The 275471-nt window shown below is 36.0% G+C and overlaps 19 protein-coding genes across 31 annotated transcripts; 10 read left to right on the forward strand and 9 right to left on the reverse strand.

Moving 5' to 3' along the window:
* The first annotated feature begins 3638 nt into the window (after window positions 1-3638).
* LOC123871367 lies at window positions 3639-8862 on the forward strand. Its single transcript, XM_045915143.1, has 5 exons — window positions 3639-3794; window positions 6093-6239; window positions 6842-6934; window positions 7745-7961; window positions 8439-8862. Exons 1-5 carry the CDS (start codon window positions 3725-3727, stop codon window positions 8656-8658), a joined length of 747 nt encoding a protein of 248 aa, XP_045771099.1. The 5' UTR covers window positions 3639-3724; the 3' UTR covers window positions 8659-8862.
* Window positions 8863-9265: 403 nt separating this feature from the next.
* LOC123872740 (pancreatic triacylglycerol lipase-like) lies at window positions 9266-12033 on the reverse strand. Its single transcript, XM_045917257.1, has 6 exons — window positions 11937-12033; window positions 11238-11406; window positions 10672-10820; window positions 10109-10357; window positions 9400-9730; window positions 9266-9323 (listed from the first exon to the last, which is right to left on the reverse strand). Exons 1-6 carry the CDS (start codon window positions 12031-12033, stop codon window positions 9266-9268), a joined length of 1053 nt encoding a protein of 350 aa, XP_045773213.1.
* Window positions 12034-12285: 252 nt separating this feature from the next.
* LOC123872749 (pancreatic triacylglycerol lipase-like) lies at window positions 12286-17532 on the reverse strand. Its single transcript, XM_045917269.1, has 6 exons — window positions 17484-17532; window positions 16885-16936; window positions 14420-14565; window positions 13399-13638; window positions 12804-13158; window positions 12286-12390 (listed from the first exon to the last, which is right to left on the reverse strand). The coding sequence occupies exons 1-6, from the start codon at window positions 17530-17532 to the stop codon at window positions 12333-12335; spliced, it is 900 nt and encodes a 299-aa protein (XP_045773225.1). The 3' UTR covers window positions 12286-12332.
* On the forward strand, window positions 15844-23006 carry LOC123869886 (pancreatic lipase-related protein 2-like). Its single transcript, XM_045912967.1, has 6 exons — window positions 15844-15866; window positions 19809-19986; window positions 20660-20849; window positions 21247-21641; window positions 21732-22068; window positions 22622-23006. Exons 2-6 carry the CDS (start codon window positions 19887-19889, stop codon window positions 22665-22667), a joined length of 1068 nt encoding a protein of 355 aa, XP_045768923.1. The 5' UTR covers window positions 15844-15866; window positions 19809-19886; the 3' UTR covers window positions 22668-23006.
* A 1151-nt stretch (window positions 23007-24157) lies between these two features.
* LOC123872760 (pancreatic lipase-related protein 2-like) lies at window positions 24158-26697 on the forward strand (the record flags this gene model as incomplete). Its single annotated transcript, XM_045917275.1, has 4 exons — window positions 24158-24339; window positions 24720-25114; window positions 25708-26041; window positions 26652-26697. Coding segments are annotated over 4 exons (957 nt in total), but the record flags the coding sequence as incomplete, so codon positions are not given.
* Window positions 26698-29994: 3297 nt separating this feature from the next.
* LOC123876782 (pancreatic triacylglycerol lipase-like) lies at window positions 29995-32130 on the forward strand. Its single transcript, XM_045923138.1, has 5 exons — window positions 29995-30031; window positions 30109-30298; window positions 30697-31091; window positions 31297-31630; window positions 32043-32130. Exons 1-5 carry the CDS (start codon window positions 29995-29997, stop codon window positions 32086-32088), a joined length of 1002 nt encoding a protein of 333 aa, XP_045779094.1. The 3' UTR covers window positions 32089-32130.
* A 3840-nt stretch (window positions 32131-35970) lies between these two features.
* On the forward strand, window positions 35971-37746 carry LOC123876808 (pancreatic triacylglycerol lipase-like). Its single transcript, XM_045923175.1, has 4 exons — window positions 35971-36095; window positions 36534-36928; window positions 37190-37523; window positions 37701-37746. Exons 1-4 carry the CDS (start codon window positions 35986-35988, stop codon window positions 37744-37746), a joined length of 885 nt encoding a protein of 294 aa, XP_045779131.1. The 5' UTR covers window positions 35971-35985.
* A 128-nt stretch (window positions 37747-37874) lies between these two features.
* Window positions 37875-45191, reverse strand: LOC123876761 (sodium-coupled monocarboxylate transporter 1-like). Its single transcript, XM_045923123.1, has 13 exons — window positions 44797-45191; window positions 43908-44067; window positions 43303-43368; window positions 42977-43028; window positions 42840-42907; window positions 42404-42558; window positions 42169-42309; window positions 41732-41950; window positions 41300-41439; window positions 41089-41216; window positions 40295-40461; window positions 38856-39024; window positions 37875-38272 (listed from the first exon to the last, which is right to left on the reverse strand). The coding sequence occupies exons 1-13, from the start codon at window positions 45009-45011 to the stop codon at window positions 38234-38236; spliced, it is 1719 nt and encodes a 572-aa protein (XP_045779079.1). The 5' UTR covers window positions 45012-45191; the 3' UTR covers window positions 37875-38233.
* Window positions 45192-45698: 507 nt separating this feature from the next.
* LOC123876729 (sodium-coupled monocarboxylate transporter 1-like) lies at window positions 45699-54348 on the reverse strand. 2 transcript variants are annotated; one of them, XM_045923057.1, is made up of 14 exons: window positions 53884-54348; window positions 50972-51131; window positions 50684-50749; window positions 50520-50571; window positions 50347-50414; window positions 50113-50267; window positions 49630-49770; window positions 49441-49549; window positions 49248-49357; window positions 48544-48686; window positions 47899-48026; window positions 47152-47321; window positions 46457-46671; window positions 45699-45880 (listed from the first exon to the last, which is right to left on the reverse strand). In XM_045923057.1, the coding sequence occupies exons 1-14, from the start codon at window positions 54090-54092 to the stop codon at window positions 45714-45716; spliced, it is 1893 nt and encodes a 630-aa protein (XP_045779013.1). In that variant the 5' UTR covers window positions 54093-54348; the 3' UTR covers window positions 45699-45713. The 2 variants fall into 2 exon arrangements, with proteins under 2 accessions (XP_045779013.1, XP_045779022.1); XM_045923066.1 differs by having other exon boundaries at window positions 45717-45880; window positions 46449-46671.
* A 1886-nt stretch (window positions 54349-56234) lies between these two features.
* On the forward strand, window positions 56235-59531 carry LOC123876794 (exosome complex component RRP42). Its single transcript, XM_045923149.1, has 6 exons — window positions 56235-56459; window positions 56580-56776; window positions 57560-57725; window positions 58319-58498; window positions 58708-58934; window positions 59223-59531. The coding sequence occupies exons 1-6, from the start codon at window positions 56403-56405 to the stop codon at window positions 59323-59325; spliced, it is 930 nt and encodes a 309-aa protein (XP_045779105.1). The 5' UTR covers window positions 56235-56402; the 3' UTR covers window positions 59326-59531.
* Window positions 59532-60524: 993 nt separating this feature from the next.
* On the reverse strand, window positions 60525-71078 carry LOC123876738 (sequestosome-1-like). 5 transcript variants are annotated; one of them, XM_045923088.1, is made up of 9 exons: window positions 70922-71078; window positions 70268-70450; window positions 69433-69600; window positions 68758-68930; window positions 68210-68368; window positions 66448-67204; window positions 65987-66106; window positions 64027-64173; window positions 60525-61554 (listed from the first exon to the last, which is right to left on the reverse strand). In XM_045923088.1, exons 2-9 carry the CDS (start codon window positions 70440-70442, stop codon window positions 61409-61411), a joined length of 1845 nt encoding a protein of 614 aa, XP_045779044.1. In that variant the 5' UTR covers window positions 70443-70450; window positions 70922-71078; the 3' UTR covers window positions 60525-61408. The 5 variants fall into 5 exon arrangements, with proteins under 5 accessions (XP_045779044.1, XP_045779048.1, XP_045779058.1 ...); XM_045923092.1 differs by having other exon boundaries at window positions 70918-71078; XM_045923102.1 differs by lacking the exon at window positions 70922-71078 and adding an exon at window positions 70754-70911 and having other exon boundaries at window positions 64027-64158.
* A 1151-nt stretch (window positions 71079-72229) lies between these two features.
* Window positions 72230-73990, reverse strand: LOC123876770. Its single transcript, XM_045923132.1, has 2 exons — window positions 73258-73990; window positions 72230-72655 (listed from the first exon to the last, which is right to left on the reverse strand). Exons 1-2 carry the CDS (start codon window positions 73988-73990, stop codon window positions 72348-72350), a joined length of 1041 nt encoding a protein of 346 aa, XP_045779088.1. The 3' UTR covers window positions 72230-72347.
* Window positions 73991-74012: 22 nt separating this feature from the next.
* LOC123876801 (biogenesis of lysosome-related organelles complex 1 subunit 5) lies at window positions 74013-75616 on the reverse strand. The gene is made up of 4 exons (XM_045923162.1): window positions 75501-75616; window positions 75260-75342; window positions 74440-74628; window positions 74013-74189 (listed from the first exon to the last, which is right to left on the reverse strand). The coding sequence occupies exons 1-4, from the start codon at window positions 75517-75519 to the stop codon at window positions 74013-74015; spliced, it is 468 nt and encodes a 155-aa protein (XP_045779118.1). The 5' UTR covers window positions 75520-75616.
* A 331-nt stretch (window positions 75617-75947) lies between these two features.
* Window positions 75948-142928, forward strand: LOC123869987 (arfGAP with SH3 domain, ANK repeat and PH domain-containing protein). 5 transcript variants are annotated; one of them, XM_045913133.1, is made up of 17 exons: window positions 75948-76332; window positions 85483-85555; window positions 96325-96473; window positions 111758-112012; window positions 119601-119846; window positions 121297-121558; window positions 126181-126405; window positions 129621-129843; window positions 130299-130479; window positions 130777-131058; window positions 131542-131661; window positions 132068-132257; window positions 132730-132870; window positions 133171-133289; window positions 134057-134107; window positions 136474-136668; window positions 136972-142928. In XM_045913133.1, exons 1-17 carry the CDS (start codon window positions 76207-76209, stop codon window positions 137170-137172), a joined length of 3039 nt encoding a protein of 1012 aa, XP_045769089.1. In that variant the 5' UTR covers window positions 75948-76206; the 3' UTR covers window positions 137173-142928. The 5 variants fall into 5 exon arrangements, with proteins under 5 accessions (XP_045769089.1, XP_045769097.1, XP_045769119.1 ...); XM_045913141.1 differs by having other exon boundaries at window positions 132748-132870; XM_045913163.1 differs by having other exon boundaries at window positions 132068-132128; window positions 132748-132870.
* An 814-nt stretch (window positions 142929-143742) lies between these two features.
* LOC123877090 (probable hydroxyacid-oxoacid transhydrogenase, mitochondrial) lies at window positions 143743-150022 on the forward strand. Of its 2 annotated transcripts, XM_045923605.1 has the most exons (9): window positions 143743-144169; window positions 144352-144387; window positions 144973-145051; window positions 145468-145676; window positions 146548-146744; window positions 147317-147630; window positions 148266-148447; window positions 148880-149150; window positions 149711-150022. In XM_045923605.1, the coding sequence occupies exons 4-9, from the start codon at window positions 145558-145560 to the stop codon at window positions 149792-149794; spliced, it is 1167 nt and encodes a 388-aa protein (XP_045779561.1). In that variant the 5' UTR covers window positions 143743-144169; window positions 144352-144387; window positions 144973-145051; window positions 145468-145557; the 3' UTR covers window positions 149795-150022. The 2 variants fall into 2 exon arrangements, with proteins under 2 accessions (XP_045779561.1, XP_045779556.1); XM_045923600.1 differs by lacking the exon at window positions 144352-144387.
* Window positions 149878-201197, reverse strand: LOC123877068 (toll-like receptor Tollo). Of its 3 annotated transcripts, none has more exons than XM_045923580.1 (3): window positions 201047-201197; window positions 162354-162396; window positions 149878-152782 (listed from the first exon to the last, which is right to left on the reverse strand). In XM_045923580.1, exon 3 carries the CDS (start codon window positions 152767-152769, stop codon window positions 150217-150219), a length of 2553 nt encoding a protein of 850 aa, XP_045779536.1. In that variant the 5' UTR covers window positions 152770-152782; window positions 162354-162396; window positions 201047-201197; the 3' UTR covers window positions 149878-150216. The 3 variants fall into 3 exon arrangements, with proteins under 3 accessions (XP_045779536.1, XP_045779548.1, XP_045779541.1); XM_045923592.1 differs by lacking the exon at window positions 201047-201197 and adding an exon at window positions 200816-200958; XM_045923585.1 differs by lacking the exon at window positions 201047-201197 and adding an exon at window positions 173122-173305.
* LOC123877112 lies at window positions 156453-159347 on the forward strand. The gene is made up of 3 exons (XM_045923621.1): window positions 156453-156908; window positions 158235-158449; window positions 158714-159347. Exons 1-3 carry the CDS (start codon window positions 156610-156612, stop codon window positions 159121-159123), a joined length of 924 nt encoding a protein of 307 aa, XP_045779577.1. The 5' UTR covers window positions 156453-156609; the 3' UTR covers window positions 159124-159347.
* On the reverse strand, window positions 157105-159997 carry LOC123877103. The gene is made up of 2 exons (XM_045923611.1): window positions 159659-159997; window positions 157105-157863 (listed from the first exon to the last, which is right to left on the reverse strand). The coding sequence occupies exons 1-2, from the start codon at window positions 159924-159926 to the stop codon at window positions 157184-157186; spliced, it is 948 nt and encodes a 315-aa protein (XP_045779567.1). The 5' UTR covers window positions 159927-159997; the 3' UTR covers window positions 157105-157183.
* A 58569-nt stretch (window positions 201198-259766) lies between the features above and the next one.
* LOC123872879 lies at window positions 259767-261873 on the forward strand (the record flags this gene model as incomplete). The annotated part of the gene is made up of 1 exon (XM_045917479.1): window positions 259767-261873. A coding segment is annotated over exon 1 (1332 nt), but the record flags the coding sequence as incomplete, so codon positions are not given.
* Between the last annotated feature and the right edge of the window lie 13598 nt (window positions 261874-275471).

A 275471-nucleotide genomic window follows, 5' to 3' on the forward strand; every position in this document is an offset into this window, starting at 1 on the left:
TATGAAATGGCCTCTTATTTAAAAATATAAGTAAGACCATGATAAGTCAATTGGATGTGCGGCCTAGACTTGAGTCTTAAACTAAACTTCCTAATGATATAATGAAGTTAAGCCTAAGTAGGTACGTACATATTATTTATTGTTGACTATAACGATCATGATCACCTTTGGTTGGCCGACTTTCGCCTTTCTCACACTATTGGATGAAATTCATTATTACAATAAGGGCATCCTAAATTCGGCTAATCACAACAACTGAAATTGTAGAAATGGCTAATGCAGCTTTTTAGCAGCAATTGATCAGCATGGCTACGTACATAGTAGACAAGTATCTATTTACATTCGTCCTGTAACGTCCATATTAATAAGTTCATTTATGGGATTGATTGGGTCATTTTTTAAAAGTATCAGTAAATTACGAGTGTTCTATGGCATGGTAGACTAAACCGTTCTTTTTCATTCTGAAAGGAGACCCGTGCTCAGTAATGGGCTGGTATTGGGTTGATCATGATGATGATGACCTACTAAAATACAATAGATAATCGATTGCAAGTTGTTGGATACTGAAACATAAAAAGCCACTGCTTCCCTAGTGCGTAGTAGACCAATACAAGTCGCGCGTATCACATCCACCTATGCATCGCCTGCGCACCGACAGGGTCACTTTCTACACGGAGAAAGTTGACGTCTGGTGCGCTTGTTTATTTTTTAGAGCTCGAAAACCTGTAATCGTGACTGTAGGCGTTAAATATTACATATTATACTAACCGCCGGACAGTTGCTTATCTTAAAAACATTGAAATGGAAAGTAAATAAATCAGTGATAATATATTATCTAAAATACATTTGTGTAAGTAATATTGCCAATGATTTTAAATAATTTTCTCATTTCTATAATGAAGGAGGTTTTACGTTTTGTACCGCATGTATTACACATTTTTTTTTTACGGAACGTACTCTAGGTATGTTTAGTGATAAAGATGTGCTGTTTAATAATAATAGGGTGGGGTTCTATCCCGGGCACGCACCTCTAACTTTCAGAAGTTATTTGCGTTTTAATCAATTAAATAATCCCTTGCTATTGCGGGATTTTTCAAAAACCTATATTCACGGACAAAATCGTGGGCACCATCTATATTATAGTGCCCACTTACATGAAAAATAAAGAAATATGAATTACAATTTTTATATCACTATCTATATCATAAAATAATATGAAAGTGTGTTTGTTTATTGATTTGCCCTTCAATCACGTCACAACGGAGTAACGGATTAACGTGATTTTTTACATGGGTAAAGTTAAAAACCCGGAGTGTGATATGGGGTACATTTTATCTCAGAAAATCAAAGAGTTCCCACGGGATTTCTAGAAACCAAATCCACGCGGACGAAGTCGTGACCATCAGTTAATTTCAAATATACCAACGCATAGGCTTTACTTTTAAATCACATAACATTTAAATATTTCATTTAAATTACCGTATTAGTAACATAATTCGCCCACTTAAAAAAGACAGACAAAAATAATTAAGGGCCTCCACTCCTCAACAGTTTGTTTGTAGAAAGCACCAGACTAGGCACGGTACTTAGCTCTGGAACGAGCTCTCAAACCAAGTGACATACTAAGTTCATAAACAGGTTCGATTCCAGCCCAGACTGTAGTAAAAGCTAGATCTAAATACATTTCAATCCACCAGTTTGTTGACCTTGATCTGGGCTAGTAGAGCGCGATGCACTTGGCCGTATACTATGTACAGGTAATTACAATCATATATACGAAATGCATCCACAAAATAATCTACTAAAATTTCTAGCAAAATTCGCTAAATGTACGAAAAATAAGGTCTTCCCTACCTAATATAGGTATTATTTGGTATACTATTTTTGAGAATAAAAATTCTTTTATACCGAATATTGGTCATGGCGGGTGGCCTATCCACAGAGATTAGCTGTCTGCGCGGGAGATATTATAGTGCACAAAATGTTTACAAGTATGTGGGCAAACGCGGGTTTACTCTCTATTCTCAGACCCACTATCCAATGGGACAGCAATTCAGCACGACCGGAGAGAGATCAAATGCAGGTCTGACGACTTTACGTCAACTCCTAGCCACGCGCGGCGGTGCGTGAAACACCACCAATGTGAAATGTCGCGGTTATATAGATCTACTAGCTGATGCCCGCGACTTCGTCCGCGTGGATTTACATTTTTCAAGATCCCGCGGGATCTCTTTGATTTGCCGGGATAAAAATAGTCAAATCCGTCCAGAGTTTTTGCGTGATTGAGTAACAAACATCCAAACATCCAAACATCCACACTTTCACATTTATAATATTATTAGGATTGATAAAATCTATTGATAAAAATTGAAAAAATAAATTATATTTTTTACAAGTTCTTTTACCTAATCATCCAGTAACTAAAGGGTGGTAACTGGTACCCTTTGTAGATATTTTATACCTATATAGTATATACATAATGCTTTCTTGTTCATTTTACTTGTTTCTTCTAGGACACTCGTAATTAAGAAATTAATAGGTACGAGCATAATTCAATCATAAATTATTCAGCTTTCACAATCATTAAAAATCATAAGTAAAACTGCTGATGTACATATTTTTATTTTATTCTTTATTTGGTTAGCAATAACATTTTATTCGATATATCAAACTTTCTAATGCATTCTCAGATTTTACAAAGTATTTTCAAATAAAGAAGCAAAAGTCGTATATTTCGCCGTATTCACTAGAAACCAGGTGGTCACGGATGTAATAACAATTATTGTTACGTTGTGTTACGTCATACAGCTTCCGCACTACCTAGCGAAAATTTTCACGCAACGTGTGAGGACTATGCATACCTTTCCATGAACGTTTTAAACGTAGTTTTTCGCCAAAGTGTGCCATGGAAACCAGTTGTTTGGACATGCAGAACTGTTTTCTAATTTTCTGTTGAATAGAAAAAATGTATTCTCTTACATTCCTTTACCTAAATTTTGAGTTCGCAAAAACCTACTAAACTATGCGTTGACATGTGAGGACCATTGCCATGCTTGAAATCGGTATTTGCCCCGTTTTAGTCTTTATATATTTTGAAACTCATATTAGCCTATTTTTATCCCCCGACCCAAAAAGAGGGGTGTTATAAGTTTGACCCGTGTATCTGTCTGTGGCATCGTAGCTCCTAAACGAAGGAACCGATTTTAATTAAGTTTTTTTGTTTGAAAGGTGGCTTGATCGAAAGTGTTCTTAGTTATAATCAAAGAAAATCGCTTCAGCCGTTTGAAAGTTATCAACTCTTTTCTAGTTTTCTTATAGAGGTTTTGGTGTTGGAAGTTTTTAAATTTTGAGTTATCAATAAATAAAAGTGACGTTTTGTTGGAAGCAATATTTACTTATATCCAACTTGAAAGGAGTATTATTCGTCCAAGCTTGAAAGTTAACAAATGGAAAATTTTGTCAAAAACTTTACCCGATTGCTTTACTTTCTCAGTGCATCCACCGATGCATGTTATTACTTATTACTACACTGCGTTATGCTTTATTTTAAATTTCACCTTCTATTGTGAGAGGTGAAACCGGCAAAGATCCGAGGAAAGGACCAGTCGTCAGTGTTTACTCGGCTTTGGCGCCGTCCGCCTCTCTATGCCATACAAACCTCTAGTTAATACGCCTTGCACGCATTTATTGAATTAAACCATTTAATATTAAATAGTGTCACATCATGTCCCTTAAAGTGACACTTGGTTTGTTTGTGGTCTATCTCACCCTTGCTAACGGTGCCAGCATTTTAGGTGAGTCTATCCTAGGCCTTTTGTGTTTGGAAAGCGGTTTGATCATAGATATGTAGGTTTGATCAACTTCCTGTCAATGTTTTGAATAATTAATTCATTGCATTATTAATTTAATAAAACAGGTTTACTCTTACTGATACAATTTATATGCTATTTTAACGGATGCAAAATAAATTTCAGAAGAATGGGAAAGGTGATGATATCATAATTTTAATTAATAATTATTTGGAAAATACGTTTCTTCATATAAGTAATAAGAACATTGTACTTATTATATTTTTATTAAGTAGTATATTTTTGGCATTATAAGCCTATAAGGGTGTTTTAAAATATCAATTTATTTTGTATTACTTCTTTGTGCAATAGCGCTCATCAATTGATTTTGCTGATTAAGTAACGTTGCCTTAAATCGGTAAATGGATGGATCGTAATGTGGCATCGTAGCTCCTAAATTAATAAACCGATTTTAATTTAGTTTTTTTGTTTGAAAGGCGGCTTGATCGAGAGTGTTCTTAGCTATAATTCAAGAAAATCGGTTCAGCTGTTTGAAAGTTATCAGTTCTTTTCTAGTTGCTGTAATCTTCACTTGTCTGGGGTGTTATAAATTTTTAATTTACACTTGTATGTCTTGCCTTTTAAGGATATTTACGTCGTGTAGCAACTACATATTTGTAAACAAACTTTTTCTTCTATTAATATCCGTAAATAGAAAGTCTAATCTTTTAACGTTACGATGCTGAACGGTACTGTTATTTAACTTCTAACATCGCACGAAACAAAATATGTTATATAATCTTACAGTTCTTATAACAATGAGTTCACCAACTTTATAAGTGGGACTGACGGACACTGCCCAAGTGAAAGTGAAATGTGAAAGCATCTCAATACCACGAAGGCATAAAATTACTATGCACATAGGTGACGTAGGTAGGCACTTACTATGAAATTGGTAGGTATTACTTATGGGCAAAATTTTGTAATTTTAACTGAACTTCTCAAAAGTAGGAAAAAAATTGACGTGTTTTATCGATGTGTCCATAATAATTCGTCAAAACTGCACTGATTCTCATAGCTTTAGGTTTAAGTTTACGTAAATAATTTATTATCACCATTACGTTAATTTATTTATCAAATTCAACAATTGACAATCAAAAAATGTACACTTATCAGTGTCATCTATACTAATAAATAAAATTGGAGTGTCTGTCTGTAATTTCGAAATAACTACCTCTTATTAAGCTCATATGGTTATTTGAACGATACCATAACTGAATCACACGTTTTTAAAATTTTTGTCTGTCTGTCTGTCTGTCTGTCTGTCTGTCTGTTTGAAAAGGCTAATCTTTGGAACGGCTGAACCGATTTTGACGGGACTTTCACAGGCAAGTAGAGGATTGACCAGGGCGTAACATAGGCTACTTTTTTAACCGACTTTCAAAAAGGGAGTTGTGTTTTTCTACCTATGTACACCGAAATCTCCGAGATTTCTGAACCGATTTGCGTCATTTCTTTTTTAATCGATAGAGGAACTTTGCGACATTGTTTCATAAAAAATTTGGAGTCCAACTCCTCAATCCTGATGCTGCAGGGGATCTGACCAATCCACGCGGGCGAAGCTGCGGGCATCAGCTAGTTTGTACATAAAATGGACTTTGACTTAAAACTTTTTTAATTTGAAAAGATAGTTATCATCAGACCCGGATCTTGAATTATTTTGAGGCGGAGCAAAAACTGAAAAATGCTGCTCCCGCCCGATAGTACCTACTCTTACCTTTATAACACAAAATTTACTACGTTCAGCTGAGCTGATCGACAAAGAGATCTAATCAGAGCCAGTCCGAGTCAGTTTTGCCTTCGGTCATTTGCCATTAAAGGTATTATAATAAATTATACTTGTACGTTACGAAAAGTTTCACAACCTGGTAATAGCTTCTCAAAGTTATGTTAGCAAAAAAATATTTGAATTGATAGAGTCGGTAGAGTAAATAAAGAGATTAGTTAAGTTTATAAGCATAAAAACAATTTAATATTATTATCTACATTATTATTAATAATAGTTCGATAGGGATCTTCTGCATTTACGTTACAAGTAACAGACCCTTCTTATTTTAAGTGGCACGTTGTGGCAGTGGCACGCATGGGCTTCAGTTTTATTTTACCTACTGCTTTATTTTCACTTATGACGGACATACCTATTGCTATTAGGTATGGGTATGAATGTGTACTTATGTACTTAATGTGTATTTTTTTAAGGATTTTGAAGCATTTCTTTAGAAGAACTTTAATTCTAATTTATAGACTTCCTGGATTGGGATGGTGATAAGAAGTTGATCGATGTACCGGAGCTTCGCAATGATCAGCCGAACAGGAACTGTTTGTGCAAAGGTCCCGCCTGCGTTTGCTGTGTGGACTTCAATATCACCTTTGTTGATCTTGGTGGACCAGGTAAGAGGACCTTCGACTTTGAAAAAGAAATACCATCCAGGTTAATACAAGCCAAGTCAATAATCAAAAGAATTGTGATGAAAAACAATAAGTATATAATCTATAAATATCTATGTATCTAAATAATATCGTAATGTTTGTTAGACTATGCGAGAGTCGTCTTTTTATTCCATTACAAGTTGCATCAGGTGAGACTGCAATCACACCTGGCGATAACTGATGATGCAGTTGAGAATGAAGGGCATTAATTTTAATGAGTTATGGCAGTCATCAAGGTACCTACATTATTTTAAGAAGTATGTAATATTCTTGTTTTCAGGAGGTAGGTTGATAATATTTTACACACACTTCTATAAAAATTCTACTATTTTTACTGTTTACATTAAATACGTAATATTAGATACTACTACTTGCTACTCAAAGTTCTATCTACTAATTTAGAGATTCACACTATGCCAACTATATCTGTGTATAGTTATCTTCTAGTCTAGGCACTAGGCAACCGCGCTGCAACCTACCGCATCATTGCCTATCACGCAATAAAAAAAAATTTCCCGTCTACATATAAATTTTTAAACGAGTTGTCCTCGTTTCATTTTCAGGTTGCGTTCATATGAAATATGTGTCGCCGGAAGAAGGATTTTCGGTGAATGTATCTTACGGCAAAAATCTTCTGCATACTTCTAAAATTCAAGGTAAGGTAACTTTACTGTAAGTAAAGAAAAAGCAAAATATATAATTTACTGTATACCATAAAAAGATACGTTAAATTATAATGGATAAAATGAGTAGAACAGGCCTTACCTCTAAAATAGCGATCTCTTCCAGGCAACCTTACGGCAGAGGATTCTTAATCTTTTAAAGAATCTCTGAAAGACGTATTATTCAATAAGTACTATTCGCAATTTTTGTATGTCTTTAGCAATTTTGTGCTATGTAAGAGGGCTCTCTCCGTCACTCGTTTCATACAATCGTAGTTCCAATTTCATTTGAATATTAAGCAACCAAAGTCCATGAAATTTTGCATACATATTCTAGAAACTAATATCTATGTCTGTGGTTTTCCAGATTTCTGTTAAAATATTCGGTTTCAAAGTTACGCGGTCTTAAAAATTTTCATACAAATGTTTGAGCCCCTGTAATTTTAAAACTACATATTTTTAGAAAAATCTAAAACACCACAGACACAGATATTAGTTTTTAGAATATGTCTGCAAAATTTCATGGACTTTGGTTGCTTAATATTCAAATGAAATTGGAACTACGATTGTATGAAACGAGTGACGGAGAGAGCCCTGTTAAATATACCTATTACCTAACAAATTGGGTACCTATTGTCCTAGTAGGAAAGAAAAGTACACTTACCTATCGGTTAATTATTTATTTATTCATTATCACATAAGTAATCTATTTCGTAATACCAGATAAAAGTTTTGATAATAACACACCGTACTAAAGGAGTATTTTTTTTTATTCATGCTGATATTAATATCTTTTGTATACAGGAGCCAACCCAGCACCGATATGCCTCGAGGTCTTCGGTAAATTCGCACAAGTCTGCGCCAAGTTTAACGACCTTGCTCCCACGGCAGATGGTCTTCGTGGTTGTCTTGAGCTTGAACCCAGATTACTTGGAGAAGCCCAATTGGAGTTCCCGATTGGTTGCTTTAAATCTACTGCCGACGGGATGGAAATGGAGGATCCTCCCGCGGAACCAGAAGAGTAAGTATCAATACAATTTTATTAGAAAATCGTACCTACCAAAATCAATATTAATAATATGCGAAAGTGTCCCGTGTTTCTGTCTATTACCTGGTCCATCTACTAAACTAATCGTGACGAAAGTTATGGGGATAGCTTGCAAGTTGCATCCCAGAGACGAACACAAACTACTTTTTATCCTGGAAAATTTAAGAGTTCCCACAGAATTTTTGAAAACCTTAATCCCCGCGAACGAACTCGTGGGCACACGGGGCGTCATCTAGTTTTACTAGTAGAAAGAAAAACATCGCGTCAATTATAGAGACCATTTTTTAATTATGTATGTATTTTTGCACGTAACATGTCCCGTTACATGACCTACAGCTATGTTTTACAAAATATATCTCAATCATTGATAATAATTTATTGATTGCATTAACAATTATCACAATTCAATAACGTTGGTATTTTATCGCGTAATTATAATTATTGTTACAGGACGACAGAAGAAAACACAGCCGAAGAAAGCACGTTCGATGTAGGATTCCTAACTGACTTAGTCATAACCGCTGAAAAGGGTATCGCATTCCTAAGCAACTTCCTCGAGATCCCCAAGAAAACAAATGAAACTACAACTGTCAAACCTGTCACCAGCACACCCCAGGATAGTTCTCAAAGAAGGGCTCCAAAGAATATCAAACACCCTAACCAGTTGTGATAGTTCCTATTCCTAAATAGTATACCTATAGGTTTAAGTACAAAAAGGCATTTCGTAGTTAAGCTATAGCTTGCCATCGTGTTATGCTCTCTTTTGAAAAAAGTAGGCGCTGAATCTTCTCCTATTTATTTGCTTTAATAATGATCTAGTTGTACACGTATAATGTATTATTAAGTGTTGATTAATAAATTAGTATAGCGAGTTTGTGTGAGATTTTTACTGAAGGTGTCCAAAGTATTCACTCCACTGTGCTGTAGCACAACAATGTCGGGGCAGAGATGAAGCACAGTGGTCTTTTTAATACCAATTGAAACTCATCTTTGTTTAACTACAGCATATGGTTGAAAATGGTATAGTAAAAAAACTCAGGGGACTCAAAGTGCCGCGTTGCCTTTTTCGTATTCTGTTTTCTTTTAACCGTATGCTAAAAGCCGAGTTTCAGCAGAAAAAGATCCTTTCCACGCTTCTTGTGTGCCCGAAAATAACATGAAAATGATTTGAACAATGTAAGTACCAATGATTAGGTATTTATTATCAATAGGAATACAAATCTGGCGAAATAAATACACTTAAGCAAGTCAACGTTTATTTACGAGAATAAAATTATCTATCCCAGTGAAAATGGTGGAGCAGCATTTGTCTCCAGCAGGAATACTCCAGTTTCCCTAAAACAATGAAATATAGAAGAACAAAAATAAAGAACAAGTAGGAAATTTTTAAATTTAGAACATGAATACCTACCCAGTTTTGGGAATCAGTCCACCCATTCTCGAGGTCCTTGGTCCAGAGCACATCATCAAAACAGCAGCATAATAGTTAATGCACTGCCTTCCAGTAAAACCTCCTGATGTGACCGACTCTGCCATATAGAAGAACGCTCTAGCGTGATCACAGGCATTAGAATCACAGCCAGGCATTGATATACCTCCATTGGGGTAAAAGTCCATGTGCCCTAAATCAGCAATGTATCCGTACATGCCGTAGTTCGTGTGAATAACTTCGGTGTACTGGCCGTCAGTGCGACGGAACTTGTTGATATTGGTCGCCCAACCAATAAGAGCAGGATCAAGACCTATAAAATAAAAAACGTAAAATAAATAATAATAGCAGCATCAGTAAAATTTATGAATTTTCTTATCATCAAATTTTTCGCCGTTTCTGCCATTGGTACAGAGATGGCTTGTAGCCCGCAGATGAAAATAGGCTATACCTACTTTATATTTCTCAAATCAAAAAGTACCAACGGGATTTTCAAAAACCTAAATCCATGCGGACATAGTCGCGAGCATCATCATCATCATCATCACATAAACATACTATGATAGAAGCCTACCTACTCATGCAATTGATTTTGTTCGATTTTGTATTCTTTGCTGTTACGAAACAGAAGTCTATACAAAATAGCAGAATTTTTCATTAGAGTATTTATATTCATTATTGCCACACTTACTTGTAATATAAGGCACTCGTCCCTGCAGATTTCTTCCAACCACGCCAGCCTGATGTCCACCAAGCCCATGACCAATTATATGGTACTGAGTAAGACTAGAACCAGATTCTTGGTTCAACCAGTTGACAAACCGAGCTACAGCTCCACCGGACCGTACGGTGTTTTCATTTGCCTCTCTATACCTGATAGCATTAGCTCCTCTACTCCAATCAACCACTATTACATTCAGGTCACCAGCTCTTAGTAAAGCTGGAAAGGAAAAATGAGAGAAAGGAATTTTAACTTGATTGAAATTGTTTCTAACGCAGTAGGGTTTCCAAGAAAAGCTAGTGTAATATTTTAGTGTGATATTAGAAAATATATTTTCAAAATCTCTACTATAAAAAAGGCTTTTGGGCCTTTTCATGCGTAGATTTTTTGGGATATTAATACATTTTTGGTTTGCAATACCAATAGAAGTTTTGATAGGTATGGCAAGAGATAACTAACAACAGTTTACAACTTTGTACTTATTACTTATATACTGACTATGTACTTATTACTTATATGTTAACGTCTCTCACCCGGTACAAGTACAGTACTGAAATTGGAAGTCGCTGAATCCATCCATCCATGGATAAGAATGATCGTTCTTCTATTGCGATTATAGTTAGATCTTGAAAGTAGACCTGCATTATTGATGGTCAAAGGTTGACTAACAGTTGGGTTAGCTCTGGAATCAATATATTATTGTTTCTATATTTTATAGGAGTGTATAATCAAAACCAATGATTCAATGGTTGTTGAAGTCGGTTTTATTTTCTTTTGAAAAATTTTCATTTATAATTTTTAGTGGCCCCACTGTACTATAATATGCTACACCCAGTTAAAACCTACTGTTTACTAAGTTATTACACCGATCGCGAGCAATTTGCCCTTATCCATTAAGGAGTTCTGTTCTCCATCTCCGAAGATAGTCATCAGATCTTCACCAAAATATGGAACCACCTGCACAGTATACCCTTTCAAACAAAAAAAAAATTCCAAATCAGTCCAGGGGTCTTTGAGTAATCGGGGAACATACATTAAAAAAAAAGATTCTGACGAATTGAGACCCTCTTCCTTTTTGAAGTCGGTTAAAAAAACATACCTTGTGAATAAATGGTATACATTAGACGAGTCCGGATTGTATCTGGCTATGTTGAACAGATCTCCGAGAGTCAGCCACAAGTCGGCTAGGTGAATTGCTCCATTTGAATCATGTGCATATTGATAACGAGGTCCATCCTCGTTTTTTAGAATTATATCTGACGGTAAAGCTAAAAAAATACGTAAATACTTACTACAAATACTAATATCTCACAAAATTTGCTACCTACGCCATGCCATTATCCTTTCTAATCATGTTTTTACTAGCTAGGTATATTAAAGATATCAGTTTTACGTACATACATTATGTAGATAGCAATTATTCTGTATTTGACAATAATATAAGATTAAAATTAAAACTTACCCGAAGAAAAGCCCAGGCACAAAATGCAAGAAAATATTTTTAACATTTTCACAACACGTACTTATCGACTTATAAATTATGACTCCTTGATTAAAAGTTATTATTCAATAAAATATACTGATAAAATCACCAACGCTAATCCCACTAATCGGTAAATGTTTTTTTATCGTAATTTTCCTATTCAATTATACCTACCACATTTTATAATACAGGTATGTAAGACTTCCTCGTTGGTCTGACGGGTATCAAAAAATCCCGGCCTTGAAGGCCGGATCAGGACAAAATGGGATTTTGTCAAGAAATTCTCACTAGCAAAATTGAAAATTTGACTGTTACACGGCTCCACACCTCGAACCTCGGAGAGCACCACCTGCACTTGTGACACTAGTCTGATAGAATCATCGGATGATGAGAGTGAGGGAATAGAGCACATGTGTTTGCGCGCACACCTGTGCAGAAACACAGAATATATCTCCTGCCTATTCTATCAAGACTACATTATTACTCAGTTTATAACTACTTAGACCAATTTCTTGATAAAAACTATAGTAGACTTATTATTATAGATAAACATCCACAGCTGGACTGTTACCACGTAGGTCTGTGCAAGGATAAGCACCCACAAAACACGATTTTGTACTAAATTCTTACTAATTTAATTATATAAATGATATAAAAGTCTTTATTGGTTCAATAAAAGAATTAACTTTTTAAAATAGATATCCTCTTCATTTAGTCTCTGGCAAATGGTGGTGTGATGTTAGTAACGAACGAGTAGATTCCGCTTACACTGTAAATATAGAAATAAATTTATCAATATAAAACGTTGACTGCACAGAATAGTTCGATGATTAATTTAGGAAATAGTATCTTTTAAAGGAGCTCAAATCTGCTGGTCGATTACAACAATCATTGAGTACAATCTTAATGATTATATTGTATGGCCTTATTTATGGTACTCTCGCTGCAACAATACATTTCAACCAATAGTAAGAGAATGTTGGTGAATCAAAGGTAATTGCGATCGTCACACTGTAGCTATCAAATTACAACGGTAGGGTACATAGGCTCCAGAGTGATTTTTCTGGAGAAGAAGCTTCAGCTGGGGCGAGTTATCTCTTTAGCTCGGAGCAATATAAATATGTTTTATTGTTGCGAGTCTTCTAGGCTAGCAATCGTAATGTCATAACTATCAACACTTACTTAGATTTTTCTAGATTTCCTCCAAAGACGGCATCGCGTGCACCATCACAAACCAAACTAGTAGCCTCTTCCAAAGAGTTGCACGCAGTACCAATAAATCTCGGTGCATTAGCACTAGGAATTTCCGCGCGAAGTGACTCTGCATAAAACACGAAGGCGTAGGTATGAGAGCAGGAAACAACGCCACCACAGCCGGTTTGCCAGGAACCACCGTTGGGATAGAAGTCAATGTCACCAAGAGGCTCGTCATAGCCGTAATGACCAGCGGTGGTGTGGATGACTTCTACAAGCTGAGCGTCATTTTTGGTCAGCTTGTGTTCGCTGTAAGTCCAGCCGTGCAAAGAGGGATCGAGAGCTGAAATAAACATAAATGTGAATTTATTTATCAATACGTTTAGGTTCAAAGAATTAATGAAGGCAAGAGTTCCAGTAAAATCAGCTCGCCGAACCCCATTTGACCTAACTAGAACCAATTCGCCCCACCAGCATTATCCGACTTAACCCAATACAATTTGACTTTATGTAACCTGAAGTACTATAATATTACAGGCTAATGGAACATTGTGAATTGTGCTTGCAGTTTTGCTCTATTTACCAATAATATGAGGTATAGTTCCAGTAGTCCTCCTGGCGGCGACACCGGCAGCGTGACCGCCGAGACCAACGCCAACGATGCGGATGTTAGCGGTGTTGTAACCGAAGTCGGCCAGGAGATTCACGAACTGTGCGATAACTGCGCCCACTTGGGGCACGTTGGAGAGGCCTTGGACGTAGTTGCTTGCACCAGGCGTCCAGTCAACGGCGAGCACGTTTAAGTCTTCCACGGCCAGATACGCTTGAATCACAACATACAAATCATTTTAGGAGTTGACAAAAACATATTTTAGAATTTATAAACTATCGTGAGTTGTACGGTTACAGCTGGCGTACAGTAAAAAAAGTTCTGTACTGTACTTTCCTATTCCGCTGAACTAATGGTTGACTAACGGACTGATCGCGCGGCGGTGAGGTTGAGGCTCCTCTACCGTGGGGCCTCAATTCTTACCGCCAAATAGATTTAAAAGAGCGAAGGCTTAAAGCCATTGCCTATTTATGGACCTTCAGTTTACAAAGCGGATATTCTACTGAAAATAAAGCAAAAGCATTATATTGTTCAAGAAACGAAGCAAACAGCAAAAACAGATTGCAAAAAAATAATTATTGTTCATGCAGACTTGACAAGTGCTTGCAATTCCGTGCCAAATAAATTAAACAAATTCTGATGACCTCCCTGAGAGCAAACGGCTTTTATCTTTCTGAAGTTTGGTTGTTTGAAGGAGACACAATATGTCCCGTTTAGAAAGAGTTCCATTACGACTCGCGCTGCGCTGCGCAGAAACGGATTATTAGCTCGTCTCCTCTTTAAAAAATTATACAACATTCTGCCATAATATTATTGTGAATTGAACATTTGACTACAGCAACCATCGAGTTTCTCGCTGGTTCTTCCCGGTAGAAATGGCATTCCGAATCGGTTTCAGTAGTAAATTCTTTTGATGATTCAAAAGTACTCATAGAAGTTTATTTTAATATAAAACATTCTGTTCTTTCTTTCTATTCATCGAATTAATAAATACCAGGAACGAGATGAGCATTGAAGTTTCCAGCAACGCTATCTTTATAACTGTGGATTGTTATGACAGTGCGCCGATCGTAGTCGAACGTTGATGCCAAGATTGACGCCTGTGTAGGAAGTAGCGGTTCACTTTGTGTAGGATTTTGCCTGAAAGAATAGGTAGGTATTTTAAATCTTACTTATCATATTCGGTTGTTTGGTTGAGCCGTGTATTTTGATAACAGTATAACTCAGTTTAAGTTTGTCAGACATACGGTTGAAATCAGTAATTGAATCTTTGAGAGTCCTTAAAATGGCCGTGCCCATTAGTCAGTCAGTATAAGAGAATACACCCGTCTCTTCAATACGTATGAATAAATTATTACCTAGATTAGAATTAGGTAGGTAGGTATATCTGCATATTTTATTATGACACATTGAAAGTAAAAGATAACTAAGTATAAGATAACACAGCGGAAATATCAATAATTAAGATGCAATTATTGATATAATTTCGTACACAAATAATGGTATTTATATCAGAATTTATCTGTAGCTTATACAAATGTACCTATGATATAATAAATGCGAATATGAAGGACACCTACAGGTTTTAAAACTTTCACGTGGAATAAAAACTGTAAGTCTTTATGGCTCAAAGGTGTAATAGACAGAGTCGAAGTCGAAGCGAAGCGCTTGATTTCATCATAAAAATGACAAGATGAGAGATTGGTTGCTTCAAGCAGTTTACTTTTCTATAATATTCCAAGTTACATATTGTAAGGTTATTTTTAAAAATTGATTTGAGTTGTCAAAAATAATATAAAATTATTAATGTATCTAATGCAGGTAGTTTGATAAAATCGATATTTGGCTCATTCGATGTCATACAATCTGTTGCTAGGAGGCCAACAAGATTGAACTTGCATAAATACGGGTGTTTCGAAGGTTTTAGTTTAGTCTCCTTCTGAGATTCGGAGCGATATCGCATATTTTCGGTATTTGGATTGTGAACTGAATAATTAGATGTTGTGATAGCAATCACGCTCTAATTAAATTATTTATTTTGGCATTAGTTTGTTTAGATTAAAACTCTCGGATAACCTTGCACATTAAACTTGTGTTTTTTTTGTGTTGGTTTTGGAGAGGACATTCCAATAATTCGATAAAAATATTTAAATAATACCTGCTTTTCTGAGTGACGCCAATAATTCAGAAGCGGGACGTGTCTCACGTTGTCTTAATTTCGCTTTGGTATCTTTTTGTAAACAACCCACATTTGATTAAAATTTTTATTGAGTTTGATTTGGTGATTAAAATTATTAGTTTTTTTTTAATAATTTAGTCTTTTGTGAAGTGGAAAGTAATTTGCAATAAATGGTTCAGATTTTGTATACATCGAATGAGAAGTTAGTCGTTTAGATTTATTGTTGATTTGATATTAAAACTGAGAGTTCGGCAGTTCAAGGGTAGGTTTTAATGATTTAACGGAGGGCAGGATAGCCCATGATTTGGATTTGACTTAGGGCAAGGAAGCCCGCGACTGACATGACAAGATTGATTAGAAACACGAGGACGTGTTAAATTCAGGACGGCCGAACTGTAAGGTTATTTTTAAAAATTGATTTGAGTTGTCAAAAATAATATAAAATTATTAATGTATCTAATGCAGGTAGTTTGATAAAATCGATATTTGGCTCATTCGATGTCATACAATCTGTTGCTAGGAGGCCAACAAGATTGAACTTGCATAAATACGGGTGTTTCGAAGGTTTTAGTTTAGTCTCCTTCTGAGATTCGGAGCGATATCGCATATTTTCGGTATTTGGATTGTGAACTGAATAATTAGATGTTGTGATAGCAATCACGCTCTAATTAAATTATTTATTTTGGCATTAGTTTGTTTAGATTAAAACTCTCGGATAACCTTGCACATTAAACTTGTGTTTTTTTTGTGTTGGTTTTGGAGAGGACATTCCAATAATTCGATAAAAATATTTAAATAATACCTGCTTTTCTGAGTGACGCCAATAATATATATATAAAGACCTTATTATGGATTGCGTATAGCCTGTAGCCTGTAGGTAGCTTAAAAAAGATTAAAGTCATATTAAGGTGGATCCACACATTCGCACGCGCATGGACCATGCACACAAGGCGCGCCATAAGCTTAAGTGTGGACGTGTAAACGAATAGTTTGCGAACTATGCATACATGTTGTACAAGTCACGGCAAGCACACGTGAATATGAGTATTTGGAGTGAATACAAACAATGCCAGACGCGTTCGTGACATGCAACTGTACTTGCACTCAAAAAGAGTGACGCGTCCATAGCCATTCGTTGCACCATGCATGCACGGTTCGTGCAGGTGTGGATGTGCCTTTACGCAGAGGATAAAAAAAAATTGAATTATATAGACTCCACGCTAATATGGCTTGAGCGTAACTTTCACAACATGATATTTTAACAAAAGTGTACCACTAACCTTGTAAATAAATGGAACACTATTTGAGTAGGGCCCAAATTGAAGCCGTGTGCTAAAAGAAAGAATTACATTTCAATTCATTTTTTCAGTATCATCAGCATGATGCTCAAACCCATCACCGGCTTACTCGACACGATTCACCTCTCAGAATATAAAGGATTAATAGGCACAGGTTTAGGCCAGGTTAAGATAACTATACCAAGTGGGGTACTATATAAAAGGGCTAAACACCTGTATATTCTAAAACAGATTTTTATTTATTTTTATGCATAACTAGCCGATGCCCGCGACTTCGCCCGCGTGGATTTAGGTTTTTCGAAATGTCGTGGGAACTCTTTGATTTTCCGGGATAAAAAGTAGCCTATGTGCTAATCCAGGATACTATTCTATCTTCATTCTAAATTTCAGCCAAATCCGTCCAGTAGTTTTTGCGTGAAGTTCACATACAAACTTTCGCCTTTATAATATTAAGTGTGATAGTTTTTGATTTATCGTCCAAAATGTCGGAAATATTACCCGAGTACGGAACCCTCGGTGCGCAAGTCTGACTCGCACTTGGCCGGTTTTATTGCAATAGAAGCCCTTGATGTCTAACATACCTGTCACAAAAACACACATCACAAGTGCTAATTTAAACATTGCACACATTTCGATTCCTTTCAAATAACTCAACCAAAGTTATGCGATGACTTTTATATTTAAATTATATCTATATTCAGCTATTTCCTTCCATGAAACTGTAATCCGATTATTTGATAAATTGTAACAACGCCTGTAAAACTGTCCGATACTAACAGCGGTTGTACGTAAGTACCTATCGGAATCATAAATTATGGTTACTTACAAATAATTAATATTGTGCTGCATGAATGTCATACAACCAAAATAAGTAAATCATTATGATTAAAATCACAACTGAATAATTATTCAATCCATATTATTCCAAACTTATATACTTATATAAATCCGAAAGTCTGTCTGTTTGACTGCTAGCTTTTCTCAGCCTATCCGTTTAACCGATTTTGACGTATGGTACAGGGATAGCTAGCATCCTGGGGATGGACGTAGGCCACTTTTTCTCAGAAAATCAAAGAGTTCCCACGGGATTTTTAAAAACTAAATCCAAGAGGGCGACGCGGACGTCGAAGGCATCATCTATTTGATGTGCACAGACGGATATGGCTACTGCTTATCCGGGAAATTGAAGAGTTCTCTTGGGATTTTTAACAAACTTAGATCCACCCGGACAAAGTCCAGGGCATCTATTTATAATTAATAAAATTAATACTTAATTACAATCTATTAGCGATTAGTTTTAAATACCTATTCTCTTTTATAACAAAACAAACGTTATGACCATCTTTATAATCTTTTTCATGCCTATTAGTTTAGAAGGCGAAATATTATTACTTTACACTACTTAACTTTGTAACGCCTTAACTTATAGTGTGATCCAATTAAGTAGCTCCAATTTCAAGGTCACCGAATCCAACTTGGCTGCGCAGCGCGCGGGAAACTTTGAGATAATATTTTCTCGTCCAAAATTCCTCAATGGTCGAAGACCAAAGTCTTCAAATTGTATATTGCTAATAATGACATGGATCCGAGACATGGTCGCTAACTATGAGCGTCGTAAGAAAGCTCAGAATCATTCAACAAGCGATGGAGAGAGTTAAACTTGGAATTTTTCTACATGATCAAATCAGAAATGAGGAGGTTCGCGGTAGGACCAGATTCACCGACATAGCTCAACGGGTTTTGTGGGTAAAATGGTAATTTGCATGGCACATAGGTCGAAAAACCGATAGACCACTTTACTCGTAGCACCTTCGAACCCCCTAAGGTGCTAAAATAACGACCTCGTACCGGAAAGCGCAGCATATTTTTCCTAGGTACCTACAAAAGTATTTAAAAAGCCGTATCTGCTGGTGGTATTAATAGCTACCCTGGCGATTTGATAAATAAAAAAGAAACATATCGATCATTATTTTATCTTTTTTTAATAACAATCAGAAGAAAAAGTATGAAGATAATGTCAGCGAATGGCGTGATTGAAAAGTTTTAAGTAGGTATAATATTTACGTAATTCTATTATCTTGTGAAAATCTCAGATGTTAATTGTTTTTGAAGACTAAAAAACTGAAAGGGGTAAACAAATTAATTATTACGTCACATTAAGTTAGGGTGATGTTTAATAAATCATAACATTGTAACATTGTAACATGACTATATAAATGAGGTGTTTAGTACCAAATAGATAGTTAGTGCTACCTATAGATTCTATCGTTGTCTTTGCTACTTGGCAAACGTTTAATGATCCTACGAGTTTACAGAAGATTTTAAGAGTCATTTCCGTAATCAGTTGTTTTCAGGATTGTTTCATTGGAGTTTAAACTTATTTTGGTTGTAGAATTTAAACAAAAATTGCTGAGAGAACATTGATCTGTTTGGTTAAGAGGGCTCTCTCCGTCTCTCGTTTCATACAATCGTAGTTCCAATTTTATTTGAATATTAAGCAACCAAAGTACATGAAATTTTGCAGACATATTCTAGAAACTAATATTATAAAGGAGAAAGTTTGTATGTGTGTGTGTGTGTGTGTGTGTGTGTATGTTTGTTACTCCTTCATGCAAAAAGTACTGGACGGATTGGGCTGAAATTTAGAATGGAGATAGATTATACTCTGGATTAGCACATAGGCTACTTTTTATCCCGGAAAATCAAAGTGTTCCCACGGGAATTTTAATAAACCTACACCCACGCGAACGAAGTCGCAGGTATCAGCTAGTATTCAAATGAAATTGGAACTACGATTGTATGAAACGAGTGACGGAGAGAGCCCTGTTAAATAATATATTTTTATGAAGTTTGCCTAAACACCTACTTAGTTGACATTTTAAATTAAATAAAATGGTACATTTCAGCATGGTCACTGAATTAGAACACACCTTTGCTTTGCCAAATCTTTGTCAATTAATCAAAATGTTTTGGTGATAACGAGCATGCATGGAGATAATCAACTAAATAAATACACGAGGTACTTTGTCGTGAAGCACAAACTAAACATGAAGCTCCTGGTGGTACTCTTCGCTACGGTGGCATGTTAGTATTGATTTGTATTTTCATTTACATTTTTATTCAGAACTTTACATTTATATTACATAACTAACTATTGTGTAAATTACATAATTAATATATTGCTCTAATAGCACCTTACGTCACAGAATAGAATCCCATATATTTTTATTCAAATAAACTTTTACAAGTGCTTTTGAATCGTCAAAATAATTTACCACTGGTTCAGAATGCCATTCCTGCCGAAAAGAATCAGCAAGAAACTTTCATTCTCACCACCTGGATGCTTGGCTTTCTTCCGCTCTGGGTTTTCAAGGTCTTAAACGCAATCACCAATTTGTACTTGCAAATTGCGAAACCAACTTCTAGCTAAGCTTCTGTGTTCCCACAAAAATACAGTATGCGGCTACTTAAGGGGCCCTTAAATTTCTTAAAAGCCGGAAGAGCATTGGTGTTTCCTGCAGATGTTATAATAATCACGAGAGTCAAGCGATTACCTGATTCAACCACTCAACTTCGCGTACTAACACTACAGGGCCTGGGTTCCATATCCTAGAATCGCGAGGGCTAAGATCTGCTATGATAGACTGCCAATGAACTCCTCTTTAATAATGCAGCAGGAGTACTAGCCACAAAAACCGTGACGGTGAACACTCTATAAAACGATAGGTTAATAAAAATACTATTTACTTGTTTTCAGTATGTGCTGGTACTGCGCTTCCAGTAGTACCAGGGGATAACAGTCACTATGTTGAGGGTGTAAGCCGCTACATCTGGATGGATAATGGAGAAGGTACTCCTGAACTCGTTGATCTAGAAGAACCAGTGGACGAGCTGGCGCTTGCTGAAGCTAGAAACGGTGCTAACAACCAGTACTGGCTCTTTACCAGGTACGCTACCATATTCATTGTTTATTTAGAAAAAAATCTTCACTTCGGAGCAAATATCATAAAGTTATATATGAACACTAGTTAAAGTTAATAAGTTAGTCTAAGTATTACATGGACAGCCGTAAGAAGCTTGCAAACGATATGGTTTGCAAGTACCTTATTACTATTTTATCTTTTACATTTTAAAAAATCATCAGGACGCGCTCCCAGATGTGTAACTTTTAATATGAGTACGAATAAGTACGACCACGTTTTTACTAACCAGATTTTTTGTCTAACATGACCTTAGAACATGACATAGGTATATACGAGTGCAATACATAATAATATGTATAAGTAAGCACAGAAGAATATTTATCGGAACCTTAATAAGACACTGATTTTTTTCTTTTTCCAGATGGAACCGCGTATCACCCCAAATTATACTGAACGGTAATGTGAATTCCTTGCGTAACTCCAACTACAATGGAGCTAGAGCACTCAAAGTGATAGTCCACGGATGGAGAAATAACGGAAATTCTCCAGTGAACACTTTGATCAGAAACGCATTCTTGGATCAAGGGGATCACAATGTAATTGTCGTCGACTGGCGCGCTCTTGCCGACCAATCTTACAATAATGCAGTTCGTGGGGTCGTTGATGTTGGACGTCATGTTGCAAACTTCGTACAATGGCTCATCAATACTGGTGGTGGCAACTGGAACCGTGTTCACCTGGTTGGCCACAGTTTGGGCGCTCACATTGTCGGTAATGCTGGCCGTTTAGCTCCTGGTACTCCAGTCCGTGTCACAGGTAATATAATAAAGAGTGAATTACGCCCAAAATATAAAATCAAAGTACGATTTTGTAAGTTCTGCTAATTATTATCCAATAATATTTTAGGTCTGGATCCCGCTGGTCCTCAATGGGGAAACAATAGGGATGCTCTAAACCGCAACTCCGGAACTTACGTCGAGGCCATTCACACAGACGGCCGCGCAACCGGTATCATGGATCCCAGTGGCCACGCTGACTTCTACCCTAACGGTGGTAGGGCGCCTCAGCCTGGATGTGGAATCAGTAACTCTTGTGCGCACGGTCGCGCCTTTGAGTTCTATGCTTCAACTATAACAAGAAACCACTTGATTGGTAGACAATGTAGAAACTTACATGAAGCTGAACTGAGCAGCTGTACCGGGGTACAGCTTCGCATGGGTAACGCCGATTTAGGCAAACGAGGGTACGTTTCAATTTTCTCAAAAATAAGTATTTTTTATAGGTTCAATTATTATATTTCCCGTCAAATTCTTCTTGTAGGAAAACTGTTGTGTCAACTAAAACATGCGTAGCGAAAAAATAGAGAATTTGTCACAAATTGGTCAAAAATAGAAAATTTTGGGCGATGAAAATTCTTCAAATATACCTAACTGTAAAATAAAAAATTGCGGTTGCATTTGCAGTCTTAAGACTTTTTAAATTTTTAGTAGCAATTTTACATTGCTCACATTGCTCTATTACATACACAGGCAATTTCAAATAAAAAGTCAATAAACGTATGTCTGGGCCCTGCCTGGGGTTATATTCCAGAAACAGAAATGGAGAATGTTTCAAAGATTGTATTCTCTATCATAGAGTAACTGTACCAGTAGCTAGAGATGAACCACTGACTATAGAAGAACATTCAAAATATTATTCTTATTCGTATTCTTCCTATTATTGAAGTAAAAACTACTAAACCACCGCTTCCTCTACATTAAAATTTTTCTTTTTCTTTACAAAGTATTCGTTTTCAGCAATGGACTGTTTGGCCTGAGAACTGGAAACGCCTGGCCTTTCTAAAGGACAAATAACTACTTCATTGTCTACGCTACAAGGACTAGGACGAAATGATTATGTTAATTAAGAGATCCTGATCTATAATAGTAACTGTTACTCATATTTTAGATTTAACGACAAAGACATGCCAAAACCAATGCCACAATATAGTACGCGACAGGTTGAGATTGTTTGCGCGGGGTAATGCGGGTGTGCTAAGCGTCTCCCTACGTCATACTCCGATTGCCATCTCAACCTGTCGCGCGTCACATAGGTAACACCTCCGTATCTGGAATATTCCAGCAATTTATATGTAGATGACGCCTTAAATTCCAATGATAGCGGTGAAATAAACTTGCTGGGTCTGGGGATTGGAATAATGTGAACTGGTATTAATTTATTTATGTAAACAAATAAAGCTCGATAAAAATTGAAACCAAATTGTATTTATTCATTAACGCAACCTTTAACACTCTTTGTGACGCTTATGGAACATACTCGTAGACCTTCCCAAGAGTCCGACAGAACTCTCCACGGCAGCCGATCTCAATGGACTTACCCAACTACTCGGGAGATATTTAGTGCCTAAGTGGATGTACCCTCTTTATTACCTCTCACAGCTCGTTAAGACGGCAGTGTAATACAACCGGAGGGAGATCAGTTGCAGCTACTGAGAATTTCTTGTAGGGAAACCCCAATAAAAAAATGTTTAGTCTGACAACCTGAAACTCGAATTTGGGAACCGCTGCCGCTGCATGAACTGCTGCTGAATAATTATAGCCATTAAACCAACCAGGTTACGTGCTAACCATCGATGGTACTTACTAACGAATCGAGGGTGCGCACCTGTAGTCATTTCAACTAGCTAATTTTTTCCTGGGTTCTTTCATGATCTTGGTATATCATGAATTAAGTTATAAGCGATTTCGTCAAAAATATTTGCGTTATTGTACTACTTTACCGTTTTGAAGATTCGTCTTTGAAGTGAAAGAAAAAAAACTTTTTATTTTTTGTAGCAAATATATACAAGTAACGAAATAATTTAAACAGGCCCGGATCATTAATTAGCTGGATGCTAGGATTAGCTTATCAAATTATAAAGCTGAAGAAAAAGATAGAAATAATCCATAAGATATCACGATTAGATACCTTTAATTTAGGTGTACTTAGTTTATTATATTATTGTACAAAAATTTGAAATAGTTGGACAAAATCGCATCAGCGTTTGACAAAACTAAAGAAACATTTTAATATAATAAATATTTATTATGAAGATTACACTCATTTTAATTGTTTTTACGGATTGTTAGTGTTTTGTATTTTTTTTATATTTATTTCTGATTCACGCTTGATTAACTATTGTTTTATAGTTATAATTACATACCTAGTTATGTATTCACATAAGTATTAAAATATGAATTTTATTTACTTTATATCCTAAAGAGCACCGAGTCCATTTCATCCGATTTTTCCATTTTCTAATGATAAGAATTTTACAATAATTGTTTAATTTTTCAGTATTTTACGGTAAGGTGATTCCAACGCCTGTAGAATATAATACTGGAAATTATGATCTTCAGATCCCTGAATATATCTCTGAGACAATAGACCAGGAAAACAGTATAAATATAAATAAAAATGAAACGATTGTTGGCACAGATGAGATGATAGTAAATGAATATTGGCTGTTTACCAGGTTTGTTCTCCTTCTTTGTTTTTAATTCTTTATACGTAACATTGTTTTAAGAGTACTTTTACACCAAAATTACCAACTGTGTACCAAATAATATGCACACCGAAAGAAATCAACATCACACATCAAGCAAAACCATTAGCTACACGAAATGTTCGTCTAATATCTGAATGCATACCTAATGAAGTCGGGGCAGCCAGGTTTTGTTCTAGGCCACATAAGTAATTTGGCGCGCAATTAATATTTTTGGTGCACAATTAGTATTTTGGTGCACATTAGAAAAATATTGTCTGGTTTTGATTTTCTTTTTTACCTGACTACGGCAAAGCCAAAAGGAATGGTTATCATTTTAGTATGTATTTAATTATAAGCTTTTATTTAAGGAAAAACCCGACGACACCTCAAATTATTATCAACGGAGATGCCAGTTCTATTTTGAATTCTAACTACGATGCCAGCAAACCACTAAAAGTTTTAGGACATGGATGGAATAGGTATGGTCATGCCCGATCGAACACGATGGTAACATCGGCGTATTTGGCAACATCTGATGTCAACATTATTGTTCTTGACTGGAGAGTTGCTGCTAGTGGTGACTATACTAGTGCAGCTTTAAGGGTTCCCGCGACTGGACGGGCTCTGGGCAACTTCTTACAATGGTTCCTTAGTCACGGTGGCGGAAACTGGAATAACCTTCACCTAATTGGCTACAGTTTAGGTGCTCATATGATGGGAACCGCTGGACGTGTTCTTGGAGGTCGTCCTATAAGAGTTACTGGTTAGTTAGTATGTTTGACCACAATCCATCCATCCATACTATCCATACTTAGTATTATTATAAATGCGAAAGTGTATCTGTCTGTCTGTCTGTCTGCTAGCTTTCCACGTCTCAGCAGTGATCGATTTTGATGAAAGGTACAGAGTTAGCTTACATCCTGGGGACGGACTTAGGTTACTTTTGATCCCGGAAAATTAAAGAGTTCCCATGGAATTCTTAAAAGCTCATAAGTTTAACCGATTTATACGAAATTTGGTACAGAGGTAACTTTCGTTCCGGAAATTGACATAGGCAACTTTTTATCCCGGAAAATTAAATAGTTCCCGCGGGATTTAAAAAACTAAATCCAAGCAGACGAAGTCGCGGCTTCCTTTTGTTAAGCATCACGAAGAGATAATCGAGTTGAGTCGACAGACTGAACTCTATTGCATATTTTAGCACTTTATTTTGATAAATTATAGTAATATTTAATGTTAATTAATTTCACCTAAATTAATAAATTATACTTGACGTTTTTCCAATACCATTATTTTAATGCTTCTACGGTACGATCTTACTGATTAGTTTTTAACATTCTTATTCTTACACCTTAGGTTTAGACCCCGCGGGCCCATTTTGGAGTGGTCATTCCCACGGCCTAAATACTGCAGCTGGTCAATACGTGGAAGTCATACACACCAATATAATGGTCCGTGGGATAACAGAACCTATAGGTCACTCGGACTTTTATCCTAATGGTGGACGATCTCAGCCGGGCTGTGGCACCGACAGCACATGTAGCCATGCCCGGTCTTACGAATTCTTCGCTTCAAGTGTCCGCACAGATCATTTCAACGCAAGGCGATGCTCCGGGCTCTTGCAAGCTATTCAGAACATGTGCGATGGCAGCGAGTTAAATATGGGAAACGGAAGGTTGGACAAAAACGGGTAAATTTTTAAATCTAAAATTAAAACAAACTGCTTTAATTGTAGTTCTTTATCTTGATGAACTCTACAGCACCGTGATAGTGATTAAATGATTAAGACGTCCGCCTATATTATTAATTATATTATTAATGGATCAATTATTATTAAGAAGGGTCTCTCCGTCACTCGCTCCATACAAACGTAGTTCATCTCTCATTGGAATACTAACCAATCATACTCAATGAAATTTTGTAGAAACGTTCCGGGAACTAATATGTTGTACCTTGTGGTTTTCCAGATTTCCGTTAAAATATTCGGTTTCAAAGTTACACGGTCTTAAAAATTCACATACAAATCTTTGAGCCCCTCTAATTTTAAAACTACATATTTTTAGAAAAATCTAAAACATCAAGGGCCAATATTAGTTTCTAGAATATGTCTGCCAAAATTTCATGGACTTTGGTTGCTTGATATTCAAATGAAATTGGGGCTACGATTGTATGGCGTAAGTGACGGAGAGAGCCCTGTTAATGCGCGTTCCATCCTAAATCACGTAGGTACTATGTCTAATTTTAAATAGCTCCACCTACCTGTTTGTAAAAATACGAGACCTTTTTCATTTTCTTTGCAGAAGAGGAATTTATGCATTGTCTACAGGTAGCAGTTGGCCGTTTTAGAAAAATTGAAGATAAATAAACTGTTTTCAAACGATATTTGTGTACCAAAAACCTACCTTGAAGTCCAAAGATGAAAAAAAATCCGAATTTCTTATTGAATTGAGAAAAATAAATATATTTTTTTAAATTGTCATGTCTCATTTATTTAGAATTCAGAATATTTACCTAAATATTCTACCTAATACCTAAATATATATTGCAAAAAGTGCATTTATCCACTGAATGATATTTTACAAGCTGTCCCTCCCAGTTTCCACTCGGACGGAATAAGTAAGTACTTATTTATAAATCAACAAGCCCGCTGAAACGAGCCAAACCAAAAGACGGGATTCTTTATTATGGGCAAAGACTTATTATTATTACGGGTATCTAAAGCTAAATCTCAAGTTTCTAAACAAACTGATTTAATAACTACAAAATGAGATACGATATGTCGTCAGTCTGTATAATCTTCAATGTAGATTGGAAGGTAGGTATTATGCTTCTAAACTTCTATTTTACCTAGATATCATTTTCTTGATTTCTTGAAAAAAAGAGCCAAAAATGAGAACCATCCCCTTTTTGGGAGTCCGTTCAAAGATAGATTCCTACTGTGGAATTACAGTTTCTAGTTCTTTTCATTCATCCTCAAACGATAAAACATAAAAATCAAAAGCTAAGTAGGTATGTATTTAATGTTAAGTAGGTAGAAAAACTTTTTTATAGAAACTAAATTACCTACATTACTGAGTATGAATCTCCTCTCAGAATTACAAAGGCCATAGTCCACCAAGCTGGCTAAGTGCGGATTGGCCGGTTACGCATTTTTTAGAACATTATGGAGAACTCTTAGGCATACCTACAGGCTTAGTCAGAACGTTTTAGCGTTCCGGTACGATGCCGTGTAGAAACCGTGTAGAAAAGGAGTATGGTAGGAGTAATGAAAACTGCCATACCCCTACCAGATAGACTGCATCATCACTTACCACCAGGTGAGATTACAGTCAAGGGCTAACTTACATCTGAATAAAAAAACGATTTCCTTCGCCATTAAAGCAAGATGACTCTGAAAAGTTAGAGGTGAGTGTCCGGGACCTAAATCCGAACCCCCAGAATAGGAGGCTAACGTCTTAATAATAATAATAAGAAGGACTCTCTAAGGACTAAATAATTGACCAGCATCAATAAGTAGGTACATAATCAATAGTAGGTACTGAAAATGGAGCCTAAGAAAATTGTACCACGTCCGGGACACACAGATCGGAAAATGTATGAGGTCACATCAGAGCGTGCCATGTCTGAGTCTTCCGAACCTCGTCCGTGTTACTTTTCATCAGTGTGGATCGTCTGCGCGTCGGATGTGCCTCGAACGTCCCACGGGTCGGACCCGGCACGGTCTAGCATAAATCATACCTAATTATGGAATGACGAGAATAAACTATTCACCAAATTGCAGCGTGATGGTTTTCCAACGGGCAAGATACCTATTGCAAGATTAGTAGTCATTTGCGTCAATTAAGATGTTATCTTGAGATTTACTATTTATCAGACGAAAAATATCAACATTTAAATTGATGCAATTTTTATCGTTTGTTGTCATAATTATGGATTATTGCAATAATTAATCTGATTATTTATTGCACATGTCGCATACCAATCGTGTCAACCATATTTTAAGCCGGAAAACGAAATAGGTACCTACCAAGGTATAATGTCCTCGTGTCGTGTTGTCACAGATCGACTTCACATTATATTTACTACGCAGTAGCTACGACAAACGATTTAGCGGTACGACGAACTGAAGAAACTAAAGGGGTATCGGTTTAATAAAAATGGCCATACCCCTTCCAGGTTGGACCGCTTCCATCTTAGACTGCATCATCACTTACCACCAGGTGAGATTGCAGTCCAGGACTAACTTGTATCCGAATAAAAAAAAAAGTTTAGAGAGACTCAGAATATGATAGAGAGTATATATGTATAATGATAATAAAGCAATCGTGTATATTAGTGGATTTGTCACGTACTTTTATCTTTAGCCTTTCTATCACATCCTCGGTTGAAAGGCAAATTAATTGTTGTTATACCTAAGTAATTTCATTTAGTAGAAGATGTGGCCTCATCTGCCTAGAGTACCTACCTCACCTTTGCGTATGCCTTAGCACCTAGGTAGTAATATGCATAATAACTAATTTACATAATGTTATAAGATATCTAAATTCAGATAAAAAATTAACGGTGAAAACGATATAATATAAATGTAACTTTAATAGTATAAAATAAAGATCAAAATAAGTTGATAAATCCATTGATATCGGAGTGGACAAATCCCAGTGTTGTAAAAACGCAAAATCCATGTAAAAATAAATCTAATCATATACTGACAGCGAATAACGATATAATTGATTGACTATTAAGTATACTTTTGATGAAAACTACGCTATATGTTTGTGACGTAGCCAGTAAAGCTGCGGCCACATCTGCGCGTCTAGAATGCAGGATGCGGAACGCGATGTGGTCGCGAATCATGTGTGCACACGGACCTCATTATAATTTACACTGCACAACAAAATGCTTTTTTTTTTTGTAATCCAGATGTTTTGACCCACTGAAAACAAATCTGAATTCATTTTCAAGCAAACTAAAACTGTACTGAAATGATTTCTATATAGGTACCATACCTACGAGAGAATTGTCCACTTCATGAAACGCCTAGGACTATTATGAAATAGTGGCATTCATGGTATAGCCTAGTACTGTTTCATTGTCAACATATTTTGCCGATTTGGCCACCTATGGTTGGGCATATGAAAACCGTAAAGTGGCCATAAAAGATTTTATAATATAAAGATTATCATTATGGCCCAGAACGAAATCGGAGCAATCTGACTCCACTCCTAGCCCTAGATTGTTTTGGAAATGGATGTGTCCTAATTACTTGGTCATATCACGAAAATAGCCGTGCGTTTAGTGGCCATATCTTACATGTTTTCTTTTTTTTTTTACCATTGATTACGCCAAAGCCCAAGGTATATCATGATGTTTGTAGACCATAGATAGTGTATTTCATGTAATATACCTACCACAATTTCACAAGATGATCGACTATTTCATGATATTATTCTATGATCTGACCACGACATAAATCTAGGTACATCATGCCATTCATTGTTTTGGTAGTTTGGATTAAAAGCAAGCTATCTTATTATTTTCATAACGTGATATTCTAATTCGAGATAATAAATATCTGAGGCAATTATGTTGATAAAAACCTCAATAAAAACCATTTCTTCGTCATTACCATCAAAGCATCCCACCATGAAGCTATTAGTCATTTTGCTTGCCCTAGTAGGCTGTTAGTATAATAGTCCCTTGATTTTTTTTATTTTAGTATTAACCTCCTCCGTAAATATTTCTTTTAATTATTTTCAGTGTCTGCCGGTAGTGCTTTACCTGTTATACCAGGGGATAATAGCCACTATGTAGAGGGAGAGAGTCGCTACATTTGGATGCCTGATGGAGATGGTGTACCACATCTTGTAGATCTTGAGGCTCCAGTAGACGAAGAATTATTGTTCCAAGCCAGAAATGGCGCTAACAATGCCTACTGGCTGTTCACAAGGTGAGACCTTCTTATGCATTCCATTGTCGAAATTGATACTTAGACCCGATTTTACCATACTCTGTTAATTTTATTAACATCCTGTCAAATGGTTTAACAGACTGTTAATGGAAATGTGCAATGGATGACCATATTAATTAATTTATACATATATGTACTTAAGATATTTTTCCGTATCCGTCTACGGGTTGCAAGCTATTTATGCGCCCTTAGTCAGGAGGTAATAATAGTCCTCAAGTACATCGTTGGAACAACGTGGTAGAATACTAGCTAATTATTATGCTATCTACCGGATTCAAAAATAAAAGTGAAAGAATAAAGGATAACAGACACGCTCTCACATTATATTGGTGTGTATTTGACATAATATTATAAATGTAACCAATTTATGTTTGCAGACAAAACCCCACTAGCCGCCAAATACTCGTGAACGGTAACGCAAACTCCATCCGTAACTCACACTATAGAGGAAACCGACCAACAAAAGTTATTGCACATGGATGGAACAGCGGAGGAAATTCCAATTTAAATCCCGCTATCACAGCTGCATTCCTTCAAAATGCAGACGTCAACGTCATCGTTCTTGACTGGAACAGGGCTGCTAGTGGGACGTACACCTTGTCCGTCCGTGCGGTTCCAGATGTGGGCAGACATCTAGCTAATTTCCTTCAGTTTCTGTTCAGTACCGCTGGCGGGAACTGGAACAATCTCCACTTGGTTGGACACAGTCTGGGAGCTCACGTTGTCGGCAATGCGGGCCGTTTTGCCCCTGCTCGTCCTGTTCGTATAACTGGTAAGATTTTAAAAAACTCGCGACTTTGACCACGACTCTTTGATTTTCCATGAGCATCTTTTGCCATGCATTAAAATGAATATCAATTAAATTGATAAAGAATTTATACTTGCAAGAATATTTTTACAATCAAAACTTTTTGGAACCTGTGTGTTTTCTTTCCATTATGATAAAGACGGGTATTTTATTGATTAAACTCTTTCAGGCATGGATCCTGCAGGACCACAATGGGGTGGTAATTCAAATGCCTTAAACAGCAACTCTGGTGTATACGTCGAGTCCATCCACACCGACGGTGGTCTTCTAGGCATCATGGACCCTATTTCTGATGCTGACTTCTACCCCAACGGTGGCAGGAACACTCAGCCCGGTTGCTCGCACAGTGCTTGCTCACACAGCCGCGCACACGAACTTTTCGCATCCAGTGTTAGAACAAACCATTTCGTCGGTAGACGCTGCAATAATCTCCAGCAAGCTCGCGATGTTCAGTGCAGTGGCGCTACACTGAATATGGGCAACGCTCTGCTGAACAAACGAGGGTATGTTTCACAAACCTAAAATTCTAATTGAATTAATAGTACCTAAGTAGCTATTTCGAAAGGAGTACGCGCGTAGAACGCGCATCAATTTAAATATATATTTTCTAACTCATATTATATTCAATGTTCTCTGAAAAAACTGAATATTTCAGAAGTATCTTCTGTACTGTACTTACTTACTACTTGTATTTAGGAAGCAAAGGTGCATTCTAATCAACAGGTGAATCATAATTAATTCTTGGAATTAATTACCACTCCAACACCCATGGACATCTGTAGACTGCATGCAGCACTAGATACCTAAATATAGTACCTATTACATAATTTTGATGAACACCCTAAATGCGTCCACCCTATGTATAAACAAAAATAATTTTGAATGATTTTACATGTCTGTTATTGTTTTTCACAGGTCTGGTCTTTATGGACTACAAACTGGATCAAGATGGCCATACTAAAATTAACTACTTACTAGTGCATTTTTTTATATTTGTTTCGATGTTATAGCTTAATTAATTATTACTATTAATTTATATAATATAATTTATATTATTTACCTATTAATTTATTGTTAAAGGTGGTAAAAGCGCCCAGTTTTATTGTGTAGCTTTACAACTTTTTTTTAAATAAACTATATAAAAATAATAATTAATTATTATTTGTTACAACTATTTAGGATTAAGAACTACCCACAATACCTACTAAACTTATATTATATTAAAGTAACTATTATAATATAATATCTCTATCATTCATCTATCTCTGTGCACGAATTCGTCAAGCTGTTCAGCATTTAAAAAATAAAAAAAAAACCGACTTCAAAAACCACAAATACTTACTAAAAAATAAAACAAAAAGGAATTTTTTTTTTCTACAAGTAATGTATGTGTGAAGTCGGGCGAGCTTCACACTTAGATGTCTAGTTTATTTTATTTTAATTATTTACAAAAAATATTTTTTACTTTTTAGTGTTTGTGGTTTTTTAAGTCGGTTAAAAAAACCGACCTCAAAAAGGAGGAGTTTCGAATTGAGAACCTCCTTCTTTTTGAAGTCGGTAAAAAAGCCGTGAAAAAGGCACAGACAGAGCGACAAATTTTTACTAATAAATTATTATCTACAATATCTCATTAACAAAAGATTATGTACTTATATCGGAAATTCCTGTTCTGACATTTTTGGATTTGAAATGAATCACGTAAAAATTAATTAATTTGATAAATTGAAGAGATAATAGTTTGATATGTGATATAAATGCACAATTTCATTTTTTCACGGTCATTCAAGGCATTTTAACATGAAGATTGTCGTGCTTTTCTTCACTTCTGTGGCATGTTAGTATTTTCTTAATCTTGGTTTCAATGAATACAATAGGTAGTGTGCAGCTTTTTGCTACTTAAGTTTTTTCTAATTTTTCTTTGAAAATGCTATAATAAAACCTAAGCGAATTAAAACTTAGTCTAAACTAGCTATAAATACAAGTCATGCCCGCGTGGAATGGTGCATAATATAATACTGTCTGCTTTTCTGTCCTGAATAGCCAGGCTTATATTTGCGCTAAATATTAGCCTCTGCCACTAGATCCCCTAATGTAAGTTTTCAAATTAATCATACCACGAGATAACGAAGTTACGTTGTTATAATTTTCTCTCACCGAATTTCAGCCATGGCAGTCAGTTTCGACAGAAACTGCCAACTAAGCCGAAGATATACTTAGTGCATAAGTGTCTGCGGAAACATAGGTGTGCATCTCATTGTCTAAAATCCTAGTTACTTGGCATTTCTGTCTAGTCTGGAGTTAAGTTTTACCTTCACAGTTCACACGCGTATCGGGACGATCTCTATTTTAGAGGTGTCAAATATGGTTAGATTCCTATCACACTAATATTATAAAGGCGAAAGTTTGTATGTGTGTGTGTGTGTGTGTGTGTGTGTGTGTGTGTGTGTGTGTATGTTTGTTACTCCTTCACGCAAAAACTACTAGACGGATTTGGCTGAAATTTGGAATGGAGATAGATAATATCCTGGATTAGCACATAGGCTACTTTTTATCCCGGAAAATCAAAGAGTTCCCACGGGATTTCGAAAAACCTAAAACCACGCGGGCGAAGTCGCGGGGATCGGCTAGTATCATAATATTAATGTTTGTTACAGAAAAATATTGAATATTTTTTACGTTAAAATATATTAACTATCAAAAAAAAAAGCCGCAAGCAGAAACTTGCATGCAAACGATTTTTAACCTTATTGACATATTTCAGAAAACCACATATTAGCACTCTATGAATGATACTGAGCAAGAATATGACAAAATAACAACTTTCTCGTTACCGTCAATAAGGTCGAGAATCGCTTGCACCTGTTTTTCTGTTGCTTTCACCCCTAGCGAACCATTATACAGATTACCACCTTAAAAGCGACGTCTGGGAGGTGTCGGAGGAGGTTCTGTAGAAATATATTATATCACTTTAAAAAAACAAATAATTTTTATTTTTTTATTTTGTATTTTTATACTTAAATTATTTCTTTTCATTAATTTTTTTATAAGAATCATCAAAAAGAAGTGAGAACTCATCGCCGGCGCACTACTGAGCACGGGTCTCCATTTCAATAACACTCAAGTAATAAAAATAGTAGGTACCTAACACTATACTAGTACGTTGGTACTAGTATAGTGCTAGTATACAAATTTCAAAGGCACTTGTAAATCTTTACTTCAATAAGTACCTACAAGCTTCACAAAAATAAATAAAAGATTCTGTATTCCTTGTTAGCACCCTTCAGGTTCAGATACGAAACCCTAAAAAGCATGACAATAAAGAAATCCCGAAAGACGTATAGTATATGGTAATAATTTTACTCTAAATACCTAGGTACCTATCTATATCTACCTACCTATTTATGTAAAATTAAAAACAATTGGAATGATAAAGAAATGTCAAGAAGGTACAAAAAGTAGATAAGTTTACCCAGTTACCTATTTAAAAATCGTTTTAATAACGAGCTTTTATTTTAGCCTTCATCACGGCTAAAACTAATACAAAAAGCCAACAACCCAAGCTCCAAGCACGCCGGAGCTATAACAGACACTCGGTTCCTATGACTACCTCCCAGTTCCATCATGAGACCCTGGATATAATCACTATGCCCACCCGGTTCCATCATGAGACCACACAAATACACACATTTCCAAAAAGACCAATACAATTTACGTACCTAACCTATAATAACAAACGCGCGAAATGTATGAAGTAAGTAACCTAATCTGTGATAATATCAACTCCGATAACAAAATATGATATTATTTACATTCAGTATTACCCACAACCAAGTTCACAAATAAATAAATCTACTGTCCTGATTGAATAGCAAAATCTAAAGAATCTATTTGATAAGTAAAACTACCGAGGGGCAATATTCCAAACGAATAAAAAACTAACGCGTAGCGATTATCACGCATTTTATCGCGAATGAGTATGATATTCGTAACCATATTGATATCGTGTGACGTAGATCGGTAGATCTTTGGCAAACGCCTCTGAAATTTAAAAGCAATTCTAATAGAAAATGTATTGCTTTAAAAATTACTATATTTTGTATTAAATATGGGGTTTATTGAAAATATCTAATATCCTGAATATTTTTTTATATTGAATATGTATTATAGATAAATTATTTTTTGACACCACTACTCTATTTACGTCGATACTAAAATTGATATAAGGTCGTAACGTGTGGATCGTAGTATTTGAAACTAGCCGATGCCCGCGACTTCGCCCGCGTGGATTTAGGTTTTTTGAAATCCCGTGGGAACTCTTTAAATTTCCGGGATAAAAAGTAGCCTATGTGCTAATCCAGGATATTATCTATCTCCATTCCAAATTTCAGCCAAATCCGTCCAGTAGTTTTTGCGTGAAGGAGTAACAAACATACACACACACACACACACACACACACACACACACACACACACACACACAAACACATACAAACTTTCGCCTTTATAATATTAGTGTGAAGTGTGATTAATATACTCGAATAATACCTACTTTTCATTACATCCTCTAGAATATGATTGCAGACAAACTTTTAAAGTTACACTAGAGCCTGAAAGAATTTCCGTACTGTGCGTAAATCTGTCATTTATCGAAACCAGGCGAAACGGGGAAACGTCACGTTTCATCTCCTCATTTTCATTCGCTTATACATTTATGTCCATTATTTTTATTTGAACGACTTTTCTCACAACATTGTTTTAGTACATTTTAAGAGTGATGTATTTTTTAGTGTGCGCCGGAAATTCATTGGTGCCAAGGGATAACAGCCACTATGTAGAAGGCGAGAGCCGATATATATGGATGCCAGATGGTGATGGCACACTCCACCTAGTCGATCTACACGCCCCTGTAGACGAAGAATATCTTAACACCAGAAATGGTGCTAATAACGCATACTGGCTCTTCACACGGTAAATATAGTTTTTGATAACGTTAACGGTACAACAGCTGTTGCATTTCTAAGTATCTCGTTTAAAATACCTACGTCTTTAAAAAAATCACTAGCTGATGCCCGTGACTTCGACTTCGTAGATTTAGGTTTAATCCTGTGGAAATTCTGATTATCCGCGATAAATAGTAGCCTTTGTCACTTTCCAGGTCTTTAACTATAGGTTTTAACCTTGCAAAATTAGATTGATGCGTTACTCCGTTGCGACGTGATTGAAGGACGACCCAGCAAATCAATAGGCCAACAAACAAACAAACAAATACATTTTCACATTTATAATATGGGTAGTGATATCCATCAATCATCAACAATCCACAACCATCAAAACGAACAAAAACAATTTATGTTACGAACGCATCGATGATAACGAAGTAATCAACGTGCAATTTTGTTTTTGCAGGCAAAATCCAACTAATCGTGACATATTAGTGAACGGTAACGCAAACTCGATCCGTAACTCAAATTATAGAGGCAACCGACCGACCAAGGTTATTGTACATGGGTGGAGCAGCAGTGGAACATCTAGCTTAAATCCAATGATTACTTCTCAATTCCTGCACGCGGGAGACTTCAACGTGATTGTCGTAGACTGGAGCAGAGCTGCCAGTGGGGCGTACACCACGTCCGTCCGTGCAGTGCCTGATGTCGGCCGACATCTTGCCAGTTTCCTTACATTCCTATTTCAAACTGCTGGGGGTAACTGGAACAACCTTCATCTAGTTGGACACAGCTTGGGTGCTCACATAGTGGGTAATGCAGGCCGCGCTGCTCCCAGTCTCCCTGTTCGTGTTACTGGTAAGTCCTTAAGTAGATCTTTTTTACCACGAGCTTAGTCCCACTGGTAATTCAGTAGCAATGGGTGGGGCGCATAATATGACATAGTTTGAAGAACCGATAGACGCCAGAGTCGCAACCTTGTACTTACCTGAAACACATGAGAAGCCCGAAAGCCCAATGTTGACACACCACTAGGTGGGCAGAGGATATTAGTAGATGTAGTAGTAATCACAAAGAACTGCTAGCTACAAAGCCTTAATTACTGCTTACTTTTTTTAGGTATGGATCCCGCTGGTCCTCAGTGGGGTGGTAATGCTAACGCTTTAAATGCCCGCTCTGGTGTTTTTGTTGAATCAATCCACACTGATGGCGGCAGGCTTGGTATCATGGACCCTATTTCCGACGCTGATTTTTACCCCAATGGTGGCACAAACCCACAGCCTGGCTGCCGAACAAGTGACTGCTCGCACGGCCGTGCCTATGAGTTTTTCGCCTCCAGCGTTAGAACCAATCACTTAGTCGGTAGACGCTGTAATAATTTGCAACAGGCTCGAGACGTCCAATGCAGTGGTGCTGCACTAAACATGGGCAATATGATACTAGGAAAACGAGGGTGAGATATTTTCCAAAAGCAAACTTTGGACCAATTGAACGGACGAACGGACGGACGGACGGATAAGCGGATGGACGGACGGACGGGCGTATGGACTACGGACGGATGGACAGACAGACAGACAGTAGGAATGGAAAGTGAAAAACCTCGTAGGTTAAGCATGATTTTTGTTTTCAGAAACGGTCTATTTGGAATGAGAACTCAAGCTGCCTGGCCATTCTAACCTACCTACCTACATAAAATGCTTGGATTTTTTAAAATAAACCATATCAAAAAAATTATGTCTTACTATCCTTTAAAGTAAAATTTATCTCCTTTGGCGTCTAATGCCCTGAGGCAAAATGCGGGTTAATACGTAGAAGCGATTCACATATATTTTTTTAATAATAATGTAATCGAACAAAACTATTAAGTTACAAATATCGTGATAAAATATTGTGGTAGGTACCGATCGGTTTACAGATTGATTGACGGAATTTTGCGATAGATAGTTTTATACATCAGGCACCCAAGCAATTAAAGGTACATACAAATTACAATCGACAACATGAGGTATTATGTTAATTTCTTTATTTACATTAGCGGTACATTAATTGGACTAATAACACGAACTAGCTGGCCATTTTAATAGCTATAGTCCTGCAAGAATCAACTCAGAATTTAAATTGTACCTAGTTATACTAAATGCATTTATAAAAACGTCCACGTTGTCACCTCGATGTACTTTTTAAAATATCCATTTGATTCACCTGTAACAAAAAATATATGTATTATTAAGTAATTAGGGTAGGTAACCAAATAGTTATCCCCATTTTAAAAATCCGGAATGCCCATGTTTGAACACCATTCTATTTTTCCTTATTATTGATCTATATTATTATGTCCCTACGGACCCTACGTGATCTTTACTCCAAAACATTCTGTCTTCAAGGCCACGAAAGACTTATAGCCAGCCCTGCCACTTCAGCTTGCTAATAACCTGGGGGCTATTATCGGTCCCTTTAATTTTGCTACAACATAGCGACTAATGTAATTTTATTTTATTTATAATTATAGACTTAAAGAACAATGAACATAAATTACACCACATTTTGGTAGACGAAAGCACTAGATAAAAACTCAGGCCGGTCTTTATAGTTGCAGCCCAAATAGACCGTACTTAGTCTGTGCTAGGGCTGACTAACATCTCTCACTCACTGTGAAACTGATCTATGATTGAACTTAAAATGACAAATTCATAACCATTATACTATATTTCGAAAGACCTTAGGAAATGATAAGGTAACTAAAAGATTGTCAGGTAGTTTTTCTGCGTTAAAGCTATGAGATTACCTCATTCTTGGTTAGCACCCACGGCCTGAGAAATGGTGCGAAGAGCCTGTGATCATGCTGCCTCCGTGCTGTAGGCCTCAAGCTGACAAGACAGGCCACCACCATCGTCACCGTACACCCAAACGCAGTGAACCACAGATATGAGATCCGATACAAAAATGGCACTTCTCTAAAACACAGATGAAAAAATAGTTAAGTACTTACCTAATATTTTGATGCACGAGTACCTATAACCAGTTGGCCCCAGAGATGATTATGGTTCGCCCACGCATGGGCCCAATAGGTAGAGTTTATTTTGCAAGGCCATTCGAGTACAGTAATTTCATGGACGGTAGATTTGAATCGGTGGTAGAGTCACAGATGAGAAACTATTTTAGTTGTTCTAAATGAGTGCATTTACTTACTGAAAAAGGAGTCACTGTTGTTGTTAAAAAAACTTTTATTATGGGATCAACGCTTAACTCGTGAAAAAAACTGTTCTATAGAAAAATGACATTATCAGACGATAAAGTGGACCATGTGTTCACTATTAAACATATAAATAGTAAAAGGAAATAAATAATGAGCATTTTGAGTTAGCCTAATTACCTACCGTGTAAAATTCAATAAGTAGAAAAAAAATGTCGTAGATTAAGTGAAGAATTAAGTACTCCTACGACATAGATACATCAATCAACAATTAATTCTCTTAAAATTCTAAATATTTAGATTAAAAATTTATTTGTTTTTCCCTTATCTTGGTAAATAAAAAGCCGAACTTACACGTAGACAAAGCCGTGATAAAAAAACTGAAACGTAATTGATTGTGTGATTATTATTAATGAATGATCATTAAGTTAAGATTAGTTTTTTTACATAATCTAATATTTTGTGACTCGATAGATATCGCCTGTTGCTGATAATAATGATAAAATCGCAGGACAAAGAGGGGTGGAAAGAAGGAAGAAGTTATGGCTACGAAACTGGAATAAAAACAGTCGGGGAACTATTCCGCCTAGCCGCACAAGGAGAAGTTTAGAAAACTAATGCTGACCTTCAGTAATGGAGAGGCACGTGAAAAAGCTACTTTGGTACCTCATACAAATCGGTTAAGTAGATGGGTCTTTAGGAATCCCGCGGGATCTCTTTGATTTTCCGGGATAAAAAGTAGCCTATGTCCGTCCCCGGGATATAAGCTAACCCTGTACCAAACGTTAGAATCGGTTACACTGTCGGGCCGTGAAAAGGTAGCAGACAGACAGACAGACAGACAGATAGACAGACAGACAGATAGACAGACAGACAGACAGACACACTTTCGCATTTATAATATTTGTATGGAAATGGATGTATATGGATTTAATGAATAGCTAAGGCAGCTGGTAATCCAGAGGGGAAAAAGCGCCAGTGTCTTGGAAAATGTATCGAAATTGTGTATATTTTTTACATGATATACGTACAAATCAACCGGATCCTTTTCCGGGGGTGGTGCAAATGTGTAGGTGCAATTAAATGTAAATCGTTCTTTTTCCTCAAAAACAAGCTGACCCCTAGCTTGAGCCAGTTGTGATTGCGCCGCAACCCACCACGCTGACGTTAGACCCACTATACCACCACTCAGTGCACTCTGAAAAACATTTAGACACGAATTGAATAGGTACTATATAAGGAATCCTAAGCTAGTGACAGCTTAAGCCATGATCAAGCTTTAGTGGCAGTGAGCTGGGTCATGCTTGTCATAGGGGCGATGGCTGTTGCAGCGAAAGTATAAAGCTGAGATACTTTTTTTTTCTCTCTCGTCTGGCTTTACAAAGATTAGCCAATGTCAAGTTTGTCGTCATTTACAAGTTAGGGAAACTATATAAGAATGGACTTCGTCTGCGGCGCTCGCCGACACACGCGCGGCACCCCTTTAGAGTGCTTCCCAGTCAAACCTTCCATCACCAAAAACACCAGTAAAACACCAAACCCGGCCACTTTTAACAAAAAAAAAACACTCCAAAAAGGCAGAGCACGCGTGCCATTAAACACCAACACAGACGAAGTCCCGCTGAGATACTTAGATATGGAACATATTTGACTTAGCACAGACTTAAGTTTTAGGTTAAACAAGACAGATTTATACCAGTGATATAACGCTGTCTCGTTTTAACAGTGTCTCAAGCCCTAAATTTGAGACTGTATAGTGTATACTAGAAAGAGTAGCGTGAGGGGTCCAGCATCACCGTGTCCGTAAAAATCAAAAAGAACTTACGACACCATCGATGAAAGGCAAAAACAAGCCCATTAAAAATATTCCTGCAAGCGGTCCCATCGACGCAGATGAAAGGCTCATTGTTAATTGTAACACCGAACCGAGTTTTTCAACCACGAATACCAAGCCTAGAAACCAAAAAATATTATAACAGTACCTACTGGCTCAGTTTGGGTTAAAATAATACAAAATTATGCTGAGCATCACCTACCAACACAAATGCAGCCCAGAATAACAACTACAGCTCTCACAAGAAACTGTGTTTCTCTATGGCTTAGTTTTCGGAAAAATGGTTTCCAAAAGTCTTCCAATACAACCGCAGCCATGGAGTTCAGGCCAGTTGATAAAGAGCTAAAATAGGTAATAATAAATACATATATACTTATATAAATAATGTTAGATCAAAGCTAGCTTGATTCTTCACTCCATTCGAAAATTAGGAAGATTTATTTTGGTTTCGATTACCGATTTGTTACCGACCGTTAATTTTAAACGTTTTAAAGATACCTAACTAAGTAAAATTGTAATATTAAGTATCAAAAGTTTAAAAACTAATTAAATACAAGAAAATAACTGTGATATCAATTTGCTAGAAATGTTATAAATTTAATTCAAAGTCACTACTAAATAATTTAAAACTTGCCTTAAAGCAGCGCTAAACACCCCCGCTACAAAAATACCAGGCAAACCCTTCCACTCTCCAAGAACGTCCATCACTAATAGAGGCAGGACCTGATCCTTCGCCAATGCTAGCTTAGAGTTTAAAGGATCGCATTCATAATATCTGGCGTAGGCCAGAAGTCCACTATATCCACAAATCATTGCGATAACAAATACGCCGCATAGAAATCCCCATACTGCCCTGCAAGAAAAAAATAGGAAATCTAAGTTTCAGTCATCGATGGTTTCAGTACATTACATTGCAACAAAGCCAAAGTAGGTATAGGTAGCAACGCGACTTTTCTAAACAGTTTTTTAAAAACAAAGTAAATTGAACTTTATCTTCAGTACATAATATACAAATTTGAGACGCGTTTGTTTTAGGTTAGTTGAATATAATTAGGCATACCATATACTCACCGTATGGACGTTTTTAGTTCTGGCAATGCTAGAAAACGTTGCATCATGGATTGATTGACGGCAATACTTCCGACCCAGTAGAATGTTGATCCAATGGAGACAGACCAAATTGAGTGTCTCTCCGTCAGGTCAAAGCTAAAACTGAAGAAAAATAAAATGTAATAATTAAAATTTAGATTAAGGGTATTGCTTAAATTTTTAAATAATGACTCTCTAATGAATCTGAATTTTTTACCTTGGGAATTCAATTCTGGACGTTTTCCAATTTCTCCTAAAAACTTCTTCAACTCCACCCACAATTATAGTACCTTTGATTATTACTAAAATCATCGCACCAATCATAACTATTGTTTGAATGACATCAGTCCACACAACTGCTTTTAGACCGCCCTAAAAGTCACAAGTAATAAATTGATGGGGGAAACCAAAGGGAACTCCATTTTACATGTGGAGAGAAAGGAAAAATTATACACAAATTCAAGAACTAAAAGAATTATGGTAAAGGAGAGGGACGATAAGAACAACAAACAACCCTTCAATAAAAATGTCGATTACTTAGTAAAAAAAATAGGGTAAACTGTGAAGGAGGCCAAGACCTGCAAAGGGTTGTAGCGCCGAAAGAAGGGAAAGAGATAGAGTAGAGAATATTCTAAAGAAAATATACCACATACCACACAAGTATAAAATATGCACACGATACACACGATTGGTGAAACAATGTGTATATTGACACCAGTAACTGAAATAATACACAAGTTTACAATTTCGAATCATAAAACAATACCACTTTAATACTTATAAAACAAACCTTGATTAAAGGCTAACGCTGGTACATAAATGACGATAGGTAACCAAGCAATCTGGAATAAGATAAAATGAATAAAAAATCTTTTTTAAATTGATGACAGCTTAGCTTTAGTGGCCTGGTGAAATTCAAATTCAAATTCAAAATATTTTTATTCAATTAGACTTTTACAAGTTCTTTTGAATCGTCAAGAGCATCTACCACTGAAAATTAATGAATCATCATCACTAATGATGCAGTCCAATGGTAGAGGGCTAACCTGGTAGGGGTGTGTCAGTTAATTTAATTAGACACAAAAAGAGCTACTTATAACAATGAGAAAACGTTACCAAAAAGACGCTGAACAAAACAGATCCAAAAACTCTGGTCCGTTTATCGTATCGAAGCTCCAAGTACTGAAAGGTAAAAAGGGATGTTAGATACATTTAATTGTTTTATATGCTTAAAAGCCTTGCGCTTGACTACAATGGTGTCTGAAACCAAGCTTTGCCATCACTGGATGTTTAACAGGGCTCTCTCCGTCACTCGCTTCATACAATCGTAGTTCCAATTTCATTTGAATATTAAGCAACAAATGTCCATGAAATTTTGCAGACATATTCTAGAAACTAATATCTGTGTCTGTGGTGTATGTATGAAAATTTTTAAGACCGCGTAACTTTGAAACCGAATATTTTATCAGAAATCTGGAAAACCACAAACATAAATATTAGTTTCTAGAATATGTCTGCAAAATTTCATGGACTTTGGTTGCTTAATATTCAAATGAAATTGGAACTACGTTTGTATAAAGCGAGTGACGGAGTGACCCCTCTTAAACAAATTTTTAAATTGTTTTGATGTTGTTAAGTGCAAAGACACAAAACTGATATAAATTTTCACAGTTGTAACAATAAAATCTAGTTATAAGTTTTAAAAAATTGTTATAGCCTACCTCATATGCAGATGTTAGTTGCAATTCATGGAAAACGGGTATAAATGTGCGTGTGAACATTATGCACATAATCAAAGCTCCTATGAGGGTAAAAATGTAGGCAGTCCCGTATAAGTAAACCTCCGTCGGCATTCCTAATAATGAGATGCCTGAAATAAAACTAAAAAAACATTTTATACTTTGTTGGTTTTTAAGAGAGGTTTCCCTAGCGCGCTCCCTAGCGTAAAAATGTGTAGTTTTAAAGTTACAAGGGCTCAGAAACTTGAAAAAAAAATTTGGGCCCTTAAAACTACACTTTATTACAGAAATTGAGAAAACCACAGATATAGATGTTAATTTCTGAACATATCTCAAAATCTCATAGAGTTTATGAGAACCAAACTACGTTTGTTTGGAGCGTGCTACGAATGAACTTCTCTTATGTGGCGCAGGGTGGAGCAGAGACAAAGGAAATAAAGATAATAGAGAGGCTTTTTAAACGACTGCTGTGTGGAAAATCTTTCGTCAGGCACTTTTTATTAAACAGGGTAAGCAATATTTCAAACATGTAAGTATTTTAATTAACCCCCGACCCAAAAAGAGGGGTGTTATAAGTTTGACGTGTGTATCTGTATATCTATCTGTGGCATCGTAGCTCCTAAACCAAGGAACCGATTTTAATTTAGTTTTTTTTGTTTGAAAGCTTAGCTATAATCCAAGAAAATCGGTTCAGCCGTTTGAAAGTTATCAGCTCTTTTCTAGTTTTCTTATAGAGGTTTTTGTATCGGGGGTTTTTTTAATTTTAAGTTATAAGTAGGTATCTATTTAATCTGATAGGTTTGAATTTGTAAAATAGAATAGGTAGAATATTTATTCCACTAAAAATATTATAACAAATATAAAATCTTACCTAGCTACTAACGAAAAGCAGACCGGAACCAGTTTCATATTCCGCCCGCCCATCAAATATTCCTGGGCGGAATTCTGCTTCTTGACGAATCCAAAATAAATACCAATTCCCCCACATACTGCCAACATCACCACGAAAACCGAATAGTCTATCAATGAAAAATGTTGAAAGGATAACCTCGTTGAAGAAACATCTTCCATATCATTTTCTGACATGTTTTTTCACTTCTTATTTTGTATCCACAAAACGTCCTCTTACAGTTTTCTCAGTGTAAGAATAGATCAGTAAGTACATTGTGGTCAGTCTAATTGAACAATTGCCTCCCGCGATTTTCCTATCGGGCTATTTCGGTCTTTGTATTTTATTGATTGTATCCTGCACTATGAAACCTTAAACTTGGAAGAAGCGAAGTAACTACCTACTATCTACTTCTTTTTCATATACTTATACATATTTTTCTTCTCTAATTCCCGAAAAGTTATCAGTAGGTATTTAAATACTTATAACTAATTTATTATTAGCAAAGTGCAAACAGACTTTAAAAAAGGAGAAGGTATCAATCTGACGAATATTTTTGTTTTACGGCAGTGTTTCTAAAACTTTTCCAATTCTAAATGTAAATATTTATTTCCGTATTCATTTTTAATTCATTTGTTCTTTACATTTTTCATTCATTGAAATGTTGCGATGTTTGAACTGCACCGTAAATCGACGAATACAGACGTAGTGGAGTGGAGCCAAGTAGTTTTAATAACAGTTTAAACACGGCTTAATGTTTTTTCACATACGATGAAAATACTTTAGCAAAAAACGGAGGACACTCTAAACTCTAAGTGTTGTTTTGAAGAAAGACGTCTAATTGGCTCCGCAGGTAAGGTGTATACCTACCTACTAAATTCGTTATTATTATTCGATATTTAAATAAAAATCATTATTCCACAATTACTTAAATATTTAATTAGCTTAATAAATAATAATTTTACCTTAAGTATAAATAAAATAAATAATAGTATTCTCAACTTATTTCTTCGCTCTCCGATATCGGCTTCATGTTTATTGAGGAGGAATTCATTGGCAGGTTGTCCTGAAGATAGAAACAAGATAACTTAATTAGATAAGGCTAGCTTTAAGTTTTGTTGTAATATTTTAGATAACTGTAGACAGTAGAAACTATTGAAGATCAAGAACCTGTCGCACTTATGACCTTTTTCTATAAACACGCTACACACATCTAACGCATGTGCATAACCGTGCCACGAGAATATGATCATTAAGGTGCTACACGACTTACGCCCTTTGACTGTACATAAAAATTATTGCTAACAGGTAAATATAAATTGCAAATCTTCTCAAATCTAGGTACCTACTATCTTTTTACAATAAAATGTATTTTTATTTATATTGATGACTTTCATCGATTGATATAATGATTTAGAGTTTAAAGAAATATTTTAGACACTACACAAAACAAACTTTCCACCATATTTTGTTAATACAATCATGATAAAAGTTTCTTTGCACGGGTTCGTTTACGACTAAGCCAGAAAATAGAGATGTGTTGGTGAGATTCGTTCCCCGCTATGCCTGGCAAGTCGTTGTTAAAAAGGCAGCCTAAAAAAATACTTCCACAAGAGTTAAGCAGTCTACTCTACCTTATTACCATATGCTCTGATAAAGGGTTCATCCCTCGGATGTGGTGGTTCTCTGTACAGTCTCCTCATCTGTGGCGCTAACAGCTTGGGCGCGGGCGGCACGTAGGCTTTGCCGCACCATCTGTTCACTTTGGACACTAGAACTCCGACGAACATTGTCATTAGAGCTCCGGCGAAGGTGTACCACATGTAGGATACGTGCAAGACTGGATGCAGTTCAACACTGGAATTGATGAAATTACTTGGGTAACTGCAATTTGATTGGTCACCAAAGAAGAACATTATAATACGCATAATAAGCAGTGAGAGAATGAACAATTTGCGCTATTTAACAGTGTTATAGGAATTCTTTTTAGAAATATAGGTGTTTAGTAATTTCACACTCTTTTACCTCCGTTACCACACTAGATATCACAAGCATGTCACAAGACAGCAAAAAGCCGTGCGCGATGTAAGCACCTATAATTATGCGTCAATTGTCGTTTTTCATCCACGTTTCTAATACTAACCGCTAAGATGTTGAATCGTGTTTTATTGCGCAGGTATAACTTGAGTAACTATCTATAGGTAGGTACATATTCAAGGCAAGTGTGTGCCAAACTAGAACTTATCATCTCTTTTCATCAAGCATAATGGATAACCATCGCAAGCCTCTTCTCTCTTCATCTTACATAAAAAGTATGACCTATAATATTACAAATACCTTTCACTGGGAGTAATAACAATGTCAGCTTTCGTAAAATTGTACAGACATCCTTCAATGGTAAGATTTTTGTGTGGATGGACTATGAGGCCTCCAGCGATGGCCAGCTGAGCCGAGAGGCACCACCAAGCCATGAGTGCGAGACCAACGATGCCGCCGACCAGAGCACCCTAAAATAACATTGGTATAACTATATAATGATAAAAGGTATAGATAGAACTTGGATAAAATTATGGCGCAGTCTTGAATAAAAATGTTAGGAGTACAGTTTATGTCACCGTAAACTATAATCGTAACTTAGCTATAACCAAACCTGAATTTAAAAATCAAACGTAGGTAGGTACTAAATGAAAAATTAGATTAAAAAGAAGCCGGAGAAAATTTTCAGGAATACAAAGATAAGTAAAATAATACGAGGAGTTAATAGATACTTAGGTAAGTAATTTTTCTTCTTCAATTTTTTTATTATTGCGCTCGAAATAATAATAGTAGGTATAGGAAATAATAATAGCAGTGGTATTATGGATTTTTTTAATATAAAAACATTTTCAACACATTTAGGGTCTATCTCGGGTTAGAAATTAGAAAAGACTGATTTTAACCAAAAATGAAGTAGCATTGACTGTGGTATGCTTTCGAACTGGGAAAGCTTTTTCTATCTTAACTGGTTCTGTGTTTTCTGTAAGGCATGCCCAGATAATAAATAGACTAATAAGAGTCCAGTAAAGTAATGAAAAAACTAGATACCGTTGAATCCACCCATGGCATTAAAATCCCCATTGAAAAAACACCCAATTGCGGTCCCATTGTCATAGCTTCCAACGTCATAGTTAATTGCAAAATAGTTCCCATCTTCTCAATAACGAATACAAGACCTGAAATCATTACTTGTGTAATAAATGATAAGTAAGTATAGGAAAACTCCTATGACAAATAATTAATTATATATGTATAGATCTTAATTATAGATGCTATAGATGTCAGACCAAACTCTAGGACCTAGAAAACTGACATTTTGAACAGAGCCCTTTATGTTGTAGTTTCCATGGGATCGAAGCTGAGGGCGGACGATAATAATTGTGATGTTACAAGAAACTGTAAATATGACTGCCAGCTGTTGTAGTCGCGCACCTCAGCATACCTATTATTCCTTGCATATTGATGGAGCTTTAGCAGATCCTATTGCTGTTGAGAGTCTTTACTCATACGTACGCGATCATCTTTGGAAATACCAGAAACATCTCAATAAGGTTATAGGATACCTACTATATACGAATACAAATCAAATATTAGAAACAATTGCGGTAAGAGTTAACAAAGAGTAATACAAACTTAAAAATTTACTGAAGAAAGAAGAATTAATCAACATAGCTATAAGTAGAGTATAATTACCTAAACTAAGCGCTCCCAAAAATATAACAACTGATTTTAAAAGCCAGTTTGTCTGTCTGTCTGTCAGTCGTCTCTTGTAGAATGGCTTGTAGAAATCCTCCAAAACTACCGCTGACATGGAATTGAGACTCGTTGATAGAGAGCTGAAAAAGACTCTTGAGTAAAATATTATATACGTACCTACCTGCCACCACCACTTTGAGCTTTATAGTAAAGCCTAAAGTGCATCTTACTAAACACGATAAAGTTCAGAAACGAAAAATAGGTACTCTTCAAATACTTTTAAAATATAAACTAAACTAATGAAATAAAAGTGGTGGGAGCCACAGAAAATCTGTTCGTTTTTTTACATCCACATTTCACAGTCTAATATTAATATTAAGTATAAATATGAAAGTTTACATATCCGTCTGTTACTTTTCACATAAAATTGTATCCCGGAGTCGGACACGGCTACTGTTAATTATTCCGGAAAATCAAAGGGTTCCAATGGATTTTTTTAAACCTACGATTGAAGTCGCGGATAACATAATCTAGTAGAATAATTATATAATAAAGAATTATTAATTACTACGCGAAGTAAGTCGGGAGGCAAGCTCGAAAATAGATAGAGATGTACAATGTAACCGTGTAAGAATTAGGATAGTGGGCATGTGATGAAATTCAAACGCTTGATTAGATTGAATACCTATTCCTTTGAGTACCTCAGAGCTGCACTAAAAATGCCAGCTATAAACACCCCTGGCAGACCAGGTATGCCACCCAGAACATCCATAACTAGTAACGGCAGCAATTGATCTTTGGCTTTTGCGAGCTGAAAATGAATTTTAAACTTAACGAAGTATTCAATATTTTAAAAATAACATATACTTTTTTTAAGTTTAAGTACCGTCATACCCTTGTCTGTAATGGATCGCAGTCATAAAAACGTGCATAGATGAGAAGTCCACAATACAAACAGAAACAGTAAAGTATTGATATCCCAATGCAGAACAAAAATACTGCCCTGAAAAATTGAGTAGATTAAGAGTAGATAATATAAAACATAAGTGAGAAAACATAGACATAATCGTATCAGTAACCCACCATTTTGCCCCTTTCAATGTGGGTAAGGCTAAGTAACGCTGTACCATGGTTTGATTGACTGAATTCGCTTGTAACCAATAAACCAGACCTCCGAATATCAAATTCCAGATTGTATGCCGCGCTGTAGGTCTGGGATCCCAACTAAGAACATAAAAAAATTATATGAGTAGGGATCACTAAAAATTTTACAGTTATATAAATATATAAAAAAGTTGAATACCTTCTAAGGATTTTACTATCCTTTCACGATTATTTGACAGTAAAATACCATTTTTGGTCCAACTTCTTTTATAAGCTAAAATGTTTTATAGAGATTCCCTTTGTAATATAGCCAAGGACTATAAAAGTCGGACTTATAAGGTCGGATTTTTCGAAATTCCTATGGAGGCGAAGCGTCGCCGCTCAGGCAGTCGCTACTGACTAGAGTCGCTAGCCTACTGTCTCTGGCTAAAATATTTTGACATGTTTGTCGTGATAACTTACTTGGGAGCTTCGATTCTCCCGCTCTCCATATTTCGTTGCCATACCACTCCCAGACCACCAACGTTGAACGTCCCTTTAATAGCCACCAGTGCCATCGCGCCAACCATGGCTGATATTTGGATTACATCCGTCCAAACTACCGCTTGAAGACCACCCTGATAACATAGCCAATATCATTCGTTATGTCTTTCAGAAGAAATGATAAAGATTCAATCTGTTTCATATAATACGTACAGCGCTGGTGTAGAATATGCAAACTAAGCAAACGATTGGAGTAATAACGTGAATATCAACTCCAGTTACTGAAAAAAAAGATAAAAAGATACACATGATTTCCTTATCGAACAAAATATTGAAAGGATCACTTGTAAAAAACAATAAAATATGGGGTATTAATATTTAGGTACCTTGATTAAAAGCAAGTGCAGGAACATAGATAACGATTGGCAGCCAACATATCTGAAATAATTACAATTACAGTACTTACGACAGTTTTAGGAAACTACACCACAACTAAATCTTAAGAAACTGCAATCAGAACAGTTTTTTTATAGTAAAAATGCAGACTCACCAACGTAAAAGCAAATAGGATCGATCCAAACAATCGCACCCGATTGTCAAATCTCATCGATAAGTACTGGAAAATAAAATCATCCTGGTTTTTTTTGGTTTCGTGTACTTAGGTACTTTTGCATAATTGTTTTAAAATACAATAAATATAATCAGGGAAAGGCAATGTGCCTATTACCATAGCTATTGATTTTAATACGGAATACCTAACCCGTTATTATGAAAGAAAGTTGAAAACATTGAAGGAGGATTATTTTTGAATTTCTATTTTTGTAAGTTGTAACTATACCTCATAATTGGACGTAATCTTGAGCTCATGGAATACTGGAAGATAGACCTGCGTCATAACAATGGACATGAGAAATATGCCTCCCATTATGTAACCATATTGTGTTCCATACATATAAACTTCTGTTGGAGATCCGAGCAAAGTTATGCCTGATACGAAACTGAAATGGGGAAAGCAACTTTAAGCCATACACGTTATCAGCTACTGATTACTGATGACTGTGCAGGAAAAACAAAGTGTGAAGGGTTAAATAAATCTGCACAGTTTGCTACATCCACTCTCACTTTGCAATTGTGCATTGAGCAGTCTATCTCCTGAGGACGCTCGGTGAAACGTACGTTGAGCGTGTTCTAGAAGATTTGTTTCGAGTTGTGCATTGGTAGAGAGAATTATTTCCTTTTCCTACTTCGGGAACTGGACCCGAAGGGCTTTTGCTGTCCGTCCGTCCGTTCGTCTGTCTGTCAGCGGGCTGTATGTAATGAACCGCAATAGGTAGAGAGTTGATATTTCACAGAATGTGTTATTCTATTGCTGCTATAACAACAAGTAAGGTCAAGTGGGGTAAGAGAAACATACTTTACTGGTTTGTGAACATTTTGGCCTTCAGCTATCAAAATTATACATTTATTTCGATATTAATTGAAACAAATCTTCGCTTTTGAAATATACTAACATTTTTTTTGATACAGAACTAGATTGTTCGTATAATTACGGCACAATTTAGCAACAAAGCTAGGTCATAAAAATGTTCCTCTTACCCGAGATTTGGGGTAAGAGGAACACTCGATACTTTTAAGTAATAACTCGTGTTTTTAAGTGTTTATATAGCATGTATTTAATTTTTTTTTGAGTTAAGGGAATGAAAACCTTACCTCGTTTAAAATAAGGTCTTATTTAGGCTAACAGCATACAAAAACGAAATTTGGGGTAACAGGAACATATAGGTAAGGTCAGAGGTGCTAAACTTTTTCTGGTATTAAATGAACGTATTAAAAACTAGCTTTCCGCCCGCGACTTCGTCCGCGTTTTGGTTATATCGCGCTTGGCACAATTTTTCAAAACATGAACCCCCTTTAGTGTCCCGTGATCGGTTAAAATGAAGCCTATGCCCCTAGCCCCGGGTGTCAAGCTACCTACCTTCCAAATTTCTTAAGATTGGTTCAGTGGTTTAGGCGTGGAAACGCAACAGACAGAAAGACAGACATACAGACAGACAGACAGACAGACAGACAAACAGACAGAAAGACAGACTTTCGCATTTATAATATTGGTCGGAATAGTTGGGATAGAAATGTATTCTAAAAACAGATATGGTTTTAGTAAATTTCTTTACTTAATTACAGTTTAAAAAATTAACTCGTAAGAAACAAAACAAACTTCTAACAATTTTGAACTTTTCTCACTTTGGCCTAAACGCGTAATTGTAAACAACAATGTATCACAACAAAAATACTGTCACAAACAATAACATTCGTAGTGAAACATAAACTATAACATAATGTTTTGAGGCTGCATAACCTGACAAAGCGCCTCTTTTAACGGCCCTAACTGCTTCTAATAGTTTTTCTTTCGGGTAAGAACTTCTATCGGTCTTTTTTTCGTAAGCTCGAGGCATTTTGCTTTTTCTGTAACAAATAAACAGTTAAACAAATCATGGCTATTTACGGAACGTGTTATACCGGCTGACTTTTTAAGTCCTGGCCAAAATTTGTAGGAAAATAAACCTTAACCTTTTGTATGAGACCAACTTTCGTACTCGAAAAAAAAAAATCTACTAAGTATTTCATACATTTTGGTCACAGCTGATCGATACTTTTGTATGGAACAGCTGACTTTTTATTTAGAAAAAGTTGTTCATATTCATAGGTAGGTTTATCCTACAAATCTTGGCCAGTACTTAAAAGTCAGCCGGTATTTTAGTGGATTTTAAAAATGTTTGTTACCCCCTGAAACCGGGAAAGAGGAACATATGTTTCTCTTAACCTAGTACAGCCGTTCCTCTTTCCCAGCTTGCCATTTTGAAGGTTATGTTTTTATTGACATCGAAAAAGCACTAAAAACACACACTACAAACAAAACAATACATAGAAAATAAAGATTAAACGTAATAATTACACTTACCATAGCAATCAACCGCAAAACTGATGTTTTTAATATTTTAATAACACAAACAAGGAACACCGCTAGGTCTTGGTTTTTTTAGTTTGACAACTGATTTTTTTTTCTCTCTTTTACTCGCTTATCTGCCGTGTTGTAGCGCCATCTATCCAAGAATATATGAACTACGCCTAATACTGTTATATCAACGTAGTGACCATAGAGCTCGCCGTTATAGTTTTCTTTTTACTAGTTACAGTTTCTCTTCCCCCCGCGTCCCTCTTACCCCACCTGACCTTACCTAATTAAAAAGTAGATACAAAATTCCTGCCATGAAAATTAAAAAAAATTACAAAGTGTTGTCTTCTTGTACGATGGTACTGAACCCTTTGTGTGCTAGTCTGACTCGCACTTGACAGCTTTTTTTTAATATTGATAATGTGGATGGTGCATATTACTTGCACACTGTAGCATTCACTTCAGAATAAGTTAGAGGGAGAGCAAAATTTTTTGCCTCAGGTTTTTATATTCAGAAAATATCCTGAATGTTTTTTTTTTCAAAATTTATTCTTATGTACCTACCTACCGTCATACTTTCAACTTTACAAGTCTTACTTACTTTATATTTAAAATGGCTGTGTCACAGACAGACGGACAGGCAGGCAGACTTGATAAAACTAACGATTCTTTTTTGCTATTGAACCAAAAAAAGTTTTTCCTATAATCTAACTTACGTATTATATAGACCTGAAGCTGTAATCACTAATGCTAAGAATACTACATATCAATTTCGGATGTTGAACTACCTAACTCACCTTGCCACCAGCGACATAGAAACAGGAATGACCTTCATATTTCTACCACCAAGCAGATAATCATTTTGCGTGGTTTGCTTTTTGAAGAAACCCCAATAAACACCGACCAACGCACTTATGGCCAACATTAACACAAACACAACGTAATCAATCCACGAGAATTTTTGCATCTGATATGTACTCGTATCAGTGACATTTTCGTCATCCATTTTTATATGATTATTTTTAGAGCATATAGGCTTTCTACCAGAGGCCCTGCGCTCAAATGACCCGAGGTAGAGATTCAAGCTCAATCTGTTACAATGAAACAATTACGATAACTCGCAATTTAAAAGAGGATGTTGCGAGAGCCCCCCCAATAGCGGTCAGGACCGAATCGGGAACTGAGTAATGCATATTTTATTAAAGTTTGCACGGGTTCTGATTCTATATTTTTCTTACAGGAGTTTGGGACTTCTCTTTAAACGACAGTTGGGTTCGTACACAAACTATAAGTCGCTCAGCGCGCTATGGGGCGAGCTATTTTGGGATAAAAGGGAAGGGATAAAATCCAGAATGAGGAAATTCGCAGAAGGACAAAAGCGGCCAACTTAGGTCAAAAGTAAAGCAAGCTGAAGAAGCACTTATATCGTACAAATTTAACAATTTCGACCATCAAAAGGAGTACAATTGTACCTACTTTGAATAAATGATTTTGACTTTGACTTTGTAGCAATGGGCACTGGGCAGGTAGGTAATGTCGGTGGCAGGCGGTGCATATGTTCTGGAGTGGAGACCGCGTACCAGTAAGCGCAGCGTAGGACGACCTCCAGGCCCCTGGACCGATGAGCTGAAGTTGGTGGGGAGCGGATGGATGAGGAAGGCGGAGTATGTTTGGTAGCTCGCTCTTGGAAAGGCCTACGTCCAGCAGTGGACGTATACAGGCTGATGGAATGGAATTTAAACACAGCCCAAAGGTAAAAGAACTAGTGATAAATAATTAATTATAACATAATTAGAGGGAGGTCCCGGGTTCGATTCCCAGGAGAGTTTTGGAATTTCATAATTTCTAAATCTCATGGTCTGGTGGGAAGCTTCGGCCATGGCTAGTTACTACCCTGCCGGCAATGTCGTGCTGCCAAGCGATTTAGCGTTCCAGTACGATGCCATGTAGAAACCAAAGGGTTATGGGTTTAATAAAAAAATTGCCATACCCTTCCAGGTAAGCCCGCTTCCATCTTAGACTGCATCATCATTCATCACTTACCACCAGGTGAGATTGCAGTCAAGGGCTAACTTTTATCTGAATTTAAAAACGTACGTACCCGATGGGTACCTACGTACCTCTATTAATTCGGTGATTTTGAATACCAGTGGCCGGATGTGTATGTCGATTGCAGCTGTACTAGATAGGTACCTGTCTATATTCATTAAAGTTAAGCTATAAGACCCACCTAACAGAAACTCGGGTATCTGGTAGTAACATATTAAATCTGTTAGGAACAACGATCCTCAGAAGCAGAAAATATTAAATCTTCTTTATTTCCTATCCCGTGGGTATTTCGAAAAAACTGGCTTTGTTCAAATCAATCCAAAATTTACTTATTTTATGTAGGACAACTAAGTGTTTTCTATTAGGTACCTACCTACCGAGCTCGATACCGTAAAACTTTCATCAATCATTATTACAATCGCTTTTTTTTTTCTCTCTCGTCGGGCTTTACAAAGATTAATAACTACAAACTTGACATTGTCAAGTTTGTAGTTATTTGTAACAAGTTAGGGAAACTATACAAGCCTGGACCTCGCAGTGCCGGCGCCCGCCGACACACGCGCAGCACCCCCTTACGGCGCTTCCCAGTCAGTTTTAACAAAAAAACACTCCAAAAAGGCAGAGCACGCGCACCAGCCAATACCAACACAGACGAAGTCACACAATCGCATTTGATGTTATTACAGATATTCTGTGATTGACAGTCATAGTTGATTCCTAGTCTGTGGTTGACAGCTGTCCAGTGGTGCCAATTTAGCAACTTTGTCGCTAGAATTGACGACATCAAGAAGAGGTTACTGACTTTTTTTCACTTTTAACAACAAAAAATATTTAGCGACTTTTGAAGTGTCTTTAAATTTAAAAATTCTTTACCCATGAAATGGAGACCATGGTCTTATGGACGCGCATCACGCTTGTGGCAAACAATAAACAGCAAGCATTGGCGTAAAGTAACGTTTATTTTATAAGAAAAAAAAAGTATTTATAAAAAAAGTTCTGATTTCAGCGACTTCCAGCGACTTTTAACTTTTTACATTTTTGGAGACATCTGGCAACTTTTTGAAGGCATCATAGCGACAAACCGTTTTAAAGAGTTGGCAACACAGCAACTGCCTGCCCTCATCAGCTATGCTCAATTGCTCACCAAGTTTTTTGTATGTAAACAAGAACACCGACGAAACGAAATTTTTAAACCTTTTAAACATTAAGAAGTCAGTGCCAAACTCGCGTGTTAATTATTGCAATAAATACTTAAGGAGTAACTCTAATGGCAGGCATTTTACTGAGTCAAACAGAAAAAGTCTATATACGACACGGTGTTCAGGTAACCAAACCATAATATTTTATTAATCATTCCTATTAGTGTTATTTCTTGTACAATGGTACAGAATTCTTTGTGTGCGAGGCCGACACGCACTTAACCAGATTTTTGAACTTGTTTTAGGATGACTACCGATCAGATGGAAGATCAAACATTGACTACAGGCCAATGGAGCTTGAGACTGATGTGGTCAGCCACGCAAGCGGCTCAGCAAGACTTCGCCTTGCAAACACAGACATACTGGTCGGTGTCAAGACAGAGATTGATGTGCCTAAGCCTGACAAACCCGGTCTAGGCAAGATTGATTTTTTTGTTGACTGGTATGCCTTAAATATTTTGTTTCCTCTTAAATAGCATTCGTTTTCAGTTTTATTAAATCAAGATGAATCACCGATTTAGTGAAATCATTACTCAAAATATCGAAGTTGATTTGATGATCAATTGTTTAATTTGTAAGATAATTGAAGTAATGGTGATGAATATTAATGTAAACTTAACCTAAAAGAGTTCTGGCTCGGTCTGAGAAGAGCCCAGATCAAATTCAGCTGAGTATTATTAACCCCCGACCCAAAAAGAGGGGTGTTATAAGTTTGACGTGTGTATCTGTGTATCTGCTGTGGCATCGTAGCTCCTAAACTAATGAACCGATTTTAATTTAGTTTTTTTTTGTTTGAAAGGTGGCTTGATCGAGAGTGTTCTTAGCTATCATCCAAGAAAGTCGGTTCAGCCGTTTGAAAGTTATCAGCTTTTTTTCTAGTTACTGTATCCTTCACTTGTCGGGGGTGTTATAAATTTTTAATTTACACTTGTTTTTATTATCATTTTACAATATCATTTAAAACTTATGAGAACTATTGAAGCTGTTAAAGCAATCCATTTTCAAGTTTCTTATCTTTAAAGTAAGTTACTTATCATGTAATCCTTTGAGTGAGAGTAGCATCGTCTAGTGTCAATATGTGGAGACAGGCAAAGATCTATAACCATAAAGCCTATTATTGTGAAGAACTGAATTAAATCAACAAAACTATTTGATATTTTGGATTTGAGTCTGCTCTTTGACTTTTAAGCTATTGAAGCTTTAATTGGAGAGTATATTTTTCTAGTTCAGCCAATGCAACGCCAGAGTTTGAAGGCCGCGGTGGCGAGCAGTTGGCTAACAGCATATCAAACATGATGCAGAGAGCCTATCAGTCCTCACAAGCATTTGACCTGAAACAACTGTGTATATTTGAGGGGAAGCAGTGTTGGAAGCTTTATGTTGATATTTTGGTATGTGTTGCAGTATCATAGCCATATTTAAAAGTAGATTTGAAGTCCAAGGAACTTAACCATTTTCATTGATTTTCTTAAACCCTCAAGGTGCAGACACTGTTTTGTTGTGATGTGATACCCGCCAAACCAGAACTCTAGCATGATCTCCAGTAGTCTCCATACGAATAAAGTTTAAAAAAAAATGAAAAATATTTATTTATCAAAAAATACAAAGTCTTGTACAATTTTTCTGTTTGGTTCTCATTTGAAAATTACTCAATGTAGAAAGAAGTGTTTGTGTGTAGTTTGCCTTATTTCTGTTAAAACATGTAGTTTTAAAGTTACATGGGCTCAATTTGTAAGTAAATCTTTGAGCCTGTGTAACTTTTGAACTACACATCTTTACAGAAATCTGTAAAACCACAGACAGACATTAGTTCCTAGAATCTGCCTACAAAATTTCATTACATTTGGAGCAACGGATCAACATTTTTTGCATGGACATAATACTTGTTACCCCTAAAATTCAAAGAATTACCAACTTCTCATAAAATTTTTGAAAACCTACATTCACGCAAAAAGTTTATGTAGTCTAATCTAACTGCTCTTAGATTTTAGAATGTGGTGGTAACCTGTGCGACGCGGTGTCTCTTGCAGTGAAGGCTGCTTTATTCAACACTAGAATACCATTTGTGAAGGCGGCACTCATGGATGGAGGCAATGTGGACTTGCAACTATCGGATGACCCATATGATAGTAAATTGTTGGATGTAGGATCTGCACCACTTTTGGTAAGAAATTAACAAGGGTTTAGGCAGACTTATATTTACCTATCTAACAATTTTTATAGGCTATGTGACGTCATTACCAGCACAACCCTTGCTGTTCAACTCACATAGCTTATAAAAACAGGCCAAGTGCGAGTCAGACTCGCGCACCGAGGGTTCCGTACTCGGGTACTCGTAATCTACTTTTTCACGTTTTGTATCTATTATTGCAGGTAACACTATGTAAAATCGGAGACAATTGTGTAGTAGATCCCACAGCAGAAGAGGAGACATGTAGTGCTGTCTCCCTCATAGTCGGAGTTACTGGGAACCCTAAATACTATTGCGATGATAAAAAACAGGACCTACCCGCTTTTCAGCCTAAATGTAGTGCAATCGGAATGCATGGACCTGGCAGTGTCACCACCAAAACATTGAAGAATGCAATAAACCAGGGCATGTGAGTGACTTATGCAGCTCTTTTTTTAACTAACCTATTTTACATGTTGTTTTGTCAATTTTGCTTCACCTTTTTAACAAGAACTGGTACATACAGCAGCTCAATGAGCCCTAAGCAGGTATACTAAGGTATAGAAATATGACACTAAATTGACACATCTAAATCTAGTGCCATCCTTTTCTTCAGGGAGCAATATGAAAGGGATAGCAATTGATTTTAGAGCTGTCAGTTTAGGGTTGTGTACAACAGAATTAGCAACAATGCTAAACAAACACGTTTTGTTTGCAGAATTGCTGCTACATCCTTGGACGAAGCTTTAGGCGCAACTGTTGTAAGAGAAAGGAGAGACATTGAAAAATTCAAGAGAAATTCATATGGGTTCTTAAAATAAATAACAATAAAACACTTGTTTTTATTTAACCCTGAAACCTTTATTGGATAATATGAGAATATAATCATATATCAGTTATATTCTATAAGTCGCTTATCACAATCAATATATCACACCAAAATACTTATTATTTTCTATTAATTTATATGATGCAACACAATTTTATTCAGAACAAAGTATATTTTTGAATCAAGCTAAAAATAATTCAAAAAAATGAATTACCAGAATCGCAAGGAATGTTTTGGGATAGCGAAATATTAAGATAATGACAAAAATCTATTTTAAAAAGTTGATTATTGCACTTTTGATAAGCATGAAACAAAATTATTAGAGGTGTAAAAGTAACGAAAACGAGCGTACCCGTATGCATTCGTTACTATAACAATTAGGACTCGTTACTTTCGTATCGTTACTCGTTACTTTTGATACCACGTAAGATGAACGAATCGAGTCGTATTGCGTACGACAGTATGATGTCGCGGCGTCCGCATCGCAACATTCGTAATTTGTAGAAAACATACTTAGGTCTACATTACATACAAAGCTGCGTAAGGGGCATTTTCTCACTTTTCCGTATTTTGAACCAGACGTGTGTTTAAGTTATTCTCAATTTAGTTTGATTTAATAAGTGTAGAACTACAAGTGAACTGTTGACGGAATCTTAGTACTAAAATATTAAAATTGAGCTTGAACTTGAGCTTATGTTAAATATCTATACTAATAAATAAAATTAGAGTGTCTGTCTACAATTTCAAAATAACTGTCTCATTATTAAGCTCATAATATGGTTATTTGAACGATACTATAACAGAATCGTACGTTTTTAAAATTTTAACAATAAACTAAATAACCATCGGTTATTGTAGCGTACGTTTTTAAATTCACCAAATTAGCGCGCCTGCGCGTAAAACATACGGTTAGCAAACATTTCAATACACGTATCTACGGTACTTGCGTGAACCGAAACAGTGTAGGAACGGCCATACGACGAAAAGTGCGAGTAACGAGATGCATTTGTGAGTAACGATTCGGTACTCGGTACTAGATGGCGCACCCGTTACTCAGTAACGAATACATACGGTTCGCTACAGCTCTAAAAATTATTACTTCAATAAAATATTATTCAAAGTTAAGAATTTGAATAATATTAGCACATGAATATAACATATTCCTAGATCTATATTTTTGTCAATTAATCACACAAAATGGCTATACCCGTCCATTGATAAATAAAAATATGGACTGTTTTTCTTAACAACATTTAGGTACTCATTGAAAACTATCAAATGATCTAACAGTAGGCGACTACATAGGCGCGTATTACATATCATTACCGTGGACTCCAACACCAAATAATAATTGGGTACATTAGTACTCATAATAACACAAATTACAAAGAACTTATCAAAAAGTTTGAAAAGCTGATACTATTTTCAATACTAACCAATACATAGAACAAAACAAGAAAAATCTAGACCACATTTTATAGATTTACTCGAGTTTTTGAGACATTTGGAAAAAATGAATACAGTAGGCATTTTAAAAAAAATCAATGCCTATAAGAATTAATTAATACAAAAAGAAATAGGTGCATTGAAACATATCGTCGCTTAGTTCTAACACCACGTCCATCAGTTAAAATTTCTATTGGACTTGTACTTGTTTTTTGATTAATATGAATAGCATCAAGATGTTAAAACCGCCAAAAAATAGCTTATGTGGTGTTAAGACTTAGTATTTTGAGAACACGCTCGTCAAATTTGCTCTGTGACAACTGTTACGTCAATAGTACGATTTTCGTCCTTAATCTAAAGGTAAACTGCAGCTCGATTACGGTAGAACGATAGCTACAATATCACGATCGCAATCACCTCTGATTGGTTGACGCTCGCTCACTATTGGCTATAATCTATTATTGCAACAAGAATAGCATTAAAGCCAAACAACAACTAATTGCGACTGTAATAATGATTGATGCAGGTTTTACGGAATCGAGCTGCTGTAGTTTTGACATGACAGTTGAAACAGAGCAAATAGTATGGCGAGTGCGTTGTCAAAATGTATGCATATTTCTTCCTCTAGTCTACTTCTTAGGGTTGACCGGAGTCAGAAGGTCCAACACAGCAGCAATGTTCCCGTCCTTGCTCTCGAGGAGTTGGGTGAGCCAGCCGCCCTCGTTGGTGAATCCCATTGTCAGCATGTGGTCAATCGCTGCGTCGATGTGAGCCACTGGAAATGGTAAAGAGTCGGTTTTAGTGTATGTCGTGAGTGATCTTAGGCTGAGATCTACAGAGCGTACTTTGACTTTGCTCGGACTTAAGACACTGTTAAAACGAGACAGCGTTATACCACTGGCATAGATTTTTCTCGTTTTAACTGAAACTTAAGTCTAAGCAAAGTCAAAGTGAGTTGTATAGACCTCGACCTCAGTGTTCAATATACTCAATGATAGTCACCAAGCTCATTTAAGAAAAAGGAAAGAAAGAAAATGCATTTATTTGTTGTTGGTGTCACAGATAAAAACAAAGCATATAAATGTACATTTTCATCTGTGACACCACTCCAAATGGGTGTACAGCTCAGCATTATGTCCTGCATCACATGCATTAAAACACATTAAATGCAGAACGCTGATTTTCAGCTGTGACCCGGTTTTATTTTTAACCCCCGACCCAAAAAGAGGGGTGTTATAAGTTTGACGTGTGTATCTGTGTATCTGTGTGTCTGTGTATCTGTGTATCTGTCTGTGGCATCGTAGCGTCTAAACGAATGAACCGATTTTAATTTAGTTTTTTTTCTTTGAAAGGTGGCTTGATCGAGAGTGTTCTTAGCTATAATCTAAAAAAATTGGTTCAGCCGTTTAAGAGTTATCAGCTCTTTTCTAGTTTTCTTGTAGAAAAGAAGGTTAGATAACCGTTAGGTTCATAATATTATATGTCAATAGACAAATGTCAAGCTGTCAAGATGGACATTGCCTAAATACATAATTATTTATTTGAAAATGATGTTTTGGAAAACTCAAATACTTTGGATCGTCGGGGGTGTTATAAATTTTTAATTTACACTTGTACATTTATTTGACAATTACTTTTAATCCATTGAAGGTTTTGTACAAAAAATATTTTAATTACACTTAGTAAAGCAGCAATGTAAAAGCAACCAATGTCAAATAAGCTCAGTGGCTATCATTCAGTGTTAAAAACAGAGTTATCAGGCTGGGCTCACTTCGTCACGTGACTCTAGAAATATACCAATGGCGACGCACACCTTCGATTGCTCTCGCGTAACTATCTCTTATGAAAGAAAGAGATAAGTTTAGGTACACCATAGAAAGAGAAGTGTTTTTGAGGTCGCAACGCCCTGCGAGCTGAATAGCACATTATTGTGTCATAACAAGTCACTATTTATTTTTTTGTTGCTTGTTTTACCACGGAACCCAAAAAATTGAACGAACTTGAGAAGCATAGTCACGTTTAATCGCGTTATTATACGACAAACGACGCCTACTTAATTTTTTTTATGTTTTTTTTTGTTCTTCACACTTTGTTTGCGCCTTACGAATAGCATTAGTTGACAAAAAAAATCAAGTCACTCTACATCATACATTTTGGTCCATAAAATTATAAATATACCTACTAAGTACTTAGCTGTATTATAACCCTCATGAATACTGATTCAAGTGATTCATAATAATATGACCAATGGACTTATAAAACCGATATGGAACAATACGTGCTCACTATAGGTTATTATCGTTAATGTTATCAATGTTCTAGAAATCTAGATACTTATTTACAGACGATAAAGCTGTTCTATTTCCGTTGGCGTGTTCATCTACATAGATAAAGCAATACGGCTTGTTTTGAGTTTAGACGAACTTCTAGGCTTAGAAGTGAGCTCTGTCAGAATGAATTAGAGTGAGGGAACTCTCGGTTTGATCCTTTAATGGGCGATATGTCATAGGTCTCTTGTACGCGCCGCTGGGCGCCTATATCCAGCGGCTTGCTGTGACATATTTTGAGGTCGTCTGTCCACCTAATGTGGCGGTCTACCATCGCTGCACTTTCCGGTGCGAACAGGGACCAAATTACTGGTCTTTTTTGTAGCGTTACCAAAGATTGGTAGTTTAACGTTAAAAGTTTAGTAACGGTAACCGTTTGAGGACGCAAGGTCGCCATTACAACACCTTGGGACCCTTTCATGAGTATGGAACACTAATAATAACATGAGGATGTACACCACTTATTAATTTTACATTTTGCAATTACGCATTGTAAAGTCTACATCTCCTGAAGATGCTCCGGTGTCGGGGCGAAACGAGCGTCGAGTGGTTTTGGGATTTGTGTGGTGGTGGCACGTATGGCTTGCTTGATGGCTGGCTTTTCCTGCATGTTTATCAGTAGGAGGGCTGGCGGTACATGTCACACCATACAGATTTGTTTGGTTTAGCGGATTATAGCAAATTAAGCTTTTGGTTACTTATTAGTGGAATGTGTTCGTAACGAGGCAGAGAGATTTACACAATTGCCCATGCTTCGCCAGATTGGCGGCTGTAACGGCGCCTTATCCCAACCTCTGTCAGATGAGGCTAGGGCTCTGGGCCTTACGAAAGTATGTAATTTAATAAAAGTAGATGTGACATGTTCCGAAAGAAAAATCTCCTTAAAGATTTAGGAAAAACCACTAATAATGGATACTTACATGGATGATGGGGTTTCTTCGGTGGTGTTGGTTTCTGAGGCTCCTGCTGAGGCGCAGTAGGCGGAGCAGCGTTGGCTGAAGCCTGAGTTGGAGCTGGCTTGGGTGGCTCACACACTGTCGGACGTTCCGCCTCTTTGGGATTCAACACTAAATATTAAACGTTTATCAATGGTGATGAATGACGTAACGCACAATGAACACACAATGACGATATGTATCTAAACATAAAAGGAAAAGGTGATTGGCTGACTGGCTGATCTATCAAGGCACACCTCAAAGTACTGGTCGGATCGGGCTGAAATTCGGCATGCAGATAGTTATTAAGTATGACGTAGACATCAAAATTGCTAACCGATTATGGCGAAATGAAAGTCACAGAGATCGCTATGGTTTTAAAGTTGTACCTACTGACTTACTGAAGATTAGAATAGAAATAATTTTATTCAAATAAACTTTTAAAAGTACTTTTTTCGGAATGCCTTGAAAGGTTGCTTTTAGTTGAGAAAATATCTATTCCACAGAAAAACCAAGTGAACGATGTAGCATGTACTAGATATATGGGGCCTTAAAATGAATATTTTAGAAAACCTACAAGTAACTAGGCAAAGCGTAGTGTATAAGTAGTAGTTGTACCTATGTTAATATAAGTCGACAGAACGAAAACAAAATAACGAAACCTGAACGCTGACGAAACGATTTAAAAATCAAGGTAAACAGCGACTTAAAGGCCATTTCCCTACCTTATGAAATAACACGTGGGCCAGTTATTGAAACTTCCCTTTTGCTTACATTTAAAATATTTAATGAATCCGCGTAATGTAAAGATGAGTCAGTATACTTTATGTAGGGTGACAATGTTGTGAAACATTGTGACATTTTATTTTACCTAAACTTTTTATCTCTACAAAGTCACTTCCCGTTGTATGTACGCTTAGATCTTTTAAGGCCGATTCACACCAATTGTGTACACTTGACACATGCTTAGTGACGCGCGTAAATTCCTAACACACCGGGTTACGCAAACGTCCACGCTTTACGCAAGCGGTGTGCCATGTTTCATACATTACAAGTACAACGCAATGGTAAGCGCTACGTCTACGATACGTATAGATAGAGTGATTCGAGAGGAAGATTTATACATATAGTTTAATATTGTTTTGTGTTAATTTGTAACTCTAAACACTCGTGGAAAGCCAGGGCGGGTCGCTAGTAATAGTAACTAATAATATAGAAAAAAAACTTTTAACTAAAAACAGAAACAAATGATTAGGTACTGATTCTGTCTGAAATTTAAATATTTTAGCAGTAAAATTGTTATAAAAATATGGCCGCCCGTTACCAGTCTATACTAGTCTATATAGATAGAGAGATGTTGATAAGGAATAATCGAACTAAACATGAACCACTTGTTTCTCCTTAACCTGTTATCAAAAAGTTGCTGTGTCTACCAAATTCCTTTCAAATAATAAGCAGGCTCTATTTGAATACCTGATATAAAACATGTTACTGTATAAATTAGGTATACGCAAGGAAACGTAGTTTAGGGATGGATGACCCGAAAGCATCTATTCATTTCATAGCTATTTCTTTTAAAATTTTAATTAAATAAAATTATTTTTAACTAACTTTCCGATGAGCTAAGGATTGCATAAAAAGAGATCATTTATGATAATGCATATTAACTCACTGTATTGTCTGTCTGTTTGTGCGTATGTCTGTTAGTTACAAATTTTGCAATTGATTTTAAACTAACATACTAATGACCTAAAGATTTGTAAACATAGCTGGAACTGGATGACAAAGCAACTTTAATTACGTAGGTAACCCTTTCTTGTCAGTCTGTTTGTCTGTTCTGTAAAAAAATTGCATTATATTTTAAACTAACTTCCTGGTGAATAGACTTAAAACTTTAAAGAGAAAAAGTTTTTTATTTAATTAATTTTAGGTATTATCAACTTACCGGCTGTGCCAGTATTAAGTGGTGGGTAGAGGTTTTGTCCCTGGGAAATGGTCACACGTTCCTGGAATTCCTCTGGAAGGTTGAAGCCAATTTGGAATTTCACATCAGTGTCCATTAGATCTGATAAAGATATTAAAAATTGATTCAATAAACTCAGATCATGTCTATCCATACAAAATGACTTCAAAAGAGTAAAAATGGTACCTGATCCCAAAAATGGGATCTAAAGTTGGTTCAAAGAGATGTTCCCTCAATAATACACCTGTATTTAAAACATTAGCAAAAATTTTTATCAAAGTAATTTAAAGAATAATCTGTTTTTCTTAGCTAAAGAAATTGCAGAAAACTAACGGAATAACCGACTTTTCACTTGTTATATTCAATATGCGCACATGATGTAATGACTTTTAAGTCTGCCTAGGAAAAATAGATTGAATTTTGCTATCCTAATTTTCACTTACCATTCTCTTTATTGATGACAGTCCATCCATCAACCCTTTCAGGGGACTCCTCCTTTTTGGACTCCACAGTTTTAGTCGAAGACGCTTCTGACGTAACACTCTCCCTATCAGCCTCTACGCTCTTTGAATTAGCTTCAGCCATTTCCACATCTTGGCTATTATTGACAGTTGCAGACTGTGAAGCTTCATTATTGACAGTTACAGACTGTGAGGCTTCATTATTGACAGTTGCAGACTGTGAGGCTTCATTATTGACAGGCCCAGGTGTGGGCTGTGGATTTTCAGAAGCCTGGGAAGTGGACGGTTTAGGAGTGGAGGCACATTTGGGCATATACATGTTCAAAAGCTTCTGGATGTTTTGAACATCTATATTTTCCATATTGAAAGGGCAATGGGGCATTTGATTTTGGGTCGGTTTAGTTGCCTTGGGAGCTTGAGGGTCTTTGGGGTTTTCTTGAGTGGGGTTTGTTGAGTCGGGTTGTTTTGGGACATTCTCAGTTTCAATGGGACCATCTCCTGCTAGATTGGCGAATTCGTTCATATAGTTGGCGAATGTTTCGAGCCAGCTGGTGCGTGGCCTGCGGTGGTGGTGGTCACCGTCTCCGCTGTGGTGGCGGTGATGATGTCCGTGGTCACGACGTCTTCGCTCCCCGCTGCGTTCGCGACGCTGTTTCTTACAGTGCTCTTCATCGAACGAAGTGGCAACCGTCTTCAAGAAATGGCGGTAACGCTTGGTTGCATTCTTTATGACGGCAGACTGTTGGGATACAAGTACAAATAGGTTTTATTTGAAATAGGTCTACTTTTCAGACTTGCAGCCTGTAAAGGTTGTTCCACCAATTTGAAAATCAAATTCTTATGAATGAATTAATATTGTATGACACAATAATCTAAACGTAATGCTATGTTAAAAAGTAGAAAGTACAAAGAAAGATACCTGTTGTTGTTTTTTCTCATTTAGAGAGCTGGGTCACTAGTGTGACCATGTGGCTCTGGTAGGTCCCTATTATTCTATTCTAACACTAACTAACATTATTCTAACTAATTTTATTCTAACACTTAAAACTATATCTACATACTATTTATTATCTATTAACTCTATGTCTTAAATTTTTACGGACCATCCTGTACAGATCTTTTGCTGCATCGGACGTTGGGTTTGTCAAAATAATATTGACGTGTCCCAACGTCCGGTCCAGCACTTCACTTCGGATACATTCCGTCAATATATGGTAAACGTCTTCCCTTGCACCTGGGCAAAAAAGAAAGATACCTAAAAAGTGAAAACAAAGTATGGGCAGATAAAATAGGTAGGTCTTATATGCCGATGACATGGTGCTTCGTAGCCCGTCTGTCAAAGGTCTCAGAAAGTAACTGTCAGTCTGTGAGAATTATGCTAAGTCTCACGGACTGAAGTACAATGTCTTAAAGACTGAAATGGTGATTTTTAAAGCAGGGAAGGCTCCAGAGAGAGTTCCCGAAGGTTTTTTTGGACCTGACCGCGGTTCGGGTCGCTACGCAGTTCAAATATCTTGGCCACATCGTCACTGACGATCGTAAGGACGATCTTGACATGGAGCGAGAAAGGCGGGCATTGTCGGTTCGGTGTAACATGCTCGCGCGCAGATTTGCTAAATGCAGTAAAGAAGTTAAGGGCACCCTCTTCAGGGCTTACTGCCAGTGTTTCTATAACTGTCAGTTATGGTACCGATACAAGAGGGTTTCCTTTAGCACGATAAGGGTCCAATATAATGATGCATACCGCATCCTTATGAAGTTTCCCAGATACTGCAGTGCGTCGAGCATGTTCGCCGAGGCGGGAATGCCCGATTTCTTTGCTGTTATCAGGAAGCATATATCTTCCTTCTGGGAGAAATTGCACAGCTCTGGTAACAGCATCCTCCAGGTGGCAGGCCAGAACCTGCGTAGTCCAATGATAGCACATGGGATGTTGATGTATCGAGATGCAAATAGAAAATAGCTCTGCACACCTTCAATGTGCAATTTCGAATTTTGATTTAAAAAAATATTAAATTTATTTTATTTGTGTATATTTTTTTGGTTTTTACCTTAATAAAGAAACTTTATTATTACTATACGCTTCTAATTCAACATCTTTATTAACATTCGGAATTCATATGTTAGGCTGAACTAAACCAATCCTGAATGAACTTATAACTCGTACTCTGGGATACCCACATTACATCACTAACGAAAAATACAATATCAGAACAAAATAAACACACAACCTACACAAATGGACACATAAACATAATAATACAAGGTTTTTTATTAAAATGGTGAACTTACCGGCAAGCTAGGCACTGGAATGCGCAGCATGCAATGTTCTGGGTGGAGGCCTTGGCTCTCACAATTGAAGCACAGATCGAAATCATTACATGAGGTGCATTTGTAACGGAACCCCACCACTGGGCCATCACAGCCATCGCAAACCACACCCAAGTGAGCTGAGCCAGGTGCAGCTAAAAATATAATTACTTTTATTCCCACAAAAATAGTAGTTTGGTGGTAGCCTATGGTTAAGATATTGACCTCCTATTATGAACTATGGATGAACAGAAAATGTTTTAATCAATTTTTAAGGTTCCATACCTAAAAGGAAAAAAGATTCCCTTAGGATCACTTAGTTACCCGTCAGTCTGTCTGTCCATCTGGTAGTCTGTCGTATTTGTCAAGAAAACCTATAAGGTACGTCCCGTTGACCTAGAATGATGTAATTTGGCAGGTAGGTACGTCTTATAGCACAAGTAAAGGAAAATATCGAAATACTGTGAATTTGTGGTTACATAACAAAAAAAAACTTAAAAATTTAATGTGTTCATGAAAAAATTAATTTACTAAATTACATTAACTTGCAGTGTTTTACATAAAATTGTTAGGTATATAATATTTTGTACCATGGTACAGATTACAGAACCCTTGTGCAAGTCCAACTTGCACTCAAGTTTTTTTTTTAAATCTTACCTTGACTATCAGGTACTGGATCAACCAAATTGAAAACAACCTGTTCTGTTTGAGGCTGTTTATCCGTAAGAGTCACATACAGCTTTTTAGGATCCTCCATGTCCATGGAGTTTATAGCGATTACCAGTTCCTCATCCGAAGCTATTATTACATCATCTCCTTCTTCATCTATAGTTGCAATGAAATGAAATATGCTTTAATAAACACCAAAAAAGAAATTCAAAAAATAAAATAAACTTAAAAATATGAAACTAGGGTGCAAGTTTTTTGTTTAGTTTTTTTAGTAATATGAAGCATTTTATTTACAGAAGATTGACAGCGAAGTGCATTGCTTTTAAACTTGTATCACCAGCATCAAGTTTGCTGGATTTATATTTTACTGTTTCAATTTTTTCATAGCTTTTCTTCGCAAGTTTTTTCATACCAAAAACATAAAAAAAAATCAGAAAATATAAGCAGAACCATTTAAAGAAACCTTAAATAGTGTAAGTCTACTTAACTTATAATAAAGGAAATTTATTTTTTACTAGCTGATGCATGCAACTTTGTCTGCGTTAAAATCATTAGGTTATTAAAATCCAGCCAGTACTCTCTGATTTTCTGGGATAAAAAGTAGCCTATGCCACCCTCCAGGTCTTTAACTATATTCATGGAAAATCACGCTATCCATTGCTCTGTTGCAATGTGATTGAAGGACAAACCAATAAAGGAACTAACAAACACGCTTTCACATTTATAACATGGGTAGTGATATTTTTAATACCAATCACTTAAAAAATGTGTATCAATGAATTTTTCATTGATTCACTTTTTTTATACAAAAACAATTATTTACCTTTCCATGAAACAGTATAATGCCTTTTCTGGAGGATTGGGAAAATCTCCTGAAGCTTTGAATTCAAATAATGATAGCTTCCATTGAAATTCTTGTCAACTATAAATCTTCTGACTTCAGGCTTTTCGCTGTCGCCCCAAATGGCATAAACTTTATACTGAATATGTACATCCATCTCTATAGCTGTTGAAAACAAATTATTATTAAATTAAAAACATAGTTAACCTATTTTAAAGGCGGATAAACATAAATACAAAGGTTTTCCTTTCGCTTGGGAGCCATTTTGTACTACAGAAATATGACGAAATCCTAGATGGAGCCATCTCTCTACGGACGAAATGATAAAAAACAAAGCATCTCAGCATCTCACAAAATGTTGATAGAATATTCGGTCGGATATCAGTCTATATGATTACATAGCATATTCATTTATAAAGCGAAACTATTTCAATTACAACAAAACACAGAAATATTCTATTTATCTACCTGCAGACTTTCTTGTACTTTGTGCTTATTACTGTATCACGTTAATACTATCACGAAATGCACTCGCGAATCAACACTCACGTATGCTCGAAGTTTTGACACGAATGATGTTATTGCGCAGCGTCCAAGGTTTTATACAGTTTGAAAACAAAATGAATCATCACTTACCGACCGGTGTCGAATGTTGTAGAAGCTAGTAACATCAACTTAATATGGCGAAATAATTTGCACTAGTAAGCAGTATGGCTGCAAAAACAAATCACCACGATTTACGATATTTTTATTTTTTGCAGCTGGGTGACTGGTGACTGTCAAGTGTCAACCGTAGACAGCTGTCAACACAGACCACGAATCGACTGTCTAATCAAATGTCAATTTTTCTGTGACAGCTGTCATGTATGTTGGCATTACTGTGGCATTACTAAAGGCTGATATACACGATCGGTTACCAACATAGACTGATTACCAACCACCAACAGAGATGGATCCACCTTGGATGAATCAACCAAATTGGATTTGTTAGATTGGATCAACTTGTCAGTGCGCTATACTACGCTATATTTCGAATTAATATGGCACCTAATCTTTGAAGTTTATTGAGGAAGAAAAACAAAGACAACCTACCGTGGTGGTGGATGGGCAGCTGAACGGACAAACAAGTGTCCACACGATCGTAACTCAACTCAATAACATCATCTATGCCCTTGTTAGGAAGGGATATTATGTGCCCACGATCAAGGTCATTCAGTTGACCAACTAAAAATACACGATTAAATTTCAACCAAGGTGACCTCTGTCCTCTATTGGTGGTTGGTTCCACTAGGAAAATTTGTTGTCTCATAGGTTGGTTCCGACCGTATATTTGGCCTATTAGATCATTGTCTTTCTACCTACCACTGTGGTCAAAAAACCGCGTCGGTAAATTTAATTACGCCCATGCTAATGACAATGACGTTCTAAGACGGCGAAGGTTCCACTTTTCACCACTCCACAAATAAGTCGGTGGCAATAGACAATATACTCTGTGGTAGTATTCATAAAGATTATTGAGAAATGGCGGCAAATTTAAAAACATTAATTAGGCCGAGTAGGTATTTTTATAATGGATAAAGAGATATTTCCAAAGAGTATGTAGGTAATCACTACGTTGGATATTTCATCCAAGTTGTGATGTGTACCTACCTATCAATAAGCTAACTCTATGAGAAATACCAACGGTATGTAGTCATCTTCGATTAGGTATGTAGGTAGTCATAATGAATATTCTTTTTATATTTACATACAAACATCCTTTAGGTACTTAGTAACTGGGACGCGATATGAGAGATTTGGTCACTATGGTAGGCAAGATTTGCGTTCGTTGTATTTAATTTTCATTGGGTATCCACCCGCTCATAGAGATGCACCCGCTCAAGGCCCTATTTTCCAATGAGGCCTTTCCAACTGTCTAGGTATTTGATGAATAAAACAAGAATATACTGACATTTGCATTTTATTGCATACATACATTTGTAAACTATATTTAATTCATTAATATATCTATCTACCTAAACAATATAAAAAGAATTTTATAGTATACAATAACTGAAAAAAGTTAATCTTGATGTGGCTTAGAACGCGACTCATTGTCTTTGTAGTTATAACTGTCTTGATCAGCAAACTTCACAGGGCCTCCTAGTTGGACAGTTTCAGGTACACATAACTCTTCATTCAACTTTTTAGCTAGGAAATAAATTTCTGCCAACGCTATTACTAAGGCACACATTACACCTAAAAGTAGTCTGAATCCAAAATCTAAATTGCCAACCATCCATTCAACTCCTCTGAATCCAAACAGGAACCCAGCAAATATTGATATTATGAACTGCCCAATAGCTATCAGATGACGATTGATTTGCTTCACTGAAAATAGATAATTTTAAATTATGACTCTAAAAAAGATTCAAAATATAAAATTTTGATTTTACTATTATCTATCTGTTGTATGTGGCAACTCACAGGGCTGAGATTATTAAAAGAATTAGGAGATGTGGCTCACAAAATAATATGATCTTGGATCATTTTGTTTCACACAGTTTATTGGATCCATATTGGTATGACTTTTGCAATATTTTTTTTACATTATTTCCTAGGACTGCAGATTTTTATTGGATTTACAAATTTGGCCATGATTTACATTACTGTCTTTTAAACCATACTAATACAACAAACGTATCCTTTTAATGTCAAAATCCATTAAAAGGATAGGCTGCAAAATCATTTTGACGTTTGGTACAGAGATAGCTTGTATTCCAGGGACTTTATATCCTAGAAAATTCCCACAGGATTTTTAAAAACGCAAATACAAAGTCAGGACTGTTCTGGCACGATTGGAACCATACATCTAGTTAATGAAATTTTTTGATCAAAGTGCACATGCTATTGAAAGTACACTCAAATGACTATTTACTGCGTTTTTAGAACAAGCAACATTACAAACATAATCTCCAGGCAGTTATACATACTTTGATATGAAATACTGTCTTCAGGAAATCTCATTCTAACATTGTCAACACTTTTTGTCATTTTTCTATATTCACGAGCTTCTTGCTGGGATCTCAATTTAATACACCTCGCTTCTAGAATAGCATTCCTTTTTATAGTTTCATTTTCTGGCATTTCAATAGAAGCACCTTCAAGAAGTGTGTGTAAATAGGGAATGTCTTTTTCACCATTTGATTTCCTAGTTTTGATATGCACATATAACCAGTCTATGTCCGATGTCACAAGGAATACTCCAGTGTCTACTGATTCAATATCATCGCTATTAAGACCTCCTTTTGATGATTTTTGGCCATCAGTTTTACCATCTTCATTTTCACATTCTTTATCAAGTTTTTTATCTGATTTATTTTCATTAGTTCCTTCCTTAATTTCCATTTTTTCTTGCATTGTTTTTTTACTCTCAAATTCAATGTCTCCATAATTTTCTTCATTTTCAATCGACTTATCCTTATGAATTTCATCAAAACTATCTCTCAACTTTTTTAAATTTTCTATCTCAGAACTATTTAACTGCACCGGATTGAAATCCTGCAGTTTGTAACTCTTATATGTACTTTTAGAATCTGTTTTTATTATTTGCAAGATATTGTGAGGTATTTGGTCTGAAGGTGTTATTGTTTTTACAAATTCAATGAGCTTATCTGATGGATAAATTCTTAGGTTATTATCAACTAGTGAGCCTTTAAGATCCATGTTAATTAATTATAATTGTTGTTTAATTATTAGTTATATTTAACTTGTGATTAAGGTCAGCATACAGGTCCCTAAGCTCCTCTTCTTTTTCTTCAAAAGTATTATCAATTCTTTGGCACTTAAAATTCATATCATCAATAAACTGATCCCATTCCTTTTGTCTTTTCTCAAAGTTTTCAGCTTTCTTTTTTTTTGTAAACTGAAAAATATAAATGTTCATAATGAATCATAATGTTCTCAAAGGTGTGACTGAAAGACTATGGCTTAAATCTTTCTCATTCTAAGAGGAGACCTACGCTCAGTAATGGGCCGGTGATGGGTTGATCATGATGGTGATTATATTTATAACTATTTAGTTTTCACTGAATTTTTGAAAAATTAAATCCACATGGCTGAAGTCATGGACACCAGTAAGTCAATACTACAGTAATATCAATGAAAAATTGTACCTTCTGCAATTCAAGATAGTCTTTTTCAATTTCGTCAGAAAGTTTTAATGCCTGGTCCAACTTTTCTGCCAACACAGGTAATGCAGCAACTGAACTCTTTGAAATTTTTTCAACTTGAGTATCTTTGATTTCTGTTAGGTTTTCAAGAATCGCAAATAAGTTTTCAACTTCTCTGTCACCTCGCTTTTCCTATAGTTCAGAAAACACAATATAGTTTCAGGAATTAGTAGGTATGTATATCTATTAATAATTTTAACTATAGTATTTGTTTACACTTTAAGGATAATTGCTTAATCATTTTAAACACATATGAGAAACAGACTGACTGATATATCCACATACAGGCTGAGTTCACATCAGTTAAGGAACTTGTAACAAAACGTTGAGGCTTCAATATCACTGACAGGCATCAAATGTTTCTTAGCCACTAAGTAGCCTATGAATCACCTATTTTCGTTGATTTCACTTCACCTATAGCCTAATATTTGCATGCAGGAAGAATGGATTTTGCCACCTGAGCGAAGATGGGATTTTATGATAAGTATAATAAAAAGTCAATGAACAAAACATTGTAGGTAAGTAAAATATAACTTTAGAGTTAGTTTACTTAACTTTAGACAGAGAATATGTATGTAGATAATAGATATCTAAGGGGTTTGGGATCATTATTCTTCATTTATTTGCATGAGTGAGGTTTTAAAAGTATTGGTCATATTACTATGAGGAAAAGCTAATAATAATCCATGTATAAGTCACTCATTTTTATAAAGTTATTTTCCTGTTGTATTAACCAAGACGTGTGTGTAGTTAGATTACTTGCCTCAAATTCTTTTAACATGAACTTTATTTCACCACTGAGAAAGGGCCGATGGTCAAATAATCTTGACCAGACTTCACCAATTTCTGTAAAAAATTACAAGATCAAATCAATTTTTTCTTACCTACTTGAAACAATATATCTATTTTAAATCGAAGTTACAAACGAAAACTTAGTATAGGTTTTATTTGTTTTTTCTAATTTTTTAAAGAAAAATCAAAATAATAATTATTTTGCAACATACCTCGTGACAGTTCCGTCATTATCGATTTCTGCACAGACCAGGAATCCGGAGATTTCTGTTCTATAGTCTATGAAAATAAATCAAACTCGACCGTCGACATAGACCGTCGACATGTGGTCGACATCTGTCATTATTTTTTAATAGGGAAACCGGAAATAGAAACCACATCTCAAGTTGAATTTCGCGGGCAGGCCGGTCTCATGACCCTTAATATCGCATTTTTTTATAGTGTAAATTTGGTCGAAAATCATACTTTTTTCCTTTTTATCACCTTATCCTTTTATTACAAGATCCAGCTTACTATTATGTACCTACTTTTATTTGTTTTATTTAGAGAGCAACCGGATGAGCTGCAACTGGCTACATTAAATCTCGTTGAAAGTTGTTTATGGTTATCTATAGTCCATAACCATTCGTCATTCTTTCGTTCTTCATGTTCTTCTTCAAGTCTTCATTTGGGAATAAATGATTTTCACTCATTTCATTCAATTCAATTAGTTTGTTCATTCATGATTACGGAGATGGATGTGTTTATTTGCTAACTTAGATGCGAAATTGTTTTTATTTGCGCAGAAGTGATTTGTGGTTATTAACAATATGTGTTCACTTTATATCGCGTATTTCGATGAATGTTTTTTATAAAGTTTCTCGTTTTTAGCGTATGTTCGGGATTTTGTTCTAGTGCAGTTCAAATATTGTGTTAATAATGCCGGGTCTTATTGGTATCGGTGAATTTATTGACGAAACTCGAGAGGATTACAGTTCGCCGACCACTTCTACTTTTGTTTCGCGTATGCCACAATGCCGGCAAACTATCAACGCTTTGGAAGAGGTAGGCATTTTAATCTGCCTTTGCGGGTATTACATTTTACATAGGGTACATTTTGAAATTGAAATCATTAAAATAATGATTGTCTTCACGTTGTTGTCGTCATGTAAAGAGCACAACTTTCTTAGATGTAAATGTAATAAGTATTCGCTTCTGTACTTACCAGCTATGAACCAGTGCTTTACCAGAGCATTAAAATTGGGGCCAAAAATTATTTGATAAAAAACAATTTAGTGGTCAGTTACAATACATGTGAGGAACGAGTACCTAACCTGGGGGTGAATGTATTGAGCATGAATAAGTAGGTACTTAAGTAAATTGGAGAAACTAATCCCTATGAGCTTTGATATCCTTATTCTAATATGTAACAGTACAGTGATCATAAAAAAACTGGTCTAGTACGTGTCAGACTCGCGCACCGAGGGTTCCGTACTACGGTCGTATTTTTTCGACATTTTGCACGATAATTCAAAAACTATTATGCATAAAAATAAATAAAAATCTGTTATAGAATGATACCGCACTTGGTATAGTAATCTTACTTTGAAAGTTTAAAATCTAATTATTTGTTCATGAAAACATTTTAATTTTTAACCATAACTTCATGGTTTTCAGATTTTTCCCTTTACGTGTGCTATAAGACCTACCAAACTTCATACCTGCTAAATTTCATGATTCTAAGTCAATGGGAATTGGGAAGTACCCTTTAGATTTCTTGACAGTCACGACAGATAGACAGATGGACAGATAGACAGACAATGAAGTGATCCTAAAAGGGTTCCTTTTTCCTTTTGAGATACGGAACCCTAACAACTAACAAGTAGTCCAATCTGAAACACCTCATAATCTGTGCAGTGTGCAAAAGCATCTCAGTGGGGCTTTCATCTTTGGATATACCTGTGCAGACTGTTATGTTGCAGCTTCAGAGTGGACTACTTGCTTTGCAAACACTAATTCAGTATCTTCTATCACTGCTAGTTTTATATAGTTGGAGTCAGCATAATGAAGAATTTCAGTACAATAATGACACAAACACCGGCTTATTAAAATCCTAGTTGTAAATTCTGTAAATTCAATGACTGTTGAGACGGTTACTTTATGGCAAAATACAAGTTTGATCTACATCCAGACCAATTCAGCCAATCAGATTAAACTCCACAAGGTTCCACTTAGGCCAAGTGTGGTGTGGTGACAGATGTACATTTTTCCAATGATGCAGGCTCTTCTGCAAACATCAAGGGTGCTGGGTCATTGCTGGGTCAATTGCAACATTGTTCCATAAAAAAATTGGATTCCAACTCCTCAATCCTGATGCTGTAGGGGACTTGACCACCTAAACTGATGTGATTTGAAACTGTCGGTTGTAAATAAAATTGATTTTGGATGTACCTACCAAGTAAAGACTTACTGTTGAAGTGAAGGATCCAACTCCTCAACCCTGATGTTGTAAGGAATTGCATTGCTAAATCATGGTGATCCCACGGGATTACGAAATTTGGCACAGAGATAACTTACTACCCGGGGATGGGCTACTATGGAGAGTCTACTTTTGCCCTGGAACATCAAAAGTTACCACAGGATTTTCAAAATGATATCCACATGGGCGAACCCGAGGGCACCATCTGGTAGGAAATAATAGCAAGAAATATCACAAGTAACTGGCGCATGTATTGACATACGTATAGGTAGGTATATTGACGCTCGTATCACTTCGGCTTTTGAGAGCGTGACAAAAATAATGTGACGACATACAGTCGAATGAAGCGGAACTATTGTATTAGTGTTCCAAAAATGGTTCTCTATACAGTTGCGTTAAGAATTTGCTTTGCGCATATTTACTTGTTCAGCCATAAAGTTGGCAATCGGCCTCGATAAAACCAGATTTACTTAAAATTATTAGGACTAGGTATGCAAAGTGATTTTTCTATCGTGCAGTAGTAGTTATCCTAATAGCAGATGATAGAAATTACATTAAGTGTGAATAGGTAGCAGGCAACCATGCTAAACTTGCTAAAGGAGATTTTAGTAAACTTTCTCTTTTCATTAGAAATAATGTAGGTGTAGATTTATTGCCTAATGAAATGAACTCTAATTTTCCGGGATAAAAGTTGCCTATATCAATTTCCGGGATGCAAGCTACCTCTGTACAGTCTGTTTTTGGTTAAAAAAGAGGAGAGGACGACCAAAGAAAGGGTCGATGGATTTCGCGAAAGAGGATATCCGTTTAAAAGGGACGGATGATACATTGACGCATGACAGAAGAGAGTAGAAGAAGAAGACATGACGCACGACAAGGATGCCGATCCCACGTAGCGTGGATAAGGTCAGGAAGAAGAAAAAGACCTAGTCTTTTTAGCTTTCAACGAAAGTCGGTATGGGTTAGTTACCGGTTGCATACACCTATGTACATTCTCAATAATGGAACCTAAATCGTTCCTTATTTGTTCATTTCTTTCATTACTGATCATGACAGCATTGGGCAGCTCTATCATTAAAACCTTTTAAAATCTAATCATAAATACCTAGGTATATGATTGTAATCGGTGCACACGTGAGCGTCATTGTTTATATTTTTTCCACTCGTTCACTCCCAGTAGTGCATTAACATAATGTTTATTCTATAGCTTACATCTTCACGCTCCTTCACTAACAAACACTCCGATTCATAAACAACGTTCTTAACCGTAAACAAAAACATCCGCGGTAATTGGATGTCCATTCTATGTTACGCTTTATAGTTTTTAACGGTTTCTTGAAAAAGAATAGCTAACGGACTAATGAAATTCAAATTTTGTAATTATTTAGTTAGTCTTAGTAAGTAACAAGTACTTAGGTCCTATACCTACGAATGAGTATCCGATCCCTATAAATAGATACATACGACAGGCACGAATGCAGGCCTAGTATTTAGATATATATGCACTAACGCAGGATGTTATGCTTTCTCTGCAGAACTGCATAGTTACATACTAGCGAATTCTCATTTCTCAAATAGTTTTGAAAAGTGGGGGTAGTTTCCTTTTCCGTGATTTGCAATAGAAAGTGGAATCATATTTACCTTTTAAATTTTTTATTAACTATAACTATCGACACGTCTCAAAATTTAATTTGCATTTGAAAATATTAATTCAACATGGACCAGATAAATTAGTGTTAAGATTCTTCCTCCTGATTGGCATTATCGTGTCGTCGTGCAAAGTATGTGAAGGCAATATGTAATAGTTCAATGTGTGAAGGAAAGCGACAGGAAACAAGTTTTTAGAGAAACATGCCCCTTAAAAGTCTGTTATGTTAAGGTATATCTGAAACACTATTAAGTATGTATTTAATTACTTTAATTATATTATTTAGTAAGGTGACTTTTACAGCTGGACATCTTAGTGCTTATCTCAAACCTCAATGATACCGCCGGCCATTTGATATCCCTACTGTGGCTGCAGGCTTCAGCCCACAACGTGACTTTGCATTGCAAACATTAAGAGCACATGTGAAAGGGTTCTTTAATGTTTACTTACGGTTATGGGCTCGCGGCGGCGGCGGCTTATTGGGACCAGTTCGACCCAGATCGAAATCTCGTTTCGAGTTTTCTTCACTTTCTAACAGCGTTTCTGTGTAAACAAAAATTGCTTTCGTATCGCGACAAATGTTGAAGAGACGATTAACAAAGATACATAAGTAATCGAATAATATGATAACCCTACTATCTTGGCCGAATGTGGTTAATATAGGTACGTCCAAGCCATAATATAAATGCGCAAATGTTTGTTTGTTGGTTTATTGGTTTGTCCTTCAATCACGTAGCAACAGAATGTGATTTTTGCATGGTTTAGTTAAAGACCTGGAGGACCTACAGTACTTTTTATCCTGGAAAATCAAAGAGTTTCTATGGGATTTTTAAAAACCTAAATCTACGTGATATAATAAACTGAAAAACTGAACTGCTATTTGGAATTTACTTGATATTTAAGATGAAATAAAACTTTGGTAAAAACAGACAGCCTTTTTATTTCGGAGCCACACAGAGAAAAAGAACGACTGTTACAATGGTAGCCACAGAACATAATTGCTATACACAATTGACATGTCACAGAGAAAAGCATAGAATGCGTTCATATTTTAACACTACGCGGACGAAGTCGCGGGCATCAGCTAGGTATAAATATTTTAATATTCTACTTATTAGCACAGTTCACGACAGTTGGAACTTGTAACAAAACGTCGAGGCTTCGACGTCACTGGCAGGCGTCGATGTTTGCCTTTGTATTCCAGTAGCTAAAGAAACATCTTTCAGGCCCGTTCCTTGAATTCAATAACAACTTCAATGAGAACACCACAGAACCCGACACGTGAAGGTTACAGTAACTAGAAAAGAGCTAGAAATAATTTTCAAACGGCTGAATCGATTTTCTTGGATTATAGCTAAAACACTCTCATTCAAGCTACCTTTTAAACAAAAAAAAAAACCAAATTAAAATCGGTTCATTAGTTTAGGAGCTACGATGCCACAGACAGATACATAGATACGCAGAAACACCCCTCTTTTTGGGTCGGGGGTTAAAAACGATGCCCTAAAACGGAAACGACTAAAAAGTAAAACTGTCAAAATAGAGAGTCGTCGTTGTGGGTTTGCCGACTGGGGTTACAAGGTCAACCGCTTTCGCTATCGTACCAGTACGAAGTTGTTAAGTTAGTGTAAATAACCAGGGGTTGTCACTTTGCCACTTAGTTATAATAATTTTAATTTTCATCAAAAACATCCAAGTCATACTTAGTTGATAACAATCAACCAGCATTGCCTTTGATATTCGAAACGCTAAGACAAAGCCAAGAAAACCTCATTTATCAAAATCTAGGCAGTAATAGGGATAGTTTAGTGGAGCTTTATGATGGATAGTCATGTTCCTACCTAATTTATAAAGCCCTCTACTCACGACACAGCGGTAGGGCCGATTTAGGGTGAAAAAGTGTGGAGAGTCGTAGATTGCCTCCAAAACATGTCTTGTCTAGGTCGGATCCTAGATCGCTTCCTAGATTAGCCAGCAGGAGCAGATATGCATTAGATTCTCCTAGATTGTGGCAACCGCCCTGTCGCCCTGCACGTGCGTAGGTCCGTCAGCCTGATATTTTTGCTAGTTCGCTCGCGATAGCCGTCTAGTACGTTACCATGATCCATGTGTAGGGACTACCTTAGATTGCTTCAATCTAGTTGCTTCCTAAATCAGCCCTGCCGCAGTGTCGTGAGTAGAGGGCTGAACTTGACGATTTGATAGTCTACAATCTCATAACTAAATTGACTGGTCTTAATCAAATGTTATCCTTTTCTGCAGGGAGCACTATGAAAGAGATGGCAATCTGAGGAGAGCCTCTGCAGAATTCTATAGACCTGGCTTTTACGTCTAGAGATTTAGCCACATTGTACATAATATATATTATATTCTATTGAAACTATGTTATAGTAGACAACCCTACTGAAAACCACTTCCATTGATTCACCAATTGAGTTAAAAATCACGTCGCCAATCAAGTAGGTAGTTACAAAGGTCACGGATGGTGAGATTCATTAATTTTCTTGAATGAAGCTTTTGTTTAATCCAGCATGATTCATAGTTGATGAAAAATACTTTGTTAGGCATCATTTTAAATGTAAATTCTTTCTTATAACTAAGTAACACTAGTAGGTAAGTAGTAGGTACTAGACACTAGTTTGTTTTAAGACGAATAGAAAAATATTACAAAAAAAGTGATACTAGGTACTCATTAATTAACTATGCTAGTCAAGTTAAGCACGAAGATACCTACCTAGTTATCACACTGCTCCAGAGGTCACGACTCACTATGTGCAATATTATAAGCTAATTGTTAGATTTTGCAAGGTAGGTACCTACCTGCCTACGCGTTGTTACTTGTTGCCTATAGAGTATAGAGACTAATGATTCATAGCAATTACAATATTTTCATTCTGAATCACTTATTTAACTATCAGGTAGCTAAGAAGTTTGTAAAGTTAAACCTGCTATGTAGATACTTTCGATTTCAATCTACATAATTATTTATTATTAAAACTTTTCTTTATTAAATCTCAACTAAACCGGTTCGATGCTAAAGAGATTCAAAAATTGTAGTCATTTATTCACAAGAAAGCAAACCTGTTTAGCAAACTTCGTACGTATTATATTCTCGTAACTAAAATGATTAAAACACGAGTCATAACTCATAAATTGTGTGATCATGTAAGATTTGTCCCCTTTGCGAATTTCTTTGAGATGTAAATGCTTGAAAAGGGTATTTTCAGTGTCCTTTGTCAAAACATTTTATCTTTACTTTCCTTTTACTTTCTTAAATAATTGTTACTGTTTGTGTTCATCTGAATAGGGATGACGACTTCTAGTCAAATCAGCCGCTTTTTAACAAAGCTTGTATGAAATACACAGATATATATATAGACCTAGCCTTTTCCCATGTTAATTGGGGTCGGCTCTCCTAACCATATTTCTCCAAGTTGTTCTGTTTTGGGTCGTCATTGTGTCTATTTGGGCTGTTTTCAGGTCGTTCAATACTACTGACATCCAGGTTTGTCGAGGTCTGCCCCGTCGTCTGGGTCCAGCGCTAACATGTATTACGCTTCTGGTCATGTGATCCTCGGGTCTTCTCATGACATGACCATACCACCGCAGCCGTCTCTCTAAGAGTTTGTCTTCGATTGGTGCTACTTTAAAGGTGCCCAGAACAGATGTGACGTCATAAACATTGGACGTAATTTACCGTACTTTTTTAGTGATATCGATAATATAAAATGGTTAGCAAACTTAAAACTAACGTCGTGGACGTGGACGTCGATTTTACGAATTTTGGAAAACCCTCTATTTAAAAATTACCAAGAAATAATTTATTTTTGACATAGGCATCGTCCCACTTCTTCATTCCATTGATAATTTCATTGAAGCTTTGAATCAACTTTTTTGGGGTTACGTACCAAAATGTTATAAATTGGAACCCTATGGGGTGCCGTGCGCGGTGCGACTAAGTCTGTCCGTCTATCACACCAATCTATCGAATTGAAATTACGAATAGTTGTAAACAATCCTTGCAAAATTCTTTTTAGAAGAAATCTGTGGTGGTTACAGGAAAGTAACCATTAATCAAAACTGTCGATTGAGCTAGTGACCCGTCTATCTAGGGCAGATGCCGTAAAAGGAAGGTATTCCCTGGAACCGGTGGCGTAGCGCAGAAGGAATTCAGCGTTGAACCACTCTGAGAAATAATTGAGCGCTGATTGCGCTTAGGTATTCAGTAGAAGACCTAAGCTCGCTTGTTACTTGATAGTTATGGGAAAGTTTTTGTCGAGAGAGCAATGAAGTAAACTAGATTTTTAAAATGTGTTGATTGCTTGCTAGTCACTTAAGTACATAGTTCTTTTTTACTTAATTGTATTACTAGTATACTTAATTAATATTACTAGTATACTAAATTAGTATAAATAGTATACTTAATTGTGGCTAATTTACTTATTTATTATTATTAATTATTATGGCCTTAATTAAACTTATTCTCTTGTCAAATATTACGATCAATAATAATAATAGTTAAATAAATAACCACGCCACATTTAATTGTCTATTTGAACTAGGTATTGTCTGTTTAGAGCTCTAATTTATATTTAAATCAGCAACTCATGAATATTGAAAAAAAGCTTTTTCCAATCGATTGCGATTTGTGTGGGCACTGGTCTGCCTTGTATGCCCACAAAAATAAGCAAAAAAGTCACAAGAACGCGAGGTGACCTCACCAGGAAATGTTTGTGATGCAGGTGAGAAACTGTTAAACTGAAGCGTACGCATTATTAATTAATAAGTAAATATTATTATTATTTGGGGGCACTAGCTACATACTTAATTATAAGTAAAAGTATTAAACTGCCATCTCATTTTACACACTTTTAGCTTTTTATTTGTACTTACTTATTAAATGTACTTTGAAAAAGAATTGGCCTCAATTTATTTAATTTCCCAAAGTGTGCTTGTTTGTGTATTAAATAGGTAGTCAAATAGGAAAACCAGTTGCGTTATATTTAGATGCAGTTGTTCAAATTGAAGGGGATCTGATTAATCGTTGTTTGGGGCGACAGATGTTTGGAGCTGTGTTGAATAGCTCGTGGATCCTATTGAAAACGGCTCGCAAAGAATGACCGCGTCTAAAAAATGGGGTCAGGGACTCTCTTTTGAAATACCGCTTAACGTTATACGCGATTTTGTTACAAATTCACTAGGCAACTTGACATTGGCAAAATATTCCTCCTTTGTGTGGAACACGGCGCCATAATTTACAAGTGTAAATTAAAAATTTATAACACCCCCGACAAGTGAAGTTACAGTAACTAGAAAAGACCGAAAAGACCTGATAACTTTCAAACGGCTGAACCAATTTTCTTGGACTATTCCGCGCCTACGATCCAAAGTATCAGAGTTTTCCAAAACATCATTTTCAAATAAATAATTATGTATCAAGACAACGTCCATCTTGACAGCTTGACATTTGTCAATTGACATAATATTATGAACCTAACGGTTATGTAACCTTCTTTTCTACAAGAAAACTAGAAAAGAGCTGATAACTCTTAAACGACTGCACCAATTTTTTTGGATTATAGCTAAGAACACTCTCGATCAAGCCACCTTTCAAACAAAAAAAACTAAATTAAAATCGGTTCATTCGTTTAGGCGCTACGATGCCACAGACAGATACACAGATACACAGATACACAGATACACAGACACACAGATACACAGATACACACGTCAAACTTATAACACCCCTCTTTTTGGGTCGGGGGTTAAAAATGCGGTGCGAAGTGCGTACTAAAGAAATGAGTTTATTTATGTTGACAATTTTCTTGTTACACATAATATCGCGTTGTCAGATTGAATACTGGAGATAACTAGAGGAAAAGAAAAGACATCCTCTATATAGGTTTCAAGCTGATTCCTAGATCCATGTTATCTACTTGTAGAAGTCTCAGTTTTTTTTGATGTGGTTATTGGGCAAAGGTCTTAACTACTTTAATTAATGTAACGACTCACATACCTACGTTCTTAGAAACAGGATCTTGTAATGTCGCTATAAAATTGATAAAATTTATTCTTTTCTTTGTTTCAGACCCTGGATTTCGATCGTGATGGCCTAACAAAACTCAAGAAAGCGATAAAAGCTATCCACAATTCCGGCAATGGTAGGTGCAAATTTTCTCTTAGTCTTTTAGATAAGTAAGATATTGAACGATTAAGTAATCATTGAATATATCTGGTTGCTGATAAAATAAGTTATTTTCAAGTAGAGATCGAACGTGTTCTATTCCAAACATTATTTAAGTACAATAGTGAATCATCCTTAAGTAAGAGCAGTTTAAAGCATGTAAGACGACGTTATACGGTCTATTTCAGTCTTTGTTGGTATGTCCGACTAAGTTATTAGGCACGGTACGGCGGCGGCGTCGCGGCATCCAAATGCCAAGGATAAAAACGGTGCTCTTAATGAAACTGTTTTAGGTACGAGAGCTTAAGGATCATGTTCCGCCTGACGACACGAGGCTGCACGAAAATAGATGGGGAGGAAGTGTTATGAATAGATGTCTAAAAATATTGAAGTATGTATTTAGTGCATTTATAGAGAGGTAAATGCCGGCGGTTTATTTAAAAGCATGATCTAAAAGACTCAAAGACAGATTCTGAAGTCGATATTCTCTAAGCTGCTCGGCTAGATTTTAAAGACCGATGATAATGTTGATAAGAATCTTACACAGGAAGTTTAAAAATCTTGGAACATACTTCTATCCAGACCAGCCTTTATGATTACAAAGAAGTCCAAACAGTCCCGATTTAGGGCAGAGTTGTTTCACGATCAGCGATTTAGGGCACAATTCAGACCGAAATGCTCCTTAAAAGTAAAGACTGGTTACAATATAAAGAATATAACACACACTAACAGAAATTAAGAGCCGCAGTATGAAGGGATCTATTGTCTAAGTATACAAAAAGAAAAGTCCTGACTCCTTATCAACGCCCAGCCTAAACGCTTGGACCTAGGAAGTTGATTAATAAATTAGACAAGAAATAACACCGGATTTTTCGAAATTTCCACTGGATAGGGATTAAAGAGAATTTATTTTTTCAAAAGACCGATAACTAAATAAGTATGTAACTACTTAGAATAATATTACTGTGGACATTAATGTTTTGATCTTCCGTCTTCCGATTCGGTTATATAGAAACTTGGCAATGGTATATATTCAATATTTCTCACCTTCGACAATTTAATATGGCTTATGTTTAACTTACCACCAGGTATAGTAACATATAACAGACAAAAATAGTAAATGATTACCAAAATTAAACCCGCATTTTAATGTAAAATTACAACCTAAGTTTTAACATCTCGCTATCCTATTTAAGCAAAATGACTCCAAATAAATCATTGTTAACCCAAAAGTAGTAAATGATCACCAAAATTAAAACAGCATTTTAATGTAAAATTATAACCAAAGTTTTTACATCTTGCTATCCTATTTAAGCAAACTGGCTCCAAAAAACTCATTGTTAGCCCAAAAATAGTTAATGAAAACCAAATTATTAACCATATTTTAATTTAAAATGAAATGCAAAAAAATAAAATCTCGTTATCCGATTAAAGTAAATTACCCTCGGCAAAAAAAATATTTTGCCAAACACAGTAAAGTAAATTTACTCCTAACCTTTTTGTCTCCAAATTGATTAACCACTACAAAAAAAAATTATCTTGAGCGTTTCGTTTACAACCAAATGCTATACCTAAAATAAAAAATAAAACTCTTACAATTTCAATAATCCCTTTTTTAATTATTGAAACAATCATTAAAAAGATAGTCCTCTTAAAACTAATAATAAACAGTTCAAAGATCTTAAAACTAAACTAATAATAAGCATTTAAAAAATCTTAAGAAGAATCAGTCTTCTGTATTAATTCACTGCACAATTAATGCTTTCTTAGCTTTGGCTGGTCGTCCTCTTTTGCGCTTCATGCCAATCGGAATAGCTCTGGCCTCTGAAGGTGGCTGGACGTGCTTAAGCCGAATCGCCAATCCAACGAGATGCTTGCAAATGTAATCTTTGAGAAACTTTGGGCAATTGCATGTGCCGTGTAACCAATTTTCCTTTTCTCGGGGCATTATAACTTCCCACTCTCTAAAATGTTGCTCTTTGTATTCGTCAAAGGTCTCCCATGGCTTTTCATAATTTTTGCAATCTAAATCCGACCCAGCTGGAATTCTGTATGAGCAAACTAGCTCAGTACTATTCTTTAATGGCACCTGCTTCGACAGTTTTGCCCATTGGTAACTTTCTGTCCACATCTTTAAAGATACTGTCGGCAGTTGAGCGAACCGTCTCTCAGTATTATTAATCACGTATTCATTAGACCAGTCCTTGACTATATCAGAAGCAATTACTAAGAACCGCGCCAAAGGATGACGCTCACGAAGCGTGCCACCATCTTTTATTGTTTTATTGAAAGATTCCAGAGCATTGTTTGTAGCAGGAGTCCCCAGAGATGCGCCCAAATACCAGAAACGATTTAGTATTAGCCATTCATTTTCAAAGTATGTAACAAAATCTTTTTCGGCTTTCCACTTGTCCAAAAATTTTTCGCTGGCTCGATCAAATATTTCCTGAGTTGAGGCACACTGTAAAGCATCAATATCTTGTAAGATCTCTTTTTGGGATTTCTTTTGCACACTTTGCTCTACTCTTGTTTGCATCTTCTTTTTCGCATGCGCCCAGCACATTCTTATGACTGTATCTGTTCCAAATGTGCACGCAAAGGCAGTTTGTATAGCCTTCGCTGCATCACAGACCAAAACTTTACAACTTAAAGTGTATGAAAATATTGAGAAAACTGCTTTTTTTAATGCGGAAAATAAAAATATGAAGTCTTCCGTTCGTTCAGCTGTTGTCACAGCTAATCCAAATGGGTGAAAATGTTTATCTCTGTCTGTAGTTCCAATCACAAGTACTGGAAACCCTTGCCAAATGAGCTTATATGTGGCATCCGCGTGAAGAACAGAACATTGGCGTGATAGACCAATTAAATATTTCGTCGTTAACATGAACCGGAAGTTCTGATCTAAATCATCTTCAGAAATTTCATACGCCAAAACAAAAACTTCGTGACCGTCATCAGGTATTTCAGAGTTTTCTTTTAACCATAATTCAAGCTGTCCCAAGCTTATTACCGATGGCCCGTATTTTTTCTTACGTATGATTTTAAGATAATTGTTTAACTGTAACTTAGTCGGCAGAACTAGTCCATTAATTTTACTTAAGTTCTTCATAATAGATTTAGGTTTCAAACGCAGTTCGAATAGTTTTTCTATTTCCTTTTTCGTTGCCTCATTTATTCCCCTAGTCGACTGACAGTCAGAATTTTCATGGTCGTGACATGTTTCAGTACGAAATAATAATATATCATCACACGATGCGTCAAATAAAAGATAAATCGCGGCAGAACACTGAATTTCAGCCCGAAGCTTCACTTTGTTACAACGATAGTAACGTTTTACTCCTTCTTCAGTCGTATGAATTTTTTGTATTGACCAGGTCTTCTCATTTTTGATAAATTCCTCAGCGCTCCGCACAGTTATAAATTTTCTTTCAAAAACCCAAACTTTATTTTGCCTTCGACGTTTTTTCGTATGCTCTGTGATTTTATATTCGTCTTCATCTGATTCCGATGAAGTACTCAACAGCGGAGCACACGAACTCGGTCCCGCTAAGTTTTCATTCGCCATTGCAAAGAAGATAGATATCAAAACACACCCAATAAAAGCAAGTGCTCGCACGCGACTAAATTGGCGATCGTGTCCGGGCGTGCGCGGCGCTTGCGGTGTGGTGGGAGAGGATCGTAAGCCGCAGACATAACTTAATATGGCATCATAATGCTTCATTTGGTAATAAGCCTACATTTTATGTCAATCATAGTGGTTTATTTAGGCAGAAATAGCGCATTAATTTGCTCGCTAAGATTTGGTGATCATTTACTACATTTGGTGTTCGAATACAATTTGAAGTGCAGTCGTGACTAAAATAGCTAGTACTATTGTAATTTTAGACGTTATTTATCTGGTGTTAAGTATATATTTTTGGTAAAAGAACTAAGGGTATCAAAGCATTTTATGGTGATCATTATATTTAACCCCATTTAATATTATGACCACAGGAGGCTTCCGTGGGCCCCTGTAAATTTCCTTTTACGTTCAACTGAAGGAAAGTAGGTCGGCCGTCTTATTTCATTTCTTGTGCAGGTATACAATATCCGTCTAGGAAAAGTTGAAGTACGGTTGGTTGGTTTATGGTTACCGTCGCATCTAACAATTTAGAGAGAGACCAGTTTGCTATTTGAATGAAGACCACGTACCGGAAAAAGAAACGTTGGAAGACAACCATCTCGTTATAAGGAACCAAAAGCTTAATTTGCTATGATTCGCTAAACCAGACAAGTCTGTATGGCGCAACATGCAGCATGGCATATGCACTGCCCGCCCTTTCAATGCTAAACGTGCAGGAAAAGCCAGCCACTAAGCAAGCAATATGCACCACTACCACGCAGCACCACACAATTCCCAAAACCACTGACGCACGTTTAGCCCCGATACCGGAGCATCTTCAGGAGATGTAGACCTTAAAATTGCATTGTATTGTAAGGTCTACCTCTCCTGGTGCTTTGGTTCCTTGTATATAGACTTCCGCAAAGTAACGCCTGCTTCTATACAACAACCATTTTGCTGCTCCGATCACAATATCACCAAGCTTGGAGAAAAAACTCGGAGGAGGTTCGTACAACACCAGGAAGAATGAAAAGACCTATGTCCAATCCATACTAATATTAAAAATGCGAAAGTGTGTCTGTCTGTCTGTCTACTACGATTTCACGGCCCAACCACTGAGCCGATTTTAATGAAATTTGGTACAAACTCAGGATACGCTCCGGGGAAGAACATAGGCTACTACTTTTTATCCTGGAAAGTTGAAGAGTTCCTACGGGATTTAAAAAAACCGAAATCCACGCGTGCGAAGCCACGGGCACCCTCTAGTAGATAAATAAAGGCTTATATGAAGGAAGATAAAAATATACACCAACAAGCAGTAGGCTAAGTAAACGATTTTTACCTATTAAAAAAACCGAGATGCACTCGAATGGTTATCGGAACAAAAACGAATAACTCTCGCTTTCGCGCTCTATTATAAGGTGTTCAGTGTTCAGATTATAGTATTCAAGAGTTTATTGACTTCGCAATACCATCGCGTGCTAGGATTTGTTTGTGTCCGAGCTGAGTGCCGAACTGGTCGTACGGGTTTGGCTGGGCCGCAGCTGGCAAGGTCGAGCGCGCGCCTGCAAAAACAACCAAACAATCTCGGCCATTCCTAAACAGTGATGTATTTTGACCGGAGTTAAAAATTGCTGAATCCTATTTCTAGAGAAGTGATCTTTTGTTCATGTACTGATTGATGCATTCAGCCTCTGCAAGATTGATTGGGGCTAAAATGCCTTGACAGCTCTTGCGAACTCAACTTCGTAATGTTACCAATATGTATTTTTAATCCCCGACCCAAAAAGAGGGGTGTTATAATTTTGACGTGTGTATCTGTCTGTGGCATCGTAGCTCCTAAACTAATGAACCGTTTTTAATTTAGATTTTTTTGTTTGAAAGGTGGCTTGATCGAGAGTGTTCTTAGCTATAATCCAAGAAAATTGGTTCAGCCGTTTGAAAGTCATCAGCTCTTTTCTAGTTACAGTAACCTTCACTTGTCGGGGTGTTATAAATTTTTAATTTACACTTGTTATTTGTGAACTTAGATTAAGGATTCGTCTCCGTTGCGCTGTCGGAGCGTAGCAGAGACCAATCTTTAATCTAAGTTTGTAAATAAAGATGGCAGGAGCCGTAAAAGTCATTCTATTAGGTTCCGGACAGGTAGAATAATTTTTTCAAAAATAGTATAACTCCGAAATTGTAGCGTTTATTTTCGTTGAGCGCCTTCTCGCTCAAGCAAAGTTAGGTATTTTTTAAGTTATGCGGAAGGAAAATAATTTACAATGGGCATATATTAAAAGAACACAGTACTTAATATTATAAAATAATGTTTTGCCGGCAATGTTATTATTGATTAATGATTATGGATAGTTATTGGAGTGTGGCCAAGAGTTTGGGTTTTTCTTTTCCTGCATTTTATGCTTTATTGGTGTCCATATACTAACAAACTGGCTAGTTAATCGTGATATGTTTTTCAATAAGATCAGAAAATAATGTTGGAGACGTCTTTAACAATAAATAAAGTCTTTCTAAAGTATCAGAAGACATAAGATTTTATAAAGTGTCAGTAAATTATTTTGACGATTCAAAAGCACTTGTAAAAGTTTACTTGAATATAAAAATATATATTCTTTTCTATTACATTCTATAACGAAAACGTAACGTACAACAAACTGCAAATGTAGTTATTATATTATTTCTCTTTGATATCTGCGACAAATGATAAGTCATCTGATGTTGACTATTTAATTATATTGTGTAATCAATTATCATATAAACTAATCTTTAATATACAGAATGTCTTTTAATATCCCTCCGGAGGGCTTAGTAAGAATGAAGTAAAAAGATAATAAGTAGGTATAATCGTCTAACGACGGTCATTCTTCGAAAAAGGCATGATCATACAAAATCTCTTAGTTATTAGTCATCGTTTTAGTTTACCATGTGGGTAATACCTGTATTTTCCTCAATTTATGCTATTTTCTATCTAGTTGATATATTGTGAGTATGTACCCTACCTATTTGATTTTTTGTACAATAACTTATACTTTCTAGGAGCCTGGAGAATGTAATTAAAATGTATCGTAGGGACGTGCGACCTCAATTTGACGCCTTCCCAAACACACTTGTCGGTTTTATGGCGCTTCTTGTTTCATTACGACCTTTTCATGTCTATGAAAGGCCGTCGAGTTCTCGTTTAGCCCATACAAAGTAGTAGTGAAATGATTATACGAGCCCAGAGGAGAAATTGAAAGGCATAAGACTCGAGTGTCGTCATTTAATATTCAGAAAGCGTCGATGGGATCGAGCTGGGCGAATGTGGGCCTCGACACGGATCACCGTTCTCGTGTCCCCGACATCAATATTATTAGTAACTAAGCTTTTCAGGCTCTTGGAAAGGCCTATGTCCAGCAGTGGACGCATACAGGCTGATGGATGGATGGAACCTTTTCATAAAAATAGATATATTTATAAATACTATATACGGATGAAGATCTAGGTCTGAGAATCATATAGAATGAGTTTGATTTGCTAGAACTGTTTTCTCTAAGAAGATAAGTACATAATTGTCACCAGGAATTTTGAATTCTAAATCGCTTTTATAATCCAAATCTCTCTTTGCGGTCGTTCCTCCATTTCTGAAAATCGGCGTTCTGGTTGAAATCTGCCAGGTAATAACAAATTCAATTTCAATTTTTCAATTCAATAAAATTCTGATAAATTTGGAGCACGTCAATTAGAGAATACCTACTCGTATTTCAGTCAAAATAGCAAGGAAATATATTATCATCCCAGTCCTCTAATAGCCTGCCTGCTTTCTTGTCAATATAGCAAGAATCTCTAGAATGTTCTGTCCCTGTCCCTGGTCGTGGTTGGCATATCTAAATATGTATTGCATGTTCCGAAAACTATATTGTGTTTACAAGGTAAACTGTTTGTGATCGAAACAAGGCATTATGCACGGTCGACATGAATCCCTGTCTACTTGAAATACGATGCGATCGCCGTCGTTCCGTGTACTTATACAGTTTAGCTTATATACACTCTCAATATACTGGTACCTACTATAAAAAGTGGAATTACTTTAACTGACTGAATAACGATAATAACATAATATTACAAACTCTAAAATTTTATCACTTTAATACCCAAAAAAAATTTGCCATTTGATAATTTTATTTTTTGGTACACTAAGTATACAATATTTTTACTGCAATTTTTTTATTTTAATATTGTAATATTCGTTTAATTTAAATTGAATTGAATTAATTATGGAATATTTACATTGTCTGAAATAAAATATTTTTATTTTATTTATTTATTTTGATTGGGTTGAGAGGAATTTATGTAGACTTTGTGGAATTACGACCATAGTCTTGCACAAGACGCATTTTTCAGTCATGAATTTGCGAACGATGTCAGAAGCATTGGGCGAGCCGAAAAAAGCTTGCGCAGAGGTAACGTCAGTCCCAACTTGTGCTGAAGTCATCACTCTTTGATTCTCCCGATGCTTCTGAATCTTGATGCTAACGCCAGTATTCACATGCATTTTCAGTATTGAAAATGAAATTGATATTAATTATAGGTTAACCCAGGCCCACTGAAATTTTTGCCCCTGTCATTTGTATGGCATTACATAACAAGGAGAGAGCGCTTTACTAACTTCTTTTCGTGGATAGAGTTATAGAACGATCACGTTTATTGATTACTCTCCATGGTACACCTACCTACTGACAAACTCAAATCATTTATTGAAAGCACTCCTTTTGATGGTCAGAATTGTTAGATTTGTAAGATATCATAGGTACTTAGCGGTGATAATTGATTACGTACCTACTTAAAACTTAAGCTACGAGGGTTCCAATCGCGCCCAGGTTTGAGAAGAGCCCACAAAAACTCTGCCGGGTTGAATAATAAACACAACACGTTTGTAATTTTAGCTCAAGGTAGTTTAACATTATACTTAACGTTTATTGTTATACGATGAGCGCTAGATTAAGGCAGTCCTTGGTGCTAAATGTGGTTTATTATTTCGTTTATTACTGTACAATGTACCTACATGGCATATCTCATGTAAAACTAGCTGATGACCACGACTTGGTTCGCGTGGATAAGAAGAAAGAAATATGGTTGTTTAATGGCCATCGAAATAATTGTCGTAGGCGCGATTCGATATTGTTCGATCAAAGTGTTTCAGTATCAGCACCTAAGAATGAACGATGTCTCTTTACTGTGTGGCTTCGTAGAACTACAAAAATGATACTATTTAGTTAAGAAAAAAATGATATAAGAAACCTCAATATCATTTTTGAAGATCTATCCATAGATACCCCCACACGTATGGGCTCGATGAAAAATGTTTATTTTTGAGTTTCAGTTCTAAGTATGGGGAACCCCCAAAATTTATAATTTTTTTTCTATTTTTGTGTGAAAATCTTAATGAGGTTTACAGAATACATCTACTTACCAAGTTTCAACAGTATAGTTCTTATAGTTTCGGAAAAAAGTGACTGAGACATACGGACGGACAGACAAACAGACAGCAAGCCAGACATGAGGATTTTTTGCAAGATTCCATTTTTTGTCATTTGGCTACGGAACCCTAAAAATACAAACAAAGTTTCACTGAATCGGCTTGCCCGGCTGAAGCGAGCAAGTTTATCCAGCTTTAGCCCTAGCCTAATTAAATGTCCGGCAGCGACTACAGAACGTCACTCTATCAAGTTGTGCAAGTTTCCGGGAACATTGCAACTAAGCCGGGCTATTGTAACGGAAGTCCCCGGCTTAGCTTAAATTCGACGGACATGATGATGAAAGAGCCTCATCTAAGTACCTACCTCTTGCTATGATGCTTGGATTACTGTTTATCATGAGGCAGCTTGTGTTAAATTACGCTTATTTTCCACTAGATGCTTCGCTCAAATGCGACGATAGATGGCGCTGTAGGATATGTCATCGCGCTTATGTACTTGGATTCATAAAGATATAAAGTGCTTAAGGACACAATCAACTTTGAAGAAATGTCAAGGCTAACACGGCCATTCCTGACAAATTTTTGAAAGGTCTGCAATCCTGATACTTCATAGTTACCACCGTGGTTGCAGACTATAAAAATTAGAATTATAGATCACCTATAGAGCAACATTGCCGGTAAGAAGGGTACGAAGGACGAACAAAGGGAACTGTTCCGCACCCACAAGCCACTGGGTCAAATGGAGCCCCTGCGGCCTGCTGTCTGTCTGCCTGTCTGTCTGCGTGCCATAGGTCTCGTAGCTCGTAGACGACATAAGTTTCAAACTTGGGTTAAGAATTTGCTGTAGAACGTTAACACAAAACCGAACTTTTGAATTAGAAATTCAATGAGATTATTTTTTTATCTACGTTCACCGATTTCCCTCAACTACTTTGCGTCACTCATACTCATCGCAAGAGTATGAGTGACGCAAAGTAGTTAAGGTACCGATTCGAACATATTAACCTTCTTTGACTACTTAGCGTTATCCTATTGTGGGATGCTCTTGTTACGTTAAACCAATTTGCGCGGTCTTGAGTATCCGCTTTTCGCAGACGGTTTTAGAAAACAGGCTATAGATAAAAGGACTAGAACTCCGCCGGTCATTCCTTCATTGTGGAAAATCGTAGTTCTGGCGAGATTCTACCCTCGAACAAATTAATTTCTTCCAGCTGCTTCTGTTGGTGTCTAACTTTGCGTATAACGCAATAAATTACTCGCCAGCTCGTATTATAACACCGAGAGGAATGGCGTGCACGTGAGGAGGCCTATGTCCAGCAATGGATTGATAGGGGCTAAGGAAGAAGAAGAAGACATATTCGCTCTGTCTGTCAAATGTCATGTCAATTATGAATGAATGTCAAAGTGTCATGACACAGTAAAAATGGCGTGTGAGTTCTCAACGCTAGTTGTTGATGGCCTGAGAGACGAAAAGACTTCTATAGACTGGTGACGGGGCACCATACTTTGAATGCTCGCAGGTGTAGTTTACTTCAGTCTGTGTATAGTTTGTGCCGTGTTGTGTGTGTACGCGTGTCACACACACAAGCGTACGAATTTGTCTTCATATTTTGAAAATACTAATGTATGAGCTTTGCCTGTCTGGAGTGTTATAATAATATCTTAACTATGAATATTTTCTGTTTAGCACACGTGGACAATGAGATGTACCTCTCCCGGGCGCTGGAGCGCCTTGGAGGGAACGCCCTCAGTAAAGACTCCGAGCCGGACATTGGCGCTGCTTTCTTCAAGTTCGCAGTCGTCACCAAGGAGCTTTCTGCTCTGATGAAGACGCTGGTTAGTAGTTCTAACTACATCCATACTTTTGTACTAAGTAATCTTAGTCATTAGTTTTACCTAGATTATTTGCACAAATAATAATCTCTATGTTGATTATAATGCATAACAATATGGGCGAATTATTCAAACTCAAACAAATATTTTAATAATATTGTTGTGCTCTCTTATCTACTTCCTTTACAATTTTAACTTTCCCCTGATGTGATTAATTTTCAAGTCCGTTAATTTGCACTTCAATTTCATAGTATGTACTTAAGTTAAAATGAAATATAGAAATTAAATTTTATACTCAACTTCTTTTTAAGTTAAGCCGCCCTAAGAGCACTTGTATAAAATTCTCCGCCATTTATTACTTGGAAAAGGAGATAGAGCAATCAAGCGAGATCGTTTTGCGAGGATGCTGCGATAAAAAGTATATTATTTAGTCTAGCGGAATTTATTTCTGCTGAAGTTTAAATTAATCGCGTTTTACCACCTCCGCCGCACGGAATTGCACTAAATATTATACACTAATAAACTTTATATTAAAGTAACTGTATTTTGTTAACCCCCGACCCAAAAAGAGTGGTGTTATAAGTTTGACGTGTGTATCTGTGTATCTGTCTGTGGCATCGTAGCTCCTAAACTAATGAACCGATTTTAATTTAGTTTTGTTTGAAAGGTGGCTTGATCGAGAGTGTTCTTAGCTATAATCCAAGAAAATCGGTTCAGCCGTTTGAAAGTTGTCAGCTCTTTTCTAGTTACTGCAACCTACACTTGTCGGGGGTGTTATAAATTTTTAATTTACATTTGTGTATAATAAAATCAGCTTATTTGAGATTCAGTTAAATGATTAGACCGTATTTGCCTAATTCGTTGATAAATTAATGTAGATACTTCGTCATCGTATTTAACATTGAAATAAACATAAAGATTGTTGCCATATAAGTAACAGATAATGTATACTTAAGTACTATCAGTTATTTATCAGTCGCTACAGTAATTTATTTAAATCGTAATAAAATGCACCAAGAGGTAATAGCTTTTTCTGAGAAACAACCATGTCGTCGTGACATCGTATTAATAAATTGGCCTTTGGCCGTTCTCATTAATCCTTAATAAGTAATATTATAAATGCAAGTGTGTCTGTCTGTCTGCTACCTATTATGGCCTATCTGTTTAACCGATTTTGACGAAATTAGGTACAGAGATAGTTTGCATTTCGGGAAAGGACATAGATTATTTTTGATCTCGGAAAATCAACGAGTTTCCACGGGTGCTGAACCTAAATCTACATGGATAAAGTCGCGGGCATCATCTGGTAATTAATAAATAAACAACACATATAGGTAATTGTACGGAAATATGCACTGATGATGCTTTCCGAGATCATTCTTATCATTAGCTGGATTTATTACAAGATTAAAGTTGATAACTAAAACCCGACTGCGATCGTCTTAATAAACGCTGAAATATTATAGTAAAATTGTTTTTCTGTCGCTTGGTATATTTTAATGTTGTAATACATTTATATTTATGAACCCAGAATTTTCTCCTCTTTCATTTGACACCCTACTCGATACAATACCAAAAAAAAAAAATTTTGGAGACGCAACTTTTTTTCATGTAACATCCGTTAGTTCAATTTTTTTCGAATAAAATTTACCCTATGTCACCCGGACCTTTACGACGAATCGATTGATACCTCATTCATCAAAATCGGCGCCTAAATGTAGTTTAGGCGCTACGGTAGAACACACAGAATCTGGATACAAACATACACACATGCATACATACACTGCTAAAATCATAACCCTTCCTTTTGGGTTTGCCGCAGTCGGGTAAAAATGTAATGAATGTACACTGTTTCACATCACAACTTCCAAACACCAGAGGCTATTTTATTGAGTCTGCGTCGAGAATATAAAATAGAGGAGGTAGAAAATAAAACTAGCTTAATAGCTTATCGAGTTGCATGTCTAGTTGGTTTCGCCAAGTTATTTGAGACCGTCGCGTCGTAGGAAATTATGTTACTAAAGGATCTTCCGATGTCTCGAGGGGGACTCCAGAATCGAATAGCGATGCAACTACTTCCATTATTTACCGAAAATTTATACGGTCTTACCACAGGATGTTACTATTTATTGAAATACGTTTATGCTATGACCAAGACTCCAATAAAATCTAGTGTCTGTAGCGGTTGCCACCTTCACAAGATGTCGCTTCTAAACTCAATAAATAAGCTTAAAACTCAGAATAGGTTACAGAAGTGCTAAAAGTTTGTGAGATTTTTTTACTATGCGATAGACCTTGCGCTTGGCGACAATCATTCACTAAATAAACCGGTCAAGTGCGATTCGGACTTGCACACGAAGGGTTCCTTGCCATCGTACAAAAAATAACACTTTTTAATATTTCTTTGTGATGTTACCTCCAATTTACCTACCACCACCACAAGTTCGACCTTTTTACCGCACAGGTGTTTAGAAAAACAGAGCGTGGTTTTGTAAAATTTCACATAAGTATGTATTAATATTATTTGCATAGAAATAGGTTTATTTTCGTTGCTTTTGATGTTAGAAATATTATGTCCCGATAGTAAAGAAAACTCTCAACTTGTTAGAAGAAGAAATAAAGCTTATTGTTCTGTAACTTTAAAATTAAACAAGTGTAAATTAAAAATTTTCAACACCCCCGACAAATCATTTTCAAATAAATAATTATGTATATCTAGGCAACGTCCATCTTGACAGCTTGACATTTGTCAATTGACACTTGAATATTATGAACCTAAGGGTTATCTAACCTTCTTTTCTACAAGAAAACTAGAAAATAGCTGATAACTTTTAAACGGCTGAACCAATTTTTTTGGATTATAGCTAAGAACACTCTCGATCAAGCCACCTTTCAAACAAAAAAAAGTAAACTAAAATCGGTTCATTCGTTTAGGCGCTACGATGCCACAGACAGATACACAGATACACAGACACACAGATACACAGACACACAGATACACAGATACACAGATACACACGTCAAACTCATAACACCCCTCTTTTTGGGTCGGGGGTTAAAAATATAACTTTAACTAGATGCTACTGAGTGATGCTACTACTGTATTATTGCTGTATTATTTTAAACGCCTTTATTAACTACCAATTAACTCGACCCTCCTCCGGCTTGTTGAGGGGTACTGTAGACGTCATGTCAACTTGCGTTTATATCTCTAGCCCCCTTGATTCCGTCATCCGGTACCGTCGCAGTTCACGACAGTTAAGGGAACTTGTAACAATTTTGGTAACAATACGTCGAGGCTTCGATGCCACTGGCTGGCGTCAAAAAAAAACAAATCATTTATTCAAAGTAGGTCCTGTTGTACTCCTTTTGATGGTCAAATGTCAGATTTTTATAGTATGGTAATAATTAATTACGTAAACTTGAAACTAAAGCTACGAGGGTTCTAAAAGCTCATATGCTAATGTTCTTAATTTTTTGTTTTAGTAAAGAATAGCGAGCAAACGAGCAGGCGGGTTGCCTGATGATCTTAAGTGATTACACGAACAGTCGACATTTGACGCTAGTTAGCCTATGAATCGCCTATTTTTCTTTGATTTCACTAGGATTTCACGTTACCCTTATTTGACATATCGTCGATTTACTCGTAGGATCAAACTGAGAGCTCCGTCACTCTAGTTCACTATGGTAACGTGACGTGAAATGTTGTAATTTCTAATTTAAAGTGAATCGCGTCGTTCCTCAACTTTACGATGGATTTTTATATTACTTTGATAATGAACTTCAGAGCAATATTCCTTATCTGACGTTATCGCTTTTACTAACTTAGATTTCATATCATTTTGGATACCTATCTGATTTAGCACTTTCATAACGACTTTTCACTTTGTGTTTCTGTTGAAATCATAAAATAACGTAGTTCTTACATAGAAACAGGTGTGTAAATCATTTTGTTGTAAATAATATTACATAGGTAGTGGGTACAACTTGGTAAATAACTGGTTAGGAAGTCATCAAAATATTTTGGTGATAAAAAGAGCCTTTATTGGGCTATCAAAAGTAACCGTAACATCTATTTTCCTGCCTCCATATAAATATAAATAACATTACAGATTAAAGGCCATTGCATACATAACGTGTTTTTTCTCGTCTCGATGGGACGGGAGGATTTCTTGAACTACTATTGGACAACTGGAACGTCCCATCCCGTCCGTTTTCTAGTTATTCAATTTAGTAGTTTGAGAAACCCTCCCGTCCCGTCCGGGACGAGAAAAAACACGTTATGTATGCATTACCTTAACAAATTACTGTGCGTAAAAAAATAAAATATTGAGGATACAGAATATATCCCGGAAGGGAGATAAAAAGGCCGAGGGTCAGGGCGACAGGTTGAGAAACCGACGGATGTTATTATAGTGTAGTAAATAGGTTACTATAAGGCTTAATTAACCGCATTCAATTTACAATTAGGGTACCCTAATTCTAAGTAAGCTGCGGTAATTAATATTTCAGTAATATAATTTTATTAAAGCCTCTTTGCTGAACCCTAACTTAGCGATTTGCTAAAATAATAATGTGATGGATTAATAATTTACTTAGGTTAATCATAATATGAGTTATAAAATAATTAATTAAAAACAAGTTCTTCTGGCTTAACTTTGCGGCTTGAACTGCCGTTTGTGATCATGAAAAAAAACACTACTTAGTCACCATTTTTTTAAACAGAATTTGTATTTGGATTGTGCCCAATTTGTTTTTCGTATATTACTTCAGTCTCTACTTCTCTGTTACCCAAGAATATCTTAAAAGGAAAAAATCGCAATGGAATATTATTATTTTTAAAAGCAGCGTGCCTACATCGTATTAGGTCTGACCTGTTGTATTTATCACTTTTTATTATTAAAAGATTAGTTATTTTATATTAAAAGATTTATTTTTATTAAATGTACGATATGTTACTTATTACAAAATATCAACAGAGCCAAGTGGGAAAACCCACAGACAATGAATGACATTACCACAGATTAAACACTGACATCTCACTACATGACCAAAGATCCCCCTAGCGTTAGCCCTAATACGTAGATAGTTCAACGGTCGATCTAACAGACAATCGAATAATATCCTATAGGGTGGATCAAATCCGCCTGACTGATACAATTGTGTTATTGACTCCAAGCCTTAGCCACTCTCACTCCACTGCCAGCGCTCGTCAGCTGTAGTATTTGCGTACCAGCAGATATCTAGGTTTATGCGTTATTTCTTGGAAGAACGGAGGTATCAAACTATTCGCACTCTAAGCGGAGATTGACTTGACGTGGGCGAGCGTGGGCGCTCACATATTGTGTTAGCAAATAGGTCAGGGTACCGATCAGGCGACCCTGGGCTACGTGTTGTTACCAGGCGTAACAATAAGATTGCCGTTAGATCATCGCGAATATTAAATTTATCTTTGTCTTCCATCTGGACTATTACGAGTCGTGCTATAAATCAAACTGGATGATGCCCACGAGTAAGTTCGCGTACATTTAGGTTTTTTAAAAATCCTATGGGAACTCATTGAATTTCCGGAATAAAAATAAGCCTGTCTCCGTTTCCGGGATGTGAACTATCTCTGTACTAAGTAGATGATGCCTGCGACATTCTCCACGCAGATGGTTTTTTTTTAAAAATTCTGTGTGCTCGAATAGTCCGTGAAAAGGTTTCAAAGGTGACAGACGGACAATTCACACTTTTTCGCATTCTATGGCCAGCTTTCCAGCATTCTATTTATAGCTAGATAGATCATTTTGCCCAAACTCAGACCGTGGCTGTCCGATTTTTTCTTTTGTTTTTTTTAAATACGAAAAGTATGCTTACTTCTGTTACGTAGGTACACTTTTATTTATTTATTCATGTTATGAGATATCTTATCTAATTACGTGTTTCATACGAGAGTTGTACGTATTGGTAGTAAAGAAACCTCGCTCCAGTTTTCCTCTCCTGGAACACGTCGAACCATTTACCCCGGGGACTGCGCAGAATCCCCGGCCTGCCCTTGACACGGCGCAATCCTTTGTCCTTCCGCCTGCCGCGATAACAAAGAATCGCCCAATTACGCTACAGAAACAATTTATGGTAAAATACTTGACTTTATTTAACAGATTGTTGTTAATCGTTTCTAAAATAACGATGACAAAAGGGTTTGTTATAGGACGTAGAGAATCGACATCTTTCTGCGTAGGTTTCCAGACGAGGATTTAAAACCTTGACTGGCTAGTAAACGTCTGTCTATGTCGGTCAAAATATATCACATTATATATGGGACTGCAGGATTCACGTATTTGTTAAAGATTTACTTGCAATAAATCAATGAGCATGGATCATATTTTGTTAACGTGCCTAAGTGAACGTCCAGACAAGAGCGTCAACTACAGTTTGATGTAACGAAACCACCTTGTAAACACATGATGTACCTACTCGTACAAGAGGGATTTAGTTTTGTTTACTAGAATTTGTTAAATTTCTATCCTTGCTCAACCTAAATCAGGGCGTGATTTCTAAAGAAACTTTGCTTTCGAGCTACTACTGCCTATTTAAAATGTAAATTGTAGAGTTAAAAATGAGCTCATAGAAATTCTGCCTACACAAAAAAGACTTCAACGGCAACCCACGTTCGCAAAAATTTGCAAAACATTGGACTGAGTAATTTATTGTACGGCTTTATCTTAGAGTGGTTAGTGAGAGGTTGGTAGTAATAACGTGTCCTAGCTCATAACTCGATAGCTGCTCCACAGCTTGTCACGTTTCGCGTGAGGAGACACGGAGATTTCCGCTCCGATTCCTTCACCGGTTATACCTTTCTGTCTCAATTATAAATTATACTACAATCTACTCTCGCTCTTCTCTATGGCCTATGCTCCTTATATGTACATATTATGTGTTTAATAATGTATGTAGTCTAATAATAGTTAAATATTGTTATCCTGTTTCAAACTTATGTTTGACCCAAGCTAGGGAGTAAAATTTTTATGATTGACATAGACTGCCTAAACTACGTTTCGCGTTTGGTTTGGATACTACATCACACAAGTACAAACATGATGATCAATAAAGCGATTGCCATCTTAGTGACAAGCATTTCAAATAAATTGAAATTTCCTCGTCGTCGTCAACCGATTGACGTCCACTATTGGACTTAGATCTCTTGTAAGGACTTCCATACGCTTTGGTCTTGCGCCGCCTGAATCCAGCGGCTCTCTGCTTCTCGTTTAAAGTCGTCTATCCACCTAGAAAAGGAGTTGCTAACGTTGCCCTTTCCATAGCTAGGGCACCATTCAAGCACCTTAAGTCCAGCCGTCTTTCGGTTCTTCGAACTATGTGCCCCGCCCATTGCATCTTCGTCTTCGCAACTCGTTGAGCTATGAGCCGGTTACTCTGGTTTTTCTACTCATTTCTAATTTGATCACCTAGAGAAACTCCGAGCATAGCACTCTCCATCGCCCGCTAAGTACATGATTCTGATATTTCTTATCTTTTCTTCAACTTAAAATTTCGTACAGCCGCATAATTTAATAAACAAACAGATAAAATAATATGTCAAAGAGATTGAGAATAATAAATTAATAACCATAACTTACAGACCTTTAACGATTTCTAAAGAGCATATTATCTGTTATTCAATAAACAAGGCAAAATGCAGTTTGATTCCATACAATTCAACTGGAGAAATAACAACGATCTCGCGGCACTCAATTTGCATACAATAGTCAACAAGAATAGAGCACGCGCGTGCTCTCAATTAGATCATTGTTTCATTATTGTACTATTTTGTAATGGGAGATACATTCGCATCGCAAAAAACGGACTCGAGAATGCGTGTTGCACTTACTGGTTGCACTAGATGCTCTTGTTATGTAAGATCCCACTTCTGATGTTTTTATGGATGGATTACTGACAATGGTGTCAATTTTGACGTACTCATAAAGTTCAGGCAATTTGATTTAATCCCTAATCATTGGCTAATGCCCGATATGCGTTGTAATGCGAGTTGCGAATCGCGTGCTTCCTATTGTAACTTGATGGTATTATGTCAGAAACCTTTACGCTTTCGGCAACAACTGTACTTTTTAAGTCAAATAGGATTAAGGATGTATTATTTTGTAGTATGAGATACATTCCCTAGCAAAAAACAGTTCCTGATTCCACTAGATGCTCAGGTTATGTAGGATCCCACTTCTGATGTTTTTATTTGGATAGGCAGTATTATTGACAATGTTGTCTTTTTTGGCATACTAATAAAATTCAAAGGATTTTATAAGCGGTAAAAACCGATACACGAAGCATTCCAGGCATGTTTTTATGTGTAACGCAAGTTATTGCGGCCACTGTAATTAACGTTTTGTTGGTACAAAACTCAAAGTTACTGTTACTTTTACCGCGGCAGTTAATTTGCATTCAACAGACAAGAATGGAGCACGCACGTGCTCTTAATTAGAGCTAGATGCTCATTGTTTTATTATCATCTTGTTGCGAGGGATACATTCGCATGGTAGAAGAACAAAATGGAAGAATATGTGATGTGAAAATAAAAACACGGTAACTTGGTAGGTATGTGCGGTAATATCACTTGTGAAGGAAAGCATCGTGAGGAAACCTGCATGAGAGCTCTCCACAATGTTTTCAAATGTGTTTGAAGTCTAATTACTAGCTGATGCCCGGTAGGTAGGTATGCGTTGTAATGCTAGCTTATTATTGTATCCACACTTGGCCAGCGTGGTGGTCTTTGGTCCTTCTCATTCTGAAAGGAGACCCGTGCTCAGTAATAAACCGGCAATGTGTGGATTATGAATTCCTTAAAGACTAAGCAAGCTTAGTACTAAGTAAGCTTCTTTATATGAATAGAAAAACAGAAACGTTTAAACACAGAAGCACTTGAGATAAATTATGCTTTTGCAATGCAAAGATTGCGGAAAGCGAAAACACTTTTGTTGTATAAAATTCAACATGCATTATAATTTTTTGTGTTTAATCGAGCGTGTTTACGACGTGTTACGTTGGGAGTATCACGTGGCTGGTGAGCTATTGTGTTCCATGTACACTTGATATTGCAGCAGATAAAGTGATGTCTCCAGGCGTTGCAGATTCTTAGAGATTGACCAGGAAATTAGTTGTGCGTCCTGAATGTATTCATATCATTATATTAGCCCACGACTCCGTCCGCGTGGAATTAGGTTTTTGAAACCCGTGGGAACTCTTTGATTTTCCGGAATAAAAAGTTGCCTATGTCACTCACCAGGTCTTTAACTAATCCATAGAGAAAATTACCCGTAATATCCGCATTAAAATTGACCCAGTACCCATAAATCGGAAAAGTGATTACAAAAACGCACGCACATACAAGCACACACACACACACACCAAACGCATCATATGCCTCCATACCGATGAAGCTTAAACGTGACTAAATAAATTTACGGATATGAAGTTTACCGCATATTAACTCTGGTATATATAGAGTTAATACGCAGTAAAAGCTCAGTAAAGTTTAAAATAAAATTACTCTTACTAATAATACCTTACCTACTGACCCAGAATTTACAGTGATTCTCTTTGTGCACTAAAGCTTCACGTTTCGCTATACAGACCCCTACTTGTTCTTTGTGTCACAATTGTTTTAGCTTTACAATTTTCTCGGATTTATTTCCAGATGAAAACAGAAGTTTTATTGTTGAATCGTTTCGAAACAGTTCGCGATTTCTGCTATTCCACTCGACGAGCGACGTGCGGTACGAACGTCACTTGACACATATTTCTTGCTCGCTTTTGTAATCCTCGTTACAACGTAGGTAATACCTATAATAATATGTTTGTTTCTTATAAAAACTTAATTTCTTATTTCGTAAGTTTTAAGGAAACAATATTGCAGAGTCTGAGCTATATACCTAGCTAACTATCATAATCTTTCTTTGTGTTACAATTTGTTATAGCTTTACAATTTTCTCGGATTTATTTCCAGATGAAAACACAAATTTTATTATTCAATCGTATGGTTTGAAACAGGTCGCGATTTCTGCTATTCTGTTATTTCCGAAAATGACACTTTAAAAAGGTAAATCCACGCTGACGAAGTTGCGGGCATCATTTAGTTGCTCAATAGTGTATTTTAATTTTTAGTGTGTTAGCTAACATGGGTTGAATTGTCTTTTTGTACGAACGCCTCAAGCTTGATGTTACTATCTATATTATATTATTATATATACTACTACTATCGGTATACCATCCCGCAAGTCCCAACAATAACTGTACAAAGTTTCATCATAGAAATCGGATTGTTGGTATTGGAAAACTTACTTTTTGTAAATCTGAGACCTCTGGCTCTACTACACCTGAAGTCCCTGTTATTGTAGTGATTCGAAAAAAAATCGAATCACGGAATTGTATTAAACAATTACGAACGACATCTACCGGTCGCGTAATACATTACTAGGACAAAGAATTTCTGACATTGACAGACTTCAACGTCAACACTGATTAACATTCAGTGCCATCTGTCGGAGAATAGTTTACATAGACTAATCAAACAATGACAGTTTTTCTAGAACATTCTTTAAAATAAAACTACTCATACAAATTAGCGACCTCTAACGACAGATAGCTTTCCATTTAAAAATAACTGTCAAGACTATTTAATTAATCATATACGCTAGCGACATCTGTCGATCAATAGTCTTTCATTCTGGAAACTTCCCCGACAAACTAATAACATTTCCTGTAGCCAGAACACTCGAGAATACACCTTATTTCCGCTAAATTTAATATAAATAAGCAATCCTCCTAGTTCAGGGACATTCCTGATTTCTATTACCTGCAATCACGACGCAGGAGTGAAGTGAAAGTAATAAATAAGTGTAGTGAATTCTGTGTAACCCTGGATTAAGGTTGGTAACTGTGATGTTATTAAATTATAAGTTTAGGCTAATTGTTTTGTACTCGTTTAACCTAACCCTTGCGATAGGATATTTACTAACAGAATCTGTAAACTCGTTCCATCACTTTTATATTATACGACCTGCACTTGGCTCAGACGACCCAAGGCTCATCTAAAGTTATGGAACGAGAGTTTGAGCAAATCATTTAAGATTGCCTCTCTCGATTCCAGGGTTCCTTCTACCAGGAAGCTCTAACAGTTACACTGAAGCCCTGCTATTAACCTGACTGCTACCCCACCGGCGAAGTGTCTACCAACTTCGTACCGTCTACCCAAGCCACGCTGCACACTGCTGTCGAGTAGCCTACGCACAAGCACTGAGCCGCCGCACCGCAGCGCCGCCCGAGCATCGTCGATTGTCCGACGCGTCTGCGAGCCTTCTGCGAGCCCGTGTCTGCCCCCGGCGTCTGACCAAGGCCAGTTGTCTTCCTTCGGACGGTCAGCGTATCTTCATGCGTATGCGATTCTCAATTAACTACCCTGTGATTGTAGCGCGTTACCTACGGCCGCTCCCGACTGAGTTATCTATTAAGTTTATTTAGTTCCACAATAAGACACAACCTATTTGTAAGATTGTTTGACTATAATTATAAGTATCAATCCGTCTTCGCGTTTTACTAAATTCCTACCTGTCGCACGAAGCGCGACATTATTATTATAAGTATAACCTATCTATTATGTATATTATATAACTATTAAAAGGTCTGATAAATACGAACCGTACATAATAATTAGTTTAGTAACAATAATATGCCAATGCCAATTTAGTTCAATTACTGCTAAAAGCCTATTAACAATCCATTAAGGATACATTATGAGGAAGACGCCCAATAACTGAATTATGTTATTAGCTATTTGCTTCTGAATCTAAAGTTACGAGTATGTTATCAATTTCTAAATGGCTATTGTCATCAGAACTCCACAAGCAGATAAGAATAAACTGGCATAAGCAGATTTTTTTCTAAAAGTAACGATAACTTCATCGAAATGTTGATGAAGTGGGGCGTAAAGTGTTTGCCGAAGTTGGGAAAGAGGAGTGAGTAATTTATTGGCCCAGAAGTACCCTTGAAGATCTATAAGAGCTTGTAAAACTTTGTACGCTGTAGTTAAAAAATTTAAGCTTATTTCGTGGTTTAATGACAATTTATATTGGAAACATCAGAAAAAACACCAAATTAATCGTATGTACCCGTTACCTACAATATAAATGTACGCTGTAGTTATTGCACCCAGAAGACTATTGACAACCAGTATTTTTGAATACCTCCTACCTGGCTATCCATTCAATAATTGTAGTCAGTATTGTGGACTAACAAGTGTAAATTAAAAATTTATAACACCCCCGAAAAGTGAAGGTTACAGTATCTAGAAAAGAGCTTATAACTTTCAAACGACTGAACCGATTTTCTTGGATTATAGCTAAGAACACTCTCGATCAAGCCACCTTTCAAACAAAAAACTAAATTAAAATCGGTTCATTAGTTTAGGAGCTACGATGCCACAGACAGATACACAGATACACACGTCAAACTTATAACACACCTCTTTTTGGGTCGGGGGTTTAAAAAAGCCTACTTCAATGAAGTATCAAGAATCAAAGATTACCCATGGGATTTTAAAAAACTAAATCCACGCGGAAGAAGTTGCGGGCATCAGCTAGTTAATTTAGATAGACCTGCTAATATCAGGTGGGGTTTTGCGGAGTGTGGCCGTGCCTTCGAACTCGTTCGGGTTTTCCCTTCTGTCATTGTAATGTTCATCGAACTATCGTCTGCAATTTTCTTGCAGCGTATCAATTAACATGCTGTTCAGTGGTCTCCAACAATGTTCAGGAAGGGTTTCATTGTGAGCAACCCTTTGTCATTAGCCCTCTCGTTTGTCAGTAGCGTGTTCGCTCCATTGGTTACACAATTAACCCCTTCAAACGGTGTTCCTTTTATGTATGTGGTTTTTATGCTTAGTTTTTGGATGATACTTAATATAACATGAGGTGTCATAAGGTAGCCTGTTCAAAATTCAAGGACTTTTTCCTTACAACTGCTATTTTTGGGCACTTCACTTTTTAACCTTTGATAATATATTTTCGCCTGAAGCTCTGATTTCAGAAGGTTTTTTTGGTTGTTTGACAAAATGTTTATTCTAGTTTGTAAATCTGGTAGCATTAAATGGAGCCATCACATGAATGAACAATTGAACACTAAAAGATGGAGAGTAGATTATTATCGAAAACAAAAGGATATTCTTACGCTTTTTTTAAATGAAGACAACTTAATCAATTATGAAATTTTGAAAAACAACACTTTCAAATCATTTTTCTTCAATCAAAACGTTTGTATTTGTTATGGTTGACCTCACTTGTAAAAATAAAGCAAAAGCGCTTCAGTTGAGCGTTTGTAGTAGTTATCTCGTAGTTGTACGGGCTCGGATACTTGACATTTGCAGAAAGCAGATTTTGTAACGTAAATAGCTACCTACTTGTTACGTAGAAATATTGCGTTTGTATTGTAAGAAACAACAGAAAATCGTTCTGGCAATAAAAGAAAAAAAATGTCAGTAGAAATAAAATATTATTTGAAGAGCGAGTAAAATCAGGCAAGTGAAATCGAGCTATGATCTAAAATTATTGATGTTCAAGCATCACAAAAATTATAGAGAGTAAAATGAGGCATGAAAACTTTTCAATTCAATAACTTTACTGAAATGTAGATCAGGGCCATTGAATAGGTCGATGTTGCTCGGCAATTAAAAGTTTCTTTCAAGCAGATGATGCTAAGGGCACCTGCAACTATTTGGACCGTAAAATACTTGTACACTTTATAACCTGATCGCGCAGATGTGGTGGTTACTTTTGATAACGGCCGAGAAGGGCCGAGTATTTGGTAATAAGTAATAGTAACAAAATCGACATTCTCAATACTGATTATTAATTTACTATATGAAAAAAAAAACCGGCCAAGTGCGAGACGGCCTCGCGCACTGAGGGTTCCGTACTCGGGTATTTTATTCGACATTTTGCACGATAAATCAAAAACTATGATCCATAAAAATAAATCAAAAACTGTTTTAGAATGTACAAGTAAAGCCCTTTCATATGATACCCCACTTGGTACAGTTATTTTACTTTGAAAATTTAAATATATTTTAATATTTTAATTTTAATTATGTAGCCACAAATTCGCGGTTTTTGGATTTATTCCTTTACTTGTGCTATAAGACCTACATACCTGCCCATGATTCTAGGTCAACAGGAAGTACCCTATAGGTTTTCTTGACAGATACGACGGACGGACGGACGGACAGACAAACAGACAGACAGACAACAAAGTGATCCTATAAGGGTCCCGTTTTTCCTTTTGAGGTACGGAACCCTTAAAATCAGCTCCTCGTTCTTTAGTTTTGTTTGAAATGTATTAAAACAGCCATTGCATTCTAGAGATCGAATTTTATCATCACTTTAAGTTCGCTAACCTAGTTTGCTACTCGAGTTTTAACGAGTGTTTTAAATAGAGTTGTACGTTTTATTTATGGATATTGTGGTCTAGCACGAATGAATTTGAGATACAGATACGTTAACTAGTACTTATAAAATTAATTGCTTTAGGTGGTGATGGCATTAATTAGGTTCTACATTATATTTCTAATGAGGTGTGGTAGTCTCGGGAGATTTGTTTTTGCGTCATTTCATTAAGAGGGCTCTCTCCGTCACTCGTTTCATACAATCGTAGTTCCAATTTCATTTGAATATTAAGCAACCAAAGTCCATGAAATTTTGCAGACATATTCTAGAAACTAATATCTATGTCTGTGGTTTTCCAGATTTCTGTTAAAATATTCGGTTTCGAAGTTACGCGTTCTTAAAAATTTTCATACAAATCTTTGAGCCCCTGTAATTTTAAAACTACATATTTTTAGAAAAATCTAAAACACCACAGACACAGATTTTAGTTTCTAGAATATGTCTGCAAAATTTCATGGACTTTGGTTGCTTAATACTCAAATGAAATTGGAACTACGATTGTATGAAACGAGTGGAAACGAGTGACGGAGAGAGCCCTGTTAAAAGTAATTATTTTGAAAGGTTTCATAATTACAGTTGCTTTTCTGATACAAACTAACAGACGGACTGCTTGACAAAGTATCTATATTGATTCCTCAAAACAAGAAACGGATATCTGATGAGTGATGACTGATCTGTTAGTAACTCATAGAACTAAAGAATACATTATAATAGATTTACTCATATTATGATCTGTTGAACTACTATGCAGATAAATTCTTAAAGAAAATGTTAACCCAATTAAGTTTTTTTTCCCTACAGATGCAGAACGTAAACAACATAGTAATGTTTCCCGTGGACAGTCTTCTAAAGGGTGATCTCAGAGGGGTCAAGGGCGATTTGAAAAGGCCATTCGACAAGGCTTCCAAAGACTACGAGTCCAAGTACCTGAAAATAGAGAAGGAGAAAAAGTCACAGGCTAAGGAGGCCGGTCTTATCCGGAGTGAGGTGACGCCAGCTGAAATAGCTGACGAGATGGAGAAGGAACGGAGGTTGTTTCAGTTGCAAATGTGTGAGGTGAGTTGTATGGTTTAAAGTTGGTTTTAGTTTTGTTTTTTTTTAAATTCAGATACAAGTTCGCCCTTGACTCTTACCTTGTGGTAAGTGATGATGCAGTCTAAGATGGAAGCGGGCTAACCTAGAAGGGGTATGGCAGTTTTCATTAAATCCCATACTCCGTTGGTTTCTACACGGCATCGTACCGGAACGCTAAATCACTTGGCAGAACGCCTTTGTCTGTAGGGTGGTAACTAGCCACGGCCGAAGCCTCCCACCGGACGCAAAGGCACGATGTGACACCTTTAGCTAATAAAGTGTCAGCAATTAAATCTTGTGTGGAGTTTGAAGATGCATATGAAAAGTGCCTGTTGCGTCATAAAGTTTCTGACGATTTCTCAAGTTACACAGTTAGTAGACAACTGTAGTAAGCGCTTTGCAAAATGTTTTCGGCAAATTCCACTCAAGTGTTTATACTTACATGTAAAAGCTTTTATCGTGTGTTATAATAAATTGTACATACGAAGCGAACGAATGGAAACAATACTTAACCATCCAAAAGTAAAGTACTTAAGAACATTAGGTAGGTGCCTACGTCCAAAAATTTACCTTGAAAAATACATTTGTTGGGATTATTAAGATTCTCCCATGGTTCTCCATAATGTTCAGAGGAGTGTGAAATCTGCCAATCTACTCTTAGCCAACATGGTAGATTATGGTCTGTGCCCTTCTCATTCTAAGAGGAAACCCGTTCTCAGTAGTGAATCGGCGAAAAATAGAGACAAATGGTAATGATTAACTTATTAGGTTCATATCCTTTTGTGTTTTCTTTTTCGATCGAGAACAAATATTGCGATCCGAGATAATTTTTTTTGAAGTCAAATATAATACGATGTTATTTGAGTCGGGCGTCATATTACCCAGGATCCCGTTACGTAATAGGTAACATGTATTTCAAATTACTTTCTTCCAGCAGTACTCGCGTGTAAACCTTTTTCTCAGAGACGTAGGTTATCGCACACAAAGCCTTTTCGTTTATGAACACTTTATTATGTTGGTCGAGTTACCATTTTTATTAAGGTATGCGGAATACCCAAAATATTCTTCTTTACAAAGTACTGGACCACTAGGTCGCTTTCGAGCGTGAAGGCCAAATCATAGAAATATAGTGGGATATAGATAGTCATTGGATGAAGTTGATGTGTTCAGTGTTGTTCTATTTTCCATATTACCTACATATTTACTCGTATTTACGCGTTGTGGCGATAGATTTTTTTGTTCGTGTATCGTAACTTACCTTCGCATGAAATGGCATAAAAGTTTATTTATTTTTTATTTAAAAGTTTATTTATTTATTTCAAAAAGTCATACATCTTTTTAATAACTTACACAAATTATATTAAATAATTTTTTCCTCTGATGACAGGAATGTCTATATCCTCACATAGGCGTCTTTCTCGTTATTTTCTCTAACAGAATTAAAGAGAGTGGATTTTTCCAACGGCATTCGTGTAAATTGCTAGCTTTAATAGTTGGCCCGAAATAAAAGCTGTCTCGCAATAAAGGCTGCTTTCAATAAAATATGGCGCTTTTTTCGCCTTCGTTTTATGAAACTTCTGTGTGAGTGGGCTTAACCTTCCTTTACTCAACTTTATAAAAGAAATACCAGTGGTAAGAACATATTATACTAAACTAGAGGATGCCTGCGACTTCGTCCACATACGTTTCGGTTTTTTTTTAAACTACGTGGGAACTCTTTGATTTTCTGGGATAAAAGTAGCTTATATTCGTCTCTGGGAAGTTATCTCTATACAAAATAGATGATGCCCGCGTCTTCTTTAGGGTGGACTTAGGTTTTTAAAAATCCTGCGGGAATTATATAATATTCTGGGACAAAAAGCCTATATCTTTTTTCGAGATGCAGTGGAACTTGAAAACGCACAACACAATGCATTGTTTCTTTGGTTACTCCTTGATTGCATGCAATGAATATGATGGGATCAAATCTAGCTTATTGAAATTAGGTACCTAGTTTGAGGTGTGGTGCTTGACCAGTTGATGCCCGCGACTTCGTACGCGTGGGACTTTTTTAGGGTGCCGTACCTCAAAAAGAGAAAAGGAACCCTTATGGGATCACTTTGTTGTCTGTCTGTCTATCCGTCAACAAGGCCAATGAAACCAGATAGAGATACGTAACCAACCGTGTCACAAAAATGCCCAATATGATCTAATATCTAGTTTTCAACTATCTATCGCTGAGAATAATTAATTATTTATTTATGTTGGCGTAGCGCCGAATCATGTCTGCAATTAAATTTATTTCAATCCGTGAATCGCGGGGCTTTGTGATTGTGGCCAATGAATCTGTAGCTGAAACCGCTTTGTTAATTTAATCCCGCGGCGGAATAGTTGTGGAACTTCAGTGAATTGGTTAACAATGTTCTGAATTCTAGAAATTTCCCCTTTAGTGGCTATAAATTCCACTAATTTCTATTGGCAAAGTTTTTGGTCTGAATAAAAGAAACAATGTAAAACAATTCTGCTACCGGATTTTTTTAGATTTTTCTAAAGAATTTGTTCTTTATTACTGCAGCTGATAAAATTGTAGAAAGATGCACATCTTGTAAACATAAAATAGAACTAAAAATATGAAGTATCTACCAGTGCAATCTCTTGAAAAAGCGGTAGCGCTGTGGTTTTTTTAATATAGAAATCTTATTTATAACTTACTCGAGTTAAACTTTTAAATTACAACTATTCAAATTCCAGAAAAAACATTGCTTGTACAAAAGTACAACGTTTGCCTTTTGCTATAAATATTTAGAGGACATAAATAACTCTCTCCTCGTGCTATGCTAATAGTAACAGCCAGCATTGATTTATCTATTTTCATTCAGATGCACATCTAGGCCACGATATTGAATCAATAATGCTGTTCTCTTGGAACTTGTACTTAAAAGCGATGAGGTCATAATATTTTGTTTATAATAATAATTATGCTATCATGTTTTGTATAAGGCGCGTGCGGGCCGTGTGAATGACCGACCTCACAATTACACTTGCCAGGTTGTCCTCTACATCGGCTTCGCATTGTTTGCCCCTACAACGACTTAGTGGTCGCCCGCGACTTCGCCCTCGTGGTGTTTTTATCTACCACTGTGTTTCCCTTCACTACAGTAGTTGGTACTTACATGGTTGAAAAATATTGCTTGTTTGTTCGTGTGATCACATTTCTTTGTTCATATTGTTTCGATGGGAGATAGAGATTTCTTTATTTTGTAATCTTTAAATTATTTTTAAGGCTCTCCTGAATAAACATAGTCCGACTGCCATCTGCATCGGGATTTTTGTTCGGGTGTTCGTTTTGTCGATTTGTCCCTAATTTGGTGACTTTACTTGGAATTTACTGAACATAATGAATAAATTATTTAAGTACTAATGTTAATAATTATTATACAAGATCTACTAGAGACCTTCCTGTCTGTTTGAATATCGGTTAAATAACAAATAAATAATAATACAATCAGAGTTGATGTATAGTTGGTAACTTATAAAGCCACTCGTACAGTTTTATCACAAAAGTTATCGCCCTTGATAACGTACTAATGGCAACAGAATTTCACTAAACTAAGTTTAGATTAGAACGGTGGCACAGTTTAAATAACTAGGTACGCTTATTTGGATAGATTAGAACAGTTTAATGACCATTAAAACGCATTTTTCATTGATACTCTGAATATATAGCAATTAGCACTATCGATTTGGCTTGTTAATGTTCAAAAAATGAATAGTAAAAAACTAATTATTTGGCATGTTGAGTCTTCGTAATATGTGAACTGAAAATTTTCAAAGGTCGAGGAATCTAAAGAAGAAAGCAAGTGTGTTAGTTATAATAAATCAGTAGATTTGGTGACAGAACTTGAGATTAGTTCTATAGAAGTTGCGCCCTTTCAACCATCTTGACAAAGATGAAGTCACGGATTTCTTCTGACAAGTTGATAAATAAACCCAGTTTCATGGTATCCCCTGTCTACGGTACCAACAATTATAGGATCAGCGACATAATATTATGACAGAGACATTTGTATATTCCGTACAAAATGAGAACTCACTCGCCATTTTAATTCTGTGTCAACTGTCATTTCAAAAGTACGATTTTAGTCTTTATTTCAAAGGTGAGCTCCTGACATCATCATCATTTTGTACAAATTATTTGACATTAATTATTCATTCACCAAAATTGCCAGCAGACCGTTACTGTTACTACTAATTTACTGTTAACGAAAAAATGTAAGTTGCGTGCCGAATCTAAACATTGGCACTTAAAACTTGCGTCGGGCGTTGCAGAATTTTAAAGCAAACTTGCGAAATTCGCGCTGTCACTCTGGAATTTCAAATGTCTGCTCGTCGCTTATCTATGGCGGTTGAAGTATGCGTGTATGTAAAACGTTCACGAGCATACTATTGCACAAGTGCCAACGCCTGCAATTGATTGCCTTGGTCACGGTAATATTATCTATACAGTATTCTAACTCGGCCGTCTCTTTGAAAAAGATACCTACAGTTGCGCGGTACGTAAACATGCGGTAGGGCTGCCCGCCTCCAGCAGTTTAATTACACTTGCCTACTTTGTGTTTCCATCTAGTTTTGTGATTGTAAATATACTTTTTTTATATAAACAAATAAAATACTTTATGAATTGCATAGGAAATGTTCAATAAAAATGCGTGTTGTTTTTTTAATGGTAGATTTAATTAAAAAACCATGTTTATGATTGAATAACAAATCGGTCTTATACATTTGAGACCGAAAAATAATTGCGCCTCGACTGAGACGTAGGAAATTAAACGAACGTTACGAATTATTAAATTTTAAAGTTTAAAAAATCCGCATTCTAGTATAAAGCTTTTAATTAAAAATTGTTTTGGGAAACATGGACAAGATGGAGAAAAATGAATATCTTTTAATTGGTTATAGATACCTAAAGCTACTTTACAATTTATATATTTGGTTTTAAATGAAGTTCGGAATATTTCTCCATTTTTTCTATATATTCCACAAAATCATCGCTGGGTACAATCAAAAAATTTGCGAATTAATCTTATTGTAGTCCCGGTACCTTAAATACCGACATTCTGAGCTGAAATTGTGGCTTCTTTGATCGGGTTTCACATACAACGAAAAAATCGCGCGGTTATTGTTAGAAAAACAAAACACCGCCCGTTCGTCACTGCGGCACAGTCGCGACTGTCTGCGTGTCGAGCGCCTGCCGACATCGAGGTGCGTAGGTATAGCTCGCGTTTCGTCCGTTTGTATGAAGTTGGAATACTGATACATAATATTACCGTGCCTTGGTCGCTGCATTAACGATGTACTATTTCGACTATATTCGTAGATAACGAGCCACTTTATGTTGAATGCAAGCAATGAAATATTTACAGAAACTACAGAAAGGCTCTATGACAGCACTTTGAATATGCAGGCCTTCTGTTATCTACCTAGTTCAGTAATTATAAATTTCTAAAAATACAATACAGAGGGTAGTTATAAGTTTGAAGTCATAGCCTGTCTATATTTCCGATAATCGTTTCGTCTTAGCTCTGGCGAAAATTGTGATTTTTTGCAGATTTGTTTTGTTGCAAAGTGTGTGTTGAAGAAGTTTGCAATCTTCTTCCATTTTACGATGTCCCTACTGGTACTTACTTTGCAACGTGGTGTTTTGCAATTTTTAGTAATTTCCAGAAACGCTTTTATTGCACACTATTTTATTCCTGCTATGTTTTGCAAATTACAATGCGACTCGCGCGCCATCTGTTGTACGTTGATAGTAGTCACCACAAAATTCTGTACCTACTTTAAATTCAATTGGATGAACGATGCGCGAGCACATGGGTAAAGACAAACATAAATTCATAGTCATGTATTTGAAATACTACCGGCAATATTGGACGTAAAGGGTGCATACTCGTAATTAACTATTTTTATCTCTAGAAGCTATTCTCGTCATTTCATCGAATGTATAGACGAGATGAGATGCACGAGATCCAGTCAGCAGTCCATCAAACTATTTCTGAACGATATCTAACTACAGCCTAAGTCTAATCGTGCGCATATACAATTCAAACATGATATTATAATGGATGAATTCAATATTGTGTATAATAAAAGACTAAATCTTTGTGTCATTATGCTCACATAACTAAATAGTGACATACTTTGCCTAGCATTACGAACGACCGGGTTTTATTCATTGCAAGCGGTTTACGGTTACCTTTTGAGTGTACCTGGTGTGACGCCTATACGCTCTGCTGACTCCATTTCCTGATGAGATTTGATCCTATGCGTGTAGGTTTCTGTCCGTTCTAGTTTCTAAATTTAATATCTTACATATTTATGATATCCTGGTAGGAATGCATTATTCAGAATCGGCAAAAGCAAAAAGTAATTTGAAAATATTTTCATGCAATTGTTCCTTTAGATTTTCTTCTTTCCTCCCTAAAGTCAAAATGAGAAAGCCACACGATTCGATGAATTGTAATCACATCTGCTCTCGGGCTATTGTCGTTGCCATTCTTTGTACAAAGTTCTCGTTAGTTTGAATGGATAAAGAGGGGTTATAAGTTTTTACAAATAAGTAAAGTAAAATATAAATCAATAAAGTTTTTTTTTTGTTGAGAATTCAAAAGAAAAACTTGAAACTGTTGCTGATAAATCGTCCGTCTTTCAGGTTTGCTTTTTAAATAAAACTCATGTTTAGTAGGTACTTTAGGTATTTATTATTTAAAATAGAGGCGCAGTAAATAATGAAGGCAAAGTGGCTGGTGCTTTAGCCGATGCGGTACTGTAGCGTCAGGTCATCGACCGGCCTTGCGCCGCGCAGGGCCGCTGTCGAGCCGTCTTGACCCTCGCTTTGTTCTGTAGCTGTTCCACCGACGACAGCCCTGGCTTCGGCTGGCTTGGCTATCCAAGCCACGCATTCGGCGAGCGCTTTGCCTATTTTGCACCCGAACGACTGGCTGACTGCACGTTTTGTAACTCTAATCGAAACCAAATCCGGAACTTTACCTGAAACATTCGTTATCTATTGTTTTATTGTTCATAAGCGCTTCAATAGCGATTCTTTGTAGTTTTTAAACATAGTTTTTCCATTGGAACTTAGTAAAATATATGACAGAAGAATTCGTTTTTCACCATCATTATTCTAATCAAATAAATTCGTCGATCATATGACGCCGTCGCATACTATATGAAACATAGTATACATAGCCGGCGAGACGCCAAGACGATTGTGCAAGGTCGCGTGTATTATTATTACACAACTATGAAATATAAATCTGGATCCACTACGGCATGATGCGCGTACGGTCGTGCGCTGGTGCGTCATCAGATATTATACCTAATTATAGCTTGCGGAAGGGCGCGTAATTTGTATTTCTATACAAATGGGATTTCTGCTCGAGTTGATTCCGGCGCCTTGTAATTCCCTGCTGCGGTAACGGGAAAGATACCCACGCACGGTTTTGGCGTCTCCCTGTCTGTAGTGCTAACCGAACTCGAAAACTGGCTTTGTTCCATGTAGTGAGTATAGATGTTGAAAAAATTGTTTCAGTACCTGATAAAGTTCAACGAGATAAAAACAAAGAAGGGCATCGAACTGCTGCAGCACCTGGTGGAGTACTATCACGCACAAACAAATTATTTTCAAGATGGACTGAAGACGATTGAGCACTTTGGCGTATACGTCGCGGATCTCAGTGTGCAGTTGCAGAAGATAAGGCAGCAACAGGACGACGAACGACGGAGACTCTTAGAACTAAGGAATATGCTGAGGGCTGCTACACCACAGGATAGAGAAGTAAGTGCATATCTTTTCAGGACTTTCCCAACATTTTTAGGGTTCCGTACCTCAAAAGGAAAAACGGAATCCTTATAGGATCACTTTGTTGTCTGTCTGTGTGTCTGTCGGTCCGTCGTGTCTGTCAAGAAACCTATAGGGTACTTCCCGTTGACCTAGAATCGTGAAATTTGGCAGGTAGGTATGTCTTATAGCACAAGTACAGGAATAAATCTGAAAACCGCGAATTTGTGGTCACATCATTAACAAGTGTAAATTAAAAATTTATAACACCCCCGACGATCCAAAGTATCTGAGTTTTCCAAAACATCATTTTCAATAAATAATTATGTATTTAGGCAACGTCCATCTTGACAGCTTGACATTTGTCTATTGACATTATATTATGAAACTAACGGTTATCTAACCTTCTTTTCTACAAGAAAACTAGAAAAGAGCTGATAACTCTTAAACGGCTGAACCAATTTTTTTAGATTATAGCTAAGAACACTCTCGATCAAGCCATCTTTCAAACAAAAAAAACTAAATTAAAATCGGTTCATTCGTTTAGGCGCTACGGTGCCACAGACAGATACACAGATACACAGATACACAGATACACAGACACACAGATACACAGATACACACGTCAAACTTATAACACCCCTCTTTTTGGGTCGGGGGTTAAAATAATAATTGAATAATGGAAAACTAGACGTTCCTTGAGTCTGCTTTTTTCAGCAGTCATACCTGACTCCTTAGGTGCTTATATAAAAAAAACCGATAATTCACTTTAGGAATCTCGACAAGTGTATAAAGAATTACAAGCATTAGTAAATTGTCGAGTAAGCCTGAAAGGCTCTGTCTATCCATTACATAGGCTTAAACATAATCGGCTACCGCTGAAGTGTTATCGATTATACTTAACATTGAAAGGGACAACGCCTTCTTTTGTTACATTACTATTGTAATAAGATTGTTAAATAATCCGATAGGAACTAGAGGTTATGTCTTATCTGTTCTTAGATTATGCACTGCGACACCATTTACATATTACAGGTCATTCTTATGTTAAACTGCATCCCCTACACTAATTTTCAGAAGAAGTTAGAAGATTAATTATATAAATTCCTTGCGTCTGTGGACTTACTGAAATACACGTAACAGCCACGACATAAATAAATGTGAGCCTTTTTAAGAATTCGGCTATGCCAATTCCTCATTTGGGACCTAAAATTTTCGGTCACACATTCCAAACGTGTTACACAAAATTCCTTTAGTGGAGCCCGAAATTTATTGATCACACATTCTAAAACGATTAATAGTGTTTTAAGTGTTTTTTACGGAATACGTACTACACGGGTTTCTAAATAGCTGCTGCTGGTTGTATATTATAACTAACGTTTGAAGATTGTTCACCAAGAAATCATAACAAAATTTTATTATCATTTTATATTGTTTCTTACACCAGGCCGCCGCAGCTGTGGGTGGCTATTCCCTCCATCAGTTGCAAGGCGACAAACAACACGGCGTAACACGAAGCGGGTACCTCCTGAAGAAATCCGAAGGCAAAGTGCGGAGGGTATGGCAAAAGAGGAGATGTAGAGTCACGGCGGAAGGGTTCCTGGACATCTTCCACGCTGATGAAAACAAGACACCGGCAAGAGTGAACCTTCTTACGTGCCAGATAAAAGTTGCCTCGGAAGATAAACGGGCGTTTGATCTAGTCTCATGTAAGTATACCTGATTTTTCCACGAATTTTTAAACAGCGCAGTAGTCGAATTTTAAGCGGTGAGCAGGGTTTCGGGCGAAGCTGGGTGACATGTGGGGCATTTCACGTCAAGCGGACAACCAAAAAAAAGTGAGGTCGTGAATTTTGTTTATACTCTGGTCAGTTATACTTCTAGTAGACGTGGATATATACACACAATGTTTTTTTCGTATGATGCTTTATTGCTGAGTTATGAGCTTTTAAAAATTTACTAAGAATGAAGTCCGTTATTTTTGGATGCTTATTATTTGTAACAATTCATTTGTAAATAAAACTAAAAAGCATTGTTTATTATAGTTAAAAAGTTGAAATTTTTATTTTTTTTATCGAATTCTAAATTTAAATTTTTTAACGTATAGTAAACCGGAAGTGAACATTTCAAATCGATATTTGAGTAACTTGGCCAAAATAAAAATAATTTTTTTTTACCGTGAATTAAAGCTTACATGTACTTATTCTTCACCAAAAAAAATTGTAACGTGATGTCTAATAGTTTAGGACTTAGTAGCCCAGTAATTTGGTCGTCAAAAAGGGGCTTATCTGGAAAGTTTTCAGAAAGTTATGCAAATTGGTGGTTTTATAGATTTCGATGTGCTCTTTCCGAATTTTTATTTTGCCACCTCGTACCTTTGCCGCTCGCGCCGCCATCTTGGAAAAATGGCGCCCAAAAACAGTTTTTTCACGATAACTTCTTTCCCATTCATTTTACGACAAAAATTGCTATGTAACAATTAAACTAGAGACAATTTCCTACAATTTGAGTAGTCACCTTTTTTTGTAGACTCAATAGTTTCAGTGTACGAGCGCCACAAAGCCCACTCCAACACTCGTTTTGGCTAAATAACTCATTTCCACACCACCATGTGGTAGAGTGAGTGGCGTGATTTTTTTTTACGGTATCTCCAGGAGAGGGTAGTCACCTTCAATTTAAGACATCACTTCGTTCAGAGAATACTAACATTCTTCAGAATTCCGCTCGAGATAAGAGTAAATATACTGCATCGCAGTTTCGATCTCATGTGAATATGGACCTTTTTTTGGGTTTCGAACCCAAAGGATGCCAACGGGACCTTATTACTATGTCTCCGCTGTTATCCGTCCGTTTGTCTGTCAGCGGGCTGTATCTCGTGAACCGTAATAGATAGAGAGTTGAAATTTTCACAAAATGTGTATTTCTATTGCCGTTATAACAACAAATAATAAAAATTTCAAAATGGCTGACATGAAAAAAAAACAAAAAAGTAATGTTATTTCTTGTTTGATGGTACGGAACTCTTCGTGTGCGAGTTGGGCTTGCACTTGACCCATTTTTTTATTTTTTTAGTTTGTAGTGCGAGGTAAAATTTTTAATGCACGAATTGCGATATTGTGTATTGACTGCGACCACATTATAAACATGCTCGAGATGCCGAAAAATCGGTCAAGTGCGAGTCCAACTCACATAGGAAGGGTTCCGTACCATAATACAAGAAATAATGCTCTTTTTTATTTTATTTTTCATGACGGCCATTTTGAAATTTTTATTATTTGTTATTATAACGGCAATAAAAATACACATTCTGTGAAAATTTCAACTTTCTACCTATTACGGTTCATGAGATACAGCACGCTGACAGACAGACGGACAGACGGATAGGCAAACGGATGACAGCGGAGGCTTAGTAATAAGGTCCCATGGGCATCTTTTAGGTTTAAAACCCAAAATAAAGGCTCATATGCACGTGAGATCGAAACTGCGATGCAGTATATTTACTCTTATCTCGAGCAGAATTCTGAAGAATGTTAGTATTCTCTGGTCGAACTGATAGCTTAAATTGAAGGTGACTACCGGCTCCTGGAGATACCATAAAAAAAAATCACGTCACTCACTCTACCACATGGTGGGGTGGAAATGAGTTATTTAGCCAAAACGAGTGTTGGAGTGGGCTTTGTGGCGCTCGTACGCTGAAACTATTGAGTCTACAAAAAAAGGTGACTACACAAATTATAGGAAATTGTCTCTAGTTTAATTGTTACATAGCCATTTTTATCGTAAAATGAGTGGGAAAGAAGTTATCGTGAAAAAACTGTTTTTGGGCGCCATTTTTCCAAGATGGCGGCGCGAGCGGCAAAGGTACGAGGTGGCAAAATAAAAATTCGGAAAGAGCACATCGAAATCTATAAAACCACCAATTTGCATAACTTTCTGAAAACTTTCCAGATAAGCCCCTTTTTGACGACCAAATTACTGGGCTACTAAGTCCTAAACTATTAGACATCACGTTACAATTTTTTTTTGGTGAAGAATAAGTACATGTAAGCTTTAATTCACGGTAAAAAAAATTATTTTTATTTTGGCCAAGTTACTCAAATATCGATTTGAAATGTTCACTTCCGGTTTACTATACGTTAAAAAATTTAAATTTAGAATTCGATAAAAAAAATAAAAATTTCAACTTTTTAACTATAATAAACAATGCTTTTTAGTTTTATTTACAAATGAATTGTTACAAATAATAAGCATCCAAAAATAACGGACTTCATTCGTAGTAAATTTTTAAAAGCTCATAACTCAGCAATAAAGCATCATACGAAAAAAACATTGTGTGTATATATCCACGTCTACTAGAAGTATAACTGACCAGAGTATAAACAAAATTCACGACCTCACTTTTTTTTGGTTGTCCGCTTGACGTGAAATGCCCCATGTATTACCCACCTTTGAACGTATATTCATCCTAGCATTTTGGCCAAATGATAAACAAGATTTTAGAGAGCTTGATTACGATCTCAATGATCAGATTAAGATAAAAGATGAATAATAATAATCGGTTGTTTGATTTTTCGAGATAAATCGTAGCCTATATCAATCTTCAAGTTTTTAAATATATCCATGCTGAAAATAACGTCGATCCGTTGCTCCGTTGCTGAATAATAATTGAAAGACAAACCAACTAACACACTTTCACATTTATAATATGGGTAGTGATTAGTTTGCTGTTAGGGATAAAAACAAGCCTAATGTGCTCTCCGAGACATGGCGGAAAGGAGTCTTTGATTTCAGGCCACTAATGGAAAATCGATTTGCTCATCTAACTAATGTTTTCGTAGTACGAGTATGAGTAAGCTCGTCTTAAACTAATGATTGTTCATTCACAGGCCATTGGTTATGCGATAAGTTGCATTTTCATATATTAGAAAAGTTATCTCAATAATTTAACATATTATATGGTAATAGTTATTATTATTATTTGATAAAAGTAGATATTACAATAAATTATGTTTCATACCTATTGGACAGATAACTCGTAATAATCTATAGAATTAAAGGGAGGAACTGACTGACATCAATATACAGCTAAAACCGCTGTGTCAAGGAGTTTTTCCATGTAGGGTTTCTCTATAACGTGACGCCCAAAAAGAAATATGTCATGTGATGTGTGCAATCACGCTATCACACTAATATTATAAAGGGGAAAGTTTGTGTGAATGTATGTATGTTTGTTACTCTTACGCAAAAACTACTGAACGGATTTGACTGAAATTCGGAATGGAGATAGCTTATATACCCTTTTTATCCTGGAAAATCAAAGATTATCTACGGGACTTTGAAAACCCTAAATCCACGCGGAAGAAGTCGCGTTTTTTTTTTTAAGAAAAAAAAAGGTTCCGACGAATTGAGAACCCCTCCTTTTTTCGAAGTCGGTTAATAAACGTTATTCTTTCTTTTCTTTCTCTCTTTCTTTCTTTCAATACGCATCAGTGCACTGGTGTTATAATAATATCTACTATTTAATTTACCTAATGTATATAATATCGAAAGTGATTTTCAATAGTGATAAGCCCTTCCATATATCTCAATGAATATTATGTAACCAATTCATTTGGAAATCACGCGCTGTTGTTTTGATAAGGAATATTATCTGTGCGTGACAATGTTTGAAAATTGCGTTGTCAATTACAATGCTGTTTGCAATTGACACATTTGGAACGAGGCGACCATTAACATATTGGTCTAATGAATATATACGAGTATCTGAAATGAATGGATCCCTATCATATTTAGTACCTATATTTAGAATTTGGTTTCTGATATTTTTGCACACTATTTTACCAAAATGGGGTAAAATTGTACCTATATAATAAATTATACTGTTATTCAATTGTATATTCTTTGCAAACAACTAATTTTATTATCACTTTACTATATTATTTCTTCAATGCAGGTAATGAAAATGTTTGCCATTGATAAAAAAAACCCCTTTAAGTGAAGATATTTAATTAGTGTAAAATGATGGTCGAACATTACGACATATTTCATTAAACGATAGTCTTTCATCATTTAACTGTATTTGGCTAACTAGGTAGTGCCCAAAACCGAAAAAAAAAATGTTTTCTGTAGTAAAATTGTATAGCTTTTGTACAACTGCTGTACTGGGTAACACTCTTTTATTGCAGGGATAAAATGCCAATTGAGGGCAGCAAGAATGCCGTAAAATGCAATTACAATATTATTGTGATTATAGCAATGTGATAATCCCAACTTCCGTGCTAGATATATCCTTCAGGTATAACTACGGCTAATTTAAAACTTACTATTTCAGATAATCGTACCTACCACTTTCAAGCGGAAGATGAAAACGAACAGCGAGCATGGGCGTCGGTACTCGTCAATTGTAAGGAAGGAGCGTTGATGAGGGCGTTTCACCAGCAGGCTGGGGAGAGCAACGATAATGGGCATTCCTTGTTAGATCTACAACGAGCTATCATACGTGCTGTGCGGTCGTTACCTGGGAACCAAGTGTGTGCAGATTGCGGATCCACAAATGGTAAGATTCATCTTTTTACTCGTCTAAGGCAAAAGGAAGGGTTGTGATTTTAGCTGTCTATGTATGTATGTAGGTTTGTATTTATGTGTGTTCCACCGTAGCGCCTAAACTACTGAGCCGATTTTAATGAATGAGGTGTCGATTCGTTATTATGGTCCGGGTAACATGGCATCAAAAAAATGGGAGTCTCCAAAAATTTTTTTGTTATTTGTGTCAAGTGAGATATCAAATGAAAGAGAAAAAAAATCATCATGAGAGTTCATGAATATAAATGAATACAATGTTGAAATACACCAACCGAGAGAAAAACAATTTTACTATATCTATCGCTATCTATCGGCAGTTCGCGGGTAGTAGTCGGGTTTTAGTGCTGTTTAACTTCATCCTATATTCTATTCTCGAAGAGAATGCTGTATAAGGCTCTCGCTGTTACAGAATCCTATACAAATGACGAAGACAATAACCCAATGGCGTTAACCATTTTGAGTCACCAACCAATCACAAACTAAACTATGTTTTCAAAATGGATTTCCAATGTTTTTTGATAAACATAGATTTTCTTACACAGCACAGTTTTTGAAAACATTGTTATTGGCTGGTGCCTCAAAATGGTTAACGCCCACTGAGATTTTTGGCTGTGTCTTTAATCTATCCCACTACACTAACACTTCTTCTACTCTAACTTCTTTCCGTGGATCGAGTATTGTAGCTAACATAACTGACAAAAAAAAACTCAAATTACCCACTTTTTATCATCTTCGTCCATGATTACTACAATTTAACTGAAAACCGTATAACTATACCCACATGTTTTGTTTTCGTATGAATATTGTACCCACACATAATTATGTAGTTATGTATCAAGTATCATCATTGAAGTTGTATTCTCTTGTATAACGACGGTAAATGATAGCGTTAAGTCCTTGGTGGTGGTAATTACAGTACAGGCGTCATGGTCGTCACCTAGCTACTGGATGAGATGAGAGGACAATGTTACAATGTTACAAGGCAATGCACGCGAATTTATCATTAGAAAAGATCTATCTACAATTATATTTGCATTAGACGATACCGCGACGTCCGCGTGGATTTAGGTTTTTTAAAAATCTCGTGGGAACTCTGCTTACCGTAAATATGTCGTTTGTGAAGAAATAGGAGAAAGAAATAGAAATGTGAGAATAGAAGAAGAGACGTGGCGCAGTCACATATCTCCTCGAATGAACAAGTACAGCGATACATAATCATAACGTGAAAAAATGAGTTACTCGCGTCGCCACGTCTTCACCTTTCGCTATTTTTTACTTCTAATTTGTCAGTTTGTCTTAAATTTAAAATGTCATTACGGTAGAATCAGGCATTCACCATAACAGTTGCATTCAAAATCTATACATATTATGGACCCCATGAAGGATTACCGATATACTGTAATTTTTGGTAAACTAAGCCGTGAAATATAAATTATTATAGCTGTGATCTATTACTTCTTTATCATAAGACCGCTTGTTTAACTCACGGCGCTTCTAAAACCAATCGTTCAACTCGATGCAGAATAAAGTTTCAAACTGTTTGATATAGATCGCTCTGATAAATCGTAAACGTGAAATCGATTATATCAATTGATTGAAAAATACCGTTTTATTGCGTTTTGCAATCGAACTCGCTGCATCGAGTCTAGTATTTTTTGCTTATTAAATATGTAAAAAAAATATATAATAATATTATAAATATTTACGGAAAGAAAATATGCTTAGGTCACGACTTCAGCATATGGTGAAAAAGCATTCAAATTAAAATTAAAAACTTGAAATGACTAGAATAAAGTTGTATCTCGAATGTAGTGCATAAATGTTTAAATATAGGCCACGCGTCCGGGGTTTCCCGGATTCGTCCCAGTTTCTACGGTTCACGGAAGCGTATAAAGCAGGATATTATTTCTACAGTATCCGTGGTTTGCTGCTTCGGTATTTTAATAATGCTGTGATAGTTTATTTTGCTTAAATTTATAACAAAAGTTGAATAATATGACCAATTGATAGATAATTGGCAGTTTCAGTTCACATAGGAAGCTAGCTTCCTTCTACATTAGTCATTACATTGACTTCTAAAATAATTATAAAATTACTAACAACTTTTTTTAATTTATAGACTAGGACTTGGCTGCAATCATTCTTGTTGGCAAATGATGCAGCTTAAGATGGATCGCGCTTGCTTAGAAGATGCCAATTCACTCTTGATTTGAACACTTAACAAATCAATCAATATATTATTATGTTGTAAAATCTTAATGTTTATACTTTTCTTTCTAAAGCGCTACGCTTACGCTAGTTTATAATAGCTATTTGGTAACAGTGTTGTGAAGCAGTTAAAAAAAAAACAGCACAAAAAATGTGCAATTTACCGCTAATTTCCACTAACAAGTTGATTAAACTGTTGCTCAAAAAAATTACTTTATTATTATTGTTTTGTTACTGCATTATAAAATGGAGGCGATAGCATCTCTGTATGCATTTTCTTAATTGGCACAGCGATTGTTTTGCTGTAATTGGTTTATCGTGTTAATTGGCCGATGAAGGCTCATTGTTTTCCACAAAGCTATCATATTAACTCATTGTTGCATAATTCTATTGTTAAATGGCGCACAGTTTTTTGTTTTCATTATTCAATAATCTGTGACTTGATAACAGCATGTTTATATCTGCTGGTCTACTGCGGAAAAACTGCATTAATCATTCTTACAATCTCAATTGTTGTGATTGGCTCAATTTAATGTACTCTTGTTGCAACAATGCATTGTAGCCAATAGTGAGCGAGCGTCAATTAATAGTAACTATAGATTAAAATAAGTTTTAGTTCAGACAGGTGTATTCCTTATGAACTAACTAGCGGATGCCCGCGACTTTATCCGCGTGGATTTAGATTTTTAAAGATCCTGTGAGAACTGTTTGATTTTCTGGGATAAAATGCCTATGTCCATCCTCGGGATATAAGCTAACCCTGTACCAAATTTCATCAGAATCGGTTAAACTGTTGGGCCGTAAAAAGGTGGCAGACAGACAGACAGACACACTTTCGCATTTCTAATATTAGTATGGATGTTTCGCATTGAAAATATTTAGCTTCGATGCATTCTTGCTTTTAAATAAATATTGTTACACTCTTAACGTCCATTAAACTGTTTGAATTTGCTATTGGCTAAAGTGCAAAATTCTTTACAGATCCCACCTGGCTATCGACGAACTTCGGCGTAATCGTGTGTATAGAATGTTCTGGAAGTCACAGAGAACTAGGCGTTCACATATCAAGGATACAGTCGTTAACGTTGGATAGACTGAGCACCTCACAGCTTCTGATTGCGAGGAACATGGGGAATCAAATGTTTAATGAGGTCATGGAGAATACGTTGGACGATAGAGATAAATTGACACCAGAAAGTACTATGTAAGTAGAATTTTGAGCTTGTCGCTTAACCTGATCTACACAAACGCACTAAAAGTAATTAGAATCCCCCATTTTTTTTCCGCGTTGTTTTTAAGTGATGTAGAGATGATTAATTTGGCAGATCCAAGTTGTTGAAATCAGTTTATTCTAAAGGAAGGTTTTCCGCAATGGTTCTCGAGTTAGGTACAGCCCCATTAGCAAAGTCTTACCCGACAATTTTAAAATAACAATAAAATTGTGAAAAATCACAAAGTAAAACCGGAAAGGTGCGGTACCCAGGGGAGACGTTTGAATCCTGCCAGTTCCGCTATTTTTGATATGTATATTTAAAATTATTTAGACCAAGAAAGTGTATGTAAAAACACTATCATAAAAATTATAAATACTTATTATTTCAATTGTTCTTACATTTTTTATTAGGGTGGATTTTAATTGCAATCACTTTTTGCTACCAGGGAAGAAAGGTTAAGGTTTATCCGGGAAAAGTACGTGTACCGGGCGTGGGCGGCGCGGACATGTCGGGACGCGGCCGAGAGACTTTCGGAAGTGGAGCACGCAGTCAACAATGGCCACCTGCAGAACTTACTGCAAGCTTACGCTGAAGGGGCTGACCTAGGATCCGTGCTACCCAGTTCGGTAAGTAAATGATGTCATCCCGACCGAATCTCGGCCACGGCGTCCAATCTCCATAGAGATAAGCGGTCTGCGCGGGTGAGGCTTTCTGTAAAAGGGCACGCAATCAACAATGGTCACCTTACGCTGAAGGGACGGTTTTAGAATCCGTGCTGTCCAGTTTGGAAAGTAAATGTCCTTTCGACCGAATTTCGGACACAGCGGCCAATCTCCATAGCGATAAGTAAAGGCCTAGGTATAACTTGTACCGGTACTTAAAAAATAGGTTTTCGCTGATAAATGATATATTGTTGTTTTTAGGATTGCGGCGAAACGGCTCTCCACCTCGCCATATCCCGAGAATTAGGCGACGGTTCTTGTCTTCACATAGTCGATTTTCTAGTCCAAAATGGCGGTTCGCAACTACTAGACAAAGCCACGCTATCTGGTATGACCGCGCTGCACTTGTGCGCGGCGATCGATAGGACGGAGCCTATGAAATTGTTGCTGAAGGCAGGAGCCGATTCTACGATAAAGGACAACAATGGAAGAACTGCGTTGCAGATTGCGAGGCAGTTGGGGCACCATGCGTGTCAAGAGTTGGTAAGTTTCTTATAAAGTTATGGCTGAATTAATAATGATACTTGGTTGCTAGCCCGTATTGTTTGTTGGCTACAGTACCGGCTGGGCCGCTCGAATCAGCCTACTGATTCGCTAACTCGGTGTCTATCACTGAATGATAACCACTGAACTCATTTCGACGTTTATTTTTGATTCATTGAAGGTTTTCTATGGAAAAATATTTTAATATCGCTCATTGGAGCAGCAATGCAAAACCAACCAATGTCAAATGAGCTCGGTAGCTATCATTCAGTGTTGGACACTGAGATTCTTATGTATTCACTTAAAATTTGTGCATTTTTGTAAAGTGCGCACGATTTGTACGTGAAAACTATTGTTACTTCACACATTTTGATATTTTATATTGCAATCGTGCAATTGCTAAATATTTAATTCAATTGATGCGCAAAGTAAAAGTAAGAAAAACAGAGTTTCAAAAATGACAAAATAATCTCTTTCTTCCAGCTCGAAAGTGTAGACAAGCGGGAGAAGAGTATTTATGAAAACATCAACATAGACTGGAATCTAGCCCACGATGACGGCTCAACGGATTTCTCTGACGACGATACCGTTATCGACGAAAGGGTAAGAACTCAAATCTTCTTGCATCCTATTCCTCTTTGCCGAGGTTCTGACGTCTTACAATAATGGTAGGGATTTCTCGGGATAAAAATGCGGTGTAATCTTAGGTCCTTCCCTGTAACAATGCAACTAAATTATTGTAAGAAAACTCAAGAATGTTCGACTTCTTTATTTTTGAAAAATATTCATCACTGAGTTTCTGGTTAGCATCTAACGGTATTATATCTATCAAGAAAAGCAATTTTTAATTAGTGTAAATTAGCACCCAGAAAAATCACAGACAGATCTTTGATGAATCAAAATGTTAAGTAAATAGTTTTTAACACATCAAAATGAGTAGTTAGACTTTTCGAGGAGGCTTAGGAAATATAAATATTATTAATACATGAAGTAGTTTAATTTTTTTCAGCAAAACGGTAGCGTGACGCCAGAGAAGAAATGTCCCAGATCGCGGCCTCCATCTTATGCGGGTACGTGCGGTGCGGGGGGTGGTGGTGGTGGTGGGGATTCCCCTGTGCTTCGCTCCAGGTCCTCGACTTGCGACTCCTTGCATCACGCGCCGCCTACGCCGACCACGCTGCCGAGGAAACCCAACGTTTGTGAGTATGCTTATTTAGGAATTTGAACCTTATTTTTGTTGGAACAAGGTTCAGAATTATTTGGCAGTCTTTTGATGTTACTGCGTTTCTACTTAGCGATGAAGGTAGGTAAGAAAATGGTCGGACGTGAGACGACGGATTTTGCACTTGGTCGTGGTGAGGATACCCGTGCTTTGCTGCCCGGTCTTAACGCGCCGCCTACGCCGACCACGCTGCCGAGGAAAGCCAACCTCAATTATTGTGAGTATACTTATTTAAGAAATCGAACTTTATCTTTGTATAGACAAGGTTCAGATGTATAACATTGTATTGGCATTCTGTTGACGCCTTGACTGCGTACTATGGATACCTATGTTAAGGTCAAATACACTTTATTGAAATTCGGTAGCTTGAGGTTTTTTGGTGTGTCTGTATAATTAATTTATTATTATTTAATAATTTTGTTTGAAATAGCCTACTAAAATGAAAGTAGTTTCTTGCATTATTCTAGATAACATAGGGAGCCTGAAGAAACGTGCGGCGCCCCTACCTCCGGCTGTGGCGCTGTCACACCCCCCGCCGCACCCTCGCTCCACACCCTCACCTTCGGCTGACAGCACAAGATCTATTCATGGCAAGTACAATACTGTCCAGGCTCATACGTAAAATATCACAGTTCATGAGAGTTAGGGAACTTGTAACAAAACGTCGCGTCGAGGCTTCGACATCACTGGCAGGCGCCAGAATGTAACCTACATTTACGCTAGGTAGCCCATGTATCACGTATTTTTCTTTGGTTTCCGTCACCCATAGCCTAATATTTGAGTTTTGTCAGAGTGAACTAGAGTTCACTCTGACAAAACTGTGACTCAAACTCAACATAGCCATACGTCTTCGTGCAATCGATCTGTAATAATTAGTATCCCTCCGTCAGGTGGTGTGAGCGGAGCGGGCGCGAGCAAGCACCGGCCGCAGCAGCCGCCGCCCACGCCGCCGCCCGCGCCGCTGCACAACGGCGCGCACAGGGACGAGCCCACGCCGCCGCCTAGGAAAGTAAGATTACGCCTTTTATATTTTTATACTTTTCACTTTATCGTCTTTGACAATATATTTTCAGTTGAATAGGTTTTTAGAGCCAGTATCCTCAGTACAAGATTTTACTTCTCACTAAGGTTACCACTTGGTAGTATTTGAGAGTCGAAACACTTTAGCGTTAAAGTAAAATGGTCCTTAACTGCCTTGTTTTAATGCTCCAGTTTATACATATATGTATTTACAGGCAGCGCTCCAAGCGGAAACGTTGCGAAATTAAAATCAATGGCATTGAATTTTTGACTTTAAGTCAAGGTTCTTTAGATCCATTTTACTTTGACGTTATTTTGTATCAAATTGGTGAGAAGTAAAATCTCATACTGAGGGTACGGGATGTAATATTTGCCTGATCCGATTACCGTATCTGTATCGCCGACGCGTATCATGATCGTAAATCTTCTCTGCGCATGAGAATTTTTGCATGCACAGCGATGATATTATGTGGATGAGACGTAGTCATCATACACAATACGATACGATACGATACGATACGGCCCGTTTAATGGCGAGTCGGATTTTGTTCGACCAACAAAGGAGAAACCGGTCAGCGATGAAATGTAGATGGGGCGCTTAATAGTAAAATGTTCCAACGAACATCGTTGTCTAATATCTTATCCATTAAATAAACCAGTGTAAATGATGATTAACCCAATTAGTTCAACGCCTATTTTGATAACAAGAATCGAAATAACCTAATAGATCTACAGGGTGTATTTGTTTTGCTTCAGAAAAAAAATAGATTGCAACTGGAAAACGCTGTGAAGGGAAAACTGAAAAGGGTAAAGACTGAGAGAGCTTTAGTGTACTTTGGCTTACCCTTGTTTACATCCTATACACGATTTGTTTTTTTATTTGTAAATTGACATTCTTTATTGTCTTGAGAATACCTACGTATATAGTTATCCTTTTAATCTCTGAATCTTTTTAAAGTTACGATTAACTTAAATGGTTAAAGTTAATGGTTAATCATACAGGATTATCATTATTACTTATACATAAATTTTTGCCCACTATGTTGGCACGCCTGTCTCCATTTTCATACCATGTTAGTTCCAAAGATTTCCATTTCAAAGTATTGCGCACATAAAAAAAGATTTCCATTTCAAAGTATTGCGCACATAAAAACGAATTCTCTTAGAATGAAATCCATAGAGTGCACTTTAGCTTTGCTTAGACTTAAGGTTCAGTTAAAACGAGATAGACTTATGCCAGCTGTATAACGCTGTCTCGTTTTAACAGTGTCTTAAGTCTGAGCAAAGTCAAAGTGCGCTCTGTCGACCTCAGCCTAAAACTGCGTCTAAAGTTAGATGTTTAGATTTGGTATGTGTATGGATTGATTCTGATCGTATTTTGGTGTGCTTCCAATAAGTAGTTTGTTTGTTTCTATATTGTGAACAATTTCATGGCCATTAACTTTAACCCAAACACCTTTTTTTTAATTTCCTATGGAGATATCCAAAGAATTTCCAAGGAGGTATTGCCAAATTCTCTAGACAATAGTTTTCTGTAATCCCTCATGAGATTCCAAATATTCCAAAGAGATTATACGCGCAGTTTTTGGTACTTAGTTGTAATCTACTTCATTAAAAATTGCATGTCCTTTACCCGAAAGCTTTCTTCAGCTTTGTACCTTTGATATAAAAAACTAAGTTTTAGAATTTGTTAGAGTAGAAAGTGTAAGTTTTAGATTTACTGTACATATTAATAGAAATGTGATAATATGGGAAATATGAATTCCTTTCCATTGAAGAAACGGTGCACAATTTTAACAAATTGTTTTTAAATACTAACACACTCAAATCGTATGATTTGCATGGTTTTAAATGATTATTATGTTAATTAACTGTTGATCACAATTAAATAAAAACTGAAACTTTAAAAAAAATTAATATCAGTCACTTGAAATAAAATGTTTTTCCTATGCAAGCAAAATAAATATTTTACAATAATCTGCTCGAAAAAATTTCCTAAGTATTAGTACCTACCTACTTATTTCTGCGATTATCATGTCTTTACTATATTCTCGTGGATTATTGTAATAACTTACGTTTTTATTAATACTTTGGTTGAAAATTCAACAAGTTCAATCAAACATTTCGACATACCATTAGAAAGCTTACGAATCTTGTCAATCAATTATACATCAACGATTGATGAGTGCTTCATCTAGAAAACTACCCCTGCGGTGCCTAATCCTTCCTTTTCTAGTATTTTACAATCCACAGATTGACTGATATATACCTAGAGGGTTTTATAGTTTGAATTTTAAATTATTGTACAACCATGAAGTACCTACTTTTTGAAAGGACGGTTTTTTTTTTTGTAGATTACCTGATAAAATTTGGCATGTGTCCATTATTATGTGGAACATAAGTATGTCCATTTTTTAGTTCGATCCGTAAAAAATCTCTGAAATTATTACCAGTCAATCTATCTGAAAAATAGGCATATGCGTAGCTTAATCAGGATAACAAAAACACTGTAATAATGTGAAAGGCAAAAGAATTAGAAGGAAGGAGGTGCGTGCTCCCAGTGATCGATAAAACATAGAAGGCGCGTTTCTAACATTTGTCTTTTGAAAAAATTGTCTATATAAACCGCAATTGAATTTTGGATGCTTGGGGTAGAGTATATGATAATGCACCGGCAACCATGGTAGAGAGTTTGTTATGCTATAATAGTACGCGGCAGGAAATATTGCACATCGAATTTTAGATACAGATTTCAGCCTCGTAGAGCGTCGTCTCTGTCTTTCATACTTGTGCACTACCTGTGTGACAGAGAAGACACTTGGTTTGGACGGACGTTCGTTTGGTCGGTCTCAACGACAGAGACAACGTTCTACGAAACCATTATCTCATTCTAAAGTTTGATGTGAAATATTTTCTGCCGGGTTACTGTACGTAACTTGGTACAACATCATTTTCAAAAATGCAGAGCCAAATCCTAATATTATTGTGGAATATGCGGAAGGCATATTATACTTTATCCTGATTGAGATACTCATTAGTATAATCAATTATTATTTTTACTAAGAATTTTAAAATAATTCTTTATTCTTTATAAACTATTATTTTTTCTACTGTCACTATACTATGTAAACAGAAACAAATGCCTTATTTTGAAACCTAGTTTATTTTCACAGGAGTGTTCTAGTCAAGATTCATCACTGGAGCTATGCGATATATCGGATGGCTTAGACGACAGTCGGTTGCAGTCGGCGTTGTCGTGCGACAGCTCACGGTCGCGGGAACGATCGCGACGCTGCGACAGTCGCTCGCTTGACGTTTCCGATACCTCCAGCGTGCACTCGCGATCGCCTTCCACATCTATCACTATGGTAAGTAAAAAAAAATTGATACAGTAATAGCTTGCATTCTGGAGAGGGACACATTTTATCCCGGAAAATCGAAGAGTTCCCACGGGATCGCGTATATTTAAGAGATAGGAATTTACGCAATAGGAAGAAAGCAGCTTTGTTAAATTTTAAGCTGCAGCGCTGTACTAACAGAATTGTATTCTATTGCGTTGTAACAAGAGCTGTTTATTCAAACGTCTTTATGGAGTGAGCCTTCTGTAACTGGAAGGTACTTATAAGTATTCTGCAGTACTAGACTCTAATTTACGCATAATCTATATTCAGATGGGCGGCGGCATGCGGCGGTGTAGGGCGCTATACGACTGCTCAGCGGACAACGAAGACGAGCTCTCGTTCCGCGAGGGGGAAATCATCGTCGTCATCAACGAACGCACCGAAGACGACAACTGGATGGAAGGCCAAGTCGAAGGCACCGGCCGACGCGGGATGTTCCCCGTCTCTTTCGTACATATGCTGCCTGATTAATGGCAGAGAGAGATGGCCAGGTCGATGGTACCTCGTCTCTTTCGTGCATATACTATCCGATTAATGGTAGAGTGAGATTGCAAGGATCAGGTTTATGTATGCCTTTTGTGAGCAAAGATTTTAGCATCGTGTTGATTATATTACGTACGCGAATGTATTGTCAGAGTACTAGAAGATTGATGGCGGCGGTCTGGCAGCTTTAACATCGCTGCAAAATGCCAGGCTTCTAAAACCAGCAATTGTATCGTAGGGGTACATGCCGCCGGTTTTGGTTTGTAATATCCATAAAAAGTTTGAATGTTCGGAAATGCAACTGTCGGAAAGATTGTCATTCTACTTTAGTTTTGTTTTAACCAAAATAATAGATGTGTGGATGGTATGTTTTTTCGATTAAGTAGTTCTATCATGCTGGAATGAAATCGTCATAGATTGTATAAGAAAAAGAGAAAAATCAATTTTGCAATGATTGCGCATTACGACGGACCAGCCGCGCACGTGAATTTTTAATTCGAGTCTGTTAAAGAAATCTGGTCGACATGTCTCATTGAACACGCGGTTGATAAAACATAGAAGATTTTTTTTTGTCAATAGTCATTCGAAAATAGATGTCACAAACTCATGATTAGTTCGTACTGTGTCTTGCGACAGTACGACTGGCCGCTGCCATGATTGAACTGAAGACACATACAGTATATATGAACCGCTCACCACGGTAGAGTTTTCGCTATGTCAACCATAATGGGGTGTAAAGAATGCTTCTATGTTTTATCATTCGCTGGTTATTGCGGCTCGTATCGTCTAATCCAATTTGCTATAATTGATGTTGCCCTGTAGTAGGTGATACGCCATTTTAGGACCAGTCTTCTAGATTGATAAAAAATATTTTAAATGTGATATAGTAAAGATCTCACAATAATATGCCTATTCTTTGAAATCAAAACTGAACAGCTTTGGTACGTAATGTAAGGCCTAAAGCTTCAGCGTTCATTTGAAGAGCTCAGAGCTTATTTACTCTAGTGTTCTATATTCAATGAATCTTTACACATCTGTTTTAACGTGCACATTGTTAGGTTGTTAAAATATACAGAGTATAAGAAGAACGTTAGCAAAAACAAAGACAGGTGATAGTACGGATGATTACTGATAAAGTACCACAAAAAAACGCAAAAAAATAATTAAAATACTATATTTTTAATTAAAAGTTCGCAATGTATTGAAAATAAAACATCTGACTTACGCCAGAGGTCAACGAACGCTGTGTAGTTAGGTGCCGCGGGGTCAACGTCGCGTCGTATTTTCCTAGGCGGAGCATTGACTCCGAGTTTTGCACGCCATACATTGCAGATTTGGAAAATACTAAATCACTAAAACTACAAGTGCAAATGGTTATTGGTGTTGGATTGTGATTAGGTAGTATAATAATAGCGCTAAGTTTTTACTAGCGTTCTAATTACATCCTGTATAATACGCTTGTCGGGTTAAACAGAGGTCGATAAGGCTGATCGCATATTTCATGTGTCGAACGCGCTGTATCGCATTTTACAATTCCTTCTATAAAATCCGCACTCAAAATTCGATGAAAATGCAGCGAATTTGGGGCAGATGTGTGTTCATGATATCTTACACGGAATTAAATAAATCGTAATGTGCGGCGCGGCCAGGTATGCGATCATCTTAATACATCATTGTGATATTTATCATCTGCACAAAACATTGTTTTTATACAAGAATTTTAATACTTCATACATTTTTAAAACGTGACAATTTTTTGGAAAATTTTGTCATCTTTTTACATAGTTGATATAATCGATTTAAAAAATGTTTTAAACTTATTAAATAATTTGATTAATTATTAAGCGCTCACAATAATTGCTACAAAATAGTTACGAGTTGTCATAAAATGCTTTAGTGTTATGTATTACGAAATGGAAACACCAATATTGTAACTTATGCCACTAGATACTCCGTCCCGAAACGGATTTTTACTTGAACTTTTTTATTGTTTCCATCATAGTTCTGAAAGACCGATTTTTATCAAATTTCATGTAAACAGCAGAATGAACTACGAATTAATTGCGAGCGGAAATTATTGAAACACTGATATGTACATATACAAATACCCTGGAAGAGGTGTACCATACAAAATGAGAGCTTCACTAAGCTTCTTCTTCTTCTTCACTTGATTGGTGGCTTATTGTATTGCTAACCTAGCACAATGCACTTCGCCAATGTCGAGTAGCTTGAGGGAGGCACGTAGGAGATTGGTCGGTAAAAATGTGCCAATTTACTTTTCTGTAATAGTTTATAAATGTATTTGACCAGGAATTAAATTTGACATATTCTGTCAAATGGTCCTCATGCTGATAGGTACTATGTTGGCAGATATTGTCTCATCACTAACATTAGTTCCGAAAACACTCACATTACAAACGACGCTTACTGCTGCTATCAGCGCCAAAATTGCGAAAATCAAGTTGCTTCAAAAACCGATCGGCAATCGTAGTCCAGCGTATTTGTATAAGTAGACGTCAGTGGATTAAAAGAATTTAAAAGATACAGTTACTTGAGAAAAAAAGAGTTTTCTATTTTGCGTATATTTTATTTTAATTTATACCGCATCTGGCCTATGGGTGTAAGACCGCACAAAAAGTGTAAGGCGGTTTAAATCTTGTGTTAGCGGTTTTAATAAGTTTACCGCAACCTATTTTGCGGTTATTAGGTACAAAGGCTCGCAATAGAAATTCATTGTGCGTCCTAACACAAAAATGAGAATGTTATTTGAATTAGTACAACAGAATACTGCTCAAATGCAAAAGCAATAGTCATAGAAATTCAGAATGTATCCGTCTATAGCTACGGTCTATAGACATATGCGATTGCATGTGAATGTTTGTGTAAGGAGTTTGTTGTTAAGTGTATACCGACGGGCTGCATTTGGTCCACAAGCCAACTGCAAACTTGCAATTCTAATGTGGTTCTATTGCAGTTGATATAATGTCATTGATAGGCCCACACCGCGTAACTGCCTCACTTTGGATGTTCGGCGGCTAACCTAACTATTGGGGTTATTTATACGGGCGACCTATTTTGTAACTATGTCACTACAAAAAAGTGGACGACAGTTAATCGTGCCGTCCTGAATGTACAAGCCATGACAATTTAAACTGCTCGACTGTCTGTCGTCACAATAGACTGGGAATGTGGCTCCAGCTACACGTTCCGTCTTACCTGAGAGCTTACCTGCACAAGCTAGTTTGTGCAGATAAGTGCGTGTGTGTAGACGGCAAGACGGTATCTGCGCAGTTCCAAAAGCTGCTAAAGATTGGACTGCGCAGTTCTCGGTCTTACCTGCACAGTTAAAACTGCACAGGAGCGTGTAGCCGGAGCTTAAGACTTGCAATAAGAACTTTACGCAGATTGGCGCAGTTTATAGTCAACTGCAGTAGAACCGTATCCAAACTGTAATTTGCAGTTGGCTTGCACTCCAAATGCAGTTCCGTCTCTATAGTATATACATTAAGTCTAACGACATCGTAATTCGTATTGTACAGCTCAGATAGTGATTTGCCAAAAATTAAAATAAATGTGATCTTTGTAGTTGGAGTAATATTTTTCAGCGACAAACTATTTGACCAGTGAACGTTTGTTGTGTAGTTGTTCTCGTAGTTATGTCTTAGATTGTTGCCTAGAGGAGATTGCGCTTTCTGTATGGATACTACATGCTTCACGACCCGACAATTCTATTAAGTTACTTTTTATGTTAAAATTTTGAGGAAAAGTTCATTGAAACAACATAGCGGTACGCATATTGTTTATTGTGTATAACTACCTGTTTTTTTTTTTCTTGAAATAAGTACCTCAAAAGTCTTAAGTCTATCTTTAAACCCTTCTTTAAACTGTATTCCTTTTATTTTTAAATAATTTTTAATAGCTATACATTTCTTTTTGTTTAAAATGCTTCAATAAAAAAAAAGTTCCATGGTGCTGATTCGGGTTTACACAATTTCTAAAGCAAATTGACAGGTCTATTAAGCGTGGCATTCTTATATTCCCTCTGGAAAAGAAAAGCGCTACTGTTTGACCGGTCATTTTAGTGATTTTCTAAAATTGAATGTGAAACTGCACAAAATAGGTAACAAAATTGTTGTGTGGTCTGTAGTATCGATCAGAGCATGTATTATCTTGTTATAAATGTTAAATTTTATCACTTACACGATACATAACTTTTATGGCGATATTAGTTTACGTAAATTTTCTCATATTATACAATCTACAAATGCTATTATCTTTGAAAAATACTGATATCTAAGGGACCAGACGGTAGAAAATTTTAAATTTATCAATTCATATTTTACATTTATCCAATCGAAGTTAGTTATATATTTAATTCATGCTTGGATATTTTGTGGTTGGACTCAGAGCATTGAAATGCATTACTGCGATTAGTTAAATTATAAATATGAATTGATAAATTTAAAATCCTCTGCCAATTTGTGCTATCCCTTATATTCACTTAAAGATGTTAATAATATGATATTGTGATACAAGTTTTTACGTACCACACATTCCCTTGTAATTATTTTAGTTAATGGTGCTCATTTGGTTTTACACAATCTTTAAACTACAATGATGGGTCTAAACGTATTAAGTACTGCTATCTTTTTCACAACATTCTCTGCGAAAAAGGATAGCATGATATTTAGGGTGAGATTTATAGAGCAGCGCACTTTGACTTTGCTCAGACTTAAGATTGAGTTAAAACGAGACAGATTTATGTGAGAGATATACATCTTTCTCGTTTTAACTCTGTCTTAAGTCTAAGCAAATTCAGAGTGCGCTCTATAGATTTCACCCTTAGACCAGTCATTTTATTTTAGTTGAGAGATTGTGTACAACCGACTTAGTACCATTGTGTGTATAATAAGTTCAGTAATCCTATTATATTCATAGTGTTGTAAGTGATTCATACATTGTAAAGTTACCTTCATTAACGCGCGTTGCCATAACCTAGTACATAAAAGAGTAAGACGTATTTACGCCAATTATTATTATTATCTATTATTTAATAATAATCTTTTACACAGCTCAAGCTTTCATCCCCTTTACATTTTAAAACGAAACACTTATCAATTGTAACTAAAAACCTAGGTATTATAATTTTTATTACAAAGTAAAAAATCATGTACATAGATTCCTGATAAGATTTATATATAGCTATTATCCTAATTTATTTTTACAAAAACATCCTTTTTTACATTATAAAAAGGACGTCGTGTCTTTTGTGATAAAGTCTCGATGTATTATTTGAAAGAATAATTTATTTAATGGTAGGTACCTATGTTTAAAACAATTATTTGTGATGCCATTTAAACTTGACTTACATGATTTATTGTGGATTGCGTTCTTATAAACTAGACTTATTCCAATGCAATAGAAACTATTTAATGGCTCACTTAATAAAACACTTATAAAGAATGCTGTGATTAAAATGCTAATACTTGCATACTGCAATTTAACAAGAAGAAATGAGATTTAGCTTAGGGAATGCATTCCACAATTATTTATGAAAGTCAGTTTAATTAATATTACTTATTAAAGAAGTTATGTAACCAAATGATGCTATAGTGCGTAAGATGTTTTATTATGTAATGTAGTTTATTATAATTATGGAGTTGTAGTTGAGATAGTTTTTTCTATTGTGTATTATCTAAATGAAAATCTGTATGAATTTATCAATACATCATTTCGATGTCATATTTCTTGAATTTTATTTAAACCCAGCTATTAACACGTTACACACTCATCTCTTAAATTTTCTGAGTTAGGTATATGCTTTTTTAAGCAATTAAATATCACTTGCTGTGACGGTGAAGGAAAACATAGTGAGGAAACCTGCATGCCTGAGTTCTCCGACCATAATGTTCTCAAAGGTGTGTGAGGTCTGTCAACCCGCACTTGGCCAGCTGGACTATGGCCCAAGAGGGGAGACCCTTGCTTGAAAACAAGCCAGTGTTAGGTTGAACATGATGACCATGAATAACACGTTAGGTGAGTGGCGAGTCGAGATAAAACTTACTCTATTTTCAACATTGACATTTTCAAGACATCCTAAACTTGAGAAGATATTTTTATTTGCTGGCAGCCTACGGCAGGATTTTTATATAAACACGTAGAAATGATACTGCCATTGTCGCAACTAGAATGTCATAACTATAAGTCTACTTTGTCGTAGTTTACAAATTGCGAAAAACCCAAACCAAATAAAATTTGAATTTCGCGGGCATAGCCGTCGCTTGCCCCCATAGAGTAGGATTATCTTGCCCCTTAACAAAAATAGTGTTGTTCTCATGGATCCGGTTTAGATAAAAATCGTTAATAAAATAATTTTTCGTGCATAGATAGCATAGTTAAATAAATCTACGAAATGTGTAATTTCCAGATAAAAATGTAGCACTTATCGTATATTATTTGAAAAACAAAGAATAAAGTAAGTAACAAAAAGTAACTCATGGAATTTTTCAATAATATAAATAACACTAAAACTTATAAGTAAATTAAAAATCACCATGGACTCATTTCATTTGAATCGGAATTATTTTCAACACATTTTGCTGTCTCATACATTACATTATATTATCGGTAAGTATAGATGGCACCACATCACTATCAAAGAGCCGTAAAAAACAGACAACACACGGAACGTCATTTTGGTCTAAATGTTATCACAACTTGACATTGGCTAATCTATGTAAATTGTAAAGCCAGAGGAAAAAAAATGTTATCAGTTATCTTATCACTGTTATCAGCTGCTGTTTTGTTTATCGGATTCTTGTTTCATGTTCCAAGCATACCTACGTATTTGCTTGAATATACCTAGGTACCTACTGTACATAAAAGTGTTATAATTTTGCTTTTAAGTGTGAAGTAAATGATATTATTAAACCATGGTTTCCCGTAAAAGAGTGTTTGACTTGTTGAGGACTATTAATATTGCTTCGTAAGTATCAGTAAATTATACTTTATGGTATAAAAATATACATAGGTACTTAGTTTTATCTAATAACTATGTTGAGACAGCAATTTTCCCCCCTTTGGTCCTATAGACTGACTTCTAACTCTTAAAATAGTTTTTATCTCATAAATAATAATATTATGGGCACTTTTCTTATGTTTGTTTAGCTACCAAATAGGAAGAGAAAGTTAATCTGAAACCAGGTAGGTACATACTTCTATTGTTCACTTATAGTTGAAATTAATATTCCGAGATGGTCAAGTGGCTTGATAGCAAGCACAAAGTTTTGTTTTGCTTGCTCAAGCAACTTCGTGCACCCATCAGTAGCTTGATCAAACAAGAGGCACTTTTTAAGGTTTAAACCCCTATCTATCTGTCCATCTGTCTATCTATCTGTCCGCATGTCACAGGTCTAGCTTGTAAGCGAAATGAGTTACAAACCTGAGATTTTATATTTGATCCTAAAAAAGCTCTGGCATGCAAGCTATCTCTTCTGTACCAAATAGATAGATGATTCCCCTGACTTCGTTGCGTTTTTGGGTTCTTTTAAAAATCCCATGGGAGATCTTTCTATGATAAAAACTAGCCCTTATCCTTCCCCGAGATGCAAGCCAGCTAGGTACCGAATTTTGTCATAATTAGTAAACGGATGATCGGTGAAAAGCTAGTTCAGACAGACTACAGACACACTTTCGCATTTATAACATTAGTATGGATTAACTAGGTACACTATACTAAGTATAAGTTTACTTACATTTAAGTAACTAATTTATTTTTCATTATTTCAGTTGCCAGTGTCCAGCCCATAGTCACAGAGGTAATTTTCATGTAACAAACTCAACAATCTCCAAGGATTATGCGTTTGAGGTAACAAAAACATTCATAAAATGGTCTTTAGAATTAAAGATTATTGTGTCTCTTTGAGTTGTATTTCTATTTCTCATTTTTGTGGGTGGTGACCCCTTAGAATTAAGGCTTAGGATGATAATGCAGTCCCAGGTCACGTTGAATATAATCCAATTCAAATAAGAGTATGATATTGATTGTGAGATGTTTTAACTGATAACTAAACAAGAATTTGGATAACTTTACTAGCAATCAACTTATATAAAGCTTTTGCAACTAGGTCCCCTATCAATACCCATTTATACATCATCATCTTCAACCGATTGTTATTATACATCCATGGTTAGACATATTATGCCTCTTTTGAGTAGAATCAACATTTTTTATGCTGTGCTTTTTGCTTCCAATCCTTTGTATTGATATGTCAAAAACTTCAGATAAAATGCACAACAGTGAGGTATGGACTTGGAGTCACAAAGGAACTGGGACAAGACTTGGTCAATCTTGGTACAAAGAATGTCTGTGTGATGACAGACCCTAATGTAGTTTCCCTGAAACCTATGAAAGCTGTACTGGACTCGCTGATGAGAAATGGAGTCAATTATAAAGTATATGATAGAGTTAAAGTGGAACCTACTGACTCAAGGTATACAACTATATTATTTAACTTCCTCGGCTCAGTGTTTTTCCACCGTGGTGGGATTTGGCTCCTATATTTTGCTATTCATTTTGCCCAGTCTTGAGTATCCGACTTTTGGAGTATATTGGCTCTTAATTCTGGTCTTGCGATATCTAACCAGCGGTTTTTGGATGGCAATAGATGATCCAGAGGTGGCAATTTTGAGCCACAATCATTTGTCTAACCTTAGCTAAATTATCGTTTTATTTTACAGTATCGTTTATTTAATCTATTTCAATCATGAATATATAATATATCTAATCACCAGGCTGATTTAGCTATTATTTGCTTGACAACATTTTGAGATTACAATACTGATCATTCTATTCTAACCTTTTTACCCAACTGAGATAAAGGTAAAAGGAAGGGTTATGATTTTAGCAGTCTATGTATGTATGTTTGTATCCAGATTTTGTGTGTTCCACCATAGCGCCTAAACTACTGGGCCGATTTTGATGAATGAGGTGCCAATTGATTCGTTGTAAAGATCCGGGTGACATAAGCTATACTTTATATGAAAAAAATTGTCCTAACGGATGTTACATCAAAAAAAGTGGAGGTCTCCAATATATATTTTTATTGCTATTCTATCAAGTGGGATGTCAAATAAAAGAGGAAAAAATTCTGAACTCATGAATATAGATGAACAACAACATTAACATGTACCAAACGACAGAAAAACAATTTTACTCTAATATTTCAGCGTTTATTAAGACGATCGCAGTCGGGTTTTAGTTCAATAGTGCTAATGTAGCATTGTGATGCAATTAACTAACACAAATAAATGTAACAATCATCAAATCTAACAACTCAGTGCAATGACATTGTATTATACTAGTTTCAAAGATGCCATCCAGTTCGCCAAGGAAGGTCAATTCGACGGTTTCGTCGCCATCGGAGGCGGGTCAGTAATGGACACCTGCAAGGCGGCTAACCTCTACTACTGCGACCCCAACGCAGAGTTCCTGGACTACGTGAACCAGCCCGTGGGCAAAGGGAAACCAGTCACAGTTCCTTTGAAGCCTTTAATTGCAAGTATGTGATTTGTCTGGTGGAAGGCTACCGCCGTGGCTAGTTACCACCTTTAAGAGAAAGCCGTGCCGCCAAGCGATTAAGCGTTCCGGCACGGTTCCATGTTTAACCGATAAGTAGTAGGTACAGAGTTTAAAACACTGCCATACCCCTTCCAAGCTTCCATCATAGATTGCAATGTTAGTTACCACCAGGTGATATTGCAGTCTGCAAGGTGGGCTTACTTGTAATTAAAAAGAAATAACCATCAAGCCATTACTAGCCCTCTACAGAGCACTGACCTTCTTTCAGAACGAGAAGCGTTTAGGCCACAGTCCACCACTCTGGCTAAGTCTGGATTGACAGACTTCACACACCTTTGAGAACATTGTGGAAAACTCTTGGGCATGCTGTTTTCTTTCACCATTACAAGAAGTGATATTCAATTGCTTAAAAAACACATAACTTCACACGCAGAGAACTGTGTTTTGTCAAAAGTTAGAACCAATTTTGTATGGTAGAGGTACAGCTTTATCTAAACTCTTATTCAATAGTCCTTATAATTTTAAGATCTGTTCCAACATTCAATTTTTTAGTTCCCACAACAAGTGGTACCGGCAGCGAAACTACAGGATTGAGTATATTCGACTTTGAAGAAATCAGTGCAAAAACCGGCATATCCCACGCAGCGCTACGTCCAACACTAGCTTTATTAGACCCCCTACACACACTCACAGTGCCTCGAAATGTCGCAATATATTCCGGATTCGACGTATTCTGCCACGCGCTCGAAAGTTTTACGGCAATTCCGTATACGGAAAGAGGGCCAGCACCAGAAAATCCGGCGCTGCGACCAGTTTATCAAGGAAGCAATCCGATATCTGATGTTTGGGCTCGATTCTGTTTGCAGGTATAAAAATACTGATCGCTCCTTTTACGTCAACCATACAATACAGATCTGATTAATTTCAAGTAAATTTGCATTCCTTGGGTATTCTCATTCTGAGAGGAGACCTGTGTTCTTGAATCTTTACAAACAAACAGACAAGCATTCCTTTTTTTCTTTTTGAGGTATGGAACTCTAAAAATGGACATCGCTAAGTTCTCTAAGGTGGAACGCACTTGTCTTGTGTACACATTTGTATACGTGTCTCATGTCTGTGTCTTTGCAAAAACCCAGTCAAGTGCGAGTTGGACTCGCATATGAAGGATTCCGTACCATCACACAAGATGTTTTAACATTTTAATGTGCAACATTGCAAGTTAATGACAACAGCGCCATCTATATGTGATTCAGTAAATTAGTGGTGTAACCACAAATTCACGTTTTTCGGATTTTTTTCCTTTACTTGTGCCATAAGACCTACCTACCTGCCAAATGTCATGATTCTAGGTCAACGGGAAGTACTTTATAGGTTTTCTTGACAGATACGACAGACGGACAGACAGACCGACAATGAAGTGATCCTATAAGGGTTTCGTTTTTCCTTTTGAGGTACGGAACTCTAAAAACTATACTTATATTTTTGGTTCATTTATTTACAGACGCTACGCAAATACTTCTCCCGTTCAGTACATAACCCTGACGACATAGAGGCTCGGTCGAGCATGCACCTCGCGGCCACGATGGCCGGCGTGGGCATCGGCAACGCGGGCGTGCACCTCTGCCACGGCCTCGCGTATCCCATCGCTGGGAACGTGAAGACATTTGTACCGGAGGATTATGGGTAAGTCAATAATAATATCTGCTCCAGCTGTGTCCAGTTATTCCCTCTCGCTCACTCATACGAGCTGTTGCCCATACAAGAGACTCGAGAGCGAACTCTGACAATGAAAATTCTTTTCAGACCTGACCCAATCCTACCGTACAGGGTAATTGCTCCAGCGGTATTGCACTTTAACTCTTTCTAAGTTAAACCGATTTCCTCTCGCTCACTCATATTATGAGCTGTTACGTGTATGAGCGCGAGACAAAACAAGCGATACACCTCTGACTGAAAATTTCTTTCAGCTTCAACCCAAACATACCGCACGGCCTAGCGGTAACGTTAATTAACAGCTCCAGCTTCCGATTCGCTCTCGCTCACTCATATGAAGTGTTGCCCATACGAGAACGAGACAATACAAGTCAGAGAACTAATGGTGAAAATTTCTTTCAGCTCCGATCCAATCATACCCCACGGCCTAGCGGTAACGTTAACGGCTCCAGCAGTGTTCCGCTTTACCGCCGCCAGCGATCCCGATAAACACCTCGAAGCAGCTCAACTCCTGGGCGAAGATGTCTCCACGAAGAAACGGAGCGACGCTGGCAAAGCATTATCAGAAGTCATATTGAAGTATATGGACCTTATGAATATTGAAAATGGATTAGGAGCCCTAGGATATACTGTTGAAGATATACCTAATTTGGTCAAAGGAGCTTTGCCACAGGTATATTATTTTTTATTAATTGGAATTAGCGGCTTATTTATAAATTAAAAGACAGGGAGAAGGACGGGGAGGGGATTTCTTCCGGGTTGAACACCATAAAGACATTCTATAGCCTTGTTTGTGTGGATTTAGGTTTTTTAAATTCTGTGGGAACTGTTTGATTTTCCGGGATAAACAGTAGCGTGTACCACTCTCCAGGTCTTTAACTATACCCATGCAAAAATCACGTCAATCCATTGGTCGGTTGCGACGTGATTGAAGGGCAAACCAACAAACAAACACACTTTTGTACCTCAATTATTATACCTTATTGTAGTTTTACAACATATTTATACTTGTTCACCTCAATGTTAAAGGAGCATGCTGTTAATTATATGCACTTTTGTATGTAAACACCTACATATCCGTAGAAGGTCGGCCGAAGTTCACCAGGATATTGGAAACATAATAATTTTTTTTTTAATGTCATATTGTATTTGATCAAGCAATTATATGATTTTACATATTTTTTACAACATATGTTGTTTGGTAATATAATAATATTTACTTTTGTTTTTCAGCATCGTCTGCTAAAATTAACTCCGGTACCACAAACTGAAGAGGACTTATCAAAACTGTTAAAAGACTCTCTGGCCATATACTAATTATTGTGTTATTTATTATTGTAAATTAAAATGGATATTATGTTATACTCTTGTTGTTACCAATAAAAGAACATAACAAATTGTTGTTTAATTTTTATTAATTTTAAGTACATAAAATAATACCTATTAACTAATTTGTATAATATATAATTATGTATATCTTACATTAATTTGTTGTAATTTGACTTCCATTTGTTACTTTCCTCTCTATAATTAATTATAAAACAAGCGCTAGGTTTACGGAATGGGTCGCGACATTGTTCGGTAATTGTTTGAGAATCGCAAGGCACTTCATGCTCAATCTGTTACGATATGAAGGTAGCATTGACTAGCGCTTATATCTATCACTTACTGCTTATATAAACGTTAACGCAGTTGTTAATTTAATGTGTTTACAATAATATTAATTAGTACCGCGCGACTCACACCGCCTCCGGCACGATGTTGCTGTGGTGGAAGGGACTGCTCTCGTAGGACATGTTGGATGCCTTCACGGTGACGCTGGGCAGAGGCGCGTAGCGGTTGAGCTTGGGAGTGGCCGGACTCGTCAAGTCCTCCGACAGCTGCTGGTACACTAACCCGCAGTCCTTCTTCGTGCGGCCGGGCTGGCTCATCGCAGCGATTATGGCACTGTTGTATCTCACTTGCTTGTTCCTCCTACTGCACACTACCATCATTACCTTAGCGATAACGAGCAGAAGTAATAGTGCTCCCAAGATGGCTATCAACATTGGCCACAGGTAGTCGTACCGGCCGTGTTGAGCCTCCGCCGACTGCGCCTGCACGTACACATCTGGTTCGAGATCATCGTACATGTTATCGTTTTCTAACAGCTTGATATCAATCTTAACCTTTTCTTTCGGCGTTGTTGCTGTCGGTTTGGGAGCGGAAGACGTCGCCGATGGTCTTTCGATCAGTTTCACTTTGAGATCGACATTATCATCATCCTCGTCATAATCTTCTTCCTCATCGTCGTCTTCCTCACCGCCATCATCGAGATCATCAGCATTGTCATCATCGTAAACTTTGTTTCCGTCCTCCTTCGTCATCTTCGTATCGTCAGCTATTTTGCCGTCATCGAGCGTATCTTTCAAGTCAAAGTTTCCTTCCGCGTCTTTGTCGATTCTTTCCCATATTTCCTCATCCGATAACGATGGAAGTGGTTCAATAGGATGCTTAATAGGAGTACCGCATGTTTTTTGCGAAAGGAATTCCCAACTGTATGCGCCATCATCTTCCTTCGTATCTTTACCTAGATTTGCGATAAGAGCAGAGTTGACGTTTGGCGATACTTTGTGCTTACTCAACCATGTCATAAGATTCTCAAACTCGCGGTTGCATGTTAATGGATTGTTGCTAATATCTAGTGATCTCAGTTTGTGCATAGTATCTAATTCTGTTTGCTTGATTTCAGTGATGCGGTTGTACGAAACATTTAGGAAACTTAGATTATTTAGGAGAGTAGTCGGTTGGTTCTTTTCTACTTTCCAAAGAGCTGTTAAATCTGCATGGCTCATGTCTAGCAAGGAGAGCAGCGGTGTATTTACAAACACTTCGGCGGAGAGTACTTGCAACGGGTTTCCTTGAAGGTACAATTTCCCAAGATCTTTGTTATTCGCAAAAACTTGAGCTTCTAAGGTGGTTAACATATTATATGATAGATTGATTTCAACCAGTTTTGGACTGCGGGAGAATACGTGTTTATTAATGGATTTAATTTTATTTCCAGATAAGTTAATTTGTGATAATGCCGTAAAGGTTTTGAGAGAATCGTCGTAAATCTCTTCAAGTCCACAGTTGGAGGCATCGAACAAATAAATGTTAAACTGTTCAGCAGAGCAATTGAATCCTTCTACAGGCAAGTGTTTTAGTCTCGGGTTGTTGGAGATTTTAAAGATGTCCAATTCAATATTTTCCTTGATAAGTGCGCTTGAAATGAAGTCCAAATTATTGTACGATAAGTCTAAGTAGTTAAGCTCAACTAATTTATGGAAGGCCTGATTATGTATTTTCTCAATACTGTTACCGCTTAGATTAAGGTTGGCAATGTATGTCATTCCATTGAACATAGACGGCCCAACAAATTTGATATTTGTCTGCCCTGCATTCAGAGTCAGCAGGTCTGAAATTTGTAGTCCATACACTGAATCAATCGGGTTCCTTTGAATATGGAGCGTAGCAAGCTCTGTGTTCTCTGAGAAAATGTCGTTAGGCAAAGATTTGATGTTGTTGTCGCTTAAATCTATTTCTTCTAAATCAAGAAGAGTCTTAAACGTATCAGCCTCCATCTCGGACAAATTGTTTCCGGCTAAGTTCAAATACATTAGGCCGGGCATATTTTTGATGGTGTTTGCAGTGATGTACTGCATGTTACAGTATGAGATATCAAGTTCTTGTACTGATGAAGCATTTAGGAAATACTCTTGTGACCCAGGTGCAGGGAATTTCAGCGGATTGTTAGAAAGAGTGAGCAGTAGCAATTTTTTATTGCTGGCGAAAGTTTCAGGGTGTAATCTTTTAAGTTTATTGTTAGATAAGTTGACAGCGTACAGCTCATGCAGTCCGTGGAAGGCATTAGATCCAACAGAGGTGATCGTGCTGTTTACAATCTTAATTGTTGCAACTTTGTCCAGACCCAGTTTTTTGAAAATATAGTCGTCGAGTTGGACAGGGATTGCAGAGTTTTCGATTACTAGGTCAGTGATGTCGTCACCAAACTTCTGTGTGTTGAGTTCTAGACGATTGCATTTAGCCATTCGGTATCCTTGTGAGACAGCGCACAGACAATCTCTGGGGCATGGCTTGTCTTCGTTGAAGAGTACTTCTTGATCGTCCGTGTCATATTCTTCATCGTATTGGGCGAGGAAGTTGTCGGAGTCCTTGTTTTCTTTCTTTACAGTCTTATTGACGGACTCGCAGATTGCAAGCGCACACACTGCCAGGAGCAGTATTAACTCCCGGGACTTCGCCCCCATGTCGTTGCGAACTCTGTAAAGACAAAATTTCTACGATTAATATTGCTTTAAAACTTATATTGGTATTATTAATCACTAATCCGTGGTAACTTAGGTTGTACGGGGAATTCAAACAACGAAAACGATTACGAAACCATGAAATGCATTCGTTGACCTTTTTTTGTTTCTGCCAAATAACAGTTAACAATAAAAATGAGGAAGCATTAGGTACAATAGAAATTATAGTCGTATTATACGAACAGACTAAACACTAACAAAGAACCGCAATATATTTTATTGATTTTTGCGCTCTACGCACAATTTAGGCTGGTATAAAATAGAAACTAGTGGCCACAATAATCTACTCTTAATTAGTCTATCATTACAAATAATTGTACACAAGCCAAAACCACTATTCAATGAGATTGCATTGTCTTTTATTGTGTACGTGCAATGCCAATCGGGCAAATAGTAGGTAGGTTTGTCATTTATAATCGATCTATCTTTAATCTATAGATCAGTAACTAAGCAACTATATTTTTTATGTTAAATATTATGGTCTTTTCTGTGAGATAATTTAGCCAAGTGACTTATCGACGGAATACAGATTTAATTTTTTTTTTTTCATTTCAGTCGTTAGTCCAACGATAGGATAAGTAGACCGTACTAATTCGTGACAAAAATTCTTTAAAAATAAAACATTATGTAGAATTCTTCGTTATTACGAGAAATTCCTCCATGCAACAGTCAGTGTTGTAACATATATTTAACCAGTACCATATTATTTGCAATACAAAATGCCATTTGTGGGATTATACCTACGTGACAATATGTGATCTGGAAAAGATCGGCTCTGTCAGGAATTAATTGTATTGTGACGTCAGAACACTAGCTAATAATGTGATTCTCATTGATTTTTCTGAGACTGAAGGCTACATAGTTAAATTATACCTTATTAAAAGTTTTTCTTTAACTTCGCCGTGTCGTGTCAGCGGTTGATTATATTGATAGCATGTTAAGAGGGGTCTCTCCGTCACTCGCTTCATACAAACGTAGTTCCAATTTCATTTGAATATTAAGCAACCAAAGTCCATGAAATTTTGCACACATATTCTAGAAACTAATATCTGTCTGTGATTTTCCAGATTTCTGTTAAAATATTCGGTTTCAAAGTTACGCGGTCTTAAAAATTTACATACAAATCTTTGAGCCCCAGTAATTTTAAAACTACACATTTTTAGAAAAATCTAATACACCACAGACACAGATATTAGTTTTTAGAATAAGTCTGCAAAATTTCATGAACTTTGGTTGCTTAATATTCAAATGAAATTGGAACTACGATTGTATGAAGCGAGTGACGGAGAGAGCCCTGTTAAGTAATATAGGTAGGTAACTAAAGTGCACGCCATTGATTCGTGGGTAGAGGCAAAATATTACCTAGTATTAATAGTCCAGCTATGATAAGTGAAACTTAGAGTTAAAATGGCGAGTGAGTTCTCATTTTGTACGGTCTATACTTATATGTAGTATAAGTATTTTTTCTATGTATGTACAAAGAGAAAATAATAATGCAGCTTAGCTCATATTAATGCAGAATTTATATACCTACTTAGAAATATCTATCTACGCAATAGGAAACTAGCACCTAGGCAATGCCTACAGTAGGCAATCGGTATGAGACCTTTATTAAAATCTGTGAAGAAATATAGTTAGGAACGGAAAGATCTGAGAGCTCAATGCTTTAACAGCCCGAAGCAACCACGGTCATTATGTAACTAACTAGGACCTAGGTGGAAGGGATCGCACTAGTCAAAGAGCTTTATTAGATACTAGCTGGGCCCGCAACTTCGTTCGCGTGGAATCAGCGCGCTTTATATAGCCACGGACGCTCAGGCGCGAGGCGTGTAGTACGTACTCTGTACGTTAAAAATGTTCGCCGTGATTCTTTACATAACTTTTTTATTTATGAACCGATTGACATGAAATAAACACTAAATGTTAAGTTAAGCTTACTACAATATATTAGTGAAAACCGTATCTAAATCGAATAAGCCGTTTCTGATATTAGCGTGCACAAACACACAGACAAACAGACAAAAAAAAAATTAATTACAATTTCGGGTTCGGCATCGATATAATAACAACCCCTGCTACTTTTTTTATATATTTCCATTGTACAGACACCACTTTTCTACAATTTTATTATATGTATAGATTACATATACCTAGGTATTTATGTTATTTTATTAAAATTAAAATAATAAGTTCGTCATGGTAACATTAAGGTACCACTTGTTATTTTCTTCACAAGTGAAATTTTACACATAAGAACATTTTTATTTGTTGCATCAAATTAGCCATGAACTACTTATCCTCACTAGTGCTACGCAGAATTGTGCATGAATCTGTTTTTCCATTCAGGCGGAAAATTCGGAAAAATACCACCTAATCTAACCCGTCGAGTATCGATAAAACAGCTGTTCAAAGCCTAAATATTGGTTCATTCGTGCGTTCAACTCTACCTACTCTGTACCGATTGTAATCTTATAACTCGGATCAGCTACAACTGTCCAGGCTATAGAAAGTTGTAACACTTTCACATCGAATCGGTTCCATTTCTACGCAGACTGTTCGTACGCATAAAGGTTGGGTAAAGGACTATCGAACAAAGGGTAAATAAGATTTAAAAAAAAAAGAAATATTTCCTTTTCCCCTGAAACAAAACCATATGATGTATAGGTAGGTAGGTAGTAGGTACCTGCTTAACTTAAGCGTAGTGCAGAAAGAAAGTTACGACTAAACTGGTATCGCTGTTGTCTTATTAGTGGGAGGACTAAGTCCCAGGTTCGATTCCCAGCCTGGGTTAGGAATTTTGGTTTTACTAAATCGCTGGTCTGGTCTGGTAGGAGGCTCCGGCCGTGGCTAGTTACCACCCTACCGGCAAAGCCGTGCCGCCAAGAGATTTAGCGTTAGCTGTACAGAAACCAATGGCCGTATGGGTTTAATAAAAAACTGCCATACCCCTTCCAGGTTAGTCCGCTTCCATCTAAGACTGCATCATCACTTACCATCAGGTGAGATGGCAGTCAAGGGCTAACTTGTATCTCAATTTAAAAAAAAGCGTAGGGTTGAGGTTGAATCTATGACCTATCGGATTTCAGGTAGGTATAGTTAGTGAGGGTACCTTTCATACATAAGAAAATAAATAAATGATATCTTATTAACTATGTTCTCATTAACGTGGAACAAAGAGCAGACAATAAAGATCTCGTCCGTCGCAACAATATCGGAGAGCCTCTATAGATAAGATAAGATAACCGGTCAAAGAATGTAGTGTTTCTATAATAAACTACGATGTAGACATCAGTATGGGTAACTACTTACTTGAAACAGATAGATAGACTGAAATGAATAGATAGATATTTATAAAACTAGTGTCGCGTTTGTCGTCACGTCATGATATATTGATAGGTACTTCTATTTATAACCTAGGCACTCACTAGGGGTGGAATTTTGGAAACTTTAGATACCTACCTCTAAGGGGGTTAATTAATAGGAGATAAAAGTTTGTATGAAAGATCGCCATTTTCAAGTTAACTACCTATATCCATGAAAATCGCTAAATAAGTGGGTAAGTAACTCTTCGAGCTTTGTACAGGTAAGTGTTTTACGAGTTTCAGAAATTCCTCCCTAAGCGGCTTAAGGGCCGAAACACATAACGCAAACTGCTTATTTTTGCGGCGCCGCAACGCCAAAATCGGCAGTTGCGTTGCCGCGTTGCGGCGTCGCGAAACAGGGCATTATGGTAGGGCAACCATTTTCTCGTGATTTTTGAGTGTGGATAGACGTCTCTCTGCGATGGATCGTAATAAACTTATTGCTTATTTGTTATTAAGAAGACATTATTCTATCTTAAAAATACGGCAAAGAAGATACTGGATACATCCATTAAGTAAGGGTATGAATCCAAATGGCGAGTTCTTTTCTAAAAAATACGAAGCATTAAAGATAGACGAAAAAAAATTTGTTGCCTACTTTAGAATGAGTATATCATCATTTGAAGAGCTATTAAGCGAGTTATCAAAATATATACAGAAGAAAAAAAATAAAGGAAGAAAACCAGTTACTGCTTTGGAAATGCTGGGCTTAACTTTAAGGTAAAACAAATAGGTTTCTTATTTTTTTTTATTGATGTTTATGGCACTCGGAATCAAATGTTTAGTTTTATTTGTACCCCTGGCTTTATACACCTGTGGTACTAGCGGGGTGTCGATAAAAATTTTGCATCACTAGTGTTCATGGTTTGGGGGTACCTAGTGGTACAAAGCCAGGTTCAAATGAAACAAGACAGAATCAAATTAAGCTTTTTGCATTATACAATTTTCTTACTTTAAGAATACTTTAATAGGCCTTAAAAAATGTAATGATCAATTTAAGAAAAATCAAACTCCTCATCTTGTGAAACATAGGAAGTAGCTGACGTTTCGTCCAGTAAAAATGGTGAATTTATTGGACGTTGTTGGTTTGATGATGAGGTAGTCCTCTGTTCAGTAATCGAACTTCCAGGAGTAGAAGTGTGGTAGCCACTCTGAACCGTATTATCGTATCTCATAGTTGAATATCCTTGATTGTAACCCTGATGCTGATATTCTTGATTATAGCCGTGATGTGTATTTTGATGAATTGAAGGTTGAAGAATGTCGGTTAATATTTGAAGCACCCGACTTTGAAATATCAATGTTTGATTCTCATTTAACGATTGTAGAGATGGTAAAATCCCCTTGAAAAAATGCAAATGTCTATTCTCCGGTGTTTTTAATATTGCCAATAAATCTTCTTCAATATCATCCTTATCATCTGCCTTTCGTTTTCGTGGTTGACTTTTATAACGAGGCAATGCCGTTATTTCATTCTCAATATCTCCTTCCGCTACGCATAAACTGGAATCAGTTGCATTTTGTGAAACCTTTTTCAAAAACTGTAATTGTTTATTCAAGTGATATTCTTTAATTTTTGCAGCTCCAGCTCCTGATCGATTGGCATCTTTTAGTTTTTTTTGATATTTAGCAAAATTATCTTTTATGGCCTTCCACTTCTTGACTAAATCATTACCTGCAACAAAAAACTTCACAAGTGAAAAATAGTAATAAAGACTAAAATTCCCTAGATTCCATTTATACTACATATAAAATTTGATATAACTTTCATAAGTACTTTCGGTCCATCCAATTTCATATAAATGGCTGGCCGCCGAAAAAGAATAATTTTCTGCTTTTTCTTGACTTAGGCAAGTTAAAAACTGATTGACTTTGCCTAGAACAACCATAATGTAAAATATTTATTGAGTACTTCTTTGAAAAACTACCTGTCTATCTTTGAAAATCTATTCCTTTAGCAACACTATTACCTGCGCGGTTTGAGTTTGATTATACCTACATTTGTATTATTTTATTATTTGCCTACTAATTATTATTTCATTTTAGATTTCTAGCAACCGGCAGTGACTTTAAAACCATGCATACGAATTACTTCCGAGGAGCAAGTACAATAGCAAAAATTGTAAGGACAGTTTGTCGCGCCATATGGAAACATCTATCAAGTCAAAATATACCTCCTATAACAAAACAGGTTCTAGAAGATGTCGCTATTGAGTTTGACAAGAAAGCAAATTTTCCTAACTGCATAGGAGCTCTTGATGGTAAACATGTCCGTATTACATGTCCTGCGCACAGTGGATCACTGTTTTACAATTATAAGGGCTATAATTCAATAGTTTTATTAGCTCTTGTAGATTCTAGATATAGATTCATTTTTGTCGATATAGGAGCGTATGGCAAGGAAAGTGACTCCACCGTTTTCCAGAACTCTAAATTTTATGATTTGATTATGACACGCAAATTACCTATTCCTGTACCAAAGCCTTTACCAGGTTCTCAAAATGAAACTCCATTTGTTTTTGTAGGAGATGAAGCATTCTCAATTTCGAATAACGTCATGCGCCCTTACTCAGGAAAACATTTGTCGGTACAACAAAGAGTTTACAATTATCGACTGAGTCGTGCCCGAAGATATGTCGAGTGCGCTTTTGGCATCCTAGCCAATAAATGGCGCATATTTCATCGATCTATGAATGTGCAATACGAATTTGCGACAGACATTATCAAGGCATGTTGTGTAATGCACAACTTTGTTTTGAATCGAGATGGAGTACAAGCGACCGATGACATTATCTTTGATGATTCTGATCTGCAAATGTTGCATTTGCCCACAGCAAATGAAAATAATTTAAGCCCACATCTAATACGGAATGATTTTTGTAATTACTTTTCCAGTGATGTTGGCGCCCTAAGTTGGCAATTAAACAAAATATGAATGTTCGTATACCTACTCAGTTCAAAATACAAATAATACCTTAATACATTTGATTCAAACTATTTAACATGTTGTGAACAAACATAAAAAAAGCATATATACGGTCGAACTGAGTAACCTCTTCCTTTTTTGAAGTCGGTTAAAAATGTGTATTTTATTTCTTTTCTTTCATTATTAATTATTTCACTGTTAAAATTTTCAATAAATGTGATTTACTTTTGTAAGATGTTTTATTTCTTATCTATGTACTTTTGAATAGTTTTGAATCAAGTGTCCACTCTACGACTATAAATGTTACTCTATGCACAAGAAACGTTTGAAGTGCAACCATTAAAATTATAGCTATCTCTTTCAATTGCGTTTTATTTCATATCTTTTGGTTTGCTAATCAGTAAAACTTGCAAATGTGTGCAGTTTTGGATTGCTGGGAGGTAATGATTTAAACACAGGAACAGATTTAAAACGTAAATTACTATGAACGTAACTTATCTTTAGTTTAAAATATCATTGCCTAAGACTATATGTTACTACTTACCCAGTTTTGATTTTTCGGTTGAGTTTTTTTCCTTGTAATCAACATAAACGATCTCACAAATGCTTTTCCATGCTTCTTGTTTTATAAATTTGTCTTTATAGGTTTCGTCACTAGTATCCCACAAACAACGGTGTTCCTGAACCGAAGATATAAACAGATCGACGTCAACGTCAGACATTTTAATTTTAAAACTGCTTCTCGGTTGACACGTGTTGTTTGCAAGAGTGTTAGAAACAAACTGCATCCTTGTCAACAAGTATGACGTCATAACGCTGGAATTCACGTCGTGCGTTGCGGCGCCGCACCGCTATAGCGCACTGCCGATTTCAGCGGCGCGGCGCCGCAACGCGCTTATGTGTTTCGGCCCTAAGTCCGTTGTTGTTCAAGTTAAGTAGGTAGGTTTAAAATAAACGGCCTGAAAATCGGTATTTGGATTTCGATTAAAAATGAAGAAAAACGTGTTTCAGGATTTTTTGAAATTCAATTCTTCACGTGTTTTCAAAAATCCCACTCGAGTGAGTTAGCAATAGTTACTATACCTACTATATATATTGCCATCTCAACCTGTCGCGCACTATACCTACCTATTATACGTATATAACATTTTATGTGCCTATACCTATGCAAATTACTTGGTGTCGTTTCAACAAAGTAGCGTTGCACGTTCACTAAAAACTTCCATCATGAATGAGGGGCAGGTGCGGCCGAAATGTGTTCATTATTCAAGTGTTCACATCTGGACGGAGTACGAGCGCCCGTGGTATGCCATCTCAGCGCCAGCTGATGCATAACCACGGCACAAGGTGGTTACAACCAAATCGGGAGATCATTATTTATTCATTGAGTTGGTAGGCAGATATTATAGTTGATAAAAGGTGTTAATTCCTAATTTAAAATTTTACCGTAACGACTAGCGAGGCAACAATAATGTGTTTTATGTTACGGCTACATTAATGTTAACGTCAATGCCCAACAACGCCATTATCGCGATAATAAACGCGTTATACTGAGTGGTCACATTTGAACGGCTAACTTCTAACGCCAATTGAATGGGGGTTCAAATTGTCAAACGGTATTGTGTACATGCTGTTGTTTGTTGATCGTGGCTACATCTACGTTTACCGGGAAACGCCGTTGAACATCGCGTAGTTGGCCGTTAATGTGGCCGGACCATTAGAAAAAGACTAGGTCAGTAATCGTCCGTAGGTACGTTATGGTAATTCCAGTTAGACGTCACAATTGTTAAAAAGTCATTCCTATTTTTAGTTCGGAAGTTTTTAATATCAAATCATCTTATGTAATCTTCAATCGCGTGCGAATCACGCAGACTTAAAGCGCGATGATAACTGCAAGACGTTACGTCGAACGCGCGAGTACGTGTGTACGATTTGTAATGGATCAAGTCACTGCAGCACAAGCATGATACCGCATGATACGACTACAGCAACACTTCAAGCTAGGACCCTTGTCATTCACAGTTAAATTATTAACTATTATTATAATATTATGCCTACCTAGACGTACCCTAATCATGGTTAAGTAAATAATATACGTACAAAGTACAAACACGTAAGTTAGGGGATACCGGGGATGGTTGAACATAACAATTATTTCAGTTTAGCTAGATACCTACTACCTAAGTAGTGTAAAGTAAATAGGTAGATAAGTACCTAAGCTTTATTACCATCGTAAGTAACAGTTCACCAGATCATCCGACCACAGCATCGCGTCACGGTATTCGCAATGACTCTCAAGTCTTAACGAATTAAACGAGCGACATAATTGTTCAATTGGAACCCTTTGTAACTATTAATACGGATCAAAATTGCCTGTCGCAGAATCATGTGACATAACGCGCGATAAAGACAATATTTGCGGGGACAAGCAAAGGAAACAGTCACGTGATAATCAACTTTATTTAATTTCGTAGAGGGTTGGAAATCGCGTGAGGTGAGGTACCTATTTCATAGGCTGTATATGTACATAGGACATGTGGTTGGCCACAACAGTATACCGGGTCTGTGAACGTTCGACATTTCGTAACCCCGTTTCGTCAGATAGCGATATCTCGAAGTTTTACATGAGTCTGTAAAGCCTGCTGCGTTTGCCTTTTGATCGAATAACAAATAAGTATAAGGTTTTCATTCGCCAATTGTGTCGAAACACTCGAGACCTTATATTATTTTAGGATCTATTCGTACTCACATTATAATAACAAAGCAGGACAGTTTGTGACGAAATATTACCTACCTATTCCGATTAGTGCTAAGTAGGGACCTATTTAATAATATTTAAGAGAGTCGAATACAGTTTGAAATTAGGATAGGCTGGCATCAATTAGGTAGGTATTTTTCTAGCAGGGTATAATGAATGAAAATGAGACTTGAGAGTTGAGCTAGAGTAAGAAGTATATTTACTTACCCCGACCACAAAAAGGATGGGTGTTATATGTTTGTATATGCCTCAAAGTCGTGCATGCCACTTATAAATAGGTAGGTACATCGTAGGTACCTAGTAGGGATTAGCGCTAGGCAACTTTTATTTAATATAACTAGACTTCTAATATCTTCCAGTTTGAATAAGTACTTACCTACACATAATGAGTATCTAAGTAAGAACTGAGCCAATTTAAAAAAAATATTTTTCGTACCTAACTAGTAGGAATTAAAAAGAAAACAGTAATATACTTAATTACCTCTGTCCTCGTTCAGCCTTCCAGTAACTTCGTTAATAGCAACCTGAAACAGAAAAAAAAATTAAGATTTTTGTACTTGAATGGTCTAAATTGCAGTGAAATAAGAAGACAACTAAACCTATAACCACAAACTAGTAAAGAATTGGTAAGTATAGAATACCGTTTCAGCCAATAGTCATTGCTATCTAACTTTAATTTTTGTTATCACCATGATCAACCCTTCGCCGGCTCACTACTAAGAACGGGTCTCCTTTCAAGTGCGGATTGACAAAATTCACACACTCTTGAGAACATTTTGGAAAACTCCCAAACATGCAGGTTTCCACACCCACACGATGTTTTCCTTCACCGTTGAAGCAAGTGATACTTAGTTGCTTATAACGAACATAATATTATCTTCGAAAAGATAAAAGTGCGTGCCTGGGATCGAATTCCGGACCTTTCCACTAGTAGGCTGACGTTGCTTTATATTTTTCATTATAAGGTACTAGGTAGGTAGTAGATACCTATAAGCATTAAAAAATTCGGCCAGGTTCAAAGTCGTCACGGGTCACATTGCAAATTGCAATGCTATTTACAAAGCCAACCGATCCATGACCGGACTCTTTTGATAACGGTTTTTGTGTACCATCTGGCATGTCTGTATTTTATATGTATATTCTATCCTTGCCAGCATCGAAATTAAATTCTCAAAGCGTAGGTTTCGTCGTCATCAAAACGCTAATATAAATAGAAAACCGAGATTAATTCCGACCGAAAAAAAAAACAAAACGATTCTATTGATGTACTATATGTAGAATATTATTGAGCGATGCAGATGTGACTGTAAGGTCACGTAAGACCAGAGATTTGCGGGAGAGGATCTCTACATCTTTATAGCTAAATTCATTAAGGCCTTTCCATACCTCAAAAAGAAAAGCTAAACTATGAATATGAGTGGGTGGGTCACACAAAGTTCACACGCATCCTTTGATTCGCATCCTCGCAAATTCTTGGTAGGCATAGAAACATAGATCTAATATGTCGAACTAACCTCGGCGGATTAAAGTTCACAAAGCGTGATACGGACAGGTCTACAATCTACATTAGTAGAACCTACCTATTATTATCTAACTCCATAGTAGGAAATTGTGTCCTTTACAAATTACTTAGTAGTAGGGGTGTCAGAATTCATATACCTACCTACAAAATCATGTCATTTGTAGGTATTAAATTGGAAATATTCAAAAACGTTTAAAAAAGAGTGAAAGCGCCTCCGGGAAATCGGTGTTTTACTATGCACCTAGCTTATTAAGCAGATTCTGCGTTGATAGATATGGGAAGACCCGGGAGACCCTTAAGAGACCACCGCTATGTCAGTGTAATTATGCTGAGTTTAAGTTGTTATTAAATAAAAAAGATTCCGACGAATTGAGAAGCTCTTCCTTTTTTCGAAATCGGTTAATAAGACTGCGCTTCGGTTCCGCACTGCCTAACTCAGTAAATGTGTTTGTGCCTGAAAACAACTGCTCTAGAAATATGACAACTCTCTGCTCTTAAGACAGGTTTCGTAGAGGTTGTGTAAAGTCGTAATTGTACACTAATCTATTATATTATGTAGGTAAGGATATTTTGCATCGAAGCTTATGCATTAAGTATGAGATGTCGATAAATTATAGAGTAGCTGCTGAGTAGCATTCATAAAAATATATCGATTGCAATAATATTTACATATTAATAGTTTACCTACTTATTAAGTTATTAAAGGACGTTACTTTCATGACACTTTTATCGTGTACCGAGTAGGCGTATTTATTTTCTTTAATTTACCTATCAGCGTCTTCATTTGTTAGGAACAGAGGCTTGCAATCGCTTCCAGGGGAAAAGCCCCGTCAAAATCGAGCTATCCATTTCTAAAATTAGTTCGGAAATAAAAAGATGAGATAAAAATTGAGAGACTGGGTTTTTGAACTCTTTGGGTGTGAATAACATAGAAATAATCTTAATAGGTAGGATACCTACATCTTAAGAACATTAACCTAAGTTATTTCGAAAATATAGGTCAACTGCCGACACTTAATTTTTTACTTTTTTTTGAATTTATATTTTATACACATAATTACCTACTTATTTTCTTGATCTCTTAGTTAATTTCCTCACCATAAAAAGCATAGGTAAACAAAGTGACATCAGCGTCTCTTTGTACATTTGTTAGGTTGCGCGCACATTAGCACACATGGCACATAATGCAGTACTCAAATTGATAATGCTAATTTGGTTGTAAATCGACAAGTCTAAGGGTGACTGTCCACTGAAGTGGAATGGAGCTGGTGTAACCAATCACATTGTTAATAAAAGACAACGTGATAAATTAATTATTACATTATCTATCAATAATGTACTTAGTCCATTGAACACGTTTCCACCCCGTTCCACCCACTCCGCTTCATTGCACAGGTATCCTAAGGGCCTAGGTGATCATTGATCGCATTCGGTCGTAACACCCGCAGGCGGATGGTGCAAGGCACCGCTCAAGAGGCGCATTTTACAGTAGGTACCTAAACTGATGTTTAGAACTGGTCAATATACTGAAGAGGGAGAAATTGATTAGTTTGAAGAATGAATGTTGATAACTTTAAACCAGAAGTCGACGCGGACCATATTCTGACCTTTGAATTCTGGTGACGTAACGTTTTCAGTTGTGTTGAAAGTTTGAAATATGCGTTGTTACGCCTCTTCGCTTCGTTTTATTGTGGGTCTTCTCTTGGTAGGTATGACCCTAAAATCTTTTTTTCCTTTTCCGCAAGGGAACATTATCAAATAGGTACACAGACTGCTAAAATCATAACCCTTCCTTTTGGCTTTGCCGTAGTCGGGTAAGAAGATTTAGCTTACCTATATTTTGATGTCAAATAACAATCAACTGTTTAATTCAATGGACAAAAAGTTTAAATACTTCGGGGTCGACCTTATTGGTTGGTTAGGCACTAAGCCTTGAATGACGAAGGTCATTAAAATTATCCGCCGGTTGAATAATAATGAGGCATTAGGCAGACAGAAACCAAGCGACGTCTAACTGTATTGTATACTGGTCATTGGTAAGCTAAGTCTAATGGGGTTAGATCATTGAGGTATTACTACTACGCTAGTAATATAGTTCAATGGGTTAGATTAGTTTTGCTTCCGAGTTGCTAACTCACTCTAGGTTTCACTTTCAGTAAATGTTAACTCAGTAACTTTTAAAATTAAAACGGTATTAAATACTAGATGATTCCCGCGATTTCGTCGAGTAGGCTTAGGTTTTTAAAAACCAAAATCCCATGAGAATTCTTTGATTTTCCGGGATAAAAAGTAGCCTATGTCGTCTCAGGGATGCAACTAACTCTGTAGCAATTTTCATTAAAATCAGTTGGGTGAGCCTTTAAGAATCCCGTGAGAATTCTGTGATTTTCCAGGACATAATGGTCTTTGTTCGTCTCCAGTATGTAAAGCTACATAACTCTGTACAAAATTGGTTAAGCGGATGGACCATGAGAGGGTAACAGACAGACACACACTTTCTCATTTTATAATACTCAGTACGGATTTAGACGACGATGGAGAGCCTCTCTCCGATGTATTTGAACGTTCCGAACATTCTCGCAGATGACACCTTGACCAATCAATTAGAAGACCTCAAAAGTTACTGATTCGTGAACGACTTTTACACTTTTTTGTTTCACAATACTCTGTAGATAGGTACAACTAATTTTGTCTAGCGTTTGTGACGTTGGGGCCTTAGAATTTGTATAAGATAATAATAATAAAATCGTAGGTAAGTATGCACCTACTAAGTATGTTTTAATATGGAGCTTCTGAGATAGAGTAGGTATAAAAAATAAATAATCCATACTTATATTATAAATGCAAAAGTGTGTTTGTCACACTGAATAAGACTATTATACTATTGTATTTTTAAGTGTTTTGTGAACATGCTGTGGGCGTACCTTATAATAATAAATAAATAAAGTGTGTTTGTCTGTCTGTCTCCTAGTTAGTTACAGCCTATCAGTCTAGCCGATTTCGATGAAAGGTACAGAGTTAACTTACATCTCGCAGACGGACAAAGATTACTTTTGATCCCGGAAAATCAAAGAATTCCCATCGGGATTTCTAAAGGCCCATCCGCTTAAAGATGGCTTCTAATCCGGAGACGGCGTACTGCCTAATTTTTATTCCGGAAAATTCAAAAGCTTCCACGGGATTTTAGTAAAATAGACATAGGAATATGTATCTATACTGAGTTTAAAATACAGGTGTGTATGTACCCATGCTCAAAATGTTCATTTTAAAAACTATAGTTGTAATTTTTAGCGTTCTACCTAGTTGAAAAAATCCACATTGTTATAAAACCCATTCAGAAGAAAGCAAAGTTAAGCCATTTTAGAATAAATGAGATGCATTAAATGCAAACTAGGTTGCGATGAGTTGATCTAAGAGATGGGAGATACATACTTTTAAATCATTTTCATTTGATGAAATTATTTTTGTGCACAGTGATTTCACAGGCGATTTTTTACGGAGAACGATTTTTCAATTCTTACACTTATAACCGTTTGCTAGATTAATTTAAGTAACTAGGAATAATTATTATTATCAAGACAGATATTTCACTGGTGGTTTTTCACGAAAAATGAATTTTCGGACTTATGATCATAAGTACAAAAATTCGTTTTCCTTGCTACTTTAACTTAGGTAGGTAGGTAGATGTTTTCCCCTTTCTTACACGCAGCGATACAAGTGTTTTCGCTCGCGCGCTTTTTAGCATCTTAGCTCGGTTCGATGTTCGGTGTAGCGTCTTAGCACCAGCTGTGCGCGTGAAATTTAAACGATAAGTAAAGTGGGATTAAACGTAAAAATATTCAAACGTGAAATTTTTTTCGTGTAATTTTCACAAGCTACTAAAGTAGCAAAACGTATTATGAAAAGGCTTTGCACATCATTTTTCACATGCTGTGAAATGATTCATTTCTAAGTCGCATTACAAAGAAAAACCGTGCGGCCTCGTGCTGCATTGCACCTAGTTCTGGCTGCATAATTTTTTTCTGTTACGCTTAGCGCATCTTTTGTGCGACCAACAATAGTTGCGTACAAAGGAACGGTTTTAAATATAGCAATACACTAAGGTACGTTAATATTGCAATTTCAAAGGCTGCTTTAAATACCTCTTGTATATAACAAAAGATTATCTAGATTCTTTTACGGACGGAATAGGTAAGCCTAAATATGACTGATGACTATATTATGTATAATTAATAACTCAATAGTTATGTATTTTTGCGCCCAAGGTTTTTCTAGATATGTATTACAGAAACATTTAATACCTAAGTGTCTACTCTTGATAAAAAGATAAATTTAGACAGCATACTTGAAGCATCTTCAGCTGTAAAGTGTTGACGATTAGATTATTTGGCGGAGAAATGTAAAATTTCTTTCACAATGGAGATTATATAGGATAAAATGTTATTGAACTAGCAGAATAGGGGTGCTCGTTACTTAGTAGGCGGCAGGTAGTCCTATCATCATGATAGTCTATCATGAAGTAAAAAACCACTTGAATTTCCACTTAAAGTTGAAAATCAAACAGGAGTAAGTACTTAGGTACGACCCTAGTACGACCAATAAAAATATGTACCATATTATAACAAAAGCATAAAATTAGATAAGGGTAAATGACTCAAGAGTAGTAGATAGGTATTATAAGTGCCTCCGTAAGTACCTACTTTCTTTTGTTTTACAACATTGTATCGTAGCGTAGCCTAATTTTAAGGCCCTATGATTCCATAAATCTCGGTACGTGGTTGAGTAATGACGCTATTTTTACTCAATTACACGGATCGTGCTCACGATAAGTGGCTGAAAGTGGTTCCAAAATAAATTAAAGACTACAAAAACAATCTAGGAAGAAAATTTTGGACATCCTTGTAACTCAGTTTTTTAGTATACCTATTAGGGTGGTCCTTATTTTTCGACTTTTGAATTATCCCCGGGGCACTTTCTCATTTGATTATATACCTCTAAATATGAAATAAGTTTTTTTTGCTGTCAAATTTTTTACAAAAAGCGTTGAAGGACAGCTCAAATTATGGTTTCATTTAGGTGTTTATTTTACATTTTACGCGCTCACATAGACAATCGGTTCTTCCCCTGCCTCCCCTCGACCTCTCATCTTTACCGACGCGTCGAGATTTCGACCGATCATACAAACAAAATCATAAGCCATAAGCACTTCTCCATATTAACGTATTACGCCTATTATTCTATTATTATTTGTTATTCTAGATCTATTACTAAGCCACATATCGATATATCTCTCCATTATCTATGCCCTAAAATAATAAATTTAAAAAACAAAAAAAAAAATTGACCTTTTACTTGTTTAAAATTCAAACCTTGGTAGCGACCTCTAAATGTCATTTAAAAAATTCAAAAAAAATACTGAAATACTTTCTAATGGTATATAATCAAATAACGTGGTGCCCCGCGAAATTTAAGAAAAAAATTTTTTTTCTTAGGAATAAGGACCACCCTAATACCTATAATATAAAATAGGTACACTAAAAAAAGCTAAAAAATGAAGGTTACCTACCATTCTAGCAGGTATCTGTAAAAAGCATGAAGACCAAAGAAAGGATCAACACAAAACGGATTAATCGAAAAAAGGTCAAATAACTAAGTAGTATTATTAAAAATAATATCATTTCTTTGTATCAAGTTAATAAAACGTCTTGTCATTTTGTTTTTGGCTCAATTTCCGTTTTTATAACAAAAGGATCTTTCCCGCTCGTATTTTATAATGCTAGGATATTGTATTCTATCCCTTCTTATAAACTTAATACAATTAGAAAACGTTTACACTCGGAAATTGCCTTCCAACATATTTTATAAATTAAACATCTGAACGGTTGGGGCGAGGAACAGAACAAGCTTTTCATGAAAAGCTACGTTATACCTACCTAGGTACTTACTGTCTAAAAATTCTCTTTCATCACTGGCTTTTAGTCGAGAATCGAGATTGAACGCCGCCAGAGTGAAATAGACGCCGCGCGCCGCCGCGCTGTGGTTTGTAAAAAATTGACGCGCATTTTGAATGCCAGAATTTTATTACTAGGTATGTCAGAGAGCTAAACCGTAAACGTAACAAATATTGACCAAATCAGCGACGAAAGAAATATGTACGTGATTAATCAGTTTCGAAATTTCCGCCGACAAGAGAGTTAACACCTAGCGGATGAATTTTTTTTACCTACCTATGTGTTTCAGGATTTTTTTCTTCCCCTTTACCGATTTTCAGAAATTTCATTCTAGAGACGACGCGGCGGGGCGGATCAGTTACTTAGTTGTGAATAAAAATCGTCGATTTTGTCTTTTTGACCATTTTTAGGTCGCAGAGGCATAATATTGTAACTACTTAGCGCATTCCTCAGGATATAACGAGTAAGTTACGGGAACAATTCCGTCATCAATTATCCAAATGAGAATGTATACCTAGGCATAGAAAGTTTAGAAGTGAAAAGTAGTATTTATGTGTTTTAAAACCAAGGACCTGATAAATCTATTGGGAAAGTTCACGAGGGCTGTTTATTGGTCTGTCAGTCTAAAACAGTTACACGGTTATTATTAAATTACCCGTGCAAAATCACATTAAAATCTAGTTAGATAATCTATATTTTTTTCTGCCAGTGTTTATTTGCTTGTAATTCTAATACAGATTTGACAGATTGCCAACTATTAAACGGATTTAACGGAGTCATTAGGATTTGACCTCCGTAACACACGCAAGTCTTATAATTTTCCGTCGTGATTTTGTTGAAGTGTTTTTTTTTTATCACAGTGTTAGGAAACATTATGTCATTTGTAAGTACAATGAACAAAGTAGGAAAATGCCGGGGAAGCCCTAAGCTACGTAGGTAGGTAGCTAGCTAGGTAGGTAGGTAGGTAGGTACCTACCTCTTTCCTAATACAACGAAAATGACCCTAGTCTAAGTTTCTCCAATTTAAGATAAATTCAGATATAATAGTTGATAATAAAATATTCGTGCCAACGCAGCAGAAATATTACGAACAGTTTTTCAGGGTACTTATAAGATATTAGTTTTAGAAAATCTTGTTGAGATTCGTAATTCTTTTACACCCGATACGCCGATGTATACCTATGTGATGATGTGTATTGTGTATCTAGAACTTAGAACAAATATACAGACTGTAGAGGGCTCAAAGTGCCCAGTACAAAGAGACCTCGTTGTAAGTTAATATGAAACTCTACATTCTACTGAAAATTTTACTTTACAGTCTTAGGTTAGGTATTTTTTTAAACACTAAGGAATTATAGCAGTTCGTTTTTGAATACCTACCATTGAAAATTAAAAAATGATTCATAATCTACATTAGAAATCTAATTTTGTAAAGCATGTCAGTCCGTCTATAGAAAAGCCAGGCGATTATAATAAAGCGCCATTGTTTAGGCCAAACAAGGCTTTGCGCATGTGACCTAGTATTTTGTACGCCAATAAATCCATACGAACACCCAAGTGTGCTACCTACTGGATCTAAACTTTTCCCATTTATAATATTATCTTTTTACTTCTCTTAGATAGATATCTTCTTTTTAGCATACCTAGTATGCTAAAAGGTATTAAGGTAAGTAGTAATTATGTGGTTTATACACTAAGTCCAACAGATTTAATATTGGATACCTTTGATTAAAATAGTAAGTACAATTAAATTTATTTATTTGTTCTCGCCACTGCCCTCATGACAAAAATACAATTAGTTAGTTAGGCCCGATATCCACCTAAGCGGAGAGCAGAGATGTGTTCATTCGAGGAATCAAATTCATAATAGATGACATGAAAAAATCATCACGTCATCTTTTAAAAATCTGATTGGGTTGACTGTACACATCTCCTCTCCACTCCGCTTCGGTGGATAGGAGCCTCAGTTTGCCCCAAGTCAAGACTGAGGCTGCTCAAATAGTTCCGAAGTTTATGACACAGATCTAAATCTGCTCCATTCGAGTAATAAAAATAAGTTACGCATTCCAAAATTAGACACCACACAATGTTGACTCGGCGCAAATAAATTGATGGATTGATTGGAGCTATAAAAAATATAGTAGGTATGACTAACACGATAAACAAGAGAACACCAGTAGTATACAATATCTTTTTTAATAATAAGTAAAGCAATAAAATTTCGTGGTGGCCGCTTTCTAGCACACCTGTTCAGTTCTTTGGCGAATATTATCGTTGTTTTTTCGGCGACTGGTAATATTATATTGTAGTTATTCGGCTTTATCGAATTTCCAGGCCATCTGGCAGATCAAACTTCAAATGTAGGTACTAATACTGTATATTGTAACTAGAGGATGCCCGCGGCGTCGTTCGTATGGATTTACCTACGATTTTCCCGAGGGAACTCAATGATTTTCGTTTCCGGAATGCAAGCTACGAGTATCTCTGAACAAAGTAATTTTTTCTCAGGATAAAAGTAACATATTTAAATCCTTGTATAATTCTCCAAGTCCCGTCAAAATGGCTTCAGCCGCTTCGAATATAACATGGATAAAAATTTAAAAAAATAGTCTATGGACTCCACCATATTATACCATACTACATTATCATACCTGCAATACATACCATACAATACCAAACATACCATACCATACATAATACTAGTCTCATTCTCTATAGTCTACAAGAACATGGGCGACTACAGCCACCCATTTTGAAATCACATACAGACATATCAATTTTATTAATTTGTGTAGATGGGTACGTTTATGGAAATTTATGCACAGTCGGCACCGCTTATTGTTTAGGTCTTGTGAATACGTAATTTTTGTTATACCTAATTAATTTTAAATGTCAGACAGGCTTAAAGGCGAGGCAAGGTACCTACTTGTATTACAAAATACATAGTTTCGAGTAGGAGCTTATCTAATAGTAAATACCTACTTATCGGCGCCAATTTATATTTATCAGTTCACAATATTTTTCCTGATCCACCACGTCTTGGCTCGGGTGGAAAAAATTATATTAGTGGATCATTTAGATGTCTTTTAGATCAACGCCCTGCGAATTCATCCGCGTTGGTTTAAGTTTTTGAATATCCCATGGGAACTCTTTGATTTTCCGGGATCAAAGAAGTCACTCTCTACAATCTACATCTTTAATTAGGTAAATTCATCAAGAAATCATGACGATCCGTCACTCTGTTGCGAAGTGATTGAGAGACAAACCATCATAGCAAACTAACAAACAAAAACACTTTCGCATTTATACATATTGTGGGTAGAGATTAGGGTCAATCACTGAACACAGACTAGGCTGTGGGACCAAGCATAGACCAGGTGGGGCCAATCTATGGCCCGCGGGCCAGATTTGAAAATACCTGATATCCTGCCTGCCATAGTTTATTACGACAACATTGTAATTACAATATAGGGAAGTCATACAGAACAGTACCTATACAAATGTTTCTAGATTGGACTAGTGGTAGAATCAGTGTGCCCCTTAGACTAAAAAGTTTGGAATCCCTGCTCTAGATTAACAGAAAGAATCAGTAGGTAATTAAAAAGTTAGAAAATATAGTACATTTTCCGAGAGTCGATTAATCAATAACAAGTAGGAGGTACGCGCTATCTAAAGTCGTATAAAAATAACATAATACCTTATGCCTACTTATTTCATTATTGTAATAATAGGTACATCTTACCATCTATAGTGAGACACTATAATCATAAACTTACTTATTTCGTTGAAATATATATATTAACCAAAAAATACGTAAATAGACCAACACTTTTTCTGCCACAAGTTTCAAACTGCGTATGAATTTGTTTTCGCTCACTCACTATTAATAAACTTGATATTGTTATTATTAAACTGTTTACTGGCCGTGCAATCTCGTCCGTATGTCGCGAGTAACTGGCAACTACGTGTATACAATACACATTACTTGGCCTTTATCTTAGAACAGCAGAAGTTAGGCTGGCCGTATACTGACTACTATCGCCTAAACTGTGAACAGCTACAGCCTTAATACGAGTTAAGACATCTCGACAAAGTTGATAGATTTCGTGTATCGAAACTACGACAAAGTAAATCCGTTTATTTTAAATTGGTACCTACACTCAATACTTCCCAAATCTACAATACAGAATGAGTAGGATAATACCTATGCTACTCGATTGTTAAACAGTATAGCTGTATATACAGGGGCCATTATGCACAGTAACGAGTGCATTGGCCTTAAACGCTGGCATGACACGTCACGCGACAATATGCAGGAGTTAAGAGTTGCATAAGCAATTATAGCAGATGCTTGTCTGGTCGTGTTCTTTTTACAGACTAGCTGGTTTCCTTTTCGAAGGATTCATTCAAAAGGCTCCGGGGTCTGTAGCATGTGAATATTTCACAGCTGCTTAAGAGAGCTTGAATTTCTTCGTCTATGCTCATGCGATGACAGCTAATATTGCTAATTCAGCTGTACAAATCTCTGAGTTAAGCTAATAGCTATAAAATTAGTGTCATCCTTTCCACGATGTTCTTCGCAGTAGTATGTTGTTAGAACTGTCAATTTACCTAACTGTTAAGTTTCGAGATTTGTTATTACCGAATTTGCATCAATGTTTGGTCAGCCTAATAACTCAGACGTATAACTATAAACCGTAGACGGTAAAAATTGTGAATCAACGTGGGACTAACTTCATATTACCATGTTGCGAAAGACACATGTTCGCGAAAAACCCACAACGAATAAGGTTAAAGTCAAAAGTTCAAAGACATTTTGGTAATGTTTTAACTGGAGAATCACAGTAAGGAGATGGTAGCTATAGTATCTGCATGTGGCTTAAACCAAATATCAAAGTATGTTTAAACTTTAAAATATTGTAACTGACTCGTAGTGGGAGACGTAGACGTAGTTACGAGTAGGTAGGCATCATATTTTTCGAAAAGTATTCATGAAAGCAGATGAGTCCAAATAAAATTCTACTGTCCAGCCATTTGCCAACAAAAAGTTCCAATGTCTCCCTTCCATATCCATCATCAGAGACGCTCAATATGAATGGAACATATTTTGTTCAACCAAACCACACATATCATTTGCCAAATTACAACTCAATCGGAAAAAACAAAAACTAGCTGAAAAATCTGTTACCAATTTCGATAAAATGCCTATATACGAACAAACCAAAAAAGCTTTTAAAACATTTTTAAAAACAAATATTGTAATTAGACATCGTCTTAATTATCGGTATGAGCAAGAAAATATTTTGCAGTTTTTCTCTCAAAGAGTTTACTTTAAAAATATCGCGAAAAATATTTAATGAAGATATTGTAATCCGTCATTTTGAAGATAAGGAGACTGTACTTTCAGTGCGACCTACTTGGCGTATCCTTGCTCTTAATTTCCATGAAAAACCAAAGATGCTTCGTGAAAAACTGATAAAAAGATAAAATTTAAAAACAAGAACTAACTATTGGAAAAACTTTTAGTTTTTTCATTTTCGTTGAATTACATCTTATTATTATTGTTAGCCCGAACTGTCCCAATGTTGGGCAAAGGCCTCCCCTTCTTCCTTCCACCTGTCTCTGTCAATAGAAATTTGAGGCCAGGCCGACATGTAGGCATCGAGTTCGTCTCGCCAGCGACGCCTCGGCCTGCCTCGACGTCTTTTAAAATTACATCTACTACACTAATATTATAGAGGAAAGATTTGTTGTTTGATTTGTTTATATTTTGTAATCGATAAACTCTGGATTTTTTATAACAAGATAAGTAAAGTTAAAAACAAAAAATACCGACAAGTATATAAACGAAAGAATGTCCAGTTTATCTGCATTTTCTTTGAACTCGACAATTAAACCTTTCGTTTGTTTTTTTTTGTCCACGTCCTGGGAAAGACATCGACTTACGTAGAAATGGAAACTCACTGAGTTGAAAGTATGTTTTGTCTTGACTATAGTTATGATTGACCATTGATCACTAAATTAGCCTATGACCATGAATCACAGATTCATCAGATGACTTTAACTTGTACAGCTTTTGGAGTGCTGAAATGAAAGCTCTACTTTAGCGTAGTCGGGTAAAAAGTAGGTATATGTACTTAATGGGCATCAGGTGTCTGCTGCACCGGGTAAACCGGTTCTCTCTCTCACACACACACATGCTAATATAATGATGCTCATTATACTTTGCGATGAAATAGGTACTGTCTCGCTCATATCTCACAGCTCATATCCGTAACGTAAAAGCACAAAAGGGAGAAATCCATACTAATTTGATATGCCAATGTATATCTGCCTGATTGTTCAGATATAGGCCTTCTATTAGGAACTAGGTACACTACCTAGGTATACACATGTGCCTTTTATGCATTAAATAGTTATCACTACTTGTGACCTGCTTCACTGCATGCCTGAGAGTTCTCGAGTTCTGAAAGCTGTGTGAAATCTACTTATACGCACTTAGCTTGTGTGGTGGACTATTATAGCCTAATAAATTCTTCTCATTCTGAGAGGAGACCTAAGAGTATGCTCAAAAGGGGCTGTAGTGCGCCAGTTTTGTATGTGGAATTTGTACAATAATGTTTTGGGAATGTGGAAAACCTAATAGATATTTCGTTGATGAGGTAAGCCTCAGGTAATGTGCAAAACTAATACAGAGATAAGGACATGTAGGTAGGTAAACATGGTACAAGATACTGGTAGGTATACAAATAAATTATTGTAATTTAGCATAATAACGTGTCGCTAATATTTAAAGTTAGTTTCGTATTGCTTAGTTATAATTTAAAACAGTGTTATTATTACTCATTAATTAGGTACTTAGGCATCACAAGAAATTATGGCAAAACTTTCCATGAAAATTTGTCAACTAGGTAGGTATGTACCTATTACAGTTTTTTGTAATCAACAAAGATATTTTTTGTCATGGACAAGGAAAAAAGTTGCTTCGACTTTGTACCAAGTAAATGTGTCTAACCTACATTGGTTAGAATAATAAAGGAGGATCCACACGTGCGAACTGAGCGGCTCATGAGTTCAGCTCGCAAGTGTGGATCCTTATTCAAAGTCCGTCGTGTGTGTAAAGTTTTCGTCTGGGTTTCTTGAATCTTATATTAATTATTTATGGAACTAAATGATGCTCGCAACTTTCGTCCGCATGGATTTAGGTTTTTATAAGTACCTAACGTAAAATACCTAGGTACTCTTAATTTTCCGGGCCATGTCTGTCAGCACAATGCAAGATATCTTTGTACCTACATAATCTCGATGAAAGTCTATACAAAGAAGACAAATAGACATTATTTTATTTTTCACTTTCGTACCTAGACTAATAAGATGAATCATTAGGATATTCAGATGTGATGCGTGGTTTGTCCAATTTCAAAACTCCTGAACATCTGTCTTGCTATGAAATGGTTGCTATAAAGTACCTTAACTTATCAGTCAGTCAGTATGAAGTCAGGGCAGGGCGGTTCAGCAATAAATGTCACCTAGAGATTTTGCCTATAATATGAAATTGTAGGTAGGTACAAAAATGCGAAACAATACCGAGTAGGTACTTACTTCTTGCGTTTTATAAACTGATACGCTAAGATTGTTATTAGGTCAAAATTTATAACAAGCTGTAATTGTTGAATAACATGAGACGTTGAATAACTGGGTTCTAGGTTTTCTAGTGTTTGTACAACACCGGCCAAAAATGAATCGAGGTCGGAATGTTACACTCTTAATACATACTACCTACCTAATACAGGTCAGATTGCAGTCAAGGGCTAACTTGCGCCTGAATAAAAAATACAAAAATATATTTACAGGTAGATAAGTACTATAATAATATTATTATGACTCCTGCGATTTCGTATGCGTAAGTTTCGGTTTTCATAAATCCCGTGGGAACTCATTCATGTTCCGGGATAAAATGTAGCCTAATACCTCTCCGGAATGCAAGCTATCTCTGTAATATAAATAAAAATGATGCTCACGAGTTTGTTGGCGTGGATTTAGGGTTTTTAAAAATCCTGTGGGAACTCTGATTTTCCGGAATAAAAAGCTATATCTTGTACATATCTTGACATGACAGATATGGATTTGTTGAAAGCCAAAAAATTCTTGCAATAATATTTTGCGCTTTTTTGGGTTTTTAAATTACACTCTACTACAAGTTATAACTGAAAAAAAAAAATTGCTGTTCCAAAGAATAGGTAGTAATACAATCTTAAATCAATTAAATTAATCAAAACCAATAATCCTTATACCTGCCTACTTATTGAGTGGAGTTTTTTTGCCATTGAGCTTTTAAAATCATTTTTTGTACGGGTCAATAAAATATTGTGAAATCAAACGTAAAGTGATTTAATTATGCCGACGTCAACGCGATGCAATGCCAATTATACGCGATTGGTGGTAAACCTACTTACTGTATTTTTAGAAAAACCCAAGAGTCAACGGTTAGTGCCCTGTCTGAGATTTGCATATTATTGAGATCGACACGAGATGGTTTGACGTCACTGATATAATAAATAATCTTGTTGTGAATTGTGATAGATACATCAAAAGCCGGGGTAATTGCGTAATGCATACGCAATCAGCCCCTGTATTAGGATACTTATAGAATTGTGATAATCGCATCTGTTATTAACGACTGAAATTATGTAGGTATCTACCGACAAGCGTTTTATATATCGATGGTTTCAGAAGATGCCGGGAATTTTTTTAGTAGAAAATAAAAGAAATATAGAAGTCTTCCTAAGACTGGATTGGTTGGAATGATTAAGGACGTTACTACTTTCATCTGTAAATATCTACGGTCAGGTGGTCAGCAAAGATGAAGTCGACATGGAAGAAGTAGGTACAGGTATTAATCCGTCTTCAGGCCTCGTGATTTAATTCAATTTTTTTCACTTGGGTACTTATTTTATTTAAATATTGTAGATTGTTTATTAGTTATGCATTTAAGGCATTAGTCGGTTTTGTTTCTGATATTTATTTACTTCCATAATAATTACATTAATTGACCTTGAATATAAGTACAAAGAGCAATGACTGGCGATGGATGCAAACAAGATGTCAATGATGATATCTGATGACGGTGATCACCTACAAGTCATTCGTTTATTACGTCTATCTAGATTCTAGAGAGTCTAGATAGACTAGAGAGACTATATATACTATTTAAAGTACCTATATTTACTATTTAAAGTATTTATAACTTATTAAACATACCTATACCTACCTTTAATAACTTCTTACCAAAATAATTAATTTAAGTAGTTAAATTAAATTAAATTGCTTTTAAAATAGTTTTCTAGGTAGGTATCTTAATATAAAAGTAGGTAATAGGTATAACATACCTAGTTAGATACTTTATTAGTTACTTAATTTATAAAAATATTGATTTTACTTATAAAATATTACAAAGTTATCTTTATACTTTCAAGCAAAAATACATTTCCCCAATTTTCGGCATTATGTTAGTAACAAAATCATTATGGCTATAAATGGCGTGACACCATAAATCGCGGGGCATGGAGCTACATTGTACACCATGGCACCTATAGCTCTCTTTCAAAGGCTAAGGACATTGACCTAATTCAAATAGGTTAACTATATGGCAAATGACACTTTACGACAGCTGAATAGAGGTCGATAAAAGAAAGAAAAGTATACTAGGTGCCTACATTTATACTCTGGTGAAAAAAACCCAAGCCCTAATTCGCACGAGCGTTAAAAAAGCGTTGCGTTAAAACCCGGCGTATCGCTGAAAATACATTAAAAAAGCGTTAAAAAAGCGTTGACGTGTGAACAGATACTTGGGAATGCATTTGTTCTATTAAGAACGCTTTTTTAACGGACGAAAAAAAGCTCTCGTCCGAATACGGCCTAATAGTTTTGAATGACATTGCAGAAAATTGTTTATTTAGAACTGCCCACATGACAAAAGTTTTCAGTACTTCACAAGTAGGTCTGCCTCCATACAATAACGAAGTAGGTACCACCTACATGTCACTCCCAGTCCCAAACGCTAATACAACTTTTAATAGTAGAATTGGTATGATTAATTCCGTAGTAGTTAGGCCCACTGAAATAAATTGACAGGGTCCCCTTATCAGCATATAACATTGTGAATTAGACACAAGTGGTTAGGTATCGTTGTATTAATTTTACCGAATAACTTAATGTTGGGTGTGAATATAGCTAATAGGAATTAATAATGCATTGCGCATATCTACGCACACCATCCGACATAATTTTTAGGGTTCCATACCTCAAAGGGAATTAAGGAACCCTTATAGAATCACTTTGTTGTCTGTCTGTCTGTCTGTCTATCCGTCTGTCGTGTCTGTCAAGAAAACCTATAGGATGAGTACTTCCCGTTGATCTAGGATCATGCAATTTGGCAGGTAGGTAGATCTTATAGCACAAGTAAAGGAAAAAATCCGAAAACTGTAAATTTGTGGTTGCATCACAAAAAAGAGATAAGTGCGAGTCAGTCTCGCGCATCGAGGGTTCCGTACTCGGGTATTTTTTCCGGCATTTTGCTCGATAAATCAAAAACTATTATGCATAAAAATAAGTTACTTTACGGGCACTCCAGAACACCTCTCACTGTAAAGTGTAACTACAGTATCGCCATGTGAACTCATTGTCTCGCTCTACTATGCGCGGTTCAAAGCGAAGTGCGAAGGACAGCCTGTTACGTTACGGAAGAGTAACGTCGGGCTTTGTAAAGGAAACCTTGGAAAAATGTAACTGTAACTCGGTAGACGATGTTTTTTACAGGAGACACGATTTACAGAACGTCATACAGAGGAAAGCGGTGATTGCCTATTTCGGGAATCTCTAGCTTTTCGGAGTTATATGCGTTTAAAGCAACTAAAATGTGAGAAATCCTGCAGCCTGCATGCCTGAGCGTTCTCCATAATGCTCTCAAAGGTGTCTGAAGTCTGCCAATCCGCACTAGGTTAGCGTTACAGACTATGGCCTAAACCTCTCTCATTCTGAGAGGAGACCCGTGCTCAGTAGTAGACCGGCAATGAGTCAATAATTGAAGTTCAATACTTATACGTGTTTCCTAGGTGCACCCTGGTAGGAAAAATATTCGTAAAAAGAGTCCCTACATGAGAGATACGCTTAGTGGCAAAATCTATCCACGACAATTGGACTATCTAATGAATAATCTACTCAGAAATGAGGAAACTGGATTTGGAAGAGTTTTCTATGATTAATCTCTGAGCTTTAGATTAGGAGGTTGCTATGATAATAATTATGACAGGTTTTGCTGATTAGAGCTGAGGAAACTGTTAGTGGGGAAATCTATCCACGACAATGACATAAAAGAGTGGACTATCTACTTACTGAATAATCTACTCAGAAATAAGGAAACTGGATCATGATTGCAAGAGTTTTTTCTGATTATTATGAGCTTCAGATTAGAAGGCTTAGCTATGATAATAATAATTATGACAGGTTTTGCTGATTAGAGCTGAGGAAATAGCGGTAGAGTGACAGAAAAGCGAATAAAGATAAATACAGAATGCGCGATGAGCGATGACACAGCGCGATTTCTCTACCAAACGATAAAGTTTCCGAACTCTATACGGTATAGCTAAATGTATGTGGGGGCTGCCAATACAAGCGAAGTGCAAAGGATACAGATTAGGCTTTATGACGTAGGCACTCGTGTTTAGACTGGAGCGCCGCGCCGTATGGTGCCGGTCAAGCTCTGTGGGTGGTATTTCTTTAATAGGTACCTACGTTACGCAAAATTACAGTTTTAGTCTCGCTAAATGAATTACTGATGACAGCTTCCGACAAAGAGTTAGATTTAGTTTACACGGATATATACTAAAGGATCACACAAATAATATATAATATAATAAATCACACTAATAATATTATAAAGGCGAAAGTTTGTGTGTATGTATGTGTGTTTGTTTGTTACTCTTTCACGCAAAAACTACTGGACGTATTTGGCTGAAATTTAGAATGGCGGTAGATTATACCATGGATTAACACATAGGCTACTTTTTATTCCGGAAAATCGAAGATTTCGAATGAGATTTTTAAAAACCTATATCCACGTGAACGAAGTTGCCGGCATCAGTTAGAAAGTTAGTATTATTTACCTACTAGCGACCGCCCGCGGTGTCTCGGTATAAATCCTCTTTATTTCCTATCCCGTGCGAATATCAAAAAATTTGGCTTTATTCCTTGTCTACATTATAAAAGTAACCTCTGTGCAAAAATTCAGCTTTCTATGCGTCCAAGAGCTTAGGCTGGATGTTGATGAGTCAGTTAGTGAGTCAGGACTTTTCTTTTTACACGAATAGATAGATGTATTGATACAGATTTTATCGTGGAGTGCAAATCGAAAACATCTATCATAGCTGTTAGGATTTTGATATTTGACCCAGAACTGTTCGTTTTTTTTCTGTTCCTTCGTTCGAATGCCTCTTTTTTAACATCTACAAAAAATCAGCATTAAATAAAACGTAGAAAACACAGTCAATTACAACAACTTACACTTTTTCATGAACGGTAAATTCCTGCGTTATCTAGCTCTTGTAAAAGAAAATTTAATCCCTTCGTAATAAGATTCATAATCGTTTATTGCAGAACATAATAGACGAGTAAAATAAGGAAATCAAATGGATTTTTAAGTTGTGACGCGTTTTTATTGTTTTACCAATTTTCCGTATCGCGATAATGTTTTAAACTTGCCTACTTCAGTAGTTGCAAATGAGCAAATAGTTCTAAATATAAAACAACGTCTCATTCGGTTATAGCTACCTTTTACGAGTTCATTTAAAGGATGTGATTCTTCAGTCCTGTGCCTACATAGGTAGGTAATTCATCGATAGGTAATTAGTAATTATGTATGTGTTTACATAGAGAACGTCTCGCATAAAATAAAGGAGATAGAAAGACTTGTGTAAGTGTAAGTACCTAACCTTTTCTCTTTTTTTAGATGTTTTATTTGATAAATTGAATTTTACTATGAAACATAAGTATACCTATTGGATACAGTTATATACGACCATTGGATTGAGATATATTTTTAAAAATTCATCTTACCAAATTGGTTTAGAAGCTATATTTCAAATATAATGCCCTGATTAAATATATTACTACACAACACAATCTTCCAATTATGATACCTAAATTTCAAAAATATACATGTAAGTATTCTTATTATTCAGAGATTCAGTCATCTTAACCGTTTTATAACTACATAGCTCAACTCCATCCTACTCGAATCAAGTTTTGTAACAAAATGCAACTTGCCTATAAAATTGTTTTATTGAGTTACTTTCTATTACTGAATGGCTTATAAAGTTATATTAAAGTTGAATTTGGTTCGTAAAATTGTATGCATATAATATATCTATTGCAATGTGATGAGAGTCACGAGAGTCACGCTTTTAATGTGGGAGACCTTTATAGTTGGGAATCAATGGTTTAATTATTTATATATTCAACGGCAGGTGCATGATGGAGACTGCTGAGGCAAAAGAGAAGCGTATTATGGTGTGGATAATGGATGTAGAATATTAAGAGGACCCCAAGTTCTGAAAAGGTATTTGTAATTATATAGGTATGTTCTATAGGTATTAGTGCACCTTTAGAGATGATCCCTATTCGAATTTCCAAGGTTGATCCTGGAGGGCAAGATTCTCGGAAAAAGAGCACCCAGAAAACAGAGGAAGAAGTGTACTTACGGATGATGTAAAGGAGTGGACCCGGTACAATAAGTGTAAATTAAAGAAGAATAAAATTTATTGCACAAGATCGAAACGGTTTTAATATATTTACTGTACAACAAACTTCAATTTGAAGATGGCACCTGATGATGCCTAAAAACTAAATGCTATGCAATCATCCTTATCAGCTGAAACTATCATAAGTACTCATTTCTCATTAAATATTGCATAAGAGGAAATCATCTGTCCCCAAGGGTTATGGTCATCAGGCGCCATATATCCAACAAAACAATTTTCCGCTTAAGACGAATTACTCACCTACAATCTACATAATTGATCAATGCCCAGTAATTGGTCTCGCCTTGAATATATGCGACATATTATTTAAAACGCATGACATACTTGATCTTTCTTAAATCATAAAAATCCCACCTGATAAAGGAAGTAACCCAAGATTTTTCCTTGAACCAATCACTACAATCTACGTGGGTGGAAAATACTACATGGATCATAATAATCATTATTATCATCTCAACCCATGACCGACCATCGTGGGTTTCCACTCAGAATTAAAAGGATTTCAATAGGACAACTGCGGAATGGCAGACTTCAAACCCGTTTGAGAGTTATAATGCAGAACTTTCATGAATACATGTTTCCTTACAATAACTAAATTAATTAGTTAAAAATCTTTATCTCTATTAGGTGCCACTGAGAATACGTAAGCCTAGGTCCTTAGGCCCTGAAATTCAGTGCACTTTTACGGTATAGGGAAATCGACAGTACGAGGTGATATAATTAACTACTTTTTAAACTAAATCCTATATCCAGTATCTACCTATAAGGTATAAATTATTACCCTATTCAAGTACTGACAGGCACGGTTTGACACATTACTATTTTCATTCATATTGGTAAGATAACGAAGTTATGACTTGTGAGTAAAGTTAGCAGGAGACGCAATACCGAGGGTTTGTAATAATATATTAATTGTGTACAAAACTACAAACCGGCTATAGTTTGATCACACAATCGGATTTGCCAGACTAGTTTTAAAGTATTCGAACCCATCCGGGCCCTTAGTCATGAGCCAGACACAATTCCTATTGTAGAATTCTATTGCAACGTACCAACGCACCGCAACACTGATTCAGTAGGATTGCTTTATCCGTATGTCGACCAAAAACCATGACTTAAACATGGAAATACACTAGGTAGGCCTACTTACTGACTAAATATATTGTTCTGACAATAGGTATGTGTAGGTAGGTACTTTATGAATATTCGCAAGGGTGAGTTCTGCCACCCTGATATAAAACAATGCTGTAAGTACACCGTTTCACTGAGATGGCTCATGAGGTAGGGCGCGGGTTGCTAGAGGGTGACGTAAAATTCAAAATTCAAGGAATTCAACGTCACTGTCAACCTCCTGCAACCTGTATCTTACCCCACGAGCCATCTCGGTTATACCAATCCTATCTTGGAGCAGCTGATAGTCATTCTCCAGATCACTAAAACTAAGGTAAATAAATATACGCAGGTACCTACGTAGCCCATTAAAAATTAAAATATTAAAATTCAAGTCGCGTTTTCTCATTCATTGTGATTTTTTGCCATAGAGTTTCAATCGTCAGTGACAAGGCCGATAATAAAATTATTTTTGGCGCCACATGATGACGGTGTACATGCCATGTGTAGATGAAACGAATACATTATACGGGTAAGATTGTATGTATACTACGTAATCCAACCTCGAAGACGAGTCATAAATCTTGAAGGAACATGTATAGAAAACGTACGTACGTCGATACAGTACATATTAGCACTTCCATAAGTTTGTAGGATTTATGTGGCGTCAAATCTGCGAATACGATTATTATTGTTTTGTCTAGTTCTAATCTTTACGATTTGGGTGGCGTTGATCCAATAGTTGAAGCAAAATAATATGGGCGGCCTACTTGCTTTAAAACTATGTATTTATTAAAGTGAAAACTTTATATGCGCGATAGGCGATTTTCGGATGGGTAAAAACTTCAAGGCCACCGACATGCTAAATGTTAATAGTGCTTGCATTGCTGGTAGATGTTAAAACTAAGCTAAAGTTAGTAAGAACTTAGTGATTTTAAATCATAACATTTTAGTTTTTGGTAGGTACTAATATATAATTAATTATAATTAATTTGAAAATCCAAAAAGAAGCTTTGTTATTTCCTTTGGTTTTAAATTTTCACTTCTGCTGGCAGTTTTCATAGACTGCTATTTTTTGTCCTACATTTTATTATTTATTTATTTATTTCTTATAAGCTTAACTAATTTAATCAGGAAATAGATCCTACAGCAATTTTCTTGCACTAAGCTCAATTTTTTTACTGGGAAATGATTTGCGTACAATAACTTTTAGAGATATCAGCGTATTGGTAATTTTGACCTCTACGATTATGTTTTTGCGATGTTAATATCTTTTGCAGATATTAACCAAGAACGATAATATATTTTCTAGGACCTTAATCTTCTGTAAACGACTTATGTCAATTCAGATAATATGTGCCTTGTAAATAAAGTGATTTAATGCAAATCCTTCAATGTGACGAGCATCAAGTTTGCCTCGGTGTGTTAACAGATAGATAAAACAAGTACTAATGGTATGGCTTTTAATCACGATTTTTAAAAATATTAAGGACTAAATAAAATGTAGTCACAAGTGTTGAAAATACATAGACATTGCAAAAAGTTCATGAAGTCAAAGGCGTTTTTTTCAAAACTGGGAATATAATAGGTTGTATAATATAGCTAGAGAAGTATGTAGTTATATACCTACTTAATATATAATCATAGCAAACAATAGGGATAAAGATAAACTAATTGTGATTTTTAGAGCTTTAACTGGGTATAATAATGACATTTTCATGACTTCCATCCATTTACGTAAGTGGGTAGGATCCCCAACAAAGCAATAAAATATTTAGTACGAACGTTATGTGCAAGTTTAACGAACTGTTAAATGATGGCAGTCAGAAAACCATTTATTATATAAGTAGTTTGTACTAAATACTAATACACAATATTCACAATCCAAGGTGCTGGTGGTCCGGCGTCATCGACTAAAATAATATAATTTATGGATGCCACACTGACTAGACTGCATTACGACGAAGCACCTATTACAATTACATAGTTCTATAATATGTACAGTCAAAGGCCGTAAGTCGTTTAGCACCTTAATGATTATATTCGCGTGGCACGTTTATGCACATTCGTTAGGTGTATGTGGCGTGTTTATTGTTTTTGATGCAATAGTTTCGCAAAATTGCCACTCGAATTCGGGGGGCGACCGTACCTTGAAGATAAGTGTCAGATACGACTGTTCTAAAGATCTAAGATCACTGTTTTTTGGTACTTGTGGTACCTCCACACAAATTCACAGGTTTACTGAAACTGACTGAAACTTTACTGAAACTCCAGTGATAAGTTTTTACTGAACAAACAGCCAATTTCTCTGCTCTGCATTTTGGTATCTGTTGCGTTGCTTGCATCTGGTACTTCGAAATATTACGCAAATTGGTCTTATAGAGTTAATAGTTATAATATATTTTAAGGCTCTTACCAGTAAAAAATTTCTTACTGCTTGATCATGATTTTATTTATAGACGTCAAACGTATGACTGAATAAGAAAATATATCAGGTACCTATGTTAAAGCCAGGGGTAAAGTACATATCTAGTGCGTAAATTTTTATACGGACGGTTAGTAGAACAGTACTACGAGTACATAAAAGCCTTATCTCCAAGCCAACCTTGAGGTTTACAAGAAGGAACGTTAATAGGCGTGCAAACAAAATAGCACATACCTACTTACAATACATAATTGTGTACATACACTTTTACATAAGAAGTGTTACTTAGATATGGACATATTAGGAGAAACATATTAAATTAAAATAAGTGACAATTATAAGTAATTGGGTAGAAAAAATAATACCTCAGACTAAGTAAATGATAATAATACAAATGAATGTTGATATGAATTTTAAATAATTAACAAACTAAGAGACAGATAATTTAAATAAATCAGGTAAACAACCGAATAATGAAAATAAAAAGGCTTAAGAGCACCTCAAATATTAAAGGGTTTAATCCAAATTAATTCATAATCCAAAAATAAGCGAGTTCAAAAATACTCTAAATAGCTCTACTTTATACTCCACCTATACCTGAACTTACTTGTAGGAAAACAGACAAAAATAAAGAAAAAAACAACCTGTCTGTGTGATCATACATTGCATCACGAACATTACAGACGCCAAGTTCACACCGAATGATAGATAGATAGATAGATAGAAACTCTTTATTGCACACAAAAACACATATAAGGATAACAACACAGTAAGAAGAAAACAGAAAAAAAAACAATTGTGTGCAAAGGCGGCCTTATTGCGAATGGTTTATTTTCGAAACGTATTAACAACTTAAATCGATAACCAAACAACATACAAAAGTACGTAGGGTATGCAACAAAATTATGTGTTTATCTTTAAAGTTTAAACGAGCTGGGGACGGGTGGGGTGTTGTGAAGTCAAGTCTACAATTGTACCGTTATTCTGAGCTTATCTGAAGAATTTCAGCTGAGAAGTTATCTACACGGACTATAGTTCGTTCATTATAAACAAATGTTGCTGCGAAAGCTGGCTTTGTTCGAGCTTCGACACGCGGCTTAGAGCATTGCCGATTTCTAAACGGTTTCTTGTTTTCAACATCTGTACATGTGTAATATGTAGGTGCCTACATTATCTTTAACTCGTATTGATAATTGCATAGCTTCTTCTCGTTACAATTACGAGGAATTTCGATAGATCCAAATGAACTGAATGGATAAAGTTACATAGGTACTTAATTATTACAATCGTCATAACGTTTGCCGAGTGTTTTTTCACTGCTAGATTATATTGAATGCCTTTTTTATCCATTCCCTAGTCCTCAATATCTTTTAAGTACTTACTTTGCCTACCATAGTTTCATATTTTAAAGTCATTCAGTAATTTATTTGTGGAAAAACTTGACTGATAGAACTGGTCGAACGGCCTCAATTAGATACTAAAATGTTTACCTTATTACTTATTGCCGCCGACGCTTATAGAAATAAAAACACACACATTAATATGATGTTGCCGTGGAATGGTACTAGGATCGTATTGGAAATGGTACTTCGAAGGGCCTTTTGAAATCGGACGGGTAATGGACTGCAATAGATGGTGAAACGAGTGCTGCGGTATACCAAACGTGGTGCATTCTGTGCGACTGTTCTCTGTCTGCATGAATGACCGATCTTTTACCCTACTCTAATTCATGAACTAGAGCGAGAGGCAGTTAAAATTTTCAACAGAACTCAACAAAACGATGACGTACAATCAGGCACATAATATCTGATCTATCAAATGAATTCGGAATATATAATAAACCTTAGTGAGGTGGGGTCAAATTAATCCGTCATCAGTGGTCATCAGCTATTTATAGCAAAAGAAATATTTATTTTATTCAAGGTTTGAGAATTTAAGAATCTACATGAGTATATCTATCATTTTTTACAGTCCCTCTTATTTATTTATAGATAGATACAATAGATAAGTAGATTCGGCAAAAAAATAAAGACATATAGATAGGTTTAAATGTTGAAATATTGATCGATGTGAATTATAGTATTCAAGCAATCAAGACATCATAAATTATGTAAGATCTTAGATCACTCAAAAGATAATATTATAAACCTATTAAAAATAACATAGTAACTATCTCTTACATAGAGAGATAATTAATATTTGACCTCAAAAGTTATGTGCGGTTTTATATTTGTTTGCATAAGGTAGGTATAATAACATAATATGTATATTCATTGACCGAATGCTTAGGTACTCGTAAGTAGGTATATTAAATGACTCAAGTACGCGATTAGCGGATAAAGTCACATGAGATGTTTAGATAAAGAGTCACCTTGTCAGATATCTCCTGCTGACTGTACTGGTACTACAAAATTTGGTTGGATATTGAAACTTTCTCTGAGCGATAAAAAGGAGCCGATGTTACAAACGGTTCTTTGTCCAAAGTTAAACGTGGGAAACACAAGGGCGTGCATACAATGGTAGACGAATCACCAAACTTTTAGAGCAGTACTTGAATGTGACAGATTTCTGTTTATTTATAAAAAATCTGACTATAGGTGACCACTGACCAGCGGGTGATTCGCTAACTCACGGGCGTATTCACAATCATTACTATGAGGTCTCACAGTGCGCTCGAAAGCATAGTGTAGGTTCCACCAATCAGATCATTGTAAATTGACGTGACACCATGTGACACAGTCATCTGATTGGTGGAACCGACACTGTGCGTACGAGCGCACTGTGAGACCTCTTAATACTGTTTGTGAATACTGCAGTGTCTAACACTGAATGATAGACAGAAAGAATGATAGACCAGAAATAAGAATTGGATGGATTGTGTTATGTGTATCAATCAATTGGTATTTAGAACAATATTAATATTGTAACTATTATTGGGTTATTTTTAGTGTAACAGCTGTTCTGATTGAGGCAGAGCAATCAAAATGCCTATTTCCATTATAACTAAGTGGTTATCGTAGCTTATACCTGGCTATAGATAGTTTTTCTTTATTATGAAATAGTTGCAAGCATTCAACAAATTAGTTTAAAATAAATTCTTGGGTTTAATAAAATAATCAAACCCATCATCATTTCGTCCGTCTGTAAGTACCTAATTACCTATAGGTAAGTTCGTTTGTCATTCCCGTGATTGCCATATATTTCGATAAAGGATAGGAATAGGTATATTTAGTTTATAGTTTGAATTAATAGTCCTTTTTTGAAGTGAAACTTTAAATGCGTGGTGATTTTGGGATGGGTAACAATTTTACCGACATGCAAAAGCTTTTAAATTTCGTCGCAATTTTAATATAAATGTCAAGCAGGTATGTTTTTGGTAGGCCGAGTAAGTTTAGAGCTCTTAATTTTCTTATAGTAATTGTAAGTTGTGGCCTTTAGAATAAGGATTTGTCTCCTTCCTTTATCTACGTTGTGGCCCTTGGACGTCCCCGCTGCCAGATTTTTATTTCTAAAACTAATGTTACGCAGTAAGAGTATTTCCGCTCTTCGTAAGCATTGGACTAACTGAACTCATTTTAAGTAGCCAGGTTGAAATGAAACGCAATGTTTTCAACGAATCGATCGACAGGTTTTATGATTGTCAGGTTCCTTGAAGCGTTCAACCGCGGCTCAGTGAGGCAGACATCGCCTTTGATGAAAAAGGCTTCGCGTGACTTGGTACTGGGTATCAACAATTAAGTTTCCATATTGAACAAACACTTATGTTGAGATCTATAGAGCGCACTTTGGCTTTGCTCAGACTTAAGACACTGTAAACACAGCTGTATATCGCTGGCAAATCTGAACTTAAGTCTGAGCAAAGTCGAAGTGTACTAGGTAGGTATATAGATCTCAGCCCTATAGCAGTGATAGGCTAGTGGTAGAGTTCAGCCTATTGGGCGACCCAGGGTTCAATATCGGACACCTTTTTTTTTTTGAAAGAAAAAGAATGTTTAACTATTCGAGGCATAGACTTAACACAGTTTACACATTACATAGGGCAATATTATCACACTAATATTATAAAGTCGAAAGTTTGTTTGTTCGTTGGTGTGTATGTTTTTTACTCCTTCACGCTACTAACTACTAATAACTACTAGACGGATTTGGGTGAAATCTGGAATGGAGATAGATAATATCCTGGATTAGCACATAGGCGGAAAATCAAAGAGTTCCCACGGAATTTCGAAAAACCTAAATTCACGCCAACATCGTCAAGTCGCGGGCATGGCCTATCCTTATCATTCTGAGAGGTTACACGTGTTCAGTAGTGGGCCGGCGATGAGCTGTTGAGATAACGATGGTTGAAAATTTTGTAATTTTTTACATCAGAACAATCGTGAGAGAACTATTTATTTGTCCATAAGAGAATTCAAGGAAAGGCTTTCAACTTTTCCATGTTGCAATATTTAAGCCGATGACTAAGATCTATTGCGTATCAGCTCTCAATTCAAATCAGCCAGATGCATTCGTTCCGCGGCGAAACACACACTTCTCATACTAATGAACCAAACTTGGTATAAGCTAAGCTAAGACTGTTGTAGGTGTAATTCTCTAAAGGCACAACCTCGCTTTGGATGCTAACGACCGAGCGAAATAGGGTGTTTAAATGTATTCGACATTTTGGTTGAGATCTATAGCGTACACTTTGACTATGCTCAGACTTAAGACACTGTTAAAACTAGACAGCGTTATATTGCTGACACAACCGTCTCGTTTTAACAGAAGCTTAAGACTAATCAAAGTCAAAGTAAACTCAAGTCAATGAAGGTAACTGTAGGATGATATGCAAGATAATGAACCTAACTCAACCAAAACTTATTCTCTAAATGCACAGCATCACTTTTAAGGCTGTCACAGTGAATAAATGAAATAAGTATTAGACTATAAAGGGATTAGCCCTTTATAGTCGACCACACATTACAGTAAAAGTTGCAGAATTCATCGCTGACACAGCGACGACGACCAATGAGAAACTCAGCGATTTAGAGAATAAGACAGTTGTATGCAAATCTTAAAACGTCTATGGGCATAATGCCGGTTATTTCAAAGAATTGTAAGGAAAATTCTAACAACAAAACAGGATATTTATTCACAGAGACTTGACAGTTATTAAGTGCATGTATTGTCAAGTAAGTAGGTAATATTTTTTATTTGCTCTACGTAGGTTATTGCGTCAGTGTTAAGTAGGTCTGATTTTATATTATGAACGGGGAAAACCTTTACGGGACCTTATGGTTTAATGGTTGTTTTCAGTATTTGTTAAAATTTAAGTATTCATTAATAAGCATATAGAATCAAACACCTCGTCTGCATTATAATTATGGAAATCTACCTAACAAGAAAAAGAAAATTTTCATTGAAAACAAATTAAAATTTTATACATGTAAGGCGTTTTATGGCGTTTTAATACGGTACGGTTAGTACGCAGCCCTTCCGTATATTATTATAATTTACATAAATATTGATAGAACCCCCATAAACAAGATCACAACACGATTATAGTAATTAGTAGGCCTCGTTGAAAACTTTATCATGAGTGGAAACTATATTGTTGTAATAAAATATACATGAATGCACTTGCCGATTTTGCCTACCATTTGATACTAACATTAGATAGTAGGTGTCGAAGAGTGTACTGTGTAACCTTCATCGCTATCACATCTGTTTATCTACATACATATATTATAAGAGAAAAAGGTGACTGACTGACTGATCTATAAACGCACAGCTCAAACTAGTGGACGGATCGGGTTATTTGGCATGCAGATAACTATTCCGACGTAGACAACCCCTAAGAAAAGATTTTTGAAAATTCAACCCCTAAAGGTGTAGAATAGGGATTGTGTAGTCTACGGGGAGGAAGTCATAAAAGTGTTTGTTCATTGGTTTGTCTTTCAATCACGTCGCAATTGATTTACGTATCGAAGTGATTTTTTGTATGGATTTAAGACTTGGAGAGTGACGTAGATTTTTATCTCAGAAAATCGAAGAGTTCCCACGGGATTTGTAAAAACCTAAATCCACGCGGACGAAGTCGTGGCCATCAGGTAGTATGCTAATGATTACACTTGCTGACTTTGAAAACGTCTACCACTCGATACTACTAACTACCATTAGGAAGTAGATGTCGAAGAGTGTAACCTTCACTGCTATCGCAGCTGTTATAAATAACTAGTAGGTATAAGTAATAACATTCTGACTGTTTATATATGCGCGCTAATGCAAAAAATCACGTGGCGGATGGAGGAAACTTTAGTAGTTTTGACTATGTAATTTCTTAAACTGGACACTTTCAAGTAAATTTTTTTATATAAACCTGTAAGGATGATACTGCTATTTGGCGCAATTAAAAGCCTTACAAATTGCGAAAAACTAAATTAAATTTGAATTTCGCGGGCAGACCCGTGTCATGCACCTCCAACATTTACTTTTGCTGGGAGCTGATTTATTCACCTGGAGCATCAAGACTGCGAAATCTTTCTTTTCGATAAGCTGTAGCCAGTGATATTGGCACAGGGCTCTTTCCTATATGTACAGTTTTAATAAAATAATCAAAAAATTCAGATATTATGCTAAAAATACATTTATTTGATCACAAGTTTTTGGTACTAGGCGGCAGTTATACATATATGTATATCTAAATAGTTAAATGAGACGATTATTTTGCTTTGCTCTAGTAACAAAATACCTACTATAATTTTACAAGGATGTAAGTAATATTTGTAGGTAGTTGACCTCTGTCACATTTTAGTGTTTGTGTAAGGCATTCACAAGGGTTGATGCTTTGATACAGTTTACATTAGTCTGAATCTTATCTCTGACTTCACAGACTAAGGATGGAAATATCTTGTTTTTCACTTCATGTTTGCGGTTAGCATTCCTTTGTGATAAGCCGTGTGGAACTAACACGGCTGCTTTAAATTGGTTTTTAAATACGAGCATATTGCATAACCATACAGAAAAAAAAAATTTAGTTATCCCCGTTGTTTTTTGAGATAAAAGAGCGAATTTGATTCGTCACGTATTATTTGAGATAATATAAAATTTTAAGTCACTGATTTCTTTAGGTGATTTTTATATACTCAAACAACAAGTTAAAAACTCACCAAGGTATCAAGTAATGATATGAGTATTATGCCAGAAGACCTAAAAATGGAATTTAATTATTATTTATAACAATTTTAGGTGCAAGGAATTTTTATAGTTTGTTTTATTCCCACAACTATGAATTTTAAAAATGCAAGAACAAAGATGCAAGTGCCAAGTATCACAATCAACGCGAGATGTTTATTGATAAACAAGAGTACAGAATGGTTCTATCTGGTAGAGATGATTTTGGACACAGAAGAAAAGAAAAAACGAAAGGTCAACAGTTTTCAAGAATCAGATAACACAGACGTAGATTAATCATCCAATCGATACAAAGAAAAGATGCTAAACAAAAAAAGGTTGCAATAGAAAGTAGCAAAGATATCGTGCGTGTTCATATACCGAATTATTAGAATTAGTAAGAATTGTACTACCTCGATGCCATTTTTCGGGTTTTCTGAGTTATATTATAGCCACAATCAGAATCTATTTATAAAAAACACGTCTATATTGAACATGAGCTAGGTATTTGTGGTTTTGCCGTCCGTGTACGACGTCATGCTAGTTGGAGGTAAATGTGTTTTGTACCATGTTGTGTGTTTCAATATTTACATGAAATCTGTTTTGACGATAAATATTAATGTATCAGCACTGACGATACTATTTCAAACGGCAGTGATACATTGGCTGATAGTAAAAAGGTCTGTCTAGACTCTAGACTCTAGTTAATCTGTAGGTACCAATAAAGCAGTTATTTATACGACTAGATCAGTATGGCTGCTACACAAAAATCCTAATAACAAGGCATTATATTATTACCAATACTGTAGGCTGCTAAATTGAAGAATCTTGTCTTGTTTTGAAGGTGTAACCAATGTGGTTTCAGCTAGAAATAGTATTCAATACAGGTACATGTTAATGGTTTTTATACGTTTGGGTAAATATTTAGAAATCCTTGAGCATTATTTTTCAATTTTAGCACATTTTCGTGTAATGCTGACTTCATAAGAGTTTGTTAGCTTTCATAGTAACATTAATATCATTGTAAGTTGTTCCTTGATAAGTGTGGCGATTGAGGTTATCGGAGAAAGGGATCGATAACGTATGCGGATGCGAACTGGGTTCAGCTAAAACGCGATTATCCAAAATACTTATACAAAAGTTTTGAAATGAAATGAAATAAAATAGTTTATTTGTTTACCCAAACATGCTTTTTCATTTTCTATAACTAGGTTTATAAACAACTAGAGGATGCCTGCGACTTCGTCCGCGTGGATTTAGGTTTAGATCCCGTGGGAACTCTTTGATTTTCCGGGATAAAAAGTAGCCTATGTCCGTCCTCGGGATATAAGCTAACCCTGTACCCGTCAGAATCGGTTAAACTGTTGGGCCATGAAAAGCTAGCAGACAGACAGACAGACACACTTTCGCATTTATAATATTAGTATGGAGTATGGATTTATTTTCCCCTTCTGTTATGCTAACTACTATGTACCTACGCATTGTAATCTTCGTGAAAATATTCACGAGGTAGTCATAGCAGAACCAAAATCAAAAACTCTTCCTTGCCTATTTAAATCCTTACTAATCCTAGTAATCTAAGCTTCTTTTGGTTTCATCTAAGCTTGTTAACTATAAAGGAGATACTACTCGTAAGCTCGCAGTATGGTCAGACGGAAACTTTAAGCCATCAGATATCATCAGATCACTTCCTTAAAATGCAAACAAAGCTATTTCGAGCGGCAAGTACAATAAGGTTTGCCGGCTTGCAAGCAGCGCGTGTTATGTCTGGAATGTTCCTTGGTTTCTAAGAAAACTGTTCTCTGATTCTTGCCTTCAGTAAGTATTATTGCTATGTTTTTTTATTTCGCAGTTTTAAATGACGTGTTTTTTTTCTTGTTATTTTACGGGATTGTTATAGGTGCTTACTATTTTAGTTCATTTATTTTTCTATGGATCTTCTAATTTATCGTATTGGGTGACACAAGAAACTGAATATTTTTGTTGGTCACTATAATTTGCTGTAATTATAGTGCAATACCTACTATTTTTTTTTTTCATAGAAAATGCCCGATATTTCGGGCGCATGGATTTAGGTTTTTGTATTTCCATGATTATGTCTTTGATTTTGAATGTCCTATGTCCTCCGGGATGCAAGCTATCTCTGTGTCAAATTCTTCAGAATCGGCTATGGATGGGTCGTTAACAGATAGGAAGTCAGACAAAGGGCATCATATCGGATTGTTTTATTTCTCTCATAAAAACCTATTTGAACAAGCACTATGTATATAGGCACTTACACATTAGGTATAAGTTTTAAGAGACCCTTTTTTTTTGTAACAATCAAGATCTTTATAAGGAAACATAAAATGCCTACATTTTGTAGTACCTACATGATCTGTGTCTGTTAGTAAAGGCACGCCGACTTCCTTTGTATCAAGCTTTGTATTATCGACGCCTGCCATTTACGTACAAGGTTATGGATGTTTCAATGGATCAACGATTCGCAATGATGAGCCCGATTCTTTTAATGAAAATATTCTATGATTTATTGGACGTATACACTATACAATACCTAAATAGAATGACTAGGTAAATTATACTCGGTTTTTGATAATGGATTTTAATATTAAAATACTCTACCCGCTACGGCCATCATAACGGCTAAAGGTACGTTTGAAAATTTCATTGCTATAAAAACTAAACATTTGAAAAAATTATATTAGGTATGACAAAAATAATATATCTATTTGCAAAATGGTCTAAGTACATATTACATCTACCATTCACCTTACTCGATAAGTTCATGATAATATTATGTAATGATATCGGTTTGGTAAGTCTACCTAAGTAGAAGTTAGAAAAATAGTAGAGAAGAGAAATTAGAGAAGTAGAGTTTGAGAAAACCACATACCTACCTAAATAAAGAAACTGAATAAATTGAAATATTATAAATGTAAACAAGTTTATATGTCTATGTTTATGAAAGTGGGGGTTTTCAAAAAAAAAACTTTATCTACGCGGGCATCTTAAATTGATTAAGATATTATATTGTTCAAGAGTTTGAATGGACACCAAATCTAAATTAAAAGTATCAATTAAGTAAGCAAGTCTCTTAACCTTCAAGTTCAACAAGCGGTCATAGCAATGGTAGATGACTCAAAGACCTCGTGATTAATTAGGACTTTAGCACATGGGCATTTAGATCAACTGAATTGTGTCGATTGATTGCTCCCGGCTCATCTGAAGTCACCTTCATTTTGCTCTTTGCTCCGTACAAATTTCACGGGATCAATTATATCAATTGTAACCTATTTGTCTTAATAATCATGCTCGTATCAATTATTCAATCAGAAAAGTTTATATCTAATATAAATAACAGTTTTTTAAAATTGTATGGCACTTTGAATATTTACAAGTGGCTTTCTAATCGCTCTTATTCAAAATATGCAATTTCTTCTAATGTAAATTTCAGATCATGTCATAATTCAATTTCTTTATTTAATAATCTTGAGGCTCTTTAGTATAAATTACGTACCTACTGCATCCTATCTGAATCCAAAACGTTCGATTCAGCTAGATACTTTGGATCAAGAATTTTCGGTTTCGGATCGGATGCAGTGCGTAAAGAGCTTGATAAACTATAACGGTACCTACCTACCTATCGTATATCTTCATCATTCAGTATCTTTAGTATAAGCACAGTAGGTGCTTACCTACTGTACTTATTCTTGCTTGTTTGGATTATGACGGTACTGATCTACTCATGTGATACTGGTACTGTCCAAAGCATTTAAAAACTTTCCCAAATCCCAATGTTAAGTAGGTAGGTACTTATACAGACCTACATAATAGCAAAAATTGTGTTGATATCTCTCTGTGAACGTGTAGTATAAAAAATACAAGGGTTGCCTCCGGTGCCGGAAGTATTAAGACAATAAGCATTTATGTGGGACCGAAATGAATACCATTCAACCGAATTCAACACATGAATAGGATTAATTCGAAGTAGAAACGTCCATCGAGACTCGATATGAAGGTCAGGGTGGAAATAAATCAATAGATCAATAAATAAAATCAGATTTACTGATTGCATTGAATTAGTAGTAGGTATAGGTATTTAGAATCAATCAGTGTAGTAGCGGCACGATTTTAAAATTCCAAACAAGATGACATTGATAATATCAGAACTTCAGAACTACTATATAAACGTGATCGCACACAAACACCACAGCAAAATCGGCAAGACCCGAAAAAGACGCAAGAGCCGCAAATGCCACTTTAATTGAAAAATATTAGTAAAGTGAACACCATTGAGCGCACTTTAAATGCATGAACTAAGGTTACGTGTTCAGATGACCTCTCCTGACGTCACATGAATTTCAGCATTAAACTTTGGTGAGCGATGCATTAGATACACGTATCTCTAACGGTTCTTAGTATGCGTTCACCCTCAGAATAGAATAAAATGGAATAAAAAATTAAAAACTAATACATAATTATAATTTCTAAGAACAATAATTTAATATTAATAAATCATTGCGACATCTTAGAAGGTATGAATCAATTAAGCACAGTTACGAGAGCGTAGGAATCCCTACTTATCCACGCTAGGTATTATTGATATAAACATTGAATTATTATGTACAAATTTTTGTATTATGTATAATTAATTAATAATTTAATATTAATATTATTATTATGTACAATTAATTATATGAATGCAAAAGTGTTTCTGCCTGTCCGTTAGATATCTACATTTTGACGGCACAATGATGTTGAGGGCACAACAGACAGCTTGCATTCACAGAGGCGTAAAATCTCATGAATTGATATTGTAAGAGCCAAGATCTTAAAAAATGCAGACGTACATATTCTTAGAACGTACATAATATTCCGAGTAAACTAAGGATTCGAGCAGGACTTTCCAATTGTGCAATATAAGGATAGAATAAGTTTTATTCATCACTCAAGGTCTTGATAATGAGCAGCGAAGTGTTAAAATACATTGAGTTCATTCTACCGACGTGACTCTAACGAAGGTCGCCAATTTTTGCACTAACTAAAACGTAACATTGTAATTTCTGACATCAGAGATTTAAAGTGATCGCATACCGCAAAGCGCAAATGGTCTAAAAGGCGGAAGCGAGACATTATATATATTGTTTATAGTCAGAATAAGTACATGTGAATCAACACCAAGATGTTTATAGTCAGAATAGGTAAATGTGAATCATGAAGATGAAACATCAGTCAAACCTAAAGACAGAGCCTATGATGATGACAGAGGTTATTGGCGCTGATGGTTACCCGTTATATCAGCAGGGATCAGCAATCAGCACCGTGAAATGGGTGAGAAGAGGTTACTCTACTCATCCAATTTTACTTGGTTATGGGTTTTATGATGCCACTCGCTTTTTCAGTACTGAAACATGCGCCTCCTGGAGTCACAGATGCGGGCGTTGCGATCATGTGCGATCTCTTTAAAAATCGTAATAATCATAGAACTTCTGATATCAGACACTTACGAGAAAGGTATAGCGGTATCACATGCATGATGCATTACACAATAATTCCAAGAAATATTTCAATTGGTGGAATTCAAAATGTAATCGATATAAGTAGAGTTTTTATAAAAGTGTATAACGTCTCAAGTTTGGTACCTACCTACCTAGAGGTAGTTAGGTACCTACCCATTATACTAAAACTAAGTTATTAGGACCCCGTTAGGGGTTAATTTTTCAAAACCTTTCTTAACGGATGTCTAGAGTCTAGACGATAATATTATAGCTATCTGCATACCTTTCAGCCCGATCCGTCCAATAGTTTGAGCTGTAGGGTTGATAGAGCAGTCATTCAGTCAGGTTTTCCTTTTACATAAGTACTTAGGTACCTATATAGATTTTGGATTGTTTACAAAAAAAGTAGATTAATGTTCTTTACAAAATGAAAAAAAAAGATAGCACGTTGTTCAAGTGAATGACAACGATTAGATAAATTTGAAAACGTCGATAGGTAGGTAGATAAAAGTCTCGAAGGTGTGAATACTTTGTTTATACTGTGATTAAAATGAACTCAATAGATGTTTTTAGGTTTTGTGTAACAAATTTTATTTTGAACTATGTTTAGTCAATAGCCATGAAGAGCAATAATAATTAGGTAATGTTATACATTTGAACGAGATAATAATAAATGAAAAATAAACTGTTGCTACGATTTACTAACCTAATGGGGACATAATAGGTAGGTAGGTTTATTATCACGTGAGGAAAATACAATAGGTAAGTAGTGAGTCACAGTATTAAAAAGTTTGGTCATAGTGCGCGGTTTACAATAGGCAAGTTCGTTTTAAATTCAGAGATCTAAATTCCTAATACATACCTACATATTATAATAGTATCTAGTTGATAAAAATATGAAATGAAAAGTAAAAAGTATTACAATATTTGGTAGGTATGTACATACTCGTAATACTAATGTCGCCCGCTGCTCATCAATTGATGACAATTAAGGTTAATGGATATAGATATAGTGTATCTGATGTTTGGTTTAAAAGTAATATTTTCGTGTTATACCTAAATAGGTTCGATAAAATTTCCCAAAAGGGAAATTTCACAATTATTATTTTAAAATAAGACGTCTATAACAATAATTGCTTTAATGATTTTAATAATTGATTTGTAGTACTGAAATAAACGTGACTTTATACGATGACTATGTGCAATAGCATTAGTTTACATTTACAATAAACTCACAGAACAAGATAAGGCACTCAACCTCGACGAGGATTACCTAAGTCGACAATACCGTGCGCAGGCGCAAGGAGTTTTAAAGGCAAAACGGGCAAAATGCACACAAAGGACCAACGACACTAATGTACCGTATCGCGTCGTCCATTGTTGTTGCCAGAAACAAAACACCACGTGACACAAAAAAGGCACAATGCCGCGGATACATTAAAAATAACAAAATGGACACGTAAATTACCAAATTTGTCACTTTTATGGATGCCTACAAGCTGCGCAGGCGACGAAGGCAGCGCCGCTCGCCGCGCCTCGCCTCTGAGCCTCCGATTATATGCACACCCGCCTTCGGTAAAATTCTTTGCATAAATAAATGAGAAAGCTCTTCTGGCCCACAAATAAAAACTTTTTTGCACTCACTCCGCGAAAACTGATGCACTGCATCCGATACAATGTATAAATCAAACTTCCTTACCTTACACTGCGCAGTAATGATGTTCTAACACGATCGATGGAGAAAAACAAGCGAAAAGTAGACACAGTCACGTTCGTACGGATACGTCGAGGGTAATGGCGCCGGTCGTTCCAACTTCAAACCCGTCGAGTGTTACTCACAGACTCGGAAGGCTTTAGCCTTGTTTGCTCAGTGACGCGGTGCCTCAATTCGTTGTCCCTTTCGCCTCAACGTCTTTTGGTAATACGATGGAATGAGAAAGGTATAATTTATCAACACTGTATCACATACCTGTGGTGCAGCAACCTACATCACCGGTGCGCTCAACAATGTCATGTCTGCTGTTAGTTCGTCTTAAAAATTATGCAAAAGATTTACTCTGGTAACGACCTCACCAATAATAACTAACTCAATAGTCACATGTCGTTCATAAGTAGTTTACCAAACATACTGAAAGTTGTAAATTCAAATAGCAATAATCAGACGACTAATAACAACTTTAATTTAAAGTAGTCTTATAAAAGTAACCAATGCAAATAAGTTTGAAAAGTTTTGAGCTAATTTTGCAGTCTATTAAGCCGATACTTTCGAAAAGTTGACCTCCATTTTAATCGTGAAACCTTTATAAAAGTAAAATTTACCGATTTCCTTTACCTTTTTGAATATAAAATGCTACGTAGCGTTCAAGTGGCGGCATCTTGTGGCATTTTCATGAACGATCTGTTAAAAATGGCGGCTTGTGTTCAGCTATGCTACGTTTGTATCACGTGAACGACTTGCCAACTCTGCGAGGAAAGTATTCAGTAGACGTTTCACTGGAACGTGTAAAGGTGGCGCTGTAGTAATCTTACAACACAAACAATGAAAATGTGTAATATAGTCTGAACACGAACACAATATATTAATATGTATGTATTATGTACTAACACAGTTTTACGATGGTACTACTATTGTGGAAATCATATGTATGACTTTCTACAACAAGTTAGATCATCCAAGATAAGGTCCAAGGCAGAAGGGATGTATAAGACGGGGAAGGTCATTCTGGGTTCAAGGGCGGGCGTATCCTCACGTCCTATCAAGTCCAGGTTGATGTAATGAACGCCAATCTTAGAAGAAGCACTAAAAGAAGAAGAAGATGGATATCTCATTGAATGAACTTAAGTATGAAAAGTATGAACTATAATGGATAGGGGCAGGCAGTATCAGTTTGGTTTCTGGGCGTTGAGCGTTTGAAATAAAAAGAAACTCAGAAAAGAAGTAAAAACTGAACAGAAGCTGAATGTAATGCCTAGAGAAAATTGCAAAATTGAATTTAAGTAATGTGATCATAGTAGGTATCTCTTTAACTTGCCGACACTGAATCCATAAAAGCTATGTCAATAATTATTCTCTATAAATCATCTGTATAATATGACTGATGATTATCTAGTGCTCGTGAAAGTCAAAATCGATTAGAGTTTTGATGAAAACGGTCGTAAAAAAAATTGCATGTGGGATTTATTTCGCACAGACTAACGAATATTCATAATCGTAACTTTGTAATAGTTGGCAATTACTTTTTATTACGGACATAATATTAGTAATTAGAGTCAGTTTATTTCACTCGCTCATTTGAAGAGTTCAATTTTTAAACGGGGCATAAGAAAATGTAGTTTGACATAAGCATAAAAATATAACCTAGAAGTTTTTGTGGGCTATGTGGACCACCGGGTCTCGATTCTAGAGATTTTGCATGTAGGTAAGTTCTCTTTGTAACGTATAGACTTAGCTTACAAGTGAAGTTACGGGTCAGACAGATATTAGGTACCTACTTACTTACCTACTTAATTAAAAGTCGAATCGTCGAGTCAAAAAGTCCAGCCTTCAAATGTATGTGAACTTTGGAGGTATCTGAATAACCCTTGATTCCTTGATTGCTTAGGGGTTAACCTGAGGTAAATATACCTATTAGGAAAAGTAAACCTATTCAAACGGGCGGTGATCAGATGATGTTTTTTAATAGATGCACAACTTTTCGTTAAATTCGTATCTTTATATTTTATTTTTATCAGTTTCCTTTCTTTAATAAACTTATTAGGCAGGTATCTACTGTTAATAAAGATCGTTAGGTATTACTAGAAATGGCACATGGATAAATACAAATAAAGATTAATTAGGTAGCTGCTTGAATGGTTGCCTACTTTCAAATGCCCAGTGGTTTATCCATTTACTGCCAATAAATCGATATGAAACCCGCGCTTCCATATATCTCGGTAGTGAAATACTAACTTAGGATTAGCAATACATTACGACTATGAGACACCTTTGCGTAGAGGCGGTATATTAGATTTGCTTCCGGGTTTTGTGAAATCAGGCAAAACCTGGAAGGTAAGGAAGACAAAGGAAAGATCCTGTGACGTATAGAAAGGCCTATAAGAGGTCGTTGTCATTTTGTTGGGCAAGCAAACTTCTATCGCATAAAATAATTCGAATAGATACATCATATTGCTATCAATAAGCAGGAGTTTTTATTGATCTATCCAATTAATCGATGGTATAGAAACTGGCATAAAATCGATCGATGGACGTAGATTTTTCAGGCACCATAATTTTGGTAGGTATATTAGGTATCTATTAATAGAGATATGTAATAATAGAGCTTCGATAGGTCAACGGTTGAGGAGCGGACTATTGCACTTTTCTCGTATCCACTTCTGGCACAAGCTTTACGCTTAATTGGAGGGGAAAGGGAGCATTAGTCATGATTAGCGTGGCTAATTTTCTTGTTAGAAAAAAATTCTTTGTTTTCCGGAAAAAAAAAATATTAATTCATAGTTCTATGAACTACGAGTAGGTACTTATATACTTACTTGCAAAAATCACGTCAAAAAGCGTGAAATTCGCATGAATGGATAAAAAGTAGCCTGTCACTCTCCAGGTGATCATAACCAAGTAAAAATCACGTTGACCCGTTGCTCAGTCGCAACGTGATTGAAGAACAAACCAACAGACACACTCGCATTTAAAATCTGGTTAGTGGTAAGGAAATGTCAATATTAGGTAGGTATTAGGCAGCGTGTAAAAAAATCACAATTCTCGTTACAGGCGTGCATTGTAAATTATACTATGGTAAACCGCAATAACAAACAAATATTGTTTCGTGGGAAACTTAGAATGCGGTGCTGGTCCAGTTTCGAGTTGCAATTGAGCAAATGTACTAATTATAGGGGTTAATAACCGCGAGAATGCCGGTCTTTGGTCAGGAACTGAGCACATTATGATATATTGGCATGTCATTAGATCCTGCCGCGTATCTAGTAACTATGTTATTAAGAGGAAAACCATCTCGAATGACTTAGACGATTTCACCTTCAAACTAGCAATTTTGACATGTCATGACCCTCTATTGACAATTAATCAAGCAGACATTTCAATCTGCGAAATTTACGCGGACTTTTAGTATTTTGACGTAGGAGGGTAAAAGATCCAGTACATGAACGAATAAGGATTACCCTGACTTTCACCTAAAATTAAGATATATGAGAATTGTTCTATATATAATTTTTATTTTTTGTGTATCTGTACACAGTATATCAAAAAATCAAATAAAATGCGTGGTATTAATTATTATAAATTATTTTATTTAACAAAAGGATAAATTGCCAGTAAATGAACTGGAAATTTCAGTGAATGAACGAACTCTATCTAGTGCATAAACTCTCGATTCCTATTAATAAATTCTTAAGTATATTTTCGGCTTGGAATTTTAAAAAAAATGTCAGATTTTCAGTTTTTGACTTATTGTATATTTTTTTCTACATTTTGCGCGATAAATCAAAAACTCTTTTACATAATAATAATAAATAAAACCTGTTTTAGAATGTATAATAGAGCCCTTTCATATGATATTATCCCCTTTGGTATAGTTATCTTAGTTTGAAAGTCACCTAAATTTTCTGGAAAACAGTCCAAATGACTACAGAGAAAATGAAACTTAACGCCCTTGTTGCATCCAAGTCGCTGGAAGTGCAACATCAGCTACTGAATGTGTTAAGAGTAGTGAGAATAATATACCGTAACACAAGTGTCTGATGTTATCAGATTTGTTCCTTTGAGCCGAGAAGCCACATGTTCTGATGCTTTTTAGACAATCTAAGATCTCTCATTAAGTGATCCAAATAATTTTGATTGAATGGTCTAAGTTGAGATGTAAAAAAGTCACTACATCGTCACTACCTTCTGAAAGTTCTTGAAATGGTAGATTAGAGGTACTGGGTTGGGGCTGAGGTACAGATTTATCACCAGAAGTCAGAATCGTTCAAATTGCAGACTGCAAGTTACAATAGAGCCGCTTGGAACAATTTTTTTGCTGTTTCTTCTGGTAATATTCACAACGCAGAAATAATAATCATCATGGTGTTTAGATGGTTCGCGCCAAATAATAAAATTTTTTTTTAGTAAAAGTAGTTAACTATTCTTATTTGCTCATAAACGCAACGAGGAAATACAGCTTCCACATATAAAAATTGGAGTCCAGGCCTTGCTGTTAGCTGCTAATGGGTTCTCAAAGTAGCCCGAGTATGCTTGTTTTACTGGGCACAAAAGGAAAGAATGAAAGGAGCTTACCCAGTACATCTTAAAAGATCCGTTATAGATACATGCATCCTGCCATGCCTTACCTATGCCAGCCAAACATGGGTCCAGACAAAGAATATAAAAAGAAATAGTAACTTGCTAAAGGGCGATGGCAAGTTGCATAAATTAAGCAAAAAATATTCAAAGTGAGAATTGAAGACATAAGAAAAAAGACAAAGCCTACAGACACCTTGAGACATGCCCTAAAACTGCAATGCAAATGGTCATATTGTATCGATTTTTACAGATGAAAGAAGGACAGGTAGGTAGACCGAAGACGCGTTGGTCTAATACTATTGTGCAAATCGCGAGAGAAAATTAGCTTAATAGTACCAAAGACAGAGAGAAATGGGGATACCCAAGAGGGATCCATATCCAAGAAAGAAGAATACCAGAATAAATATAAAAAAAATTCAAAAGAAAAATAAAACCGATTTCAAAATCACAAACACTAAAAAGTAAAAAATAATTTAAGTTATTGTGGTTTTTGAAGTCGGTTTTATTTTTCTTTTGAAAATTTTTTATTTCAAAATTTTTAGTGGCCCCACTGTACTATAATAATATGCCATGCCCAGCTAAAACCCTACTGTTTACTAAGCAATTACACTGATCGCGAGCAATTTGCTCTTATCCATTGAGGAGTTCTGTTCTCCATCTCAGAAGATATTCATCAGAACTTCATCAAATTTATATGGGACCACCTGCAAAGTATACCTAGCTTTTCAAAAAAAAATAATTTCCAAATCGGTCCAGGCGTCTTTGAGCAATCGGTGAACATACCTACATTAAAAAAAAATTGAATTTGCTCTTATCCATTGAGGAGTTCTGTTCTCCATCTTCAAAGATATTCATCAGATCTTTACCAAATTTATATGGGACCACTTGCAAAGTATACCCTATCAAACAAAAAAAAAATCCAAATCAGTCCAGGCGTCTTTGAGTAATCGGGGAACATACATAAAAAAAAAGATACCGACGAATTCAGAACCTCTTCCTTTTTTTAAAGTCGGTTAAAAATATACTAAGATTTACTAACATGGTGTTATACCACAGAGTAGCAAACAGAGGCAAAGCTTCTAAGAAGCGAGCAAATTTTATAACTATTTTTGTAGGGTTGGCACTGGAGGATACAATTTAATTAACAATAGTTATTTGTTCAACAAGATGGTAAAGTTTGTTTTTGTTGTGATTGCCTAGTTTAAATATCGATCAATAGATCTAAATATCGATTTTGAACGAAATCAGTCAATTTAGATAGAATTATAAATGGTGCCAACTTTTTTAAATTTTGGTTACAGTTTCCTATTTTGTGATCCCAGGGAGCTCTAAATATCGATTTTGAACGAAATCGGTCAATTAACAAAGAATTTCAAAATGGCGTCGACTTTTTTAAATTTTGGTAACAGTTTCTTATTTTGTGATCCCAGGGAGCTCTAAATATCGATTTTGAACGAAATCGGTCAATTAACAAAGCATTTCAAAATGGCGTCGACTTTTTTAAATTTTGGTAACAGTTTCTTATTTCGTGATCCCAGGGAGCTCTAAATATCGATTTTGAACGAAATCGGTCAATTAACAAAGAATTTCAAAATGGCGTCGACTTTTTTAAATTTTGGTAACAGTTTCTTATTTTGTGATCCCAGGGAGCTCTAAATATCGATTTTGAACGAAATCGGTCAATTAACAAAGAATTTTAAAATGGCGTCGACTTTTTAAATTTTGGTAACAGTTTCTTATTTTGTGATCCCAGGGAGCTCTAAATATCGATTTTGAACGAAATCGGTCAATTAACAAAGAATTTCAAAATGGCGTCGACTTTTTTAAATTTTGGTAACAGTTTCTTATTTTGTGATCCCAGGGAGCTCTAAATATCGATTTTGAACGAAATCGGTCAATTAACAAAGAATTTCAAAATGGCGTCGACTTTTTAAATTTTGGTAACAGTTTCTTATTTTGTGATCCCAGGGAGCTCTAAATATCGATTTTGAACGAAATCGGTCAATTAACAAAGAATTTCAAAATGGCGTCGACTTTTTTAAATTTTGGTAACAGTTTCTTATTTTGTGATTGCAGGGAGCTCTAAATATCGATTTTGAACGAAATCGGTCAATTAACAAAGAATTTCAAAATGGCGTCGACTTTTTTAAATTTTGGTAACAGTTTCTTATTTCGTGATCCCAGGGAGCTCTAAATATCGATTTTGAACGAAATCGGTCAATTAACAAAGAATTTCAAAATGGCGTCGACTTTTTTAAATTTTGGTAGGTAACAGTTTCTTATTTCGTGATCCCAGGGAGCTCTAAATATCGATTTTGAACGAAATCGGTCAATTAACGAAGAATTTCAAAATGGCGTCGACTTTTTTAAATTTTGGTAACAGTTTCTTATTTTGTGATCCCAGGGAGCTCTAAATATCGATTTTGAACGAAATCGGTCAATTAACAAAGAATTTCAAAATGGCGTCGACTTTTTAAATTTTGGTAACAGTTTCTTATTTTGTGATCCCAGGGAGCTCTAAATATCGATTTTGAACGAAATCGGTCAATTAACAAAGAATTTCAAAATGGCGTCGACTTTTTTAAATTTTGGTAACAGTTTCTTATTTTGTGATTGCAGGGAGCTCTAAATATCGATTTTGAACGAAATCGGTCAATTAACAAAGAATTTCAAAATGGCGTCGACTTTTTTAAATTTTGGTAACAGTTTCTTATTTCGTGATCCCAGGGAGCTCTAAATATCGATTTTGAACGAAATCGGTCAATTAACAAAGAATTTCAAAATGGCGTCGACTTTTTTAAATTTTGGTAGGTAACAGTTTCTTATTTCGTGATCCCAGGGAGCTCTAAATATCGATTTTGAACGAAATCGGTCAATTAACGAAGAATTTCAAAATGGCGTCGACTTTTTTAAATTTTGGTAACAGTTTCTTATTTTGTGATCCCAGGGAGATCTAAATATCGATTTTGAACGAAATCAGTCAATTTAGATAGAATTATAAATGGTGCCAACTTTTTTAAATTTTGGTTACAGTTTCCTATTTTGTGATCCCAGGGAGCTCTAAATATCGATTTTGAACGAAATCGGTCAATTAACAAAGAATTTCAAAATGGCGTCGACTTTTTTAAATTTTGGTAACAGTTTCTTATTTTGTGATCCCAGGGAGCTCTAAATATCGATTTTGAACGAAATCGGTCAATTAACAAAGCATTTCAAAATGGCGTCGACTTTTTTAAATTTTGGTAACAGTTTCTTATTTCGTGATCCCAGGGAGCTCTAAATATCGATTTTGAACGAAATCGGTCAATTAACAAAGAATTTCAAAATGGCGTCGACTTTTTTAAATTTTGGTAACAGTTTCTTATTTTGTGATCCCAGGGAGCTCTAAATATCGATTTTGAACGAAATCGGTCAATTAACAAAGAATTTTAAAATGGCGTCGACTTTTTAAATTTTGGTAACAGTTTCTTATTTTGTGATCCCAGGGAGCTCTAAATATCGATTTTGAACGAAATCGGTCAATTAACAAAGAATTTCAAAATGGCGTCGACTTTTTTAAATTTTGGTAACAGTTTCTTATTTTGTGATCCCAGGGAGCTCTAAATATCGATTTTGAACGAAATCGGTCAATTAACAAAGAATTTCAAAATGGCGTCGACTTTTTAAATTTTGGTAACAGTTTCTTATTTTGTGATCCCAGGGAGCTCTAAATATCGATTTTGAACGAAATCGGTCAATTAACAAAGAATTTCAAAATGGCGTCGACTTTTTTAAATTTTGGTAACAGTTTCTTATTTTGTGATTGCAGGGAGCTCTAAATATCGATTTTGAACGAAATCGGTCAATTAACAAAGAATTTCAAAATGGCGTCGACTTTTTTAAATTTTGGTAACAGTTTCTTATTTCGTGATCCCAGGGAGCTCTAAATATCGATTTTGAACGAAATCGGTCAATTAACAAAGAATTTCAAAATGGCGTCGACTTTTTTAAATTTTGGTAGGTAACAGTTTCTTATTTCGTGATCCCAGGGAGCTCTAAATATCGATTTTGAACGAAATCGGTCAATTAACGAAGAATTTCAAAATGGCGTCGACTTTTTTAAATTTTGGTAACAGTTTCTTATTTTGTGATCCCAGGGAGCTCTAAATATCGATTTTGAACGAAATCGGTCAATTAACAAAGAATTTCAAAATGGCGTCGACTTTTTTAAATTTTGGTAACAGTTTCTTATTTTGTGATCCCCAGGGAGCTCTAAATATCGATTTTGAACGAAATCGGTCAATTAACAAAGAATTTCAAAATGGCGTCGACTTTTTAAATTTTGGTAACAGTTTGTTATTTCGTGATCCCAGGGAGCTCTAAATATCGATTTTGAACGAAATCGGTCAATTAACAAAGAATTTCAAAATGGCGTCGACTTTTTTAAATTTTGGTAACAGTTTCTTATTTTGTGATCCCAGGGAGCTCTAAATATCGATTTTGAACGAAATCGGTCAATTAACAAAGAATTTCAAAATGGCGTCGATTTTTTTAAATTTTGGTGACAATTTCCTGTTTTGTGATCCTAGGGATCCTCAGATATTGATTTTGAACAAAATCTATGACAGTTCAAGAAAATAGATTTTAAACACTATTTAAATTATTATCATTAACATTAAATTAAATGAAAACACGACGCGCGACGTGTACTGCAGCCCCTGAACTTGAGCACAGGCCGAGCCGGTATAAACCGATTTCTCTCCGTACGCGACGTAGCGCCTGTGCTCACGCACACACGCGCCTCAAGCTTGTAGTAGTGTACCTATCGTAGCGCGCTTGTATGAAGCTTTGACTCTGTTCGCTACTCATGTGGTTATACAACGCAATACCACACTCACAAACACTCGTACAAACATACAACACACTCACACACACACATGGACGCACGCACACGCACTTTTGAACGGTTTGAACGGAACACGGTTTTGAAATTGAAATTGAAAAAAGTGTAAGAATTTGTAAGAAAATATTTAAAAAAGGTATATCAGCCGGTTTTTTATTCCAGCTCTTAATACATGTAAAAACGTCCAATCTGTTCATTTACTCGAGCCTTTACCCTAGTACCTAATTATATCGATCGCCCCATATCAAAACAAAGTAAATGTCATTTTTCCGAAAATCGTTTTATGTCATAAGCCTAACTTTCATAGTATGTCCCGTTGTATTGTAAGGACACCCACATTAAAGTAAAATTAAAAGCTAGTAAGTCGCTTTGACCATTTTAAAACATAGTAAGTCTTTGAACTGGCTAGGTTTTTATAGATTAATGCGCCTTACTAAGTTTTTAAAAGGAATTAGATTAAATAAAATAAATATCACCCATTATCTAAATACCATGTCAAAACAGTAAATACTTAATAATGCATTAAAACTTAAAAGTAAGATAGGAAAAGTCAATGACCTCTACATGTCAACTGTTAAAATATGGTTTGCAAGGGAAATACTTTGCATACTTACATAATGTTTTTAGGGTTCCATATCTCAAAAGGAAACACGGGACCCTTATAGGATCACTTTGTTGTCTGTCTTTCTGTCCGTCTGTCCGTCTGTCGTGTCTGTCAAGAAAACCGATAGGGTATTTCCCGTTAACCTAGAATTATGGGCAGGTAGATAGGTCTCAACTCTCATAGCCCAAGTAAAGGAATAAATCCGAGAACAAATTTCGTGATTCTAGATCAACGGGAAGTACTGTATAGGTTTTCTTGACGGACGGACGGACAAATGGACAGACAGCAAAGTGGTCCTTTAAGAGCTCCGTTTTTCATTTTGAGGTACAGAACCCTAAAAAAGAAAATGATGCACATGTAATGAATAAATGTGTTGGCCAGTCTTCACACTAAAATATTTAAACCCCTTTAATTTAAAAACTGTCATAGCCTAGTGGTTAGAACGTCCGCCTCCTAATCGAAGGTCGGGGGTTCGATCCCGGAATCACGCACTACTAACTTTTCAGTTATGTGCGTTTTAAGCAATTTAATATCACTTGCTTTAACGGCGAAGGAAAACGTCGTGAGGAAACCTGCATACCTGCAAGTTTTCCATGTTCTCAAAGGTGTGTGAAGTATGCCATTCCGCATTGGACCAGAAAGAACTACGGCCTAAACTTCTTTTGAATTTAAACCACTTACTAGGTTTTGATCTGAGAAAGAAATTTGACATTAATTGACAAAATTGAGAGACCTAAGCTTGTATAAGAACACAGAAGTGTCATAATTCGTGTTCACTTTGCCTAACGTCTCTCAGAGAGCAGAGAGAGATTTAAACTGTTTCTTATAATCACTGGCCATATTTCAAATGCGAAAGTGTGTTTGTTGGTTTAATATTCAATCACGCTGCAACGGAGCAACCAGTCGACGTGGTTTTTTGCATGGATACATTTAAAGACCTTGAGAGTGACATCTCTCTCCGCATCGTATTCTTTATTGCTGAGGGTTGTGACCTCTTTCCATTATTCCTACATCTAATGGTAGGTTTTCTTGGGATAATAATGCAGTGGGTTCAAAGAGCCTACGGAACTCGACTAGAAAAACGAGATTTTGACACTTAGGTTTAACGGTTATGAATTAGTTATTAATATCAGTGATAAAATTGATTAGGGCTGTCAGGTAAAATGACATTTATCTCGGAAAATCAAAGAGTGTCCACGAGATTTTTTTCCAAGTTTGCGCTACTAACTACATATATTATGAAGAGGAAAGGTTTGTTTGTTTGTTATCGATAAACTCTGAAACTACTGAACTACTTGCACTAAAGACATAATCATCAACATCAACCGATAGACGTCCACAGTGAACATAGGTCTTTAATAGGGTCTTCCACATGCTACGGGTTTGCGCCGCCTGAATCTTTGCGCTTGCGCTTGACGACAATAATGCTTTAAAGAAAGCAATGATGAGGTCCAAGTTGGAGCACGCTTACCTAGAAGATGCCTATTCACTCTTGGCTTGCAGGTATCTAAGGTATATATGGCAGGAAACACGGCCGCCGAAATGGCGTTCCAACCTTTAGGCTCTCCCCATTGCCCGCAGCATGAATCTGAGCTTTCTTATGAGACCCATGGTTATATTATGTACATATAATATCTCATAAGAAAGCTCTAACACACAATCCAGCTAAGTAAGTCCAATTTCGAAAAAAGCTAGCTAGCCGACAAATCTAACTCAGGCAGCCTTCGGGAACCTTCGAGATGTCTCTGTTCAAAATTCCTCAATGCTTGAAGAACAGTCTTTGAATAGTGCATATTGTCAGTGATGAAATATGGATCCGAAATATAGGTCTTTTTTTTGTACACAGGAAATGCCTGACGCATACCCCTCCGTCATGTGGGGCTTGCACCAAACTTGCACTACTACGAAATCCATTTCGGAACACGGCACCCGGAACGAGGCGCGCTATCTCCTAACATAGGTATAATACCTATTTAGAACACTTACTATCTGTCATCATAATCTATGACAACCTCCGAGTATTTACCAGGTAAAACCGTAACTTTAGAATAAAATTTAGTATATAAGCAGGCTTCATTTAGAAATGAAAAAATCCCTATTTTATTTTTCAACGATTATAAACACAACTTTCATTCAAAAATAATAAGCTTAAATTCATTTTAAATAATATTTTGCGACGAAATGACGCGCGCAGTCCGTCCGCCATTAGAGTCCAGTGGACACTGAATTCCATAGAGCGCCTGCAAGAAAATAAATAGCACAGGAAGTTTTTTGGTTAGTTTTAGATTATTTAAGTAACGAAAAACATTTAGTATAAAACTAACAGTTAAAATTGATTGCTAAACCTAAACATATCATTTTCTGGAGGTTGGCTTCAAAGTATCAAGATGTTAAAGAAAACTTTTACAGAACAAGTTGCGAACAGCAATGTTTTCAACTTGGTTTTTTTTTTATTGGGATAATGTATACTAAATAAAAAGAGGCCCTTATAATCTTCACAAACTGAAGTTTTTAATTGCATGTATTTAATAGCTGTTAATGCTTTAGAAAAATAAACAATTTACTTCAAAGTACAGCATTTTTGCGATTTGTCAAATAGCAATTACCTTAAGAGTGGATTGATGTGGCTTTAATCTTCACGTACATTTATGGAAAAGACTTAAGTATGTGTTTGGCCTCTGTTTGTGTCGTATTTTTTAAGACTTAAGGTACTTCAGGTACCTTAGCCATGTCAAAGATAATATATACTTATGTGTTAATTACTAATCTCTGGCCATACAATAGGCATTTTTGCTCTACCTAACTCAGCATAGTACTTCCAAAATCCAACTATTTGAGCTAATTTTTGGAATTCCATATGCAATGTGCCACATGACAAATCTCGTTTACAAATTGCACAAAAGATATTTTAGTTTTTGGGTTCCGTGCCTAAAAAGTGCCAACGGGACCCTATTACTAAGCTTCTGCTGTTCGCCCGTCCATCCGTCCGTTTGTTTATCAGCGGGCTGTATCTTGAACCGTAAGTTAATAGGTAGGTAGAGCCCGATAGAGGTAGCTAGACTTAACATTTTCGCAGTGTGTGTTTCTCTTGAAGCTATAATCATGCTACAGTATTATCGTAACAACAAATAATAAAAAAACCAAGATGGCGAATTTCAAAATGTCACCACCATTTCACCATTACAGATTAAAAAAAATAAAAGAAGGTACATAGTGTTAAGAGTATCGTCTAGTTGTTCCCGTAAATGTAGTCCAATTTTCATAATTTTAGAAATGTAGTAGATATAATGAAGATGAAGATAGCTATCATGTACACATCCGCTAAAAAAGATTTTTGAAAACTCAACCCCCAAGGGGATAAATAGGAGCTGTTTGTTTAGTCCACGCTGATAAAGTCGCAGGCAAACTCAAACTCAAACTCAAATTATTTTTATTCAATTAAACTTTTACAAGTGCTTTTGAATCGTCAAAATAATCTACCACTGGTTCGGAATGCTGTTCCTACCGAGAAGAACCAGCAAGAAACTCGGCGGTTGCTCTTTTCAAATGTACAATTTACAATAATATGCCATACTGTATACAAGCAATTGCAGCGCCGTGTATTGCTGGAGCGCATCAAATCCAAGCTTTTTTGTCATTTACATAATCTTCGATTGTATAATAAGCTTTTTTCAGGAGCATACTTTTAATAGATTTTTTAAACTTGTGTAAAGGCAAGTCTAAAATTGATTGTGGAATTTTATTATAAAATATTACACTCATTCCCACAAACGATTTTCCAACTTTCCTGAGGCGGAGCGTAGGATATGCGAGCCTATCACGGTTTCTAGTTTGCCGGTCGTGGAAATCACCGATTTTTTTGTAACTATGAATGTTTTGTCGTACAAAAATTATGTTAGCGTAAATATATTGAGAAGCTACTGTAAGAATACCTATTTCCTTAAATTTCTCTCGTAGGGAATCGCGCGGTTTTAAATTAAGCTAATAAAGCTATAAAGTGTAAAGCTATAAAGGGCATAAGCTAGTAAAGCTATAAAGTGATGCCTTCTCTATTTTCCGTTTACGTTTTGCTTTTGAACTTCCAAGTAGCGCTTTCACCAGCTCATTACTTCGCTATATCTGCTGTCACAATATCTGCGGCGAGATTTTAATTAGTTGCTCAGGCTCACTGTACATTGAGACTTCAAAATGGTGGTATAATTAAGAGGTTTCTCTCCGTCACTCGCTTCATACAAACGTAGTTCCAACTTCATTTGAATATTAAGCAACCAAAGTCCATGAAATTTTGCAGACATATTCTAGAAACTAATATCTATGTCTGTGGTTTTCCAGATTTCTGTTAAAATATTCAGTTTCAAAGTTACGCGGTCTTAAAAATTTACATACAAATCTTTGAGCCCCTGTAATTTTAAAACTACATATTTTTAGAAAAATCTAAAACACCACAGACACAGATATTAGTTTCTAGAATATGTCTGCAAAATTTCATGGACTTTGGTTGCTTAATATTCAAATGAAATTGGAACTGCGATTGTATGAAGCGAGTGACGGAGAGAGCCCTGTTATGATAGAGACTGTACCTTCAACGTAGTGATCATAAAATATTCTCTTTGACTATATTATTCCTATGATAATTTATCGCTTTTCGGTCACACAGTTGATTATGAAATCCGACAAAAATGTACCTATAGGTAGGTATTAAGTTTATTATCTAAAAAATCGGTCAAGTGCGAGTTGGATTCGCACACGAAGGGTACCATACCATCTTACACGAAATAACACTTTTTTTTTCACAGCTGCCATTTTGAAATTTTTATTATTTGTTGCTATAGCGGAAATAGAAATACACATTTTGCTTTGTACTTGTTTTTCTGTATTAATTTTGTGGTGTATAATAAAAGTATATTCATTCATTCTGTGAAAATTACAACTCTCTATCCATAAAGGTTCATGAGATATAGCCCACTGACAGACGGACGGACGGACGGCCAGTGGAGGCTTAGTACCTAATAGGGTCCCGTTGGCACCCTTCGGCTACGGAATCCTAAAATGTGCACAATGTTTTAGAGCTCGTAATGACGTTGCAACAAAATAGTTAGCTTTGTCGGTCCTTATGGGGCTGCACAAGAAGAATCTCTCATCTACAAAGAATCTAAGTCCATCACGTATCCAGCATACATACCAGGTCTGTCAATTTAGCATTATTACCGGTCGTTATCAATCCGTTAACAACGATTAGCCTCGATGTGTGCGGCGATTAATCAAGTCCAGAGGAGTCCTACTTGGGGTGAATACATATTACTTAATTAGCAGGACACTTTCTATCCATGCTTCCATACACTAATATTATAAACTAGTTACTGGCTGATGCCCGGGACTTCGCCCGCGTGGATTTAAGATTTTCGAAATCCCGAGGGAACTTTCGATTTTCCGGGATAAAAAGCAGCCTATATGCTAATCCAGGATAATATTATCTATCTCCATTAGTATCAGTAGTTATATATAGTATATTATCAGTAGTTTTTGCGTGAAGTAGTAACAAACATACACACACACATACACTCAAACCTTTATAATATTAGTGATGGTGTGATGAGAGAGTGAGCGTTTGTCTGTATGTCTGTCTATGTGCTAGCTTCTCACTGTCCATCCATTTAACCAATCTTGACGAAATTTGGTACAGAGATAGCTTGCACCACAGAGTAGGACTTGTACCACGGGAATGGACATAGACTACTTTTTATTCCGGAAAATCAGAGATTTCCAACAGCATTTTTCCACGCATGTGCATTTTTGGGACTCGTATAACCATATTATACCAATAACCAGGATTGTCTCTAAAGTTCCGTAAAACTATAGTACGTACTATACTCGCACTACATAATATATAGCTATCGTTTTACTTGTGTATACAAATTAATACTTATCTAATTATGTACCGTTAGGTGTGCGAAACTTTCGGCAAACAAGTTTTACGAATACCTACCTACATACCAAACTTTTTAGTTAAGTATATTCTTGTTGTTACTAGGATTCCGTACCTCGAAATGAAATAAAGGAACCCTTAAAAGTGCGTTTTAAAGCAACTCAATATCACTTGCTTTATCGTCAAGGAAAACATTGTGGGGAAATCTGCATGCCTGAGAGTTCTCCATAATGCTCTCAAAGGTTATGAAGTCTGTTAATCGCTTTTAGCCAGCGTGGTAGACTATGGCCAAACCTTTCTCATTCATCATTCGCTGAGTAGGGACTGGGGAGCCGGCGACGGGTTGATGACGATGATGATATTATACAAACTAGGCTACTAAAGTATGTTTTACTAGCTGATACTCGCGACTTCGTTCGCAAGGATGTAGGTTTTTAAAATTCCCATGGGAACTCTTTGATTTTCCGGGATAAAAAGTAGCCTATGTGCTAATCCAGGGTATAATCTATCTCCATTCTAAATTTCAGCCCAATCCGTCCAGTAGTTTTTGCGTGAAGAAGTAACAAACATACACACACACACACACACACACACACACACACACACACACATACAAACTTTCTCCTTTATAATATTAGTGTGAAGTGTGATAACAGGTACATTATTTTACATAATAGGTACATAGTTGATACGTAGGACGTAGGTATAGTAGGTACGCGACAGGTCAAGATGACAATCGGAGCATAAGGCGGGGGATCGCCCCGTACACCCGCACGCTATCGCGCTTTCGTGCACCGGGTTGGTTGTGCGGGAGTGCCCCGCCTCATGCCCCGATCGCCATCTCGACCCGTCGCGTACTTAACAGGGCTCGCTCCGTCACTCGTTTCATATAATCGTAGTTCCAATTTCATTTGAATATTAAGGAACCAAAGTTCATGAAATTTTGCAGACATATTCTAGAAACTAATATCTGTGTCTGTGGTGTTTTAGATTTTTCTAAAAATATGTAGTTTTAAAATTACAGGGGCTCAAAGATTTGTATGAAATTTTTTAAGACCGCGTAACTTTGAAACCGAATATTTTAACATTTGCTTAATATTCAAATGAAATTGGAACTACGATTGTATGAAACAAGTGACGGAGGGAGCCCTCTTAAACGTACAGGCTACATGATTATCATTTCCTCAAATGGTTGTATGTGAGTATGCTGATTGTTTTCACCGTTGTTTGAACTGTGGAGAGATTTATGAAGATTTCCGTTGTATAATAAATCAAAGTGGTTAGTGCGTTTTCGATTTCTCTAAGTATTTTATCTTGTCTAATATTTCATTTTGCAGTACAATAGTAGCCTGCAGCGTTATACCACTGTATAGCAATCATACAGTGGTGCGGTTTCTTTGAATTCTGAACACTGCAACGGCGCGGCGGGGCTATCCTAGACGCAGTTAAGAAGCGGCGAATGGTGGAGACGTGGCGTTTAAATTCTTCATTGCCTTACAACGCATCAGTTCTTAGACATCTTTGTAAAGAATTACTTAAGTATAGCTAAGTATACTTAATCTGTACAGTTTGGTAGAGATTTTACCTATTCACTCAATATTGCACCCGATTCCTGCCACTTCCTATACCATACTTTTTAGAACATACGTAATTAAAACTTTAATTAGGTATCTGGCGGAATTTACGTCTTTAGCTGGTTTGCGGTGAGCCTTTGAGTATGTTGTGACTCGTGCTCATTTGCTTCCTAACTGATCAATTGTCCAACTGTGATTACTAAGATTGCCTGTCGTACTAGTTGAATACACTAGGTGCACGATAGGCTTGAATAGGATACTTAAACTGCTTGAGGGCATATTCAGACACTAGGGAAGTCGGGTTTATTGGCTTTGGTTATGTAAATATTCAGAGGTAGACAGTAGGTTTGCTTTCCGAATCTAAACTCTAGACCTACCACCAGTGGTTAATCAAGAGTTCAATTTTATAGATGTAGGTATAGACACAGATAATTCCAAACGCTAACCTCGCTCGCTTTGAACGGGAAGTGAGCGAATAATTACACACTACGCAGGTACAGTCGCGAATTGGCATCAGGTAAGAAGTGTTCGTGAAGAAAAAGTGTTCGGCCTCCTACTATAGGCTCTGAAAATTAGGCGGGTCTAAAAATAGATTAAATTACAGTGAGCAATGGACATAAAAGTGAATAGGAATACTCATATGAACATATTCGTTGGTACCAACTTCGTACAAACTACAAAGTATCAAACGTTGGTTGAAATATTAAACTAGTTTGCAAATTACCTGCAGTTATACTTATAACGTACATATCACATTGTAATAGTATTTTCGCCTATAAAATAGTCTGTGAATAATAAAAGAGATTTTATTATAGACGTAGTTAGTACTTATTACTTTCATATCCTGGGGGCATTCACGATTTATCGATAAGGTAAGGTTAACTGTTAATAAATCAATAAACAAATCTGTTCGATAATACCTACCTGTCCATCAAATCCAAATTAATGTACGTCACAGGTAAAACCTGTTCAACTGACTCTGTTAGCCTTTTAGAGCTAAATAAGCATATTTAACTAATAAAAACTAGTACAGAACGAAATCCTGAAAATGAAAATATATTTACGCTAATAAAACGAAACTCTAACATTAATTATGTTGATCAAATTCAAATTCAAATTCAAAATGTTTTTATTCAATTAAACTTTTACAAGTGCTTTTGAATAGTCAAAAAAATCTACCACTGATTCGGAATGCCGTTCCTACCGAGAAGAACCAGCAAGAAACTCGGCGGTTGCTCTTTTCAAGTAGGTACATATTCAATTTACAATAATATGCCATAAATATATAATATATCATGTAAGTTGATTCTTTGTTGTGTGATCTATCTTTCTTAGTAGAATCTTTACCTATCAAGTTTTTTGTAATGGGTCAAGAACTCCACTTGGGCCGTAAAATTATTCAAACAAAGGATAGATCACCAGTAGGTAAAGCTGTCTTTTTTTATAAAATGGTAATCTGATTAGTGGGTTTGGTATAACAATGGTTATGTGCCCACTCGGGACCACCCCGGTGTATGAGTCGTTTGAGCCGTAAATTATGCTTTTAATAGAAGGGGTTTTGGGAGTTTAGTTGATACTGAAATAAAGAGTAAATTAAGTGTGGATTAGAGATGTCACGGTCTACTGAATACTTGAAGGGACTGAACTGAGAAGATGTAGTAAGTTTTAATGCTAGACAGGCATTTCTCAGTCAGTTTAGGTAGGTTCCATTGGTAAAATGTTCATCAATCAATCAATCAATTTATTTATTTGTATACCATCCCATTTGTATACTTTTATCCATTGCAATATTAATAGTCTGGCAATTACCTCAGCCACTCAGACTGTCACTGCAAGCCTTCTGAACTCGGAACTCTGACCACCTTATAATCTCATTGAAGTGGTTTGGGGTGGTGATTTCAATATGTAATATTTTAGTGGATTGATTTTGAATTAGACTATTCCTTGAAATCAAAATATTTTTACTGAGGCGTATCTCATCGATCTATTTATTAAACTGAGAAGAATAAATACAAAACTCTATACGAATACGACTAACTACTTATATACTTTTAAAAAGAAGCTTAGATTAAGAAAAATAAGTTCTGATCGCAGAATTTAGTGATTATACTGATCAGAAGCCGGAAAAAAACTCAGAAATTAAGTTCACTCTATCCCCTACATGCGCAACAGTAAATAAAATAGTAAAAAACCCCGGAACATTATTGACTTTTTTTTCAAAAGGAAGGGTTATGATTTTAACAGTCTATGTAGGTATGTATATATGTGTGTATGTTTGTATCCAGATTCTGTGTGTTCCACCGTAGCGCCTAAAGTACTGGGCCGATTTTGGTGAATGAGGTGTCAATTGATTCGACGTAAAGGTCTGGGTGATATAATTAATAATGAATATTTCAGCGTTTATTAAGACGATCGCAGTCGGGTTTTAGTTTTCAACTTTATCTTGTAACAAATCAGTAGATATTAATTTCCTTAGAGAGTACCGACCGACCGAATTAAGAGATATCTAAAACTTTATTGACATAACAAAACAATGCGACCGCGTTATCTATAGTGTATAAGGTGGCATTAGTTTACATCACTGACGCAGGCGCAGACCACACACTGACACAATTAACCATTTACACAGATTGTGAACTAACATTGCTTTTTACAGTAGACGATTACGATACGGCTCCAATATTTTATCAACGACTTAAAGGTCTTTATGAAGAGTGGTAAGAGAAATATACTGTGGTCAGAATTTGTAGATCAAATTCAAATCAATTTCTTTAAGTACAGACATTTTATTAGATACTCAAGCCGTTACCATGTATTAGCAGATTATAGCACCAAAATAATATCGTACGACCTAGCACATGGATAGAATTGTGTAATGTTATTTTTTTACGACACTAAATAAAGAAATTGTACTCAATATCACTTTTTTAAGCAGTATGACAATTGTTGATAATAATAATTCAATAATACTGAATCTACTTAACAAAAGGTTGGCGCAATACATTGATGAAATTTACTAAGGACTATGTTATTTATAAGTTGCTAGAAGAAGTATGCAGTATGATCATTACGTTAAATTAACAACTTTGATTAACTGTTAGAGAACCCAGTAAAATTTCTGGTAATTCTATGCACTTAAATAGAGGAAACTCTAATGTTGTACTATAAACACAAATTGCCATACACATTAATAAACCTTGCAAATAATCGTTTGCAAATCATATTTTCTCGTCTGATGTAAAAGAACTCGAACGCGAAACTTAGTTCACTTTTAAGAAAGCATTACGTCAGTACATAGAATTCATCGGTCTCGATTATCAGTTCGTAGTAAAATACCCGATCGTGTTACTTTTTAGAATTCCTTCGCATAATACCTAACTATAGGCACGTTAATCGTTAAAATCTTTTTAATGGCGGAGAAATCTATCTGTATCTAACAAATCATCTACTTAAATATTTGAGGAGAAAGAGGATATTATAGATAGTTTAGCAACACTTCATTGAATTTTTTTGCAGAACTTTCATTTTATTGCTTTCAGTTTTATTACCGTTTACCAAACATATTTTACAGTGAATTGCTTTAAGCATCTGCCATGTAGCGATAGTTACTGTTATCATTTCTTTTGTACAGATCTTGTGCTATCCGAACCCACAGATGATGATTAGCTACACCTACTTAATGCTTTTCCGTCTCACTAAAAAAGAAGAGATTACAAGAGGTTTGACGAATGGGTATGACAGTTACGAACTAATAATGGTAGTTTTGCATCATACTGCTAAATTCGGCGGTGTTCCCACTAGATTACAACATGGGGTTATTCAAGCGGCGGAGCAACAAATTTCTCAAAGGCTGGCAACACATCGGTGGTACCTCTGGTGCTGCAAATGTTCATCGGCGGTAATCACTTAAAATAAAATAATTTCAAAATTGTAGTAAAAGATTTAATTTCAAAAAGATAATTTTTAATATATAGGTAGGTATGGATAAAAGATTCCTACCTACATCATTTGCGCGTATCTTTATCATAGAATAGCGTTTTTTACAAGGTCCAATGGTTATTTTTTATTAATGCTGCGATGTTCGTATGTCAGAAGGTGATTGTGATGTTTCTTATAATCAAAACTTCACTAAGATCAATTTCTGGCCCGCGTGCTGATGATATAAGAATTCCTGCCATCAACATTCCTGACCTCATCATCATCATCCTGTGGCACTACAGCCGTTGTGGGTTCTGGCTTTCTCCATAGTTCTCTTCCATTTAACGCGGTTCTTCATTTGCCTTCTCCAAATTGCCCATTCTTCTCAGGTCTTCTTCTACACATTCCATCCAACGCTTTTTAGAATCTGTAACTTAAAAGTATCAATATAGGTGTAGAACAAACATAGCATAAAAGTTCTATAGCAACATGTGCTGCATTCATTTAGATATGTGTTTATGGACAAACAGAGTAACTGATGCAAGTGCAACTGCGTTAGTATTCATTAACAATCATTGTTAACTGCTTCCTGAGTTTCGTTTTATGCCTTTTTCTGTACAGACGCACTAAATGTTATGAAATTGTTATATTCAAACTTGAAATAGACCTGCTGTGTGCTGACTCATCTCAAGGGTTGTATGCTTTAGAGACCCCTTAGATTAGGACTGTTGTCTTCAGCGTTGAGATGGCACTTCCAGAATTTTTTGTTGACAGAGTCCGACATAACCACTGTGCTCCTCCATGGCCGGTGGTTTTCATGATGGATTTTCCTCACGGAAAAAAAAGCTACAGTAAAACTAACGGACCCAGCAAATAAAGCCGAAGGGCAGGCACCGAGTTTTATTAAAATATGTATAATTTTATTCCAAAACACCACAAACAATGTGTAACTATCAATGCGACAAGATAACGGGGTCTAGTCAGGACTGGAGCTGATAAAAACAAAAGTGGCGTTTTAAAAACCCTTAATAATTCCCATAGTTTTTATCTACATTGCACAGTTTTTATAAAAAAAATGCGATTCGGGAAAGTAACTGATAACTTTATCGTGACTAATGTCCGGTCGAAATGGTCCGTTCGTTAGAGGACAATGAATATTGACTCATGAAGCATAGATATGTACTTACTAATAATATTATGATAATATTATTTAATTCGTTTTATCTCACTGTGTACGGAGAAGTGCGGCGCCTTTGTCATTTTTCGCGAAACTTGTAAGAGGAAAACGACAAAATATTAGAGGTCATGGACTCGCGGTTAACGTTTGTCGGTTTCAAGGGAATTATAATATTATAAAAAGATCCATTGTACCCTTATCACTATTCGATAAGTCGATAAAAGTTTGAAGAATGCCATGGTGTTATTATTATTAAATTATATTATATTCGATAAAAGGTTGTAGGTACTTTGCGGAAATGTATGACATCGTGTTAGGAAGAATTCAAGCAATGTGTCGCAGCTTGCGTACGACATCCTGCATATCACCCCAGATTGTTTTATAAATGCTTTACAGATAATCTTAAGTGATGCGACCAGTTCTTTATAGATACCTACCTAATAAAATTACGCATACCACTGGGATTGGAATTAGGGACGGATAGAATTTTGGTACTTGGAGGTCTTCATCAACCTAGACACGTCCACTGAATATCTTCACAAGTCGTCGTGCCACCGCGATTTTGCACCACCTGTGACCTGTCAGTGGTTCCCTACGACACGTTTGATTATTATCAGTCTAAGTAAGTACCTATGGGTAAGTACATCCTAAATATTAAGATTTTATGTAAATCATCAGGAAATCTAAGTCATAGCTAAGTAGTAAAAACTGAAAAACAAAAATAGGTTTGTAAACCAAATACAATGTAAACGAATTCACAGTTAAAAGAGGCGTGACTCATGAGGCGATTTGTTACATAAATTTGAAACACGGTTATCGTTGTTCGATTTGTTCGACCAGCCAGACACGCAAAATCTCCACGGACAGTGACTTCAAAGCATGGAGACGGTAATGACACGGCGACTGCCCCAGACGTAACTATTCTAAATTATCCGCGAAATCTTGCTAGAAAGGGCTACCAGGCGATAAGATTCTTTAGGAATTTCATAATTTCCTCTATTTCAGAGATATCGTAGAATTATTATGTGTTAGACCAATGACTGTTTAGGCGTATTCTGGAGTAAAAATTATGTACTGGTAAACGTAGACGAAGTACAACGACCTCCAGTCCGCTGGACCAATGATCTGGTGGCGGGAATGAGGAAGGTAGAGAACCGTGATGGAGGAAATGAGATATTTAGGAAATCGATACGTGTATCGATTTTCTAAATAGGTACCTCATCTCCTCCACCTTAGAGACAACTTAATATGAATATTTTGAATGTTCCAGAATAAATCGTGGTATACTTAGTTGCCATACTCAGGAAATATAGTCGTTAAATCTTTAGCATGTTTTGTTGTAATTGCTAGAGACGAGGGCTAACCGTAAATCCCTCAAAATTCATCTCGCATCAACTATCCACTTAATTTGTGGTAGGAACAATATTCTATCTATTGTACAGAGTCTAATGTGGTAAGCCATCTCTTTACCAAACGTCAGACGTCAATGCAATAAATCGAAGAGCCGTGAAAAGGAAACACAAAAAGACAGACAGAAACTCTCACATTTATTAGTATCGATAGTAATATTAGTAGGTCGGTGGTCTGCAAAAGGTCTGTTACATTTTGCAATTTTATTGTTTTCAAATTTCGCGATTAAAATCTATCTTTGTTGTATTTTTCAGGATTTCAAAGATGTGTGGAGGCCCTACACCGGCACAGTATAATTATTGCGGGTGTTACAGCAGAGTTGCGACAGAAATGGCCGGGTAAATGACCCTGTATCGGCGTTACGTCGCACTATCCGATCTGACTCAGCAACGAACATGGACGTTAGCAGTTAGCACACATTGAATTGTCCCATGACTGTCCGGTCCGTGCCTTTGTATATAGCGAGCAAATGAGCGGGCGGGTCACCTGATGTTAAATGATTACCACCGCAGAACACTTGCAGCACCAGAGGAACCTTTGTTGTTTCGGATTGACTATGCTGCGTAGCGTAGGCCCTAGTGGCCGCTACAGCGTCACTGGATGGGTTGGCGAGCTTGAAGCTCCGCCTGGGGATGAGCCCTAGAGGTTGAAGAAATATTTGGAGATGAACCAGAAGAAACGCCAATGCGCCAATTTTCATGAATTTGTTGATCAGCCCCTGGAATAACCCCATGTTGAAATCTACTGGGAAGACGAAGAAGGAGTTGGTTCCACAGTTTGCATGTGTGTAAAAAACATCTGGCACGAGTGGTTGAATTGCACCTGGCACCCTGGTGGTGAGGGTGACATTGCCTGTTTTCTAGAAAAATTGTTATCAGGCATCTAAATACTAAATCACTGGATGGAAGCCGCGGTAGAAACCTTTCATTAGATCTGTACGAAATTAGAAATGAATAATTACTAAAGTAACCCAGTCAGACTTTGCGTTTGTCATTACGCTTGACACAGCCGCGTCGGAGAAGTCTAGACTAGAGAGTGGAGGATATCCTATGGGTCAGGAATGTCCTGCTGTTATCAGGGAGTGTTATCATATTATTATGAAGCTTCGAAGCGAAAAAAAGGAAAATTTTAGCTACTTACTTATAACCTATACAAAAAGCTGATATTGTTAAGCACTTTGTAGACAGTAAAAACAATAAAGCAGGCCCATAGTAATCATAATGAGTAGATCTTACTATACTTAACTATATTTATTTACTTATAGATAGTAAAACCACAAAAGATCGCACTAAACCAGTAGGAATTTTAATGGAATTCTACTTTATTTTATCTTTGACGAGCTTTAGTGGACACTTTGGCTCTCCTAGATTTATGACCTTTTGCTTATTCTTGACCATAACAATTACACCTACCTGGGCATTGGGCATATCTGATTATAATATACGGGAAGATTGAAGTAGATATAATAATATGTATCTAGTATATACACTTTTATGTTAGTTAACTTATATTTTTAGCTACTCTTCAGTTTATTTCTTTTTCATAATTTATTTAGACAAAATTCAGCTTTTAAATAAATATACCAGACGTAAAGTGAAAAGGTTTTTTTTGCTAAGTAGTTAATAGGATTATGACACCCCAATTCGTTGATGGTTACGCTTCCTAGCGTTAGATAATGCTCCGCCGGCATCGACTGATTGGATGACCTGTAGGATTGCCACTAAAAACAGTATCCACCTTTTTATATTGTGAATTGCATAGTTCTTAATTCTAATTTTGATTTAAAAAATCCAGTCAAGTGCGAGTCGGACTCGCACACGAAGGGTACCGTACCATTGTACAGATATGCCTAACTCTATTATGTAGGACATTGCAAGTTAATGATGAAGTGCGCCATCTGTATTGTGAGTTAGTTAATAATAATTTTTTCTTGAAACATTTTAATTTTTTTGAGATGTAACCATAAATTTAGTATGTACTAGATCAACAATGACAGATTACCGGTGTTACAAAAAATGAAACGTAAATGTGTGCGTGAAATAGAGTTGTCCTGACTTTAGCATTTGTATTATCGATAGTCTTACTGGCGAAATCATAGGACACTAATGAGTTAGTTTAACGAAGTGAAGTAAAAAGCATCTTATAATTTTAAAAAAGTCAAATACATTTCAAATACACAAATAGTAACAAAGCTAAAGCTAGGTAACAGATTATTATTTATTAATGAAATGACTTGGTGCAGCTACTATGAAATAAACGATTGATAAATCTATATGTATAGGTATATAACGTTGTCAAGAATATAAATGCGTAAGTATGGATGTTTCTGTGTGTTTGTGTTTTTATTACCTCTTCACGCCTTTATTTTTTTAAAGGGTGCAAGTAAATTTAATTTGATTAATTACAATAACACTGTGATATAATGTCTAAGTGACAAGTTAATAAAAATAAATAGTATATATGGCGCTCAATTCATAGCTAATGACCTCCCCGATAAGCACTTAAATACAGTAAGTAATGTACGGGGTTACCCTTAACCCTGTATATGAAATCTAAGTCACGCTAAATAAAATAAAAATTAGTATAAATATTTATTTCGTTCTTTTCTTTTATTGGAAAGTAGTGTTTTATATTGTATTTTACATACATCACATGAAACCTATCACATCAAACCTACCGGTAGACACGATTATCGACTATCGATACTTGTGACGTCATTACTTTGTCAATCCCTATCGTAAACAAACGTTTTTAAATTTTACACAAAATATCCAAAAATTCTTCATTTAGCAATGTAATTTGATGATAAGTCTTAAGGGAAACCTATTATCTAAGCTTCCAATAGCTATTTTGCCTAATTTTCAAACAACAAATGATGAAATAATGATTATAAACAATAAGTATAAATAATCAGTAATTACCTGTGAAACGTGTATTTACGCGGATTATAACGTCTTGTAACGTCACATTCGCTCACTGAACAAGACACCATGGTGGCAGAACATAGATTTTACGTTTTGATCGTAAAATTATTTAGTAAATGCAAAAAATCACCTCGACTTGGAACAGGCCGAACTCATAAGGACCGACACTCACGTAAATAATGACTTATCGGCATCTTGTTTCGCTATCTCGCTTTCGCTCGCGGCAGTGGGTCTTATCTAACTACTCTCGCTCCCTCGCTTTGTCAGTCTTTGAGCGAAGCGAAAAATCATAGGTCTATGGATGTAACTACAAATTCACGGTTTTCGGAATTTTCCTTTACTTATGCTATAATACCAACCTACGGTAGGTACGTGTACTTTGGTGAGACAGTCATATTTTAATTATCATTATTATTTTGGACCCAGTGTGTGGTCTGATAATTTCGAAGACTACCTGTTTGCTGTACGTACCTATCTATAAGCGATCATAAAATGGTCTCAGGAATACCTGAAAGTCGTTTTAGGTATAAAAACTACAAGCAATAAAAATAAGAAAGTATTGGTAGGTATCTAGATATAATAACAAATAACTAAATACAATTATTTTATTATGATTCACGTTTTCAAGTACCGAGTTAATAATTGAAAATGGTAAAAGTCATTAACAACTCTCGAGTAAAGTACCCGGACCGCTCATTAGCATGAATGATTGTGCGACTTAGTGCACCTCCATTAACGAATAAAGTGTAAATAAATACTTTAACTACCAAATCGGTAAGATATACTTATTACTTACCTACCTACGGGTCGTAAAGATTGTAATTTTTTGATGTTTGTAAAATTTTCAAGTACCTAAGTAGATAGTCCACCAGTTCAAAGTCGCTCGCGTGGGGCGGGCTATGTTGGGGATCTCTCTGAGGGACAAAATCCGTAACGGGGAAATCCGTAGGAGAAGCAGAGTGACCGACATAGCTCAATGAATTAGCAGGCTGAAGTGGCAGTGGGCAGGCCACGTCTGCCGCAGAACTGATGGCCGCTGGGGCAGACTTGTTCTGGAGTGGAGACCGCGTATCAGCAAGCGCAGTGTGGGACGACCTCCAACCCGCTGGACTGATGACCTTAAGAAGGTAGCTGGTAGTGGGTGGATGAGGAAGGCGGATGATCGTTTGTGCTGGCGCGCTCCTGGGAAGGCCTATGTCCAGCAGTGGACGCAAACAGGCTGATTGAGAACCTACCTTTGGAATCTAATCTATCTATCGCAGAATAGTCCTGACCGAATATCGACTGCGGCAGCCAATAAGTGAAAGTCAAAGCCATTTGCTCCAAATAGCTACATTGTACATTGACTGTCAAATTGTTAAATATGTAAAATAATTTAGGTAATAGTAATAATTAATACTAACTAAAGAAAGATATGAGAATAAGAACTAAAGCTACGAAGGTTCCAAACTCGACCAGGTCTGAGATTTCAACGGAGTCAGAATTACTCAACTACAGAGAATGGAAATATTAAAGATAGTAGTAGGTACGCAAGTCTGTGCGCAAACGGGGTAAACCCCAATAGCTTTTTTGACCCGACTCGGGACTTGAACCTAGCCGCAAGACCACCAAAGCAGACGAGACTAGAAATGTTTCATTAAATTGTCTACAACATCATTATCATGACTAACCCATTGCCCTGGGTCACTACAGAGCACTCCTCTCAAAATAAGAAGGGTTTTGGCCATAGTCTACCGTGCTGGCCAATTGCGGATTGACAGACTTCACACACTTTGAGAACTTTATGGAGAACTCTCAGGCATGCAGGTTTCCTCACGATGTTTCCCTTCACCGTTAAAGCAAGAGAATTTTATTACCTATTTAAAACCCAACTCCGAAAAGTTAGAGGTGCGGGCCCGAGGTCGAACACCCGACCTCCGATTAGGAGGCGGACGTCCTAACCACTAGGCTATAACAGCTTACCTAATGTTGTTTGTTTTATCTACATGTACTCTTACCTAATGTGGTTTGTTTAAGGAAAATTAAACTTAAACGAAACTTTGAATCTGTTTCGTTTTGCAAGCGGAGAATTACAAGCAAAATTCTTTGTTTACTTAAAAATAACGTAAATATTACATAAAGTATTTCATCTCGTGGTTATGACAATGACTTGCATTATTTTAGCAAAGCAATATTTTCCTATTAATTACGTCGCTAAATAATATCTTGTAGACTCACTTGCATCTATGATTCTGTGCTGTCTTTAGTAAAATAAATATAAGGATACAGGGTTTACTGACAATATGGGCTACTCGAAAACAATTTGTTAACCAAGCGTTACAAATTTATAAATGCATATTCAAAATTATTTTTTATTGCATGCGCTTGGCCTAATCGGTACCACCAACTGAAAGTATTTTCACATTATCCGATCCGATTAAAGAATAGATTTTCAACCATTAAATAAAGGTGCTTAAATCTTGATATTATCACTTTAGAAAATGTAAAACGTAGCTATGTATTTTATTTGGTCTGATTTTGAAGAATGTTATAACTTAGTTAGTAAGCGTTAATATCTCTTATGTTACATAAAAAGTTAATGTAACAATGGTGTCAAGAATGCGTTTTAACACTGAGCCATCAAGCTGAATTTGAGCGCGAAAATAAGCAAGCTATTTCTTTCTGTACGAAACGAAGCAAAATAATGTCAAATGTCCATTCTAGTAACAACTAATAATAATAATCATTTTACTTGCGTCGGATATCGGATGATCGTCCGATATTGAGATCGAATCGTATTGTGTAAAAACGTTTCAGATGCTCACTTTTTGTGGCAATCTTGTTCAAGCCATCTACAGCACTTTGGGTAGGTACTTTACTTTTTATGCTCCTTCCGTAAAAATGTTCCAGATGAACGTTTTCGAATAAAATCTTCAATCACGTCTTTATGTCACAGGATTACCATGCTTACATAAATCAAAGTTCAAAAACTGTACCAAGTTAATGATCTATTTTGAGATTTATATTCAGATGTTATAAATAAATCACTTAGTATCAATGCTTAGTATCTATTTATTTTAATAGTAGGTAAATAAATAACATTGTTGACATCACGTACTTAGGTATTTTTTTTTTGATTCTTATAATACACAACATTCCTGCAGATAGTACCTAGGTAATAATTTATTATTGCTTTGTCAAACTGCCCTAATATTTTTCCTAGAGTCACTCCATCTAATAGGAATTAGGACCGTATAGGTATAGGTAGGTATAGATATACCTAACTTTAGAATAATTAGAAGCGGTGATAGACAGCCTAGTGTCGGCCTTCGGCGTCCTATTCGATCTAGGGCTTGAACTCCGGAATTCCGGTTTTGGCGTAACTCCGGAGCTTCGAAAGATTACAAGATTTCTTTGTTAAACCGGAGTTATCTGGAACATGACTGGGGTTTAGATTTTCATATTTATAGAAAATGTCGAGCTTTTCAGCGTTTACATATTACACAGTACAGTGTCATCATACCCACCCACACACAATATAATTAATTTTACCAGGTCTAAAATAAAGTATCCTTCTCATTTTTCTAACTGATTGTTTTATTTCATGCTTAACATACCTACTTGAACATTTATTCGAGTGCAACAAATATTCAAATAAAACGCATTATTTAATTACATTCAATTTTTTTCATGAAGTTTCGTAACTCCGGAACTCCGTACTTGGAACCTTCAGAGTCAAAACCCGACTCCGTAGCTGAAAAATAGTCCTATTTTCAAGCCCTAGATCGATGGGCACGATCTTCTAACTTTTAGAGTTAGAGGAGCGTGCCTGGTGTACGTGTTATACCTAAAGTTAGTTTTAATAGGTAGAGCTGCGGTTGGTTAACTAGTCAGCTAGTTATAATAAATAAAATAAATAAATAAATAATTATTGTTAAGTACATAATAAAACAGGATTTTTTAGAGTTTTATATTTTACGCGTTAATGATAATAATTGACCTCGACGTTTGCGTAGACTCTTACAAGGTAAGTAGGTAATAGCTAATAGCTGTACACACTAACAGCAAATTTTATACTGGTTATAGTTAATTCTTCCTTCTACCAAGATAATAATCATTAAATTTTCAGACAGCTGGAGCTACATCGTTTATCTAGCAGATGAGAGATGAGCTTATTATTCAAATAAACATTTTATCGAGAAAATAGTGTGTATTAATGACTGCAAGAAAATAAATTTAGATCAACTTTTACAAGCTCGTCAAGTGTCAAGTAAACCTCGTCCCATCTATACTTTCATTTATTACATTTAATTTAATTTACTGACTTTCCCAGAGTTGAGAGTCTAGAAATGCAGTTCTTCTTGGAATCGTAAACCTAAGTGTTAAAGCATTTACTGCAAACGTTTGCCGACGTTTAATATCCCAAGTTAAACGATTTCTCTTGCATTTTTTACTTTCGCAAGTTTTATCGCTTTCAAGTAACTACTTACTTATAATGTTTATTTCTTGAGGCTAAATAAATAATTAATTATTAATTGCGGAAATATACATGGTATTAATTTCGTGAATTATGTTAGTGAATAATTTTTAAACCATGTTACGCTTATTTTACGACTGTAGTGCTCGTAAACTTTTTGAAAACTTAACTTCCTTGAAAAAAATAATAGTAGAACATTGCCGAGTCCGTTGCTGAAATATGATTGAAGAGCTATTTGTTTTGGTCGGTCAATTTGGAGCTTAGTTGTTACGTCTTGCCTTGCACTTTAAGTCGTAAAATCAAGCTATTCGCTTAAATAGTAAAAAGTGAGAGTTATTTAATTATACTTAAATCACTTTCATCACCTTTCACTGATTGACCACCTTTGATGGAATACACATTAATCATCGATGGTAGTGACTTATAGACCTGTACACTTCTAGCGAGCCGCCAACAAGTTTGAGAACTAGGTAAGAACGTACTACCTAATTAATCAATTTGTATTGGAGTTTATTTTATGTCGTGCTAGGTAAATTCTTGGTTGGACACAATATAATCTGTGCAATCGTAGATTTAGGTCTCTGTAGCTATTAATATTGATAAATATATTACTCAAATACATAAATTGTTTATTTAGGTTCGAATCTGTCTAATAATATCCTACTTATAGTATAGACAAGACATGTCTGAGATAAATACAAAAGACGGATTTCACTCTGTAATACCTACTTATTGGAAATCCAAGTTTCAAGCGTGACTGAAGTTCAACATATCTCATTTAGGTTTTCCTGACTGATCGATTCATAAAAAGTAGATTAGGTTATTATAACTCTGTATATACTAAGTTAGTGGTACCTAATAATAGGAAGATTAATTTTCCTAAATTATTGTTACTTAAATAATAAATAATTTCGTAAATTGTTGAATACTCATCTCATCATACTCATCTTATGAGGATGACCTATAACATATCTATCTATGTCTAAATTCTGCGAGACCAATAGCAGAGTTTATTATGTTCAGAGACTAATAATAATTTATTATGAAAAAGCGCTAAATTATTATTAGTGCAACTTTCTCAGTGCGCTTGTAATCTCCGTGGAGAATGCTTCGCGCAGTAAGCTCCTGCTGGCTTCCATTGAAAAGCCACACCCACGCGCTATGAACCTTTATATTGCAGCTGTATCATTCAGAATAATTGCTTTATTGAAATATAAGGTAGTTTTACCACTGGTTTTTAACATCAGGTTCTTTTCGTAGATCGACGCACGTGTTTAGTAGGTACCGCCCGGTTTGATGCCTCGGACAGTCGCTGATATAGCTTCTCCTAATATAGGTAGTCATTGCCACCTATAGAAAAACCAACGGCGACAATACGCACAAGTAGACAATTTTGATGCAGTGGTGAGCGCTGTGATATTATTACCGGAGGTCTCGGGTTCGATTCCCGGCAAAGGAAAGTTGGGATTTAATAATTTCTAAATTTTCTCTTGTATAGTTTGATGGGAGGCTTCGGCCGTGGCTAGTTACCACCCTATCGACAAAGCTGTGCCGCAAAGGGATTTAACGTTTCGGTGTGATGCCATGTAGAAACAAAAGGGGTATGGGTTTAATTAAAACTGGCATACCCCTTCCAGGTCAGCACGCTTCTATCTTAGTATCAGTAGTTAATTTAGTTACCACTTAGTGAAATTGCAGTCAAGGCCTAGCTTGTATCTGAATAAAAAAGTTACCTAGGTACATGCTCATTATGTTACAAGGCTGCTGAGAGGTGCATTCTCTACATCTTTCTCGGACGAGCCACGCGCGGTCAGCTATCTGCGCGGATCGTCAGCGCCGCGCCGCGCGCCGGTCAATTTCACTATGAAACAATAATATTATTAGAGACAAAGCTCGTGCTACGCGTGCTTAGGGCGTTTGTGCACTCATTCGTATTCGATTCGTAGTCGTTTTCGTAGAACTACGATTCGAAGTGGCCGTCATACAAAACAGGCATACGGTTGTGCACTCACTTGATTCGTATTTGACCGATCCAAACCAAATTAGTGCCCAAGCGTAAATATATTTTGTATGCATACGAATCAGTGCGTAAACGTACCGTCAGCGCTGACGGTAGGTAAGTGTAACTAAATATATGGTAACTATCAAGTAAGTGTCGGTAAGTGTGTATGGAAAAGAGTTTTCACTAAACTCTTCGGTTATTATCTTAACATGCTAACTCTAAGTTATAACAAAGTTGTGCTACCGTAAAGCCGCTGGCAGTCTTAGCGGTGCAATTTTCATCATATGAAACTATACTTATCTATTTAGCTATTTACCTTATCTTCATTTCCTATACTTATCTTAAGCGAGCAATTTCTTTCAACTGTCATTTATTTAAGTTGACTGTGTTTAGCGTAAGTACTTTTGTCGGTTTATTTTGCCCTAAAGCTCTCCATGAAGTAAGTACGTATACACGTTAAAACCAGAGTAGGGTACACACATGGTTGCTTATCTAAGCGTAATAATAAAATTATCTAAGTATGATGTGACAGAGTGGCAGTAGTCTTTTGAAATTTCAAATCCGGGCAGGGGGATCAAGGATTGGCCTGAATTCGGAAGAGACAGATCCTTAATCTAAGGGCAGAGATATTTTTGCAGAGTTCTATTTCACTTTTCACGAAATTAATTGGTGATGATCCAATACTCAGGTTTTGAAACGTAACTTATTTTAACGTAACGTACAACTTTTAATGAATGGTAGGGAGTTATTGAATTTCCCAATTTTTGAAGTCTGACTGGCGATGCCACAGATGTTAAACGTGTAGACTGTAGGTAGTTAAAATTTACCATCCTATTTTTTATTCAGCCTCTAGAAGTCGAAACTTAGATCACGCCTGAGAGCTATCCATTAAATTCGCGGTGAAATTGATAAAATATGTGATACAACTAAGTTGTATAACTTGCAGCATAAATACACGTGTAAATCTTAGATTTTTATCCCCGAGGCAGTAAAACGTCATAACGTGTGTTGCACGTGCGTTTCACACACACATCAGAGTTCTGAGCGTCGACGCCGACGCATTGTTTGTTTTTTACACGCACTCTCCGTCTCAATGCATCCATTCAGACTTGGTCTGCACATGTTGCATGCTACGCTTCGAATAATGTACGCTTTAGGTAGGTTTCGATATTGTTATACAATCAGCTCTATACCTACAGTCTTTTATTGAAGTAACTGGTTATGTAAGCTTTAGACGAAATGCGATTTTATTGATGATATTCTCACCTGCCTCCCGTTTTATCTTTCCCGTCTTGTGATTTGACATTCTATCATCATTTATAGGATGAATTTTCGGTATCACCGAGATCATCCTTTATTTTGCATGCAGCATTCGTCAATTTCGCTGGACCGATGACCTAAAGAAGGTGGCGGGGAGCGGGTGGATGAGGAAGGCGGAGGACCGTGTTTGGTGGCGCGCTCTTGGAAAGGCCTATGTCCAGCAGTGGACGCATACAGGCTGATGGATGGATGATTCGTCAATTGCATTCCTTTCATTGCCATTCCTTTCATTCCAGGCATTGCCTTCTTCACCTACCCATTTTCCGTCAATTACGGTTGATCGGGTTAAAGATGATCCCCATTGATGTGTTGAAGGTCGTCCCACACTGTGTTTACCGAAACTCATTCCTCACTCTAGAAATCCTCTGTCCCAGCGATCTTCATTTGTACGACGGACATTATGAGATGACCTGCTGGCAAGTGAATGCAGCCTAATATGGATCGCCGATGGATGGATGGATGCAGTAAAATCTAAGTTATCCCCTTAAGTTTTATATTCTGTCTAATCTAACCGTTTGAAATAAGTAAACCTTTTGTTTCCAAGTAAATTTAACAGGACCCGCAGAACAATCTACACAATAGGTATTAGAATTTAGGCTAAGGCGATGTAATAAATCTGAAACAAATATGAAGGCTAACTGATAGGTAAAAATTTATAACCTGTTTCAGCTACGGTATTTCTTTACCAATTGGCAAATATATTTTACCGATTGACCGTTGATTGCAATAATAGTTGGTCTAAGAAAATTATTGCGCCAATATTTGCGGTTTAAAAGCTATAATAATAAACCTAATTGATTTTTCTGATAAGCCTTCCTTTCACAAAAGCACTTAAAATTAATAGTACAGGGTTTTTGAATTAAATGTCCATGTACTAACATAACGTTCACTCAGCTTACAAATCTTACAACGTTATTAGCAAGGAGAACTAAAACTAACATGATATTTTTGTTGACTGTATTTACCTATACCTATATTAGGTTCAAGCAGGTATGTTTCTGTTCATATAACGGAAAAATTGTAAAATGCTAAAAAATATTAATGTTTATATAGATATTTCTCTTTTCTTATGTAATAACTCTTTTTACTTATGGGAGCTACTCCCTAATAAAAAAAACCTCTCTCTTCGTCTTAAAAATTAGTTGATAGCCTTTGAAATCAGGAAAATAGCGTACAAACAAAAGATTACTTTTGTTTATTTTTCTGAATTCTCATTGCATTTTCTGTTAGAAAGTCGCTGATTTACCATCTTGCAAGCGGGAGAGGACTATATTATAGTTTATCAGTAGCCTATAACAGTCCACTGCTGGTCTAAAGGCCTCTCCTAACGGGAGGGTTTGGCTATAATGACCACTTTTGGCAGACGGGTTGGTGATTGCAATAGATGGCAGTAGTAGCTGCTGCCCGTTCTCCGTTATATTCCCTTGCCTCGTACCACACCCGCTTTATAGTTGGCTTGATAAGATTCTTATCATAAAACCTATCAGAGGTGGCAGAAACTCTATCGGAAGTGGCGAAATACCGCTAACCGATATCCGAGCTTAACCTGAAAACACACGTGTGGCAAATTTATTGAGCATGTATAAATTAATGTCTAATCGTGCTCACGTCCGATCACCTTCAATCATCTCCATTAGCTTTGACAAGCGTTGATGTGGTTCATGCTTGCGAGCGTAGAGTGTAAACCGAAGCGATCATTGCACAGATTTTTTATTTATTTGGAGATAGGCTTGCGCTTGACGATAGTCATACCTGGAAAACAAAACAATGATTAGAGCTCCAGGTTGGATTGCGCTTGCATAGAAGATGTTTGTTCACTATAAAGGTATTCAAATTATCAGGTTCGTATCAGAAATGTTGAGCAGAAACGCCTCGTACGAGTAGAATGTATGTCGACCATAATATAAGAGTGCCAGCGTTCATAGTTTCTCGCTGCCAATCTTAACTACAATTCCAACAGCAGATTGTTATGGCCGGATAAAATTTTGTTATGAATTCTCTGCTTCTTTCTCTTGCTCTTGTGCCATTTTATTTGGCGTTGGGTCACCAAGGATGTACACGCCATCTCTGACCTGGATTGTCATGGGCGAGAGTTTAAGGGTTTTAACGTCCCTCTCGAGTCTCGAAATTAGAATACTATGATCAAGTGATCACTTTACTTGTTGACTTGTTTTACTTGTTGATGTGTTATATTATTGTTTTTTATTGTTCTTCTCCTCCCTCTCCTTGTTATCCTCCTAACAAGTCATAATTTTCCTGCCTCAAATTTCGTCATTTTTTGTAGGTAAGTCATAAGCGCACGATTGTGACATCAGCTTCAGATTGGTTGAGCCGCTATATTGGTGCTTAAAGCTGCAATGCATAGAAGCGTAACGACTCTCGATACGCTCGCTGATCGTACTGTCATTGAGCCAATAGGTACTACCAGTAGGTACTATGATCCAAGAGTTGGTAGGAAATTTTGAAAATATACTTGATCCTCTACAAAGCGGTAAAAGCCTAGTGATCAAGACTTCAGTCTCCAGAGTTCGATTCCGGGCATCTAAACTTATTGAAGCTACATATTATTATGCGCATTTTAAGAAATTCAAGTAAAACATCGTGCGGAAACTTGCACGCCTGTGAGTTTCTCCATGACTTTATAAAAGTCTGCCAATCCCCACCTGGCCAGTGTAGACTATGGCCTAAACTCTTCCTATTCTGAGATCTCAATCAATAAATCAATAAAAACTTTTACATGTACTGAGATGATGATTATTGATTATCTACGTGCTACAAATAATATGGAGAGTGGAGACGTATTATTATTTATCATAAATTTTCTTCATAAAAGCGTTAATTACATGTACTATATCTAAGGTTTATCTTAGATTATTATTTTTAATGCACAGGAAACCAGGAAGTACTAATTATGAAATAATAATTACATTCTAATACTCACTACTAAAATATAGTATAGTACAGCTGCCTGAAATTTCTCGTCAGCTCGCTTTTATTCTTATTAGGTACTATAAAACATACGTGGCTGTATGTACTATCAAATGAAAGTCGTCGGTGTTATGAGGAAAAGAGAATAGAAAAAAAACAAAGCCATAACTCGTTCCTTGATGGCGTGATCTTAGCGTTCATTTCGCCGAACTGTCTAAGCAATCGGTTTTATTGTTGTCTAAAGTCTAAGCAAGCGGTCAATGCCATTTATATAGGAACAGGATATCTACCTAAAAGAAAATCTGCTTTGAAATGGTCTACTTTTCTGCAGAGAATGGTATGAAGAAGAAATGGAAGAGATGGCTCTACTTTGGAAGAAAAGTGCTATGAGGAATGGGGATACTTCTTATGGCTATGGATCAGATTACATTGGCTATGTCAAAAAAACGCGTGTTTCATGCAGAATGGATAGTATTTTATAAAAGTATTAAGTAGTGGAGGACCAGGAATGGATTTTATAGCGCACGGAGGAGCTTGGAGTCGAATTTGACAGGAGTTGAAAGTAAGGGCTAAATGTTCTGGTCCGCCTTTTTTCAAAGACACTAACGAGTCAAAATCACGATACTGAATTCAAATAACTAGAAGATGCAGGTCACACATTACCACAGATCTTATTTTAGTTTCTTTCGTCGCGTCTCGCAGCCAATGTGAGCCAGTGGCATATATCCTCACTAGCTGACGCCCGCGACTTCGTCCGCGTGGATTTAGATTTTTCGAAATCCCGTAAGAACTCTTTGGTTTTCCGGGATAAAAAGTAGCCTATGTGCTAATCCATGATATTATCTATCTCCAGTCCGAAGTTCAGCCAAATCCGTCCAGTAGTTTTTGCGTGAAGGAGTAACAAACACACACACACACACACACACACACACACACACACACATACAAACTTTCGCCTTTATAATATTAGTGTGATTATCATCCTCTTAAGCCATCGCTGGCTCATTGCTGAGCACGTGTTTCTTCTCAAATATGAGATCGAGAAGGTTTTGGGCCACGCCAAGTGATAGAACCTGTGAGAACGTTATGGAGAACATTCAGGCATGCAAGTATACAGTACTCACGATGTTTTCAGCTTTGGCATCTGCTAAGATGATGGCTGTTAGTTCTAACCAATTTACCAAAAAAAAAAAAAACAACTAAAATTAGATTAATATTATAAAGAAACGAAATTATCAAAAAATGATAGAAAGACACTACACTTATAGCTATATCGAAAGCCATTGGAGCGTTCAAAGCCTTCAATGGGTGCACTTTTTGCAGCAAAACAAACGTCTGTCGTTCGACCTTACTTCTCATTTCTGTCTAGTCTGGTTCGATACTCACTTTTATTTTTCCTTAAAGCCGTGGTCACTCATGACCCGTGGCGTCAGTGTCATGTATCTGCAGGGACCCCAAAGCGACTCAACCCTGCAATGATCCCGTGCGCTCTGATTGATGGTCGAAAGTTGTGATTAAGGCACTCACTCACTCTCTTACTGACTCATTAACACTCAGCTCGAGACCTTGGACCTAGAAAGCTGAAATGTAGGCAAGGAATAAAAGGACTGGATCTTTCGAAATACTAACGGGAACAAAGCTAATATATCAAATGAACAAACTGACTAATTGAATACTGATTGATACCTAGGTATATATATCATCGCACAGTTCAAACTCACTAGTTTTTAACATCTAACCTTATTCTGATTTTATGGTATCTGTATTTGTATTGTTTTAAGATTATGTAAAACTTTTATTTTGATTTCGAGCGTGATTGCCTCATTGTAGTGTATAATTTGTATTCAACGTGTAAACGAACACGCATTTCCAATTATTCTTGCTTAGTTCCATAACTTCCAAGAACAACACCGCTGTCTTAGACGAAATGTAGCTAGTCGGTTAGCAGGGTGCCACAGTAATAATTGAGAAGCAAACTACAGAAGCCGATTTCAACAAAAGAAATCAACCATATCGAAAAACTCGTATTTACGCTTTCGCCTTCTTTAACTTACCTATACAAGTTACAACTTACCAATATATCTATCTCCGATTTGATAGCTGAGCAGCTGAATCTGATATTGTGATAAACGCATGCGGCAAACTGATTTTCGTATGTACCTAACGCAAGTTTACAGACGATCGGAAGTTCAGATTGTTGTTTGCCAACGGGGCGGAGATGGTCCTAAAAGACTTGATTATTATTAAAAGGCTTGTAAGTAGGTACTTTTGCTTGTGAGGGTTTCCTCTATCTTTTTCATGTAGTCTATCGCTGGTGCCAACGAACTTCAATAGATTTTAAAGATACGAAGTTTCCAAGAGGCACAATACATCGTTTACAAGAAAGCAATTCAATTCTATTATACTGTTACACAAACTGCTCGTAGCTAAACATATTATCTATTAATAACAATGGCTTGTCTACGAATATTCCGCCATGAGTGTGAGCGAAATTGCATACGCTTACTTGGACAATTTGTCTAGGTACGCCTTTACGCGCTGCACGTTCACCGAATGGAAGTGGCTTTTACGCCAAATGAATCGACTCATATAAAAGGATAAACTAACTGACTAATATATTGACATATTATAGACAAATTGCAGGGTCTACTTGCTGCGAAGTTTTGCATGTAGATTTTCTCTGTACATAACGTTTCCTACTAAGAACAACAACAACAAACAACAACAATTTTTTTACAAATTCTGACCTAGCAAAACCAGGGCAGGTGAGCTATATTTTAACAGCGATAACGGTAAAAGTGGTTGACCCTTACCTTTAAATGTAAATAAATAAGTACGAGCGGCAGCGGCGCGGCACGGCAAGTGATGGAAAGAAATGTAGGATCACTCGTGCCACGCTGCTACCGGCCTGTCACGCTTCTAACTAGCTGGCAGTTCTATTGCCCATATTTTTTTTTCTACGCGCCGCCTCGCATGCCGCTCCGTTTGCCGCACCGCTAAAAGTCGTGGACACTGGATGAGTGGTAACAGTAAAGCCTTCAGTCTAGACCTCTAGGCTCTAGTCTCGAAGTGTCGTAACAGATTCGTGATCAATTAGACACGGCTGATCGGTTCAAAGACACTAGTTGTTCCACTTCCGTTATTGTCTCCGAATCTCTGTCGAATTTGGAACGTTCAGACGTTCTAGTGGTCTAGTGTAACATTCGAGCTAACTTTGACTGTGCACACCTACCACCTAATGGTATATCTGCCACTAGTGACTTACAAAGTAATTTCGAAAATCCAGCTTTATTTCTTGTCTACATTATACAGGACACTTCAGATTTCTAGATTCAACGGTTAGAGCTGGACGTTGATGAGTCAGTTGGTGAGTGATTTAGGTTTTTTCGTTTTATGTATATATATTTAATACATACGGTAGGTACTTATTTAGTAATTAATCTATTTCAGTGTTTGCAGATTAAATTAAGAATATGATAAACTTTAGCAATGATGAACTAAAAATTAAATAAATTATATTACCTAAAAGATTTCTCCTGCTATTTTTGTGACTACATAGTCGTGAGTGTGAACGCCTATCATGATTCATGACCCAGCGTGTAAAAGAGCCTTAAGTAATGCAAAACGACACGGTCACGATTAGAAAGACGTAAGTTTACATCTGTTCTCTTAGACTAATTTCTCTACAATCTTTTACATATATTATGAATTTTCATAAACCTAACTTTTTTTTTACATATTTAATAAGGTTTTGATAAACAAACTGTAGCTATTGATAATAGTATTTTGAACAATATTTACCTACATTTACAATATAATTTGGTTGTATTTTAATTAGTTAGGTAGGTATTTGTTGTTAGTGTTTCAAGTATTGTTTGAGGTCCATGAATATGAAATAGACTTAAATTTGAATGAGTATAATATGAAAGCAATGACCGCTCGGTTATTGATTTCATAACATTTTGGATATGATATTATAACTTCCCGATTGAATGAAAGCAAGACTATAAAATTTGCACAAGCTTTTAGGACACTAGTGTAAGTTTATTTTAAAAAACTGATTTCGAATTGTCAAAAAGGAAGCTACCTCGAGTGAATTTGTCTAAAGTTTTTTGAAGGTTGAAGTGGTTTGAAAGTTTTTATTTGAGTCTCCCTCTGAGATTAGGAGCGATAATTCATATTTTCGGTGTTTAGATCATGAACTGGATAAGTAGATGTAGTAATAGCAATCACGCTTCATATATTTTGCCACTAGTTTAAAAAAAAACTTTTGGATAACCCCTACGCGTTGGATTTGTGTTCTTCGCGTAGGTTTTGGGAGGACATTCCAATAATTCGTTAAGATTAATTATATTATCATACCTACTTTTCTGAGTGACGCATACTAGGGATGTTGCGGGTTGCCTATTACCAAAAGAAATTATTTCATCACTTGGCTCGATTCACGCATCTACCTCGTACGCGATAATATCTTCATAGCACATCTTACCGTCCCACTACACCGCTTAGCATAGTGAAAACGGTCATATAGATTCTTCTTCTCTTTTGAACTCTTCAGAGCATAGCTGTATAGCACGTCTCTGGTGGAAAAGCAGCCTTAAGGATACCTAAAGTGAAATCTCAATGATAAATAGCAGTGTATTGGTGTTAATAAGGCCACCCATGGAGTGACCGAACAAAGCCTAATTTGTCACTACTTGTGACAATACAATACTCTCCGATTTATTTCCAGCAATTCTTAACTTTAATTCTTTATTGTTAAAGTTTAATTTCAATTGATTGTCACGTAACATGGTCCGATGATTTCGGCTATCGTGAGAATCGTTTAGGCAAGTAGCTAATGCCCAAATAATACCTAGAGTCAAATTCGAGGCAGGAAACATGACCTGTGACCCTGAAAAGTTATTATACCAACGCATACCACATAGTTCCGAATTAATTCAATACAACCAATAGGTAGGCTTACCTAGGTAGTCTTATTAGACTATAGAGAAAAAAAGAAACACTCTAAAGTGTGGGGTTTAAGCACGAAAATCAGATTAAGTGGTTAGAAACATATTTGGAAATCTGTTGGTAATTATTATGTTCTAAAAATGTGATCTCATAAAAAGATCAAAGTAAAACCAAGAAAAAAAGTTTTGCTGTAAGTATAGCTTTTTTGTATTTAAATTAAAAAATTAATACTGTATTTTCATTGTACCTACGTGAAACATTTCAGTGTAGGTTAATTTAGTCTTGAAAAAATTTATCTGCGGTGAAGGCATGCGGTCAATTACCCTAATTAAGTATGAATTTTGTAAATGGGCCTTTCTTTTGCCACTAAGTGACATTTAAAATAACCAACTTACATTGTATAACAGCAGTGATAAATCAAGGTACTGTATATGAAAGATCATGTATGGATAAAAGTATGAAACGATCGAAATCGATACATTCACTTTTCTCGATTGACGCAACTCGCTGACTTTACTGTGCGCTAAGCGGTTATAATAAAGGTTATAGTTTCACTGAAAATTATTATTAACTTAAACCTTTTTATTACTTAAAAGACAAGTTTCAACTACTTTATTTAGAAAATATTAAGTTTCATAAGCTTAACATGAGCTTTTAATAATTGTGGAAAGAGTAATTTTCCTTTTTCGAAAAACGCTTTTCACATAAAATCACATTTATATAACTGCGAGAAAAGAATACTCTTAAATAAAAAGATTTTTTCCTATAAAAATCTTTCATACGTAGGTACTTACGTAAAACACTAAGCATTTTGCAAGCAAGCAATTTTGCGGAAGAAATCAAACTACATAGTGGCAGCTGGAGTGAAACAGCGCAAGACCACGGTGTGTGGAAGTCCCTACAAGAGAAATAGTTATGTCCACGTCTATCGGTCGATGACGGCGACGAATAATGATTGTAAGGTAAGAGAGTGATGTAAAACCTAATCGCTCTACCTTAACATAAGCGGTGCTGTATTTGCTTAATATAATTTTGCTCCATTTCACGTGAGCAGTGCCCAATATGATAAATGGTGTGCACACGAGCATTCATTGAAGCTTGATTGATTTCATAACACAGCCGAAACTTACCTATTTAACTTTACAAAAACGAAGTCTGACAATTCAGTGATTATGAATTCATTATGAGCAATACTTAATTAATTCTAATAGAGCCGTGATAGCCAAGTGGTTAAGACGTCCGCCTCCTATTTGGGTCGGGTTTTCGATTCCGGGCGAGCACCTCTAACTTTTGGAGTTAAAAATTTCACCTGTTTAAACGTTGAAGGAAAACATCGTGAGCAAACCTGTATGCCTAAGAGTTTTCCATAATGTTCTCAAAGGTGGGTGAAGTCTTCTAATCCGCTTGTGGCCAGAGTGGCAAACTATAGCCAAACTCTTCTCATTCACAGTGGAGACTTGTGCTCTTAAGTGGGCCGGATGGATTATCAAACTTGCCAAAAAATGCGCCATTAACATCAAAACCAATTTAGCAAAGTTTCACGGCTGTAGGTTAACCGTTAAACCGTTACTATTATATCATATTCTCTAGAATAATATTAGTATTATACTGCTGTGAAATAAAATGCTTGAAAACTATGTCAGTTACCTAAATTTATTACAACGAAGTCCATGAACTAAACTTTAAAAAAAACTTTTCAATCGGGTAATCAACGTCTAGGTAGCAGATATCAATTTATGTAATGTTTTTTCAGAAGAATATTAAAAAACGATTTTTGTTCAATTGATGCCAACTTACTGTGATTAGTAGCGTGTCTAACAACGGTCTAGTGGTAGACTAGTCATCGTCGTTTCAGTCGAGTCTCAGTTATATAATTAGGTGATTTGTTCTGCTGAACAAAAAATGTTTTTGCTCGATTGGTGACTGGGCGATTGTTGCAAAAAACCGTCGAATTAATTTATTCGTTTACATAAAAATCGACAATCGATTGTTCAAATGTTTGATTATAATGTTTATTCTATTGTTTTTAAATTCTATTTATTACAATTGTAAAGCGCACGGCCTGGAACGAATGAATCGAAAATCTAAATCAATCGCGGAATTGCATTCGATTTTCGATCCATTCGTCTCAGATCCGCGCGTCAAGTAACAATTGAACAATAAAAAATATCAATTATTTTTCGATTGTTCAGTTGAAGTTGGTTGATTATGGAGGTGGAAGACCGTGTGTGGTGGCGCTCTCTTGGGAAGGCCTATGTCCAGCAGTGGATGTAAACATGCTGATTGATTGATTTATCAGATTTTATTCGATTGTTATCGAGTAATTCAAATAATTCGATTGTTTTTGGAATGAATCGCCCATCGTTAGTGCTTTGTCACTGGCTCTCAGACTCGCGCCGTGTCTAGCGGCGGTCTAGTCGGCCGAGTCATTGGCAGGCCCACTTTCTCAGTCTGAATAGCATCATGTAATGTTTTCGGCCAAATAACTGGACAGTTAAATTGTGATTGCAGGGTACAGGCACTTCAATTATTTACTTGTTGTAGATAGGTAATTTATATTAGAATCAAAATACCGTGTAATGTACCGCTTGGTAGTTATTTTACTTATTATGTAGTTGTTGTTACAAATCAATGCGAGATTGTAATTTTATATTAGACAATAGGTATGTACAGTTGTTGCTAGTGAAAGCTTTATTTTTATTTAATTTTACTGGCGATTCGACTTGAAGAGTTTGGTCATTTTTCGGCGGATGCTACGTGCGTCCCGCAGAATGATGCTTGTATGAGTTGTATTCCTAAGAGCCCCATTAAATTGTAACCGTCACGCATTGTGTGCGCTTATAGGCCGCGGTCTCTGTTGTCAGTTTTTTACATCGATGGTTTTTTACGACTCTTTAATTATAGTGATGTGGTGCAATCGATAATTACCGATAAATATTCAGGCATAGGAATTCTTGTCAAATGTGTTGAAAATAAATCCAATTCAAATGAAATATGTATGGCTCGATTCTGAATTTATGAGTTTTACATAATATTGAAAAATTCTTTAGGTGAATTATTTTTTGTTACTAATTATTCAAGTCTTTCAAGTAATACGTGATCAGTGCTACTTTTTCATCTCGAAATAACACATTTCGTATGTTTATTTTACTCGTTATGCACGGAACCATGAGGATAACACTATTTTTGTTAACTGGTATTTTTAAATTTGACATTTCTAGTTGTCATTTTAGTCTCTGGGATTAAAAAATAGTCTATAAGTATTGTGATTGGACGAGACATCACAGAAGCAAATACAAACACAAGCAAAAGTCAATCAAAGACGAAAATATTGCTGACCTTTATAATAGCTAGACAAAAACAGTTAATCCCTAGTGCTAATGAGACTAGCGATGCCATAATCAGCCTATTCTGACGTAACGAGAAACCTCGCCTTAAGAAATGAGTGTGTGTAAAGAGGTCGATAGTTTTTAGTGATCCGGCACTGAAACTGCTAAGTAGGTTGCGTTATTTTTTGTAATTAGAGACTAGAGTGTGTAGAAACATTAAACCTAGATACCTACTACTAAGACCTGGACCCAATTGAAACCTTTGGGTTCTTCTAATTGCTACAGGTGAACGGACTTCGATACCCGTTCGTATTTAGAAATCTCGAACATTAATTAACTATAATTAGCATGTTGTAGTAGGAATAAATAATCAACCTGTGTAGGTGAATTTCTCTGCGACTAATAGGTCAATAAATTTGAAGTCACTAAATTAAAAAAAAAGTGACCTCGCCCCTTAGGAGAGAGGTGTAAACGCCAAATTCTCGTCTGCCAAAGAACCCGACCACATGGTCGCAAATTTATGCAGTTGTCGTCTAACGTCTGAAATTACTGTCAAAGTTACTTAGTAACGTTGTTATTTATCAAAACTATATAATGCATACATTTTGAGAAATGATCACTATATTTGCTTTGTTTTTTTTATGATTTTTTGTTGAGAAATAATCGCTTTATTTGCTTTGGTGTCATGTCAAAGGACTAAAATTGCACTTTTGACACATAAAACAAATAATATATGGCGAATGCTTAATCAAAATCTATCCACCATAAGGTCTGTTTGACAAATAAATACAATGCTGCTGTTTTTGTCTGGCTTCAGGGCAGAGGTTATATTGCAACGTGGTATTGTTTCAGTAACCGAGCATACTGATGCTGATCACGACAAATCATATGATAATGTGTTACTTAATGGTTTAATGTACGCAGGATACAAGTTAGAAATGGTTCTTGAATTTTGAGTTGCTTTAACTTGATAACTATAATTACAGTTCACGATCCAGCGGTAATTTCCTCTGCGCCCGCAGTGGTTGGGCGGCGCTGGATATCAGGTGATGCTGTACGAGTACGTAGTCATTATGCAAATTTCTTGCTCGTACTCGTAAATGAGATGGTAATGACTTTGTTCACAATCACTCCTGTTGCTGAATGAAGACGGGTGCCCTTTGAATTCGATTAGTGTATTTATTGGTTTTAAAAACTGATGATTTATTACCTTTATTGCAATGTATTGTATAAACCTTTGTATTACAATATAGAACCATATAAATATTATTATATTACAATGTAAAAGTCTTTGATTTAATCTACAATCTTTTTTTCCTGTAATCTCGCCCGAATATCGGCCACGGCCGCGGTCATAATTTCGTGATCGCAATTCTACCGAAAAATGTTTCTGCAAATATAAATTATAAGATGTTTCGGTAGGTATATGTGGTGAAGACAAGTCCGGTCATTACCAGATTCACAATCCCTACTAATATTATAAATGCGAAAGTGTGTCCGTCTGTCTGTCTGCTACCCTTTCACGGCCCAATAATTTAACCGATTCTGACGAAATTTGGTACAGGGTTAGCTTAACTCCCGAGGACGGACATAGGCTACTTTTTATCCCGGAAAATCAAAGAGTTTTCACGGGATTCTTAAAAACCCATCCGCTTAACCGATTTGTATGAAATTTGGTACCGAGGTAGCTTTCGTCCCTGTAATTATTGACATAGGCAACTTTTTATCTTAGTGACACCCCACTCGATACAATAGCAAAAAAATATTTTTGAAGACCCCACTTTTTTTGATGTAACATCCGCTAGGTCAATTTTTTTCGTATAAAATATAGCCTATGTCACTATGAGGTGTCAATTGATTCGTTGTAAAGGTCCGGCCTTTACAACGAATCAATTGACACCTCATTCATCAAAATCGACTCAGTAGTTTGAGCGCTATGGTGGAACACACAGAATCTGGATACATACATACATACATACATACATAGACAGCTAAAATCATTTCTTCCTTTTCGCTTTTCCGCAGTCGGGTAAAAAAAAACCGAATTAGGTACAAGTATGAGCAAAGTGTCGTTTATATTGAGCGGTGTCTAGTGTAAGGATGCACTCAAGGACCTGTCTCGGCGGAACACTAATTGTGTCCTGACTCCTGACGGCAAGGTCGCTCTAACTGTATAATGCGAAGATTGTGATGCGGGCAGGAGCGACTGGGGAAAAAGTGAACCCACAACTTTTGCAAGCTTTATCTACCTACTAAAACTGTATGCAGAAAAATATGACCTTCTTTGAGATGCTAAGAGTGAAATTGCTTTGTGCTTCCGAGATCAGATTCTCCGTGATTGCCTTAACGGTATGACGGTTGAGATCATTTTAAAATGCGGGCGGTTGGAGGGTTTGTAGAAAAAGTACCACTACAGCGAATTTAAGTAGAGCGAAGTAGTATTTGAATTCCTTATTTCTGTTAAAAAATAATAACGTGGAAACAGACATCAAGAAGGGTAAATTAAAAATTTGAATCGTTCCTAGGCTGGCAATGAGCCAGCCTAGGAACGATAATTTTTATTTTTTATTTTTATTTTTATTTTAATTTTTATATTTATAATTTTTATTTGCGCATAGGATCAGCCTGGCTTTTTAACGCGGAAATGCAGATAGTATTTTTGGCGCAATTCTACACGGGATGATGGAAATTTTCTAACGATATCCCATGTATTCAAATCTGTTTAGGCATTTAACAGATGGTGGAATAAGGCAATTCACATAAACATACACCCTGAAAACATTACACTCCTTTTTTGGGCAGTCGTGTAAAAAAAGATGTTCGGCAGGACTATGCCTCACCGTTTATGTCAACAGTACGTGTACAATGTATACAGAAAGGCCGGCCGTATTTCGGTTCGCGAATGAAGATTGATTGAGGCTCGGATTATTTTGTCTGCATAACAAACAGACTCCCAGGTGACGATGCATTGTTGCCAGGACTTCCTTATTCTGATTACTTGCGGTGTCATTCATTCGGTTGCCAAGGTCATCGGTAGCTGGAAGTTGGAACGTAAAAAAACTGGCTGATTGTATTTTTTGTGTATTTTATGTTTCTGGTATAATATAACAACAGAGGCTGTTATGATATCCGCTCGTCGCATAATTTTATACAATTATCAACTCATGCTTTATGTGATTGCAGTCAATCGTTGCACCTATTAGGTACCTATAGTTATAAATAAAAATCAATGTTCGAAGATTTAGATGCAAATTCATTCTGATATAGGTACCTACATAGTTGAACTTTAAAACTGCCATTTTATTTTTAAGATACAAAAAATACAATAAATTGTTACACCATGTTTTGAGTGCAATAAATTGTAAGTAAAATATGTATGTTCACTGTTTCGCCTTATTTCAAAAACTTTAGATGAACAAACGCAATATCTATCAAACCTACCAATACGACAATCGAATTTCACGTCAGTTTAAGCCACACCTTAATTTTTTGTAATAAGCATGTAATAAGACACTTTTTTTCTAAATAATGGTAAGACTTTTGAATAAAAAAGGTCATTAGTGTCTTAGACAGAAAAGATTTAAAAATTATTCAAATCTTGACACAAAAAAAGTAATTGCTTTGTTTAACAACAGCTTGAAAATGTTACGGCCTGAGATCTAGGTCCTAATCATCTAGTCATTATTTAGCCTCTTGTAATTGCATATGAGAGTTTTTTCGTGAGTCAGTGTCGTGCAAAAAAGGCATCGCTAACTTAAAATTACAATTCAGAAACGTAACAACGTATCTAATACTTATTATGTAACTTTTTGGGGTTCCATAGAGAAAGAAGGACCCTTTAACTTCGTCGAGTCTATAATATGCCGGTCTATTCTGCGTATTATAACCAATTAAAGCTAGAATTTGGCAAAGTTATAGAAAGTTGGTATCGCAACACAGACGTAAAACATTTTGTTTTTTTTTTTTTACTACTTACTTTGTCTTTTTATGGGGCAGACTACATAATAATTTCATGGCGTCTAGTCTCAACTCAGACCAAAGAGGGTTGATCCCAAAAGGTGAGAATAAAAAAACTTTTGGCCTACCTTCTCGAACGAGACCTCCTTGAAAAGGTACCTATTTTAAAATCAGTATCAGACTTTTCATAGAGTTTTTCGAAAAAAAAAACTACCCTTTACGAAATAGAGAGCCCAAGTGGCAGTATTAGATGAGTAAATAATGTCTCTAACTCTAATTCTTTAACTATTATAATATTGAAAATTTGGAAAAATGTTACTATGCTATTATATGATAAGTTACAAACAAAGTTATCACGTCTATTGCAAAACCAATAACTAACAAGGTATAGTCGACCAAATTAATTTGGACTTGGAAAAAAACTATAGCAAGAGAAAACCTTCACACTAAAAACAATTTTGTTTCAAAATAATCTTGTTTTTGTTTAGTGTAAGAAATTTTTACAATCCCATCTACGGAACCCTAACTTTATTGTTTTCTGAATTTTGATACGCACTTGGCCAGATTTTAACTACAAAGTAGCCTGGAGGTCATTGTAATAAACCGCATATTATTTTAACTTGCATGTTATTTCGTAATCTTTACTAGGTGTTCTAAGCATAGAGGGACGCTAGCTAAAGGAATTAAAAATTTCAACAGTAGATACTTAATCGCATTGTGAAGAAATGTTTTGATTATAAGACAAACAAGAACAAAGTCAAGTAAAGAAATAAATGGAAGAAAAAGATAAGATTAAAAAAACAATCCAGAAAGTATAAGAATTCAAATCAGTTAAAGTTTTAAAAATGACATCTTATAATATGAGGCACTGCCTTCTATCCCCAAATCGTACAGCTCATCCGTTCATTCCTTGAAGAGATTCATTGCTTCCCGGATTATATTAATAAGATAAATCAGTTCACTGAATGCGTATGCCCTAAATGACTCCCAAGTGTCATTCGGCAACATAAAATTTAAATAGGGTCGCTACTCTAACTAAATAAGCTAATCTTTAGTAAAAAACTGATGATTTTTGAAACATTAATAATATAAACAATTTTCTTTTAAATATTAGGTCATCCGTGCGCCCTTTGGCAAAGCCCTTCTCCAAACTCTTTCAATCTTCTCTTTCTGTTGCTTGTCTTGTCTAAGTTCTCACCGCTATGACTGCATTTTTTTCGTTTCATAGGGATCTGTCCTACCTTCTCCTCTTTTTAATCCCCGACACAAAAAGAGCAGCTTATAAGTTTGACGTGTGTATCTGTGTACGTACGAGTAGGAACGTAACTGTGTATGGGGGGTTTTTAGATTTCAATTTAATCTTCTCTGGTGTACCACAGTTTGATTGTTTTGCTCTATCTATCTTCTTCCGAAATGGTGTGGTCAGCCCATTGCCATCTGAAAGGATTTACTTTTAATATTACATCTTGTGTTCTGGCTTTCTCTATATTAAATATGAGTTGTTTTGCCCAATTGCGCGTCCAAACTACATATTTTATGATGATCCAAATGTTGACGTTAACGACTGATGAACACCGAACGTTCGTATCGTCCCGCGGTCAAGGTTCACATTAACATTGGATAACCTTGGAGGTCAATATGAATGGTCCAGATTGATATTAAACGTGAGAAAGTGTCGTTCAGATTTTTTTTGTGGTGTGAGAATGTTATTTTGCGTATTACGTAATTTTTAGATTTCAGATCTCAACCAGTTCACAATTTAATAAAATAGATATTACATTTTTTTTTATCTTATTATTTCCTTGGATTATTTCGTTATTTTTACGTTTACTCGTGGCAACGCTCTTACCCATTTCTTGCCACAGTAAAATGATAATGATAAGTTGTTTGATAGTTTTTAAAATCTCTGCTCTCCCCCGTCAGAACACGTAAATAACTAGAAACAAGAACTACACGGACTAAACATTTGATGCCAAAAGTTACTTATGGAGCCAATATCTGGTGATTTATTTTGAATCTAGACTCCTGACACGATCGGCGGGTTGAGCGGCTAAAATTTTGTGACAATAATAGGGAGTGATTATCTAATTGAAGTTAAAACTAGTTGCTTCAAGCTATTACGTTTAACGAGAATGTATGTGCTTAATGATATAATTGAAACCGGGGGAAACAAAATGCTTTATTTATTGTTCATTTTCTCACCATTGAGACAAATGATCGTGGAACAAAAACTATTTAAAAAAATGAATTAAAATCCTCGCTGATACTCGTAAATAGATTTAAAATATCTACGAGGTCTGGTTTGTCTTGTGTTCGTCAATTACTTTGTTTTTATCAATCTCTCTTTTTTGTTAGTCTGTTAAGTTCAAGTTAGTCTGTTGGTATATATCAGCTACATCAGCAACACCTATTAATTCTCTACAGGTCTCTATAATTCTATTGAGAATTCTCAATAGTCTATCTGTATTATTATGTTGATCTATCTGTTGTATCGTTGCATAGGTTTTGCGATTCGCGAATTTAAAGCTTTAAATACTTTTGTATATTTTAGTATTGTCATTAATTTAGATAATTTGCATCCTAATTTCCATCATATAATTATATTCTCGTGTTCTAGATATCAAAAGGTTTAAAAATAAAGTTAATCTAAAGTTCCCACTCTACTAATCAAATGAGACACTGACTTCGGCGTATTGTATAAGTATGATATTTTATAAGTATAAATACTGTAGTAGAAGACTAAAACTAAGTTCTTTGCTCTACCGCAGTTGAGACAATGGAGATATATCGTGAGACACGATTCCCACGATTATTTAATCAAACAATTTGGTAAGGACTTCCCGCCAATTATTCAAACGGTCCTCGAAACAGTTTGAACAGTTCTAAACTCACTTTACATGCATTAAGCTTTGATAAAGAGTGCTTTAGACTGATTTCTGATTGGCAAACACAAGTTTGTCAAAGGTCAATTAAGCTGCTGATACATTAGGTATATTATATACTACGTTGTTAATGTGTCGTGATGCGACTAAAAGCGATCGGAGTCATCATTTTCAAAATGAAGTTTCAAAAACTTAGATGAGATAGGTACTAGTGCTTCGTCTAGCTATAATGTAATATTGTTTCATCTATATGTTATTATAATATGTGTTACTTATATAATTTCAAGCTTTGATCGTATAATTACATGGTATTGAATATAATCTATGTATTAAGATAGAATATTGAATTCCAGATAGAACTCATCTTCTCGACTTTCTAATGCTTATTCCTAGTAAATGAATAATAGTGAAATCGAACACAGCCACCTAATATGGAGGGACAAATGAACCGCCCTCTCTCCGAGTCAGGTACAATCAATATCGTTGGTACCTATAGGTACTTCACAATATTACTTTATTGTTTTGTCTATCAAGTGAAATATTGCTCTTGCTGGCTTCTTACTTAGATATGAATGGATCCGGTGGACAGCCAATATCTATAGCTCACAAAAGACTAATAAACAAATATTTGAAGACATTATACTCAGGTATAAGTGTTAAACTCAAGTCAGAAATAAAAAATAAATAAACCTAACCTATAAAGCACAAAAATGTAATCCGTGAAGGCTTCCGTCTTAACTTCGTCAGGTAATACCCAATGCAATTAGAAATGCTAGAGGACGACCTTAACGGGAAATCGTATAGGATACTGGCTGGTAGTAAATCAACGGATGTCGGCAACAACAAATACTTTGTACCTCGTGAACGTGGGCGACTAGCATTTTACTAGGGCTGCCACATTTTAATAATTTCTATAAGTACAAGTCATATACGATATGAATATGACTTAACTGTCAGATCTCTAATGACAGCTAAGAAGATGGATAATAGAGACGCACACGGCAGTCGATATAAGAATGGTACATTGTACATATTCTCATTTCTCTACATTGCCACAGTTCGCGACTCTTAAGAAATTTCTGTAAAAACGTCGAGGCTTCAACATCACTGACAGGTGTCAAATCTGGTACATTTGATGCAGGTACCCTAAATTAGCCCTATTTGTCTTTGGATCAAACGGAGAGTTCCCTCACTTTGACATTGCGCATAGCATTGAATTTTGACAGCTATAATTTGACAATCGCAATCATTTTAATTGTATACTATTAATTTAGCCAACAAACGATTGTGATAATCGCCAATTGCCAGGCATATGAATATAATATGTAGTATCATGAGTATTGTCTGGGGACATCGATGTCTGGGGTACTTAAACCATTTATTCAGGGCTTAGCAGATATTTATTATACATCCATGATTTTTACGCCAGGCTAAATTTTTAGGTTCAAATAAGTACAACTTATGCCAACTACCACGAAACAATACGAATATTCAATACCTTACCGGTAGAGCCAGGAAAAGTTATTTCAGTAGCACATTCAATGATAGATTCTGTAGCTTTACCTAAATCATGAGAATCATAAAAAAAGTCGCATGTTCTTTTATGTTGATCCTCATTTCCTTGTAGCTACTAATAGTATTTAGATTTTACTATTTTCTTACGTTTGCATTGTTAATCTTGAGATTAAGGAACTATGCCACTATTACAATGTATTATAATTTATACTTTGACTATAAATATGCAAAACACTTTTATGTATTCATCACAAGATGTGTGCACATCATTTACTCAATAAATCGAAACACGTTTACTTACTGCATTTATTTTTTGTTGTCATTATCTCAACGGTTCGATGTCTCACTATTGAAGCAGGTGGTTTTATTTATGGTCTGTAATCTCGAATGACGCGGTAGGTTACTATAGATATATAAGATACATCGTGTGAAAAAAAAAAGAGGGATTAAGTAGGTACATACTTAGATCCTTACCCTAATCTGCTTTTACACTTCATAATATCTTCATCACACCTTTGTTTAATCTTTGCAGTTTTAGCGCTTTTTAACTATGTATTTTAGATAATGCCAGGAGGGAGGACGTTTTTAGTTCGTTTAGTAGGCAGCAATCCCCATGGAGTCAGGCTTGCCCGAAACACTGAGGTATCCATGAGGATTTTCCTTACCCCAAGATCCAAATATCTTTGGTCACCCCTTTTTTAAACCTTGGCAGGTTCAGCCTTTTAGTGCGCTCCAACTAAGACTGCATTATCATTTCCCATCAGTCTAAGCATATAATTAACAGGGCCATAGAAAGTGAGTGATTTTGCTTGGACTGTAGGTGTATTATTGTCATCAAACGCTAAATTTAATAAAATCTAGAAACAGTCAAATAACCCAATTATTCTCATCCTGGCATCAAAATTAGATCCTCAATGTCAATTGTTGCTTAAGTATAAAATACTATTGGTATTATTGTAGTACTAGATATCTCGATAACCCGTCTGATCTTTAATTTATTACTTAGTTAATCTTATCTAACTCGCGCGATATTTGATCTGCAGTCACTTAACGCCTTGTCCTTGTCATAAATCAACCTTATAATTTAAATCGTTTGTCGAATGATTGATGGCGATGCAAGCAAATTAAGACAACCCACCGAGAATCGAGATATTTTTAAACGGTGTCCGATTTCAAGTGAGTGACAGTTTTGCAGTAATTGATTAACCAATTATAATTTTATACAATTATTTTACTAGTTAGAAATGTTAGCACCAAAAACTATGGTTTCGATAGATAGATTGAGCAGTGATTTTTTTCATCATCATCAACCTATTGCCGGCTCATTAAGGAGGATTTGGACATAGTCTACCACGCTGGCCAAGTGCACATTGACAGATTTCACACACCTTATGGAGAACTCTATGGCATGCAGGTTTCGTCGCGATGTTTTCCTTCACCGTTTAAGCAAGTGATACTTGATTGCTTAAAATACACATACCTAAACCTGAAAAGTTAAAGGTGCGTGGTGGTCGAGTGAATCGAGCATTGGGCTATCAGCCTATCACCCCTGTTCCTTTTTATGGTATTATAAATTTTGCAAGGAAAATAATTTAAAAGATTTCAAAAGCCGAATAATAATAATATCATATTGAATTTTTAAAACAGACGAGAGACATAGGTAAATTTTTATATGTATCAGAAGTGGGATGGTCTTTTTTATAATATGGCGTTAAGTGATAGAATATTAGCGACAGCCCTGTTTCAACATAATACTATGGTCTATGACAACTGAACCTGATGCTAGAACAATTCACGCACCAGAATTCCATAACTTGTTGTGTTGGTCGTAAATTATGTAAGCTCCTGTGGGTGGACTGGCGAACCTGACTGCACAGCCTACAGTTAACAGTAGGCTAAATGCATAGACCATGTGTCTTAATTCTTATGCTAATGTATACGACCGCAATACGCTCAAGAGCAAGACCCGCAAGCTCCGAATGAGGTAGGAACTGCGGCAAGATTAACTGAAAATGCGTGCAATGTATCTAATCCAAGAAATACCCATTAAGTATGATATTAGAGGTCAGCAATAAGGCTGAAATCTTTAGAGCGAACTTTTAATTGGCTCAGACTTAAGACACTGTAAGAACGAGATAGAGTTATGTCGTAGACATAAATCTCTCGTTGTAGCTGAAAGTCTGAGCAAAATAAAAGTAGGCTATATTATAGATCTCAGCCTAACTGACCCCAATTTTACGTGAACCTGATGCTGCTAGCGCCACTTGCATTTGTGCCTCGGATCTTGCGGCTATGCGCGAACTCCTAAAAATAGATACCTATATTTCGTTCAGTAGCGCGCCAGGCGGTTGAGGTTATGTCATGATATCGTTAATCTTGGATCAGGGTTGCACCAGTCAGTATTCATACCTCCATGATTAAGGTTAAAGGTAAAATTTTGTTTCAAAGTTAACAAACCCTAACTTGGGCAATGGGCAGCCCATTTTGCTTTTATGGACGACCAAAATTTAACAGTAACCGCATGTAACTTCATCCGACTCTCATGCAGATCCATAATAATCCATCCATTTGTCTGCTAGCTTTTCACAAATCAAAGTGGTTTGATTTATTTTAAACTAAATTTACGCAGATGAAGTCGCCTGCACATTTATAGGTAAGTGGTTAATGCTAAATAGCGAGGTGGAATTTCTAAATTTGACCTAGGCATTACATCAACTCAGACGTTCTAATATTAGGATTGTGCAATTTCAAACAAGGCACTAGTCATTGTTTCAGCCTAGAAGCATCTAAAACCTACAAGCATTAATTATTATTAATTTATGAAATCGGAACTTTATGAACAGAATGAACTATTAAGTGGTTAAATCTCACCTAAAATATCTATTTCTTTAAACACTTTATTTTTGTATTAAATATAAAATATTCTTTATTTTCAACGGCGAGCCCAAAAAAATAATAACAAATTAGGAATCAGAAAGCTAACTATAATAAAAATATTATTTGAAATCACTTTTCAGTATTCTTTAACTGAATATAACCTGCGATTCAACGCAAACTTTTGGTGGCTTCAATAAACGTCGACTACTTATGAAACGCTCAGTGCTTCATCTAATTAGTATAAGTAAGTACATATTGCAAACATTTAGATTTTATATTTCAGTATTCTGGAGTGTATAGACCTATTTAGGTACCTACTAAGTGTTCGCCAGCTGGGCTAAACCAATTAAGCAGATTTTGTTAATATTCTGCAGCATTACAATGTCTCCGCCTGTGAGGTGACACAAAGTAGGTAATGCGGTTATATTGTTGTATAATCTAGTTATCTGTTTAATTTTATAACAGGGTTCACCTTAGCTTATATTATTATTACCTACTTTAGATTCATTTTTAAAGACCACTACGATTAACGAATGGTAAATGATGAAGCAATCAAATATCACTTGCTTTAACGGTGAAGGAAAACATCGTGAGGAAACCTGCATGCCTGAGAGTTTTCCAAGTTCTCAAAGGTGTGTGAAGTCTGCCAATCCGCATTGGGCCAGCGTGGCAGACTATGGCCTAAACCCTTCTCAATCTGAGAGGAGACCCGTACTCGGTAGTGGGGCGGAAATGGGTTGATCACAAATGATGATGCAGTCCTAACAGACAATAACACAAACCTTTCTCAACCAAATATCATTTCCATACAATTATAAAAATAGTGGTGGAAAATAATCCCTAAAGTTGGTTAGAATTAGATTATTAGGCTGGCCACATATTATTATTAGAAATTGTCTGCGAACATTAAAAGCGTAATGCAAAATGCTGACTTTCTGCGGGGTTTAATACAAAATGTATGATCAGAGTGGCTTCCAGTGTACGCCAGAATTTTTTCTGGCAGGCAATTTCTGGTAACATTAGGCCATCTTTATCTACCTCTGCTTTACATTGGTTGCTGGGGAGAAAGAATTAATCATCTTCAAAACTTGTTCAAAATGCCAGAAAAAATGACAGTCTGGGAGGACTCGCGACAGAAGTAAAAAACATAAAACTATGAAGTAACAGTTTTCCTGGACTGTCAAATTAATTGAAGTGTCAAAAATTTGAATTTCATAAAGTAACCAAAGTAACTTAAAACCATTAATTAGTTTAGTTTTTACATCTATCTTGAGCAATATTTTAACATTTACATCTCGGTGGCGCGACCTTGAAGATTTTACTACCCCAAAAGCGCCTAAAGAAGTTTTCATTTAAAAAAAAATGAAAATGAATTTAGTCTGGGTCTTCCTGATAGGAAAATAGTTACATCTTCCCTATTATAATGTCCCTATGAAATTTCGCACTAGTGATATTTATTATCGTTGCCAAGAAATCAATGCCCTTTATGCAACACTGAAGCTGACATGTCTGAAAATCAGCTGTTTAATTTTAATTACAATTTTAAGTAAATTTACATTTAAATAAGACTACAATTATTGTAAAACAACTGTAATCAAAGTGTATTTTGTGATAAATCATAATTTCAATACCGATCTACTGCCAACCAGCACCAGTGAGACGGACTTGTGAGCGGTGTGACGTGATTCAATAACCTATAACGGACTTTTACCGGGGGAGTATCTGTTATTATTTTATACAACTTATTCAGTAATCCAACACTCCCTACACGATAGGTATTCGTACATACTCGAGAATCTCGAGACACGTCCCTCCACACACTAAGGCAAAACTTGTTCTCACTTTGCTTGACTTACAGTGGAAGTGAAGTTGAAGAATGATCTGTACAGTCTGTACCTACTGCCTCAGACAAAACTAACATTCCACTGTACACATAATGATTACAGTACGACATAGTCCACCTGAGTTAGGTATAAATAGTTATTAGGCATAGTGTAAGTCTGACTAAATTTTCCTATGGCCTCTTTATTTGTGTTTGCATCAAGTACCTACTTATTACTTGTTTAGTTTATTTTATGATATAGGTAATAAACCTAGTCAACATACCAGGAAACTAATTTTAACTTTTCTTCCTAGTCTATTAACTTATCTCATTAGATTACTTTTATTATCTCGCTGTCTCTCATCCTCTCTCTGCTAGACTCCTAACACTTTCCATTTCCTTCACTTACATATATCTATTGGTGTGTTTCAGGTATATAGTACAAGATGGCTCCTATGTTCACTAGAAAAGCTGCCGCTCTTGAAGAACAACAGAAACTGAAAAATGCTTTACACGAAATAAAATCACTGAAACAATTAAATACCCAATTACTGAAGGAACAAGATGAAAGTGAAGCTGAGATGAGAATCATTATTGCTAGGAACTCACAGTTAAAGTCTGAACTTGCAAACCTGCACAACGCTCATACTCTGTTATCAGAGGAGCGCGACCAACTTCAGTTGGCAGTAGGGTTGTTCAATCAGTGCATACAAACTTATGAAGAGGCTTTGGGAAAGATATCTATGTTAGAGGATGAATTAAGCCAATCTCAACAGTTAATTTGTGACCTTCAGTCACAAATAGCAAGTTATGAAACACAAAAAACAAATAACTTGTATGATGAGCTGCTTGCTTCATCCTCAACAGCACCAGTGTTGACAATTGACCTGACCTGTGACAGCCCTTGTGCTGCTAATAATAAGCCACATTCAGAAACTATCCATTTAAATAGTCACAAAAAAATTAAAAAATACATTAAAATTGGTAAATTAATTAAAAAAACGAAAAAATTAATAAAATTTCAGAAATTATGTAATAAAAACATTAGGCTTAGAAAAGAACGTTCAGATTTATTAAATAAGCTCAATACATATTGTTCCTCACTGCAAGAGATGAGAGTTCAATATGAAACTGACGTTCGGAGTCTTAATGAGGAGATTCTAAAACTGGAAAACTCCTTGAAAACAGTTACTTCCCAGTACGAGCTGTCACAGAAACAGGTCGGTGAGCATATACTGGCCGCTGATGAGCTGTTAGCCTTAAGTAATTATAATATAGATCGTCTTGACTCCCTGATTCATAGATGTGAGTGCTCAAATAGGGTTCCGGACGAAATGCCAGTGGACAGTCAGTGTATAGGACAACAAAAAGGCTGTGAAAACAATGGTTCCTCGTTACATTGCCCTCAGCGGAAAACATTTGTTGTTTCAGATGGATTGGGAAAAGACTTTGGTCATTTAATAAGTAATAAATTACATCAAACAGTGATCAACATATGTAACCCAGGGGCACCATATGAATATATAATTGAAAATGTAAAAGGCTGCTGTTTAGATAAATATAGTACAGTTGTCTTGTTGATAGGTGACAGCATGCAAATAACAAAAAAACAAATTTTGAGAAGTTTTGCTTACCTATTGGACCTACAAAAAAATACGGGTTGTAAATTCATATTGTGCACTTTTCCTTACTCTTGCACTTTAACCCCAGCACAAAATAGGTATGTCTATAAACTCAACATGCTTATTAATAATTTAAGTTTTGGCCATAGGGATTATATTCACATAATAGACACGAATAATTTTATAAAAAAATTTTCACTGACAAAGGATACAATGTACTTGCCCCTTAGTTATAAGAAACAAATAGCTACCTTGGTAGCTTGTAATATACAAGACACAGCTATTTTTAGCATGAGTTCTTTTGAAAACGGTACATGTTGTACTAATAATATAGACCTAATTAGTAATACTACTAATTCCAGTTTTTTTACGTTGGATACAAACTATTATAATAGTTTGGATACAAATAGTTGCATGGACACTACTGTAAACAGTAATAAGATTTTAAACTAAGTAGTGCGACAACAGATAAGCTATGTAAAATCAATCTTGTACACCAAAATATTCAGGGCTTATCTGGCAAAGAACATGAGATAGAACTATTTATTAAAAAATTTGATATTGACATCTTATGCCTCACTGAGCATTGGCTCAATAGTTATCAATTAATAGTAAATTTAAAACATTATCAATTGTCAAGTGCGTTCTCTAGAAAGAAAGCTATACGCGGAGGGTCTTTAATATTAACCCGCAACAATATCAATTATAAAGAACGGAAAGACATTGTTAATCTTTCATTGGAACGCACTATTGAGCTGTCCTGTGTTGAGCTGGAGCGCTATATTGTCGTCTGCGTGTACCGACCCCCCTCAGGTGACTTTGTTCTGTTTGAGGACGTTATGGAAGAGGCCTTGAGGCGGATATGTAGGTCATCAAAAAAGATATTAGTTTGTGGAGACTTCAATATTGATATTTTGCTTCACACTTCTTTTACTGACAGATTACTCAATTTATTTAAAAGCTTTAATTTACAGAAAATTTTCAATGAACCAACACGGATAACTGCAAATTCAGCCACTTGTATAGATAACATTTTCTGTGACTGTAAGATTGTCGCAAAATCGATCATGACGAATCTAAGATCCGATCACTGTGGACAAATGATATCTGTTCCCAGTGATAATCAAGACATAACAAAGTTAATAAAGTATAGGCCAGTAACCACCAAAAAGGTAAAGCAGTTCAAACTAAAGGTTTTAACTGCTTTACCTAAACTTGACTTTACTCAGGGTGGTCCGGATGAACACTATAATGCTTTTTTTGATCTCATAAACTCTCAGTTTAATTCTACCTTTAAAATTGTAGAAAAAAAACTGTTTAAAAATCTTAAATTTAGTGACTGGGCTACTGTTGGCATCTATAAAAGTAGAAATAAGTTGTTCGACTTGTATGCAGAAAAACAATATAACTACACTCCCACATTTGTTGAATATGTAAAAAATTATTCAAAATTATTCAAAAAGGTTTGCATACAAGCAAAGTCACTCTGCATAAAGCAAAAAATTATTAATTCTGATAATAAAATTAAAGCAGCTTGGGATATCATCACGGATGAAACTGGGAAACAAAAAGTGCATAACAATAAATTGGAGCTAAAAATTAATAACCGTATTATTGACTCCAATATTGAAATTGCAAATACATTTGAGAATTTTTTCCAGAACATTCCAGTCATCACTACTAGTTCCCTTAGCTCTTCACCAACAGAAGCCTATGATCTTCTCAGGGCCAATGTCACTGAATGCGGTGTGTTGTTTAGGTTTGAATACGTTACTCCATATGACATTGTTAAAGTGTTCAAATCTTTACAAAGCAAAAAAACCGGAGATCTGTGGGGAATATCAGTAAAAATAATTAACAATATTATTGATATTATTGCGCCATATCTAGCCTTAATTTTTAATGAGTCTGTGGATACAGGCGCTTTTCCAGATCTCATGAAATGTAGTAAATTGATACCTCTTTTTAAATCGGGTAGCAAAAGTGACCCAAACAATTACAGGCCAATTTCAATTTTGCCAACACTGAGCAAGATATTTGAGAAAATCATGCTCAACCAACTGCTTCAGCATTTCAATTTAAATAAGCTACTCCATTCTGAACAGTATGGCTTCACTAAAGGTCGATCAACAACCGACGCGGCCGCAATGCTGTTAAAGCATATATTCAATGCGTGGGAGGGGTCACAGAATGCCATTGGTATTTTCTGTGATTTATCCAAGGCATTTGATTGCGTTGAGCACGAGACTCTTTTAGTTAAATTGAGCCACTATGGAATCAAAGACACTGCGCTTGGTCTCATTGCGTCCTATCTTAGTGATCGTATTCAAACAGTATGTGTGAATGATGTGAAGTCATCCGGATCAGCCTCACTAATGGGTGTTCCTCAAGGCTCTATTCTAGGTCCTTTCATGTTCTTAGTATACATAAACGATTTACCATATGTAGTCCAAAATATTTGCGATATCGTACTATTTGCTGACGATACGTCTTTGATTTTTAAAGTCGATAGAAATAAGGACAATTTTGACGATATAAATGGTGCCATATCTCAGGTAACTCACTGGTTTACTGTAAATAATCTACTTTTAAATGCAAAAAAAACTAAGTGTATTGAATTCGCACTGCCCAATACCAAGAACACAAGTAACATTAATTTAATGATAAATAATGATATTTTGAAAATAGAAGAGACTACTACATTTTTGGGGATAACCTTAGATGCGAAGCTGCAATGGGGCACCCATATATCAACTCTTGCTGGCAAACTAAGCTCTGCTGCTTACGCGGTTAGAAAGATTCGACAATTAACTGACGTGGAGACCGCAAAGATAGTATATTTTGCTTATTTTCATAGTATTATGTCTTATGGAATCTTAATATGGGGTAGAGCGGCAGATATTGGGAGAATTTTTGTATTACAGAAAAGGGCAATACGCGCAATTTATAACTTAAAACCACGCGATTCACTTCGAGAAAAATTTAAGGAAATAGGTATCCTTACCGTAGCCTCTCAATATATTTACAACAACATAATTTTTGTAAGACAAAATATTCTTAGTTACAAGAGGGTTGGCGATCTACACAACAGGCTGACTAGACACCGTAACAGGCTTGCGACTCCTACGCTCCGTCTCAGGAAGGTCCAAAAGTCATTTGTGGGAATGGGTATAATCTTCTATAACAAAATTCCTCAGTCAATTTTGGACTTGCCTTTACACAGGTTCAAAAAATCTATTAAAAATATGCTCCTGAGAAAAGCATATTATACTATCGAAGATTATGTAAATGATAAAAAAGCGTGGATTTGAACTTCGATTCGCTCCAGCAATGCGCAGGACTTCAATTGCTTTTATACATGGCATAATATTGTATATCAAATCTTTGAAAAGAGCAACCGCCGAGTTTCTTGCTGGTTCTTCTCGGTAGGAAAGGCATTCCGAACCAGTGGTAGATGCTTTTGACGATTCGAAAGAACTTGTAAAAGTCTAATTGAATAAAAACATTTTGAATTGAATTGAATTGAATATGCCTTTCACTTACTTCTTCAAGTATAACCCGTTTGTTGCACATGTCTATCAATAATGCACATACGCTCGTAACCCGTGATAGTGAAAACTTGTTTCAGTACCTAGGCTTGCGTGCGTAAAAGGGTGTGGAACTATTAGAAATGTCTACAAAAAAGTTGCAATATTATTGTTCTTGATTTTTATCTGATCTACGAGAATATGAAACTAAGTAATATATTATAATATCTAGTCTGATGAATATAAGCGCTTTAATAACGTTAATGATCCAACTAAAAACGTGAAGTTTATTCTCATTATGTTTGTCATATAATTGTGTGAAGCCAAATTTCATAGGAGGGGCAAATAGCTGAATGGAATCTTTAATACATTTCAGTAAAGTTTTAGGCTAGTTCGCTGCTTGGAACTAAGTTTAAATTTTAATTCAGTGATCAAAATCATGAACTGTGGAATCAATTTCAATACAGTTTTAGGCCGTTTTGCTTGAAAATGAATTCAGATTTGTAATCAGTGGGCCAAATACACCCGGATTAAAGAAAAAAGTATTTTGATCAGAAGTGTAACTGTGCCGTTTTGTTCACCAACTCCTAATGTCATCGCGTTAGTATTACAATAATGGGTCACAATCACAAAGGTTTATTAAAATCTAATCTGCTTTAAGTTTAAACTCAGTCGTTGGATAATCGTCATACTAATTAGATCTTTTGGATTTCGTCTGCTAATTTTTGATTTCAATTGTGAGCCAATGCATTGTTGTGCTATTGAATATTCTATTTGTTTTTAATTAAATATCTAGAAAATGTTCGTTTACTTTAATTTAAAACACGTTGCTCAAAAGTTGATTCGTTGAATTGATTATTTGATTGTTTCACTTGATACCAAGCTCTATTTAAGTGTACTTGTACTTCGACAAAAACCAGTTCTGTAATTGAAACTACTTGAACTAGGTTTGCATCTTGTGGTTGTATTAGGTGCCCTGTACAGTTCGATACAGTTCGTACAATTTACATGTTCAGGTAACGGCCATTGACTAGTAAAATTTGTCTTGCTGTTTTACTGTCTTATATACCAAAACTCTACCTATAGGTAATTTGGTGCAATATTAAGGTACAAGAGACTTTATTATGTTATTTAAATACATTTCGTTCATATTAATTTTGATGACAGTGTTATTACGTACACGGTTTCAGGGTTAAATAATTTTTGAATTGATTTTTGTTGGTAGTGTTCGTGCCCACTATAATCACCCGACATCGCCATTCCGTAACAAATCCGTAATAAAATGGTTTTAATGCCTGAGAAGACATAATAATTTTCTAATTCGTCTGGTATCCTGGTGGTCCTGGGTATCTTTTAATGTTTGTATACAAAATAAATACAAAATATGTTATAAATAACAAAACACTTAGATAAAAAAAAATTAACAAAACAAATCAACGACGAAATATCACAATAATTGAATATTTTACTGTTTACATACTAAAATAAATACAATGATAATCTGGAAAAACACTTATCACATCACGCCAAGTAAGTAGATACGAAGTTAAGGTAGGATTAACAACAGCTGTTTTTCTGCTATAAAATGATGCTAAATGCAACAGAGAAAAGAAATTCTAAATTAAAATCATGATACACTATTTCTTCTTATCATCGTATTATTGATCTGATGAAAGCTTAAGTAAATAAATATGTATACCTACTCTTCTAACAGCGAGAGTCTTGTTTCATATTTCAACTTCTACACCTCGCAGGGTAATTGATACTAGGTTTGCCACTTACGGCTAACAACCGCTGTATATCTTGTCTGGTTGGATACGGTTCATGCAATTTACATGGCTTTGCGTCCAACTATAACGGAAGTGGGGTGTAATAAAATTGTTTTGCTGCTTTATCTTCAACCTATTCATGTTTCTGATTATTCGCATCGTAATAAATTATTAGTAATGGAAATTATATATCCCCTACCATAATTGGCATTAATTAGTTTACTTTTTATTTAATTGAGCTTGAAATATGATTACTGCATTGCTGCGTGTGGGTTCACTATAAGGGTGGAAAATCTTGTACGGAGCACAATCAAATTAGTTTGTTTGGTCAAAGTAGCAATGGGCGGGGCACATGACCCATAACGTTCGAGGAACCGAATAGACGTTGGAGTCCGAAGCTCCTGCATTGGCGGCCTAGCATCGGAAAGCGTAGTGTTGGTACTTGGTAGGTAGACCCCCCCCACTATATGAACTGACGATTTCAAATGAGTCACAGGGAGTTCTTTAGTAGTGAAGTCCAGCATTGAATCGGGTGGTTTTTCGATACTATGTACTGTAACAAAAAAAATCAATAGTCACACTAATATTATTAAGGCGAAAGATTGTATGTGTGTGTGTGTGTGTGTATGTTTGTTACTCCTTCACGCAAAAACTACTGAACGGATTTGGCTGAAATTCAGAATGGAGATAGATAATATCCTGGATTAGCACATAGGCTACTTTTTATCCCGGAAAATCAAAGAGTTCCCACGGGATTTCGAAAAACCTAAATCCACGCGGACGAAGTCGCGGGCATCGGCTAGTAGGAGATAATTTTAAATTGCAATAATTACTGTAGATTATAATATGTGCTCGATCGGACAGTACTTGACTTTCCATGTCCCAGAGATGTTTTGAACAAAAAAAATGCTGGGGATTAAAAGCCGTTATTCTTCACAAAGAATCTCAGTATAACCTTGAATGATAGGTCAAGTATTCTCTCGTAACTGAGTTAAGGGCACTCGATATTCGCGACGGGGTTAATAAAAGAATGGTGAATTTAGACAAGAATAAAAAGAGCTGTTAAGGGAAGACATGAGCTCTCTTTTACTCGTCTATGGTGGAGAATAATTTTATTATATGGGAGAGACAACTATTAGCGAGTTGCAACTAGATATCTGTGAAAATATTTTAATAAAAACGCGTGAAATCTAAACTGACTGACCATAATATAGAACTCAAACAATTGAACGTTTTGGATTTAGGTAGTGCTAAGGTTGTTCAGTTGACATGGAAGGAATTTAAGATAATCCTATGGGATGAAGAAATAACAGAAAATTGATACAGCTACTAACTAACTTTGATCCAACTATAACATAATAATCTATATTCTACATCCATACTAATATTATAAATGCGAATGTGTGCCCGTCTGTCTGTTACATTTTCGTGGCCCATGCGCTTAACTGAAACTTTTGAACTTTCCACGAAATTTGGTATAGAAAATTTTGATTTCAGAAAATCAAAGCTTTCCCACGGGATGTTCAAAAACCTGAATCCACGCAGAGAAATTCGCAGAAATTGTCTGGTATTATAACAATTAATAATATTACAAATACTGCTATTAATAAATAATATAACACTGAATGAAACAGTTATTTACAGGCTCTACAGGGTAGTTGAGCTAAATCTAATGCAAAGTTAGGCCATTATGGTCACTATCCTTCACTATCATTTTATGGTAATAAATAAACTAAAGCCAAGACGTAAAACCATTACCTATATTTTCTTGACACGGTGTTGACGTCAGATGATAATGACTCAGAACAGAAAAAACCCCAATTTATACAATTTTGTTTACTAGTATGTATATACAAGCACTTTAAAATTGTGTTCCTATTTATTATCATTGAAAAGTATTTTAATGCCGTCTTATGATTGAGTGTAAAAATGTTATCAGTAAGGAGCTTTAGCCACCGCAAGAAGATTAAGTAGGTAATCAGGATAATCTAACGGATTTTGGGTGGCAGAGACTGGGTCCAATTTAGGTCGATAAGTCATTAAATACTGTTACTAATTAAATCAGTATAGATAGTAATATTATATCTACTACCCATAGCAAATGACAGATAATAATTATTTATTTATCGAGCCATTAGCGTTTTATTTTATTACGATGCGCGGAGAGATCAAAGCTATAAAGAGAATATTTATTTTATTAACAGGGCTCTCTCCATCACTCGCTTCATATAATCGTAGTTCCAATTTCATTTGAATATTAAGCAACCAAATTCCATGAAATTTTGCAGACATATTCTAGAAACTAATATCTGTGTCTGTGGTGTTTTAGATTTTTCTAAAAATATGTAGTTTTAAAATTACTGGGGCTCAAAGATTTGTATGTAAATTTTTAAGACCGCGTTACTTTGAAACCGAATATTTTAACAGAAATCTGGAAAACCACAGACATAGATATTAGTTTCTAGAATATGTCTGCAAAATTTCATGGACTTTGGTTGCTTAATATTCAAATGAAATTGGAACTACGTTTGTATGAAACGAGTGACGGAGAGACCCATCTTAACGTGTTTACAGTAGAGCGAATGCTGTATTAGGGGCGAAAGAATTTATCATGTGCTTTTACTGCTGTACAGACTGCCAAAGGAAAGTAATGACTTTACTCTGCCTAACTTTAAAGATGAAAATACAGTAACATGCCAAAAACTAGCTGATGCACACTGTACTACATAATTTGATTAAATGAATGGGGAAGAAGGCGTTGATGTATGAGTATATCTCTTTCTAAAAGTAAGTGTTGATTATATTTAACCCCCGACCCAAAAAGAGGGGTGTTATAAGATTGACGTGTGTATCTGTGTACCTGTCTGTGGCATCGTAGCTCCTAAACTAATGAACCGATTTTAATTAAGTTTTTTGTTTGAAAGGTGGCTTGATCGAGAGTGTTCTTGGCTATAATCCAAGAAAATCGGTTCAGCTGTTTGAAAGTTATCAGCTCTTTTCTAGTTACTGTAACCTTCACTTGTCGGAGGTGTTATAAATTTTTAATTTACACTTGTTGTATAAATATTTCGTTATGCGTGTAGCGTTTGACAAAATCATGCACAATGCGGGAAGTAAAGAAAATGTTTTTTTGGTAAACATAGGAAAAAGTGCGAGTATTTTTAACCCCCGACCCAAAAAGAGGGGTGTTATAAGTTTGACGTGTGTATCTGTGTATCTGTGTGTCTGTGTATCTGTGTATCTGTGTATCTGTGTGTCTGTGTATCTGTGTATCTGTATATCTGTCTGTGGCATCGTAGCGCCTAAACGAATGAACCGATTTTAATTTCCTTTTTTTTGTTTGAAAGGTGGCTTGATCGAGAGTGTTCTTGGCTATAATCCAAGAAAATCGGTTCAACCGTTTGAAAGTTATCAGCTTTTTTCTAATTACTGTAACCTTCACTTGTCGTGGGTGTTATAAATTTTTAATTTACACTTTTTGTATAAATATTTTGTTATGCGTGTAGCGTTTTACAAAATCGTGCACAATGCGGAAAGTAAAGAAAATGCTTTTTTTGCAAATACTGGAAAAATTACGAGTATTTTTAAAGTCTAGAGTCCGACCAATCTCCTATGTGCCTTTCTCAAGCTACTCGATATTGACGAAGTGCATTGCGCTGGGCTGGCACTACAAAAAGCCACCAAACAAGAGAAAAAGAACAAGTCACTAGTTTTATTGTAGAGTGAATTACACTCAGTTATCGTGCAAATTGTAATCTAAAACCGCACAATTGTCTGGACAAAATTGTGTAAAGGAAACGGCATCCTCTCGGAAGTCAGTGTAATTTTGACCGCGGTTGAAGGTCGAACATCACACACGTAACTGTAGCTCAAGTGTAACACACCAAAATCGTCCATTTCCCTTTACTAGTGCCCGTGTGATAAAGACAAATGAAATGCGAAACAAAGCAATCTTGTGACCTCCGACTCAAAAAGAGGGGTGTTATAAATTTGACGTATGTATCTGTGTATCTGTCTGTGGCATCGTAGTTCCTAAATTAATGAGCCGATTTTAATTTAGTTTTTTTTTGTTTGAGAGTTGGCTTGATCGAGAATGTTCTTAGCTATAATCCAAGAAAATCGGTTCAGCCGTTTAAATGTTATCAGATCTTTTCTAGTTACTGTAAACTGTCGGGGATGTTATAAATTTTTAATTTACACTTATGTCAGTAATTGTCTGTTTGTATTTTCGATTAAAAACTGTGAATTTAGATGTATGCTCATTTTATTTTGTCGAGCATTACTTTTTCAGTTCTACACATTCTTAATTAGTTTACTCGGCCAAGGTTTTTAAGTAGGTGATGATTAAGTACCTACCTATATAAGAATAAATAACGTTCATTACAAAACACATTAGATGATTTTTATACGTTTATATTCTTTTGTCTCATTTCCTTTTTTTTAATTTTATTAATATGTATTATGTTTTTTAGTGTCTCTCTATATTCCTCGATGCCACTTTTAGTTTCTTTATCTGAGTTTTTTATATGTTATGAGATATGTTAGCGTAGGTATGTTTTAGTTTTTAGCATGATTTTATACTATTAAAATACGTATATCTTTAACAGTCCAGTATTGCTTATTTCTGTTCTTCTTGCAAATAATATGTGATAGTTTGACCAAGTAGGTATATTTCTCAAATTCTCTAAGCTATAGTTTTCTATGAAAATATGAAAATATTTAAGTATCATTTAAACTAATTTTAGATTCATTGATACCCTATTCAATTACTTTACCTGATGTAATCATGAAAGAGATTGTACTTAAATGGTTGATTACAAAAAAGTTGCATCAATCATCGTTATCATCTCAATTATTGTTAAGATTCGCTGAATTTATGGTATTCTTTCTTCTGGGACAATGGATTTTGACCAATAGCGAAAGTGTTTTAGCCAATCAGAGGTGATTGCGAACATTACACGGTATCTGACCTTTTACCGTAACCACCACATTTTGTGCGGCTACTACGGCTATAATTGTTTAAAAAAAACCCGTCTAATACTGTCGAACCCATATGTTTACGCATACTCAATTAGTGAAGTAGGCCATGTTCGACGCTAACAAAGTATCTTATAGATTAGCCCTTTCCAGCCGTTTCCATTATCTTGCAAAAGCGGCAATTGTCTTCGTTATCGCGCGACGACACGCTGCTCAAGCACTTATTGTGTCCACGATTACTCAGGTTACGTTAACTTTCCTCCGGTGGCATCCATTAGTAGTAATTAGTCCAGGCTGAGTTATTTTAACAACGTTTACGCAGGTATTTACTACGTTAAACAGCTTATCCATACTAATATTATAAATGCGAAAGTGTGTCTGTCTGTCTGTCGCGGGCATCCTCTAGTAGGTAATATTATGGGCTATATTGCAGATAACGGGTATTATGCCACGGTTAATTTTTGTGGTTTTAACTGCCTATAATATTTCGACTCAGTTGCATGACTCATGAGTCGTGATCAAGACAGGACTTCAGTGCTGCGAGAGATGAAGTTCGAACTGTCATTGGCAGTACCGATCTATATCCGCTTTCTTGTTCTTTTAGATGGAACTTCACTTGTCCGGCTAAACACACTCATAACGTCATTATTAACTTTAGATGTCATACGATGCTTATTTTTTATATATATTTATTTATTTTTTTATATTTTTAATTTTAGTTTGCATAATTCTACCACTTGATTCCACATATTTGCTACTTACATATTTGCTAACCATGATTGAAATTCTGGTGATTGCAAATTTCAATCGCTTCGCGCACTAGCCTTGGTATTATGGTGATGGTCTATGGAACGAACTCGGGGGACCATATAAAATCAAAATTATAAGGTTATGGTCTAGCCTGCGATTACAAAGTACAAAAATCATGTTCATTGTCGCAAGCGCTTCCGTATCCTTCCAAATTGTACCTACTTGAAGATTTGCTGAAATTACTTGAAGCTAAGAAAATCTAAAGATCCAGAGTTATTTAACTAAGTTTTACGACACGGGATCTATTCAGGTATCTTTGTATGAAACTGAAAGAAATCATGATATTGCTTTCAATGTAATAGGTGTACCTACATAGTCCACATATTAAAAAACTCAGCAAATAAATAACCCGCCTTTTTTTTAAAAGTAGGTTTCCAAATCAGGTTGATTCGTCATTTTACTTGAATGTCGTGCGCACTTCGTAATATTATGTTCTTTCAAGCCTAGGTACAAATGTAGGCTCGAAATGTAATTACCTAAATATATTTCAGTTCAGATAACGGTAGGTAGCTCAAAAGATAAGATTTCATTACAGATAGACGAACATACAGATGCTAATTATAAGCTTGTAAAAGATTTCTTTTGTGTGACTCTATAAAGGCTATGTATGCAAAACTGTAATGATTATGATGATCGAACAAATTGCGCCGAGAAAGTGGAACATGAAAACAAACAAACAGCTCATAATTTTAATGGATATTGTAACGGTTGTCTTTATGCTTTATAGACAAAGATTATTTCTTTCTGCAGCTTAAAACCTAATCATTAACTTTTGAATAATATTTTTTTTTGTTTTTTTTTTTAATTTGAATAATTATCATCATCATCATGATTAGCACATTACCAGCACACTACTAAGGACGGGTCTCCTCCTCCGGTAATCTCTGAAACTACTGAACCGATTTTGAAAATTCTTTCACCAGTAGAAAGCTACATTATACCTAAGTGACAAATCTAGGCTATATTTCATTATGAAAAAAACTGTAGGAAGCTACTAGTGCGAAGCCGGAGCGGGTTGCTAGAAGGTTATAAAGTGATTTTAGAATAGAAAACAAGGTCCGTATTCTTATAAAACTTTAGACAGTACCTATAGTACCTACAGACTTGGTGTACTAAATAAATAAGATTTAAAAATATATCTACTTGCCTAATTATCATCAAAGAATTCATATAAAATATAAATTCTATTATCATTTAAATATTACAAATGAAGAAACTAAGAAACTCAAGAACACGCTTTGGGCAAGCCCGTTAAGAGGGCTCTCTCCGTCACTCGTTTCATACAATCGTAGTTCCAATTTCATTTGAATACTAAGCAACCAAAGTCCATGAAATTTTGCAGACATATTCTAAAAACTAATATCTATGTCTGTGGTTTTCCAGATTTCTGTTAAAATATTCGGTTTCAAAGTTACGCGGTCTTTAAAATTTACATACAAATCTTTGAGCCCCTGTAATTTTAAAACTACATATTTTTAGAAAAATCTAAAACACCACAGACACAGATATTAGTTTCTAGAATATGTCTGCAAAATTTCATGGACTTTGGTTGCTTAATATTCAAATGAAATTGGAACTACGATTGTATGAAACGAGTGGAAACGAGTGACGGAGAGAGCCCTGTTAAAAAAACTACATGACATAATTTACAAGCAGGTTTGCTTGGAGTTGAGTAGGTACCTACATAAATTGTTAATTGAAAACATCGCTCAATTTCCACTTTAAAAGCTGACAAGGTGAAATTCGACCGTAACTTTAGGTCGGTGAAATTGGAGCAAATCATTGCTTGTGAGGACTTTACTTCATTCCTAGAACTGAAATTGAAATATACATTTTTCTGATTTAGTTTGTTTAAAATTAAATATCTAGTAAAGTTCGATTGGTTACTTTCATTATTTATTTATTATCTAAACTCTCGATGATCATTCTTATTGCTGTGTTGATAGTAATTTTAATTTAAAAATCCCCACTACCTTGTATGGAATATTCTAAATCTTAAAGTACCTATGATATGATTACGTTATTTAGGTATTAAAAATTCAAATCGGCAACAGAGGTCTACTGTCTAAATATCTAACATAAACAGCTACAATAGGTATGTCCATTATCACGTTCGTGATAGTGAGTATGTACCTACATAGATACAATCAAAAATAGTAACCCTAACATGTTTTTGTTTAGATAAGAGAATAAGAATAGCTGTAATGATGAAAATAACAATATCTGTAACTGAACCCGCAAAATGACTAAAAATAAACGAGCGAGGCGAGATAATTAAAAAGCAATGATACAAGAACGAATATAAAAGAAAAGAATATAAAACTCACGCAAAACGTAATAACTGAGAGCGAGCTGAGAAAAAAGGGGGGAATAGGAATGGAAATGGTTCGATTGTCGTATGATTCTAAACCACTGTGTTTTCTTTAGTATTTCAGCTACTAACACAGTGCAATCTTAGGTCCTACACATTTTGGGGCCACAATTCACAACACAAAACAATATTCTGAGGCAGCAGCTGGTTAACATAGTTTAACTTAAAACCCAAACCAGATCAAGTTACTTTCATTTCTCATGGTGCGATTTGCTGAATATAATTGTATGATGTAAATATTGAGGTCTGAAGCAGTGATTTTTATAAGCTCTTCTTTTCTTTTTTTTTTTAATTCCCAAA

The sequence above is a fragment of the Maniola jurtina genome, chromosome 2 (genome assembly GCF_905333055.1).
Source record: "Maniola jurtina chromosome 2, ilManJurt1.1, whole genome shotgun sequence".
Classification (NCBI taxonomy): Eukaryota; Metazoa; Arthropoda; class Insecta; order Lepidoptera; family Nymphalidae; genus Maniola; species Maniola jurtina.

What these genes read in the sequence shown, in the direction of transcription:
- LOC123871367 (XM_045915143.1), top strand. Translation starts at nt 3,725, where the DNA reads ATGTCCCTTAAAGTGACACTTGGTTTGTTTGTGGTCTATCTCACCCTT. An exon ending in TGTTGATCTTGGTGGACCAG is followed by an intron (nt 6,240 to 6,841) that starts GTAAGAGGACCT and finishes TTTCATTTTCAG; the next exon opens with GTTGCGTTCATATGAAATAT. An exon ending in CCTCCCGCGGAACCAGAAGA is followed by an intron (nt 7,962 to 8,438) that starts GTAAGTATCAAT and finishes TTATTGTTACAG; the next exon opens with GACGACAGAAGAAAACACAG.
- LOC123872740 (XM_045917257.1), bottom strand. Translation starts at nt 12,033, where the DNA reads ATGTGCTCTATTCCCTCACTCTCATCATCCGATGATTCTATCAGACTA. An exon ending in GGTTCGAGGTGTGGAGCCGT is followed by an intron (nt 11,407 to 11,936) that starts GTAACAGTCAAA and finishes GTATTTTTTTAG; the next exon opens with CTTTACCGTCAGATATAATT. An exon ending in CAGTACTGTACTTGTACCGG is followed by an intron (nt 10,358 to 10,671) that starts GTGAGAGACGTT and finishes TTTCCTTTCCAG; the next exon opens with CTTTACTAAGAGCTGGTGAC.
- LOC123872749 (XM_045917269.1), bottom strand. Translation starts at nt 17,532, where the DNA reads ATGTGTGCAATGTTTAAATTAGCACTTGTGATGTGTGTTTTTGTGACA. An exon ending in GATGTGTGTTTTTGTGACAG is followed by an intron (nt 16,937 to 17,483) that starts GTATGTTAGACA and finishes TCTTTCTTTTAG; the next exon opens with CACACGGCTTCAATTTGGGC. An exon ending in GTGTTCCATTTATTTACAAG is followed by an intron (nt 14,566 to 16,884) that starts GTTAGTGGTACA and finishes CTATTCTTTCAG; the next exon opens with GCAAAATCCTACACAAAGTG.
- LOC123869886 (XM_045912967.1), top strand. Translation starts at nt 19,887, where the DNA reads ATGCATGGAGATAATCAACTAAATAAATACACGAGGTACTTTGTCGTG. An exon ending in ACTCTTCGCTACGGTGGCAT is followed by an intron (nt 19,987 to 20,659) that starts GTTAGTATTGAT and finishes ACTTGTTTTCAG; the next exon opens with TATGTGCTGGTACTGCGCTT. An exon ending in TACTCCAGTCCGTGTCACAG is followed by an intron (nt 21,642 to 21,731) that starts GTAATATAATAA and finishes ATAATATTTTAG; the next exon opens with GTCTGGATCCCGCTGGTCCT.
- LOC123876782 (XM_045923138.1), top strand. Translation starts at nt 29,995, where the DNA reads ATGAAGCTATTAGTCATTTTGCTTGCCCTAGTAGGCT. An exon ending in GCCTACTGGCTGTTCACAAG is followed by an intron (nt 30,299 to 30,696) that starts GTGAGACCTTCT and finishes TTATGTTTGCAG; the next exon opens with ACAAAACCCCACTAGCCGCC. An exon ending in TCGTCCTGTTCGTATAACTG is followed by an intron (nt 31,092 to 31,296) that starts GTAAGATTTTAA and finishes AAACTCTTTCAG; the next exon opens with GCATGGATCCTGCAGGACCA.
- LOC123876808 (XM_045923175.1), top strand. Translation starts at nt 35,986, where the DNA reads ATGCCAGATGGTGATGGCACACTCCACCTAGTCGATCTACACGCCCCT. An exon ending in TCTCCCTGTTCGTGTTACTG is followed by an intron (nt 36,929 to 37,189) that starts GTAAGTCCTTAA and finishes TACTTTTTTTAG; the next exon opens with GTATGGATCCCGCTGGTCCT. An exon ending in ATGATACTAGGAAAACGAGG is followed by an intron (nt 37,524 to 37,700) that starts GTGAGATATTTT and finishes TTTTGTTTTCAG; the next exon opens with AAACGGTCTATTTGGAATGA.
- LOC123876761 (XM_045923123.1), bottom strand. Translation starts at nt 45,011, where the DNA reads ATGTCAGAAAATGATATGGAAGATGTTTCTTCAACGAGGTTATCCTTT. An exon ending in TTTTGTTCAGCGTCTTTTTG is followed by an intron (nt 43,029 to 43,302) that starts GTAACGTTTTCT and finishes ATCTTATTCCAG; the next exon opens with ATTGCTTGGTTACCTATCGT. An exon ending in TGCCTTTCATCGATGGTGTC is followed by an intron (nt 40,462 to 41,088) that starts GTAAGTTCTTTT and finishes AATGTTTTTCAG; the next exon opens with AGTGCACTGAGTGGTGGTAT.
- LOC123876729 (XM_045923057.1), bottom strand. Translation starts at nt 54,092, where the DNA reads ATGGATGACGAAAATGTCACTGATACGAGTACATATCAGATGCAAAAA. An exon ending in GCATATTCTACACCAGCGCT is followed by an intron (nt 50,268 to 50,346) that starts GTACGTATTATA and finishes CTATGTTATCAG; the next exon opens with GGTGGTCTTCAAGCGGTAGT. An exon ending in GGGAGAATCGAAGCTCCCAA is followed by an intron (nt 49,771 to 50,112) that starts GTAAGTTATCAC and finishes TTATGTTCTTAG; the next exon opens with TTGGGATCCCAGACCTACAG.
- LOC123876794 (XM_045923149.1), top strand. Translation starts at nt 56,403, where the DNA reads ATGGCAGGCATTTTACTGAGTCAAACAGAAAAAGTCTATATACGACAC. An exon ending in ATATACGACACGGTGTTCAG is followed by an intron (nt 56,460 to 56,579) that starts GTAACCAAACCA and finishes AACTTGTTTTAG; the next exon opens with GATGACTACCGATCAGATGG. An exon ending in ATTGATTTTTTTGTTGACTG is followed by an intron (nt 56,777 to 57,559) that starts GTATGCCTTAAA and finishes ATATTTTTCTAG; the next exon opens with TTCAGCCAATGCAACGCCAG.
- LOC123876738 (XM_045923088.1), bottom strand. Translation starts at nt 70,442, where the DNA reads ATGGATGTACATATTCAGTATAAAGTTTATGCCATTTGGGGCGACAGC. An exon ending in TTCCAGTGCCTAGCTTGCCG is followed by an intron (nt 68,369 to 68,757) that starts GTAAGTTCACCA and finishes TGGACTACGCAG; the next exon opens with GTTCTGGCCTGCCACCTGGA. An exon ending in TGTCATCAATAAAGAGAATG is followed by an intron (nt 66,107 to 66,447) that starts GTAAGTGAAAAT and finishes TATCTTTATCAG; the next exon opens with ATCTAATGGACACTGATGTG.
- LOC123876770 (XM_045923132.1), bottom strand. Translation starts at nt 73,990, where the DNA reads ATGGATCTTAAAGGCTCACTAGTTGATAATAACCTAAGAATTTATCCA. An exon ending in AGACAGTATTTCATATCAAA is followed by an intron (nt 72,656 to 73,257) that starts GTATGTATAACT and finishes ATCTATTTTCAG; the next exon opens with TGAAGCAAATCAATCGTCAT.
- LOC123876801 (XM_045923162.1), bottom strand. An exon ending in TCATGTTAAAAGAATTTGAG is followed by an intron (nt 74,629 to 75,259) that starts GCAAGTAATCTA and finishes TCTGAACTATAG; the next exon opens with GAAAAGCGAGGTGACAGAGA. An exon ending in ACTATCTTGAATTGCAGAAG is followed by an intron (nt 74,190 to 74,439) that starts GTACAATTTTTC and finishes TATATTTTTCAG; the next exon opens with TTTACAAAAAAAAAGAAAGC.
- LOC123869987 (XM_045913133.1), top strand. Translation starts at nt 76,207, where the DNA reads ATGCCGGGTCTTATTGGTATCGGTGAATTTATTGACGAAACTCGAGAG. An exon ending in CTATCAACGCTTTGGAAGAG is followed by an intron (nt 76,333 to 85,482) that starts GTAGGCATTTTA and finishes TCTTTGTTTCAG; the next exon opens with ACCCTGGATTTCGATCGTGA. An exon ending in GATCCGTGCTACCCAGTTCG is followed by an intron (nt 130,480 to 130,776) that starts GTAAGTAAATGA and finishes TGTTGTTTTTAG; the next exon opens with GATTGCGGCGAAACGGCTCT.
- LOC123877090 (XM_045923600.1), top strand. Translation starts at nt 144,117, where the DNA reads ATGGTTTCCCGTAAAAGAGTGTTTGACTTGTTGAGGACTATTAATATT. An exon ending in GTGGAACCTACTGACTCAAG is followed by an intron (nt 145,677 to 146,547) that starts GTATACAACTAT and finishes GTATTATACTAG; the next exon opens with TTTCAAAGATGCCATCCAGT. An exon ending in GGGCTCGATTCTGTTTGCAG is followed by an intron (nt 147,631 to 148,265) that starts GTATAAAAATAC and finishes ATTTATTTACAG; the next exon opens with ACGCTACGCAAATACTTCTC.
- LOC123877068 (XM_045923580.1), bottom strand. Translation starts at nt 152,769, where the DNA reads ATGGGGGCGAAGTCCCGGGAGTTAATACTGCTCCTGGCAGTGTGTGCG.
- LOC123877112 (XM_045923621.1), top strand. Translation starts at nt 156,610, where the DNA reads ATGGATCGTAATAAACTTATTGCTTATTTGTTATTAAGAAGACATTAT. An exon ending in ATGCTGGGCTTAACTTTAAG is followed by an intron (nt 156,909 to 158,234) that starts GTAAAACAAATA and finishes ATTTCATTTTAG; the next exon opens with ATTTCTAGCAACCGGCAGTG. An exon ending in CTGCATAGGAGCTCTTGATG is followed by an intron (nt 158,450 to 158,713) that starts GTAAACATGTCC and finishes TTGTTTTTGTAG; the next exon opens with GAGATGAAGCATTCTCAATT.
- LOC123877103 (XM_045923611.1), bottom strand. Translation starts at nt 159,926, where the DNA reads ATGACGTCATACTTGTTGACAAGGATGCAGTTTGTTTCTAACACTCTT. An exon ending in AACCGAAAAATCAAAACTGG is followed by an intron (nt 157,864 to 159,658) that starts GTAAGTAGTAAC and finishes TTTTTGTTGCAG; the next exon opens with GTAATGATTTAGTCAAGAAG.